At 44.0% G+C, this 288,358-nt stretch overlaps 3 protein-coding genes across 5 annotated transcripts; 1 reads left to right on the top strand and 2 right to left on the bottom strand.

Annotated features, from left to right (window-relative positions):
• Positions 1–47,321: 47,321 nt before the first annotated feature.
• On the bottom strand, positions 47,322–75,734 carry RNF185 (ring finger protein 185). 2 transcript variants are annotated; one of them, XM_082254851.1, is made up of 7 exons: positions 75,659–75,734; positions 59,250–59,465; positions 57,300–57,318; positions 56,816–56,928; positions 55,615–55,669; positions 52,559–52,676; positions 47,322–48,228 (listed from the first exon to the last, which is right to left on the bottom strand). In XM_082254851.1, exons 2-7 carry the CDS (start codon positions 59,414–59,416, stop codon positions 48,131–48,133), a joined length of 570 nt encoding a protein of 189 aa, XP_082110977.1. In that variant the 5' UTR covers positions 59,417–59,465; positions 75,659–75,734; the 3' UTR covers positions 47,322–48,130. The 2 variants fall into 2 exon arrangements, with proteins under 2 accessions (XP_082110977.1, XP_082110978.1); XM_082254852.1 differs by lacking the exon at positions 75,659–75,734 and adding an exon at positions 59,547–59,924.
• A 1-nt stretch (position 75,735) lies between these two features.
• Positions 75,736–108,971, top strand: LOC309553557 (protein CUSTOS). 2 transcript variants are annotated; one of them, XM_082254823.1, is made up of 7 exons: positions 75,736–75,855; positions 80,993–81,053; positions 88,240–88,338; positions 88,609–88,679; positions 91,957–92,047; positions 104,747–104,770; positions 108,496–108,971. In XM_082254823.1, exons 1-7 carry the CDS (start codon positions 75,756–75,758, stop codon positions 108,860–108,862), a joined length of 813 nt encoding a protein of 270 aa, XP_082110949.1. In that variant the 5' UTR covers positions 75,736–75,755; the 3' UTR covers positions 108,863–108,971. The 2 variants fall into 2 exon arrangements, with proteins under 2 accessions (XP_082110949.1, XP_082110950.1); XM_082254824.1 differs by lacking the exon at positions 104,747–104,770.
• A 31-nt stretch (positions 108,972–109,002) lies between these two features.
• On the bottom strand, positions 109,003–175,678 carry HNF1A (HNF1 homeobox A). The gene is made up of 9 exons (XM_082254782.1): positions 174,841–175,678; positions 132,082–132,281; positions 131,778–131,964; positions 126,220–126,428; positions 122,608–122,919; positions 121,420–121,608; positions 121,222–121,343; positions 116,768–116,882; positions 109,003–109,415 (listed from the first exon to the last, which is right to left on the bottom strand). Exons 1-9 carry the CDS (start codon positions 175,158–175,160, stop codon positions 109,285–109,287), a joined length of 1,785 nt encoding a protein of 594 aa, XP_082110908.1. The 5' UTR covers positions 175,161–175,678; the 3' UTR covers positions 109,003–109,284.
• Between the last annotated feature and the right edge of the window lie 112,680 nt (positions 175,679–288,358).

The raw sequence follows: 288,358 nt of genomic DNA on the forward strand, positions 1-288,358 counted from the left end.
AGGTAGGTTAGTTTTGGAATCAGGTAAGTCTCTGTAGTGGTCAGATAGGTCTCTGTAGGTGTCAGTATAGTGATCAGGTAGGTTAGTGCAGGAAACAGGTAGGTCAGTGTAGGGGTCAGTGTAATTGTCAGGTAGGTTTGTGTAGTGATCAGGTTGGTTAGTGCAGGAATAAGGTAGGTCAGTGTAGGAATAAGATAGGTCAGTGTAGGTGTCAGTATAGTAATCAGGTAGGTTAGTGTAGGAATAAGGTAGGTCTCTGTAGTGGTCAGCTAGGTCAGTGTAGTGGTCTGTGTAGATTTGTGTAGGGGGCGCAAATTACTTACCTTGCCCCGGGAGCTGACAACCCACGCTACGCCACTGCAAGGGACACTTTAGGGATAGCTTGTTTTAAAAGTGCTTTAACATCAATGTACTACCCAAAACTTTAGATAATTAAAGCCTAGCTCCAGGAATACTATCATTTCAAATATGGTAGTTTGTTTGGGCCAAGCTGGCTACTAACTGGTGCAGGGCTGTCATCATTGTGTAGCATTGCCCCCTAGAGGACTGCTGGATATACAGTCAGGTCCATAAATATTGGGACATCGACCCAATTCGAATCTTTTTGGCTCTATAATGGATTTGAAATGAAACAAACAAGATGTGCTTTAACTGCAGACTTTCAGCTTTAATTTGAGGGTATTTACATCAAAATCAGGTGAAAGATGTAGGAATTACAACAGTTTGTATACGTGCCTCCCACTTTTTAAGGGACCAAAAGTAATGGGACAATTGGCTGCTCAGCTGTTCCATGGCCAGGTGTGTGTTATTCCATCATTATCCCATTTACAAGGCGCAGATAAAAGGTCCAAAGTTAATTTCAAGTGTGCTATTTGCATTTGGAATCTGTTGCTGTCAATTCTCAATATGAGATCCAAAGAGCTGTCACTATCAGTGAAGCAAGCCATCATTAGGCTGAAAAAACAAAACAAACCCATCAGAGATAGCAAAAACATTAGATGTGGCCAAATCAACTGTTTAATCCTTAAAAAGAAAGAATGCATCAGTGAGCTCAGCAACACCAAAATACGCAGAAGACCACAGAAAACAACTGTTGTGGATGACCAAAGAATTCTTTCCCTGGTGAAGAAAACGCCCTTCACAACAGTTGGCCAGATCAAGAACACTCTCCAGGAGGTAGGTGTATGTGTGTCAAAGTCAACAATCAAGAGAAAACTTCACCAAGGTGAATACAGAGGGTTCACCACAAGATGTAAACCATTGGTGAGCCTCAAAAACAAGAAGGCCAGACTAGAGTTTGCCAAAAAACCTCTAAAAAAGCCTTCACAGTTCTGGAACAACATCATATGGACAGATGAGACCAAGATCAACTTGTACCAGAGTGATGGGAAGAGAAAAGTATAGGGAAGGAAAGGAACTGCTCATGATCCAAAGCATAGCACCTCATTAGTGAAGCATGGTGGTGGTAATGTTATGGCGTGGGCATGTATGGCTGCCAATGGAACTGGTTCTCTTGTATTTATTGATGATGTGACTGCTGACAAAAGCAGCAGGATGAATTCTGAAGTGTTTCGGGCAATATTATCTGCTCATATTCAGCCAAATGCTTCAAAACTCATTGGACGGCGCTTCACAGTGCAGATGGACAATGACCCGAAGCATACTGCAAAGCAACCAAAGAGTTTTTTAAGGGAAAGAAGTGGAATGTTATGCATTGGCCAAGTCAATCACCTGACCTGAATCCGATTGAGCATGCATTTCACTTGCTGAAGACAAAACTGAAGGGAAAATGTCCCAAGAATAAGCAGGAACTGAAGACAATTGCAGTAGAGGCCTTGCAGAGCATCACCAGGGATGAAACCCAGCGTCTAGTGATGTCTATGGGTTCCAGACTTCAGGCTGTAATTGACTGCAAAGGATTTGCAACCAAGTATTAAAAAGTGAAAGTTTAATTTATCATTGTTAATCTGTCCCATTACTTTTGGTCCCTTAAAAAGTGGGAGGCACATATACAAACTGTTGTAATTCCTACACCTTTCACCTGATTTGGATGTAAATACCCTTAAATTAAAGCTGAAAGACTGCAGTTAAAGCACATATTGTTTGTTTCATTTCAAATCCATTGTGGTGGTGTATAGAGCCAAAAAGATTAGAATTGTGTTGATGTCCCAATATTTATGGACCCGACTGTAACACTTTCTGGATTCCCCTGGGTTACCCATAGCAACTGCTTGCAGAAACGTATCACTTTAAGTACTTGGCTCAGTCATTGATCAGTCCAGGGGATGTTGTTTTGTAATTTTATTTGGAACTGGGATAGGAGAAGGGATGAGTGGGATACTCCAACTAGTATTGTAACTATTCAGTATTGAGGCCATCTAAATGGGGGATGTGGCAAGGCTGCTGCTTCACTCTGCCATTGGAATTAAGGTAATTTAAGTGTTCCTACTTGTAATTATCTTCAGGGTTCCAACCAGTGGCGGCTGGTGATCAAAATTTTTGAGGGGGCGCAAAAAGAAAAATGTAATAGGTATTGCTTCGCGGCAAAAAAGGCGGTAAAAAAATTGCGTGACTTTGAAGTCATGGTACAGGCATGGCACAGGTGATGGTACAGACATGGCACAGGTGATGGTACAGGCATGGCACAGGTGAGGGTACAGGCATGGCACAGGTGATGGTACAGGCATGGCACAGGTGATGGAATAGGCATGGTACAGGCATGGCACAGGTGAGCGTATAGGCATGGCACATGTGATGGTATAGGCATGGTTCAGGCATGGCACAGGTGATGGTATAGGCATGGTACAGGCATGGTACAGGTGAGCGTATAGGCATGGCACATGTGATGGTATAGGCATGGCACAGGTGATGGTATAGGCATGGTTCAGGCATGGCACAGGTGATGGTTGAGGCATGGCACAGGTGAGGGTTTAGGCATGGCACAGGTGATGATTTAGGCATGGCACAGGTGAAGGTACAGGCATGGCACAGGTGATGGTATAGGCATGGCACAGGTGATGGTATAGGCATGGTACAGGCATGGCACAGGTGAGGGTATAGGCATGGCACATGTGATGGTACAGGCATGGCACAGGTGAGGGTATAGGCATGGCACAGGTGATGGTACAGGCATGGCACAGGTGAGGGTATAGGCATGGCACAGGTGATGGTACAGGCATGGCACAAGTGAGGGTATAGGCATGGCACAGGTGAGGGTATAGGCATGGTACAGGCATGGCACAGGTGAGGGTACTGGCATGGCACAGGTGATGGTACAGGCATAGCACAGGTGAGGGTATAGGCATGGCACAGGTGAGGCTATAGGCATGGCACAGATGATGGTTTAGGCATGGCACAGGTGATGGTACAGGCATGGCACAGGTGATGGTACAGGCATGGCACAGGTGATGGTATAGGCATGGCACAGGTGATGTTTTAGGCATGGCACAGGTGAAGGTACAGGCATGGCACAGGTGATGTTTTAGGCATGGCACAGGTGATGTTTTAGGCATGGCACAGGTGATGGTACAGGCATGGCACAGGTCGGCTTCAATCACTTACCTGCTCTCCTGGGCTGCCTGCGAGACGTCCAAGACGCTGCTCCTCTCCTCTCGTCCTCTCGTCCTCTTCTTACGACGGCGGCGGGATTCCGGGAACCATCCACGGCGCTGCTCCTCTTCTGTCTTCTTTGACGGCGGCCCTCTCGGTCTTCCGAACGGTCCGACGGGAAGGAGATCGGGCGGTGACGGTGCGTGACTGACGCACGCACCGGCACCGCCCCCATTGCGGGGTCAGCAATCGGATGTCCTGGATGATGATTGGTCCAGGCTGGATATCACGAAAGTGGGAGTGTGCTAGCACTGTGCCCTGCGCCCAGGTTACGCCCCCAGAAGGCAGCCAATCGGCGCCTCTTCTGGGTTGTAAACCCCCCCCCCCCACAGCCTCCACATAGGCCGGCGAACGCAATTTTTCTTTTTTTTAAAACTTTATTGCTCTTTTTGTATTTTTTTCTTTTCTTTTTTTAGGGGGGGGGGGCTGCGCCCTGGCGCCCCCTATGCACAGGCCGCCACTGGTTCCAACTTGGCACCCCATTTCTCTCTCTCTCTGTGCAGCTGACACCCGTCCACTAAATCCTACACTCTGGAGTGGTCCTCTTCCTGAGCAGACTCCGGGCAAGTTCCTCTGTACTCACGGACACGGTTTTTCCAGAGTCACTGATACCCCCAACTCCACCAGTCAGCTTCTCCTGGATTTTCGGATTCAGCCACACACTCTGGTTCACCAAGCCGACCGCCTGTGACCACCATCCACTGCTGCAGAAGAGGAGACAGCCGTCACCCTCCTTCTGGGACCTGGCTTCCTTCCCAAATAACCTGAGCACATGTGTCCTTGGCTTTATATACCCTGCCCCATAATGCACAGAGACAGCCAGTCTGTGCAAATCCCTGGGGCGGTAAACAAAGCCTGTGTGTCACTGGCTGGGTTTCCTCCACTGTCCAATGTGCCTCCCCATTGGACACAGTGGGGACACTCCCTCAGCCCAGATAAATCACACACTGGACACATGGAGCAGGCCTAACTAAGAAATCCTGCTCCCTGAGAAGCAGAGAGCATATACATTTAGCCTGCTGCTCTGATGTTAAGCAGACAGAGCCAAAACTACTCTGCCTACCTAGCACCTATCTAGGAGGGTGCTACATCTGTATAAACTGTATGTGGCATTGGCTGCGCGCAGTTTACAATGCTATGTTCCAGCAGCAGTTTAGAGACACCCAATCCCATTAACGGAACAAAGTGAAGTCAAACTAAACCCAACTCATCCAATCACAGGAAACCTTATATTTTTATAAATGAATAGATGGTTTCCTCTGACTGGCTGACATGGTGACAGGAAAAATCTGTCATCTGCTGGAGAAGTGGACTTACGAATGTGCCCTCGGGCAAGCGCATCCACCACGTACTCCTCCATGGCCTTATTCTCTGCAACTGAGAGAGGATAAACCCTACCACAAGGGGGAATGGCACCAGGTTGCAAGTCTATGGCACAATCGTATGCATGATGAGGAGGAAGAGTACCGGTGCACCCCTTGTCACATACATCAGGTTCTTCAGTAGACAATACTGAATCCGAGGAGGTACAAAGTACCTTAACAGGCCCATGGAGACAAACAGCGCCACACTGTGGGAAGCAAGAGAGGATTTCAACCAACTGCCAATCAAAGGTCGGATTATGTTTCTGAAGCCAAGGGTACCCCAAAACAACAGAGTAGTGTGGGGACGATATAACCTGGAAACAGGCTGACTCCCTGTGAACAGCCCCAATTGCCATGTCAACCAGAACAGTCTCGTGGGTAACCAGTGCCAGTTGCAGGGGTCTGCCATCAATCACCTCGATAGCCAGTGGAGCAACACGGGGCTGCAGCAGCAAACGTACTGTCAATAAAATAACTGACAGAACCGGAGTCTACCAATGCCTGGGTAACCACCGAGCCTGCTGCCCAGGAGAGGACAACTGTGATTAGTGGTTTATCTTTACGGGAAACCGGGGATGAGTAAATTCAACCTAAGATCTGCCCCCGACAGGATCTTAGGTGCGAGCGTTTCCCAGATGGGTGGAACAAGATTTTAGGAAATGTCCACCAAGGCTGCAATACAGGCACTGGCACTCCCGCCTCCTAAAGGCCTGCTCAGCCTCGGCACAGCGAGTGAACCTCAGCTGCATGGGTTCACAATTGAAAAGACAAGAACTCACTGCTCAAGGTGGTGTGATTGCCTGATGACTCACACCGGTGCATGCCCCGGCTCGCCTCCGTGAAAACTTGATAAAAGAAAAGGAATTGGCAGCACTCCAGGTTGAGTCAAAATCCAGATTTATTGACTGGACGTCCAAATATGACAATCGTGACAAGGTAGACGCGTTTTACACACTGACTGTGTGCTTAATCATTACTCATAGCTTTTCACAATCATCCTCTGCTTAATGCATGTGCATTATTTTTTCTGCTTAATGGAAATGATGTGATGGAAGGTGGGAACACTTAACACTTCAAGAACATTTTTCAGCATTTTAGCATTTGGGGCATACAAATTGCTTGGTCCTGTCTTCGAAGGAGGTGCTAGTGCTTGCCCGGTGATTGAACTGTAGTGCTGCAAGCTGTCCAACATATTTTATACTGACATGTTTACTTTAAAGGGGATCTCCATTTTAAGAATATCCTACTCTTCACTGGCAGCTTCATATAGTAACTTAATTCTGCTTCCTGAAGCTCCTTGGTTTTACTAGGTGCTGAAACTGGTTTTCATTTGCAGTGCATCAACTTGTAAAATCTGGAATACGTTTAGGCCTTGTGTTTGTGTCTGAATAAAAATGTCTCTACTACATGTGTCTGCTTCCTTTTCTGTTCTGACCTTTCTTGATTTGAATTAAAACCGTTCACTAGTTATTCAGCTATGTGATCCGTGACATTTCACTTTGTGAAAGTTTTAAACCCAAAACTGTTGCGCTGTAACATCATTCCGGAGTCAAATGCTGGTGGTGGATTTCTTTTTATATCTGGAATTCTGTTTAATTCTATCATGACAGTGTGACTTGTATGTACCTCTTTTGGCGGTATTTTGAAAAGATTTCCCTAAATGTGTCAGAATATTTCCTTGTAACCTGTTATCTTGATACTGTTTAAGATATATGACCGGAAACTAACATGTTTGTATAGAAACTCAAAATGACCAGCGCTATGGTTTGTATGACTATAACCGTTTGGCGTAAGCTGCCACCAACCTACCCCTGGAAGACCAGGGGTCAAGAAATGAGTGAAAGGTGTTGTTGGTATGTGGCGCTGCCTTTTCAAACTAAAAATGGATGCACTGAAAAATGCTATGCTTGGTATTAATTACATATAAAATTGAACCAATAAAAGTAAGTTTGTACACTTATGGCTAGTGTATTTCAAGAGTGCATACATATAAAGTGAATATAAAGTGCACCGTGCTGTTTGGACCAGAAAAAAAGTGCATATAATATCTGTGTAAGGTGCTGAATAAGTGTGGAAATAAAACTAGCTGTACCAGTGTTTTATAAAGTTTATTAATAAGCAAAGTGCTTGTATAGTGCAAATGGTACAAATAAAGGTGAAAACTTCCAAGATGTTGTGGAGACCTCTATAGGGAGGCACAAAAAGTGCATAGTAAACCAATTATACTTATAAGTGTGAAAAAAAAAAAAAATAATATATATATATATATATATATATATATATATATATATATATATATACCCCAGGTAGGGGTTAGAATAATTGTGAAAATGGTATAAAGTGCTGATAGTGCTCTAGCCCAAACGTGAATGCCAGTTATCGCCGGTGAGTAATTACCGGTTACTGTGGGGGTGCCGATGGTGCCTATACCCGTGGCCCCCCAACAGGTATTGCACTCACCCTTTTGTTTCCCCTTAGAGATAGGGGTGCTGGCTGTGTGTAATCACAAGTCCTGGGGCTGGCTGTGTGTAATCACAAGTCCATCTTCCTTGTAGAGGAACTAGTGATCTCAGAAGGACCATCAAAATCCATGCCTGGGGTGTTTGGTGCAGGTCCATCCACATTGCTCTGATGGTCTGGTGACACCTCTGTCAGGAGTTTTCCCTGCATGTCTGCACTCTGCACTGTGTATCTCCACAGCAGAAACTCCAACAGGTAGCTCTTTGCAGAGCACCTTCTCTTTCTGCTTCTAACCTGGGACACCATCCACCACAGCAGATGGAGCAGCTTGTTGTACTTAGGATTTCTCCACCAGTATTGGCTTTGCTGGTTTGTATCTGCCTCTGTCCATCCTCAGGGACTTGTCTGCTCTCAGGGGTGACTCCATCTCCTGGATGAAGGTCAGGGTTCCATGCTCACCCTTATCCCCCTGGCTGGTTGCAGCTGGTGAATCCCAGGCCTGACATGGGGGGAGAGGTGCAGAGGCAGATGGAGCCAGGTCATCCATTATCTGAGGCTGCTTATCCACAGAACTTACTAATGTGTGGCTGGCAAATCTCCCCTCATTATCAAACTTTTCCTTAAATGCTCCACTTCTGGCTTTGAACTTCTCCAATAATAAAGTTTGCTTCTTTACTTTTTCCTCTAATTCCTGTATTTCAGGCTTCATGGCTATACAATTTTTGCTCCAGGCCTGGCAGGATTTGTGTTCAGCCTTTAAAACTAAATTTTTCTTCAGCTCTTTCAATCACCCTAAAACAATTGATCGTCTTCTGGCTGAAGACATTCGCATCCTCACCTGGGCCTGGAACCCCAGTCAGGTCCTCCACCTCCTCCTCCTGGATTCCACCCAGGGCCTCCCTCAGGATCAGGCATTGTTTCTGGGCCAAAGCTAGCAGGCCAGACCCCGGCTTGAAAAAGGCTGGTTCTCAGAGGGCTCCTTCAGTGTGTCCTCCTCCTTCTCCCACTAACCACCATTGGGTTACTTTTCTACTGACCATCAATATATGCAGTTACTTTTACACTGCCCAGCAATGTAAGGGTTTACTTTTCAACTGAGCAGCAAAGAAAGGAGTTACTTTTCCACTGAGGAGCAATGAAAGGGGTTACTTTTCCACTGACCAGCAATGTAAAGTGTTACTTTTCCACTGGTCAGCAAGGTATGGGTTTACTTTTCCACTGAGCAGCAATATAAGGGGTTACTTTTCCACTGACCAGCAACGTAAGGGGTTACTTTTCCACTGAGCAGCAATGGAAGGGGTCACTTTTCCACTGAGCAGCAATGTAAGGGGTCAATTTTCCACTGACCAGCAATGTAAGGGGTCAATTTTCCACTGACCAGCAATGTAAGGAGTTACTTTTCCACTGAGCAGCAATGTAATAAGGTACTTTTCCACTGACTAGTAATGTAAGGGGTTACTTCTTCACTGCCAAGCAATGGAAGGGGTTACTTTTCCACTGAGCAGCAATGTAAGGGGTTACTTTTCCACTGAGCAGCAATGTAAGGGGTTACTTTTCCACTGAGCAGCATTGTAAGGGGTTACTTTTCCACTGAGCAGCAATGTAATAGGGTACTTTTCCACTGACTAGTAATGTAAGGGGTTACTTCTCCACTGCCCAGCAATGTAAGGGGTTATTTTTCCACTGACCACTGAGCAGCAATGTAATAGGGTACTTTTCCCATGAGCAGCAATGTAAGGGGTTACTTTTCCCATGAGCAGCAATGTAAGGGGTTACCTTTCCCATGAGCAGCAATGTAAGGGGTTACTTTTCCCATGAGCAGCAATGTAAGGGGTTACTTTTCCACTGAGCAGCAATGTAAGAGGTTACTTTTCCCATGAGCAGCAATGTAAGGGGTTATTTTTCCACTGAGCAACAATGTAAGGGGTTACTTTTCCACTGAACAGCAATGTAATAGGGTACTTTTCCACTGAGCAAGCAATGTAAGGGGTTACTTTTCCCATGAGCAGCAATGTAAGGGGTTACTTTTCCCATGAGCAGCAATGTAAGGGGTTACTTTTCCACTGAGCAGCAATGTAAGGGGTTACTTTTCCACTGAGCAGCAATGTAAGAGGTTACTTTTCCACTGATCAGCAATGTAAGGGGTTACTTTTCCACTGAGCAGCAATGTAAAAGGTTACATTTCCACTGAGCAGCAATGTAAGAGGTTACTTTTCCACTGATCAGCAATGTAAGGGGTTACTTTTCTACTGGGCAGCAATGTAAAAGGGTACTTTTACATTGAGCAGCAATGTAAAAGGGTAGTTTTGCACTGAGCAGCAGTGTAAGGCAGTGGCGGCCTGTGCATAGGGGCGCCAGGGCACCGCCCCCCCCCCCCCCTAAAAAAAAGGAAAGAGAAAAAAAAAAAAGATTACAAAAAGAACAATAAAGTTTAAAAAAAAAAATTGCGTTCGCAGGCCTATGTGGTGGATATGGGGGGGGGGGGGGGGGGGGTTTACGACCCAGCAGAGGCGCCGATTGGCTGCCTTCTGGGACGTAACCTGGGCGCAGGTCAAAGCGCTAGGACACCCCCACTTTCGTGATAGCCTGGCTGTGATTGGTCCAGTCTCCAGCCTGGACCAACCATCATCCAGGACATCCGATTGCTGACCCCGCTGACGTCGAAATGGGGGCGGTGCTGGTGCGTGCGTAAGTCACGCACCGTCACCGCCCGATCTCCTTCCCGCCGGACCGATCGGAAAACCCAGAGAGCCCGCCGTCAAAGAAGACTGAAGAGGACAAGACGAGCAGCGCCGTGGACGGTTCCCGGAATCCCGCCGCCGTCAGAAGAAGAGGACTCGAGGAGAGGAGCAGCGCCGTGGACGTTTCGCAGGCAGCCCAGGAGGAGAGCAGGTAAGTGATTGAAGCCGACCTGTGACCTCACCTGTGCCATGCCTATACCATCACCTGTGCCATGCCTATACCATCACCTGTGCCATGCCTGTACCATCACCTGTGCCATGCCTGTACCATCACCTGTGCCATGCCTATACCATCACCTGTGCCATGCCTGTACCATGCCTATACCATCACCTGTGCCATGCCTGTACCATGCCTATACCATCAACTGTGCCATGCCTATACCATCACCTGTGCCATGCCTGTGCCATGCCTATACCATCACCTGTGCCATGCCTGTGCCATCACCTGTGCCATGCCTGTACCATCACCTGTGCCATGCCTATACCATCACCTGTGCCATGCCTATACCATGCCTATTACATCACCTGTGCCATGCCTATACCATCACCTGTGCCATGCCTATGCCATCACCTGTGCCATGCCTATACCATCACCTGTGCCATGCCTGTACCATCACCTGTGCCATGCCTATACCATCACCTGTGCCATGCCTGTGTCATGCCTATACCATCACCTGTGCCATGCCTATACCATCACCTGTGCCATGCCTGTGCCATGCCTATACCATCACCTGTGAAATACCTATACCATCACCTGTGCCATGCCTATACCATCACCTGTGCCATGCCTGTACCATCACCTGTGCCATGCCTATACCATCACCTGTGCCATGCCTATACCATCACCTGTGCCATGCCTGTACCATGACCTCAAAGTCACGCAATTTTTTACCGCGTTTTTTTCCGCGAAGCAATACCTATTAAATTTTTCTTTTTGCGCCCCCCCCCAAAAATTTTGAGCACCAGCCGCCACTCGTGTAAGGGGTTACTTTTCCACTGAGCAGCAATGTAAGGGGTTACTTTTCCACTGAGCAGCAATGTAAGGAGTTACTTTTCTACTGATCAGCAATGTAAAAGGGTACTTTTCCACTGAGCAGCAATGTAAGGGGTTACTTTTCCATTGAGCAGCAATGTAATGGGGAACTTTTCCACTGACCAGCAATGTAAGGGGTTACTTTTCCACTGATCAGCAATGTAAGGGGTTACTTTTCTACTAAGTAGCAATGCAAGGAGTTACTTTTCCACTGACCAGCAATGTAAGGGGTTACTTTTTCACTGACCAGCAATGTAAGGGGTTACTTCTCCACTGACCAGCAATCTAAGGGGGTTACTTTTCCACTAAAGAGCAATATAATAAGGTACTTTTCTACTGAGCAGCAATGTAAGGGGTTACTTTTCCCCTGAGCAGCAATGTAAGAGGTTAATTTTTCACTGATCAGCAATGTAAGAGGTTACTTTTTCGCTGACCAGCAATGTAAAGGGTTACTTTTGCACTGAGCAGCAATGTAAGGAGTTACTTTTCCACTGACCAGCAATGTAAGGGGTTACTTTTCCACTGACCAGCAATGTAAGGGGTTACTTTTTCACTGACCAGCAATGTAAGGGGTTACTTTTCCACTGACCAGCAATGTAAGGGGTTACTTCTCCACTGACCAGCAATCTAAGGGGGTTACTTTTCCACTAAAGAGCAATATAATAAGGTACTTTTCTACTGAGCAGCAAAGTAAGGGGTTACTCTTCCCCTGAGCAGCAATGTAAGAGGTTAATTTTTCACTGATCAGCAATGTAAGAGGTTACTTTTTCACTGACCAGCAATGTAAAGGGTTACTTTTGCACTGAGCAGCAATGTAAGGAGTTACTTTTTCACTGATCAGCAATGTAAGGGGTTACTTTTCCACTGAGCAGCAATGTAATAGGGTACTTCTTCACTGAGCAGTAGAGATGTACCGAACGGTTCCCGGCGAACTTCGAACGTTCGCGTTCGCCGCTGCGGGCGAACATATGCGATGTTCGGTCCGCCTCCTATACATCATCATTGAGGCAAACTTTGACCCTGAACATCACAGTCAGCAGACACATTCCAGGCCAATCAGCATACCTCCCTCCCACACCCTCCCACCTCCTATAAATAAGCAAGGGCAGCATCCATTTTAGATCATTTCTGTGTTACCGAGAGCAGGGAAAGTGCTGCTGCTGCTGTTATAGCTGGGGACAGTTCCCGGTCTTGTTAGCCAGTGTTCTTGGTACACTCCTGCTGTAAGGACAGCACCCCAAAAAGCCCTTCCTAGGGCTGGTATTTGAGGGTTTTTTTGGATATATATATATATCTATTGTCCCCAAAAAGCCCTTTTGAGGGCTGGTATTTGTGTAATTTTTTTTGTTCTGTGATATATATATATATATATATATATATTGTCCCCAAAAGCCCCTTTGAGGGCTGGTATTTGAGTATTTTTTTAATATATATATATATATGTAGCATGTCCAGAACCAGAAAAAAAAGATCATATAGGTGTAAAAGGGGTTCCCACCATCCCTGCTCTACTGAAAAATTATCTTTTTTTTCTGGTTCTGGACATGCTACAGAGCTGAAACTTCACAGGTACACTTTTTAGACCCCCTAGACACTAAATCACACAAAAAAAGTTCTTAAAAATTGTAATTTTTGATAGAGAGCCAATTATTGGAAAAAAAAAAAAAAACTTAACAAAAAAAATTTCTTTGGATTTATTGTCTGGGGGGTCTAAAAAGTGTACCTGTGAAGTTTCAGCTCTGCAGCATGTCCAGAACCAGGAAAAAAAGATCATATAGTTGTAAAAGGGGTTCCCACCATCCCTGCTCTACTGAAAAATTATCTTTTTTTTCTGGTTCTGGACATGCTACAGAGCTGAAACTTCACATGTACACTTTTTAGACCCCCTAGACACTAAATCACACAAAAAAAAGTTCTTAAAAATTGTCATTTTTGATAGAGAGCCAATTATTGAAAAAAAAAAAAAACTTAACAAAAAAAAATTTCTTTGGATTTATTGTCTGGGGGGGTCTAAAAAGTGTACCTGTGAAGTTTCAGCTCTGCAGCATGTCCAGAACCAGGAAAAAAAGATCATATAGGTGTAAAAGGGGTTCCCACCATCCCTGCTCTACTGAAAAATTATCTTTTTTTCTGGTTCTGGACATGCTACAGAGCTGAAACTTCACAGGTTCACTTTTTAGACCCCCTAGACACTAAATCACACAAAAAAAGTTCTTAAAAATTGTCATTTTTGATAGAGAGCCAATTGTTGGAAAAAAAAAAAACTTAACAAAAAAAATTTTCTTTGGATTTATTGTCTGGGGGGTCTAAAAAGTGTACCTGTGAAGTTTCAGCTCTGTAGCATGTCCAGAACCAGAAAAAAATAGAATCAGGGTTAGGGCTAGGGTTAGGGTTAGGGTTAGGGCTAGGGTTAGGGTCAGGGCTAAGGTTAGGGTTATTTTTAGTGCTTAGGGTTAGAGTTAGAGGGGTAGGGGTAGGGCTACTAACTCTAACCCTAAGTATCTCACCGTAACCCTAACCCTAGCCCCTAACACTAAACCTAACCCTAACCCTCTAACCATAACCCTAACCCTCTAAGCCTAGCCATAAAAATAACCCTAACCCTAACCCTAGCCCTAACCCTAGCCCTAGCCCTAACCCTAACCCTAGCCCTAACCCTAACCCTAACCCTAACCCTAGCCCTAGCCCTAACCCTAACCCTTACCCTAACCCTAACCCTAACCCTAACCCTAGCCCTAACCCTAACCCTAATTCGTATTTTTTTCTGGTTCCGGACATGCTACAGAGCTGAAACTTCACATGTACACTTTTTAGACCCCCCAGATGCTAAATCCAAAGAAATTTTTTATTTTTATTTTTTTTTAATTTTTCCAATAATTGGCTCTCTATCAAAAAATTAAAATTTTTAAGAACTTTTTTTTGTGTGATCCCTCTCCGGCATGCCACAGTCCAGGTGTTTGTCCCCTTGAAACAACTTTTCCATTACTATTGTGGCCAGAAAGAGTCCCTGTGGGTTTTAAAATTCGCCTGCCTATTAAAGTCTATGGCGGTTCGCAATGTTCGCCGGTTCGCGAACATTCGCCGATGTTCGCGTTCGCCGTTCGCGAACAGCGAATTTTATGTTCGCGACATCACTACTGAGCAGCAATGTAGGGGGTTACTTTTCCACTGAGCAGCAATGTAAAAGGTTACTTTTCCACTGAGCAGCAATGTAAGAGGTTACTTTTCCCATGAGCAGCAATGTAAGGGGTTACTTTTCCACTGAGCAACAATGTAAGGGGTTACTTTTCCACTGAGCAGCAATGTAATAGGGTACTTTTCCACTGAGCAAGCAATGTAAGGAGTTACTTTTCCCATGAGCAGCAATGTAAGGGGTTACGTTTCCCATGAGCAGCAATGTAAGGGGTTACTTTTCCACTGAGCAACAATGTAAGGGGTTACTTTTCCACTGAGCAGCAATGTAAGAGGTTACTTTTCCACTGATCAGCAATGTAAGGGGTTACTTTTCCACTGAGCAGCAATGTAAAAGGTTACATTTCCACTGAGCAGCAATGTAAAAGGTTACATTTCCACTGAGCAGCAATGTAAGAGGTTACTTTTACACTGATCAGCAATGTAAGGGGTTACTTTTCCACTGAGCAGCAATGTAAAAGGTTACATTTCCACTGAGCAGCAATGTAAAAGGTTACATTTCCACTGAGCAGCAATGTAAGAGGTTACTTTTCCACTGATCAGCAATGTAAGGGGTTACTTTTCTACTGGGCAGCAATGTAAAAGGGTACTTTTCCATTGAGCAGTAATGTAAAAGGGTAGTTTTGCACTGAGCAGCAGTGTAAGGGGTTACTTTTCCACTGAGCAGCAATGTAAGGGGTTACTTTTCCACTTAGCAGCAATGTAAGATGTTACTTTTCCACTGATCAGCAATGTAAGGGGTTACTTTTCTACTGAGCAGCAATGTAAGGGGTTACTTTTCCACTGAGCAGCAATGTAAGGGGTTACTTTTCTACTGAGCAGCAATGTAAAAGGGTACTTTTCCACTGAGCAGCAATGTAAGGGGTTACTTTTCCATTGAGCAGCAATGTATGGGGAACTTTTCCACTGACCAGCAATGTAAGGGGTTACTTTTCCACTGATCAGCAATGTAAGGGGTTACTTTTCTACTAAGTAGCAATGTAAGGAGTTACTTTTACACTGATCAGCAATGTAAGGAGTTACTTTTACACTGACCAGCAATGTAAGGGGTTACTTTTTCACTGACCAGCAATGTAAGGGGTTACTTTTCCACTGACCAGCAATGTAAGGGGTTACTTTTCTACTGACCAGCAATCTAAGGGGGTAACTTTTCCACTGAAGATCAATATAATAAGGTACTTTTCCACTGAGCAGCAATGTAAGGGGTTACTTTTCCCCTGAGCAGCAATGTAAGGGGTTACGTTTCCACTGAGCAGCAATGTAAGGGGTTACTTTTCCACTGAGCAGCAATGTAATAGGGTACGTTTCCACTGAGCAGCAATGTTATAGGGTACTTCTTCACTGAGCAGCAATGTAGGGGGGTTACTTTTCCACTGAGCAGCAATGTAAGGGGTTACTTCTCCACTGAGCAGCAATGTAAGGAGTTACTTTTCCACTGACCAGCAATGCAAGAGGGTGCTTTTCCACTGATCAGCAATCTAAGGGGTTACTTTTCCACAGGACAGCAATGTAAGGGATTACTTTTCCACTGAGCAGCAATGTAATAACGGAATTTTTGTAAAATTTTACCTGTAAAATTCCTTTCTCTGATTCCTCCGACAGTCGCCGCCACCTCTAAGTCATCACTATTGGGTATTGACTTCCGCTCCGCAGGAGTAGCTAGGCATAAGACTTAGTCAAAAGAACAAAAGCATTTGCATAGACACACCCATGGGGGCTGTCCCACTGGTCAATACCCCCCTGCAGTGATCACTCCCAACTCAGTTTGGTGGAATAGCAGTAGGTGTACAAGAAAAAACCCAAAAGAGGGCCGGGGGCGGCGACTGTCGGAGGACTCAGAGAAATTAATTTTACAGGTAAGATTTTACAAAAATTCAGTTTTCTCTTACGTCCTCCGACAGTTGCCGCCACCTCTAAGTCATCACTATTGGGATGTCCCTAAGCAGTGTAGACATGAGGGGTGGGAGACGCAACCGTAGAAAAGGCAACACAGTACCCACATCAGAGAAAGGAACCTTACACGCACAGTAAGAGAACCTTCTGGGTAACAGAAAAAGGCTCAACAGGCGCAACAACCCAGGAAAACAAATAACCAGGGGAAACCCGCCAACAGCCAGGGACCCACAAAAAATACAAGGGTCCCCTATGGCACAGCCACACTGAGAACTTTGCGGCCAAAGCTGATGCCAGAACATCCACCTTATAGAAATTTGAAAAGGTGTGCACCGACGACCAAGTCGCAGCCTTGCACACCTGGGCCACGGAGGCTCGACGATGACAGTAGGCCCAGGACGTACTCAAAGACCTGGTAGAGTGCGCCTTGACAGGGAAACATGGAACCCGTTCCTTCAAGGAATAAGCCTGTTCATTGGTCTGTCTGATCCATTTGGCAATGGTCGCTGCCGACACAGCCATGCCCTTCCGAGGTCCCTCAGGAAGGACAAAGAGGGAATCTGATTTCCGAAAGGACTCAGTGGACGACAGGTAAACCCTGATCGCCCTGACAACATCCAAAGAATGCTATGCAACCTCCTTAGGATGCTGCGGCTTCGCACAGAGCGAAGGCAAAACAATGTCCTCATTAAGGTGGAACTCAGAGACCACCTTAGGAAAAGACGAATGAGGTCGCAAGACCACCTTATCCTTGTGAATCACCAAGTAAGGAGAATGGCAAGACAACGCCGCCAACTCCGACACTCTGTGAGCCGAAGTGATCGCCACTAAAAAAGCAACCTTCTTAGACAGCAGAGGTAACGATATCTCCCGGATGTTTTCAAAGGGAGAACGCTGCAACGCGGACAGAACAAAGTTCAAGTCCCATGGAGGTAAAGGCTCCCTCCGGGGAGGAGCCAAATGTCGCACACCTTGAATAAAGGTGCGAATCAAGGAATGAGACGCCACAGGGTGTTGGAAAAGAATAGCCAGTGCAGATACCTGGCCCTTAAACGTGGCCAGCGCCAGGCGCTGATCCACACCAGACTGGAGGAAAGCCAACACTCTCGTCACCGAGTATGAGCGAGGAGAAAACCCCCTGGACTCACACCATGCGAAATAAGCTTTCCAAGTACGGTAATAGATTTTACCAGATGAGGTTTTCCTAGCCTTGATTAGAGTAGGAATGACCTCTGGGGAGAGACCCCTGTCTCTCAGGACCTGGGTCTCAACAGCCAAGCCATTAAAGCCAGCGACTGTAAAGCAGGATGGAAGATCGGTCCCTGAGACAGTAGATCTTCCCGCATTGGCAGCCGCCAAGGAGGCGCCACTGCCCGGTGAACAACGTTGGCATACCAGGACAGGCCGGCCAGTCCGGCGCTACCAGAATCACCACATGCGGTTCCGAGGCTAACCTGCGAAGGAACCTGGACAGCAACTGAATCGGAGGAAAGGCATACATCAGACGATACTGATGCCAAGGGGCCACCAACGCATCCGAGGCGTCTGCCAGAGGATCGCGCGCTCTTGCCACGAACCTTTCCACCTTGTGGTTTAGCCGAGACGCGAACATATCCACGTCCGGGGATCCCCACTTCGCACACAGCATTTGGAAGACCTCCGGGTGCAGGGACCATTCCCCTGGTCCAGGGTCTGGTGGCTCAGATAGTCGGCCTGCCAATTCTCCACACCCGGAATGTGAACTGCTGAAATCGCCGGGAAATGAGTCTCGGCCCAAGAATGTCGGTCACCTCCCGGGCCGCCCGGGCACTCCTGGTGCCCCCTTGGTGGTTGATGTAAGCCACCGTGGTAGCATTGTCCGTCTGTACCCAAACGGGCCGGCCCCCAAGTCAATCCGACCACTGTAAGAGACAGAGTTTGATCGCTCTCAATTCCAATATGTTGATCAGAAGTGAGGATTCCTCCTCCGACCAAGTGCCCTGGGCTTGAAGAGACCGTGTGTGAAACTGAGCAAAGGGTATCGCCTCGAAGGCCGATACCATCAACCCTAGGGACCGCATGCAGGTCCTGAGTGACGAGGATTGATTGTCCCTGAGGGACCTGATCTCGTCCTGTAAGGTCCGGAGCTTGTCCTCCGGCAAGAACACCTTTGCCTGAGCAGAGTCCAGGATCATTCCCAGATAGGGAAGACGAATCGAAGGAGACAAAGTCGACTTCTGTACGTTGATGGTTCATCCGAACTCCTGGAGCGTCTGTACCGTGGTGGACAGATCGCGCAGTAGGTTCTGGCTGACACTCGATCTTAAGAGGAGATCGTCCAGATACCCTAAGACTGCAATGCCCTGTGCCCTTAGCAGGCCCAGGACAGGCGCTAACACTTTGGTAAAGACCCTTGGAGCCGAAGAGAGACCGAAAGGTAACGCCACAAACTGATAGTGGTCCTCCGCAATTGCGAACCGAAGGTACCTCTGGTGACCCTCGAAAATGGGGATGTGTAGGTACGCATCCTTCAGGTCTATAGAGGCCAGGAATTCCCCTGGACTCAGGGAGGCCACCACCGAGCGGAGAGATTCCATACGGAATTTCCGAACGCGCACAAAGCGGTTCGGCGCTTTCAGGTACAGAATAGGACGCACCTTGCCCTCCTTTCTGGGCACAGTGAACCGATTGGAATAAAACCACCGAAACCGGTCCCGATGAGGCACCGGGACAATCACCCCCTCGGCAAGGAGGTCCTGCACCGCTTGATGCAGATCCTGCAGGCGCCCTGGTGTCAAATGAAGATTTGAGGGAAAAAATCTGTCCGCCGGCTGGGAAAGGTACTCGATCTTGTACCCTGATCGAATGATTTCCTGAACCGGTCCGGAATTCGGAGCAGCCAAGGTTGGAGGAAACCGCGCAAACGTCCCCCCACCCCAGAAATGGGTGAGGGCGCCCCTTCAGGCAGAGGCGGATTGACCCGCTGCACCGGCATTGCCGGACTTCTGCTTGCCCGCCCAAGGCTTCTTCTGGCTACCTTGGCCCTTGAAAGGCTTGCCCTTGGTTTGATTCCTGAAGGCACGAAAGGACCCTTGATTGGGTCGAGAGGTGGAACCCCGCTTGCCACGAAAGGACTTGTGCTTCGGGTTCTGGGGTAGCATCGTGCTCTTGCCCCCCGTGACGCCTTTAACCAAGGTATCCAACGCCTCGCCAAAAAAGACGAGAACCTGCATAGGGAAAATCAGCAACTGTTTTCCGTGATGTCTGGTCAGCCGACCAGCTCTTCAGCCAGATCAGTCGACGGTTAAGCACCGAGACACTCGACAGGTGTGCGACCAAAGGGGCCTTATTTAAGGCCGCATCGCACAAATACATAACCCCTTGGTGAATTTGATCCACCATAGCCAGCGTGGCAGGTGGGGCAGAATCAGACGCGAGGTTGCGTCTAAGCACCTTAGTCCAATCCGCCACCGCCTGAGCCACCAGAACGGATGCGAAAATAGGTTTGAGCAAGGAACCCGCCACCATGTAGGAATGGCGGGCAAGAGACTCCCACCTTCTGTCCGTGGGATACCGGAACACCGGGGTGTCCTCAGTGGGAATCAAGGTAGCCTTGTTTAAGACGGCCACAGTGTGATCCACCTGTGGAGGCACACACCAGCGCGTGTCCGTAGCCGGGGCAAAGGGATAAAGCAGTTCAAACTGACTAGGTACCGTGAATGGACGTTTTAAATTGAGCCACAGTTCATTCACAGTGTAATGAAATTCAGCGGGGCAGGGAAAAACTTGCGCCGACTTGCGGGTCCTATGCGTACCAAAAGAGGACACAATGCCCGGAGGAGTGGGCTCATCCTCCAAATGTAGTGTTTCTTTCACAGAAGAAATCAACTCATTCATAGTTGCGCGTTCTTCAGGCGACCCCGGGGGAGAATCATCAGCCCCCTCCACCTCCGCCTCCCCCTCAGACCCCAGTGGGTCCAGGGATGAGCGAGACCCTGAAAAGGGCACGCCCGCCACAGCAGCCACATCACCATCTGAATCAGAGGAGATAGATAATCTAGGCCTATTCCTAGCAGCTCGTTCAGCCATCAGCACCTCCATTTTGGACACTAAAGATGCCACTACGGCGGCCAAATCAGGTATAACAGGGGGTACAGCAGGACTGGAATCCCCCACCAGGGCTGGGGGGAATTTGTTGTCCTGAGATTCCATTGCCCAAGTTACAGTGAAAAAGTACAAGAAAAGCTACTGGCCCTTTAAGATCGCTGCGAAGTGCGCAGCCCACCGCTATATGCACAGTGAACACAGACCCCCAAAAGGAGACAAAACTGAGCCAGGAAGAACAAAACAAGGAGCTATGGAAGAGACGGTCTGCAGAGCCCCCACAGAGTGTTACCACATTGATCGCTGCTTCAGAGGAAAAGGAAGTGAGGTCATCAGAGGCTGAACTATAAGCTGCAAGACCCAGGGAAAATGGCTGCCCATAGAACTGAATGGGAGGCTTCGGCAAAATTGCCGCCGAACATGTGCTCGGAACGATCGTTCTGCCACACACAAGATGGCGCCGGATGGCGCCAAAACAGCATGTAGTTTAGCCCACAGTAAAGCCAGACATGCTTGCCCATACTTAAAATGGCGGACCGCGCGCTTTTTTCCCACTGCGGCCGCCACACACACAGTCTGCACCCCCAAAAACACCGCAGTGACACAGGGGAAGGGGCCCCAAAAACCACACAGCACCGCAGCGCATGTACAAGGAGACCCCCACAGGGATCGCATCAGGGAGCCCCACACAGGCACAAACATGGGAAACACACAGCAACACAGGACTGCCACCCCAGACAGAGGCCCCACACAGAAAACTGAGGCACCCCATGCCGTCCGGGTGCCTATAGAGGCACCCCATGCCGTCCGGTACTTACCTGTACCGGACGGCATGGGGTGCCTCTATAAACAGAAAGCCGCTGTCCTCATCTGACAGGGAATGCCCTTAGCCAAGGACAGGACACTGCAGCACCGCGGATGTGTCCAGTGAGGTAGCCACCTCACAGGCTGCATCCCTGCTGCGAGCAGGGATGGGTCGTTCATATGCCATGACGAACACATGGCTGAACGCTCGATGGTGGGCTGGGGGTCCCTCTGCCCCTCTGCCCTGGAGAACCAGGGCGGTCAGTCCGATTCCCAGCTCCGCAAGAATCCATCTTCATCCGAAGATCCGACTAAAAACTAAAGCTGACAAAATAAAACAGCTAGTAAATCAAAGAAAAAACTGACATTTTCAAAGAAAAAAGATTAGAAAGGCTGAGACTGTAGCCCCAGCACAGGGAAAGCCTAACTACTCCTGACGCTAGGCAGAAACAAACTGAGTTGGGAGTGATCACTGCAGGGGGGTATTGACCAGTGGGACAGCCCCCATGGGTGTGTCTATGCAAATGCTTTTGTTCTTTTGACTAAGTCTTATGCCTAGCTACTCCTGCGGAGCGGAAGTCAATACCCAATAGTAATGACTTAGAGCTTAGAGGTGGCGGCGACTGTCGGAGGATGTAAAAGAAAGGGTACTTTTCCACTGAGCAGCAATGTAGGGGGTTACTTTTCCACTGAGCAGCAATGTAATAGGGTACTTTTCCACTGAGCAGCAATGTAATAGGGTACTTTTTCACTGAGCAGCAATGTAAGGGGGTTAACTTTTCCACTGAGCAGCAATGCAAGGGGTTACTTTTCCACTGAGCAGCAATGTAAGGAGTTACTTTTCCACTGACCAGCAATGCAAGAGGGTGCTTTTCCACTGATCAGCAATCTAAGGGGTTGCTTTTCCACTGAGCAACAATGTAAGGGGTTACTTTTCCACAGGGCAGCCATGTAAGGGATTAAGTTTCCACTGAGCAGCAATGTAATAGGGTACTTTTCCACTGAGCAGCAATGTAGGGGGTTACTTTTCCACTGAGCAGCAATGTAAGGAGTTACTTTTCCACTGCCCAGCAATGTAAGGGATTACTTTTCCACTGACCAGCAATGCTAGAGGGTGCTTTTCCATTGATCAGCAATCTAAGGGGTTACTTTTCCCCTGAGCAGCAATGTAAAGGGTTACTATTTCACTGACCAGCAATGTAAGGGGGTTACTTTTTCACTGATCATCAATGTAAGGGGTTACGTTTCCACTGAGCAGCAATCATAGGCGTGCACAGCCTATTAAATTAGGGTGTGCATCCCAAAGCTCAAACACATGTGTTTGTGTGTGTTTACATATATATGACCCCAGCACATTAATCTCCCTGCTGACACATTGAAAGGCAAGTGCCTAAAGACTTCACTTATGGCAGAGCCAGTAAGAGAGATTTTTCCCATCTTCCTACCAGCACAAAAAATGATAATGTTAATGTACATGGGGTGATTAGGGTGTGCGCACGCCTATGGCAGCAATGTAATTGGGTACTATTCCGTAACAGGGTACTTTTCCACTGAGCAGAAATATAAGGGTTTTTTTTTCCCCTGAGCAGCAATGTGAGGGGTTATTTTTCCCCTGAGCAGCAATGTAAGGGGTTACTTTTCCACTGAGCAGAAATGTAAGGGGTTACTTTTCCACTGAGCAGCAATGTAAAAGGGTGCTTTTCAACTGAGCAGCAATGTAAAGGGGTACTTTTCAACTGATTACAAATTTAAGGGGGCACTATTATTTTTATTTTCTGCATTTGTTTTCTGGCTATTATTATGCAGTTCATTTAATAATTATTACTAAAAATACTTTTGTCAAGTAAAGCAGAGGGTGTTTCCTTCTTTGTACAGTGCCACAGGAGATTTGAGGACAGTATAAAGCCTCAATCACACTGGACATTTAGCACTGGTGCAAGAGACTTCGGGTTTAGGTGCAGGTGGAAGGCACAGGTGTTAGCTGGGCATTTGTCCCTGGGAGCATACTGTCCCAAATGTGTTAGTAGCACTCAGTGAACCATCAATCCACAGCAGCTTTCAGCTTCTCATAGGAGTTTTTGCAAGCTCCCGGCAGCGGTGCTGGGCAGTGCACCGGTGAATTCCACCCGCACTTAACCACTTTACTACCAGTCACGTAACCTCTACGTCGGCTGACTTTGAGTGGTTATACCGGGATGATGCCTCTAGCTAGAGGCATCATCCCGGTACCGTTGTTTGAAGCCGACGGTCGGCTTTCCGTCGGTAACGATCGATGCGGCTCGGGAGCCGCTCGATCGTTACCCGGGGGGGCGGGAGGGGACGTCCCCCCCCTCCCGCCGCCTTCCGCGGCTTTGCGTTTTAAAGACCGCTGCGCAAATACCGCGTGACAAAAAATTTTGCAATGACCGACATTTTATTCTCCAGAGTCTTTGCTAAAAAAATATATATAATGTTTGGGGGTTCTAAGTAGTTTTCTAGGAAAAAATACTGGTTTTAACTTGTGAACAAAAAGTGTCCGAAATAGGGCTGGGGCTAAAGTGGTTAAACACCGGAGTCTCAAGCACCAGGCCCCCCCCTCAAAAAAAAAAAAAAAAAAAAAGGGCAACATTGAGAAAGCATATGTTGTGTAGATAAATGTAAATTAGAGCACAGTAACTTCTTGAAGTTAGTGCCCTCTCATGGTTAAAAAGGTATATCACAGAGAACAATGGCCTTTTTTTTGTTTTTAACCAAGTTTCAGCTAGTAGGCTACAGCAATATTTGAAATATCGGTGCTGGGTTGACTTGTCCCTTACAAAAAGATCCTGTATACTTTGTATCCCTAACACAAGCCCCATTTGTAAGCCTAAATGCTTCAAAAAAAGCATTTCCTGATGCCAACATGCATAGTTGCCAACACTCACAGATTTCCCGGGACATTCACGGGAAACTGACATCCCGGGGAGAATCTCAAAAAATGAACAATTATTAGCCCCGAGTCCCAAGGCCTGGGGTTAGCCGGGAACTCGGGGCTACATACCTCAGCAATATAACTGTTATATTCTCCATGTTATGAGAGACACAGGACTCTGATCTGGAACAACGGATGTTTATTCAGAACTCACTGTACACTACAACATGCATTACAGGACAGCTCTGTATATCCATGCATCTCTTACATGTCTCTAAGATGGCCACTCTGCCCCTTGACCCTTGTCATTACTCCTGGGTGGAGCCAGCCTTAAAGTAACAGTACATGTGAAACCCTTTAGGTATAACAATAACATTTATCCTGCATCCACTGATTGGTGGGCAAATCACGAGAGTGGAGCCGTCAAAATGAAGCACTTTTGGGGTGGGAGGGGGAATGGACACCGGCGGGGCCAAGAGGGGATCCCCCAGCTCAGAGGGTGAACAGACCTCTGGACCAGGGCTGGAGGGCTCTGTTGGAGCTGAGTTCAAAAGTTCCGAGTCCCCCCATCATCAGTCTCAATGCATCCTGATCCGGGAGGAGCAGATCCTTGAGACACTGGAGGTGCAGCCGATGTCAGGGATTCGGGCAGCTGAGAACAAGGATGCAATTGGTCCGCATGCCGTCTGCAAATGGAACCATCTTCCAGGCAGACCCTATACATTTTGGGTCCCAAAGTCTCTGCGACGATAGCAGGAAGCCAACGAGTGTTGGAAGCGCCATAAGATCGAGCCCATACCTTTTGCTGGGCTGTATACTGGGGAATCTCGTCGTGTTCGACCCTCTTGTCTTGGGACTGCCGTACATGTTCCTAGACCGTTTGAGGGCGGAGCATGTCCAAAACAGTCCATGGCTGCCGACCCAAAAGAAGCTCAGCTGGAGTTTTCCCAGTGGTTGCATGTGTTGTGTTTCTGTAAGCAGAAAGGAAGGAGTCCAGCTGCTGGGGTGACAGGGACTGTTGTTTACTTGTAGCCACAGTAGCTTTGAAATAGTGTTTGAAGGTCTGTACAAACCTTTCTGCTTGACCATTTGTAGCCGGGTGGTAAGATGCGGTCAACTTGTGTTTGATGTTGTGGGCAGTCAGGAAACTCTGAAACTCCTGGCTTGTGAATTGTGCACCGTTGTCTGTGACAATTTCTCTGGGGTATCCAAACGTAGCAGCGAGATGTAACAGTATGGAAATCGTCGCCTTAGTTGTCGGCTGGGTAACAGGAATGACCTCAGGCCACTTTCAATGGGCATCAATAATGATCAAAAAGGTGTGTCCTCTGATCGGGCCTGCAAAGTCCAAGAGTAGGCGAAACCAGGGAACTGTGGGCCAAGTCCAGGGCTGGACGCACCCTCGAGGAGGGTCTCTTGCAGTTTGTGCACATCCAGCACAAGCATTCACATATGTCGTGATATCTGAGTCTAGGTTCGGCCACCACACATAGCCTCTGCCTTTTGTTTCATACGTGTGCCCCCGGGATGACCAGTATGTAGCAAGTCCAGAATGGGTCTCCGGAGGGTCTGTGGAATGATCACTCGGTCTCCCCATAAAACACAGTTGCCAGTCACAGTTAATTCCAGACGCCTACGGAAGTAAGGTTCTTAATCCTGTGTGACAGTTGCAGGCCAACCGTACCGTACCCAGGAGAGTATTGTCTTAAGGAAGGTATCCTTGGCTGTATGGACTGCTACCTCCCCAGAAGACAGAAAGGACAGGCTGGTGTAACGACAACTCTTGACTGGTGGAGAAGAGTCTGTTAATGTCCTTGTCAGACGGGACATGGCGTCCGCATTAGCATTGGCATCATGGCTGCGATACTGGATTTTGTAGCTATATGCTCCCAAGAATAGGGCATAGCGTTGAAGACGGGCCACAGTCGTCTGGGAGATGCCTTTGTCAGGGCTAAAGATCTGAAGGAGTGGTTTATGATCAGTCAGTATGGTGAATTCCCTACCATACAGGTAAAGATGAAACTTCTTAATTGCCCATATGAGCGCTAGAGCCTCTTTGTCAATGTGAGAGTAATTGCTTTCTGCTTTTGTCAAGGACCTGGAGGCGAATGCCACTGGTTTCTCTGACCCATCTGGTAAAACGTGAGATAGCACAGCCCTAGACCATAAGGTGAGGCATCACAAGCCAAGGTGAGAGGCCCTTGGAGGTCATAGTGCACGAGCATGCGTGACGCCAACAGCTTTCGCTTAGAAACTTCAAAAGCACGTTGGCATGCAGCCGACCAGTTCCATCTGGAGTGTTTCTCCAAAAGCTTGTTCAACGGAAACAAAGTGTGTGCTAGATCTGGCAGGAATTGGTGGTAATAGTTCAGCAAGCCCATGTATGATCGCAGCTGTTGGACGTTGGTTGGGGCTGGAGCTTTTACTAAAGCTTCCGTGGTGTGTATACCCTCTGGATCCACAAGGTGGCCACAAAACTCCAATATAGGTACCATGAATTGGCATTTCACCAAGTTCACTTTTAGACCCTGCTCTTGGAGTCTCGCCAACACAAGCTCCACGTTCCGCTTGTGTTCCTGGTCCGTCAGGCCCGTGATGAGCATGTCATCTAACAGGCACTGTGTGAAAGGAATGTCCGCCAAAATCTCATCCATTTTGCGTTGCCAAATGGCGGGGGTGGAGGCTACACCAAACACCATCCGATTGTATTCATACAGTCTCTTGTGTGTGTTGATGGTTAGAAACTTGCGGGACGAAGGGTGGACCTCAAACTGTAAATAGGCTTGCCGGAGATCAAGCTTGGTGAACTTTTGACCTCCTGCAAGAGAGGCAAAAATGTAATCTACTCTGGGTAGGGGATACTGGTCTATCTCCAGTTGAGAATTTAGTGCCATGCGGAAATCGCTACAAATGCGTACGTCCCCATTCGCTTTCTTTACTGGTACAACTGGTGATGCCCACTCGCTGTGCTCTACCTTTGAGATGACATCTTGTTCCTCCAGCCGGCTTAGTTCAGCTTCCACACCTGCTCGGAGTGCGAAAGGTACCGTCCGAGCTTTGAAGAACCTAGGCTAGGCGTTGGGTTTCAGCCTGAGTCTCACACAGTCATGCTTTATTTTCCCCAAATGGTTATCAAAGACTTGTGGGAATCGCTGTTTCAGGGATTCCACCCATCCCTCTTTATCTCCTGATGGGATGGTCACGGTGTTGCAGGGGTTTATGGCGATGTCTGGGATGCCAAAGTGAGCAATCCAGTCTCTCCCAAAGAGAGGGGGTCCCCCATGTTCTAGGATATATAATGGCATTCTCTTTTTCTGACCCTTGTAGGATACCTGTACTTTCACGTACCCCAGTGGGTGGAGTATCTGCTTTGAGAATGTCTGCAGTTTGATTGGTGTTGGACGGACAGTTGTTCGGATCAGAAGTTTTCTCCATTGTTTCTGGATGATAACTGAAACTGCTGCTCCTGTGTCTACATCCATCTTGAGTTTCTTTCCTTCCACGGTTACCTCTACAGTCATTGCAGAGGGTGCTGAATGCATATGATGTATGTCCAATCTGTGGAGCACTTCCTCATCCTCTGATTCAGATGACAATGTATATCTTCCCACCATATATGCCTTTGTCCTGGTGTTCAGAGGTTGTTTATTTCGCACCTTCTTACTACGGCAGACTCGTTTCAGATCGCCTGCCTTACCACAATTATGACAGAGCTGATCCTTAAACCAGCAGACTTTGTGATCATGGTCTGTATTCCCACAACGGTAGCAAGCTGACTCCCGGCTTGGTGAGGGTCTATAGTTTGCTGCTGTTGGCTTGACTGCTGTTCTTAAACCTTCCTCTTTAACCTCTTCCCTTCTGCTCTGGGGGTTCAAAGCCTCTGTATCTTTCACAGCCATTTCCATGACTGAAGCTATCTCAATTGCCTTTGTAAGGGTAAGGTCTTTCTCTGTTAACAGTCTCTTTTGGCTAGACTCACTATTTAGTCCCATGACAAACTTATCCCTCAGTGCAGTCGGTAAGTACTCCCCAAAAGAACAGGTTGAGGCTAGTCTGCGAAGGGCGAGCACATAAGCCTTAATATCTTCACCCGGCTGCCGCTGATAGAATCGGAATCTTTCTGCAATCTCTAGTGGTTTAGGCTGGAAGTGATTCCCTAACAGTGTCAGGAGCTCTGCCAAAGTCTTAGTTGCTGGTTTTTCAGGGAAAAGGAGATCCCTAAGAGTGTCATATATCCTAGCACCAACCAGTGTAAGAAATACTGCTACTTGCCTGTCGTCTGGGATGGCATTTGCACAAAAATACTGTTCCAGTCTCTCAATCCAGGAACTCCGGGTTGTCTGTTCTCCATCAAATTCACTTAATGTCCTGATCAATGACATTTTCCTGCTGGGCTCTGTGGGTGTTTGTATCCAGGTGACAATCCAGAGTTTATTTTTCTTCCTTTCTTACACGGATAGTAACCTTGCAAATCCCATACTCGTCGCCACTGTTATATTCTCCGTGTTGTGAGAGACACAGGACTCTGATCTGGAACAACGGATGTTTATTCAGAACTCACTGTACACTCCAACATGCATTACAGGACAGCTCTGTATATCAATGCATCTCTTACATGTCTCTAAGATGGCCACTCTGCCCCTTGACCCTTGTCATCACTCCTGGGTGGAGCCAGCCTTAAAGTAACAGTACATGTGAAACCCTTTAGGTATAACAATAACATTTATCCTGCATCCACTGATTGGTGGGCAAGTCACAGGCGGCCACAATGAGAGTGGAGCCATCAAAATGAAGCACTTTTGGGGTGGGCGGGGCCGATATGTGGGGCTCTGCCCCTTTGTCCAGTTCTTAGACAAACAGCCGCTGGCCGGGGAGGAAGGTGGCAGGGGGCGGGACCAGTTGTAACTACTGTATGTGCATCCACAGCAGTGTATAATACACCTGAATTATACACCGCTGTGGGTACACATACAGTAGTTACAATTGGTCCCACCCCCTGCCACCTTCCTCCCCAGCCAGCAATGTATACATGCCGCCACTGCCAGCTGTTTGTCTATGCACAGAGCAATAGGCATAGCGGCCCCACCCATCCCCGCCATCAGTGCTTTAATTTGACAGCTCCAATCACTTTCATTGCGGCCACCCCTGGCTTGCCTACCAATCACGCCCACCAATCACTGGCTGTGTTGGATAGATGTTACACTGCTGCACTCTATGTTCCATCTGATGCCGCCATTCTTCCCTTGAACCATGAATTCCGTACAACACACTCCTGAACCTTGTACAACGCACTGCTGAACCTTGCACCCCGTACAACGCACTCCTGAATCTTGCACCCTGTACAACACACTGTGTAATGTAAAGGGGTCCAGAGGTGTGGGGGAGGGGATGTGTAATGTAAAGGGTTCCAGAGGTGTCGCCCCATCAAAATGCTCTAATTGGTGTTACACTCACCTTTAATCCAGCGCCGGGCAGAGCTCCCTGACGCTGATCTTCACGCCCCCTTCTGATGTCGGAAAGGGACATTGTGGGGTCAAATTTACCTTTGGACTCAGGCCCCTGGTCTTTTTCCTATCTAGCAGCCAGCCTAGCATCCCAAAACCCGGCTACAGCGCTGGGGTGGGATAAACAGAGAGATTTCTCACATCCTCTCCCTGCCTCCTCCTCTCCAATGAATTAGCATGCGGGGAGGTCAGGTGGCACATACCTCTCAGTGATTGGCCGGGACTCAGAGAGGAGGAGTGGCCAGCCTCGGAGAAGTGAACGGGAACAAGACAGCCTGACCTGAGCTAGACTGCAGCATGTGTGCATCCAAGCAGAGGTATGTTTGTACCCTGCAGTTTGGGCTCTCTCTGAAGCTGAATGTCTGTGGAAATCCACACAATAGGTAGGTGGGCTCTTTGTTTTTTTTTTTTTTGGTTAGGTAGGGCGAGCAGCAGGTTTTCAGGGACACACACACACACACACTAGCTATGTGTGTGTACTAAGCAAACTTCACTGACCTTTATAGTGTACTTAGCTCACTGACATCCCTCCACCATACACAGAAAATTGTACATATTCATGGCCATGAGAAGCCTATGCTATCAGCTGTGTCCTTGGTCTCTGAACCCATATCTTGCATCATGTCTGCAGTCTCTGACCATCTCTTGTATTATGTCCTCTTTCCCTCTTCCCCCCTCCCTCTCTCGCCCTCCCTCCCTCTCTCTTTCCCTCCATCTCTCTTTCATTTCAAACACTATTTAACCCCACCCCACGCACATTTTTAACTGCGGCGCATTACGCACATCGTATTTTTCTACTTGAACTAGACCACACCTACAAATTAATGCCCCACCCCCTAATTAAATTAATACTCCGCTTACAGGCAAAAAAAAGCGTCCCTATGAATTTTTTGAGAATGTTGGCAACTATGCAACATGGCAGCATACATAGGATATAGCTCCGCCCCTATATTCACCCACAGGACCTGTTTACATCTATAAAAGTCTGACTGAGAGCAACCTCCCCCATTCTCCTTTTTGTCCTTTAAGATATACACCCGCAAGACTGTGATGTTGCAATAAAGTCCCTACCTGCCAACTGTGTCGGTATCCGTCTGGGTTCAACCTCTCCTAGGCACAGTCCCACATCTTAGGTTGCTAAATGCACCAACAAGGTGGGGAGCCCCTTCTGGTGGTCTTTTGGGGCTGAGGAGTTCTCTAACTAGGGACGACAGAACCTCATGTGGTGCACCTGAGATGGTGTTTGGCTGCTGGACTCCATGATGCATGTGTCTCCCTGCACACCTGAGATTGTGCTTTGTTGCTGGAGTCCATGATGCATGTGTTGCTCTACACATCTGTGTTGGTGTTTGTTTGCTGAAGTCCATGATGCACGTGTCTCTCTACACACCTGTGCTGAATCCTGATGCTGGTGTTAGTGCTGCAGTTTCTTTTCTCCTACAGGTATGCAATATTCCTTTTTTTTTTTTTTTTCAAATATAATTTTTTATTTACTTTTTTTAAAAATAAACAGAAACCAAAAACACAGAAAGGCATACTTTGGAACAGCAGTTACATACATGCCAAAACAAATTATCAGGATACCAACAACATTCCATTGATCAACAGATAACGAAAAGCAAAAGGGAATACAGGTCATCCCGGCACCCTCTTGTACCTCTACCGGAGGGTCCCATAAAGTTAAATACCTTCCTAAAACATCATCTGTCTCGACTTATAATTAAATAAATTCTCACATTACCCTTCCCTTCCAGATTGCCCTTTTTGTTAACTAAAGACAAACCAAATAACGAACAACAACAAACACACTCACACAAGAGAAAAAAAAAAAAAGGGGAATTTTCTCTCTCCTCCCCCCCCCCCTCCCCCCATCTCCGACATAGTAGGCTACTTCACCATCTAAATACGCAGCCAAGATGTACCCTCATCAGACAGAATATAAGTATTCCAGGATTCCCAGGTCTCACAATATAATTCTCGCTTGCCTTGTGATGTTAACACCAAATCCTCCATCTTATTAATGGCCTCTACCCTCCGTATCCACTCTTTTACCGTTGGGGGGCAAGGACTTTTCCACAATACCGGAATGCAGGCCTTTGCTGCATTCACTAAGTGTCTTACCACCGATTTCACGTATCTCTGCACGGGTATGTCTGAAAGGTGGAGCAAAAAAAAAGCTGGATCCTCTTGAATAGAGTATTCCGTGAATTTTTGAACAATAGCTCTAATTTCAGACCAATATACTGAGAGTTTGGGGCATGACCAAAAAATGTGAAGCAGCGTTGCATCTTCCCCCCCACAGCGCCAACAATTCGCCGATGTATTTGGAAAGATCCTATGAAGTCTATGGGGTGTATAATACCACCTGCACATTAACTTAAAATTAGTCTCTTGAATTTTGGTGCAAGTAGACGATTTAAAGGAAAGCAAGATAATATTTTGTGTTTGCCGTGGTGTAAAAGTACGATGTAAATCAGATGCCCATTTGGTCAAACACGTCGGGGGAGAGTCATCCATCGGAGTCGTTAATAAACTATAAAGTAAAGAAAGCGTATGTGACAAGACCCCCTCTTTCAGACAGTACTCTTCAAATTTTGTCAAACTTCTTGCGAAATTTACTGGATTCGGCAATGTATGTAAAAAATGATGAAGTTGTAAGGCTGACCAAAAAGTCAGTCTAAAATGTCCATCCATGTTTGTTAAATTCTCCAGTGTCGGCCATCTATCCGACACCAGAAACTGGGCCGCCCGGGTAAGTCCAGAAGCTCCCAATGCAACTAGATCTGGTGAGACTAGGCCCGGTGTAAACCGTGGGTTTCCAATTACTGGCATTAATGGAGAACATGGCGGGGAAAGAGAATGCCGTGTCATGACCTGATTGCATATTCGCAGTGTTGTCCCTATAAGAGGATGCAAACGTAGCTGCGAAGGCAGGTCTGAGTAACACCACAGTGCACCCTTCAAGGGAATATTCGTCTGTGCTTGCTCTATGTTAATCCACAGCTTAGATGCCTGGTGTCGACACCAGTCAACCACTCTGCTAAGATGAACTGCTTGAAAATACTTCTGTATATCCGGTAACGCTAAACCGCCAAATGCTCTTGGTCGGATCATTTGCGTCCGTGCCAGACAAGGTCTTTTCTGTGCCCACACAAATTTAATGAAAAGGGAATGAATCAGATGAAAGTACCTGGCGGGCGGCCGTATCGGAAGGGTCCTTAACAGATACAGATGCTTGGGTAGTATACTCATTTTTAGCAGGTTACACCTGCCAAACCATGAGTGTATACCCAAATGCCACTTATCCAAAAGAGAACGTGTCTCCCCAATCAATGGGGGAAAATTCATGTCATAAACCTTAGATAAACAAGATGGAATTAAAGTACCTAAATATCTTAAGGCCCTCTCTGTCCATCGGAAACCAAAACTCGTTTGAAGGGTACGTAAATGATACGAACGTGCTCCCACTCCCATTGCCTCTGATTTGTTAAAATTAATTTTAAAATTTGAAAGGGATCCGTACCTGGTCAGTTCCCGCAGCAAATTCGGAAGAGAGAGGGAAGGATTCGTCACCGAGAACATAAGATCATCAGCATAGGCTGATATCTTATGTTGGCTTCCACCTATCCCCACTCCCTGTATGTCTGGATTTTGGCGCACAGTACAGAGGAAAGGCTCCAATGAGAGAACAAATAAAAGAGGAGACAAGGGACAACCCTGTCTCGTACCATTATTAATAAAAAAGGGTTCGGATAACAGACCATTCACCTTAACCTGTGCTGTAGGGATTGAATATACATTAGTGATCCATCGCATCATATTGCTTCCCAGGCCAATGTATTTAAGAACCGCAAACATAAAACGCCAGTTCACCCTATCAAAGGCCTTTTCCGCGTCGGTATTAATAAAAACACTCGGTATTCGAGAAGTATTAGCCACATGGATCAGGTTTAACACTTTGGTGGTGTTGTCCCTAGCCTCCCTAAGGTCCATAAGATGCGGGGCTAAACGATTGGCCAAGATTTTCGTAAAAATTTTCAAATCAATGTTAAGTAAAGAAATAGGCCTATAACTTCCACATAATGTAGGATCCTTCCCTTCTTTCAGTAGGATGGTAATATGTGCCTTTAGTGTATCTCTAAGCATATTGGTGCCCTCCCTTACCGAATTGTACAGCCTGACCAGGTACGGGCCCAAAATAGAAAGGAAAACTTGGAAATATAGTAATGTAAATCCATCTGGCCCGGGAGCCTTCTTTAACTTCATAGCTCCTATAGTCTGTTGGACCTCTAACAGTGAAATCGGTTTATCTAACTGCTCTCTAGTTTCACTAGGTAATGTAGGGAGCCGAGACCTTTCCAGATATTCCTCTATCTCCAAATTAGAAGAAACAGTCTCCTTCAATGAATACAGCGAGGAATAGAATCGGCTAAACTCTTCCACAATCTGTTTAGGTGGGGTCAACGTATGGCCTTGTGTTGAGACAATATTAGGGACATAGGTTGAGAGTTTCGATTCTCTCACCGAGTTTGCCAAAAGTTTCCCACATTTATCCCCATATTCATATCCCCGGGCTCGGCTCCTCTGTAGGGCTGCTTTGGCCCTATACAGGTACAGGTCTGTTATTTGTTGACGTGTTCTTATCAACTCTGTCTCCAATACAGACGTCGCAGCATGTCTATATTGCGATTCTAGCTGACGGAGTGTATCTAGAAGCTGCATTAAATGTTTATCTCGTTCCTTTTTAAGTCTCGACCCGTGTTTAATAAAGAGCCCCCTTAGGACCGATTAATGGGCCTCCCAGATGTACCCTATCCCACTTTCCTCCAGGTCGTTCCTCTGAAAATAATCCTGTAATTCCGACGAGATCTCTGTCAGAACCTCAGGGGTCTGTAGGAGGGTCTCATTCAACCTCCAAAAACGTTGACAGGCCACGGCTTGGTCTGACAGAGAGTAAGTGATCATCACTGGCGCATGGTCTGACCATGTTATGTCACCTATTGACGATGCCTTAATCGCATGTAGCTGTCTGTGTGGAATTAAAAAATAGTCAATCCGTGAGTAACATTTATGGGAAGATGAATAAAATGTATAATCTCTCTCCGATGGATGCCACAGACGCCATACATCTATCCATTGAGCATTATAAAACGTTTGTGCGATACTTTTACAAGCCGACGGCAAAATAGCCGATCTGCCTGTAGACGCATCCAAACGGGCTATCAATGGAACATTAAAATCTCCGCCTAGAATAAGCTGTCCTTCCACGAACTCCAACAGCGATTTAGTCACTCTTTTGAGAAACCCTGCTTGGCGATCATTTGGAGCATATATTGTTGCAAAAGTAAACTGTATGTCTCCAATCTTCCCTCTCACAAACAAATATCGTCCCTCGGGATCAGACAATATCTCACTCAATTTCCATGGAAGTTTGGAGGATAACAAGATAGTCACTCCTCGGGACTTAGCCTCTGCATTGGTGGCGTGATAGGCTGTATTATAGCATCTATTCGTGAGTTTGGGCACTCTATCCCCCCTAAAGTGGGTCTCTTGGATGAAAGCTACATCCACTCTCGAACGCTTGAGGTCATTTAACAACATCTTCCTCTTTTCTGGTATATTAAGACCCCTAGCGTTCAAGGAGAAGATGACAAGGGTCCTCCATCATCGGGGTAGGCTAAAAGAGGGGAAGGAGGAGAGGGAAGGGGATAAGAAGAGGAAAAAAAAAAAAAAAAAACACAATCTCACACAATTACCTCCCCACACCCGGGCAAAGCAGGGTGGTCTCTTAGTCTCTTACCACCCGTTCCCCGGTTCAATTCCCCCTAACACTAACAGGGACAAACTCCCATGTACACTATGTGACCAAAGTCACCCCTCAGTGTACTGGCCTAAATGGGGCAGTGATCCAAAGCATGTACGGGCAGAGCACCTAAAAAAAAAAGGAATACAAAATAAGAGCACCGCTCTCCCGGACCCTCTCCAACCCCCCCAACCACCAACAAGAAAAAACAAAAGACAGGGACCCACTCTGAATCCTGACTGTTTTTAGAATTAAGAGTCAAAGGCCCTTAGCCGACCTCTTCTAGCTATTCTTCCTAATGAGAAAAAAAAAAAAAAAATTAAAATAAAAAATAAATAAGTCTCTCCCCCACCTCCCCCGATCCCAAGCCCTCATAGGTAAGGGAAAGCGAGAAGGGAGGGTGTCAATCATCTTGTCCCTAATAAAGGGCACTTATTTACCTCCTCCAAAAAAAAAAAACCCTCACCCACTCAAAAGAAGTAGGGGTGATACACCTCTCTCCCCCTCTTCTTTTAAAGATATCTTCCCCCTTCTCTTTATCTGTAAATACCCCCTAATTAAGGTCATCAAAAAGTTTCTCCGTATACAGTTATTAATACTACTTCTAAAATAAGTAGGGGAGAGTTCATACTCAACTGGGTCCCTTACTACTAGGGGTGGTCGAGTACTGTTTCCCATATGTGGGCCCCTCCCACGCCCCGGGCCCGGGCACCTGGCAACACTCAGCATTCCAAGTGAATGTGTATTAGGAAATTTGTTGTGCTACTTATATAACCTGTGCCTCCCAAAAAAAAAAAAAAAATTTCTTAATGTGACACCAAAAAAAAAAAAAAAAACGAGAGGCCTCTGACACTATGACCTCATATTTATTACCTGTGCTTAGGAGAGTTCTTGTCTCTCAAAGAAAAAACATCATGCTCACACTAAAGAGAAAAAAAAAAAGAGGGGGGAAAACCCCCATAAGCTATTGAATATTAGTGTTAGTTATTATGCTGAGCAATTCCCCTGGCCCCCGACCCCCCCTTGGACATGAGAGGCGACCTCCACATCACAATCTGTTCCCTACAACCCCCTTTATCATACTAGAGTAGGCCAGGGGGAGAAAAAGAAAAAAAAAAAAAAAAAAAGAAAAAAAAGGGGGAAAAGAAAAAAAGAAGGAAACCTCCTCTCTTTCCCCTTTTCCCCTCCCTTCTCTAAAAAAAAAAAAAAAAAAAAAAAGGGGGAACCAAGCAAAAAAAAAAAAAAAGAGAATACAAAAAAAAATTCCATAACTAATACATAAAGGCAGCTTGTAATATCTACATCAAGGCTTAATTCTCTGTTTCTCTTCATATTAATCCAGCCTCTTGCACTTCCTTAGGGGAACCCTTTTTTTCCTGTTGTGCAAGGCGCCTCTTTCCAGGAAATCCTATACCTCCACTCCTCTGTCCTGGGAAAAAAGTTAACCAATTTGGAACCTGGAAGGGATCTATTCCCGAAAATGAGAAAAACGTTGGCAGATCGCTTGGCGATCGTAAAATAAAATAGTCTTGCTTATTACGAAAAGTAACTGAAAAAGGGAACCCCCAATGATAAGTTAGGCCTAACTGTCTGGCCTTCTCAAGAATGGGCCTTAAAATAGCCCTCCTCTGCAGTGTGGCTTTGGATAGGTCCGGGAGGATTTTAATGGGTACCCCCTCATAGTCTACAGTACCTTTGTCCCATGCACCCCGTAGTATCAGTTCTTTGTCCGTAAAGTGATGGATCCGACAGACCACGTCCCTTGATCCGTCAGAGTCGGTAGGTCGGGGACCTGGGGCTCGATGGACCCTGTCGAACTGGAGTCTGGTCGGATACCGATCGCCCAGAATTATCTTAAATATGTCTTTTGCAACTTCTGCTAGGTTTTCCGACACTATAGCCTCCGGCAGGCCTCTCAGACGCACATTATTACGTCGGCTTCTGTCCTCTAGCTCCTCCATGCGGAGCTGCAAGGACATCTCTGCTTCCAAATGTGTCTTGGTATGGGATTCCAGATCCCCCACTCGCCTTTCCAAAGAGGTAAGAGTCGACTCACCCGCCGTCACCCTCTGTGTTACTGCCTGCATCTCCTCTCTCACCTCTGCTATGGCGGCCTGTTGTTTTTCCTCCATCCGGATCACCAATGCCTCAATATCTGCCTTAGTAGGCAAAGCTTGCAAAAGGGCACGTAATTCAGCATCCGCCCTCAATGACAGGACCCCTTCCCCCATCCTGGGGTCGGCCGGGCGGTCCGGGTGTTTTTCAGGTATCTCCGACATGGCCAGGGATCCTGCATGAGAACTCGCAATACAAGCCGGGTCCGCCACTGTAGTCTGCCGACCACGCTGCAACGCCATCTTAGAGCCAGATGAACCAGGGACTGCCGCAGGGAAAAACTGTGAGATCTCCCCTTCTGTTCTGCTTGATCTCGTTCTCTGCACTGAGCCTTTAGTTTTACGCTTCTTAGTCAGAGTCATGTCCGCTGTAATGTTCCAAACATGCCGGTTAGGTTAGGGTCGGAGAGAGAGCCGGGAGCTCAGTAGATGCGTGTCTCTACTCCGCCATGGCTTAGCCACGCCCCCCCTCTTCAACTTTTTTTCTCCGCAATATTCCTTTTTGTTTTCCTCCCTTGTCTCCAACTTCATTAACCACTTGCCGCCCTTCCGCCGTCATATTACAGCGGAGCGGTGCGACCATTGTTCTGGGCCGCCGTCACATGACGGCGGGCCATTCAGGCAGGGCAGGCGCGCGATCGTCAATTATCATCACCTGTCACCCCATCAGTGATCGTCACCTGTCAACCCATCAGTCATCGTCGCCTGTCACCCCATCAGTCGTCGTCACCTGTCAACCCATCAGTCATCGTCACCTGTCACCCATTAGTCATCGTCACCTGTCACCCATCAGTCATCGTCACCTGTCAACCCATCAGTCATCGTCATCTGTTAACCCATCAGTGACCGTCGCCTGCCACCCATCAGTCACCTGCCACCCATCAATGATCATCCGCAGTCAACCGTCACACAGCCCATCACAGCCAGCATGTCAAAAAGGATGTACAGCAGCGAGGAGGCCCTCCAGGCCCTCTCCATGACTGATGAGAGCACCGGGGAGCTCTCATCAGTATCCGAATCCAATTCCGATCCCCGATTCGGAATTTGAAATCGCTAATAGTAGCGGATCGGAGATGGACTCGGACTATTCCTGTACACTTTCCTTTATAGAATGTATTTTGGGGTGCAATTTTTGCTATATACATGCAACCACTTACCGACCGCCTAACGACTATATACGTCGGCCATTTAAAGCTAAATACTGGGGTTATGGCAGCAGATAGCTGCCATAACCCCGGTATTTTTTTAAACGGCGGGCGGTTGGCTTTCAGATAAGGGTAGTCGCAGTGGCGGATTCACTGCGGAATTACCCTTACGGTGCAGGGGAAGAGGTGCCCCCCCCCCGGTCCAGGTGTTCCGTGAGAATTACCTACCCCGTGAGAAAAACCTACCCTCGTCACTTCCGGTGCACGGCAGTGTGTGTAACGCGGCGGTTACATTAAAACAGCTGTGCTGCAATATGAGACATCTCCGCTCCTATCCCTGTCACTACCCTGATCTCGGCTAGTAAATATAAAAGCGGCGGCGGGTGTATGAAAAGATAAATCATGGAGCCTAGAGCCGCTTTTATATTTACTAGCCAAGATCAGGGAAGTGACAGGGACAGGAGCGGAGAGGACTCATATTGCAGCACAGCTGTTTTTAATGTAACCACCGCGTGGGTAGGTTTTTTTCACGGAACACCGTGATCATTTCATACTAGTGCGCATGCGCACTAGTCAGCTCCTCAGCTGTTCCATTACGTATCCGGGGCTGTGAGCATGCGCACTGCTGCGCTGCTCAGCTGTTCCTGGCAGGAAGTGACGAGGGTAGGTTTTTCTCACGGGGTAGGTACTTCTCACGGAACACCGGATAATCAGAGACAGGAAGTCGAGTGAGGGCAAGATGGCCCTCACTCGACTCTATGGTCTTGGAGGACCGGAGCTACGTCAAAAGTCGTTGCCTAGCAACCGGTTTAAAGGGCTGTTTTTTGGGGGTTTTTTTTTTCTTTTTCAACAATTTTTTTTTTTTTTTCTGTTTTAGTGTAGTTGTGAGGTCTGAGGTCTTTTTGACCCCAGATCTCACAATAAAGAGGACCTGTCATGCATATTTCTATTACAAGGGATGTTTACATTCCTTGTAATAGGAAAAAAAATGATCAAAACATTTTTTTAAAACTGTGTAAACATAAAAAATTAATAAATAAAATAAATAGCAAAAAAAAAACCTGAAAGTGCCCTGTCCCCGTTAGCTCGCGCGCAGAAGCGAACGCATACGCAAGCCCACCCACATATGTTAACGGTGTTCAAACCACACATGTGAGGTATCACCGCAATCGTTCGAGCGAGAGCAATAATTTGAGCCCTAGACCTCCTCTGTAACTCTAAGCTGGTAACCTGTAGACATTTTTTAAATGTTGTCTATGGGGATTTTTAAGTACCAATGTTTGGCGCCATTCCGTGAGCGTGCACAATTTTGAAGCATGACATGTTGGGTATCTAATTACTCGGCGTAACATTATCTTTCACGTTATGGAAAAAATTGGGCTAAATTTACTGTTTTCTTATTTTTTATTTAAAAAAAGTGAATTCTTTTAAAAAAAATTGCATTTGGAAGACTGCTGCACAAATATGGTGTGATAAAAAAATATTGCAACGATACCCATTTTATTCTCTAGGGTCTCTGCTAAAAAAAATATATAATGTTTGGGGGTTCTAAGTAGTTTTCTAGCAAAAAAAAAAGGATTTTTGCTTGTAAACACCAAGTGTCAAAAATAGGCCTAGTCTTAAAAGTGGATAAATGGACAACTTTGTGTAAAGTGCTACTTGGATGTTGGGCCTCTGTATGTGGTTAGGCTGTGTAAAAGTGTTACACATGTGGTATCGCCATACTCAGGAGGAATAGCAGAATGTATTTTGGGGTGCAATTGTTGCTATGTACATGTTATTTGTTAAAAATATTGCATAAATGGACAGCTTTGTGTAAAAAAAAAAATGCATTTTCATTTTCTTTCCACAGGTTCCAAAAACTTGTGGAAAAAAATGACACGTTCAAAGGACTCATTATGCCTCAAAAATTATACGTTGGGGTGTTTGCTTTCCAAAATGGGGTAATTTTATGGGGGTTTCCATTGTCCTGGTGCTCCAGGGCCTTCAAAAGTGCGATAGGTGTTCAGGAAATTATGTGTAATTTATGCTCCTAGAATGCCGGAAGGTGCTACTTGGATGTTGGGCCTCTTATGTGGCCAGGCTGTGAAAAAGTCTCACACATGTGGTATCGCCATACTCGGGAGGAGTAGTAGAATGTGTTTTGGGGTGTAGTTGCAAGTATACAGTACATATGCTGTGTGAGAGAAATAACCTGTTAATACGTCAATTTGTAAAAAAAAAAAAAAAAAAAATCTTCATTTTGCAAAGAATTGTGGGAAAAAATTACAACTTCAAAAAACTCACCATGCCCCTTATTAAATACCTTGGAATGTCTACTTTCCAAAAAGGGGTCATTTGGGGGGTATTTGTACTTTCCTGACTTTTTAGTGTCTCAAGAAATGAGATAGGCCTTCAGTACATCAGGTGTGATCAAGTGAGATCAATTTTCAATGAATAGCACCATAGCTTGTGGACTCTATAACTTTTACAAAGACCAAATAATATATAGTTATTTGGGTTATTTTTTACCAAAGATAAGTAGCAGTATAAATTTTGGCCAAAATTTGTGAAGAAAAATTACTAATTTGCAAAATTTTATGACAGAAACAAAGAAAAATGCGTTTTTTCACAATATTTTCAGTCTTTTTTTATTTATAGCACAAAAAATAAAAAAACAAGTAGTGATTAAATACCATCAAAAGAAAGCTCTATTTGTGTGAAGAAAAGGACACAAATGTTTTATGGGTACAGTGTTGCATGACTGAGTTATTGTCATTCAAAGTGTGAGAGCGCTGAAAGCTGAAAATCGGTCTGGGCAGGGAGGGGGTGAAAGTGCACTGTAGGGCAAGTGGTTAAGCAGGGTACACACTAGTAGAAAATCTGCTGAAAATTCCCGCCCGATGTGAAATCGTCCGATTTTCATGTACATTTTTTTGTACACAACTTTCAGCAGCCGATGCCGACATTTTCAACGAAAAAAAAACGGAGGGACAAACACCAAAATTTTTTTCGTCCGTCCCCAGACGACCGATTTTCGTTTAATGTGTATGCAGTACGTCCGTGAAAAATCGGATACGAAAGACCGCACATGATCTGAAGTTGCTGACAACCCGGAAGTCTAGGAAGAAATGTGCCAAAAAAAAGAAAAATCGGACGACAAATTTCGTGAACATTTATGCACTGTCGACTAAAAACGGTAATGAACGCCGAGAAGACAGAGAAAAATCTGAGGATATTTCATCCGATTTTCGTCAAGTGTGTACGGCCCTTTATGCTTAAAATTTGATTGAAGATCTCCCTTTTCTTGTTCTGTGCTGCCTACACACCAAAAGATTAGTTCTGTCCTTGCCATTTTGCCACTTAAATTCAACCAATGACCCCGTGCACTATTATTGGTGAAATGTGTTTTATGGTCACAAAACAAAGACACAAGTTCACTGCAGTTCATAATTCAAAACTCATATGGATGGTTTTGGTACCTCGGGCCAATGGTTTGGGACTTTATGGGCTAGTATAGAGTCGATTGTTGTAAAGTAACGTTTTATTCAAAAGAAATTATAGAAAATATAGAAAATAAAATATAACAATTTGCATGTGTACAATAATCACATGAGGTGTGGGTTATGGACCCATGAGTGATTGGTGAGAAATAAGAGAGAAGAGGTGACATTTGTGATAGGTGACAATTGGTATGTCTCTCTATTCTTCACGCTTGCATGGCGTGAAGTCTGTAGGGAGAGATATCCGTAATTCCTACGCGTTTCGGCTTTGCGCCTTTGTCAAGGAAATTATTTTCACCGTATCTGTAAATATAGGTATATAGTTAGAATATTGTGCTACCAATGGAGAACTTTCATTGGTAGCCAATAAAATACAATACATACTTCTGAAAGAGTTGCTGCCTTTAAAAACTTTGTCCTTGTATATCCACACAGAAATTGGAGGTGGACACTGGTCTCTGAAGTATAGATTATGAGTAGGGTGAGTAGTCATGGTATATATATATATATATATATATATAATTTCTGGATAAGTTACAGGTTGAGAGTACTTACAGCTAATATGGTGCTTGAAAGTGCCAGTGGTGGGGTAATCCTCCATCCTGATCCTTTAATTCTAATAGGACAAAAGCGGTCCGTTTAGAGAAGGATCGTATTCCTATTATGTATATATATCTCATATATAGGAAGACTGGTCAAGACTTACATGTAATGAAAAGGTCTGGGTGTAGTATTGATTTTGGCCACCGGGTGGTGTTCACATTAGGAATGTTTCCTGTTTAGTGATAAAGAACATATAGGGTGCTTTTACTTTCCAATAGTGACTTAGAAGGAAACCATCAATGCATAATTCGCATTGTGGTTTACTTACTGTTTGTGGCAAGTTCCTGTGTTCCTTCAAGGTTTGTGAGCGGCAGCGTCCTGGCGTCCTATCGTTCCCTCGGCTGGAGGGAAGAGGCGCCCTATTGCAATTCCCGGCCTTAATATAGTGCCCGCGCATGCACAGTAGAGTGCATGACGTAGAGTTGGCTGACTTCCGGGTATCGGGCGCCGTGCGCACGCAGCCTGTCAGCTCATAGGGGACTATATGATTAGCGGCCGCCGACAGTGTTTAGAGCGGAGATCCGGCTAATGGATCCTAGGGACAGATCTGTTCTTCCATCCGTTCATTCAGTCCCTGGATTTATAGATTTTTTTTTTTTCTTTCTTTTTTGTTTTTGTTTCGTTTGGGGCGGGAAGGGGAGGGAAATGAAAAAAGTGGGGGAAAAAATACAGGATTATAGGATAAATGGGATATAAAAAGAGGTGTAATGATAATTGTTGTAATGGAGTTGGCTATTATGCTAAAAATGTGAAATGTATGTACTTTTTGAGAAATCCTGAATAAAAATTCATATTTGGAAAAGATCACTCCACACACTACAAATTTCACAATATTATAATCTCACAATGTGCTAGTTCTAGTAATTTTTTTTTTTTTCTTTTGTCTTCAGTATTTTACCTTTATCTGTGGCTTTTCCTTTGACCAATGTGCATGCGTGCACGATATGGTCCAGGTTTTGTGGTTGTTTCCAGTCTCTGGGCTGGCTATGGCGTGCATGCATGCACTGCCCAGAGGGCCCCATGTGGTAGCCATCTTTGCTGTGTCATGTACAGGCTCACGCATGCGTGATGGGGTTTTTGCACTGGAAAAATCTTTTGTTTTCCCCTGCTTATGCTGCAGGTGAATGGGGGAGGGGAGGGAGGTGATTCAGGTACAGGTCTATAATACGTTTGCGTCTTTTTATGAGTCTCCTTCTTCTTGCTGCGCAGTGCTGACATCCTTGCTCCGAAAGGAACTTTCTGCCATATAGCCAAGACCTCCATGTGCTCAGGTAGGGACCATCAGTCTGGTAAGAAGAGGAAAAAAGAGTGCCTTTCCACAGGCGTGGCCTTCGTCTTCAGATGCAACTTAGCTCACTCTTGCTTAAGGTCAAGCTAAAAGAGAGTGTTGCCATGTAATGACAAGTCCAGTGTGGACAACAGCCCATCCATCCCCACAGGTCTCGCTCAAGAGGTGCTGAAAGTTACCAGTAAGTGTTAGCATTACACCTCCCCTGAGTGCTAATAGTAACAAAAGGGTAAGAAGTGTTGGGCCTGTGGTGCGGAGCTATTACCAGACTAAAATGTCTGTGGATATTGCGGCCGAGACATCTGTAAAGGACAAAAAATGCTGTAAGCCACCAAATCCTAGCCGTTCATGGGCAAGTCACTGAGTTCTCCAATCACTTATCCCAATGGACACCAGGCGCAACGTCAAGGACACAGCCCTGCAGATGAGTTCAGGGCATCACAATTAGCCCTTCTAACCAAGGAGGTCCCAAGCCCATTACAGCCAACTTTGTTCCCAGCTCTGAGGGAACCTTTATCCAAGTTATTTACCCCTGCCTTACACCTGGCTACACCAGAGGTAGAAGAGGGGCGGTTATCCTCCTTGAAAAGGCCAAGTATATTTTGAGTGTCTTTTGGGTCCAGTCATTCATTAGTGCAGTTAAGCAGGCCCGGAATGGGATGACACTGCCTTCCAAGTCACTACATCACGTATTAAAGACATGTCCTTCCATACTCCCCAATGATTGAAGGGTGAAGAGGCTGAAACAGGAGGAGGAGTGGTAGTGGTGATATGAGGTTTTACAGACATAAGCAGCAGCAAAATTATACCCTACTCCAGAGGAAAGTGCCAATTCTCTGCTCAAAAGAATGGCACTGTATCAAGCTAATGCACTTAACCTGCGTTGCAGTAGCACACACTTTACAGCAATGCACCCTACTGCAAAAGGTAAGGACACTACTATTGCTATCGATTCGGGCAGAAGAGGACTTGTCTGCAGGTCTGGAAGGACCTGCTCTCGGCTTACCAGGCCAGGGCCTCTTGGAACCTCCGGAGACGTTCCGAACGGATTTGGATCCTTTTTCTTGAGACCCTGAGGGCCGAAAAAAAAAATTGCTTATGAGCTGAGAAAGAAGGACCACGTCTGTGCTGAGATTCCTTGCCCATGGAAGCTTGTCCCTCCCAGGACTCCGTAATAATTTCATCCAGGGAAGACCCAAACAGGCAGGGGGTAGCTGTTCCCCCTCCAGATCCTGGCGCAAAAGCTTAGCCCACTCTGTCAAGGCCTGGGACACCAAGGCAATGATGAACACCGGCCTAAGGACCAAACCGGCCATAGTAAACATGTCTCCACCTTCCTATCAAAAGGTGTCTTTAAAAGTTGGAGACTCCTTCCCCGGAATCAGGGTGGATTTGTTCAGCCTGGAAACCGGGGAATCCACCACAGACAGGACCATCCACTTTAACAGGGATTCTTCAAAGGGGTACCTTCTAGCGAAACGCTTATGAACCACCACATTTGCGTTTTAGGGAAACCCTACTTATTCGCAACAATTTTGTCAAAATAAGCAGAAAAGGAAAAACGTTTGCCGCTGTGGAGGATTTTCGGGTACTGAAGGTGACCGGTGCCTCTAAAACAGCCGCATCCTCCATTTTTAAAGTTTCCCGCACTGATACAACCAGTGCCACCACCACCACCACCACCACCACCACCACCACTCTTTCACGCGCGGCTGTAGTAAACCATCTTCACTACCAGAGCATTCAGGGTGTGTGGACGCAGACCCAGTAGGGTGACTGGCGTCTGCGGCGGTCAGATCAGACAGAGGAGGCAGGTGAGGGCAGTGTACGCTTTTTGCGGATTCTGTTTTGCTGGACCAAATCAACCTTGGACACTAATGACTACAGAGCTGCCGCTATTGCAGACAGAGTGGACTGGGACTCAGACGGGCCAGCAGCCTTGGAGATGGGATTAGGGGGTGAAAATTGCTCCAGGGACTCCATGTTGACCAGGGAACCACACAAGCAATAGAAAAAAAAAAAAAAAAAAAACACACTGCTAGTGACCCCCTGGCTCCGTGCTAGCGGCACTACAATTCCAAGCTCAACTGAATCGCTGCTATAGCAGAGAGGGAGATCCCTTAGGGAACCCAAAATAACTCACCACCCCCAGTCAGCACAAAGCAGAGCGCTGGATGCTGTAACCATGCGGCGAAGAGAAAAAGGAAGTCAGCACTAGAGGTCCACCGCCACGCCCACAAAGCTCGAATAACATGGCCGCCGTGCAAATCAATGGGAAACTACAAGAAAATGGCCGCCGGAGTAACTATATGGCCGCCGAATACACAGCTAGCCATTTACGGCAAAAAGGCGTCTCCACGCAGCTCCGGGACCCACAGGGGACACCAAGGGACATCTGTATAGTAAAGGGGGGCCCCGGCAGAAAACCCCACCAGGGCACCCCCTCCAACAGACTGTGCGTTCGGCTGCCAGCGGCACATCCCCCGCCCGGCCCCCAAAAACGCACCTGGACAGGTATGGCCGCCCTGTGGGGGGGGGGGGGGGGCAGGAGGGGGGAGCTAGGTGTGGGTAGATGGAGGATGATCCACAGGGGACCTCGACATATACTGTGTGGGAAGGAGGGGAACCCGACTTTGCCAGGGAATGGCCCACATCCACCCTGAAAGGCCACCAGGGAATGGGGGGACACTACTTACCATACCATGGAACCAGGTGGGCACCGTTCCAGGCAGACTACCGCTCCATCAAAATTGGGTTGCTGCGCGCCAGGAGGCACGCTGCGACTCAGGCCCGGACCAGGTCGTATGTGTCCTCGCGAGATGTTTAACTCGCAGGCCAGCCCCCGTCCAGTGGGGTTATGTCGCGGCCAACCTATCGCGCAGCTGAGGTCTGCACGGGCTTGCTGGCCAGACCGTAAGGATCTAGAATATCCAGTCCGTCGCCCAGTCCAGCAGTTGATTGTAGTTCTCACAGCAACAGAAAATAAGTAAAAAGAAAAGAATCCGTTCAAAAAAGAAAAAAATGTGAGGACCAGAGATCCCAGCAAGGAACTAGGTCCTTATTCCTGACTAGGCAGAAAAAAAACTAAATGCCTATAGCAGGAAGTGCGAGTATACCCCCGGGACTGCCCCATAGGCGTGGTAAAGTTTTTTCCTGCCCATTATCCTACTCCTGTAGGGGGCAGCATAACCCAATGATCAAGAAGATTCTGGAGCTGTGTCCCTCAATTAACAAACGAGAAACATATATTTATTTTTGAACCAAGAGATTATTTTTGTAAAATGTAACACTAAAATAAAAATGCAATCAGGAATATGTTAAAATTAACATTTAATCACAGTAAAGATTTAAAATCTCATAAAATTGAGGAATCAACACCTTCTCATTCCACCCAAAGTCCAAACCACAGAGAGAATATATACATATAGCCAAAATAGCATGGCATATCCAGTCCTCTGTGCATGTTTTCCAAAAATAATCATTCTCTCTGTACCCCAGGTTCTTGGCCCTTTTAGTCTTTACACACATTTCTTCGGTGCCTCGGTGCTCCCTGGAACCCTAGGAATTTGGGGTTTCCTCTCTCTTGCTTCTTTAATCAAACAGTGTAGATTTTTTGGACTCTTGTGCCTAGCGTCATTTCAGCAGTGCGTTATACACAGCTACAGCACTGCTCTCAGCTCTCAGAACTCTTCTGTTGTTGTAATTGTTAGTGATTATCTGCAGTGCATTCTGCTTATACAGTCTTTTCTTTGCATTCCCTACACATCATGTGCTTTTGATTCTTATTCTTCTGACCACATTGCTCATGTATCCAGTAAGTTCAGACAGCTCCCATTTAATCGTGCTATAACCACATTTCTTAGGGCCAAATAAATGAAAGCTTGCAATCTTTCAATCTTACCATATCTTGCGCTGGAACTGCTCCTCCATAGCCAATAATACTATTGTGCTTCTTATTCTTTTCAAACAGCCAAATGCTAAATGACTATGACTGTAGAGTAGCACATCAGAGGCCAGAGGAGAATAGAGGGTAAAGTCCAGGATAAGATATGTCAGGGATTGGGGTATATGTCATGAAGGGCACCCAGTTCTTTGTGCCACCCACTGGATGCCAGGAGGCTTTCAAGCGATCAGAAGCCAAAACATTATGACCAAGGCAACAAAAAGGAAAAGCCGTGACAGGAATTGCTCATCAACGTACTGTGGTGTTCCAGGGACTGCTGTAAAACAAAAAAAGTTTCACTTGTTAAGACAAGATTAGTAAATGTAAGTTACAGCATCAACTGGACTTCCCAGTTTTTAGCAAACAAAACCCATTTTTTCAAAACTTTATGTGACAAACTACTGTTTAGTAAACAAAATACATTTGTTTACCTCTCCCCACTCCACCCTAACAACTGCTAAATTCAGAAGGTATCTGGTAGGTTCCTTTCATACCGGCATGCATCAAAAACACGCTATGCGTTTTAAAAAAACATATAGGAGCAGTTTAAAGTGATACTAAAGTCTTTTTTTTTTTTTGGCTTAAAAACAACAACTATGTTATACTTACCTCCTCTGTGCAGCTGGTTTTGCGAAGAGCAGCCCAGATCCTCCTTCTCGGGTCACTCTTCGCCTCTCCTGCCCCTCCCTCCTGCCAAGTGCCCCCACAGTAAGCAGCTTGCTATGGGGGCACCTGAGCCGAGCCACCCGTGTACATTCAGACACGGAGCCCCAGCTAGGCCCCGCTCTCTCCTCATTGGCTCACTGATTTTGATTGACAGCAGCGAGAGCCAATTGTTGCAGCCAATAAGGAGGAGAGTCCTAGGCAGCCGAGACACTTCTGCAACATCACTGGATAGAGATAGGCTCGGGTAAGTATTGGGGAGGCTGAGGGGGACTGCTGCACACAGAAGGCTTTTTATTAACTTAACGCATATGCAGTAAATGGCTGGTTGGGTGCCGATTACTTAAAGAGGAAGCAAACTTTCTCTGCAGACATTTACCTATAGGTAAGCCCATAATAAGGCTTACCTATAGGTAGTGAACATATCTCCTAAACATGTATCGTTTAGGAGATGTTTAGTGTACATGCAGCCAGTGACACCACGGGTGCCATTCTTTCCGAGCCCTGTACCGTGAACAGCGAATCCCGCAAACCGGGAAGAAACTCAGGGGAAAATGTCAGCAGTGTGCGGGCGCCGCTGAAACAGCTTCGTTCTAAGGGAAGCATTACATAATAAGCTAGTATGCGATGCATACTAGCTCATTATGCCTTTGTCTTGGTTTTTCTAAATTTATAACCTCTTTAACAGCCAGCTATTCGCTGGTTAAGCCAGTGCTAGGCTCTGCTATTCACTGGTTATTAACCAGTTCTGGACCGCAAGGATTTGCCTCCTAATGATCAGGCCATTTTTTGCAATTCGGCACTGCGTTATTTTAACAAAAAATTGCATGGTTGTGCGACACTGTACCAAAATAAAATTGATGTTTTTTTTTTCCACAAACAGAGCTTTCTTTTGCTGGTATTTGATCACCTGTACGTTTTTTTTTTTTTGGGCTATAAACAAAAAAATAGGAGCGACAATTCTAAAAAAAAAAAAAAAAAAAAAAAAAAAATTTTCCACATTTTGCTATATAACATTTCCCCCCCCCCCCAAAAAAAAAAATAAAAATCTAAATTTTTTCATACTGCTAGGCCAATTTGTATTCTGCTACATATTTTTTGAAAAAAAATAAGCGTATTTTTATTGATTTGCGCAAAAGTTATTGCGTCTACAAACTAGGGGAAAGATTTAGGTAATTTTTATTAAATTTCTTTTTTACTAGTAATGGCGGCGTTCTGCGATTTTTAACAGGAATGCGACATTGCGGCGGACAGATCTGACCCCTAACATTGACACATTTGGGGGGACCAGTGACATTACTACAGTAATCAGTGCTAAAAATATGCACTGTTGCTGTATAAACACTGGCAGGGAAGGGGTTAACCTAGGGTTGACCAAAGGGTTAATTGTGAGCCAAGGGGAGTGGCTTGTGAAATGATCATAGACCGATGGTCCCATGGTTCGGCATCTCCGCTGCCTAGTGGCAGCGTGCGTTTGCCCCCCAGCACCACTCCCGCCAACGGACGTACCCCTACATCCATTTGCACAGCCGAGTCAGCCTGCCCCAGTATATATGCGGCGGGCAGTCAACAAGTGGTTAAGTAGCCAGCACCCGCCAGCGTTTTTAACCAGCAGATAGCTCCACATACAATGCCCTCTCCCCCCAGTACCTCCATATTGTTCACCCCCTCAGTCTCTTGTGCAGGAACCAGTCTAGTCAGCGGTGTAAAGCTTGGCCAGGCAGAGGGGGAGGAGCCAGGAAGACAGCCAGGAACAGCCCCAGCTACTCTGTAAATGTGATGGGAGGAGGGGGGGGGGGTGCCAAGATCTACTTTCTCCATATGAAGAGACTAAGCAGAAAAGAGCTGGGGGTGATCATTATGAAGGTAAGTGGGTAGGGGGGAAATGTGCTGCTGGCTCCTTAACAACTAGCATTCTTGAAAAAAATAAATAAATAATAATGTCACGTGACCCCAAAAATGCATCTAAAAACACACCCCTGCTGCATGTTTGGTGTTTCTATCGACTTACGGGGCGGTTTTGCTGTGCTTTTAAAAAGGGCACCAAAAATGCAGCATGCAGGACTTTTCAGACTGCAGCGCAAACACAGCATGTCGATGTGAAAAGTCACATAGGATTTAGAGCGGAGCTCCACCCAAAAGAGGAAGCTTGGCTTGTCCGCCCCCTTCCCCCTCCCTCCTTCATTCATTCCACATTAGCCACCTTTTGTTTTTTTTGTTTTTTAGGGGAGCGATCTGGTACCTGGTTATGACAGCTACCCGCTCCCACTTCTGGCTCAGTTCAACGTGGCGAAGTGAGCGGGAAATTCGACGCTTCACAAGCAGCAGTGGGATGGTGCTAACTCCAGAATGCATGAGGGGGGGGGGGGGGGGGGGAGTACAGAGTTAGTACACCTTAAAAACCTGTGTGCAGTAGTCCCTCCCTAATACTTACCTGAGCCCCATCTTGATCTAGCGAAGTGCACCAGACCAGCAGCTCTCCCGGGTCTGTTCCTCCTCATTGGCTGTGACATCAGCGGGAGCCCTGTCAATTACAGTCAGTTAGCCAACGAGGATTGAGCACGGGTGGGGCCAAGCTGCACTCTGTGTGTGAATGGACACAGAGCAGCGGCTCGGGAGAGAGCCTGCTTAGATGACCCCGTAGCAAGCTGCTTGCTATGGGGGCACTCAGCAGGAGGAAGGGGAAAGGAGCGCCGGCGGGGAACCTGAGAAGAGGAGGATCGGGGCTGCTCTGTGAAAAATGACTTCACAAAGCAGGCAAGTGTAACAGGTTTATGATTTAAGAAAAAAAAAAAATCTTTAATACCACTTTAACCCTTACTACTTTAAATAAAAATCTGAAATGTGTCCAGTGATGTAAAGAGTGAGGCAGCTCTCGGAGCTTTAGCCTGAACAGCCTTACTCAAAAACGGAGTCTTCAGAGACAGAGTCACACCTGGAGCTGTGCCACACCTCTGGGCCTAGAAAGCACTCTGTGGCTAACACAGTACACACTAGTTTGGATAGTGCCACAATGCAGAGCCTAGCGCCCAAAGGGCACATTTCAGGCTATCCCCGCATGTCAAATCAAGCTGGATCATGGTATGGCCTCCAGAGTTCAGAAAATGCCATTCCAGATAGCGGGTACATAGATACCAGCTCAAGCAGTATCAGCAAGAAACGTTGATCGAAGTCACGTGAAAAAAATACGATATACAAAACAAAAAGGCTAGCAAAAAAAAAAAAAAAACAACACAGAACTGAAGAAAAGACATCCAACCTCCTAGGACACTAACCAAACATTAAGGCATATTGAGTAGATAAGAGGTTATATGGGGACTGGCTTACAATGTTTATACTTACTAGTGTTCCAACCTACTGTAGGAGTCAGTATAACCTAACTGTTTCAGTATTCCTGTGTCCCTCAATGGAAGAGAAAAAAAATATTCTTACCAAACTGGGCCATTTAAAAAAACAAGAAAAAAAAAACCCAAACACATAACTTGCCCATTTGGGTTTGCTTTAGGTCCTGTTCCCCTTGCGACTTTTCACACCTACCAGTAAAAAGAAGCTCCCATGTGACAGCACTAGGTCAATCAAGCATCAGTGATAACCTATACCCAGAAGAACCACCATTTATCTAATTCACTCCTAGTAGCTGTAGCAGGGGAACAAGAGAAAATAAGTTGCTGATGGGGAGTGACCTGACCTATCATTTTGCCATAAATAGGCAAAGCACAAAATTACTTTTCCTGCTTTTTTTTATAAAAAATAAAAGGGATTTATTTTCTGGTAAACTTTTAGTTCCAAGACAATACGAATACACCCTTGGGCACTCAAGAGATGGCTGGGAACTGTATCTCACAAACAAAATCTATGTTTCTTTCAGCCAATCTGTAAAAGAATATGTGCAGCTCCTAAAACCCTCTAATCGCAGAGTCAAACGGGAGAGGAATATGTGATACCTGGTGGGGGACGGCCATCATTGATGTTGAATGCTGTGGCAAACATTCCAAAGGGAAATGCTCCTATTCCAAATGACATCTGGAATCCACCATCTCCAAATCCAAAGCCTTGAAAACCCTGCCAGTTTAAAACAGGAACAATTAGATTGCATTTAGCCTTTAAAAAAGTTAACCTAACAAAAAAAAAAAAAAAACACATTTAAGTTCTAAAAACAGGCACATCTGTGTTTTGAAACCGTCAAACAATCATTTAAAGGATGCACCGGGAGCATGAATTTGTGGTGCTTGCTATGGAAGCATGTTTTGTACAAGAATAAAATGTCTGCCAAGTTCACTTTATAGAATTTGTATGTACTTTTTAAAGAAGTATGGCAAAAGTTTTCTTGACTAAACTTCTCTTGTGGGTCACAGTAGTACGTTTACCTCTGTCCTTGTGTGACCCAGAGTCAGCCCATAGTGAGCTATAGCTTGCTATCCGCTGATGCAGAGCCGTGCCAGGCTTGGGAGAGATCTCAACAATATTGTTGGGATCCACCCTGCAGCCTTATTGACAGCTATCTCCGCCTTTCAGCATGCGGCGGACATCCCAGAGCCAGCAGTGCCTGACTCCTTGGGAAACAGTACTCTGGTTACTTGCAGTCCATATACTTCAATGCTGAATTCTGGGAGAAAAAAACTTTTTTCGGCCATTTGGTGTAAAAATTATTTACCTCTTTTGATGCTTGCACCACATTTGGCTGCTACTCTGTTTAGTAAAACAGACTTTTTCACAGCTCCCACAGTACTGTAAGTGCTGAACCTCCAGAGCTGGAACGTAGTGCTGGTAGTAATACACAGTGGGTTGCTGAATGTAAGTTTTCTTAATTTTCAGAAAAAGCCTTTTATTCTTTTCAGTGAATTTAAGGCCGTTATTAGGAGTAGGGGAAATCATACTGACCATCTATGCCTTGAATGAAAGTAAACGTTTTACAGCATGGAGCAGCAGCCAAACAAGGGACAGGCATTGTTAAAATTAATTTATTTTTATAAAGCAAATGGCTCAAAACTTTTAGGCCTTGGGCAAAGTAGGAAACATATGGAATCTTTGTCAGGTTTTTACTGCAGTCTGGGATCCTGTTCTAGAAGTATTTCCCCTCCGTTGCTGGATTAGGACTTAAATATTTAGGTAAAAGTTTTAAGTAAAAATTAATATAACAAAAGTTGAATGTGTAAAATTTGGCAATTAGAGAAAGTTTTGTCTTAACTGCATTAAATTAATGAAATGTAGCTGGCAAGTTTGCATCTACTTTATATGACTTTCCCTACTACTTTTATTAATTAGGGCAAATTCACATCTGCCAGAGCACTTTACCTTTCCAGCAGATGTCCTTTCCTGACTGCGGTGGGGGGCAGTGTGGTGCGCAATTCAGCACATCACACAGCTCACCCCTCCTCTTTTTTGTACAAACTTTATTTGAATTGTACAAAAGTACACTTCATTTATGACGCTCTACAGCAGTGCGACTAGCTTCTGTACAGTGCGCTGCAATAAAATGCAGTATGTCTGCAAAGCAGCGCAACTCTGAGCGGTGTTGCAATGTGAATGGGACAAACAGAAAACAAATGTTTTTTTTCCTTGCAGTGAAGGCGTTTTACAAGGCAGTACCAAATATGTTGTTCTATGGAGCCTCTTAAAATTCATAGAGTTAGGACTGCAGATAATAATGGAGGGCTTTGTCGCGACCTATGCAGCTTACGCATGTATTTGCAGAATGTGTGCAAACTAAACCCGCTTTAAGCGTGAACTGTTAGACAGGACAATTTTGTTTGTTGCAGGCTTGCTGCTAAGTTGTGCTGGGAATTTTTCTTTGCATTTGTCTGACGTATGTCGCCCTTCCATGTGCTCCTTGCTGTTAAGGCCAGTTATAGGTTGGGCAGTTGCTGTTTGTTTGTACAATTGGTGAGGGGGCACACTGGACACCTTTGCTGCCATTGTGCTATTTGCCAGATGTCCAGTGCGCCCCTGTGCCTTTTAGGAGGAGTGGGCTCCCACCAGGCAAACCTGCCCTCAATCTATCCATTACTACCATATATGTGCTCCTACCATGGAAGCCCTCAAAATTTACAGTGTTAGGACTGCAGATAATACTCAGGCGCCTTGTCGTGACCTCTGCAGCTTACACATGTATAACCAGTTTTTAAACATGAATTGTTAGGACAATTCAGTTTGCTGCAGGCTGCTTGGTAAGTTTAGCTGGGAAATTTTCTTTGTTTTTGTCTTTCAATGTAGTAAAACACCTGTCACTGCACTATGCGTTAATTCGCCCTTAATCTGGTAGTAAACCACAGCATTTAAACAAAAAAAAAAAATCCCCTGCAAAGCAATTACATTATGTGCTAGTTAGATACTAGCACATTATGAAATACTTACCTTAGAACGAAGCCCTCCAGTGGTGCACTGTCAGCGCTGACAGGGCTTCCATATTCACCCGATATTCCTTCCAGGTTTGTGGGCTCCAGCAGCTTGAATGGCCAAGCTGTGATGACATCACTCCTGCTTAAGCACGCAGGAGTCATGGCCGCGGCACAGGGCTACGAAGAAACAGCACGGGTATGCCCTTTATTTAGAGTGCATGTGCCCGGGACATCACCGGCGCATGCACATCTAGGAGATATTCATTTTACTTACAGATAAGCTATAGAGGCAAGCTTACCTGTAGGTAAAAATCAGAAGGCGGACTTAACTACCACTTTAAGCTTGAAATGTTTTTCTAACCAAGAGGGTCTATAGGAATTTCTGCTTTAAAGTTAAAAGATATCACGAATGATTATATCTTTTAGATCAAACACAAGCAAAAGCAGAAAGTGACCAATCACAAATTTAAAAACAAACTGAATGCCAGGAAGTGCTGTGTGGCCCGCGTCAGCTTGTTATTGTTAATTAGTTTTTCTCTGGGGAAGCATGTTATGTGATAACTAGCAATCCTCAGGAGACCACAAAGAATTACAGATCAGAAGCAATCGTTTCATCATGTGACGTATACTGTACAGCCGTTATACCCTTGCTCTCAACTCACCCCTCTGTTCTCTGGCTCTGGTCTTTGTCCTTGAGGTCGTGGGGGCGTTTTCTCACTATGGGGAAAAATGTATCACATCAGAATAGCGTCAGATGAAATGCACCACCATTTTAACAACTTCCATACCGGGCGATTTCTGGCACTCCGCTCCTACAAGTAAAAATCATCATTTTTTTTGCTAGAAAAATTACTCGGAACCCCCAAACATTTTTTTAGCAGAGACCCTAGGGAATAAAATGGCAGTCATTGCAACTTTTTTTTTTTTCAAATATGTCTTTTGCATGTGTGCGCTATTCTTTTTTAATATGATTGTTCTTATGGCGAAGGGAATCGCCGGCTGAAAAAAATGATATCTGAATGATGCCTGCAGCCATCATTCAGATATCCCTACTTAACCACTTTCAGACCGGAGGTTTTTCCCCCTTAAAGACCAGGCCCCATTTTGCGATTCTGCATTGCGTTATTTTAAATGGACAATTGCGCGGTCATGCAACGCTGTACCTAAATAAAATTGACATCCTTTTTTTCCCACAAATAGAGCTTTCTTTTGGTGGTATTTGATCACCTCTGGGATTTTTAATTTTTTGCGCTATAAAACAAAAAAAAAAAAAAAAAAAAAAGGGAGCAATCATTTTGCAAAAAAAACAATATATTTTTCACATTCTGCTATATAACATTCCCAAAAAAAAAAAAAAAATTGAAAATTTTAGGCCAATTTATTTTCTGCTACATATTCGCAATAAGCGTATTTTCATTGGTTTGCGCAAAAGTAATTGTCTACTAACTACGGGAAAAATCTATGTCATTTTTATTTATTTATTTTTTTACTAGCAATGGCGGTGATCTGCGATTTTTTGTGGGACTGCGACATTGCGGCGGACAGATCGGACCCCCTAACTGGACAATCGGAGCCACCTGACACCCCTACTGGCTTTCCCGCTGACGATCGGGGGCGGGAGCCCGCCACTGGCGGCGCGCCCTCGCCCCAATGCTCCTCCCAGGCAGATGACGTTTATTAACCTGATTCTGCCTGGGGCTGCCACTTTGCTGACGTAAATATACAGTGCTTGGTCAGCAAGTGGTTAAATCCCAGGACGTCATGACGTCTAGCGGTAAGGAAGTGGTTAAATATACTCCTGTATATATTTATGCACCCTCCATACAAATATGGACAGCAAACCCTAACTTTAAAGCATCTTACCGAGGGTCTTCTTGCCCCGTAGATCCTCTTCCATACAAAGGTATTACTTTATCACGGCTGATTCCAGCTTTACACACAGGACACACCTGACGATTAGGCCGAGTTTCCAACCACTATGGAGAAAAATCACATGATGAAGGTTATGACATCTATAGCACAGTCTACACTGAAAATCCCAATACACATAGCTTCGCTTATTTATAAAAGCGATAGAAAAAACGAGTCAGTCTCTTGCAAATCTGTATGGCTACAAAAAAAAAGAAGAAGGTCCAAAGTTTGACGTGACCAGTCATTTTTCAGCTTGCTACGATGTAAAATTTTTACAAATTTCAACTAATGAAATGTCATTTACAGCTGGTGGCGGGGGGGCTCGGAAATGCTAATTCTAAACCAACTCCTGCATTTGTTCAAGTAAAGTCAGCAACTCTGTGTAAAACCCTATGGTACGTAAAAGTCATGCACTTATCATGAATATATCACTTACCTGATGTAAGCATGGCCAGCTAAGGAGAGAAAAAAAGAGAAAATTACATATCAGAGTGCAAAATGTCACTTTACTTCCTTTATTTGCATACTGTCAGCATCAAATGTCAAACACAGGACTCAAGGCTCATTTCTATAACGTCTGATGGTAAATGTGCATTTTAAAACACTAACCACATTTTTATTTATTTGCAACAAGCAGGGAACTGATATTCTACTGGAATATAAACAGAATTAAAAAGCTTTTTAGTTGAATAAACCCCAGCGACAATACTTCCTATACCTTCAGTTTTAAAGGATTGAAAGCAAAGCTCTGAAAACACATTAGCTGCTTTTCATTTTTTTTTTAACTCTGTAATATGAAAAATCTATAGGCTGCCATTACTGACCGCCATTGCTGTTGAAAATGCTAGTTGCCTGACTTCTGACTTTATTCTGCCTTTTATGAGCTGCTTGCTTATTCCAGGTCAGTAATTCAGAAATGTTTGCACTTGATTAGCAGGCATGTTCTGGGTCACGGACTCAAAATGCCATTAGAGCATCAAGACAGCCAAGAAACCAGTTTCTTTTTTTTTTTTTTTTTTTTTTTAAAACAAGGACTTGTCAGCAACTGAAGCCTATGCCACTTGATACCTTTTTTGTTAACTGTAGCAGAACTTTCTGACTGAAGATTCTCAGACTTCACTGGATGCAAACTTCTTTTGGGTCAGCAATAGCATTTCCTAGAATTCACTTTCAATCATTTTTATTAGGTTTGAGCTAAGTTACAGAGAACATAATAAGTATATATTCAACTGCAAAACTACAGACAGTAAAAAGAGCATCTTGCACATTTCTCACATGCTTTGTGTGTGCTAAAAAGTTATTAAGTTAACCATACAAGGGGGTTGACTTACAAAAACTGGAGAGTAAAACATCTGGTGCAGCTGTGCATGGTAGCCAATCAACTTGTAACTTCAGCTTGTTTAATCAAGCTTTGTCATGCGATAGGACATGTCAAATCGCATGACAAGTCGCACCCTATTGTCAGCAATGGCCATGACCAAAACGGTGCGATGCCGCATCGATTTGAAAAAGTAGTTCCTGCACTACTTTTGGCGATCTCGGGTGCGACTTGCATAGACATCGATGCGTGAAGCTACACAGATGTCTTTAAAGTCGCACCTGAAGGCTCACTGACATGCGGGCTTGAAATCATGCAATTTCAGATAAGTCACACTATTTCAAAGCTGCATTTAATGTGAACGAGGGCTAAAACCTGGAAGCTGATTGGTTTCTATACACTTAACCTTACAGTTTGAATTTTGTCTGAGGCCTGTTACATACTGATGTGGTGTGGGAACCACATACGATATGGACAGGAATAGCACTGCATTCTGGTTCAAATCATATGCAGTTTTGCAGCAGCGCAATTTGAGCCATTCATTCTGTATGGCTCAAATCGCACCACATTCGCACCAAAATCGTGTAGGATCCTTTTTGCAGCACTAGAATTGGATCACGTGGGTGCTCACACCCATGCGATCTGATTCTGTAAATCGCACTGCATTTTGTGAACTGAGTTTGGGGTGTCGTTAAACATCCACAACGGTTCGCATGAAGAGGGTGTGATTTTGATGCAGTGTGGAAACCGTGTAGAATTCGCTGCAAATTCTGCACCGCGTCAGTGTGAACCAGACCTGAATCCTACTGAATTGGATCTGTTGGCATCACAAGGCTCATTAAACAACCAATTTCAAAATTGACTGGCCCAGGTGAAAATGGTCAGCCAAACAATGACTGTAGCGGTTTAGCTTTGAAATAATTTGATTTCTCTTATTCAGCCCATGGGGCTGAAAAAAGAGAAGTCTACACATGCATAACTAGCCCTCCTTATGTCAAACAACAGGGAATGGCAAATGACATGTTACGTAGTACACTACAGTATTAATCTGTACTGTCCATGGCTTACCAGAAGAGGTGGCCACACAAGCTTATAACTGCATCCTTGGCTGTATCCAGGCAGATATTACATTCAAATGTGCTGTCCTGGCTGCTTCCCTCTCCATTGCTGCTTCCACTGGCTCCAGGGCCTGAGTTCTCCGTAGACGTAGAAGTAGCTGGACCTGCGCTTGCCATCTTACCCCAAATTCCAAATAAAGGTGAGGTCTAATCCAAAACAACAAACCTACCAAAACAGAAAGATAAGGTTATTGCAAACGACCACATAAGCCCACTGGTCAGAATACCATAATCCATGCACACTTACCAATATCCAGTCTCTATTTGCTACTTTCAAGTAACTTGCTGCAAGGAGAGTCTCAGTCACTTAGTGTTAGAGGAAGAGCAGACTAAGCTATAAGTGTGCATTGCTTTTCACTCTGTTACATCATGTCCCCAAAGAATAAACTGATGACATGAAAAAAAAAAAAAAAGACACCGGGAATGACGCACACAGAAAGTGGAGCCCAAGTGGGCCTATAGAAGTGGGAAGGGGTAAGGCAGATAGTAATTAACAAGAGAAACCTGAGAATGCAGCAGAGAGTAGTACAGACAGGCAATCCCTGCTGTCAGTATTATCCCTCTCACCTGTCTGGACTGCCCCTCTGTGTCTACAGGTTACCCAACTAATCCTCAGTCCTCAGGGACCACCTATCCAGATGTCACACGCGTTCCCATTTAGAGGTAGCACACGGCTGCATGGCTTTGGCACAAAAATGAGAAATACCAGTTTAACAAGTAAACATATATGACACCAACATCTCGCCTCGGATTCAGGTCAAGCAGAACTATTTACATTGCGTATTGAACACTGAACACCTGGAAGCTAATGCTGGATTAAAAAGTGCTTCTGAAAGAGCAAGCTATTTTTTCTGCAGGCAAATCTATTCCTGCATCTCTGGAAACTGTGATGACATACAAGCTTAGGCAAATTGAGGATGAGTACCTATTGTGCTCAGTGTCCTATTCTGTACCATTAATATTGGGGCCATGCACTGTTAACCACTTGCCCTCCGGAAGACTTCATGACCAGGCCATTTTTTGAGATACAGCATTGAGTTACTTTAACTGACAATTGCGCGCTTTCTTTTGGTGGCATTTGATCACCTATGCAGTTTTATTTGAAAAAAATTACACATACATATACATATATTGTGTAGGCCGATATGTATTCTGCTATACGTTTTTGGTTAGATTTAATAACTGTATATTAATTGGTTTGCACAAAAGTTACAGCGTCTACAAACTATGGGATATATTTATTTGTTTATTTTTTTTTTTACTAGTAATGGCGGCGATCAGTGACTTATAGCGGGACTGCGATATTGCAGCAGACAATTTAGACATGGTCACTTTTTAGGGACCAGTGACATTATTACAGTGATCAGTGCTAAAAAAAATGCACTGTCACTGTACTGACACTAGCTGGGAAGGGGTTAAAGTGATTGTAAAGCCGCATGTTTTTTTTTTTTTAATAAACAACAAACATGTTATACTTACTTGTTCTGTGCAGTTGGTATTGCACAGGGCAGCCTGGATCCTCCTCCTCTTCTCCAGTCTCTCTTTACTGCTCCTGGCTTCTCCCTCCTATTGAGTGCCCCAGCGGGCACCCGAGCGAGCTCCATTCAGACACGGAGCTGCTGTTTGGCCCTGCCCCCTCTCTCTCCTGATTGGCTGACTTTGATTGACAGCAGCGGGAGCCAATGGCTGCTATGTCTCAGCAAATCAGGAGGGACGGCCGAAGTACTGGTGGACAATCGCTGGATAGAGAAGGGTCTCAGGTAAGTATTGGGGGGGGGGCTGCTACACACAGAAGGCTTTTTATCTTAATGCATAAAGATAAAAACCTTCTGCCTTTAGAACTTCTTAAACATCAGGGACAATCAAAGGTTTAAATGTGTTCCTAGCCAGTGCTTGTGTACTGTGAGGGAGGGTTTTTTTTTTTTTCTAGGGGAACTTATTAATTCATGTTCCTGCTTTGGATCCAGGAACACAGATCAATGCCTTCCCTCCTGACAGAACAGCAATCTGCCTTATTTACATAAGCAGACCGCCTTCCTGCCTGTGTATCGAAGGATCAGCGGGTGACGGCAGACATCAAGTCCACGGTACCCGCGGATCCGCTCCAGAGTGGGTCGGCAGCAGCGCGCATGCACGCCCCAGACCTAAAAGCGTCAGATCACGTAATATGTAGGTGATCCAGTGCAGCAGTGCCACCTTACCACCGTATAAGTTATACTGGTGGCAATTGGTTAATAGAGAAGTATGAAAAAAACAAAAACAAAACGCAAACATACATTTATACTCTTCTAGGTGGATGCAGCATTGATGCAACACTGCATCTGCCCCCCGCCAGCTCTGCAGTGAGAACTGAAAGATCAAATGCCGCTGAGTTCTCCCCCTCTACTCTGAGCAGAGAGCCATGAATATCAGTCAGCGGCTCTCTGCTCTCCCCTCCAGCACTCACTGGAGCACTGGGCTGTGGAGGGGGCTGGAGAGGCTGGTTGGATAAGGCTCTCAGCAGATCAGGTGGATCTTTTACAAGCCTGGACCGGCTGAGTGACTTTTGGCTAAAAACAGGTAACACAGGAAAATATGGGATCCATAGGAGAAGTATGAGCAAAAAAACACATTTCTCCCTTTATTTTTTGTTCAAAAAAGTTTTTAAACAAAAATGAACAGAATATTCAGTTCAGAAAAACAAGGTGGAGGGAGGAACCCCCCCCCTGCCGGTACATTGTTTTCTGACAACAGTACCCACCCACTGTCAGAATACACCAATCAGTGGCTGTAGTCACTAAAGAAAATTTTCCAATATGTCTATCGAAGTCAATCAAATGATCAAATTCCGCCCCGGAAATAAAATAAATAAAAATCACTGCCTGCCCCTTTTTATGGATCCTTCCGGCCACGCTCCTCCGAGTTTAGCTTTAGATTGGAGGAGGAAAGCGGTCACATGACTGGCCATGAAACAGAGGAGAGCAGTCACGTGATCAGCTGGAAAGAATGGAGCTAATAGGGTATTTAGAGGCATCAGCTTACAATGACACAATGTAGGAAGGATCCATGAAAAGGGGCTTGGCAGGGTTTTTTTTTTTTTTTTTACTTTAGAGTACACTGATAGGGCTGTCTCAGGAGACTGGGGGTCTCCTGGGAGTGCAGGGCGGCTATGCAATGTAAAGGGGGCTGTATAATAAAAAGTGTCTGTGCAATGTGCAGGAGGGCTGCGTAATGTGCAGGGGGGCTGTGAAATATGCATTCATTTTACGTTATTTACCTTATAAGTGGTATAAATATTAAGAAAAAAAAGTTCTGAGCTACTCTTATTTTGCTTCAAAGTGCTTTATTTAAAATGTAAGTTTTTTCCCTGAAACTTCCCCCTTAAAATTAGGGTGCGTGTTATATGTCAATAAATACAGTACATATGCAGCATTTTTTATATTTGCAATTTTTTCCCCACAAAAGTGGAGTTTACCCTTTAAAGCTGATTTCCAGGTTACTGTAAAATGTAACCTTGAATTGGGGAACCCCTTGCACTGCAAGGGTTAAATGTTCACTTAGTCCATGGAGTAAGAAATAAGGGGAAATAGTTGCCCTGTTCTTTGCTTCCAATGGCTTCCTGCTCTCTGTATGACCAATCCCTGAAGCTACATTGGAGGACCAGCAGTATGTGCACTGTACTTGGGGATGTCGAGTGCCTGTCCATGTTATGGGAATGAAGGAGAGCACCAGCTACCAGAGAGAAAAGGATAAGATAGGCATTGTTCATATTCCTATCCCACCTAGACAAAATAAGTAGTATGGGGAGGGCCGAGCGATACAGGGTTGAATTCTACAGTAAACCAGAGTTTAGCTTTAAAAAAATAAAAAAATGAAAAAAAAAAAAAAAGGACACTGAGTTGCAGACAATGGACTTTAGGTTGCGAAAATGTCGTCTGTCTGTTACTGACAGGAGAAAGCATTTCCTCATCTTCTCTCCCCCGTGATCAGACAACAACATTATAACCCATGGAACAAGGTGAAAGTCTGCAGAGGCTGATCTGTGTCAGACATCTGATGAACACAAAAGAGACAAAAGTATTTACATGACTGCATCATCCCACTCTAGGAAGCAGATTATGACCAAGTAAAGTCTGGAAAAAAATGGTGGTTATTCTGCACAAAAAGGAAAGAAAAAAAAAAAAAAAAAGCATTGTCAGGGGAAGTACTCTGATTTCTGTTTACACACTTTTACTATGCCTGCACTTTACATGAAAAATGATCTGACCACCCTCCCATTTTAAATTTCTACACCTTATAGCTGAAATGAAGAGAATGGAATTCCTAACTGCCACTGTTATGATACCCTTTCCCAGTTCAATCGTATTTGGGAAATCTGGGAGCAGTCTGAATATGGCGATCCGCTAACTTGAAATGTCACAATTTTAGGCCATCTTATTTCTTGCGGAATATTGCATTCATGTGTATAATTTCTTTATAAACCCCTACACTTTACAGATCGTTATTTACAATCTGATTACCTATTCTACATGTTATCGGTACTTTTGGCATATGTTATGTTATATACCACTTTGTGTCTATGACCATTGTATTTTCTTATTAGGCTACATGTCATGATTCCAGTTGATCATTTATCTGTGCTGTAAATTCTTTTCTGAAACTCAATATAAACATAAATGACAAGGGAAAAAAAAAAAAAAAAAAAAAAAAAGATATTTGCTAGGTCTACTCACTCAGCAGCACTAAAGCATTACATTTCTTATTTGGATTAAATCTTTATAGGCCAGCTGAGCATAGGAAATTAAATGTTTGTTTAGATAGCCCAGAGCATCTGCAACCTTGTGTGTTGACAGCCGCAATCCTTCAGCTCGCTCAGTGCCACGCCCCAAAACTCCTGGTCGGGAAGCATGCACTCAACTTCACGGCTAGTGCCCTGATGACCCCCCCCCCCCCCCCCGGACCACAGGTTTCATAATTCCAGGGGCCACAATTCTTGTGCCCCCCCCACCCCACAAACTAGTCCTCTGTCAGTGAATGTTGGTGCATACATACAGCACCCTAATATTGACTTGGAGTCTCTCTCTGTACATTAAAGGGGGGCTCCATAGGACCCTGAAGGCAATGGAGCCAGCCCAGCACAGGAAACCTGTGAGACAAGGATCTGTGGTTTGGCTCATTTAAGGCAGTCAAGCTTTTAAAGAAGAAGCGGCAGCTGCTATAAATTCTAATACAATTTTAGTGTGCAATATCACTTTACCCACTTGCCGACCAGCCGCCCTAGGTTTACGGTGGCAGGTCAGCTATGTTTCGCAAAACGACGTACCTGTACGTCACTTCGCAGGACCACTAGTGGGGGCGCGTGCACGTGCTGATTGCGATGTCTGCCAGGTACCCGTGATCGCTCCCCATGGAGACAGAACGGCAGTCTGCTGTTGTAAATACGGCAGACCGCTGTTCTGTCAGTAATGACACAGGGATCCTGTGTTCCTCTTATTTAGGAACACAGGTCTGTGTGTTCATGCAGCAAACCCATCCCCCACACAGTTAGAAAGCACCCCCTAGGGACACATTTGACTCTGATCGCCCCTGATGTTAACCCCTTCCCTGCCAGTGTCATTAGTACAGTAACCGTGCATATTTTTAGTACTGAGATAAAAAGTAATAACCGCGCTAATGGTACAGGAGAACAGCAGCAACTTCAAGTGTGACCACACCCCAAGCAATATTTCTATAAAAAGTCGCGCTAACTTGAATAATGGAAAATAAAGTCCATAAAGTCCATATAAATCAGGAACACAGTATCCAAACAGGCTCCCTATGGGTATACGCTTACCAGAGCTGGTAAATCAAAAGGCAGGTTCTCAGAAGCTAATCTCGTCTCTTTGATAGTAGACTGGAACCAATCTCTCGCGTAGACTCAAAAAATTGGAAAAAAGAAAAAAACGCAATAGCATAAAACCCAACAAAAACGGATGAAAAAAATTAATTATACACCAAAATGGGTGACTAACAACTGGATGAATAGTGTGAACTCCACCAGTGTATGGAAAAAAAGAAAAAAGAAAAAGAGGAATGCTCTGATAGGGACACCTAAGGTACCCCTTACCAAAGATAGCTGAAAAACATGCAATCATATAAGTGCAATCCTGTGACAGCCGGAGTCGCCTCTTACCACAGTGTAAAGATATGTTTGCCAATGTGAATAGAAAATCCTATGGGTGTCTTCTATGTAGATAACCACCACCAATAACACTCGCCTCTTACCAGATAGAAATCAGATTGAGCCAAATAAAGCAAGAGAGTATGACAGGACGCCAGCCTTCACCAGTAGAATTTGCCTCTTACCCTAAGGGGATGGTAAATGAGCCTATAGGGATGATGAGCTTCACGGAACCTGCAGTGGACTCCAGGGCAAGTGACTCCAATACGAGTAACATGCCCAGGACTCCTCCACATCAGCGGCCTGTCCGGTACATTGTCTGCCCTCCCCGGTACACAGGATCGCGGCTATAGATAGAAGTCTCCCCGTCCGGATCTCTATCACTCTCTCTATGATCAAGAGCGGCTCGTACAGGGTGATCATAGAGAGAGTGATAGAGATCCGGACGGGGAGACTTCTATCTATAGCCGCGATCCTGTGTACCGGGGAGGGCAGACAATGTACCGGACAGGCCGCTGATGTGGAGGAGTCCTGGGCATGTTACTCGTATTGGAGTCACTTGCCCTGGAGTCCACTGCAGGTTCCGTGAAGCTCATCATCCCTATAGGCTCATTTACCATCCCCTTAGGGTAAGAGGCAAATTCTACTGGTGAAGGCTGGCGTCCTGTCATACTCTCTTGCTTTATTTGGCTCAATCTGATTTCTATCTGGTAAGAGGCGAGTGTTATTGGTGGTGGTTATCTACATAGAAGACACCCATAGGATTTTCTATTCACATTGGCAAACATATCTTTACACTGTGGTAAGAGGCGACTCCGGCTGTCACAGGATTGCACTTATATGATTGCATGTTTTTCAGCTATCTTTGGTAAGGGGTACCTTAGGTGTCCCTATCAGAGCATTCCTCTTTTTCTTTTTTCTTTTTTTCCATACACTGGTGGAGTTCACACTATTCATCCAGTTGTTAGTCACCCATTTTGGTGTATAATTAATTTTTTTCATCCGTTTTTGTTGGGTTTTATGCTATTGCGTTTTTTTATTTTTAGTACTGTCGTGATGTCACTGGTCCCCCCAAAAGTATAAAAAATGCTAGTTAGGTGTCCGATCTGTCCGCCGCAATGTCGCAGTCCCACTAATAATCACTGACCGCCACCATTACTGGTAAAAAAAAAAATAAAATGAATAAAAATGACAAAGCTTTCCACTAGTTTGTAGTTGAAAAAAAAAACTTTTGCGCAAACCAATCAATATACACGCATTGGGATTTTTTTTTTAACAAAAATATTTAGCAGAATACATATTGGCCTAAAATGATGAAAAAAATTGAATTTTTAATTTTTCTTTTTTATTGGGGATGTTTTATAGCAGGAAAAAAAAAAAAAAAAAAATCAATATTTTTTTTTTCAGAATTGTCGCTCTTTTTTGTTTAGAGGGCAAAAAATAAAAAATTGCAGAGGTGTTTAAATACTACCAAAAGAAAGCTATATTTGTGGGGAAAAAAAAAGGAAATCAATTTTATTTGGGTATAGCGCCGCACGACCGCGCAATTTTCAGTTAAAGTAATCCAGTTTCGTATTGCAAAAAAATGACTAGGGGGGTAAAACTTTCCAGTCCAGAAGTGCTTAAAGTATATCTATAGCCACATTTTATTTTAGCTTTGGATATGGGTGGGAAAGGTTAAAACCCCTGTCCGTGGCACTCAGCTCAATGGACAGCTTGGAGCCTTGGACCAATGGTAAAGCACCATTGGTCCAAGCTGTCCAATACAAATGTTGCAGTGGAGGCTCTCCTCTCACTGCAGTGTCATAGAAGGGGGCATGTGTCTAAAAAGACAAATGTTCCCTTCCAGCCCTCCTAACTACAAGGAAAAAACATGGGTTTATGGGTAATAAGGTTTACCCATAATCCCATGTTTTTCTCACACAGTTAGGAGGGAGAATCTGCTGCTGCTGAAATTGTACTTTTTTTAATCACGCAAAATTAAATATTATGATATAGAACACCATAATTTATTTATATATTTACTGTAAAATTACTGGCATGAAGTTATAACTTCAAACTTCAGTCATTTGTCCATTAAGCCATCTGCATGAGTACAGTTTTTGAAAATATAGTAAATTACCTTAAAAACAATATATAATTATTTGTAGATCACTTACTTATGGTAATTAACCACTTGCCACCCAGGCCAATTCTGACACTTCTCTCCTACATGTAAAAATCATTACTCAGAACCCCTAAACAATATATACATAAAATAACTCAACACAACCATAAATGTCTAGGCCATCTTTATGAAGAGCAACAATCTTTTTTTTTCCTCAGATCCTCAGAGTTCTTTGCCATGAGGTGCAATGTTGAACTTCCAGTTACCAGTATGACAGAGTGAGAGCGATAACACCAAATTTAACACACCTGCTCCCTATTCACACCTGAGACCTTGTAACACTAATGAGTCACATGACATCGGGGAGGGAAAATAGCTAATTGGGCCCAATTTGGACATTTTCTCTTAGGGGTGTACTCACTTTTGTTGCCAGCGGTTTAGACATTAATAGCTGTGTGTTGAGGTATTAGGACAGCAAATTTACACTGTTATACAAGCTGTACACTCACTACTTTGTAGCAAAGTGTCATTTCTTCAGTGTTGTCACATGAAAAGTTATAATAAAATATTTACAAAAATGTGAGGGGTGTACTCAGTTTTGTGAGATAATGTATGTATATATCTTTTAAAGTATAAGTAAAGTGGTTGTAAACCTCAGACATGAAATATGAACAAAGAATATACCTCTAGAGTGTATACTTGTTTCAGTCCAGAGTAATAAGTGTAATTTCTGTCTGCTGTTTCGTTCCTCTGCTTTTAGCATGAGTCACTTCTGACAAGTTTTCCTGACACCAAGAGAAAAAAAAAGGTGACAGGAGATGGAGCTCCAGCATACAGCCTGTGCCTGGGTGAAGGGGAAGGCACCCCTTCCCTCCAATCAGTTCATGTTATCTCACTGATCTCTGCAGAGTGTAAAGTGCATCCGGAAATTATTCACAGCGCTTCACTTTTTCCACATTTTGATATGTTACAGCCTTATTCCAAAATAGATTAAATTCATTCTTTTCTTAAAAATTCCACAAACAATACCCCACAATGACAACATGCAAGAAGTTAGTTTGCAAATCATTGCAAATATATTAATAATACAAAAAAAAAAAAAAAACGCCCATGTACATAAGTATTCACAGCCTTTGCAAAGACACTCAAAATTGAGCTCCGGTGCATCCTGTTTCCACTGATCATCCTTGAGATGTTTCTAAAAGTTGATTGGAGTCCACCTGTGGCAAATGCAGTTGATTGGACATGATTTGGAAAGGCACACACCTGTCTAGATCAGAGCACAAAGCAAGCCATGAAGTCCAAGAAATTGTCTGTAGACCTCTGAGACAGGATTGTCTCAAGGCACAGATCTGGGGACGGGTACAGAAACATTTCTGCAGCATTGAGGGTCCCAATGAGCACAGTGGACTCAATATTCCATAAATGGAAGTTTGGAACCACCAGGACTCTTCCTAGAGCAGGCTGCCCAACCAAACTGAGCAATCAGGGGAGAAGGGCCTTCGTCAGGGAGGTGACCAAGAACCCGATGTTCACTCTGACAGAGCTCTAGCATTTCTCTGTGGAGAGAGGAGGACCTTGCAGAGCAGCAACCATCTCTGCAGCACTCCACAAATCAGGCCTGTATGGTAGAGTTACCAGACGGAAGCCATTCCTCAGTAAAAGGCACATGACAGCCCACCTGGAGTTTGCCAAAAGGCACCTGAAGCACTCTCCGACCATGATAAACTAATTTCTCTGGTCTGATGAAACAAAAATTGAACTCTTTGGCCTGAATGGCAAACATCACGTCTGGAGGAAACCAGGACCACTCAGTTCCTGGCCAATACCATCCCTACAGTGAAGCATGGTGGTGGGATGTTTTTCAGCAGCAGGAACTGGAAGACTAGTCAGGATTGAGGGAAAGATGAATGCAGCAATGTACAGAGATGTCCTTAACCCCTTAACGACCGTCTGCCACAGTTTTACTGCAGCAGGTCAGTTCTGTCCCGGTGTTCTAACAGATTGCTATACCTTATCAAAATGCTATACTCACATCACTTCCGGTGCGGCCGCGTCAGTGCGCATGCCCAGAATATGCTCTCGGGTTCAGGAAAATTTTACTGCAGATTGGAGCGCTGACTGAGAGGAGATGGGGCTGTATGCCAACAATTCAGGGCTTCTAGCCATTGGGGAAAGCGGCTCCTTTTGATCACAGCTGTGTGTGCAATGGCTATACATCCCTGTGCATATATATATATATATATATATATATATATATATATATATATATATTTGAACAGGAGAACAGCCCTCCATTGATGTAACTGACAGAGAGGAGTGGCATATATATATATATATAAATCAATCAGGAGAAAAGCCCTCCATTGGTACAACTGTATATGCACAGGGATGTATATTCATTGCACACACGGCAGTGATCAGAAGGAGCCGCTTTCCCCAATGGCTGGAAGCCCTGAATTGTTGGCATACAGCCCCATTTCCTCTCAGTCAGCACTCCGCCCTGCCTCCTCTCACTCAGCTCTCCCATCTGCAGTAAAAATTTCCTTGACCCAAGAGCATCTTCTGGGCAAGCGCACTGACGTGGCCGCACCGGAAGTGACGTGGGTATAGCAATCTGTCAGAACACCGGGAAATTATGTAACTGTACATCGTTTCACGGGACTGCTAGCGGAGGCGCGTGTGCCCATTCACCACAGGGGAAGCTGATCAGCAGGTCCGGCGGCCGCGATTGCCGCAGGGCATCCGCAATTGCTCCTTGTGGAGAATTGCGGTCTGCTGTTGTAAACATGGTAGACCGCTGTCAGTTATGAACACAGGGATCCTGTGTTCCTCTTATTTAGGAACACGGGTCTCTGTGTTCATGTAGAAAGCACATCCCCCCCCACAGTTGGAAATCACCCTCTAGGGACACACTTAACCCTTTGATTGCCCCTGGTGTTAACCCCTTCCCTGCTAGTGTCATTAGTGCAGTAACATTGCATATTTTTAGTCACTGGTCACCCCAAGTGTCAAAAATGTCAGTTAAGTGTCCGATCTGTCCGTCGCAATCCCACTAAAAATCACTGATCTCCGCCATTACTAGTAAAAAAAAATAAAATAAATAAAAATTACAAATCTTTCCCCTAGTTGGTAGACACGATAACTTTTGCGCAAAAAAAATCAATATACACTTGAGATTTTTTTTTTTTACCAAAAATATGTAGCAGAATACAAATTGGTCTAAGAGGATGAAAAAATTTGATTTTTAAACTTTTTTTATTGGGAATATTATATAGCGGAATGTGAAAAATATAATTTTTTACAGAATTGTCACCCTTTTTTTGTTCATAGCACCAAAAAATTACACAGGTGATCAAATACCACCAAAATAAAACAATTTGTGGGAAAAAAGGACATCAATTTTTTTTGGGTACAGCGTCGCACGACTGCGCAATTGTCAGTTAAAGTAACGCAGTGCCGTATCGCAAAAAATGGCCTTGTCATTAAGGGGGTAAATCCTTCCTGTCCAGAAGTGGTTAATGAAAACCTGCTCTGGACCTCAGACTGGGGTGAAGGTTCATCTTCCAACAGGACAATAACCCTAAGCACACAGCCAAGATAACAAAGGAGTGGCTACGGGACAACTCTGTGAAAGTCCTTGAGTGACCCAGACAGAGCCCAGACTTGAACTCGATTGAACATCTCTGGAGAGACCTGAAAATGGCTGGGCACCGACGCTCTCCATCCAACCTGATGGAGCTTGAGAGGTTCTGCAAAGAAGAAGAAGAGAGAAACTGCCCAAAAATAGGTGTGCCAGTCTTGTAGCATCATACTCAAAAAGACTTGATATACATATACACACACAAACCCAAAAAAGTTGGCACACTGTACAAATTGTGAGTAAAAGAGGAATGGACTAATTTACAAATCTCATAAACTTATATTTTATTCACAATATAATATAGATAACATATCAAATGTTGAAAGTGAGACATTTTGAAATGTCATGCCAAATATTGGCTCATTTTGGATTTCATGAGAGCTACACATTCCAAAAAAGTTGGGACAGGTAGAAATAAGAGGCTGGAAAAGTTTAATGTACATATAAGGAACAGCTGGAGGACCAATTTGCAACTTATTAGGTCAATTGGCAACATGATTGGGTATAAAGAGCCTCTCAGAGTGGCAATGTCTCTCAGAAGTCAAGATGGGCAGAGGATCACCAATTCCCCCAATGCTGCGGTGAAAAATAGTGGAGCAATATCAGAAAGGAGTTTCTCAGAGAAAAATTGCAAAGAGTTTGAAGTTCTCATCATCTACAGTGCATAATATCATCCAAAGATTCAGAGAATCTGGAACAATCTCTGTGCGTAAGGCTGGCCATACATGTTCAACTTTTGTTGTACAATTTTCTGTTAGATTTACCACAAACCACATAATATGAAGTCAAAGCTAAACAACACATTCACTTGCATCTAATTAGGCAGGCCTTTGTACTACATAGATGAAGGTAAATTTCAAGAAAATTGTAAGAAAATTGTATAATGTATGGCCAGCCTAAGGGTCAAGGCCGGAAAACCATACTGGATGGTGGTGATCTTCAGGCTCTTAGACGGCACTGCATCACATACAGGAATGCTACTGTAATGGAAATCACAACATGGGCTGAGGAATACTTCCAGAAAACATTGTCGGTGAACACAATCCACCGTGCCATTTGCTGTTGCCAGCTAAAACTCTAAAGGCCAAAAAAGAAGCCATATCTAAACATAATCCAGATGCTCAGGCGGTTTCTCTGGGCCAAGGCGCATTTAAAATGGACTGTGGCAAAGTGGAAAACTGTTCTGTGGTCAGACGAATCAAAATTTGAAGTTCTTTTTGGAAAACTTGGATGCCATATCATCCGGACTAAAGAGGACAAAGACAACCCAAGTTGTTATCAGCGCTCAGTTCAGAAGCCTGCATCTCTGATGGTATGGGGGTTGCATGAATGCGTGTGGCATGGGCAGCTTACACATCTGGAAAGGCACCATCAATGCTGAAAGGTATATCCAAGTTCTAGAACAACATATGCTCCCATCCAGACGTCGTCTCTTTCAGGGAAGACCTTGCATTTTCCAACATGACAATGCCAGACCACATACTGCATCAATTACAACATCATGGCTGCATAGAAGAAGGATCCGGGTACTGAAATGGCCAGCCTGCAGTCCAGATCTTTCACCCATAGAAAACATTTGGCGCATCATAAAGAGGAAAATGCTACAATGAAGACCTAAGACAGTTGAGCAACTAGAAGCCTGTATTAGACAAGAATGGGACAACATTCCTATTCCTAAACTTGAGCAACTTGTCTCCTCAGTCCCCAGACGTTTGCAGACAGTTATAAAAATGAAGAGGGGATGCCACACAGTGGTAAACATGGCGTTGTCCCAACTTTTTTGAGATGTGTTGATGCCATAAAATTTAAAATCAATTTATTTTTCCCTTAAAATTATACATTTTCTCAGTTTAAACATTTGATATGTCATCTGTTGTATTCTGAATAAAATATTGAAATTTCCACATCATTGCATTTTCTTTTTATTCACAATTTGTACAGTGTCCCAACTTTTTTGGAATCGGGTTTGTATATTATATATATATATATATATATATATATATATATATATATATATATATATATATATATATATATATATATATATATATATACACACACATACATACATACACAATTTTTTTTTTCCTCGTTTTGTTATTTTTAATAAATTTGCAAAGATTTCAAAACACACTTCTTTCACGTTATCATTAGCCCCGGTTCACACTAGGGCGACCTGTGAGGCGACCTGGTCGCCTCACAGGTCGCCTCCCATAGGGAAGCTACGGACCCGTTCTAATAGGAGCGACACAAGTCGCTCCGACCTAGAAAAAGGGTCCGGAGCTTCTTTGGGGCGACCAGGAGGCGACCGCCATAGACTTCAATGTTATGAAGTCTGTGGCGGCCGCTCCGAGGTCGCAGCGCGCTGCTCGCACCGCGATCTCGGAGGTCGCCCCTGAAAGTAGCGTCGCGCCAGTGTGAACCGGCGCTTACGGGGTATGGTTTGTAGAATTTTGAGGAAAATAATAGATTTAATCCATTTTGGAATAAGGCTGTAACATAATAAAATGTGGCGCTGTGAATACTTTTAGGATGCACTGTAACGTCCCACCGGGAGACCCAAGTAACCAACCGGCAGTCCCAACAAAGCTGGATTTGGCCTTGTTCGGGTCTCCAATGTAGTAACCCGGAAGCTAAGTCACTTCCGGTTTACTAATGCTAATGGCGCCGATTTAAAAAAAGTGACAGTATTAAAAAGAAAAAAAAAAAACATATTTCAGGATTTTGAAAACTTTGAAGTGCAGTGGAGGGATCCTTCCATAAAGAGTACCTGTCACTGCTTATTACATTCCTTGTGACAGCAATAAAATTGATTAGATTTTTTTTTTTTTTTTTTTTAAACTGTGCTAAAAATAAAATAGGATTTTTTTTTTTTTTTTTTAAATGCACCCCTGACACCGTGAGCTCCCACACGAAAGAAAACCAACACGGAAGTCTCGCCCGGGAATGAAAACGGTGTTCCAACCACACATGTGAGGTATATCGCTGGGATCGCCAGAGCGAGAACAATAATTCTAGAAAAAGGCCTCCTCTGTAACTCTAAACTGGTAACCGTTCATTTTTAAAGTGTCGCCTATGGAAATTTTTAAGTACCGTAGTTTGTCACCATTCCACGAGTGTGCAATTTTGAAACCATGACATGTTAGGTATCTATTTACTTGGCATGACATCAAAAATTGGGCTAACTTTACTGTTTAGTTTTTTTTTTTTAAATGCAGTGAAATTTATTTTTTTCCGAAAAAATTGCGTTTGAAAGACTGCTGCACAAATACCGCATGGCAAAAAATATTGCAATGACCCATTTTATTCTCGAGTCTTTGCTTAAAAAAAAAATTAATATATATATATATATATATATATATATATATATATATATATATATATATACACACACACACACACACATATACACACATGCATACACACACACATGCATACACACACACATGCATACACACACATATATATTTTACAAGTCAAAAATCAGTATTTTTTTGCTAGAAAATTACTAAGAACCCCCATACTAATATATATATATATATATATATATATATATATATATATATATATATATATATATATATAGTTTGGGGTTTCTTAGTAATTTTCTAGCAATAAATACTGATTTTTGACTTGTAAACAACAAGTGTCAGAAATAGGCCTGGTCTTTAAGTGGTTAAAGTGAAACAAGTACCTAGAATTGGCTTGCCATCAGCCTCTTGCAGAACAGCACTATGAGCCAAGCAATACACTGATAGGAGAAGAGAGCAGAGTGCGGAGCTCATCAGTCTGCTGTTGCTCCTTCCTTGTCTAGCCACAGGTTGGGGGCGGGGAGGTGACCAGGCTGTATAACTAAACTGCAACAGAGAAAAGTCAGGTCACCAGTGTGGCAGCGCTGTGAAATCTAAGTAGTGGATGGACAGAAATACAAGAAAACCTGAAGTTGATCTTTTAGCAGTTTAGCCAGGATCCCCCATCTACAGAGAGGTGAGAAGAGGCTGGGCCATGGCCTGTCTATGATGGACATTGCAGAATTAGCAGGACTCCTGGCCCAGCTCCAGCAATTGTCTGCTCACTAAACCTCCAGCCATTCTAATGAGATTATCAGGCGATCATAGAGAAGAAGAGGGTCACCTGTCCATAGCTCTATGACAGCTGTCATCACTTCTATCACCAGGGAACCTTCCTAGATTGTAACCAAAGGAAGCACTCACAGTCCCGGTATGCTGGGCGAGTCGTGTCCGACTGCCAGTGCCTTCTTCTAATGCCAGTTAGCAGCTCTTCCTCCACACTAGGGTTACCACCTAGTCCCTTTAAACCAGGACACACATTAATTACACAGGTTCTGTGGCTGAGTAAGGTGCTAATTAAACTCACTTAGTGCCTCATAACCTGTGTAATTATTATATTTCCTGGATTAAAAGTATGAGGTGGCGACCCTTGTCCCCACTCACGGCTGACCCAACTCACCTCACACACAGCACGATCCACCATCACCAGCCCCGTCCACGTCACTGCCGGGGAGTGCGCAACACGTGACAGCTACAGGAGCACGTGACCCGGGAAGATGGCGGCGCCCAGGAGAAACTCGCCTGAGGATGATTCTGACAGCAGCAATAGTGATGAAGAGAGGGAACGGCTGAAGGAGGCGGCATGGGAGCACCCGGGTGAGAGGAGAAGGGTGTCTACTTCCGCTGTGTATTTACATGGCGGCGGGGGGAGTCACGTGTTTATTGTAAGTGTGCTCATGGGATGTGAGGGAAGGTGGACTCTACCTGCTCTGGAGGGATATCTGAGCTCCGAGGTCAATATCAAGATGGGTTCCCAATTATTGATATGCTTCACTTCACCTTCCCATTTATTGGTGTCTAGCTAAAAAAAATCGCCCAGTTGCGAGGCCCTTCCTCTGCGGGGCGACGGCCAGTCACAAGGCCCTTCCCCCCCTGCGGGGCGACGGCCAGTCGCGAGGCCTTTCCCCCCTGCGGGGCGACGGCCAGTCACGAGGCCCTTCCCCCCCCCCTGCGGGGCGACGGCCAGTCACGAGGCCCTTCCCCTCCTGCCTGGCGACGGCCAGTCGCGAGGCCCTTCCCACCCCCCTGCGGGGCGACGGCCAGTCACGAGGCCCTTCCCCTCCTGCCTGGCGACGGCCAGTCGCGAGGCCCTTCCCACCCCCCTGCGGGGCGACGGCCAGTCGCGAGGCCCTTCCCACCCCCCTGCGGGGCGACGGCCAGTCGCGAGGCCCTTCCCGCCCCCCTGCGGGGCGACGGCCAGTCGCGAGGCCCTTCCCGCCCCACTGCGGGGCGACGGCCAGTCACGAGGCCCTTCCCCTCCTGCCTGGCGACGGCCAGTCGCGAGGCCCTTCCCCTCCTGCGGGGCGACGGCCAGTCGCGAGGCCCTTCCCGCCCCCCTGCGGGGCAACGGCCAGTCGCGAGGCCCTTCCCGCCCCCCTGCGGGGCGACGGGCAGTCGCGAGGCCTTTCCCCCCTTCGGGGCGACGGCCAGTCGCGAGGGCCTCCCCCCCCCTCTGCGGGGCGACTGCCAGTCACGAGGCCTCCCCCCCCCAGTCGCGAGGCCCTTCCCCTGCGGGGCGACGGCCAGTCGCGAGGCCCTTCCCCTGTGGGGCGACGGCCCGCCCCCGAGGCCCTTCATCTGCGGGGTGACGGCCCACCCCCAATGCCCTTCCTCTGGGATGTGACGCCAAACCTGGAGATCCTGTACACACAAGATAGCTCAGAAAGCAGACACATCCACAAGACAAGATATGAGGCACTTTCAGGAGTTTGGCTGCAAAGGTTTTTTTTTTCCAATAATTTAATTGAAGTTTCTGCATGTATACAACAAAACAAACATTGAGGAAAAAATAGGTGTATAGAACACCAACCAGATGTTATACATATACTGTACATGTAGACTCCCAACCCTACAATAGCTATGTTTTAGTCATACAGGCTAATATACAGAACTCTGCAGAGGTTTACATGGACAACAATTAAGGTAGCCTGAACGTATTTTCTAGCGTTAGCACTGTTAAATTGTTGGCTGGGCGCCATTTGCAGGTCACTAAGTTATTCCACTCGTTTCCTGGACTAATGCTGGCTATGCACCTATAGGTTTTTTAGACGAGAATATTCGTATGAAAATTCTCTGAACATTCGATGAATGGACAAATGTTCAAAAATTGTCTTTTGCTTTTAACATTCAATTTTAAAACGAATGTAGTATCTGAGCGATAATCGCATACACTGCCCGAAAATTTGTTGGATCGAGAAAAGTTTTTCTTCCTGCCCCTTCAAATTTTCCCGTCACTGCAGTCAAAAACGGACATCGATTTGACCCCATGAATGATTAGAAAATCAAATCACTTTTCTTAAAATGAAAACTTCCGAACGAAAATGTATACATGTATGGCCAGCATAACTCTTCGTGTTCTCTAAATATACAGGCTATTCCTTCTGTTGTTTATAATATATGCTGCTACCAGACTCGCCCCCCCCCCCCCTTACGTACCACTTAGTGTCAATCAAGTCGCCCCATTATGCCAGTCCGTGCCCTGGCTTCTGCTCCCCCAATAAAAAAAAAAATCAAAATACTAACAACATGCAAATACATTTACACCACTATCATGGGAGGAAGGGGGCAGGGGGGCAATTGCCCCCCGCGCCGCTGTGATGCCCCATAAAAAGGCTGCACCACTTCTGCTACAGACATGCCTAAAGTAATCCTGGTGAAGAGAAGTAAAATTCCACACCTACTGAGTGCGGGATGAAGACAAGGACAGGGCGCAGGCCTCCCCCCCCCCCCCCCAGCATGAATGGTGTAAACTGTGTCTGAGCAGAGGCCGGTTCCATGCCCCTCTGGAGACTCCTACCCCGGCCAGCCCTGAGTTTGGCCAGTGAGTAGAAAGTACCTGGAGTGGAGCTTCAGCCTGGAATGGGGGTCAGGAGGAGGGCTGAGTCACTGCACCATGGGCCTCTGGTTTGTACTTGCCCCCTGGGCCGAAAGTTGTCAGTCTGCCCCTGACCACAATCCTTGCCTCAAAATATTACCCAAACTGGCCTCTTCACTCCTCCCAAGGCATTCTGCTATGTAGCTTCCTTGCCCCCACCTCACATCCTTCAGTTCAGGACTTCCCAGAGCCCTTTTCACTGGAATTTCCTACCTCATTCTGTCCTGCTATCTATGCTATGCCATTCGGCTTTAGGCAGTCCCTGAAAACTCATCTCTTCAGGGAAGCCTTATCCTGCTTCTATTTAATAAACTACTTTCTCCATTATCTCATCCCTCACAGTTATTACCTTTTGTTTCACTTGCCTCTCCCTATTAGGCCTCTTGCACACTGTGCATTTTTGACGCTGCTCCTATGGGTGCCAGGAGTAGCAGCGTTTTGGCAGAAAGAAAAAAAATGCTTGATACGTGTTAACGCTAGGCGCATTTAGCATTTGAGTATTATATCATTTCACTGACAAGAATGAATTGATATTCTGGCCAGTGAAATGGATTAACACCCAAGCGTTTGACGCATCTAAACATGTTACATGTCTTTACAAGCGTCAAGCATTTTTTTTCTGCCAAAACACTACTGCCAGGAATAAAAGGCCTCTAGGACAGTGTTTCTCAACCTTTTGTCAGCCAAGGAACCCTTTAAAATGATAGACAATCTCAAGGCACCCTTTAAAATTATGGACAGTCTCGAGGCACCCCATTCTAAAATGTAAAAAACTATTATAATAGCTTTACACAATGCAGAAACATCCACACGTAGGACACGCAACTCAAGAGGTGATTATTCCTTTCAAAACAAATACACTTTTGCACACTGGTACTGACTAGTATTCCAATGTTTCTCTTCTTCCTCAACTCCTCTCTACCAGTCAGCTAACGTCACCCAAGTGCTGAAGGAGAGGGGCACAGGAGGGCCAAACAAGGATTCTGTGGAGGCAGCAGACATCCTCCTCCTAAACTGATGTCATTGGCTGTTAGAGTGCCAGTGTCAAGAAAGGCTTTGTGTAACTAAAAGGCTTGATCCACCTGCTGGTTTATATACCATTTTTGATCAATTTGTATTCATTTTGCCAAGCACCCCAGGGTGCCTGGGCACCCTTTTTGAAAAAGGCTGCTCTAGGTCAAAGAGCAAAACTGTCCAGTGTGTTAAAAGCCTTAGATTGTAAGCTCTACCGAGCAGGAGGACCTTCTTAAAGTGTTACTAAACCCACAACAGTACAATCAGTCTGTATATACAGTAAAGCATGCTTGTTATTGTTATACTCGTAGAACCTAAGGGGTTAACCCGCCGCATTGTGTAAAAAGGCTGTTTGATCCTGTCTTCTGATTCTCCCCTTCTTCCACAGTCCCCAATCCATCTGCTGATAGTACAGATTCTTAGGGGCACACTGTGCATGCTCAGTTCGGTGTGTATTGCTAAAGTTTTTTTTTTTTTTTTTTTGGAGAGGTGCATTTGATCAGCACAGGGTCAGGGGTCATGCAGCCTCATAGGACTGTCAGAGGAGAATAAAAACTCCTCCTACAAGCTTTAACCAGTGCCCGCCTGGACACTGACAGAAGTCACCAGACTGCTTTATACTGCTACGAAGAAAAGGTTTTTAGCAGTTTATATTTACTAAAATACCGTATTTTTCGCCGTATAAGACGCACCCAATTTTAAAGGAGGAAAATCTAGAAAAAAAAGATTCTGAACCAAATACTGCAGTAAAATATTTTATATCAACAGGTGATGGTATAGGCATGGCACAGGTGATGGTATAGGCATGGTACAGGTGAGGGTATAGGCATGGCACAGGTGATGGTATAGGCATGGTACAGGCATGGCACAGGTGAGGGTATAGGCATGGCACAGGTGAGGGTATAGGCATGGCACAGGTGATGGTATAGGCATGGCACAGGTGAGGGTATAGGCATGGCACAGGTGATGGTACAGGCATGGCACAGGTGAGGGTTTAGGCATGGCACAGGTGAGGGTTTAGGCATGGCACAGGTGAGGGTATAGGCATGGCACAGGTGAGGGTATAGGCATGGCACAGGTGAGGGTTTAGGCATGGCACAGGTGATGGTTTAGGCATGGCACAGGTGATGTTTTAGGCATGGCACAGGTGATGGTACAGGCATGGCACAGGTGATGTTTTAGGCATGGCACAGGTGATGGTACAGGCATGGCACAGGTCGGCTTCAATCACTTACCTGCTCTCCTGGGCTGCCTGCGAGACGTCCATGGCGCTGCTCCTCTCCTCTCGTCCTCTTCTTCTGACAGCGGCGGGATTCCGGGAACCGTCCACGGCGCTGCTCCTCTCGTCCTCTTCTGTCTTCTTTGATGGCGGCTCTCTCGGTCTTCCGATCGGTCCAGCGGGAAGGAGATCGGGCAGTGACAGTGCGTGACTGACGCACGCACCGGCACCGCCCCCATTGCGACGTCAGCAGGCAAAATGTGTATTTGTCGTATAAGACGCACCAACCTTTCCCCCCCAGTTTTGGGGAAGAAAAAAAGTCTTATACGGCGAAAAATACGGTAATTGCATTTCCATGTTCTGTGTACTATGGGAGACCAGATATAGTGAATGCAGGCTCCTGGGTTTAGTAACACTTTAATCCTTTTGTCTTGCATTGTTTTGCACTGTCCCCCTTTATCTCTTTATTTTGTAAAGCACTGCTGCATTTATTGTGAAAATTTTGTAATGACCAGTTTAGCAAATATTAAACAGCTGGGTATTGTCTATTTCTACGCCTTCTTTAAGTGTCATTTGAGCTTATGCTAGCATTTCCCTTTATCAGATTTGTGACTTTTGCGTTACAGGTGTCAAGAAATGTGTTCAGCATCAGCAGGATTCTGTTGCAACAGTTATGCCAAGTCTACGGTACATATTTTTCATTGCAATATTTATTACACTGACCTATTCATCGACACATTAAGTGCATTGGTCCATGCTATGGCCATACAGATACACATACACACTCTAGAGCAGGGATCCTCAAATTACGGCCCTCCAGCTGTTGCAGAACTACACATCCCATGAGGCAATGTAAAACTCTGACATTCACAGACTTGACTAGGCATGATGGGAATTGTAGTTCCCAAACAACTGAGGGCCATAGTTTGAAGACCCCTGCTCTAGAATCAGTTTGTTCAGTTGCCAAATAGCATACTTTTATGTTTCTAGATTATAGGAAGAAACCCACAGAGACACCGAAGTATATTACACTGTACATTCTGTGGAGATCATGACCTGGTGGCTATTGAACCAAGGTGCTCAGTATAAACCACTAAACTACTCTTGTGCCATGTGGCTTCATATATTGTAAATAGTTTTTAAAAAGTAAGGGCTCATTCACACCAACCCACACCCTAATACTCCCGCAGGCTGGTATCTTTGTGTAAGAGTGGTGCTTTGCATTTTTTTTTTTATATAATCTTTATTTTAGTTTTCAAGAATTCAAACATACAAACAGGAAAAAAACTTATCAATCAGAAACAGTACGTACAAAATACAACACATAGGGGTGAGCGACCCCTAGAGGCAATGTAGGCAATGACAAGAATGACCATGAATCTCCTGGAACAGTAGAACCTCATGTATAGGGGCAAAGACGTATGGGCAAGGGCCGTAGCCCAAACATGCAACAACTAAACATTTCAATCTCCCTGATATATGCCCTATACTCCAGAGGTGAGGTAGGTGAAGCCAGAAAAGCCAGGGTCAGTAAGATAGAGGCAGCCGCCTAGGGGGAAGGGGGCAAGGAGGAGGAGACAGAAGGGGGGCAAGAAGGGGAGGGGGGGGGAAGGGACAGAAAGTGGGGAGAATGAGTCTATGGGTCATGAGGTTAAAAATACAGCAAACGGGTATGACTGGGGCTCAGCAGCATCACCACGCGTGCCGGGCTGTACCGGATTGGTGATAAAGGAAAGTCACGAGTCAGGTGCTGCGGTCAGTGCAGAAACAGGGCCACCTGAGCTGGAAGAAGTATAGTTAATCCAAACTGCCCACTTCGCATAGAACTTTTCGTACCGATCTTTGCAGCGAGCCATCCACTCCTCAGCCGACATGATATTGTTCAGTAACTTTATCCAGTCCGCCCTGTCCGGCACCCTCGCCTGTTTCCAGAATATTGGGACCAGACGACGGGCAGCGTTCAACAGGTGCGGCAAAACACTCTTCTTATAGTGGCTAAGAGGGATGGACGGCACGTGCAGCAAAAAGTGTCGTGGGTCATCCGGGATGTCCACGTCCAGGATTGCCAGGACCTGCGCTCGGATGTCCGTCAAGAAAGACCGCAGGAGCGGGCACTCCCACCAAATGTGTAGGAATGTGCCCCGGTCCCCGCAGCCCCTCCAACAGCGGTCCGAGGTTCCCGGGAAGATCCGTGCAAGCCTGAAGGGTACCCTGTACCACCTTGTCATCAATTTATAACCATTTTCCTGCATCTTAGTATCAACCGTACTGGAGTGAGTCAGGTGGTACATGTGGGTCAGTTGCTGCTCGGAAAAGGTACATTGCAGGTCTCTCTCCCACTCCCGCACGAATAAAGGCCTGGACTCCTGGTCCATAGGGCAAAGAAGTTGGTACAGGAGCGCAATAGAGTGGCAAATCGGGTGTTCGGAAATGCAGAGCTTCTCAAACAGGGACATCAGCGTCGGAGATCGAATCACCCCCATCTTTGGAAGAAGGAAGTGAGTCAGCTGGCGGTAACGCCAGGAGTCCATCGGGAACCTCCCGTAACGTTCCCTGAGCTCCGATAGGGGCAATATCCTCCCCTCTTGTGCAAAGCGTCCACAGTGTGTCTCCCCACCAGCCGCCCACGTTCCAAAGAAGGAGACATCCTCCCCTGGAAGGAACCACAGGTAACCCCCGAGCGGCGCCAGTGGAGAGATCGCCACCGACAGCTGTTGTTTGGCATTTACCGCGTCCCATACCTGCAGGGCGTGGGTCGTGGATGGGGAAACCCATGTGGAGAGGCCCCTGTGCGCTCCGGGAAGCCAAGGGGCGTGAGCTAGGTTCCTGCCTGCCATGTATTTTTCCATAGGTACCCATAATTTGTCCCGGGCATGGTGGTGCCAGTCCAGGATTCTCTGCAATGCTATCGCTTCATAATATCTCCGCACCACGGGGATCCCCAAACCACCCGCCCGCTTGGATCGCTGTAGGAGGCGAAGAGCCAAGCGGGGACGCTTATTATTCCACACGAAACGTGTAAATAGGCTGTTGAGGCTTGAAAAGAAAGACCCCGGTAGGCGCACAGGAAGCATCTGTAAATAAAAGAGAATGCGTGGCAGGATGTTCATTTTGAGCACATTCACCCTCCCAATCCATGTCAGGGTCAGTTTAGTCCAGTCAGTCAGGTCCCGCCGAATCGTATTCAACAGGGGTACGTAGTTGAGCCCGAACACGTCTGTAGAGCAGTCAGGCAGGTAAACCCCCAGGTATTTGAGTTTGGAATGGCACCAGGTGAACGGAAAGGAGGATTGCAAGGCCGCAGCCGTATCCCGGGGGATGGTGAGGGGCAGAATCTCTGACTTGTCAAAGTTGATTTTAAAATTGGATAGGGTATGAAAGGACCTAAGCTCAGACATCAGGACTGGAAGCGATGTCTGAGGTCTGGTAATGTAAAAAAGGACATCGTCCGCATAAGCAGACAATTTATGTTCTGTGGGGCCCACCGTGACCCCCCCAATGTCCGAGTTCTCCCTGACTCTCGCCAAAAAAGGCTCCAGGGTCAGGGCGAAGAGCAGCGGCGAAAGGGGGCAGCCCTGGCGCGTGCCATTGCGGATCGGAAAGGGGAGGGATAGGTGACCACCCGCCTTCACCCTAGCCTCCGGTGACGCATATAGCGCCACCACCCAGCTCGTCATCCGGGGACCCAGGCCCAATTGCTCCAGAACCAAGCGCATGTACAGCCAATCCACCCTGTCAAATGCCTTTTCGGCGTCCGTGGACAGTAGAAGACAGGGCGGATGGTGTGGATGGGAACCAACCCAGTGTATGAGTTGAAGAGCCCTGTTGGCATTATCACGGGCCTCCCGGCCCGCAATAAACCCCGTCTGGTCCGGGTGGATCACCGAGGGTAGCAGGGGCTTTAGACGGTCAGCCAAGATCCTAGCAAGGATCTTGACATCCGTGTTGATCAACGATATAGGTCGATAGCTACTGGGCAATGTGAGGTCTTTACCGTCTTTAGGGAGGACAGTGATGTGAGCCAGAAGGGCATCCCTCGTGGCCGGGCTGCCTCGCGCCAGGGCGTTAAAGTATCTGCACATAGGGGACAACAGGGAGGAGCGAAATTTGAAATAGTAGGCATTGGTATAGCCGCCAGGGCCCGGGCTCTTGCCCTTCGGCAGAGCCTTGAGGGCCAGTTCGAGCTCCTGTTCCGAGATGGGCCGTTCAAGGGTTGCAACGGAGCGGGTGGTCAGATGGGGGACATCAGCCTCTGCGAGGTATTGCCGGATTCTATCACTCCTCGCCGCCTCTGCTGCCTCAGAGAGGGGAGGCGAAAGGTTATAGAGCCGGAAATAATATTATCGGAACGCATCCGCAATCTGAGACGGGATTTGGGTGATCTGGCCCTGAGGAGTCTGCAATTTAGGAATGTGGGTGGAGGCCCGTTGCCTACGGAGCGCTCTAGCCAGCAAGCGCCCGCACTTGTTGCCATATTCGTAGAACTTATGGGACATGTACCTGAGGCGGCTACGGATCTGCGTCTCCAAGAGCGCAGACAGCGCCTCCCGAAGGCCCTGTAAGGTTTGAAGAGCACCTGGCTCCCGGGATCTCTTATGAGACAGCTCTGCCTCCCGGATCTGCGGCAAAAGCCGATTAAGGTCCGCTAGCCGTTCTTTCCGCAAGCGCGGCCCCTGCAAGATCAATTCTCCCCGCACGACCGCCTTATGTCCCTCCCAGATCGCCGACGGGGCAACCTCCTCGCTGTCGTTTTCGCGGAAATAATTGGAAATCGTGTCAGTCACCGATAGCGCCACTACTGCGTCGTCTAAGAGGTTCTCGTTCAAGCGCCACGTCCAGTGACGTTCCACACAGTGTAGGAAATCCAGCTGTACGGTTACTGGGGCATGGTCAAAGAGGGTATGGACAGAAATGTCCGCTCCCGTCAGAGAGTCCAGTCTAGTTTGATCGATTAAAAGCAGGTCAATACGGGTGTAGGAGTCGTGAGTTGCAGAGTAGTAGCTAAAGTCACGCCGGGAGGGGTGGAGAAGTCGCCAGCAGTCCACTAGGCCGTGCGCCTGCAGCAGCCGGAGGAGTCGACGGTGCGCTGCGAAAGAGTGTGCTGATCTACCCGTGGACGTATCAGCGCGAGGGTCTAAGCAGAAGTTAAAATCTCCCCCTAAGACCAGCTGGCCCTCCCGAAAGGTGGCCAGCAAGTCCAGGGTCGACTCGAGGAAGGACAGCTGACCCGAGTTCGGGGCGTAAGGGGAGGCCAAGGTCAGTGGGCGCCCATATAGGGTCCCCTTCAGAAAAACGTATCGGCCCTGCGCATCCGAGAGGGAGTCTGTCGGGACAAAAGGAAAGTCTCTGTGTAGTGCAATAGCGACTCCCGCGGACTTCGGTCTCGGAGAGTGGCCGTGGAACCATTGGTTATACAAATGAGTGGGCAGTCTGGGCATGGATTGGGGGGCAAAGTGCGTCTCCTGCAAGAAGACCACCTGTGCACCCAGTCTACGCAGTTCAAGCCACAACTTACCTCTCTTAAATTGGGAGCTCAGTCCTCGGACGTTATACGTCAGGATCTTTAATGGAGCCTTTCAAAAGGTGTCAGGACCAAGGACCCGAGCGCCCCGCGCTGGAGCAGGAGAGAGACCCGGCTGCACCGCCAGCCACCCGGCAGCGGACCCTGTAAAATAAGCATCAACAACACGTGACCCACAGACTCAAAAGACAGGGGGGAAGGGGGGGGGGACAGTACAGAAACAATACAACCCAACAAGTACAGTGCTGGGGCGAGGGCACCCCGGAGAGGCCGGGGACCACCCGCCACCCCAGAAAAAAGAAAAAACACAAGCCGCAGCCAGCCAGGGGAGACCCCAGCCACCCCACCCGAAGGGGGTGTGATGGGAGGGGTCCCGGCCCCGACCGCCAACAGCATATGCCCCAAAAAAGCAGGGCTAAACTCGCGCTCATCGGAGCACCAGAACACAAGAAAAACCTGTGCATAAAAAACAAAAGGGGGAAAAAATGGTAGGGCAGGAGGAGCGAGGGCACTCCGCCATGTTTGTAAGGAGAGAACAAATGCGGACCGCCAGGTCCAACCGGAGCCAAACAGGGGAAGGGACTAGGCTGCAAACGACAGTCTATAATTGAAAGAAGAGGGGGGCCCCGCCAACTTGAGCACTCAAGGCCTACCGGCAGGGACCTACCGCCAAGGTTCCACCGGCAATGCCAGCACAATAGAGTCACGTCCAGGGGCGGGACCCCTCGATCCGGGCAACTTGCAAAGTTCCTGATGCAGCCGCAAAAGGAGGGAGAGTGCACAGTTCCGTCAAGCCTTCAAGGCCTCAGGGGTCCGGGCTGGGAGGCCTGTTGCAGGAACGATTACGGTTGCGGCCGCGCCGGCGCGCTGAGCGCCAGGGTGGTGTGCGGGACGGCAAGGGTAGATCAGGTGTAGTGCGCCAATCCGGAATTTCCACTGGAGGGAGATCAAGCTGGGCAAGAAAGTGAGGCAGATCGTCCCGGTTCCTCAGGACGTGCTGCTTACCGTTCTTAGTGACCGAGAGGCTGAAGGGGAAGCCCCAACGATAGGTCAGGTCGGCTTCCCTAATCGCCTCCAGCAAGGGTTTCAGGGCTCTACGCTGCATCAGAGTGCGGCGGGAAACATCCGGGTACAAGGACAGTCGCGCTCCATCAAAGTCAATGGTGGGGACCCCGCGCATGTGGTACATTATGCGATCCTTCACCGTGTACTTGTGAAGTTTGCAGATAATGTCCCGGGGTCTATCCGGGTCATCCGAGGGAGGGCGCAGGGCCCTGTGAGCCCGGTCAATTTCAATGTGGTCCGGGGCATCATGGCCTAGAATCTGCTTGAATATCCCCTGGAGGGTAGGGACAATGTCTCTTGCTGCAGTGGCTTCAGGGAGGCCCCGGATGCGAATGTTCCCCCTGCGGCTCCTATTCTCCACATCATCCAGCTGGTCTAGAAGGGACTCGATACGCCGGTCTTGGAGCTTGCAGCGGTCCGAAAAAATCTGCATCACAGGGATGATATCATCCAGTTTGGTCTCTATAGTCTCTACTCTGTGGCCCAGGTGCGTAGCGTCTGCCTTCACTGCCTCAATCTCCTGGCGCAGGGCCTTCTCAACCCGATCAGCCAGCCTGTCCAGGTCAGCGGCCGTGGGGAGAGATAGAATGTGGGCCCGCAAGTCTATGGTATCTGTTAGGGCTGCAGCTGCCATCGGGCCGGCCCGATCAGAGATAGAGCTGGTGGAGGCAGGGGAAGGCGGCGCCGTGGGATCCAGGTGCGGGGAGAGAATAGGAGAGAGCGCGCTCACCCCAGGCTCCCGGAGGTCCGCCGCCATCTTGGGTGTAGTAGGCCCGGACCGGCGGCTGCCGGAGAAGAAGTCGCCGATGGAGCTGGAGCGAGGCCGAGGCGTCCGCTGAGGCTGCGGGGACGGTCGCCTCTTGGGAGGCATCCGGGGAAGGAGCAAAGCGGGTGTCTCTGAGGGTATTAGCAGCGGTATTGCGGGCGAAGTGCCGGGAGCTCTCCTTCAGTGCGTCCTCACTCCACCATGCCGAGACCACGCCCCGTGCTTTGCATTTTTACAACGCAAGGCACTGTTAACTTTTTTTTTTCTATGATCATTTAAGTGTCACATAATTCCACTTTGTCCAAGTCTATGCACCATGGTGTGGTTTGGTGAGTTGCACTGTGTAAAATGCATCCATACAACCCACCTCAGCGCAGTGTTAAGATGTGAATAAGGCGCTTATAAAAGAATTGTTTCCATGCATTGAGCCGGCATTGTTTAATGCAGATAAACGCCTCTTAGTGGCAGTAGTGTGAACAAAACCTAATGGGTGTTTATGTAATCTTGTAATGTCTCTAAAGGGCTCGCCCTGACAACCATGAGCATGATGGGAATGAACTACAAACTACACCTGAATTTCGTGCACATGTGGCCAAGAAGCTTGCTTCCATATTGGACAGGTAAATTAAGTATTTTTTTAATTCTTTTATTTCAAGTTTTATAGCAGAATAAAACTGAAAAATAGAGAAACAATAAAATTTTCAGGGGATACCCCTATTCCAAATGGAACCAGAAGAAAAGGTAGAAAACTAACAACCAACAAAAAACAAAATTACACTAGGCATATAAGATTGTGGCTGTGGAGCAATAAATGAAGTCATTTGATATTCTGATAAAGGCCACCTCGCCATATGCCCTTTATCTTTATCATCTTTTCTTGTGACTTTCAGCTGCATTAAAGAAATTCCAGGAAGCAGCAGTCTACAGGAGCCTAAAGAAGAAACTGAACCAGAGGAAGAAGGTAAGTTAAAGAGGTTGTAAACTCATACACACTTTTTTTTTTTTTTTGTTCGACCTGAAAGAGAAACACATAATGAGCTAGTATGCATCGCATACTAGCTCATTATGCAATACTTACCTTAGAACGAGCCCCCGCCGTGCAGTCTGCTTACCTGAATGACGGGCGACCTGTCCAGTCGCCCATCTTCCGGGATCGCGGCATCCGGCCATCTGATTGGCCGGAGCCACGGTGAAGTCACTCCTGCGCACGCGCGCGGGAGCCGATGGGCACGGGACTCTGAAGGAATGGCACCAGCGGCCGTTCCTTCAGAGCGCATGCGCCAGTGATGTCACTGGCTGCATGAAAGGTAAATATCTCCTAAACGGTGCATGTTTAGGAGATATTTACAGTACCTATAGGTAAGCCTTATCATAGGCTTACCTATAGGTAAAAGTGTCAGAGGAGGGTTTACTTCCTCTTTAAAGTATATGTAAAGAACATTTTTTTTTGTTTCACTGTGTAGAGAAGAGAATGTTTAAAACACTTTTTATTGCTATCTTTGTCCCATTGGGGAAATTTCTGTTTATTTCATAACCTAAACACACAAGAGGAAAAGAGGAAATCTCTCCAAAGTGAAGGAAATGTCATAGTTAACGGTATCATTGAAACAGATGTCCCCAGTAGCTTTCCCTTGTATTCCTGTTCTGGTGACTTCTCTTTCTGTTTTAATGACAGTGGCCACTAGGATAGATAGGGAGAGTAGGTCAACCTAGTGGAGTTACAGGGGGGATAAGCTTGCACAACTCTTGTAAATTTAAAACATGAAGCATATGCTGCTCCTAAATAACAAAGGAGTGCAAGCCCATTTATTAGGAGTGATCTGTTCTGTGGCTGTGACAGGCAGCGCAAAGGACATAGAATGAAGAGCTGCAAGCTCTGATCTTGCAGCTCTTTTTGTTCCCATGCATGGGCAGAGAGAGGGATGTGACCTGTCGGCTCACATCTGGTATGACAGGGTCGCACCTGGCGGGGATCTACAGCAGTTTTCTATATGAAAAACTGCCGTATTCCCTCTGTTAATCAGGTGCACAGTCTGCACACCCTATGCTAGTTGCTATTTCACTCTGTAATACGATCTTTTTATTCACGTTTTAGAGAAAAAAAACAAAGGAAGTATCACTTACAGGCAACTTGGATAAACAGAAATTGCGATAATTTTGGATACACAGAAAAAAAGATTGGTACAAACTCAAATACAAAGATTAGTCATAAAGGTGATTGTGCTATATATTAAGAGATTTTACTCTGCGATACCTACATCCCAAATTCAATGAGTATTAATTAAATACCAACTCCCCCTACTGGGTAGTTGGTAGTTCGGCTATGTGGGGACTTTATTGGTATCATACTCAAAATGTAGATCAACACATAGATTATATAAAAAATACATTTTATTTTAAATTGCAAATTTAAAAACATAAATTTTAACACAAAAAAACTAAAGAAGGTACATATATTACAATATTTTGTGACTATTGGCAATCAATGAATATATTGGAGATCCTCTTATGTTTTTTTCGATGGAGGCCTGAATGCTGCCAAATACAAAGATGTTGGGTGGCAATAAACAAGTGCCCATTCATGTGAAGTGTAAGCTCTTCACAGACGATATTTATACAGGAGTCAGATATGTCATTCTATAAATGACAGCCTAACCTTTACAGGAATTCTATTTTACATTGATATAGAAACAGATACAGGTGGTGCAGATAGACCCGAAACAGGTCTGCTCTGTTAATGTGCCACTTATGAAAGTGTCCTGCACCATTACAATGGCGCAAGAAGCCTAGCTAATTCCTTGCACAGGCGCTATGAAAAAACTGACAGAGTCTATACCAAGCTTAAAAATTAAGTTTTAGCTTGATGCACTTTAACTTAAATGCAAAAGTAATTGTTGACCAAACACATCTGCATCCATTAGATAAACATATTTTCCATTTTGTTCTTAATTGCAACTATTTTTATAGTCTTTTACTTCTGTTTAAAGAATAAGTTTACTTTTTAGAAAAAAATAATAAATGCACAATATTTTTGGAGGTAAAAAAAATGTGCATTTTTAAAAAAAAATTTTGGAGCCTATAAAGCATTGCACCAACGATCAGCAGATCTCTGGTGCCATGCAGGTCTCCTCCAGACCTGTCAGAGTATCTGTGTCCCTCTACATTCTATACGGCAAGCAGATAAAATCTGACATCGCCGTGGTAGTTCATTGTGAAATACAAGCTGACAGCCGCAATGGATGTCGGGGCTTGTAGTTCATTCACACACAGAGATGTGAGTATGAATGACACGGCCGTGTGGACGTAGCTGATTTCAAAAAGTGACAGCTAGTACGGGGAACTTCTCCCTGTACTGCTGCTGGGGGGTTTGGGGGGGGGGGGGATCGCACAGCAGCTGCAGCATTGAGAACATGTTCAATGTAACCTGCTCCCAAATGTGAACTTATCCTTTAAAAACAAAATTGAATTTAATTTTATTTTTTTACTTGTACAGAAAATAGTCTGCTTAATAAAAAAAAAAAAAGGGACATCTATTTTTATTTGCCTGTAGTATACTTTATACATTGTTAGTGCATTTTCTGTTAATAAGACCTCTATTAAGAGACCTTATGCCAGCTAAGAAACATATATAGAGAGAAAAAGTGGAGTTGCCTGTAATGTTTTTTTGTAGTTGCACGCTTTGAGGTTTGCTATGTTAAAGTTTCCTTTAATCACTATAGGCCACTATAGTAAGCCACTTGCTATGGGGGCATTTGTGCATGCTCGCTACCTAGGTGGCTCTTTGTGTATATGAAACACACAGCATATGGCTCAGCCCCACACCCCTTATCCCTCCTCACTGGCTGTGAGTTGACAGCAGTGGGAACCAACAGTTCCTGCTGCTGTGTCTGAGCCAATAAGGCAGGAGAGAGCCGAGAGAGCCTCTGCTCTCGTGCACATCGCTGGGTAGAGATCAGGCTCAGGTAAGGCAGTGGGGGGTAGCTGAAAACCAAAGGTTTTTTACTTTAATGCAAAGAATGCATAAAGGTTTAAAAAACTTCAACCTTTATAACCACTTTAAGATCCTTATCCTGGTGTGAAAGCTTTGTGAATTGAGCTTTATGGATAGTTTGTAATGAAGATGTTGATTTTTATTTGTCACTCTGCTACCATTTAACTAGACCTGTTCTCCTTTTTAATGTATTTTTTTACTTGGGGATTTAAGTCAAGTCACTTTCTCTCTTTTCTGTTGTTGGAAGGTTTTCGGTTATTAAGCACGTCCATTCCCGGGGATCCTGGCACTGTGGCACCTTCTACCCTTCCAAAGCGCAGGGCAGCATATTCTAGCAGGTGAGTTGACAAGGTTTTCCATCATGTATTAAACAAGATTATTTACGTACATTAGCTCAGCCCTCAAAATATCCGCTTGCATGAGGCGAGTGAAAATGAGCTAAGGGGGAGTGTGCAACCGCATCGGGGGGGGGGGGGGGGGGGTTTGTTGGGCATCAACGGCAGGCACATCTGGTATGACAGGGTCACTCCCAGCCTCCGCCCCCTGTCTTTCTCTTAGCAGGGCCTGCCATACTTTGGAGAATGATGAAACCACTATACTAGACAGCTGTTCCTCCTCACAGGCTGCTCCTGAACTAATCCACGGCGCCCAACTCCATGTTTACCTCCTGGTGTGGGTACGTAACTTACGCTCTAGCTCCTGCAGGGATGGAGCTGCCAAGCTAGCTGCTAGGTGATCAGACAGCTACACAGTGTGAAGCAGAGGCACGTGGTATTACCCGGAGGTGGGAGGCGGTAGGCTTTTCCCATAGAGGTCTGTGAGACAGGGAAATTCTCCTCCAGCAGAATAGGAGAAAAAAAATTGGAAAAAAACTATTTTATGAATTAAAAAAAACACTGAAGTTAGCCCAATTTTTTGTATAATGTGAAAGATGATGTTACGCCAAATAAATAGATACCTAACATGTCACACTTCAAAATTGCACACACTCGTGGAATGACGCCAAACTTCAGTACTTAAAAATCTCTATAGGCAACTTTTTTACAGATTACCAGTTAAGAGTTACAGTAGAGGTCTTGGGCTAGAATTGTTGCTCGTGCTCTAATGTTCGCGGCTATACCTCCCATGTATAGATTGAATGCCGTTTACATATGTGGCTGCGATAAACGCATGCGTTCACTTTCGCGTGCGGGGATGGGAGCAGTTTACATTTTTTTTTATTGTTTGTTTATTTTATTTTTATTTATACACTTTCCCTTTTTTTTTTGATCACTTTTATTCCTGTTACAAGGAATGTAAACATCCCTTGTAATAGGAATAGTGAATGTCAGGTCCTCTTTATGGGGAAATCTGAGGTCAATAAGACCTCAGATCTTTCCTACAGGCTAGAAAGCATGAAAACAAAAAAACAAAAAAAACAATCTCGGCTGATCAGTGCAGTATTGAAAACTACCAGGCCGGGCGTGACGTCATCACGTCGCACCCGGGCCTTTGAGAGTCCTAGAGACTGCCGGGGACCATGTGGTCCTCGCAGTCTCTATGGTGTACTTCCATCGGCAACCGATTCCTTCTCCGGCCACTGATGGCTGTTCTGGAGTTCCTGGTGTCCAAAGTAGATTTGCTCCTGGGCTAACAGGCCAGCAAAAAGCGTCCCCCGCCTTCACATGTCTCCTCCTGTCTCCTCAGATTCAGAGTCTGATTTGGCCACCGTGGATGCGAGCTGTCCTTCGGGGTCTCAGATAGTGAGGATGATTCCTCTGTTCCTCTAGCCGCACATGAAAAGGCGCTAGTGGATGCACTGATTGTATTGGTGTGGGAAACCTTACATATGGAAGATACGACTAACACAGCATCAGAGGCGCGGGTCACCTTTGGCACCCAAAGTGGCGATGATGTTCCCCTTTCCTTACTTCAAGGGGTGATTGTTCCGGTTCTGATGTTGGAACATTTTCAAGGTTTTTACTCAAACCTGTTTACAGTTCACAGGAAGGAGGGCAAGGTGCGTCCAGTTCTGGACCTCCAAGCGCTAAACTGCTTTGTGCGGGTACAGAAGTTCCAAATGTAATCAATTCTCACAGTGGTGGCATCCCTACATCAAGGGGATTTTCTTGCCTCTATCGACATCAAGGACGCCTACCTTCACATCCGCATATGTGTCGCCCATTAGCACTTCCTCTGTTTTGCCGTGGGAGAGGAGCATTATCGATTTGTAGCATTACCCTTTGGTCTCGCTTCCGCTCCTCGGGTCTTCACCAAAGTGTTGGCCCTGTTCTAGCATTACTGCGTCAGTGGGGGAATCGCAATACCTGGGTACCTGGACGATCTGCTTTTGCAAGCAGAATCTTGCCAGCTTTGAGATTACTCTGCAAACACTGAGGGAGTTGAGTTGGATTCTGACTCTTCAGAAGTCTGCTCTGGTCCTGTCCACAAGCCTGGACTATCTGGGTCTGACTCTGGACTCAGCCTCGGCCAGAGTGTTTCTTCCTCTGGAAAAACATTTAAAGTTGCAGGAGGCAATTCGGCTTCTGCTGTCCAGCAGACGGTCATCTCTGTGGGCTTGCCTGTGGGTGTTGGGCCTGTTGGTGTTTACCTTTGATGTGGTTCCATTTGCACAATTTCACACAAGATCTCATCCTCAGTTTCTAGACAATCTGATCCTGTTGAGCCAGAGCACGAGGGGGTCCCTGGTTTGGTGGCTTCATTTTCCAGCACTTCTTCAGGGAAAATAATTTCTTCCCCTGTACTGAACGGTTGTTACCACGGATGCCAGCCTATCTGGGTGGGGAGGCGTCCTCGGCACAGACTGTGCTCAGGGGGTCTGGACTCTTTAAGAGTCCAGGCTACCGATCAATGTACTAGAGCTCAGAGCGATCATGCTTTGTCTGGATCATTGGACAAGTCTTCTCTAGGGGTGTCCATTACGGATTCAATCAGACAATGCCACGGCCGTGGCCTATGTCCATCACCAACGGGGCACCAGAAGTGTCCTGGCGGCTCGGGAAATAACCGGCATTCTAAGGTGAACATAACAATTCGTTTCAGCCCTCTCTGCTGTGCACCTTCCAGGAGTGGAAAATTGGCAGGCAGACTATCTCAGTCTACAGGCGTTAAGCCAAGGAGAATGGTCCCTTCATTCTGAGGTGTTCCATCAGTTGTGTCTCTGGTGGGGGATTCCTGAGGTGGAACTGTTGGCCTCTCGCCGCTTAACAGGAAAGTACAGAGGTCTGTGGCAAGGTCTCGGGATCCTCAAGCCGATGCCACAGATGCCCAAGGTCTCGGGATCCTCTAGCCGATGCCACAGACGCCTTTGTGGCTTCCTGGAGTAAGTATCGTCTGAATAACGCCTTTCCTCCTTTCAAGCTTCTGCTGAGACTCCTGCGCAGGATCGAGGCAGAAGGAATTACGGTCATCCTAGTGGCTGCAGACTGGCCTTGCCGGTCTTGGTACGCTAATCTAGTTCGTCTGGTCGCAGATGCTCCTTGGAGACTTACTTTCAGGAAAGATCTGCTGTCACAAGGACGGATCTTTCATCAGATGGCTTGGCTGTTGAAAGCCAGGTGCTGAAGGATAGAGGATTGTCTGAATCCGTGATTCCTACACTTTTGAAAGCTAGAAAATCGACTTCTAGGAAGATTTACTATCGTACTTGGAAGACGTACATTGCGTGGTGTGAAACCCCTGTTTTTAACCTATTATTTTAGACAGGTTTATGTCTAACTGGTTGTCCAGACTGGTAGTCTGGACAAATCTAGCATCCAACAACCATGAGCGGAGCTCAGTCCCAGGACACCTCCCCACCCGGACAGACTGGCATCCGTGGTGACCACTGTCCAATACAAAGGTAGAAAGGACTTACCCTGCCGAAGACCTGGAGAGCGATGCCACCAGACCAGGGACCCCCTGGTTTCCCGGCTCAGCCGAATCTGATTGTCCAGAGACCTCGAAAGCTTGTCCCATTTCACCAGGATCTCCTTTTTGAAGGGACCTCCTATGGAACTGTGCAAACAGAACCGCCTCAAAGGTTCAGAGGGCGGACCACTTGCTGGACAGCAATAGATGAATCACAGCATGCAACTTCTGGAGTTTGTCCAGAGGAAGGAACACTCTCTGGCTAGAGCTGAATCCAGAGTCAGGCCCAGATAATCCAAACTTCTGGATGGATTCAGAGCAGACTTCTGGTAATTTAGAAGCTAAACAAACTCCTTCAGGGTCTGTATAGTGATCTCCATGTTGTCCAAGGCAGCAGAGGACTCCGCTCACAAGAGGAGATCGTCCAAGTAGCCCAGTACCACAGTCCCTCACTGACGTAGCAATGCCAGAACTGGGGCCAACACTTTTGTGAAGACCAGAGGTGCGAAGTTAAGACCAAAGGGTAATGCCACAAACTGATAGTGCTCCTCTCCCACAGCAAAGCAGAGGAAACGCTGGTGTCGGGCACATATTGGAATGTGCAGGTAAGCATCCTTAATTTCGATAGAGGCAAGGAAGTCCCCCTGATGTAGGGATGCCACCACTGTGTAAATGGAATCCATTCGGAAATTCTGGACCTGGAGGTCCAGAATCGGACGTTCCTTGCCCTCCTTTTTTGGGACTGTAAACCGGTTTGAATAAAAACCTTGAAACCGTTCCGATATCGCAACCGGGACAGTTACATCCTGAAGCAACAGGTCTTGCATTACCCCGAAGAGAGCTTGCAATCAGTCCAGGAGCAGACACACATTGGAAGGAAGGGACCTTACCGGAGAGCAAGAATGAAACTTTATCCTGTAACCGGACAGTATCATTTTGTGGACCCATTCGTCATTTAACAAGGAGGTCCACGGGCCCGGAAATCAGCGAAGATGTTAACCTTCCCCAGGCATTGGTAAAGGCACACCTTCATGCTGAAGGTGCCTTGTTCGCGGGTCTAGAGAATACCATTCTCGACTTGCCAGACCAGGGCTGCTTGGAACCTCCCAAGGAGGACTTGAAAGGTTTTGAACCCTTGTCAGTAGACCCTGAGGGACAAAAAAACATTTTGAAAGACGGGCTACGTTTACGAAGAGGTTCTTTTCCCTTCCCAGACTGTGGAAGAAAGGTACTCTTCCCCTGTGAGACTTGTAAAGTGCATGAAAACCTGATTTATGAAATTTGACCTAAGCACATAAATCTGTAGTGTTTTCTTATCTTTCTCCAAAGCACTAAGTCCCGTGTCTTTCTGCTGTTTCGTTGCTCTGTTATCAACATGATAACTTCTGACGAGTTCTCCGTCAACCAAGGTAAAACCAGGCTGAAATTTTGTGTCGTGGGAGGTAGCGATAAACCAAATAGCAGAGAGCTTGTCTTGTCACAGTACAGCTCTGCGCATTCCTTTCTTCCTTTGTCTATATGGAGTTGGGGTGTTTGCCTTCCCTTTAATCAGCTGTCTTGGTTGTATGCCAAGAATCCTGTCCCAGTGCTAAACAGAAAGAGAAAATCTCTAACATGATGTGCGCTTTCTAAAGAATATATATAGCTAAAGACAGCAGATATGCATGTAAAACTTATGTAGGGAGATTTATTTCATCCCTGTGTATCATCGGAGGCTGTTCACTTCACTGGGTATATGTGAGGGTTTACATCCACTAATGATGTCATCCAGGGTAGCCCCAAACAGGCGATAGCCTTTAAAGAGTAAATCGGTCACAGCTTTTTTAGAAGTCTGGTCCGCAGAACAACAGTTAAGCCACAATACACGCCTAAGCCCCGCTGCCGAAATTGATAGTTTAGAAATCAGGGGAGCCGCATTCAAAAAGGCATCGTAGAAGAACTGCTTTGTGAGGTTTGGTGCCTCAAACCAAAGAACGATTGGGACTTTATGGGCAAGTAGAAATGAAAATTGGTTCAAATATATGAATAAAGTTAAACAATTTATTAAATATTAAAAGATTACACATATGCTGTGGTTTGGGTTAAAGGCCCATTGGTGAAGAGGTGAAGAAAGTATTGACGGTTTCCCTCTGGTCCCCGTATCGCATCGAGAACTTTGTGGGTGCTGCTTCTGAGGATGGTGTGTGTGTATATATATATATATATATATATATATATATATATATATAGATAGAAGGGTTAATGTTATGTCCTATTATGGTGTCCCATAATGTTATTATATAGTTACATAGTTTGTGAGGTTGAAAAAAGACATCAGTCCATCCAGTTCAATCTATGATGTGTGTGTGTGTGTGTGTGTGTTTGCTGTTAACCGTACATTGTATACCCCTGTATGTTGTGGTCTTTAAGGTGCCCATCTGATAGTTTTTTGAAACTATCGATGCTCCCTGCTGATACGACTGCTTGTGGAAGCGAATTCCACATCCTTACTGCTCTGACAGTGAAGAACCCCTTACGTATTTTAAGGTTAAACCGTTTTTCCTCTAGTTTTAGTGAGTGGCCACGTGTCTTATTGTATTCCCTTTCTCTAAAAAGTTTGTTCCTTATGCTAGGGTCGCCAGTACAGTATTTGTACATTGATATCATATCCCCTCTCAAGAGTCTCTTCTCAAGAGAGAATAAGTTCAGTGCTTGTAGTCTTTCCTCATAGCCGATGCCCTCCATTCCCCTAATTATTTTTGTTGCCCTTCTCTGGACTCACTCCAGTTCCAGCACATCCTTTCTGAGGACCGGTGCCCAGAACTGGACAGCATACTCCAGATGTGGCCTGACCAGAGTCTTGTAGAGTGGGAGAATAATCTCTTTATTTCTGGAGTGAATCCCCTTTTTTATACATACCAGTATTCTGTTGGCTTTGCTTGTAGCGGCTTGGCATTGCATGCCACTGCCAAGCCTGTTGTCCACTAGTACTCCCAGGTCCTTTTCCATCTTAGATTCACCCAGAGGTTTCCCCCCTAGTGAGTAGCTTGTTTTCGTGTTTCTGACGCCCAAGTGCATTACTTTCAATTTTTCAACATTAAACCTCATTTGCCATGTAGTTGCCCACCCCATTATTTTGTTCAGGTCCGCTTGTAAGGTTTCTGCATCCTGCATAGAAGATATTGGCATTCTTAGTTTAGTATCATCCGCAAATACTGAGATTGTGCTGGATATCTCCTCCTCTAGATCATTTATAAATAAATTAAACAGGGTTGGTCCCAGGACAGAACCTTGGGGGACCCCACTTTCCACACCCGCCCAATCTGAGTACTCCCCATTAATCACCACCCTCTGGACTCTCCCCTGGAGCCAGTTCTCTATCCAGGTACTCACCCTATGGTCCATACCTACATTCCTTAGTTTGTACAGTGAGCGTTTGTGGGGAACGGTGTCAAAGGCCTTTGCAAAGTCCAGATACACCACATCCACCGGCTTACCTTTATCTAGGTGGCAGCTCACTTCATCGTAGAAGGTTAATAGATTGGTTTGGCAAGAACGATTTTTCATGAATCCATGCTGATTACTACTAATAATACAGTTTTCATTACTAAAGTCTTGTATGTGGTCCCTTAACATCCCCTCTAAAATCTTGCAGACTACTGATGTTAGGCTGACCGGCCTATAGTTACCCGGGATATATCTTGGCCCTTTTTTAAATATTGGCACCACGTTGGCTTTTTTCCAATCAGCTGGCACCATACCCATCTGTAGACTATCCTTGAAGATCAGGAATAATGGTCTGGCAATCCCCTGGCTGAGCTCTTTAAGAACCCTCGGGTGCAAGCCATCCGGTCCCGGTGATTTATGCCAAGTTTCTCTAGTTTAGTTCTAAGTCTATCTTCTGTTAGCCATGGCGGTACTTCCTGAGGTGTATTATTTAGTTTAGCATTACAAGCTGGGTTAGTGTAGCCCCCCTGATTCTTTTGTGAAGACTGAAGAGAAGAATTTATTTAACACTTTCGCCTTCTCTCTGTCCTCTGTGGCCAGATTTCCTTCGTCGTCTTTTATGGGGCCAATGTGTTCTGGCCTCGCTTTCTTACTGTTTATATACTTAAAGAATTTCTTGAGGTTCTTTTTACTCACTTCCGCTATATGTCTCTCGTGTTCTATTTTAGCCGCCTTGATTTTGCCTTTACATTTCTTATTACACTCTTTGTAAAGCTTGGATGCTGCCAATGACCCCTCAGCCTTGTATTTTTTGAAGGCCTTTTCTTTAGTATTAATATGCATTTTTATGTTGGAGTTTAGCCACCCAGGGTTTAATTTTGCTCTCTTAAATTTATTTCCTTGTGGAATAGGGATTCATATTACTCACAGACCAGGCTGCAGAGATTAGCAGCTGTGCTGGGTGAATCCAAACGTTTTCCAGATTTTTTACAAAGTGACTATCAAGAAAAAAGTGACAATTTCGGTTTTAAAGGCGAGTAGTTTATTGTGGAAAAAGTGAAAAAGATTCCTCCTATATTTATGGAGGAGTTGCGGGCATAGTTTTACTATAGTTCATAGCAAAAAACATGTTGTAATGGTTTTTTACTCATGTCCTTAAGACAATCGTTAATCATTTTTTCCGGTCCATTCCAGATAATAAGAATGTTGTCGATGTATCTTTGCCAAAGCAGTATGTTGTTTGTATATATAGGTTGTCCTCTTCTTGTGCCAGGAAATCTTGTTCCCACGTTCCTAGATAAATGTTTGCATAATGGAGGAGTTGTGGGCATGGTTCCACTACTTAAACTAATTTTTTGTAGTCCTAGAGCAGTCTTTCAAAAGGTCCATCGGCAGAGCTTCCAGTGGTGTGCATCTCTCCCTCTCTGCGAGGGAAGTGACACCCTGTCCAGTTCCCCGGCCTTATATAGTGGTTTGCGCATGCGCAGTACTGCGCCTGCGTGAAACCACTTGTCACGGCCGTCACGCGGCCGTGTTCCTAATGTGCATGCGCCGGGAAGGCTGCGTGCGCACCAGGGATACCGTCTACCCGTGAGCAGCTACAGCAGCCGCCGACACACGTAGGGAGCTGATACCCAGAGGGAATCAAAGAGGGAGCAAGTTGTACTGCCCTCTTGAGCTCCTAAAAAGCCCAGGTTTGTGGGGACCGGGGCTTTCCGTGCCGGGTGCTATTCTGGTGAACACAATGAGGGAAAAGTATTCATGGTGTCGGCATTACAATAAAAAATTCTACCCTCCAGGTAGACCAATAATATCAGGAAATGGCAACATCACGGAAACAACCAGCCGAGTAATAGATGTGTATTTAAGGCCACATGTAACCAAGTTGACCTCATACACAAAGGATACCATCCACCTTCTACAAATCCTGGATGGTATGGTAATTCCAGCTGATGCCTTCCTGGTAACAGTAGATGTGGAATCTCTTTATAACAACATTCCACATCAAAGAGGACTTGAAGCCGTAAAACACACATTGGGCCAACAGAGCCAACATGACATAAAATTTAACGACTTCATTATACGAATGTTGGACTTTATTCTCAACCACAATTTCTTCTCCTTTTGTGGCTCATACTACCTCCAAACATGTGGAGTCGCAATGGGCACCAGTTGTGCCCCATCTTACGCAAACATTTATCTAGGAACAAGATTTCCTGGCACAAGAAGAGGACAACCTATATGCAAACAACATACTGCTTTGGCAAATATACATCGACAACATTCTTATCATCTGGAATGGACCGGAAAAAATGATTAACGATTGTCTTAAGGACATGAATAAAAACCATTACAACATGTTTTTTTACTATGAACTATAGTAAAACTATGCCCGCAACTCCTCCATATGTAAAGGGGGAATCTTTTTCACTTTTTCCACGATAAACTACTCCCCTTTGAAACTGAAATTGTCACTTTTTTCTTGATAGTCACTTTGTAAAAAATCTGGATGGGAATCTGGAAAACGTTTGGATTCACCCAGCACAGCTGCTAATGTCTGCAGCCTAGTCTGTGAGTAATATGAATCCCTATAAAATAATATTATGGGACACCATAATAGGACATAACATTAACCCTATCTATCTATCTATCTATCTATCTATCTATCTATCTATCTATCTATCTATCTATCATATATATATATATATATATATACCATCCTCAGAAGCAGCACCCACAAAGTTCTTGATGCGATTCGGGGACCAGAGGGAAACAGTCTTCTTACATGGATCAGGCAAATAAATGATTTGTATGTATCAGACCACACTGCACCAATGGTAATTCACCCCTTGGTTTGCATATGTGTTTTTCAATATATTTTGCTGTAATTGCAGTGATGGTGATCATTCCTTGATAAAGGCATACTATTGTAACCAAGCCGAAACACGTTGGATGTTTTTCGGATATTTTCTCTGCGGAATTCACCGTAGCACCTATGTCACAAATCTCGATACTTTCTTCACCTCTTCACTAATGGGCCTTTAACCCAACACACAGCATATGTGTAATCTTTTAATATTTAATAAATTGTTTAACTTTATTAATATATTTGAACCAATTTTCATTTCTACTTGCCCATAAAGTCCCAATCTTTCTTTGGTTTGAGGCACCAAACCCCACAAATCAGTATACTAAGCGATGTTGGCAAACAACTTTTTTTCGGGCCACTTAGGGAATCGCAAACCCTTCACAACTCGCAGAAGAACTGCAGCCCCTGGATCAACTGGTTCACCAGCTTAGCAAAATCAGGGAGAATCTGCTTACCCTCCAGGTCATGGCCCAAACGTTTAGCCCACTCAGTTACTGTTTGCGACACCAGAGCAATGGCCAGGACTTGCCTCAGCGCCGAACCAGCAATAGTGAACATATCACGGGCTGCAGACTCTGTCTTCCTGTAAGTCGGATCTTTAAAAGCCAGAGATTTAACGGAATCATGGTTGCCTTGCTCAGCCTGGAGATGGGGGGGGGGGGTCCACCACTGGTGGGACAGTCTACTTCTTGATAAGTGACTGTTCAAATGGGTACTTCACAGAAATTGTTTAGGAACCACAAAGAGGTGCTTTGGACGCTCCCAATCTTTTTAGACAAACTATCAAAATAGGAGGGTTAGAAAAACCCTTTTCCTGTGCGGGACGGCTTATAGGTGTCCAAGGGAACAGGCACCTCTGCCGCAGTCTCAGCTGCATCCTCCATTTTTAAAGTCTCCTGCACCGATGTAATCAGTGCGTCAACAAGCACCTTCTTGTGCGCAGCTACAGGTGTGGAAGAATCATTCTCACTATCTGATAGATCAGGGGTTGTGGTTACAAACCCTGTAGGGTGGGCCACATCCGATTCAGGATCTGACGAGACAGATGAGGCAGGGGAGACCCTTTTTGCTAGCCCGCCACCCAAAGGCCACCTCCACCCGGGAAACAAAGGACTCCAGGACCGCTGTCCGCGCGTCAATGGATGGCTGGGACCCCGAGGGGCCTGCTGCCTCCGAGAGGGGGTCATGTGGGAAAACATGCTTCTGAGACTCCATGAAGTAAAAGGGGGAACCCACCACAAAAAGTGTCTAGCACCACCAGGGGACACCCCCACCGCACCAGTAACACCACCAGGGCACAGCAAGCAGAGCACCAGCAACCTGCATCAGAGAGAAGGAGGGACCCCACCAGACTTACCACCCTACCAGAGTAGCAACAGTCTGCACCAGAGAGAGTTTAGTAACCACGTGCGGCCTCCAAGGGAAAAGAAAACACAGGAGTCCACATCAGGTGAAAAGGAGAAACTCCCACAGCCAAAATCGGCGCCCAGAGGCTCCACTGTAATGGCTGCCACTCCATATGCACGCCGGACCAAGTTAAATGGGCGCCAGGCTACACAAACGGCTACCGGTCAATAGAAACACACAGGCCTCAAAGAAATGGTGCTGACCACAGCAAAACGGCTGCTACACGCAGCATCCACAAGGAACCCAAGGGGGAACTGTGGAAAGGGGGGGAAACTCGAGCACAGTACCACCAGCAGCTGCCAGCGTGTCCCCCCCCCCCCCCACCTCCACTGGTACAGTTCAGCACACCATCCCCTACCAATTGCTACCCCACTGCGCTACCCCGAGGGGGGGGGGACACCAAGATAGCCCACAGGGACCTCCAAACAAAAGAGGGGTCTGGGGGTGGGGAATTTGCAGGTCAGACTGTCCCAGGGAGGGGTTCGCATCCACCCCAAACCACATCCAGGAACCAGGCGGGCACCACTCCAGACAGAACGGGATGTTAACTTTCAGGCCAGCCCCCATCTAGTGGGGCTATGTCATGGCTACCCAACCCGGAGCTCTGGTCTGCGCGTGCTCGCTGGACAGACTGGGGGGACCACTGGATCCAGATATCCATCCCGTCGCCCAGCCCGGCAGTGGATTGTAGATCTCACAGGAGAAACAAAGCCATGTAGGTCCTTCCTCCTGACTAGGCAGAAGAAAACTGAAGGCTTATAGCAGAGAGGGGGATGTATACCACCTAGCCAAGTCTTTTTTCTGCCTAGTGTCCTACTCCTGTAGGGGGCAATATAAACCCTATGGTTCTGAATAATGGAGAGCTGTGTCCATCAATGAATGAAAGCGAAATGTGGGTTTCACTTTTTGAATTAAATTATTGAATTAAATTATCTTTTTGATGATATTCTAATTTTATGAGATGTGCCGTAAGTGTAAAGTAATCAGAGAGGGACAAAAAAGAAGCTTGTTTTTCTAAAAGGTCTGCAGAGAGATTCAACTTCATTTATTTTTATTTCCCATCCAAGCATGACTATTAACATATCTTGAGATTCCCATTTGGTGTCGGTCTGCTTTAATGGATTATTTCACTATCCTAAAAAAATGAGATTCACTTCTGGCCTCTGTGGCCAAAACCTAATTACAGCTAGGTACCTCGATCCTAGTAAAAGGACATTTCCATTGCACAATGTTTTTATCTCCAGGACTCGGATTCCATAACAGTCCTGTACATGTGCTGAGCTAGGGACAAAGACTGAGGAATAATAGGCAGTTTATAAATTCCTATGTGCCAAGCCGACATTATTTCCTGTGGCCTACTCTTGCTCTTAGCTACATGCCTATAGGAGATGATAAACACCATGCTAGTCTTGGGCAGCCCAGATAATAGAAAATACCTTTTTCATCTAGAAGGTGTTACCGAAATGTTTTTTTTTTTTTTTTCTAGTGTTTGGCTACAGACACAATGGTTGTGAGGATGAGCTTTGTCTATATTTTCCATCAAAGTGCATTTATGCTTTACATGACAAATGTACATTTAGAATTAAAGTCCTTAATCTATAGCCCACTTTTTTAAATCTCATCTACATTAACACCCCCCAATTCAGCTTTGGAGCTTATTTACCCCTGCACGGTTTGCTTCTCCTTGGCAGAAACCCTCTCTGGTGTAGACCACACCTGTGCACCCCAATAGGCCTCTGAGGCCATACCATAAGCTGAAGCAATCTCAAGGTCTTTTGCCCTGATCCTGGCTTGAGTATCTAGCATGTCACTGACTTAAGTCTCGTACACACGATCACAGTTTATGGGATGAATATCTGTCTGTTTTTTGTTGCATGCTAGTTTCATATCGAAAGTGAAGAGGTTCCTTTATACGAAAATTCTCGTACAACAGAATTCAACTTCAGAAGTGATGTCATGTGCTGAATTGTTTTGTATGTACACTTTCGTTTCCGAGCATTGGTAGTCTTGCTCATATGATTTTTTTCGGACGAAAACAGTGCTAAATAAATTAAACTCTGACCTTTTGTCATGTACAATAAAAATTTTAGAGCCTGAACATTGTTTTTGTCGTATGAAAATTCGTAATCAGCTGTCGAAAGCATTATACTAACTATCTAAAAATCGGCAGATCATTAGTCGAACTACATTTTACTTCCAATTTTCTTATCGTGTGTATGGGCTTGTAGAATAAGCATGTAGCCAATGACATCAGAAAAGCTTAATTTCCTACACTTCCTGGATGCCTAATCGAGGTCAGTGTTTCAATTGATTATGCGGACAGGAAGCACAGCTCTTGAGACTGTACCCTTCAAAATTAAGTCAACAATGGCAACTCTTACCCCCCACAGATTTTTGTTATAAAATGCTTTCACATTAAGTAAGGACCCAGAAATCAAAGTACTATCTTGTTTCTATAGTCCTATTAGTATCATTGTTTTGTTTAGTCTAGAGTGGAGCAAGTTAAATATCTAGTGAGATATATATATATATATATATATATATATACTATATATATATAATTTTTTTTTTTTTATGGTGGAGTATAGGTAAAACATAAACCTTAAAATTTCAGGGCTGACCTGCTGTTTACTTTACCACACAAAATGCAGCTGTTATTTTTCTTGAGAATGTTTGCTTGGGTTTTCCAGAGACCCAAGTTCATTCTTCATATCTGTTTTAAGACACACTCATCAGTAGTAGAGAAAGGGGTCCACTCCAACTCTAAATGCAGCTAAACTATCAATAATATATCAAAGTTTAAGCCCCCTTGTTTTGAACATTGTTTCTGAGTGTTTTACATTTAAAGGAGTATTACTGGCAAAATATTAAACATAGTGAAACTTTTTTGATCAGTAGCAGTTCCTGTAGTGCCCTTTGTTGATCAATGGATATGTGGATACATGGTGTGATAATGTAGGAGAATCCATTAGATCAAATGGTACGTGATGGCTACTTTTGTTTATAGCATACATCAAAATAATGTCTCGTGTTCAGTTTTTCCACTACAGGCTCAACACTTTGTGGACCAGTACAGTCCCCGGGTTACAGACATCCGACTTAAAAATGACTCCTACTTACAAACGGAGAGAGACAACAGGAAGTGAGAGGAAATCTACCCCTAGGAAGGGAAATTCACTCCTGTAAGAGTTATCATGGGAAAAAAGTGTCTGCTGAAGCCTCATCACCAATCCTTGTTTCCACAACAACCCAAAATTTTCAAAATCCAATTGTCGCAGGGACAGTAAAAGTGAAGTGAAATCTTCTAAACAGGGGCACAGACAGCAAAGAAAACGTTACAGGGGTGTCAACCCTTCCCTATGCGATCCAAAAAACGTAAAAATTATTTTTTTGGCTGCAGCTACACTTAAAAAAATGTACCTGTTCCGACTTACAAACAAATTCAACTTAAGAACAAACCTACAGACCCTATCTTGTTTGTAACCCGGGGACCGCCTGTACAAGGAGGGGTTGATTTACTAAAACTGGAGAGTGCACATTCTGGTGCAGTTGTGCATGGTAGACAGTCAGCTTCTAACTACAACTTGTTGAAGTAAGCTTTGACATGAAAACCTGGAAGCTGATTGGTTTCTATGCAGAGCTGCACCAGATTTTGCACAATGCAGTTTTAGTAAATCACCCCAGAGTGTTGAATTCCTGAGTTCCTGTCATGGATGCCCATGTCAGTGCTGTGCCCTGTGTGCTCAGAGGATGAAATTGTATCATGTTGCAAGGGATGCATGCATCCAGCACTTTTGAATGAATGCTGAAGAATCAATTGATGGCTTAAACACTTTGACTTTTTTTTTGGGGGGGGGGGGGGGGGGGCGTTGGCTGCAACAGTGTCACTTTGGGGTAAAACATGTTTGGGGCAGTTATAAGTTTTATCAGATTACCTGTTATGTTTCCCTTCTCTGCAAGGCCAAAGCACAGGATTGCTTTAAAGGCAACTTCACCTTTAGTAAATGGCCATAGTGGTGCCTTGGCATACTGCTGACCGTAAAGGTGCGTAAGAAGTTTATCATCTTACCATCCTTACTTTTTTTTTTAAACATTTACACAAATACGGAATCATCAGTATGTGACAGCTTACATGTAAGTTTCATAACATTGCTTTACATAATACAATACAATGAATCAAGGAAAAGGAAAAACACCTATGTATAGTCTTCATGCTGTTAGTAGCAGTACAGAATCCCTAAACAAAAATTTAATTATGTTTATTGTTCGGTTGTTATACTGTAGAAGTATAAAGTGCAGCATACAATGTAACACTATATAAATAGCAATATATTTACAGAAGATTATTTTCTCAGTTATGTGGGGTATATTTGTATGCTGAACAACATTCTGTAATGAGAGAATGTTTAATTTCTTTTTCCCCCAATATTCTTAAAAATTTCAGTGAGCTTCTAGTTACCTCTGAAAAATAGGAGACTCACTGAAGGAAGAGCCTGGCAAAAGTCTAGCATGTTCTGTACATTAGTGAATTTAGGCAGTAGTGTGGAACAGTTTTAGACACACAACAGAAATGAACATTAACTTGGTATGCAATGCTTAATCAGACAAGTGCTACACCTGTTCGGTTTTCCTAATAGTCCCCCTACCAATATGCATTATGTTGCCCTCTTAACTGGCAGTAGCCCATGTACTGCACACTGCAAGCTCTGACTTGAAGAGTCGGTTCATACTACTCCGACTTGTCAGGCGACTTGGTCGCCTGACAAGTAGCGCTCCATTCTGTGCAATGGAACCATTCTAATCAGAGCGACTCAAGTCGCTCCGACTTAGAAAAAGGTTCCTGCACTACTTGGGGGCGAAGTCGGAGCGACTTGCATTGACTTCTATTATGAGAAGTCGTTTGCAAGCCGCGATGAAGTCGTGCTGCACGGGCGACTTCAAAGTCTGGGCGACCTGGTGTGAACCGACTCAGTTTGATTGGCATTTCCTAGCTAGCACCTGCGTCCAGGCTAGTTTTAATTGGTCATATGCACCTTTGTGTCATGGTATCTAATTTGTGACAGTAAATGTACAAAAAAGACCACTGTTAACTTAAGATGGAGTCATCAGCTTTCATTCTGCTTTAAATACTCTCAACTCTTGCTTAGAAGTATGATGTTTTCTATGTATATTTCACCATCTGAATTTTTATAGAGTTGAAGGGCTTCACACTTTTTCTCATTCTGTGTTTGGCAGTGAGGACAGCGAAGAGGAAAATGAGCGTCGGTGCCGTGAAGCAGCTGTGTCAGGGTTAGACATTCTAAAACACAGTGCTCTACATCCAGTTATGGTTCAGAGTTCAGACACACCCAGTATTGATCAACTTACAAAGAAACACAAAAAGAAGAAGAAAAAGAACAAGGGGCTGAAGGAAGGGGCTGATATTGACCATGAAGGTTCAAGGGAAGATGGTGAATCTAGAAAAGACAACAAGCTGGACACTGAAAGTCAATCAAACCCAAAGGACTTAAGGCAGGAGCATGAAACCAATGGATTTAAAATGAAGAAAAAAAGGAAAAGAAAGAACAAACAGTTTGTTAATGAAATTAACTCAGACAATTAGGACTTAAGTCAGGAATATGAATACAGAAATTTGTAAAAGGACAAACAAGCAGGGTAAGAAGTTAGAATCAGACCAGGACACAAGTCAGCAGCATGAATCCATTGGTTATGGTTATTGGAGTTCCATATCTTACCCTGTGACTGACATATACAAAAAGTGTTTTATATGAAATAAAAAATGCAATAGGAGAAAAGTAACATCTATTACTGAGGTGTTTTGCCATTGCATACATTTCAGGCAATGTGCTCATTTCACAACATGGTTCATTCCTGGCTTGACCGATGCAAGTCTCTTCAGCTGAGGGTGATAATCTTCATAATGTCCACTCTATCTTTGAATAAAGCTGTTCAGCTCTGACCACATCATATGGAGTCCAGGAATGCTGTTTGCAAGTGTAAATCTGTGCCAGAGCTGAAGTATTTTCATTGTGAGGAAGATGCCATCTGTGTGGACATATAATTGTCTATGGTGGTGTGTGATGATGGGGATAGGAGGTGGCTGTGGCTGTCAGGGGTGCTGGAATTCTGGTAGTGTACCAACCCGGCTGAGGATACTGTGCAGGAAAGAAGGTCACAAAATCAACATGTTAGTTTCTTTCATTTCAGTAGTTAGAAATACTTTTCACAATTTTTGCAGTTAAATTGGGTATTTTAGTTTAATTTTTTTTTTGCTTTCTAAATTTCAGCTCTCCTATGTACCAATATACTATTATTGTACCTCTGCTGCAGAAAAATAAATGCTTTCTTTGATTTTTAGAACAAGGCCTCACCTTAGCCCCTGATGTATTTCTTAGAAAGCTTCATCGCTTCCTGGTATGTACATTTGGGAAGGAGAAACCAGTAAGACAAGGAAGGAGTTTACCAGCTGACCTCATTAGCACACACACCCTGCACTGACTTTATTAGCACACATCTTGCAATGACTTATCAACTATGTTTGCACAGCATCCCTGGCATCCCTCCAGGCGTGCATTTGTCTGGCTTGTCAATGTAGATTGCCACAGCTGCTATGTCCGCATGCTAAACTCTGGGGCCGCATACGGCTCGTGGGTTGGACACCCCTGATTTAGTGCAAGGGCCTGCCTTATTGGATACAGCAGCCCTCAAAAATTCCACTCGCCTACTAGCATTTTGCGAGTGGAATTTTGAGGGTGGCGAGCTGTGCATGCCGCCGCCGCCGCCATTAACAGCGGCCGGCGATTACTTTTACTTTCTTTTTTAGAAAAGGATGGGCTCTAGGAGCAGAGCACTGCGTCCTGAGCCCACCCATTGTGTGACAATAGCGAATGAGTATTCGCTATTGTCACAGGGATCCTCCTCCTGATCCTCCTACTGGCCAATCAGGAGGCAGGTGTTTCCTGATTGGCCAAAAGGCGAACGATTGTAACTGGCCGAGGAGGAGGAGGAGGACTCGGGAGACACGGAGGACGCACAGGATTGATGAGAAGCCGCCTGCTGCAGGTAAGTGCACGCTGTGATCGCTCTGCAATTAAGGAGACATGCTGTGGGCGCTCTGCAATTAAGGAGACATGCTGTGGGCACTGTACAATGAAAGGGGACATGCTGTGGGCACTGTACAATGAAAGGGGACATGCTGTGGGCGCTCTGCAATTTAAGGGGACATGCTGTGGGCACTGTACAATGAAAGGGGACATGCTGTGGGCGCTCTGCAATGTAAGGGGACATGCTGTGGGCACTGTACAATGAAAGGGGACATGCTGTGGGCTTTGTACAATGAAAGGGGACATGCTGTGGGCACTGTACAATGAAAGGGGACATGCTGTGGGCGCTCTGCAATGAAAGGGGACATGCTGTGGGCGCTCTGCAATGAAAGGGGTCATGCTGTGGGAGCTCTGCAATGAAAGGGGACATGCTGTGGGCACTGTACAATGAAAGGGGACATGCTGTGGGCTTTGTACAATGAAAGGGGACATGCTGTGGGCACTGTACAATGAAAGGGGACATGCTGTGGGCGCTCTGCAATGAAAGGGGACATGCTGTGGGCGCTCTGCAATGAAAGGGGTCATGCTGTGGGAGCTCTGCAATGAAAGGGGTCATGCTGTGGGAGCTCTGCAATGAAAGGGGTCATGCTGTGGGAGCTCTGCAATGAAAGGGGTCATGCTGTGGGAGCTCTGCAATGAAAGGGGTCATGCTGTGGGCGCTCTGCAATGAAAGGGGACATGCTGTGGGCGCTCTGCAATGAAAGGGGACATGCTGTGGGCGCTCTGCAATGTAAGGGGACATGCTGTGGGCGCTCTGCAATGTAAGGGGACATGCTGTGAGAGCTCTGCAATTTAAGGGGACATGCTGTGAGCGCTCTGCAATTTAAGGGGACATGCTGTGGGCGCTCTGCAATTTGTGGGCGCTCTGCAATTTAAGGGGACATGCTGTGGGCGCTCTGCAATGTAAGGGGACATGCTGTGGGCGCTCTGCAATGAAAGGGGACATGCTGTGGGCGCTCTGCAATGAAAGGGGACATGCTGTGGGCGCTCTGCAATGAAAGGGGACATGCTGTGATGATCACTCTGCAATGAAAGGGGACATGCTGTGGGCGCTCTGCAATGTAAGGGGACATGCTGTGGGCGCTCTGCAATGTAAGGAGACATGCTGTGAGAGCTCTGCAATTTAAGGGGACATGCTGTGAGCGCTCTGCAATTTAAGGGGACATGCTGTGGGCGCTCTGCAATTTGTGGGCGCTCTGCAATTTAAGGGGACATGCTGTGGGCGCTCTGCAATGTAAGGGGACATGCTGTGGGCGCTCTGCAATGAAAGGGGACATGCTGTGGGCGCTCTGCAATGAAAGGGGACATGCTGTGATGATCACTCTGCAATGAAAGGGGACATGCTGTGGGCGCTCTGAAATGTAAGGGGACATGCTGTGGGCACTCTGCAATGTAAGGGGACATGCTGTGGGCGCTCTGCAATGTAAGGGGACATGCTGTGGGCACTCTGCAATGTAAGGGGACATGCTGTGAGAGCTCTGCAATTTAAGGGGACATGCTGTGGGCGCTCTGCAATTTAAGGGGACATGCTGTGGGCGCTCTGCAATTTAAGGGGACATGCTGTGGGCGCTCTGCAATGTAAGGGGACATGCTGTGGGCGCTCTGCAATGTAAGGGGACATGCTGTGGGCACTCTGCAATGTAAGGGGACATGCTGGGGGCGCTCTGCAATTTAAGGGGACATGCTGTGGGCGCTCTGCAATGTAGAGGGCGTGTTTAGGGGCGGAGCAGGGTGGGGTTTGGGTGGGGCAACAAGTGGCGAGTAACTCTTAAGGCCTGGCTAGTAGCTCATGGCTTGAAATTTTGAGCCCTGGGATACAGAGTGATTAGATAGATGGTGTATTGTCCTATTGCATAGTTTTGGTAAATCTAAAGGAGAATGTAAAGTCAGATTGTATAGTGTATGGCCACCTTTATACACCTAAATTTAACTAGCTTTTCGTGTCATTAATTGTTAACAGCACAGCAAAAACACATTTTGCCACATGAAAAAATGGTGAAAAATGCAGAAAACTGCACAGTGAAAAATGTGCATCTCGTACCACTCCAAAATGTCCTATGAGCTACTTTGCCATGTATACGACAGCCCATTGAAATCAAGGGGCTCCCCTATGCGTGTCACGGGAAAAACAAGACAAAAAACATGCGCTCCCACTACTCTAGATGTGAATGGGGCCTAAAAATGAATTTGTTTATTTACACAAGAACAATGAGGCTCCCATTCACATCTGTGTGTTTCCAAACGCATGGCAAACTGCCAGGAAAATGGGAGCTTTGCTGTGCGTTTCAGAAACACTGCAAACGAACGAAAAAGGACGGTAAAAAAACGCACCACACTCCAGTCTTAAAAAATAAAAAGTTCTGGAGCTTCTTTTGGGTGCTCCAAAATGCCCCCCCCCCTGAAAAAAAGGTGTGTGGGAACATCCGTTCCAGCTATGTAAGGATGTGAATGGGGCCCGACACCAGAGTGTCTCCATTCACTCCACATGTATTTGTAAAAAGATGGCCATACACTATGCAATCTGATTGTACAATCTCCTTTAGATTTACTAGAACTATGGAACAGGATGACCTACCTGAACGATCCATCCTATCAATTTGTATCAAATCAGGCAGGCCCTTGCACTACATAGCTGATGATAGATTGAAATCAGATTGTAATTTGTATGGTCACCTTAAGTGCCGGTTCACACTAATGCGATCACAGACATCGCACATGATTCGGAGCGCACTACTCCTAAAATCACATGCAATGTCTGTGTGGTGCGATTTCAGGTATACAGTTTGCACAGGACCCTTTTTTTGGTCCGCATCAGAATCGGATCGCATGGTGGTTCACACCAGTGCGATCCGATTCCTGTGTGAACTGTCAGATCATTCTGTGATATGCGATCTGATCTGGGGTTGTCGTTAACTTTGAATTGACACCCCTAGCGTATCGCATATGGCAGTGTGAACTGCCTGTGCTGCGGATGCGATGCAGGAACACGCAGTATATTTGCAGTGTTCCCGCATCACAATAGTGTGAACCGGCACTTAGGGAAGAAGTAGGTGGTGGTATAATAATTAAGTAAGAGGTGTGGTCCAGACTGGTAATACACACCCTATCAAACCCTTTTCTGTGATGAAAAAACACAGAATGATGGAAGATGACCTACAGGAAGTGATGCAAGCAAAAATAATTTTGTAAAACAGAAACATGAAATTTCAAATCCTTTGGGGATGAGGTAAGTGAGAGATAAGAACATTGGGATTGCTGGGCCAGACATGATATTACAAAAGGATTCTATTCATTATGAAAAGTTAAATTCTCCCCGAAAAGGTTAACTTGGCATTTAAACCCTGTACACACGGGCTAGATATCAGCCTGTTCAACAGAAACCAACTGACATTCGGCCCCTATGTACTAGGGATCGACCGATTATCGGCAAAGCCGATATATCGAGGGCCGATATGCCCTTTCTCACGATATATCGGAATCGAATCAAGGTGGCTGATATTACCAATATTTTGGAAAGTGCTTGTACCGGAGTGATGCCTGCAGCTAGAGGCATCATCCTGGTACAGGCGTCCAGAGCCGACGGTCGGCTGTCTTAGGCTCCATGTACACGGGACGCTGGAAATGGCCGTTTAGGAGCAGTTGGGCGTTTTTTTCAGAAGCCCCTGAACCCATCTACATTTTATCTTATCTGTCCATGTACACAGGGTCGTTTACAGTCATTTGCAGGCAGTTGCGTTCAGGGACTTTTTTTAGAACGCAATTATTTGCGTTCGAACGTGTGTTTCCCGGCGTTTCAAACGCACAAACGCGTCTGAACGTGTCTGAACGCGATGACCCGCGTTTAGCGTTCGCGTTTTTCCATTTTAAAGGGGAATAATTTTTTTGACCTCTAGGAACGCTTCTAAACGTAAACGCGGGTACAAACGCGACCAAACGGACGTTTCAAACGTCCTAAAAATTCCAGCATTCAAAGGGACTTTTAACAACGTCCCGTGTACATGGAGCCTTATAATGACAACTGATGCGGCTGAGAAGCTGCTCGGCTGTCATTACATGGAGCTCCCCCCCCCCCCCCTCCCGCGGCTCGCCCTGATCTCCCATCCCACCGGGAGACCCGGGCAACCAGCCTGCTCGCCCGCCGAAATCTCGATCAAAGCCGCATTCGGCTCTGATCGGGTCTCCATGCAAAAACCCGGAAGCGATGTCATGACATCACTTCCGGGTACTGGCACCAGATTAACAAAAATGACATAATTCAAAACAGCCAAACTTGGCGTTTTGAATGCTTTTAAGGGCAGAGGAAGGGTTTGGGGTCTTTTAGACACCCAGATACCTCCCAATAGAGTATCTGTCAAGTAAAAAAATTAGGACTTAAGTCAGTAAAAAAAATATCAGCTGATACACGATGACCAAAATATCGGTATCGGCACGAAAAAACGATATCGGTCGATCCCTAGTATGTACAGAAGCCGGCTGAACTTCCGGCTTCTGTCGAAGGGACATGCCTGGAAAACATTACACACAGGCGGACTCTATTTACTAATTAGGTGACTTCTGAAGGCAATTGGTTCCACTAGATTTTAGTTAGAGTAAAGGGGGCTGAATACAAAATTTTGAAAATCATATCCTTCCACTAAACAATTATGTGTCACTTTGTGTTGGTCTAATACATAAAATCCCAATGAAATACATTTATGTTTTTGGTTGTAACATGATAAAATGTGGACAATTTCAATGGGTATTAATACTTTTTGAAGGCACTGTATTTAACATGGATGTAAACCTGGAGTTCAGCTTTAATGGGAGGTCATAGTTCTACTTTGAACTTTTTTTTTGGCAGCCACTTATTGCCTGAATGATATACTTAATGCTATACCTAATGTCCCTCCATGGGATAATTGTCAACAAGTAGTTAAACCTGTCATCGGCATAGAGATTTAACGGTCTGTGTAACCCTAGGCTACCAATACCATTCTATCAATAAAGTGTTAACCTCCTATTAAAACATTTGTTTGTTGCTTTAAAGCCTTTAAACCTTTGGATTAATTCTTATCGGAGCTTTATCTGAGCGGAATGTGTTTTTCCTTCTTGTTGCCATAGATTAGTGAGTGCACTCTTGTGTCCTTTACCAAGTGAATCAGTTTTCAGTTCGATCCTAGAACAGGGTGGTAAGAATGTGGAACTCTCTTCCACAATTGGTGGTATCAGCAAGGAGTGTTGATATTTTTAAAAGACCCGTGGACGTGATTCTCAAAGAACACAATATACAGGGATATGGGAATGATTATCCTCACTGACACACACACCTACACGGGTTGAACTGGATGCTCTATTGTCTTTACTCAATCTTAAAGTGGAGCTCCACCCAAAAGGTGAAGCTCCACTTTAAGGACTTGTTCCCTGATCCTCTTAAAGAATTGTCACTTTTGAGGAGGGGGGAGCGGGTACCCGATTTTAACAGGTACCCGCTTCCCACTACCATCCTTAGTGCCATGGTGCTCGGCAACAGAAGTTCTACTTCCTCCCTCCCTCTGCAGTCTTCTGGGACACTGACAGGTCCCAGAGGACAGCATCCACCACTCATGATGCGCAGCATGACTCTCGCATGCGTAGTGGGCACCCAGCTGTGAAGCAATAAACTGTCACAGCCGGTCGCCTATAGTGAAGAGGCCGGCGCCGTGGACCGAAGACAGAGAGATAGACCGCCTGGGGTGAGTTTACCGCTGGATCCTGGGACAGGTGAGTGACTGTTTTTTAGGCTCGATTCACACTGATGTATTTTTTCATGCTTTTTGTAGAAATGCATTTAATTTCTTTTTTAACATGGGTTCCTATGGAACACATTCACATCAATGCATTTTTGTGCCTCTGCATTTTTGGATCTGGGACTTTTTCTCCTGCAAAATGCAGCGTTTTGCATGTAATAGACTTTAATGGATCTGCACCCAAAACGCCAATATTGCGTTTTTATCGCAATTTTGCCACATTTCGCGTTTTTAAATCTGCCAACAACAAATTTTCCCAAAAAAAAAAAAAAAACCCCATAAAAACCAAAAATCTCGATAAAAACGCAAAAAGCACTACAGAAATGGTCAAAAGCAACATGCATAGGTGTGAATCGAGCCTTAAAAGTAAGCAGCTACACTTTTTGTAGCTGCTGACTTTTATTTTTACTACAGGTGACTGGAACTCCTCTTTAACTACTATGTAATATGTGCTATTGACATTAGCGTGTACTATTATGGATGGAGAACTAATAGGAAGCACTCTTTATCTTTGTAAATAATTGAGGTTTGTGTTAGCATTGTATAAGTAAACAAAATATCTTTCATTATGTCACATACAGAATATATTTATTTTATTGAGTATTTCATTGGAGATTCTAACTGCAACACGATTCTTACCTGCTGGACTGGAGGAGAGGCGGTGGCTTGAAGAGAGGTGCAGGATATTGGAGTCTTGGCTCTGGAGCTGGGAGCCCTGAGAGTCTTCCTGTGCACTACTGTGCAAGGAGTGGACCTGATGACAGAATACATTCAACAATGTAGGCGCTGGTTTCCTCTCCCAACACAAGATATAACTTAGTGCTATTTTTTTTTATTATTAGTTTGACGTTCTGACAATGACAGGACAAGCTTTTAGATTGCACATGGTTCCTGTCTCTTTATTCATATATTCCATGTGTTATCAGCAGTGAATCTAGTTCTTCTACTGCCTGGGGAAAACAACCACATAAAATAAACTTGTATAAAGCTGACCGATATGTTGCTGCAGCTTTTTAATTAAAGAACACACAAACACCCACCCCACACCCCTCCTTCATCTCTGCACACCTCCCAACATTAGAACCTGAGAAAGGGGGACACTTAGCATTCAGTAATAAAAAAATAAGCATGGTTACATTGTGCTGAATACTGGGTCAGGTTTAAGCTCTTCACTACCATGGGCCCTATGTTTCATGGCATTGAAAGAGTAGGGCAGCAGAGTGGCACACCTGTCTTGCAGCACTGGGATCCCTTTAGTTTGAATCCCAACTAGGAAACTGTCTACACTGAGTTTGCAGAGTGTTCTTTGGGTACTCTCGTTTTCTCGCAAACTCCAAAGACATGCTAGTAGATTAATCAGTTCCAGTCTCTAGTATGTGTGTGCCTTTATGTATGCATGTGATATAGGGCCCTTAGATTATAAGCTCATTGAGAACCAGGGCTAGGGTAAATTTACAGTATGTAAGGTAAATGGCTGTGGAGTGTGGGAGAAAAACTGTAGTACTTTGCATAAACTACACATACACAGTCTGATATCACCAATGGAGAACATTTTTGTGGAGACAACTTTGGATCAACAGTATGATGTGGAAATCCTCACCCGCCACACTTTACCATCCAGCATACTTCTTTTAAACCTAAATCTGTTATCTATCCTACGAATAGGAGCCTTTCTTGACACATTTTATAACATAGTCTATGCAGAATAACTTGACGTGCAAGTTAGGAAATTACGAACTTTGGTCCAAAAATCAGAATCTCATTGTAAGAGATAAGCAGGCCCTGAAAACCCTTAGTGACAAGTATGACATCATCATCAAGCCAGCTGATAAGGGTGGAGGAATAGTCCTCCTAAACAGATCCAATTGTCTGCTAGAGGCTTACTGGCTACTATCCGTTCCTGAAACCTATGTAAAACCAACCAAAGATCTGTTAGAAGATTTCATCAGTGCATTCAAAGTGCTTATAGGGGAAGCCCAAGGGGAGGGTGTTGTTAAGAAAGAAACAGCATTTATTTTGAAAGAATTCTTTTAGGTCCCCTTTATTACCTTCCCAAAAATACACTAGGACCCTGTTAAACCCCCAGGAAGACCAATTCTAACTTCAATGGGGAGTATTACCAACAAACTATCTCAATATATTGACCATTTTCTCCAGCCATTAGTCAATGAACTACTATTATACATCAGGATCTTTACCCATCTGATGGAGATCCTCCCAGCTCTATCAATGGAGACCAAATTATTGCTGGCTGTCCCTGGATGTTAAGGGCCATACACACTATAAGATTTTCTGAAGACTTTTTCCTTTAGACTTCCCAAAACCATATAATATGAGGTCAAACCTAAACACTTTCAATTTGTATGCAATCTGGCAGGCCCTTGCACTACATAGAAAAGGTAAATCTGAAGGAAATCTAACCACAAAAGTTGGATAGTGTGTATCCTGCTTTAGCTTATTTATACCTCCAGCACCACATCAGACAGCCCTTTGTGCGGTAGAACATTACCTTTCCACTCAATCTGAACTTCATTATAAACGGGCCCAATTCATCCTTGAAAGCACACTTTTTTGTTTAGAACACAACTACTGCTTTGAGGGTGATAACTATCCCCAAGTGAAAGACACGGCAAGTTTTGTGCCCAGTTATGCCAATTCAACAATGGGGCTGTGGGAGGCCAACCAACCTTTATAATCACAACCCATATGCCCACAAGATTGTCTATTTTGGGAGGTATATAGACGACAGGGTCATCATTTGGGATGGACCCCCTCTCCTCCTCAATCATTGGATTTGTTGAATTATGCAACAGCACCACCTTTGGGCTACCATTTACATGTGTGTGGTACCATATTACTTTTTTTTAAATTTAGAGTTGGGCTCATTAAGGCAGAAAACTGTTTCCAAGAACCATTTCAAAGTGACTGCAGGTAATTCATATGTTCACCTCAGCAGCTGTTAAGTAAGGTACTGAAGAAGAAATTCACAGAAAAAGGTTACTCACCTATCGAGTCCCCCCAAATAAAAGTAAAGCCAAAGAAGAAAATTGTGATCCCAACACCATCCAGGTTCATCACACTATTTCATGCCAGTTACAAAAGCATGAAAAAAAATCTTTGAAAGACATTGGGGAATCCTTTTACAGGACCCAGTCTTAGGCCCAACTCTGCCCAAAAAAAAATTAAATTTGCCTATCGTCGGGTTCACAATATCAAAAGTCACTAAAATCACTAAAAAACCAACAATTTGTCCATGTCAAGACAACCTATTTGGAAACATAGTAGGTATCTTTTAATGTCGAAAACACAAATGTCACACATGCAGCTTCATCACATATGGTCAAAACGTATTTTCAGGAAATGGAAGTCTTTCCCATTTATAGCTTCCTCAATTAAGGAACTTGTCACATATGGTTTGACTTATCCATGCAGATTGCTATATATCGAATGAACAAATACAACCCTAAGAGCCAGATTTGGGAAACATTGTTGTGCTATTGAGCAAAGTAGCACTGATTACAGTGTTCCCAAACTTTAAAGAAGAGCACTAAAAATCCACAAAAGTGATATAAGTTTTGATTATCGAAAGCATCCCCAATAGTGGTCCCAAAGCTGAGCGTTTCAAAAAGCTCTGCCAAAAATAAACTTATTAGATCTTTACGCTCAATACATTAACCCCTGGGGCACTTAATAAAAAAATAAAGCTGAACACAGTGATTTAATATTCATCCTTAAGTGGTATCTCACTTGCCAGTATACAGGGCCCAGAGCCATTTAATACAATTGGAGTCCATTGTCATTATTATTCTTATATTTTAATATTTCTTTAATATTAAATTGATTCATCTTTATACCATATTTTTTATTCCCATGAATAACTGATGTAACAAATTTTTGTAAAAAATGTAAAAAAACATTTTATCAATTTTTTTATTTTATTTATCATATTACCATTCATTTTTTTGCACATGTGTTTGCACATTTGTCCATTTTGAGTTAGCAAGGAAGTGACAGCGCGGGCCGCAGCCGAAGAGGGAGGAAGTAGAAGGAAGGTAAGTATACTTTCTTCAAAAACGAGAAAAAAAATCGGGAGTATCCATTTGTTTTTTAGGGGATTTACAGCAAGCGGATGGGCCAAAGTTGTTTTTGAGCCCGGAACTCCGCTTTAAGTACTGGTCAAAGCTTGCGATAACTATGCAGGTACTATGGCAATGTCAGACCTCCCAGTGATTGGTTTAAAAAATAGGCGAGAAAGTGCCAGCTGGAGGTGTGTGGAGTGTGATTAGTTGTTTCTGGAGGCTGTCAGACGAGATATGCCCTTTGAATCCAGTCTCCTGGAATTTAAGGCAATACAGAAGAGGAGGAGGAGAAGATGTCAAGCGGTCCTTTTGAAGGAAAGAACCTTTAAGGAGCGCACACTGTTGGATCAATTCTCCACAGCTTATACCCTGCAGAAGTTCAGGTTGTCTAAGCAACTTATAATGAAACTCTATATCCAACTGATAGAGTACCTTGAGCGCCGGATGTGACGTTCACACGAGATGCTTGCGATACCTTACCGCATGGTTTCATGGGGTATTTTCAGAAAGATAATGCATGCGAGTTTTTAAATTCTCGAATTACACAGTTTTTTTTTTTTATGAACCTTGTACGATATGTTAAAGCATACTCGGTTTCCGTAACATATTGCTTTGTGAATTTTGCCCAGAGTCCTGGTTGGGAGCTGAATTCAGGATCCCAGGGCTTACCACTAAGCCACGGTAAAAATTTGTGTCCCTGGCTGCTGAGTCACTTTGACTTTTCCTACTGCCTAAATTATACTTTGGGACAGTATCACTCCACTTTACAATGTAGCTCATACAGTATGTGGGGCTGCAACAGGGCCAGGATTCATGGTATATGTACCAATACAGTCCTGAAGGATCTGGAACAGGTGGGTAAAGCATGCCATCCTATAGTGCACCAACGGGGCTCTACCTGAGATGAGATTCTCCCTTTACCCTATGGCCAGTGTGCCTTTGTAAATTATGCACATCCATACATTTTTTCAAATGTGTAAATATTAATTCTGCATGTGACTGACATGGAATTACCTGTTTGGAGGGTGTTAGACTAGTGAATGTTCCCAAGTTTGATGTGTCTGTGATGACCATGGTCTGAGGGAAGAAACTAGCAGATGCATACTGGGCAACATCTGATTTGTGGCTGTACAGAGCTGCAGAGAAAATATAACAGTTAAGACATGTCTGATTTAGGCTAACATTTTTATTTTCACAGGGCTAGACTCTTACCATGTGGAGACTGGAGCTGAGCCATTGTGGCCATGAAGGGGTTTTGTGCCATGTGACCTTGAACTTGTTGTACTAATGGCTGCTGGTGTGAAGTATGGATTTGCTGGGAGAACTGGACAGGCTGCAATGTTGTCAGACTGCTGCCTACACTGTTGATCACAGGAACACTTTGAGACTGGGATGTAAGACCTGGAACACAAAGTGGATGTGAAGTTAGACCACATTAAATATTATTCAATAATCATATTCTGAATATGCCAACGGCAGATGTCAGACAGGTGACTCTGCCACAAGAGATCCTGCTATCTGATGTCTCTAGAAAGGGGAACAGTTAAAGTGGTTGTAAACCTCAGACATGAAATAAGTGAAATTTTGAATATGAAAGTGTCATTTCTGTCTGCTGCTTCGTTCCTCTGCTATCAGCAGGAGTCACTTCTGACAAGTTTTCCTGACACCAAGAGAAAAATGGTGACGGGAAGGGAGCTCCAGCTGATTGAAAGCCTTGGCTCTGTTCATGTGTGCTGTGTAAAGGGAGTGTGTCCCTTCGTCCAATCAGCACTCAGAGCTCTCCTCATTGAGCTCTGCAGTGTTTGGTTTCAGTTCTCCATCCCCTTTTTTCTGACGACCCAGACAAGCTTTATAAATTCTGCACTTTGAACAGACATATAGAAGAGAAGGCTGCAGTTAAACAGGTACAACATATGTAGGAGGATTTGTTCACGTCTGTGTATCACCACAGAATAGTCACTTCACTGAGTATATGTAAAATTGCATAATCTATAGGCTGCTTTAGTAGGACACAGTTTCCCACCAACAGATCACCTTAATGGTTGTCCACATAGGTGGATAAGTAGCATTGTCCCCCAATCTGTCCATCTGTTAAAGGTTATCTGCCACACTGCTGGGAAGTCAGGACAGGTGGGTGCCATTCTAAATGAAAGGAAAGCAATGCACCCTACTTTGCTATGTATTATAGCAGTACAAAGTCAAACATGCATTTTACCAGTTATTGCAATGCATAAATGTGCTAAAAATGAAAATCAGCAAAGTCATAATCACTTCCAAATAACTCAACAATACAGGTACTTTTGTAACCTGCTTTTTCTTCCTCATGTTTAAAATGAGTTGCGTCCTTTATCATACTGGGTCATAATGAGGGTTTCCACAAGGCATTGGTTATATTTTTACCTATCACTAATGTTGATGGTCCAGAATTGCTGAATTGTCCAAGTGTTGCATCTGTGCCAATGGTCATGACACTGGGGAGTGAAGCCATGATGAGATTCTGTGTCTGTCCAATTGTGTGCTGTCCATGGTCCAGGCTGTGCAGAGCAGTAAGCGTGCTGACGGGTGGAAGAGAGCCCCCTGATACTGGAATTAATTTGCTTTCACTGCCCATGAGACCGTGACTGTGTTCCATGTGGGTTGGAGACAGGCCATTTTGGTTGCTCACCATGGAGGTCCCTCGCTCACTGGAGGAGTCTTGGGTGTACCGCATGCCTATTGAAAGATAACGTGTTACCATGAATACCAAGAAATTCACTGATGATATGTATGCCACTTTCCCCATTTGTGTCAGCTGCAGTGTGCATTTCCTTTACAATCATTGGATGTTATTAGAAAACAAAAGAATATTCAAATAAAAATTTTGGGAACCACTAATTAGTAGCACTATAACATAAAAACAGAAAAAAATATGTGCATTGCTTTCTTTCATAGTAGTTGAAAATCCAATGATAAAGATCATAGTGGTATTGAAAGAAACCTGTACTGAGAGCTATCTGCAGGTTGACATTGAAGAACAACTTCTGAAAATGCTAGGCGCCTGGTATTTAGTTACTTCAATACTTTCCATTTCTGACCTGAAACATGTATGCAGGTATGCATATTAGGTATCCTGATTTTTTTTTTTTTAATAATTTTTTTATTGAAAAGAAAAAAGGATTTTCCAGCAAGAAAAACAAGGAAATAGAAGAAAAATAAAAAAAAAAAAAAAAAAATTTGAAAAATACAAAAGATTCCAAACAAAACATTAAATACAAAACATGGCCATATTAGCATAACATGGTATAGTGTGTGAGTACATATCATTATTCAAATAATAGGTACTTTTGCCGTATTGGCATAACATATTACAACATATTAACAAATGTCATTGTTCAAATTACAAATCAAATAGCTATATCTAAGATATGTTCCATATCACACTAAACTTCTATATCATCATAACAAAAAAGAAAAAAAAAAAATTGGAAAGAGAGGGTAGGGAAAGGATAAGGAAGGGAAGAAAAGGGAAGGTATCATCCGGAGACCTCCATGGACTTCTTAAGTCAAAGGTATACTGATTTTACTTACTTGACCTTTTTCTGAAAATGCTATTAACTCTAGAATGTAGAGTCGAATCATGTAGAGTCGAATCACCAAAGACACAACAAAACTCCTAGTTCACTCTCTGGTAATCTCGTGCCTCGACTACTGCAACTCCCTTCTCGTTGGCATACTTGTAAACGGGCTATCCCCCCTTCAATCAATCATGAATGCTGCCGCCAGACTCATCCACCTCACCAATCGCTCAGTGTCCGCTGCTCCCCTCTGTCAAGCCCTCCACTGGCTTCCGCTCACCCAACGAATTAAATTCAAAATACTAACAACATCTTACAAAGCCCTCCACAGCTTAGCCCCCAGCTACATCACTAGCCTAGTCTCAAAATACCAACCTAATCGCTCTCTTCGTTCCTCTCAAAACCTCCTGCTCTCTAGCCCCCTCGTCACCTCCTCCGATGCTCACCTCCAGGACTTTTCCAGAGCCTCTCCAATCCTATGGAACTCCCTACATTTATCTGTCCGATTATCTCCTACTCTATTAGCTTTTAGGCGATCTCTGAAAACCCTCCTTTTCAAAGAAGCCTATCCTACCAACCCCTAACAAATGTACCTCCATTTTCTCCATCAACCCATCCCCCACGGTTATTGCCTTTTGTTTCACTTGACCCTCCCTTCTAGATTGTAAGCTCTAACGAGCAGGGCCCTCTAGTTCCTCCTGTTTTGAACTGTATTGTAACTGTATTGTCTTCCCTCACATTGTAAAGCGCTGCGCAAACTGTTGGCGCTATATAAATCCTGTATAATAATAATAATGTTTTCTTTTATCATCATGTGGATGGCCAGGTGTGTGTGCGCCACTTGCCTGAGGAAGAAATGGCACCAGGATGCACTATGGGAAGAAGGCAAGCCAACAGAGGCAGTGTGATGCTTTGGGCAATGTTCTGCTGGGAAACCTTGGTCCTGCCATTTATGTGGATGTTACTTTGACAGGTACCGTCTACCTAAATATTGTTGCTGACCTGGTACACCTCATTATAGAAACAGCATTCAGTGATGGCAATGGCCACTTTCAGCAGGATAATGTTCCCTGCCACACTGCAAAAATGGTTCAAGAGTGGTTTAAGGAACACAACAATGAGTTTGAAGTATTGACTTGGCCTCCAAACTTTCCATATCTCCAAATGAACAAATGAAAAACAATTCCGATCCATGGAGGCCCCATCTTGCAAGATCTGCTACCAATGACTTTGTGCCAGATAACACAGCATACCTTAAGAGGTCTTATGAAATCCATGCCTTGATGGGTTAGGGCTGTTTTGGCAGAAAAAGGGGGACCTACTTAAGTTTAGGTGGGTGGTCATAAAGTTATGGCTGATTGGTGTATTTCTCATGGTACAGGTTTCCTTAACCACCTCCCACTGGCTGTATAAGGAAATGACAGCGGGCGGGATCTCCTCTTGTTCTGAGAAGAATTCATTTGACGTCGCCCCAGTGTCACCACTTTCACACGCCTGCGGGGGCGCATTATGTCCCTTGGACAAGGCGCAATCCTGAGCTCGGTAAAGAGCCCATTACATGGCTGTTTACGTATGTGATCGGCAGTGTCCAATCACAGCCGGTCACATGTAAATGCAGAAGATGCCGTTTATCAGCTCGCCTCACACTGACAGAGGAGAGAACCGATCAGCGGTATCTCCTCACAGGGGCGACTGTACAGGTAATCAGGGCACTGATCATCAGTGCCCTTATTACAGTGCAGCCTGAACAGTGCCCAGCAAGTGATACCCATCAGTGCCCATCAGCCACACCAATCAGTGCTCATCAGTGACACCAATCAGTGCCCATGAGTGACACCAATCAGTGCTCATGCAGCATATTAGTGCCTCCTCATCAGTGCCACCTAATCAGTATCCATCAATGCGCCTCATCAGTGCCTATCAGTCCTGCCTCATCAGCGCACATCAGTGAAGGAGAAAAAGTACTTATTTACAAAACTTTCTGACAGAAACTGAGAAAAACATTTTTTTTCCAGAATTCATGGTCTTTTTTTGTTTTTTTAGTTAAAAATGAAAAACACAGTGATGAATAAATGGCACCAAAAGAAATTTGTGTGAAAAAAATGATAAAACATTAATTTGGGTACAGCGTTGCATGACCGCGCAATTGTCATTCAAAGTGTGACAGCGCTGAAAGCTGAAAATTGGCCTGGGCAGGAAGGGGGTGAAAGTGCCTGGTTTTGAAAAAAGGCATTGTAACGCATACCGGATAAGGAGGTGTAGCGATCTACCACAGCAAAAGTGTTGCAATCCCAAAAAAGACATTATTAAGAAAAGGGTGAACAAATCTTGTAGTGATAGATTTTAAATAAAACTCACTGCAGTTTGGTGACATGGCTGCTCTTTTTCAGTAACTTCTACTTAAACCAGGGAAGACACATTGCCGCTGAACATATAGATAGGAAAAGGCTGCAATTACCTGTTGCCTTGGCTGGAGGCAAATCATGTACCGTTAGGGCAGTTGTGGAGCTCTGCTGACCATTGTATGTGTCCATTGCTAATTTGTGCCGGAATGCCTCTTCCTTGCGCCTGTTAGCAAACCAATTATAAACTCTCACTTCTGTCACTAAGTTAGAGCCCAGTCCTTGTGCTTGTGATGGCGATACTCCTCTCTGTATGCACTCTGCCCTGGAATAGAGAGACATTTTTTTCAATTAAAAAAATGATGTAAGATATATTATTTAACCACTTCAGCCCTGGAAGGGTCTTCCCCCCCTTCATGTACCCAAATAAAATGTATGTCCTTTTTCCCCCATAATTTTTGATCACCTCTGCATTTTTTTATTTATTTTTTTGCGCTATAAACAAAAAAAGACAGACAATTTAGAAAAAAAAAACAATATTTTTTAATTTATGAAATAAAACATATCCAATAAAAACAATGTAAAAAAACAAATGTATTCATCAATTTAGGCCAATATGTGTTCTGCTACATATTTTTGGTAAAAAAAAAATCCCAATAAGTATAGTAAGTAAGTAAGCTGCTCCTCTGATAGGCAGACAGAGCCAAAACTATACTCTCTCATTAGCACCTACCTAGGAGGGTGCTACATAACTTAGGGCTTAGGGGTGTACTCACTTATGCTGCCAGCGGTTTAGACATTAATGGCTGTGTGTTGAGTTATTTTGAGGGGACAGCAAATTTACACTGTTATACAAGCTGTACACTCACTACTTTACATTGTAGCAAAGTGTCATATCTTCAGTGTTGTCACATGAAAATATATAATAAAATGTTTACAAAAATGTGAGGGGTGTACTCACTTTTGTGAGATACTGTAACACCCCTTACTATATGTGATACTCCCCATATATTCCTATAGACTTAATAGCCAATAAGCAGATTTCATAAATGGTCCAGATACTGTATGAGAATCGGGTGAGTGCGCCAAGCTGTTATCACTTACCCAAAACTAACTACCTAAGTGACCCACTCTATCCAGTGGTGTATTTAGGTTTTGTGCTGCCCTAGGCCTGACTAAACTTGTGCACCCCCTAATTTAAATAACATACCGGCAGGTATGACTGCTTTATGGGGGGTGCCAGATTGATTTGCCTCCTGGACCCTGCCCTCCGGCCCAATTCGCCCCATAAGACTGGCACTATACTAAAAGTGTAGCGCAAGCCGGCGGGGACCATTTTTGTGCGGGAGCCGGGAGGAGGCTGTTTTTTTTTTTTTTTCAGTACGGGGTGCAGCTTTTTGCTGCCCCCCTGCAAAGTGCCACCCTAGGCCTGGGCCTTGTTGGCCTAGACCAAGATACAGCACTGACTCTATCTCCAAAACATAAAGCACTGTTGTAGGAATCATAAGGTATAACAACTGTGAGAGGTATTATAAGGAACCATAGGATTGCATAGAGATCGTGTAATAAGAAATACATGTGGCCTAGCATTGTTTATCTTCTTCTGCAATTTCTAGTTGCATATTTGTTATGGTGATCACCTGACTCCAGAGAGTTTAGCACGTGGCCTGGGTACCTGTCTGGTGGGACGCTGGGGATGCCATGCAAGCATAGCAGCTGTGGCAGCCTATGTTGGCAAGCCAGGCGTTACACACAAAATGCAGAGGTAAGCCTTCTTCCACGGATGCACATCCCACTTTCACCCTTCTTCTCTAATACCTCCCCACACACTGTAGGTTTCTCAGCCTCTCTTACTTTCATGGAGATTATCCACTGGGGGTGTCGGCAAACACAACGGCACCCCGGGCACCTGCATCTCCATTGTCCCCATCCTGCACTCAGTGGGAGCCACTCAGGAGATCAGATCTGTGGGAGCCGTTGGAAGACAAGCTGTCACTAGTAAACACAGATGCCTTGCTTGTGTCTACAAGTGATAGTGGTAAACGGGGAACAAGTTCCACCAAGTTCCAGCTGAAAAAAAAGCCCTGATTATACTATATTACGGAAACACACACATTGTACATTATATAATACTCTAATAGAGTGGATTATAGGATTTTACAACCACTTTAACCAGTGGTGGGATTCAAAAATTTTAGTAACCAGTTCCGACTTTCCCAGCAGAATGACCAGCGTGCCCCCTTTCAATGCACAGTGACCAGCGTGCCCCCTTTCAATGCACAGTGACCAGCGTGCCCCCTTTCAATGCACAGTGACCAGCGTGCCCCCCTTTCAATGCAGAGAGACCAGCGTGCCCCCTTTCAATGCACAGTGACCAGCGTGCCCCCTTTCAATGCACAGTGACCAGCGTGCCCCCCTTTCAATGCAGAGAGACCAGCGTGCCCTCTTTCAATGCACAGTGACCAGCGTGCCCCCTTTCAATGCACAGTGACCAGCGTGCCCCCTTTCAATGCACAGTGACCAGCGTGCCCCCCTTTCAATGCACAGTGACCAGCGTGCCCCCCTTTCAATGCAGAGAGACCAGCGTGCCCCCTTTCAATGCACAGTGACCAGCGTGCCCCCCTTTCAATGCAGAGAGACCAGCGTGCCCCCTTTCAATGCACAGTGACCAGCGTGCCCCCTTTCAATGCACAGTGACCAGCGCTGCGTGCCCCCCTTTCAATGCACAGTGACCAGCGTGCCCCCCTTTCAATGCAGAGAGACCAGCGTGCCCCCCTTTCAATGCAGAGAGACCAGCGTGCCCCCTTTCAATGCACAGTGACCAGCGTGCCCCCTTTCAATGCACAGTGACCAGCGTGCCCCCCTTTCAATGCAGAGAGACCAGCGTGCCCTCTTTCAATGCACAGTGACCAGCGTGCCCCCTTTCAATGCACAGTGACCAGCGTGCCCCCCTTTCAATGCAGAGAGACCAGCGTGCCCCCTTTCAATGCACAGTGACCAGCGTGCCCCCTTTCAATGCACAGTGACCAGCGTGCCCCCCTTTCAATGCAGAGAGACCAGCGTGCCCTCTTTCAATGCAGAGAGACCAGCGTGCCCTCTTTCAATGCACAGTGACCAGCGTGCCCCCTTTCAATGCACAGTGACCAGCGTGCCCCCTTTCAATGCACAGTGACCAGCGTGCCCCCCTTTCAATGCACAGTGACCAGCGTGCCCCCCTTTCAATGCAGAGAGACCAGCGTGCCCCCTTTCAATGCACAGTGACCAGCGTGCCCCCCTTTCAATGCAGAGAGACCAGCGTGCCCCCTTTCAATGCACAGTGACCAGCGTGCCCCCTTTCAATGCACAGTGACCAGCGCTGCGTGCCCCCCTTTCAATGCACAGTGACCAGCGTGCCCCCCTTTCAATGCAGAGAGACCAGCATGCCCCCTTTCAATGCACAGTGACCACAGCATTGCCCCCAATCATTGCAGAGTGCCACAGCATTGCCCCCAATCATTGCAGAGTGCCAGCCACAGCATTGCCCCCAATCATTGCAGAGTGCCAGCCACAGCATTGCCCCCAATCTTTGCAGAGTGCCAGCCACAGCATTGCCCCTAATGATTGCAGAGTGCCAGCCACAGCATTGCCCCTAATGATTGCAGAGTGCCAGCCACAGCATTGCCCTCAATGATTGCAGAGTGCCAGCCACAGCATTGCCACCAATGATTGCAGAGTGCCAGCCACAGCATTGCCCCCAATGATTGCAGAGTGCCAGCCACAGCATTGCCCCCAATGATTGTAGAGTGCCAGCCACAGCATTGCCCCTAATGATTGCAGAGTGCCAGCCACAGCATTGCCCCCCAATGATTGCAGAGTGCCAGCCACAGCATTGCCCCCAATCATTGCAGAGTGCCAGCCACAGCATTGCCCCCAATCATTGCAGAGTGCCAGCCACAGCACTGCCCCAAATTGCAGAGTGCCAGCCACAGCATTGCCCCAAATTGCAGAGTGCCAGCCACAGCATTGCCCCCAATTGCAGAGTGCCAGCCACAGCATTGCGCCCAATTGCAGAGTGCCAGCGATCCCCCCGCGAGACCCATGCACTTACCTCACGGACGGTCTCGCAGTCGCAGCTTCTCTTCAGTCCCCGGCTCCCCGCGTCTCCGAGTTCTCAGTCCTCCCGCGGCGCCTCCTCCTCGTCCAATGGCACGGTGTTTCGGCCAATCAGGAAGCGGGAGGACCCGCTCCCTGATTGGCCAGGAGGAGGATCCGTGTGACAATAGCGAATTCTCATTCGCTATTGTCACAGAATGGGCGGGTCGGGCGCACTGCTCCGCCCCCTGGCCGCCACGTCTGCCCGAGCGTGGGACATTCAATTGTACTGCGCGTCCTTAGACGCGCAGAGGGATTCAGCCGGTTCTGCGAACTTGCAGAAAGTTAGCAACCGGTTCTATGGAACCGGTGCGAACCGGCTGAATCCCACCACTGACTTTAACTCTTAATGCTTAATGCTAATGACTCCTGAGCTGACAGGCAGGGAGTGAGAGGGGAGAGAAGACAGGGGGCACTGGAACTGGCAAAAAACACATTACATGATAAGACCTACCCTGAAAATAAGCCCTACTACCTCTTTTGTTGCCAAAATTAATATAAGAGCCAGACTTATTTTCGGGGAAACACGGTAGAACTCCCAGGATAGTTGATGTACACATATTCAAGTGCATTTAACCTTCCTATTTTTGAAGTTCAATAGAACAGGATGAGCAGTATTCCAATAGGTGATGGCACATGGATGGGGATTTGCACTTTTTCCTTTTGGATGGGTAAAACCTATGTATTAAATTAGACATTTCATGAACTTTCAGTAGCACTTTTTTAGTTTATTTATAATTTTTAACATTGAGTGCTCCCATCATTTTGGATATATAGACCTAGGCAATGGCAAACAAATGTGCCTAGACTTTTGCACACACCAACTTGATGAAAGTCCCTACTAACACAGGATCTTTTAGAAGCTCCAGCATTGATTTAAAAGAGAATGACTGTACAAGTAACCGGCTCTGTGAAGTCAGATGAAAGCAGACTTTAGCCCACTGTCTGCTAAAAACGGGTCCCAGGAGTGCAAGAAGAACTGCACTCTTGTGATCCATAGGAGAAATACAGACAACCAGAGCTATTATGAACAGTGGCGGCTGGTGCTTCAGATGGATCGCACCATACTGTACCCCCCCCCCGGACCACACCAGGCCGCACACCATACCCCCCCCCCCAGGACCACAGCAGGACAGGGGACAGGACAGAGGACAGGACCCCCCACTCACTCACCCTGACTGGATATCTGCAGCAGCAGGCAGCACTTCTTGGTTGGCCAGGAGGAGGATCTGTGTGACAATAGCGAATGAAAATTCGCTATTATCACACAACTGGGTGGGTTCGGGGCGCAGTGCTCTGCGCACCGAGCCCACCCTTTTTTTAGCCTATTAGAGCCTCTGGCTCTAATCACATGGCTAAAAAAAAATAAAAAAGCCCCCATTGAAGTCCATGCGTCCGGCGCCCTGCATGTAGAGTAGGGGGCTGAACGCATGGATGGGGCGGCGGCGCTCCCGCGCCCCCAATGCACCAGCTGCCATTGATTATGAAGCTAACTTTTGGGGGGAGAGACTGTTTAAATTAGGAATATATTGCAACCTTTTACCTATTACATTCCTCTACAAGTGCTTCCCGCTCCTCTTTGCTGGGATTTTTCTGTCTTTCATATGCCTGAAAAAGGATGTGCTGTGAAGCTGGCCCCCATTTGAAGCGGTTCCTTCTCATTTTTTTATTTGGCACTTCATCACAGGTAATGTCATCGGTCATCAAAGATTGTCCTGCATGTGTGAACTCTAAAAAAGAGAAATGGATGTGAGACCTTGAATATCATTAGATCACCTCCACAAGGTGACTTTTACATTGTATTATGTGTATCAGTGTCACAGACACATAGGTAAAGGTATACTCACGCTTTGCTATCTCTCGCTGTTTTGCCACATACCAAGTGTACAGTGCTGCTCTTTTCTGCGTTTTCATGGGAGTACCCTTGTTAAGATGCTGGGATAGATGAGACTGGTTGAGTCCCGTTGTGTCTACCACCTCCCGTTGTGGAATATTGTGCTGTTGCAAGTAAGATTTCACTAGCTTGGCTACATGCCATGAATCCTCCCTACAAGGTGGAAATCATACTGGTTAGTATAGAAGTAGTAGTGGTAGAGGTGGTTGGGAAAGTAATATTAAAATCCAGATTACCTATTAAAACAGGGGTTAACACAGTGGTGTATTTAGGTTTTGTGCTGCCCTAGGCCTGACTAAACTTGGGCACCCCCTAATTTAAATGTGACCAACCCCTTCCTGTAAAGGCCACACACTTTTCTGTTTATGACCCGCCCTGTCATCTGTAAACCACAGACCACAACCACAGTCTATCAGTCTGCAACAGCCTCATCAGTTACCATAAGTTCAGCTTCATCAGTGCTCATCAGTGCAGGATATCAGTGCAACCTCATCAGTACAGCCCCATCAGTGGTCACCAGTGCAGCCTATCAGTGCATCATATCAGTGCCGCCTTATTAGTGCAGCCCTATCAGTGCAGCTTATTATTCCCGCCTCATCAGCGGCAATTAGTGCAGCCTATTAGTGCCCATCAGTGCAACATATCAGTGCCCATTAGGGCAGCATATCAGTGCAGCCCCACCAGTGAAGCTTACCAGTGCTGCCTTGTGCCCATCAGTGCAGCCTCATCAGTGCCCATCAGTGCAGCATATCAGTGTTGCCTTATCAGTGCAGCCTCTTAAGTGCCCGATAGTGCAGTTTATCAGTACCCACCTTTGCGGGATCATCAGTGGCCATCAGAGCAGCATATTAATGACCATCAGTGCAACCTATTAGTGCCCATCAGTGCAGCATATTAGTCCTGCCTTATCAGTGCAGCCCCATCAGTGCAGCTTATCAGTGCCACCTAATCAGTGGCCATCAGTGCAGCATATCAGTGCCACCTCATCAGTGCAGCCTTATCAGTGCCCATTAGTACAGCCTTTCTCTATCCCATCTCCCTCCAACAATTACGATAAAAGTTTGTTATAAATAATACATATACTCCTCTATTAATCCTACACCTTTGAACACCTACTTATAAAACCAAGTGGGATTAAACAAATTCTTAAACTTCTCATATTAAAAGTTAGTCAAGAAACAATTGAGATCAATATCAATATTTAAACCATTGGGCTGAAGGCTCTCCATTTGGTAAATCCAATTGGCTTCTCTTTTTGATACCTCTTATAGGGAGTTGAAAAGTAGATCCAAACTCAAGAGAAAACATATAGAATTTATACCAGAATTACTCGACTTTGACATGACCAATAATTATTTTTGGTAAAATAAAGAATATTTTCAACAGCTGAAAGGAGTAGCCATGGGAGCAAAGTATGCTCCCAGTGTTGCAAATTTGGTCATGGCAAAATGGGAAGTCCAGAATATACGTACATCAAAAATGGCTGGAGATGAGGTTATACAAACGTTATATAGATGACAACATAATTATATGGGAGGGGCCTAAAGATAGCCTGTTAACATTTCTAGAAACCTTGGATAACAATGATTATGGTCTGACTTTCACTGGTGAGTGGAGTCAGGACCAAGTCAACTTTCTGGATCTAGTATTGTACATAAAAGAGGGACAGATTTGGACTAAAACATATTTTAAAGAGACAGATAGAAACAGTTATTTTCCCACCTCCAGTTGTCACCACCGGAGGTGGGTATATAACACACACCAGGAAGTCAATTCACTCGAATTAGGAGAAATTTTAATTCTGATTTTTTGGAACAAACAGACATATTGATTAACAGCTTTCTGGATAAAGGTTATGAGTACCCCTTTCTGATGAAGGAAAGAGATAAAAATGTTAAAAAAGATAGGCTTGAACTCCTACAGTCATGAAGGAGAAAGTCAAAAGGAGAGGTTTGTGACTTCATCACTGATTTCAATAGACAATCAAAGGAACTGGAAAAAGTAATTAGAGACCATTGGCCCATATTATTAAGAGATGAGGTATTAAATAAGATGCTTCCCACACATCCAAAATTCATACACAGAAAAAATAGATATGTACGGTGTAGGGTTGTAAAAAATGTAATTAATCCACCAAATAAGTCCAAAATATTTCCTGATCTAAAAGGATTTTACAGATGAAATAAATGCAAGGTCTGTAAAACAACGAAGAGGGGGAAAAGGAAAAAGCCTCCATGACTAATAACAAAACTAACGACATTAGATCTTTGATTACATGTGATTCCTCCCACGTAGTGTACGTATTGGAATGTCCACATCGGATGCAATATGTGGGTAGGACCACAAGGAAACTAAAAACAAGGACAGAAGAACATATACAAAATTTTAAAAAGGGAGTGGACACACACATATGTATCTAGGGACTTCAAATAACAACATAACAAGGACCCTAGTCAGTTAACAGTATACGGAATAGAGAAAACTGATGCACATTGAAGGGGTATAGAGAAACTAAAAGGTATCCAAAAGAGAAACCTATTGCATTTACCAAATGGAGAGCCTTCAGCCCAAAGGGTTCAATATTGATATTGATCTCAATTGTTTCTTGACTAACTTTTAATATGTAAGAATTTATTTTCTCCAATTTTTTCAGAGGCTTAGGATTAATTAGAGGAGTATATGTACTTTTATAAAAAACTTTTATCGTAATTGTTGGAGGGAGAGTGCCCCTTTACTATAAGATACAACTAATTTTAGGACCAGGGAGATGGGATAGAGAAAGGATTCAAGCTATTTATAGGTCCCCAGAGCTCCCCCTACTTATGTGGCCAGAAAGAGGTATTACACTTATAGGAAAATAGTGGCCATTAGGGAGTTTAATATAAAGAGTGTCACACAATATATAATTATGAAAGTTATAAATGAGTAGAGTAGAGATTGTGGACACACATGAGGGATTATGGTTAAACATGGTTTAAATGATTGATTTTTAGGTAAATGCACTGTATTAGTTGTAACATTGTATTGTAATATAACACGCCTTGATGTATTGGCATAGAGAGGTGGGTGCCCTCTATCAAGATGGTGCGGGGGGTACAGGCGTTCTGCCGCTCCGTGAGGATGTCACATGACAAAACGCGTAGAGCAGGGCAGTAACTCTGATGTCACTGCGTATGCTGGTTCATGCTCGTGGTCCGTGAACTGACCAGAGACGAATGCCACACGGTGTGTTATCCCTAGTGTCGGGCAGACAATAGGTTCATGTGAGTGGAATTTTTTGGGATATTTTAATAAAGCCTGTTCATATGTTTTCACACAATTGAAGGGTCCTTCCTTCTTTTTATCTTCAGTACTGGATACTTTGGCATGGAAGAGGATACTCTGATTGGTATTACCAATAAGGAGAAAGCACTCAGGGATCTTTTTGGATACATTTTGGCATGTATGCTGGTTTATAATCTGACTGGCCTATCGATCTGGTGAGTTTGATCTAGCAAGAGTAGTGAAGGACTCACTTTTTTCGGTGTCACACCTGGGTGAATTTTGCACTGTGAAGATCATTTTTTGGAGTTTTAAGAACATTGGGACATTCTTATATGGACTATTACTGAAACACATATATGTTATCACTGTAAAAAAGTACAATACAAGAAAAAGGACTTAAGCACTGTAACAGAGCACCTTCATCGTTGCCATATTTGTTGATGTTTGCACAATATTCATTGTTTGCACTTTTTCTAGGTTAGAACCTTTTTTGTATGTATCCTAGAGGGGTATAGCGGTGAAATGATTTAGTTTTTCATATGATTGGTTATCATATTTATTTTGTGTATAGCGCCAAAGAGTGCCCATTTTGTGGTGTGTGAACTTGCGCTACTCATTTTGTTTTCAAAACCTATTATTTTACACACACATTTTCTTCTTCAATCAAGACACACCATTGCTGGAGGCTTCTTTTTGATTTTCAAAGATCTGGGGCAGTCACTCTAAACCATCTTTGGGTTGCAGTGCATCTGGACCCTGCTGGACTGGACGTTGCAAGGTTAGACTGGAACTGAACTGCAGGCACTAGGTTTTGCATGGGACACTTTTAAGAATTAAATGTGGGTACTGCTGGCTTTTATTGCTGGCGGGTACTGCTGGTGTGTACTGCTGGCTGGTACTACTGGCTTGTATTGCTGGCGGGTACTGCTGGTGGGTACTGCTGGCTTGTATTGCTGTTGGGTACTGCTGGTGGGTACTGCTGGCTGGTGCTGCTGGCTGGTTCCTGACCATCAGTGTGAGAGGAGCCGCGCTGGAGGAAGCATGCATCTGCAGTAGAGAGCAATGCCACTGCTTCCTGTATCGTTCCTGTGCCCTGTCACAGGCAGAGTACATTTGGTATCACTCCTGTGACAGGAGCCGGCGCTAGACAGGAAGCATTGGCTCTGCTTCCTTTAGTGCTAGCTCAGTTCCTGCACACTGATGCACGGGAATGACAGGTCGGGAATCCGAAAACTGGCCTTACCCACCTGGTAAGCCCAGATTGCGGGTTTCCAGACCCGCAATCCCAGAGCAGAAGGTGGCGCCGGGATTCTGTTGGGGGCGGGGCACCAGGACGCGGCTGGCAATGGGAACAGCACTCCTGCTGTGGAAAAAGTACAGGAACGCCGTTCCCATCTGTTCCTTTAGGACTTGAGCCCTGGCTGTCTGACTAATGTAATTCACCAGGTTGATTGATGCGAATGTGCACTCCGTGTTCTTTTTCTCACCATACAGCGTTTCAAGGAAGCATCTTCCTGGTGCTTCACCTGCTTGCAAGAGTCACATGGAACGTTAATCTTAGATCTGTTCCCACCTATAGTGACTTTGGTCACCTACTGCTATATGACCCTGTTGTCACTGTTGCTATTTCAAGAAAAGGTCAGCTAAAACCCCTAAAGCCACAAGACCCACCCAAGACTTTGCTTTTGCACCCTCTTTTCTATCTTTTTTTTTGTGGCCAATGGAAGCACCCCAATATTTTGTTACCTGTAAGTATTTATTGGCTTTGTATGTGTTTTGTAAAAATTTTGTTCAGAAATTGTCTATTCTCACTAAGGGGTCTTGCCTTAACAGACTGCCATACTAGTGGAGAATGCTCCTGCTTTTAAAGGCCTAACAAATAAACGGTTGGAAGTCCTTTTCACAGGTCTGTTTGCACTGGCTGGTCCCCCCTTAACCCTGATTTTGTCAGTGATTTTACTTTGTCAAACCAAGTCTGATTGGTCAAAATCCCTTTAAAAGGATCTAACCACTGATGTGGTTGATATGCATGGTACAGATGGCTGTAGCATTACATTTCAGCTGCGAAAGGTTTCCTAGAAGCCTTTTTTTTTTAATCTCTCGCATAAGCCTGCCGTCAGTGCATACGCTAAGAGTACTTTGACTACAGTGCTGGACAGAGGCACTTTCTTGCAAGAAGGCATTTGATCTGCATGACCTTTGAGCAGGCCCGTCGCGTCAAGGCAGGCAAAACAAGCAATTGCTTGGGGCCCCGAGCTGGCCTGGGGCCCCAAGACCCAAGACACAGACTGACATTATCCCAAAAACGCCGCGCCTCACACACACAGGCCGGGCTCACAACACACAGGCGGCCTGTGACAGGCCGGCGGGCGGGCGCACAGCGGAGGAGCGGCATGACGTCCCGCAGCACTGACTCGCTAGGGGGAGAGTGCGTGGCGGCGGCGCGCATCTGCGCAGTGCGCACCAGCCCCACCCCAGCCTAGGTGGCCTAAAGCACGCGCGGGAGTGGCGCCACCACACCAGGCCTGCGAACTTCGCCAGAGAGAGACACACCACGAGTCATCACATCCTCCTCACACACGTAAACCGGACCAGGCCAGCGACAGGTATGATCACACTGACAGTCTGTCACTCCATTTTTTCGTGCAAAAATTGGACAAGTTGTCCAATTGGGAACAATACCTACCTGTTAACAGACAGCTGGATGGTCCCATAGCATAAGAAAAAAGTCTATTGCTATGCCTTGGTTCCTGTAGGCTTTGCGTGTGTGCGGGGGGCCTCCATGTCCATTTTGCTTGGGGCCCCCAAATTCCTTCAAACGGCCCTGCCTTTGAGGGACAAAGACTCTTCTGACAAGAGCTTGATAATATAATCAAGGATGCTATTGGCAGCAAGAGCACCCATCTGCCCCAATGGGAGAAGCCAAAGGTGTAGACGTTGATGTGTTCTCCCTCACTGCCTGTCAAGAAATGGTCTTTCATTTCTCAGTCTTCTCAATTTTAACATTCTGTTTCAGAGTAAGTCCTCCCTTACTTTGATTTAAAAAAAAATAATCTTCTCCCTGTAAATGAATGTCATAATGTGCTAGTATGCATCGCATACCAACATATTTATAAAGACGTACCTGAAAATGAAGCCGTGCACATGTGCACTGTCAATGCTGACAGGGCTTCCATCTTTACCCAGTATTCCTTCCTTCCGGGTTGGCGTTGTTGGCAGGTTTAACTGGCCAAGACGCAATAGTCACAAGCGTGGCACGGCTCTCTCTATACACATGTGGCAGTGACATCCCCGATGTTGCTAAAGTAAATATCTCCTAAAAAGTGCATGTTTAGGAGCTATTTACTGTACCTACAGGTAAGACTTAATATAGGCTTACTTGTAGGTATTCATAAAAAATCGACTATACTACCCCTTTAAAACCTTTTGTCTAGCTGTCCCCTGTCTTTTCCTGTGTCTGCATGAGATCTGAATCTGGTTCTGTCTGCCCTTCTGAAACAGCTGTTTGAACCCATTAGAGAAACTTCTGTAGTGTATTTGCACCCACAAGTTGTTTTTTTTTTGTAGCTATGACTTCTGTGACTGTCTGAACTAGCACCCTTTCTGGCCTTGCATTGGTAGAGGTGGTGCATAGTTGCCAACAGTCACGATTTGCCTGGGACATTCACGGAATTCAGACTCATGTCCCGGTCGGAGCATTTCCTGGGCAGAATCCCATAAAATAGGCTTTGTCCTGGTGTAACATTAAAAAACCCTACCTCGTGAAAAATCCCTACCCTCGTCACTTCCTGTCACTTACGTCATGGAACAGCTGAGCAGCTTACCACCGCGCGTGCTCACAGCTCCGGATACGTCATTGAACAGCTGAGCAACTTAGCAGTGCGCATGCTCGAAGCTCCGGAGGGTAGGGAATTTTCACGGCAGTGTGTTGTAACGTTACACCGCATCAGCTTTTGCCACGGGTACATAAAAACATCTCGGCTGCAACATGAAATCATCTCCGCTCCTACCCCTGTAACTTCCCTGATCTCGGCTACTAAATGTAAAAGCGGCGGCGGGTCTATGAAAATATAAATCAGGCCTTTTTATGATCCCCCATAAAAAGGCTGCACCGCTCCGGGTGCGGTGTGCTAATGGTTGCTGTGTCACCCTGGCCCGCCCATATAGTAAGCTGGGTGGGCTGGGAGTCGGGAGATTCTGGGAGGGATGTAAGAGCAAACTGCAGCTACCTTTTGACTAACGAGTTAGCAGGAGGCAGATTGCACCTCCTCCCAGCCAATGGGTGCACTGCCTGGGCGGGCTTCCAGTGCTGTGGCATGGAGCTGCTCTGCAAGCTGCATTAGGTGAGGAAGAAGAAAATCTCATATGCCTGAACAGTAATTGAAAGTGTGTCTCTCTTTCTTTCTTTCTTTCTTTCTTTCTTTCTTTCTTTCTTTCTTTCTCTTTCTTTCTTTCTTTCTTTCTTTCTCCCTCCTTCTTTCTTTCTTTCTTTCTCCCTCCTTCTTTCTTTCTTTCTGGATGGGCATTGGAAGGGTGCCCTGTTTAACAATTTTTAGGTGGCTGAGACAGATCACCATTCTAGACTGATCTCAAGGATTGGGTGTCCCCTTTTTCTGTTAAGGCTTACTGTACTAGATCTGTGAGTGCCTCTTGGGCTTTTCAGCATCAGGCGAATGTTACCACATTTGTAAGGTTGCCACCTGGTATTCAGTTCACATCAGTTCAGTCACTTTTTTTGTCATCAGTTTTTTTCAGTCATCATCATTTGCACATCCGTTTTTCATCTGTTGTCATCCGTTTTTCATCCGTTTTCATCCGTTTTTTTAACAGATGAAAAATAGGGCTTTCATCTGTTCAAAAAAACAGATGTTGATGGAAGCGGATAAAAACTAATGTAAATGGATGATTTTCCATAGGAAAGCATTGATGTCCGTTTTTTATCCGTCAACAGATGGATGAAAAACGGACGAACGGTCCGTATGTGTGAGAGGGCCCTACGTTTTACCAGGTGGACAATGAGCTGTGGGCAGTTCTCAGTTCTTGTTGTTTACTCTGGGCCGCCGGACTAATATCACTTGTGTTTTTTTTCGTTCAGCCCATTGGGATCAAGGGTAACAGGCTTTATCCTTGGCTCACAATATTTTGTTTGCCTGTGCACAATAAGATAATCACTACAGTGAGTCTAGATACAATCACCAGCCCCTACATTGCCTTGCAGACAGCAGATCATCGCATTATAGGCCCATTACAGTGAGTCTAGACACAATTGCTGGCCGCAAACCGCCACCCCCTACCTACCAGTGGCGGAGCTAGACTTTTAAAACAGGGGTGGCAAAGGGGTGGCAAGATATTATTTTGGGGGGTCAATATGCAAAGTGTCATTTAGTGTCAGATTTGTCCACCGCAATGTCGCAGTCCCTCTAATAATTGCTGATCGCTGCCATTACTAGTAAAAACAATTAAACAATAAAAAGTTCCATAGTTTGTAGATGTAATAACTTTTTGCAAACCAATCAAAATACACTTAGGATTTTTTACAAAAAATATGTGGCAGAATAAATACATACAGGTGGCGGACAGAGCATGTGGACTGGATACAGGTGGCGGACAGGATACAGCATGCAGACAGGATGCAGTGGCAAACTGCCCCCCCAGGTGTAAAGAAATATTTAGTGTAATTTCAAAACAAGAAAATACTTAAAACAGCAGCCAATTTACGCAATAATAATCCACAGCATTCGCATCAGTTTCTGCAACAATGATCCCCAGCAACGGTGCTAGCTTATTAAATAACCCCCAGCATTGATGGCAGTGACTGCGATCCCCATGTTAACTGGCTGGAGTGGTTAACTCTCTGGGAGGTTAATTAACCACTTGAGCTCTAGAAGATTTTACCCCCATCATGCAACGCTGTACCCAAATAAAATTTATGTAATTTTTTTACACAAAAAAAAAAAAGCTTTCTTTTGAGGGTATTTGCATACCGCTGGTGTGTGTTCGCTTTTATTATGTGAATGAAAAAAGAAAAAAACTATTTTGAAAAAAAAAAATATTTTTTACTTTCTGCTATAAAACATCCAATAAAAAAAAAAATTCTTCCATAATTTAGACCAAAATGAAATCTGCTGTCTTTAGTAAAAAAATAAGTGTATATTAATGTGTTTGTGTGAAAGCTAAAATGCCTACAAATGAGATATATAATGGAATTTTTTATTTTTTTATATATACTAGAAATGGTGGTGATCAGCAACTTAGGGTCCTTTCACATGGTCCGCATCCGCTGACGGAGTCTGTTCTACTCAGTGGGGAACGATCCGCCGATCCCCGCTGAGCAGGCGGATGACCGCTCCGTCTCCGCTCTGTGTGTGGAGACAGAGGTGTCAGATCCCCGCTGTCCTTTATGGGGGAATCGGATGAGAATGGACCGTCTGTCCATTCTCATCCGATCCCATCCGATCTGCTGGATGGATGGAAAATAGGGTTTCCATCCGTCCGGATTTCATGGATAGGATCGGAAGCGGATAGCAGCGGGTGTCATCCGCTGCCCCTTAGGGATGCATGGAGCATCCAATCAGATCCACCTGAAAAACGTACAGGCGGATCTGATCAGATCATTCTTGTGAAAGGACCCTAATAGTGGGACTGTGATCGTGACACGGGCCTGACACTTTGTGGGAACTAACTGCCACATCACCAGTGACACTTATGCAGTGATCAGTGATAATACTATACACTGTCACTGTCACTGTACTAATGACACCGGCTAAGAAGGGGTTAACATCTAGGGGCAATCAAGGGGTTAATTGTGTGCCTAACAATGTGTAACGTGTGCTGCTTTTTACTACCGATCGATTTGTTTATTTTCTCTGCTTTGCAGGGAAAAAGAAAAAAGCGATCATTCCCTCTGTAAAGAGCCCTGTATTGATTGTCAACACAGAGCTCTGGGCTGTGATTTGACACAGCCGATCAGCAGGTCTCGGCTGTGAATCATTGGCTGAGATCTGCTGACAGTCTCTTGCTGTGTCAAATCACAGGGGAGTAGGTGGGTGGGGGCATGTGCCAGAAACCTTGAAACAGGCAGGGACGTACGCCTGTAGCTGACACCCCATCACAGTACATATACTGCGACGGGTCAGCAGGTGGTTCATTGTTAATGATATTTGTAATATGCAGCATGAGGAGGTAATTCATTTCCACTGGTCACTGATGCATTAGTGACTGACCAGTGGCAGTAAATTAACCCCTATGTGCTGCATTAGTGGCACCAGTGTTAGTGTTAACACTGACACTGGTGCCACTAATGCAGTAAATAGGGGTTAATTTACTGCCACTGGTCAGTCACTAATGCATCAGTGACCAGTGGAAATGAATTACCTCCTCATGCTGCATATTACAAATATCAGTGGCAATGAACCTCCCCACAGCCTCAGTCTCTCTCTCCCCAAGACCCCCCCCCCCCCAATCCTAAGTATTGCTTACTTGTGCCTTACTAACTTGGTTCCTCCTCTGGCAGCCCTGGCAGCACACTCTTCTCCTCTGACTGTGAGTCCTCCTCTCTCTCTCATCCCGCCGGCGCCGGGCATCTCAGTGACGTCACGTCAGGGGGGAGTGTCTATGCTGACAGGGAAGGAGAAGGGCTCTGCTGTTCTAGGCTTGTGCCGAGTGCAGGAGCGCACTCGGCACATCGTTTCAGGCTGCAGCTACATAGCGGATGGTGTGTAGTAGTCATCCACACACACACACAGTGTACTCTGCGGACTGCAAGCACTTCACCTGCGCCCCCTCCTCTAGTAAATGGTACCACCCAGGGCGCTCCCCTGTGATTCCTCCGCTCCGCCTCCCTCCCACTGCCTACCAGCTCTCCATCCGAATCCGATCCGCCTCCCTCCGCAGCTCCAGCCTCCCGTACAGCGATCCTCATCCCCTGTGATTCCTCCGCTGCGGCGCTGTCATCCACCCACCCAGGATTGGGGTGGCAACAGGGGTGTTAAGGATTTCTTCTGGGGTGTCAATTGCCACCCCAGCTAACCCTCTGGCTCCGCCACTGCTACCTACATTGCCCCACAGACAGTTGCGGTGCGATACAAGTGCACCAAGGCTGAGCGCACTCCTCCCCTAGGAGTGCGGGTGGCTCTGCCAGCACAGAGGAAGCACTGTACAACTTCAAGTAAGCTCTGCAGTAACTTATCTGATTATTTGCTATCCTATGTTGTGTCAGCTCGGTGTGAACTGGCTGAAGTGGGTTAACTCTTCGGAGGAGGAACAGGGGCCTGGGGGGGGGGGGGGGGAGAGGAGGTTAATTACCAGTATTATTTGTAATGTGCAGCACAGATCAGTGCAGTGCCCATCAGTGCTTCTTATCAGTGCTTCCTATCAGTGCAGCTCATCAGTGCCCATCCGTTCTGCCTATCAGTGCCCATCAGTGCCACCTATCAGTGCCTGTAAGTGCCCATCAGTGCCACCTATTAGTGCCTATAAGTGCCCATCAGTGCCACCTATCGGTGCCACATTTCAGCGCTGCCTCATCAGTGCTGTCTTTTAAGTGCCGCCCATCAGTACTGCCTATCATTGCCCATCAGTGAAGTTCATCAGTGCTGCATATCACTGCCCATCAGTACTGCCTATCAATGTCACCTATCAGTGCAGCCTCATCAGTGCTGCCTCACCAGTGATGCCTTATCAGTGCCCATCAGTGCAGCTCATCAGTGCCACCTATCAGTGCCCATCAGTGCCTTATATCAGTGTAGCCTCATCAGCGCTGCTCCATCAGTGCCCATCAGTGCTGCCTCATTGGTGCCAATCAGTGCCTATCAGTGCTTCCTATCAGTCCAGCATATCAGTCAAGCATATCAGTGCTTCCTATCAGTCCAGCATATCAGTCAAGCATATCAGTGCTGCATGTCAGTGATGCCTTATCAGTGCCCATCAGTAAAGAAGAATAATTACTTATGTGCAACATTTTTACAAACTAAGAAAAGCATTTTTTTTTTCAAAAATCTTTTTTCGATGTTTAGCAAAAAAAAAAAAATCCCAGTGGTTATTGAATAATACCTAAAGAAAGCTCTATTTTTGTGAAAAAAATAATAAATATTTAATTTGGGTATAGTGTTGCATGACCGTGCAATTGTCATTCAAAGTGTGACAGCACCGGAAGCTAAAAACTGGTCTGGGCAGGAGGGGGGGGGGGGGGAGTGCCCAGTAGGCAAGTGGCTAAAGGATATGTCCACCTTTGGGAACATGTACCATGCAGACTGCGGACATACTACAGGAGACGGTCAGAGACTGCAGACATACTACAGGAGATAATCAGAGACTGCAGACATAATACAGGAGATGGTCAGAGACGGAGGTAATACTACAGGAGATGGTCAGAGACTACAGATATTCTACAAGAGACGGTCAGAGACTGCAGACATGATACAGAAGATGGTCAGAGACTGCAGACATGATACAGAAGACGGTTAGAGATTGCAGACATACTAAAGGAGACGACCAGAGACTGCAGATACTACAAGAGACAGAGACTGGTGAACATATTACATGATCAGAGACTGCAGGCATACTACAGGAGACTGTCAGAGACTGCGGACATACTACAGGAGATGGTCAGAGACTACAGATATTCTACAGGAGACGGTCAGAGACTGCAGACATGATACAGGAGACAGTCAGAGACTGCAGACATGATACAGAAGACGGTTAGAGATTGCAGACATGCTATAGGAGACGACCAGAGACTGCAGACATACTACAGGAGACAGTCAGAGACTGGTGAATATATTACATGATCAGAGACTGCAGGCATACTACAGGAGACTGTCAGAGACTGCAGACATGCTACAGAAGACAGTCAGCAGGTAAGTATATATATATATTTTTTTTAATTAAAGAAAAAATAAAACCCTTTTAGAATCACTTGGCTCATTGCCAAAACACTAAAAAAAGAGGATAGCATCACAATCAGCAATCAGAAAGGAGTATACTGCTTTCAGAAAAGTGAAAAGATTCATACATAAGGATCCCAGCAAGAAATGAAATAGCACACAAGTGTGTGGCCCCCAGTGTGATAGACACAGACTGGATAGGAAAGTGCAGCAGAGGTGGGGGATGTGCGGCTCCTTTACAATAACCATATTCTATACTTTAGCATGACATGCTGGTTGACTATCTGTCTTCTTGTAAGGGACCCCCTCCCCCACACGAGCAGCTCACCCCACCTGAAAGAAGAAGTTTTCCTGTACCTCATCCCGAGAGTGTGGTGACCGTTACAGCTTCCTAATATCAGCAAAGGGCAGCAGACTGAAGATGAATGATCATAACAGGGGAATAGACTCCGGACAGCAGCCAGTTCCGTTCTGGAGCAGCAGGAGTTGGGACACGAGAGACTCCTAAATCTACAGTGGGAAGCCAGCTTCAGTATTTTTAGACAGTTTGGCAGCACTGCACAGGGCCCCCTAGTGGCTCCAGGCCCTCGGGCACTGCCCGAGTGCCCGAATGGTCAGTCCGCCCCTGGGTGCATTGCTTTCCAGGCTACAAAAAATAAAAATGCACCGATGTGCATTTCTTAATTTTTTTTTTTTTTAACAGGTGGACTTATCCTTTAACCCTCCACCAAAGGGTTAACCACTTTATTTATGTTAAAAGGCTCACTGAAATCCTCAGCACCAGGCCCATGATGCTCTTAATCTGGCCCTGCCTAGAGTGCTTCTGGTATAGTTCTCGGTTTCCAATTACCATGCTCCAGGACCCCACACACCCCACTGGGGTTTAAATTACTCTGACATCTTCTCTACACTTTATGGGGAGCTTGAGGGGCCCCTCATCTTAGAGATGCTAAATATCATAAAGAGAATGCCAAATATAACAGCCTCTGCTTCCCATGCATTAGGATCTCCAATCAGAGGGACATACTAAAACATTTAATGTGAAAATGGCTTAATGTAGCTTAATGTGTAATAAAGTGCCTAAACCATAATCAATTGCCCTAAAACTTTGCACAGACTAAGTTTTTAACTTTCCTAATATATCCTAGAAGTTTCATGTAGTTTGGTCTTCCAGGAGGCAAACAAGGGACATTAAGCTTGTTTTTTGGGGAGCTTAATGTGGCTTAATGTACAAAAAAGAGCTTAGATGTTAACCAATTTCCCCCAAACTTCACACAATAGAAGACTCTATTGATGCTAAGATAGTCTGAAAATTTTAGCTCATTTGGTAAATCACACCAAAAGTTATTCACATTAAGCTATTTTTTTACAATACTAAAACGTTTAATGTCCATGGCTTAATGTAAAAAGAGCTTAACGTACCAAAATGTACCTAAACCTCAACCAATTGTCCTGAAACTTTGCACAGTCCAAGTTCTGCACTTCCCAAAGCTATCCTGGAGGTTTCATCGATTTTGGTCTCCCACACGGAAAACTGGGGACATTAAGCTTTTTTTTTGGGGAGCTTAATGTGGCTTAACGTACAAAAAAGAGCTTAGATGTGAACCAATTTCCCCCAAACTTGGCACAATAGAAGAGTCTATCTATTCCAACATATTCTGAAAATTTCAGATCATTTGGTAAATCACACCAAAAGTTATTCACATTAAGCTCTTTTTAGCAATCATAAAAACGCATAGCTTAATGTGAAAAGAGCTTAACGTACCAAAATGTGCCTAAACCTCAACCAATTGTCTTAAAACTTTGCACAGCCCAAGTTCTGCACTTCCCAAAGCTATCCTGGAGGTTTCATCGATTTTGGTCTCCCACGTGGAAAACTGGGGACATTAAGCTCTTTTTTTGGGGCGCTTAATGTGGCTTAACGTACAAAAAAGAGCTTAGATGTGAACCAATTTCCCCCAAACTTGGCACAATAGAAGAGTCTGTCTATTCCAACATATTCTGAAAATTTCAGATCATTTGGTAAATCACACCAAAAGTTATTCACATTAAGCTCTTTTTAGCAATCATAAAAACGCATGGCTTAATGTGAAAAGAGCTTAACGTACCAAAATGTGCCTAAACCTCAACCAATTGTCTTGAAACTTTGCACAGCCCAAGTTCTGCACTTCCCAAAGCTATCCTGGAGGTTTCATCGATTTTGGTCTCCCATGTGGAAAACTGGGGACATTAAGCTCTTTTTTTGGGGCGCTTAATGTGGCTTAACGTACAAAACAGAGCTTAGATGTGAACCAATTTCCCCCAAACTTGGCACAATAGAAGAGTCTATCAATTCCAACATATTCTGAAAATTTCAGATCATTTGGTAAATCACACCAAAAGTTATTCACATTAAGCTCTTTTTAGCAATCATAAAAACGCATAGCTTAATGTGAAAAGAGCTTAACGTACCAAAATGCGCCTAAACCTCAACCAATTGTCTTGAAACTTTGCACAGCCCAAGTTCTGCCCTTCCCAAAGCTATCCTGGAGGTTTCATCGATTTTGGTCTCCCACACGGAAAACTGGGGACATTAAGCTCTTTTTTTGGGGAGCTTAATGTGGCTTAACGTACAAAAAAGAGCTTAGATGTGAACCAATTTCCCTCAAACTTGGCACAATAGAAGAGTCTATCAATTCCAACATATTCTGAAAATTTCAGATCATTTGGTAAATCACACCAAAAGTTATTCACATTAAGCTCTTTTTAGCAATCATAAAAACGCATGGCTTAATGTGAAAAGAGCTTAACGTACCAAAATGTGCCTAAACCTCAACCAATTGTCTTGAAACTTTGCACAGCCCAAGTTCTGCACTTCCTAAAGCTATCCTGAAGGTTTCATCGATTTTGGTCTCCCACTTGGAAAACTGGGGACATTAAGCTCTTTTTTGGGGAGCTTAATGTGGCTTAACGTACAAAAAAGAGCCTAGATGTGAACCAATTTCCTTCAAACTTGGCACAATAGAAGAGTCTATCAATTCCAACATATTCTGAAAATTTCAGATCATTTGGTAAATCACACCAAAAGTTATTCACATTAAGTTGTTTTTAGCAATCATAAAAACGCATGGCTTAATGTGAAAAGAGCTTAACGTACCAAAATGTGCCTAAACCTCAACCAATTGTCTTGAAACTTTGCACAGCCCAAGTTCTGCCCTTCCCAAAGCTATCCTGGAGGTTTCATCGATTTTGGTCTCCCACGTGGAAAACTGGGGACATTAAGCTCTTTTTTTGGGGAGCTTAATGTGGCTTAACGTACAAAAAAGAGCTTAGATGTGAACCAATTTCCCCCAAACTTGGCACAATAGAAGAGTCTATCAATTCCAACATATTCTGAAAATTTCAGATCATTTGGTGGAAATTGGTTCACATCTAAGCTCTTTTTTGTACGTTAAGCCACATTAAGCGCCCCAAAAAAAGAGCTTAATGTCCCCAGTTTTCCGTGTGGGAGACCAAAATCGATGAAACCTCCAGGATAGCTTTGGGAAGTGTAGAACTTGGGCTGTGCAAAGTTTCAAGACAATTGGTTGAGGTTTAGGCACATTTTGGTACGTTAAGCTCTTTTCACATTAAGCTATGCGTTTTTATGATTGCTAAAAAGAGCTTAATGTGAATAACTTTTGGTGTGATTTACCAAATGATCTGAAATTTTTAGAATATGTTGGAATTGATAGACTCTTCTATTGTGCCAAGTTTGGGGGAAATTGGTTCACATCTAAGCTCTTTTTTGTACGTTAAGCCACATTAAGCGCCCCAAAAAAAGAGCTTAATGTCCCCAGTTTTCCGTGTGGGAGACCAAAATCGATGAAACCTCCAGGATAGCTTTGCGAAGTACAGAACTTGGGCTGTGCAAAGTTTCAAGACAATTGGTTGAGGTTTAGGCACATTTTGGTACGTTAAGCTCTTTTCACATTAAGCTATGCGTTTTTATGATTGCTAAAAAGAGCTTAATGTGAATAACTTTTGGTGTGATTTACCAAATGATCTGAAATTTTCAGAATATGTTGGAATTGATAGACTCTTCTATTGTGCCAAGTTTGGGGGAAATTGGTTCACATCTAAGCTCTTTTTTGTACGTTAAGCCACATTAAGCTCCCCAAAAAAAGAGCTTAATGTCCCCAGTTTTCCGTGTGGGAGACCAAAATCGATGAAACCTCCAGGATAGCTTTGGGAAGGACAGAACTTGGGCTGTGCAAAGTTTCAAGACAATTGGTTGAGGTTTAGGCACATTTTGGTACGTTAAGCTCTTTTCACATTAAGCTATGCGTTTTTATGATTGCTAAAAAGAGCTTAATGTGAATAACTTTTGGTGTGATTTACCAAATGATCTGAAATTTTCAGAATATGTTGGAATTGATAGACTCTTCTATTGTGCCAAGTTTGGGGGAAATTGGTTCACATCTAAGCTCTTTTTTGTACGTTAAGCCACATTACGCTCCCCAAAAAAAAGAGCTTAATGTCCCCAGTTTTCCGTGTGGGAGACCAAAATCGATGAAACCTCCAGGATAGCTTTGGGAAGTGCAGAACTTGGGCTGTGCAAAGTTTCAAGACGATTGGTTGAGGTTTAGGCACATTTTGGTACGTTAAGCTCTATTCACATTAAGCCATGCGTTTTTATGATTGCTAAAAAGAGCTTAATGTGAATAACTTTTGGTGTGATTTACCAAATGATCTGAAATTTTTCAGAATATGTTGGAATTGATAGACTCTTCTATTGTGCCAAGTTTGGGGGAAATTGGTTCACATCTAAGCTCTTTTTTGTACGTTAAGCCACATTAAGCTCCCCAAAAAAAGAGCTTAATGTCCCCAGTTTTCCGTGTGGGAGACCAAAATCGATGAAACCTCCAGGATAGCTTTGGGAAGGGCAGAACTTGGGCTGTGCAAAGTTTCAAGACAATTGGTTGAGGTTTAGGCACATTTTGGTACGTTAAGCTCTTTTCACATTAAGCTATGCGTTTTTATGATTGCTAAAAAGAGCTTAATGTGAATAACTTTTGGTGTGATTTACCAAATGATCTGAAATTTTCAGAATATGTTGGAATTGTTAGACTCTTCTATTGTGCCAAGTTTGGGGGAAATTGGTTTACATCTAAGCTCTTTTTTGTACGTTAAGCCACATTAAGCTCCCCAAAAAAAAGAGCTTAATGTCCCCAGTTTTCCGTGTGGGAGACCAAAATTGATGAAACCTCCAGGATAGCTTTGGGAAGGGCAGAACTTGGGCTGTGCAAAGTTTCAAGACAATTGGTTGAGGTTTAGGCACATTTTGGTACGTTAAGCTCTTTTCACATTAAGCTATGCGTTTTTATGATTGCTAAAAAGAGCTTAATGTGAATAACTTTTGGTGTGTTTTACCAAATGATCTGAAATTTTCAGAATATGTTGGAATTGATAGACTCTTCTATTGTGCCAAGTTTAAGGGAAATCGGTTCACATCTAAGCTCTTTTTTGTACGTTAAGCCACATTAAGCTCCCCAAAAAAAGAGCTTAATGTCCCCAGTTTTCCGTGTGGGAGACCAAAATCGATGAAACCTCCAGGATAGCTTTGGGAAGGGCAGAACTTGGGCTGTGCAAAGTTTCAAGACAATTGGTTGAGGTTTAGGCACATTTTGGTACGTTAAGCTCTTTTCACATTAAGCTATGCGTTTTTATGATTGCTAAAAAGAGCTTAATGTGAATAACTTTTGGTGTGTTTCACCAAATGATCTAAAATTTTCAGAATATGTTGGAATTGATAGACTCTTCTATTGTGCCAAGTTTGAGGGAAATCGGTTCACATCTAAGCTCTTTTTTGTACGTTAAGCCACATTAAGCTCCCCAAAAAAAGAGCTTAATGTCCCCAGTTTTCCGTGTGGGAGACCAAAATCGATGAAACCTCCAGGATACCTTTAGGAAGTGCAGAACTTGGGCTCTGCAAAGTTTCAAGACGATTGGTTGAGGTTTAGGCACATTTTGGTACATTAAGCTCTTTTCACATTAAGCTATGCGTTTTTATGATTGCTAAAAAGAGCTTAATGTGAATAACTTTTGGTGTGATTTACCAAATGATCTGAAATTTTCAGAATATGTTGGAATTGATAGACTCTTATATTGTGCCAAGTTTGAGGGAAATTGGTTCACATCTAAGCTCTTTTTTGTACGTTAAGCCACTTTAAGCTCCCCAAAAAAGAGCTTAATGTCCCCAGTTTTCCGTGTGGGAGACCAAAATCGATGAAACCTCCAGGATAGCTTTGGGAAGTGCAGAACTTGGGCTGTGCAAAGTTTCAAGACAATTGGTTGAGGTTTAGGCACATTTTGGTACGTTAAGCTCTTTTCACATTAAGCTATGCGTTTTTATGATTGCTAAAAAGAGCTGAATGTGAATAACTTTTGGTGTGATTTACCAAATGATCTGAATTTTTCAGAATATGTTGGAATTGATAGTCTCTTCTATTGTGCTAAGTTTGGGGGAAATTGGTTCACATCTAAGCTCTTTTTTGTACGTTAAGCCACATTAAGCTCCCCAAAAAAAGAGCTTAACCGCTTCCATACAGAGCAGTTAGACACCCTTCCTGCCCAGACCAATTTTCAGCTTTCAGCACTCTCACACTTTGAATGACAATTGCTCAGTCATGCTACACTATAACCAAACAAAATTTTTATCATTTTTTTCACACAAATAGAGCTTTCTTTTGGTGGTATTTGATCACAACTGGGGTTTTTTTTTTTCGTGATATATGCAAAAAAATAGCAAAAATTTTGAAAAAAAAACACTTTTTTTTAGTTTCAATTATGAAATTTTGCAAAAAATAAATTTTTCTTCATACATTTGGGCCAAAATGTATACTGCTACATGTCTCTGGTAAAATTAACCCAAATTAGTGTATATTATTTAGTCTGTGTGAAAGTTATTGAGTCTAGAAGCTATGGTACCAATTACTGAAAATTGATCACACCAGATGTACTGACTGCCTATCTCCTTTCTTGAGGCCCTGAAATGTCAGGACAGTACAAATACCGACCAAATGACCCCTTTTTGTAAAGTAGACAGTCCAAGGTATTTAGTAAGAGGCATGGTGAGTTTTTTGAAGTTGTAATTTTTTCCCACAATTCTTGGGAAAATGAAGAAAAAATTTTTTTTTTCTTTTTTTTCCCACAAAGTTGTCAATTTATAAGCTATTTCTAACACATAGCATGTACACAGCAAAAATTACACCCAAAAATACATTCTGCTACTCCTTCCGAGTATGGCGATACCACATGTGTGAGACTTTTACACAGCCTGGCCACAAAAAGAGACTCCACGTCCAAGAAGCACATTCAGGCGTTCTAGGAGCATAAATACACATAAAACTTTCTTACTACCTATCACACTTTTCAAGGCCCTAGAGCACCAATACAATGGAAAAGTCCACAAAATGACCCCATTTTGGAAAGCAAACACTCCAACGTATATTCTATGAGGCATTTTGGGTCGTTTGAACATATCATTTTTTTCCACAGGTTTTTGGAAAATGTGGGAAAAAAATGAAAACTTTTTTTTTTACACAAAGTTGTCAATTTATAGGATATTCCTAACACATAGCATGTACACAGCAAAAATGACACCCCAAAATACATTCTGCCACTCCTCCTGAGTATGGCAATATCACATGTGTGAGACTTTTTCACAGCCTAGCCATATAGAGGGGCCGAACATCCAAGGAGCATCATCATGCATCCTAGCCACTTGCCTAGGCCTATTTTTGACATTTGGTGTTTACAAGCTAAAATCAGTTGTTTTGCTAGAAAACTGCTTAGAACCCCCAAACATTATATATTTTTTTTTAGCAGAGACCCTAGAGAATAAAATGGAGATTATTGCACTATTTTTTATCACACCGTATTTGCGTAGCGGTCTTCCAAACGCAGTTTTTTTTGGAAAAAATTCACTTTTTTTAATTAAAAAATAAGAAACCAGTAAAGTTAGCCCAATTTTTTTCCATAATGTGAAAGATAATGTTACGCCGAGTAAATAGATACCCAACATGTCATGTTTCAAAATTGCGCACGCTCACGGAATGGTGACAAACTTTGGTACTTAAAAATCCCCATAGGCGACAATTTAAAAATTTCTACAGGTTGCCATCTTTGAGTTACAGAGGAGGTCTAGGGCTCAAATTATTCCCCTTGCTCTAACGATCGCGGCGATACCTCACATGTGTGGTTTGAACACCGTTTACATATGTGGGCGGGGTTTCTGTATGCATTCGCTTCTGCGCGCGAGCTAACGGGGACAGGGCGCTTTAATTTTTTTTTTTTTTTTTTTTTTACTATTTATTTTATTTATTATTTTTTATTTTTACACCGTTTAAAAAAAAAAAAAAAAAATTGATCATTTTTATTTCTATTAAAAGAAATGTAAATATTCCTCGTAATAGAAATAGGCACGACAGGACCTCTTTTTTGTGAGATCTGGGGTCAAAAAGTCCTCAGATCTCACAAGTACACTAAAAGATAGAAAAAAAAAAAAAATAATAATTATAATATAAAATGAAAAAAAATAAAAAAAAAAGGACCTTTAAACCGGTTGCTAGGCAACAACATTTTCCGTAGCTCCGGTCCTCCAAGACCATAGAGTCAAGTGAGGGCAAGCTTGCCCTCACTCGACATCCTGTCTGTGAGGATTCGGGACCGGATCGTTTTCCCCGCTGCCGGCGGGTCCGGTAAGCGGGGAAAAGGACCGGAACGCGTCGGGAGGGGGGGGGGCGCCTCTTCCGCCATCCCGGAAGGGTGATCCCACAGCGAATCTGCCGCTGGGACCACCCTTATCGGAAAGCCAACCGTCCACCGTTTAAAAAAATACCAGGGTTATGGCAGCTATCTGCTACCATAACACCGGTATTTAGGTTTAAACGGACGACGTATATAAACCTTTTTGGACTTGGACATGGTGGCTGTATGAAGGGTGACAGGTACTCGGGTACTTTGTTGGGCAGGTGACAGGTACTCTGGTACTGATGAGCAGGTGGCAGGTACTCGGGTACTCCGATAGGCAGGTGACAGGTACTCGGGTACTCTGATGGGCAGGTGACAGGCAGGTGATAGGTACTGATGAGTAGTACTCACTGACTGATAGGTGATAGGTGATACTGTACTGATGGGTACTGATGATCAGTACTGATACGTGATAGGTACTGATGAGTACTGATGAGTAGTGATGGGTACTGATGAGCAGGCGGCAAGTACTTGGGTACTTCAGGCGTCAGGTACTCTGATGAGCAGGTGGAGGGTACTCTGATGGGTAGGTGACAGGTACTCAGGTACTCTGATGACGGGTACTCCGTTGACAGGTACTCAAAGTGCCCGAGTACCTGTCATCAGAGTACCCGAGTACCTGTCATCAGAGTACCCGAGTACCCGTCATCAGAGTACCCGAGTACCTGTCATCAGAGTACCCGAGTAGCCGTCATCAGAGTACCCGAGTACCTGTCATCAGAGTACCCGAGTACCTGTCAGAGTACCCGAGTACCCGTCATCAGAGTACCCGAGTACCCGTCATCAGAGTACTCGAGTACCTGTCATCAGAGTACCCGAGTACCTGTCATCAGAGTACCCGAGTACCCGTCATCAGAGTACCCGAGTACCTGTCATAAGAGTACCCGAATACCCATCATCAGAGTACCCGAGTACCCGTCAGAGTACCCGAGTACCTGTCATCAGATTATCCTTCATCAGAGTACCCGAGTACCTGTCATCAGAGTACCCGAATACCTGTCATCAGAGTACCCGAATACCTGTCACCAGCCCATCAGAGTACCCGAGTACCTGTCATCTGAGTACCTGATGACAGGTACTCGGGTACTTTGATGGGCTAGTGACAGGTGCTCTTTATTGGGGGGGGGGCAATCAGTGTGGTTGGGGTGCACTGTAGTTGGTAACTAGCTGTTACCACACTCTCCTCCTCACACAGGATCAGTGTGTGAGGAGGAGAACACGGTGACAGCTAGTTACCGTGTTCTCTGTTGACATTTGTGACCGGCTGTGATTGGACACAGCCGGTCACGTGGTAAAGAGCCAATTTCATTGGCTCTTTACCTAGATCGGGGATCGACTCTGTCCGAGGGACGAGCCTCGTCCCCGATCGCTGCTCTGCGCGCCCCCGGGGGCGCGCATTGCAGAGAGAACGAGCGGCTCGTGCTGGAGCCGCTCATGTGATCGGCTGTGATTGACACAGCCGATCACGTGGTAAACAGCCAATTTCTATTGGCTGTTTACCTTGATCAGTGATGGGCTATGTCCGAGGGACGAGCCTCATCCCTGATCGCGCCGCTGCGCGCCGCCGGGGGCGCGCAGTAGCAGCTAGAACGGGCCGACGTCATATGACGGCGGCCCGGATCTAGACAACCACTTTGCCGACGTCATTTTACATGACTCGGTAAGGAAGTGGTTAATGTCCCCAGTTTTCCGTGTGGGAGACCAAAATCGATGAAACCTCCAGGATAGCTTTGGGAAGTGCAGAACTTGGGCTGTGCAAAGTTTCAAGACAATTGGTTGAGGTTTAGGCACATTTTGGTACGTTAAGCTCTTTTCACATTAAGCTAAGGACATTAAACGTTTTAGTATTGTACAAAAAGAGCTTAATGTGAATAACTTTTGGTGTGATTTACCAAATGATCTGAAATTTTCAGAATATGTTGGAATTGATAGGCTCTTCTTTTGTGCCAAGTTTGGGGGAAATTGGTTCACATCTAAGCTCTTTTTTGTACGTTAAGCCACATTAAGCGCCCCAAAAAAAGAGCTTAATGTCCCTAGTTTGCCTCCTGGAAGACCAAACTACATGAAACTTCTAGGATATATTATGACAGTTAAAAACTTAGTCTGTGCAAAGTTTCAGGGCAATTGGTTATGGTTTAGGCACTTTATTACACATTAAGCTACATTAAGCCATTTTCACATTAAATGTTTTAGTATGTCCCCCAATCAGACCTTCGAGGATCTAAAATACTGAAGAATCAAGACAGGCAGCAACAGGGAATGTCACTAAACAGGAAGACGTGGTTAACAGGTATCAAACCTGAAAAACAGGCAATGGGATCAGGAGCCAGAGAGCAGAATCTCATAGGAACCTTTCCGCAGGCAATTCCCAATTCCACTTAGCAAATTTAAACAGCTTACCCAGACATAACATTAGAGGAAGTAGACAGCTGCACTTCTAAATGTGAACCAGCAGAGGGAGTACAGGATTTCTTAAACACACAGAAAGTCTAAGGCCTGGCACAAGTTTCCAGTTTCCATTAAATCATCAGCGCAGATAAAAATAAACAGAAATCAAACATGGATCATAGCTAAGAAACATCAGACTACTTCTGCAGACAGTCAGCTTTAACAGGGATAGCTGCAGATAGGGCCGTCTTTAATACCGATTGGGCCCTGGGCAAAAATTTTCTTGCCCCCCCCACCTCCGTTCTTGGGACGTACATAAAATAGCAGGTAGATTCAAAATCAGTTTACTGCAGCAGATCATGCAGTGATTACAGTTGGTTGCCAGAGGTTACAGTCTATCCTTACTGCTCACAGACTGGTTGCTAGAGGTTACAATACATAATTTCTGCTTGCCAATTGGTTGCTAAAGGTTACTGCACATTATTGCTGCTCACTGATTGGTTGCTAGAGATTACAGCAGATCACTACTGTCCACTGATTATTGATTTCTACAGCTAATTGCAGAATATTACCACTGAGTGAGCAGTGGAGCAATCCCAAATAATTGCGCAAGTAAAGCGGCACATTAATACACATACTACAGGAGAGGGTCAGAGATTGCAAATGTACTACAGAAGATGGTCAGAGACTGCAGACATACTACAGGAGACAGTCAGGGACTGCAGATATGGTACAAGCGACGGTCAGAGACTGCAGATATAGTACTAGAGACAGTCAGAGACTGCGGACATACTACAGGAGACAGTCAGAGACTGCGGACATACTAAAGGAGATGGTCAGAGACTGCAGACATACTACAGTAGACGGTCAGAGACTGCAGACATGATACAGGAGAGGGTCAGAGGCTGCGGACATACTACAATAGACGGTCAGAGACTGCGGACATGGTACATGAGACGGTCAGAGGCTGCGGACATACTACAGCAGACGGTCAGAGACTGCTGACATGGTACAGTAGAGGGTCAGAGGCTGCGGACATAGTACAGTAGACGGTCAGAGACTGCGGACATGGTACAGGAGAGGGTCAGAGGCTGCGGACATAGTACAGTAGACGGTCAGAGACTGCTGACATGGTACAGGAGAGGGTCAGAGGCTGCGGACATACTACAGGAGATGGTCAGAGGCTGCGGACATACAATCGACGGTCAGAGACTGCAGATATAGTACTAGAGACAGTCAGAGACTGCGGACATACTACAGGAGACAGTCAGAGACTGCGGACATACTAAAGGAGATGGTCAGAGACTGCAGACATACTACAGTAGACGGTCAGAGACTGCAGACATGATACAGGAGAGGGTCAGAGGCTGCGGACATACTACAATAGACGGTCAGAGACTGCGGACATGGTACATGAGACGGTCAGAGGCTGCGGACATACTACAGCAGACGGTCAGAGACTGCTGACATGGTACAGTAGAGGGTCAGAGGCTGCGGACATAGTACAGTAGACGGTCAGAGACTGCGGACATGGTACAGGAGAGGGTCAGAGGCTGCGGACATAGTACAGTAGACGGTCAGAGACTGCTGACATGGTACAGGAGAGGGTCAGAGGCTGCGGACATACTACAGGAGATGGTCAGAGGCTGCGGACATACTACAGTAGACGGTCAGAGGCTGCGGACATACTACAGGAGACGGTCAAAGGCTGTGGACATACTACAGGAGACGGTCAGAGGCGGCGGACATACTACAGGAGAGGGTCAGAGGCTGAAGTTGGGGGGGGGGCTGGAGGGAGGAGGTGAGAAAATAGGATTCATTTAAACTCTTAGAGGGCAGAAAGTGGATCCTGGGGCTTGGGAAAGAGAGGTCATGAAATTTCATCATCCCCATATTAATTGGCATCTCTGGTTCTGAGGGAGCTCTAAAGTGGGGGTTCTTAGCCTTAATTGGGAGAAGAAGAAGTAATTTAGAGTTAGACCACCAAAGTTGGAAGTCTTTGAGCATTGTTTGTATTCTTTCCATAATCATTAGATATCCCTGGTGTGGGGGTTTCTCTAGATCAGGGATCCTCAAACTACGGCCCTCCAGCTGTTGCGAAACTACACATCCCATGAGGCATTGTAAAACTCTGATATTCACAGACATGACTAGGCATGATGGGAATTGTAGTTCCTAAACAACTGGAGGGCCATAGTTTGAAGACGCCTTCTCTAGATGGATAAGGGGGTAAGAGAAGTTTGGAGTAGTTTAGGCTCCCGGAGAGCAAAGGGGAGATCCTAAATGTGGAAAGGGGAGCCTTTCACATTTGACATCCCCTTTATGATATTTGTTATTTCTGGTGTGGGAGGTCGAGTGACTGAGGAGATTCTTGGACATATTCTGAAGGCAGGATGTAAGTGTGGTTGAAAGCATGAGAGGAATGGGAGGATGAGAAATCTGGCATTCCCTCCATGGGGGGTGTTATGGGTGCCCAAGTTGGGTGAGTGAGCCCTGGGGCTTCCTCTGAGATGGAGGGGGAAAACTGTCAAAGCAGTTCAGACCATGAGAGGGCAAAGGGAAGGTCCTGGAACAAGGAAAAATGAGGGTCATGAAATCTGGCATCCCCTCCCTTTCATATATAGAATTATTGGTTTTAAAGGTCCTCAGAGTGAATAACCTGGGAAAATCATGAAAAAAGCATGGGGGGGGGGGTCCAGTAACAAGAAGTTCTTTTTGTTGTGTAAAATCATATAAAAACACAGGTATATGCAATCATTGCAATCACCAGATGCTGGTGATGTTCTGCCAGGCCTCTACTGCAACGGTCTTCAGTTCCTGCTTGTTCTTGGGGCATTTTCCCTTCAGTTTTGTCTTCAGCAAGTGAAATGCATGCTCAATCGGATTCAGTTCAAGTGATTGACTTGGTCATTGCATAACATTCCACTTCTTTCCCTTAAAAAACTCTTTGGTTGCTTTTGTAGTATGCTTCCGGTCATTGTCCATCAGCACTGTGAAGCGCCGTCCAATGAGTTCTGAAGCATTTGGCTTAATATGAGCAGATAATATTGCCCGAAAAAACTTCAGAATTCATCCTGCTACTTTTGTCAGCAGTCACATCATCAATAAAGACAAGAGAACCTGTTCCATTGGCAGCCATACATACCCATGCAATGACACTACCACAACCATGCTTCACTAATGAGGTGCTATGCTTTGGATCATGAGCAGTTCCTTTCCTTCTCCATACTCTTCTCTTCCCATCACTCTGGTACAAGTTGATATTGGTCTCATCTGTCCATAGGATGTTGTCCCAGAACTGTGAAGGCTTTTTTAGATGTTGTTTGGCAAACTCTAATCTGGCCTTCCTGTTTTTGAGGCTCACCAATGATTTACATCTTGTGGTGAACCCTCTGTATTCACTCTGGTGAAGTCTTCTCTTGATTGTTGACTTTGACACACATACACCTACCTCCTGGAGAGTGTTCTTGATCTGGCCAACTGTCGTGAAAGTGTTTTCTTCACCAGGGAAATAATTCTTCGGTCATCCACCACAGTTGTTTTCCGTAGTCTTCCGGGTCTTTTGGTGTTGCTAAGCTCACCGGCAGGGCCGGAATGGGAATAGAATTCAGCCCTGGAAAAAATTTCATACCAGCCCCATAACATTTTTTATACCAGCCCAACAGCATAACGCCATTATTATCTTCTTCATAAAAGGGAAAACCATGCATTTTAAAGCAAGTTTGAAGAGTGTATTATATATCGATAAGACATATATGAAAGCATATAGGGCTTTACATATAAAAGAGCAAATTCTAGTTAAAAGTGGTAAAAGTGCGGACATGGTACAGGAGATGTTGGGGGATGTGCGGACATGGTACAGGAGATGTCAGGGGCTGTGCGGACATGGTGCAGGAGATGTCAGGGGCTGTGCGGACATGGTGCAGGAGATGTCAGAGGCTGTGCGGACATGGTACAGGAGATGTCAGAGGATGTACGGACATGGTGCAGGAGATGTCAGGGGCTGTGCGGACATGGTGCGGGAGATGTCAGAGGCTGTGCGGACATGGTGCAGGAGATGTCAGAGGCTGTGCGGACATGGTGCAGGAGATGTCAGAGGCTGTGCGGACATGGTGCAGGAGATGTCAGAGGATGTGCGGACATGGTGCAGGAGATGTCAGAGGCTGTGCGGACATGGTGCAGGAGATGTCAGAGGCTGTGCGGACATGGTGCAGGAGATGTCAGGGGCTGTGCAGACATGGTGCAGGAGATGTCAGGGGCTGTGCGGACATGGTACAGGAGATGTCAGAAGCTGTGCGGACATGGTACAGGAGATGTCAGATTAGGGGCCCTAATACAATGCTGAACCCTCTCTCCCCCTAATACAATGCTAACCCCTCTCCCCCTAATAAAATGATGACCTCCCCCTAATACAATGCTGTTTCCCCTCCCTCCCCCTAAATTTTTTTGGGGGGGAGGGGATCAGCATTGTATTAGGGGGAGGTCATCATTTTATTAGGGGGAGCGGGGGGTTAGCATTTTATTAGGGGGAGGGGGGTTATCATTGTATTAGGGGAGGGGGGAACAGTATTGTATTAGGGGGAGGGGGGCCCAGGGGGGGATGGCATGACAGATAAGCATTGTATGAGGGGGGGCAGGTCAGCATTGTATTGGGGGAGGGGGAAGGTTAGCATTGTAGTACTAGTAGGGGCCCTAAAATATGCTGCCCCCCCAAATGCAAGAGGTCCAGGTCCCCCAGGCCCCAGCCCATTTAATCTTGCCTGGCTCAGCTGGCTGTCTCAGGCTCTGCTCTGTCTCCGCTCCTTCAGTCACTGTCTCTCAGTCAGGCTGCTGCTGCTGCTACTGCTGGTGTCTGTGTGCTGTGGGAGGGATAGGCGCCGTGACCCCCCCGTGACCATCCTGCAGAGTTACTAGCAGTCAGATGATGATGATGAATGATCCATTCCACCGCCGCACACTCACACAGCCGCTCCCGCCGCCCGGATGTGACGTCATGCCGCTCATAGCGGCTGAAGTAGGAAAGATCCGTCACTGGAGCGCAGCAGGGGCCAGGCCTGGGCTGCAGCAGCCATCACAGCGCGGCCGCGGCGTGGTCAAATCCTTAAAGCGGCCGCATCTTAAAGCGGCCGCATCTTAAAGCAGCCCCAGGGCCGGCGGCCCAGCGGGAAATTTCCCGGTATCCCGCTAGGCCAGTCCGGCCCTGCTCACTGGTGCGTTCTTTCTTTTTAAGGATGTTCCAAACAGTTGTTTTGGCCACACCTAATGTTTTTGCTATCTCTCTGATGGGTTTGTTTTGTTTTTCAGCCTAATGATGGCTTGCTTCACTGATAGTGACAGCTCTTTGGATCTCATATTGAGAGTTGACAGCAACAGATTCCAAATGCAAATAGCACACTTGAAATGAACTCTGGACCTTTTATCTGCTCCTTGTAAATGGGATAATGAGGGACTACCACACACCTGGCTATTAGAAGAGCTGTGCAGCCAATTGTCCCATTACTTTTGGTACCTTAAAAAGTGGTAGGCACATATACAAACTGTTGTAATTCCTACACCTTTTACCTGATTTGGATGTAAATACCCTCAAATTAAAGCTGAAAGTCGGCAGTTAAAGCACATCTTGTTTGTTTCATTTCAAATCCATTGTGGTGGTGTACAGAGCCAAAAATATTAGAATTGTGTTGATGTCCCAATATTTATGGACCTGACTATATATACCATCTCCTATAATTCTCCAGTGGGCAACAACCTCCTACTTGGGCTGGCTGAAAGAAAAATAAATATTTATAACTCAACCTATCTCATGTTGGCCTGTGGTACCAGTGACACTTATGGCACTTTTCCACTGCAAGTACCGGCTAGTACCGGCTCGGCTCTACTCGGCCCTGCTTGGCCCGGTTTGCTTTTCCACTGCGGTACCGCATGGTATAGTGTCGGAACGGTTCAGTACGGTACGGTATAGGTTTGCTTTTCCACTAAAGTAGTACTAAAGTTAAGTGGGTGGGCTAACAACGGGGTGGGTGTGACTCTCTGACCAATCAGTGGCTAGTAGTGACTGCATGCAAAGGATTGTGGGATATGGTACCAGTTTGGTACCTGTTGGAACCACAATCGAGTAGGTACTGTTTTTTCAGAGCCGTACCGTACCGTACCGTTCGGTTCCATGCAGTGGAAAAGCAAACCTATACCGTACCGTACCGAACCGTTCCGACCCTATACCATGCGGTACCGCAGTGGAAAAGCACAAAAGCGTGCCGAGCCAGTACGGTTCTATGCAGTGGAAAAGCGCCATTACTGGCGACAGTGAGAGATGCACAGCCTAATTGAGCTTAGGGAAAGACCAGATAAACTGTACAATCAATCTTAGCTGCCTACAGCCCAGCCAAAAACTAAATTTGCATAGTAGCCCCAGTTTAGGACCAGGGTGCTACACTAAGAACATTTAAAAAACGCTTGTTGTAACAGCCAGAAAATGCAGTGTCACTTGTCACTGCCTGTGAGCTGCACCAATAAATATCTTCCTACTTGGCTATCTTTTGTAAATTACTAACTCATTTCTATCTCCATGGAGATGAAGAGATACAGACATGTTTATAGTTCATATCAGGAGAGCAGCCTTGGGTGACAACCATTGGTAGTGCTACCCCCGAAGGAGCTGTAGTTAAAATGGGTCCTCTGTTGTTGGCCTTGACCTCCTTTAAAGACCTCAGCCCCTCTGACACATCAGTACACAAATACACACACTTTCACAGAGAAATCATTAACAGTGACCTTAGTACCCAGCTAATATGCTATTTTAAAGAACGCAAGCACCAGACCAAAATTAGTAAGACAGACTTGATATATTGTCAGAAAATAAAGTGGGTAAAGGCAGGCAAGAATAAAAGATAAAATGAATACTAATAGTAGCAATACACTTAAATACAGGATACTTGCAATTAACTAGGCCCAGGATTTACCAATCATCTTAATCTGTAACAGAGTCACCTAGGGTATACCAAGGACAATATAAACCCCCTGGAGGCTACATTGCTTTAGGCTCTGGAGTGGCTCCGCTAGGTCAAGTCTGTTTGTAGGGCTTCAGTGTTCAGGAAGGTGAAGAATTGCTAAAGTCGGCAGTGGAGGATACAGGGGGTTACAGAGAATAGCCAGCTACACATGACTCCCTCTGTAGATATAATGAAGGAGTGATGTAGTCACCCAGGGACAGGAACTGTATTATTTGCAGGATTACCAGGTGAAAAAGAAGTTAGCACGAATACGCTATTGGTAGTTATAAAATCTCACTTTTAGTCCTTTGCGTTCTTGTTGATTTGGCAACCATAACTTGAATATGTTAGTAATTTAATTTTAAACATAACACAAAAGGCTTTTTCATTTATCCCGAATTGTATGTTTGACATTTAAAGTGTTACCAAACCAAGGACCCTGCAATCACTATATCTGGTCTCCCACAGTACACAGAACATGGAAATGCAATAAACTGCTGAATACCTTTTCTCATCAGCAGTTAGAGCAGTCTTGTGACTTCTATCTTTGTACAGCCAAGAACTGGTTAAAGCTTGTAGGTAGAGTTTTCTGACTGTCCTATGAGACTAAAAGACCCTTGACCCTCTGTTTGGACAGTGCTGATTGGCCCTGTGCCGATCACATCTTTCTCCCAAGAAAAAAAACCTCTCTAGCTATACACACCAAACTGAGCATGTGCAGCCTGACTCCATTGACTCTCTGTTATCAGGAAATTATCAGGGGATGGTGAAAGGAGGGGAGGATCAGAGGAGCCAGAATCAAATAGCCTTTTTACACAATACAAAAAAAACAGCCATTTTAGGCAGTGTCGGGACAAAGTCATCTAGAGCCCAGGGCAGACATACAAAATTGCACCCCCCCCCCCCGCCATGAGCATTATGTATCATCAAAAGTCCACCAAAAAAAAAAAATGTAACACTAATTTGCATGCTTACCCTCTAAGCATAAATTCACCCTCCTCCCAGTACAAATCTGCCCCTGCTAGCACAAATCTTTGCCTATCCCCCTTCAAGCTCCAATTCTCTCTCTCTCACCAAAACCCCCTAGCACAAATCCCCCCCCCCCAAAAAAAAATCACCCCTCCTAGCACAAATCCTCTACCCCTCAAATTTCCCCTCCGAGCACAAATCCTCCCCCCCAATCCAATTCCCACCTCCTAGCACAAATCCCCCCCCCCCCCCCAATTTGCCCTCCTAGCACAAATCATCCCACCTAACACAATTTCCCTCCCCCTCTTCCATATCACCTCTTCTAGTAGAAACCCCTGAATCCCCCGCCCCCCCTCCCAAGCACAAATCCTCTTCCCCCCTTCCCCCTCCCAACACAAATCCCCCCAAATCATCATTCCTAGCAGCCCTCCTAATTTCCCCTCCTATTCTTATCCTCTGCCACCCCCAACTTTCCCCTCCCAACACCAATACCCCCCTCTCATCCCCTTGTGGTGCTCACCCCCCACCTCACATGATACCACAGTGCCCAGGGCAGCCGTCCCTTCTGTCCCCCCCTTGTCCCGGCCCTGATTTTAGGTTGCACATTGAATATAACAAACATGCTTTTCTGCATATACAGACTGATTTTACTGTTGTGGGTTTAGTACCACTTTATTGTAATCATATTTGAACTGATATTAGTCATATGCTTTGTTGTATTGCAGATGACACATTGTTATGTATAGTATATCAAGAGTTACATTGCTATATTTACAAGGAAATCATCACTCAAGGAGGAGAAATTGGCGTGGATAGTGGATTTAAAGAAAATACAATGACAGATAAGGGCTGATTTACTAAAACTGGAGAGTGCGAAATCTGGTGCAGCTCTGCATAGAAACAAATCAGCTTCCAGGTTTTATTGTCAAAGCTTAAGGGCTCTTTCACACAGGCGATCCGATCAGATCCGCCTGTCAGTTTTTTAGGCGGATCTGATCGGATCCTCCATGCAGCTCTATGGGGCAGCGGGTGTCTGCGGAGACACCTCCGCTGACACCCGCTGCCATCCGTATCCGATCCTGTCCGTGAAATCTGGACGGATGGAAACCCTATTTTTCCATCCGTTCAGGGATCGGATCGGATGAGAGCTGACAGGCGATCCGCTCTCATCCGATCCCCCATAGAGAGCAGCGGGAGCTGTGACACCTCCCTCTCCGCACTGCAAGCGGAGACGGAGCTGTCATCCGTCGGCTCAGCGGGGATCGGCGGATCAATCACCGCTGAGCAGCACGGATCCGCCTACGGAGGCAGACCGTGTGAAAGAGCCCCTAATTGAACAAGCTGAAGTTAGAAGCTGATTGGTTTCTATGCACAGCTGCACTAGATTCTGCACTGTCCAGTTTTAGTAAATTAACCCCTTTGTGTCTAACCTTGACCTAGGTGTGACATATGGCACAATGCTGATTGTATCTCTGATAAAGAGAAAGTAAATGAAAACATTTTAGCTGGTGCTCTCAACTTTAGTTACAGGACAGAGACATAAAATACTTTATCTGACAGTAAAATGTAAAGAGGTCAACTGTTCAGCAGATGTAAGTTAATACTACATTTATCGGTCTGCAGTAGCACTTTAAAAGGTTGTTGAAAATCAACATACAACTTATATTTTTTGGGCAAAGGTTCTTTTTATGGGGCTGCAGCTGCGTGTGATCTCATAAAATGGATAACAAAGGTGAAACTACACTAGAAAAACCTGATTTTCATAAAAAAACTATCAAGATTTTTTTTTTTTTTGTTAAAAAAGAAAGAAATGTTTTAGTATATATTTGAGACCTGCAAGTATTTTATTTTGCACCTACAATTTGCTCTTGAACTAGGATATATTGGAAAATTGTAGAATTTTTACTGGAAATCCACTTGTACCACCTCCATGTTATGGGAAACATCTCATGTGCTGTCATATTACTAGAGCCTGCTGCATTACTAATGACTGTTACATTTAGGATAGAATAATGTCGCAAGAGACTATCGTGTTAAAGACTTTTGTCAGTTTACATAAAAAATTTATGGAATCAGCTGCCACGTTACAACATTACAGGAGACTGCTATCATGTCGCAAAAGACTGCTGCCATGTTACAGTTTACTTTTTCCCATCTCTGTCTCATTAGGGATATTTCCCTTCACCTCCTGCCTTGTAGACTCAACAAGAAGTTAGAAGATACAGAAGTTGATTTACTAAAGGCTAATAGACTGTGCAATTGCAAAATGCAGTTGCTCCAGATGTTGGTAAATGAGATAAATCTTCACTTTGCAAAGAATGCCCAATCACATGCAAAGACAATAAAAAAAAAAAAAAAAAAAAAGCATTTTTCCGTTCACATAATTGCATGATGGAAGTCAGCAGAGCTCTCCCTCGTTTACTAAGGTCTGGAGCAACTGCAAATTAATGGAAACCCTATTAAAGGATAGGATTGTGGAACATCTTAAATCCCATGGATTGCAAGATGAAAAACAACATGGGTTTACTTCAGGGAGATCATGTCAAACAAATCTTATAGATTTTTTTGACTGGGTGACTAAAATAATAGACGGTGGAGGTGCAGTAGACATTGCATATCTAGATTTTAGTAAGGCTTTTGACACTGTCCCACATAGAAGACTTATCAATAAACTGCAGTCATTGAGCATGGACTCCCATATTGTTGAGTGGATTAGGCAGTGGCTGAGTGACAGACAACAGAGGGTTGTAGTCAATGAAAAACATTCAGAACAAGGTCATGTTACCAGTGGGGTACCTCAGGGATCTGTACTGGGACCAATTTTGTTTAATATCTTCATAAGTGATATTGCAAAAGGCCTCGATGGTAAGGTTTGTCTTTTTGCTGATGACACAAAGATATGTAACAGGGTTGATGTTCCTGGAGGGAAACGCCAAATGGAAAAGGATTTAGGAAAACTAGAAGAATGGTCAGAACTCTGGCAACTGAAATTTAATGTGGATAAGTGCAAGATAATGCACCTGGGACGTAAAAACCCAAGGGCAGAATATAGAATATTTGACACAGTCCTGACCTCAGTATCTGAGGAAAGGGATTTAGGAGTAATTATTTCAGAAGACTTAAAGGTGGGAAGACAATGTAATAGAGCAGCACGAAATGCTAGCAGAATGCTTGGATGTATAGGGAGAGGTATAAGCAGTAGAAAGAGAGAAGTGCTTATGCTGCTGTACAGAACACTGGTGAGACCTCACTTGGAGTATTGTGCGCAGTACTGGAGGCCATATCTCCAGAAGGATATAGATACTCTAGAGAGAGTTCAGAGAAGAGCTACTAAACTAGTACATGGATTGCAGGAAAAAACTTACCAGGAAAGGTTAAAGGACCTTAACATGTATAGCTTGGAAGAAAGAAGAGACAGAGGGGATATGATAGAAACTTTTAAATACATAAAGGGAATCAACTCGGTAAAGGAGGAGAGCATATTTAAAAGAAGAAAAACTACCACAAGAGGGCACAGTTTTAAATTAGAGGGGCAAAGGTTTAAAAGTAATATGAGGAAGTATTACTTTACTGAGAGAGTAGTGGATGCATGGAATAACCTTCCTGCAGAAGTGGTAGCTGCAAATACAGTGAAGGAGTTTAAGCATGCATGGGATAGGCATAAGGCTATCCTTCATATAAGATAGGGCCAGGGACTATTCATAGGATTCAGATATATTGGGCAGACTAGATGGGCCAAATGGTTCTTATCTGCCGACACATTCTATGTTTCTATGTTTCACTTGCACAGTGGAACTGCACTTTGCAAAGCGCACAATCTATTTGCCTTTAGTAAATCAACCCCACAGTATCTTATCAGTGTGAGAAAAACTTCCTCCCAGCCAATCCATGGATGCCCTTCCGGTGTAACGTTAAAAAGCTGTACCTCGTGAAAATTCCCTACCCTCGTCACTTCCGGTGCACATACGTCATGGAACAGCTGAGCATCACGGGATAGTGATGTGTAATGTTACACCACATCAGCTGTTGCCGCGGGTACATTAAATCATCTCTGCTGCCACATGAAATTATCTCCGCTCCTACCCCAGTGACTTCCCTGATCTCGGCTCCTAAATGTAAAAGCGGCGGGTGTATAAAAATATAAATCATGGAGATCTCGGATCCGTGATTTATATTTTCATAGACCCACCGCCGCTTTTACATTTAGTAGCCGAGATCAGGGAAGTCACTGGGGTAGGAGCGGAGATGATTTCATGTGGCAGCGGAGATGATTTCATGTACCCGCGGCAACAGCTGATGTGGTGTAACGTTAGAAAACCCTACCTCGTGAGAATTCCCTACCGTCTGGAGCTGTGAGCATGCACAGTGGGAAGCAGCTCAGCTGTTCCATGATGTATGTGAAGAGGAAGTGACGAGGGTAGGGAATTTTCATGGGTAGGGTTTTTTCACGGAACACCAGCAAACTAAGCCCACACTGTAGCCGTCTTTCAGCTATAGCGCAGGCGGGAGGGGGTTAAAAGGATTGTGAACCTATTTTTTTTTTTTTAACAAACATGTTATACTTACCAGCTCTGTGCAATGATTTTGCACAGATCAGCCTCGATCCTTCTCTTCTCTGGTTCCCACAGGCTCCTCCCTCAGCCGAGTGCCCCCACCATAGAAAGCTGCTTTCTATGGGGACACTGGTGTGGGCTCGCTCCCAAGCCAGCCCTGTGTTTTTATTGATACACACAGCCCTTACAATCACTTCAAAAACAATCAATACATTTAAGAACAAACATGCAATATATTGCAGATTGCAGTCCTTGGTTGTGGTGGCTTTTTTTTAAGCTAAGTACATTTTCAGCAAATACAGGAAATACCTGTTGATCTTGCCAGAAATGCAGTGTCCGTCTTGTGTTCTGCACCGACAAATATATCTCCCTTGTTAGTTATTTTCTGTAAAGTACAAATTGCACTGTCCTCCATGTAATGGAGATAAAGAGATACAGACTTGTTTGTAGGCTATATCAGGAGAGCCTAGGGTGAAAACAATAGCTCCCTCCATAGATGCAGTTAAGGACTGGCAAAGCCACCCAGGGATAGAAAGTGTATCACTGACAGGATTGTCAGGTAATAAAATGAAGCAAAAGAAGCTTAAAAAAAATGTAATTCAGCCACCATACCAGTAAGCTAGGATGTATTACATTTTCATTTTAGGTTTAGATACACTTTAAAGCTATTCAGCTGTTGGGCAATGACTTATTCACTATGACTTGTGCCCACTTGTCCAAGTTTATTTCAGTTTAGAAGTATTTATATACAACTCCAATTTCAAAAAGTTGGACCGCTGTGTAAAATCAACATAAAAATTGAATGCACTGATTTTGCAAATCTCACAAACCCATATTTTAATCACAATAGAAAACATATCAAATGTTTAAACTGAGAAAAAATAAGGTAATTTTGAAATTGATGTAAGCCCCACTTCTCAAAAAAGTTGGGACAGAATAACAAAAAGCTGGCAAATTAAGTGGTACTAATAAGGAAGAGCTGGAAGAACATTTTTCAACTAATTAGGTTAATTGGCAATGGGTTAGTAAAATGATTTGGTATAAAAGGAGCATCTTAGAGAGTCTCAGAAGTAAAGATGGGCAGAGGTTCACCAATTTGTGAAAAGCTGCATCTAAAAAGTGTCGAACAATTTAAGAATAATTACTAAATGTAAAATTGCAAATACTTTTATTATGTAATCATCTACAGTACATAATATCTTTAAAAGATTCCAAGAGTCGGAGAAATCTCTGTGTGCAAGAGACAAGGCCGAAACGCAATACTGGATGCCCTGTGATCTTCGGACCCCCAGTCGGCACTACATTAAAAACAGACATGATTCTCCATGTACGGGCGGACTAGGTGCTTTCTTTGTATTAATGCAAGTTTTATGACAAGATTGCAATAAAAATTATTAAACAAGAAAAGCAAGCATGAGTCTATGATAGACATCACTACATGGGATTTTAAAAAATCACCGTCTGTGAACATAGTTGGCAGTGGCATCCAAAAATGCAAGGTAAAGCTCTATCATGCAAAGAAGAAGCTATATCTGAACATGATCCAGAAACATTGCAGTCTTCTCTGGGCCCAAGCTCATTTAAAATAGTCTGTTGCAAAGTGGAAAACTGTTCTGTGGTTAAATGAATCAACATGTAACATCATTTTTGGCAACCATGGGCAATGCATCCCCCAAATTATAGGGGAGAAAAACCATCCAGCTTGTTATCAGCGCTCAGACTAAAAGCCTGCATCTCTGATAGTATGGCGGTGTATTAGTGTATATGGAATGGGCAGCTTGCACAACTGGAAAGGCACCATCAATGCTGAATTTGCTGTTATACTTGTTGTATGAAAATATAATACAATACATCAGTGGCGGCTGGTGCTCAAAATTTTTGGGGTGGCGCAAACAGAAAAATGTAATAGGCATTGCTTTGCGGCTACAAACGCGGTCAAAAATAGCGTGACTTTGAGGTCACACAAGTGTGAAAGGGGCCTTCAGTAATCAAGGTACAGTGTGCCCCCATCAATGCAGAGTGACCAGTGAGCAGTGCCCCCATCAATGTAGAGTGACCACAGCGTGCCCCCATCAATGTAGAGTGACCACAGTGTGCCCCCTTCAATGTAGAGTGACCACAGCGTGCCCCCTTCAATGTAGAGTGACCACAGCGTGCCCCCTTCAATGTAGAGTGACCACAGCATGCCCCCTTCCATGTAAAGTGACCACAGCATGACCCTTCAATGTAGAGTGACCACAGCGTGCCCCCTTCAATATAGAGTGACCAGTGTCAGGCACACATCTTTTGTGTTTGCAGAGTGTTGAACTTGAGTCCGGCCCGGGAAAGCTGCCGCCCTCCTCCTCCTCCTGGCTGGCTTGCTTGTTGTCCTCTCCGGTCCGTCCTCAGCAGAGACACTGAGTGGAATGGCTCTACCGAGTGACGCCCAAGCACCGCCCCTATGACGTCAGACGTCCACCAATCACAGGACGCAGAATCGCAGGTGGGAGTGTTCGGGCCCTGAGCACAATCTAAAGGGCCGCCCATCAAGCTAAACAAAACAAGGCACATGACAGCAAAACTCCCACCCCTCTCCACCCTCTCCATAGCAGCAGTATTGGCTGGCGCCCCTGGAACACCTTCTTTTTTTTTTTTTTCTTTTTGCCTTGGGGGGCGGCGCCCCTGCGCCCCACATTGACCAGCCGCCACTGCAATACATAGTCATGGGTAATGTTCATACTACTGTGAATTGAGAATTAACATAATTTCCTAAGACATTGTTTATTGACCTCAGAGTAGTTGGTTAATATACTGCCATCTTGTGGTTATTTTGGTTATTGCACCATCTTTTTATGTCTTATTTTCTGTGTTCCCTCCCACTTGTGATGTATTTCCCCTTCCTTCTTACATGGTTTTCATGGCATAATTGTCTCAAGGCCACATATAATCTGCACGCATTAAGAAACTCATTAACATGTTTTGACCTGCAAATACTGTATTCTCTATCATCTGCCACATCCTGTTGTCTGCTGTAAGCTGCCAATTCAAGATCTTCATGGATGAGAAAAGGTATTTGGTTAGCTCATCTATCTGATAAAGACCATCCGCGATGATTGTATCTGCTTATACAGGCCAGGCATAGAGGTCTCAGCAAGGGATAAGTCACTATTACAGCAGTTGAAGTCAGAATACTGAAGTATCCAGGTTTTAGAGCAGCATATGTTCCCATCCAGATTATAGGAAGGCCTTGCATATTTCAGCAGGACAATGCTAAACCATATACTGCAACAATGACAACATGGCTTTGTATTTGAAGAGTCCAGGTGCCTAACTGGCCTGCTTGAAGTCCAGACCTTTCACCAACTAAAAATATTAGGCGCATCTTGATACAAAATATATGACAAAGAAGACCCAGGACTGTTGAGCAGTTAGAACCCTATATCAGGCAAGAATGGGGCAACATTCTTTTCCCAAAACTCCAGCAACTGGTCTCCTCAGTTCCCAGATGTTTACAGAGTGTTGTTTAAAGAAGAGGGGATGCTACACCGTGTTAAACGTGGTCCTGTCCCAACGTTTTAATGACATGTTGCTGCAATCAATTTCAAAATTATCTTATTTTTTTCTTAAAATGGTACATTTTCTCAACTTAAACATTTAATATGTTTTCTATTTTCCATTGTGAATGAAATATGGGTATATGAGATTTGCAAATTCTATTCTGTTTTTATGTAGAGTTTACATAGAGTCACAACTTTTTTGGGAATTCGGATTATATGTTTTTCATAATGGGCTTTTAAATATTAATTTTGCATTTTGGTAATGTATTTTTATATTGTTTACACAACTATAAAAAAGGGAAATGGGTATGTACACAAGATGTTAATCAAATGTATTTTTATTTTGTTCACTATTATTAAAATAATTGTAATTATTTTATTTCTATTGTTTTTGTTAAAGACTACATTTATTCCTGTATGTGTTTCTATAATCCAGATCATGTAGAAATACACACCTGTATACACACTGCAGACCCTCCCCCAACACCAAATGGTGATTCACTCGGCTACTGATACCAGCTTATCTGAGCACAAAGTCCACTCTGCAAGCAAACAGTAACTGCTGTGTACCAGGGACAGGAATATATGCATAGAACAAGGGGCCACCTGTGATCATTGGGGTCCTTTTGGAAAATACAAGTATAGTATGCCGTGTTAATTAAGATTAATTATCCACTTAGACTCTAAGTATACAGACTGTCTTAATCATTACTGCACATAAAAACGCCTCAATATTAGAATATAGGCTCTTGGCTTAAGTGACAGGTTGAATTAGGTGCTGGGTGATACAGATTTACAACAGGTCATACTCAGGTGTACAAGGCTGATAGTGTCCTGGGTGGGTCAAACCTACCACCCATGGTGATTTTCATATTTTCACATTCGCTCATCCACTTCTCCCTCTGGGCACAGGTGATGCCCCTCAACCCCTTTTATCCATTCTTAGAGGTCATTTCTAAGGGCGTTTTCACCTCCCTTTTGTTCCGTGAACAATAAGTAACCCAGTTAGTTAGTTATCAACTCAGAGGAAACAAGAGGCTGGTTGATAATTTATAGCGCCTTAACCAATTTAAATGGAAAGTTCATATGAAGAGATTTCTATCTTGGTAGACCCAAAACGGACAGACACCATCTCTTAGCACAGTCTGTTTCTGTTGGTGGTGTGGAGCTGAACTACAACATTTTTCTGCTGTGCCAGACAGATCACAATGGACTGATGCTAGGAGTACAGGCTTGACATGGAGAGAGGTAAGAGTGGGCATCTTGCAACATATTGCTTGAGTATGGAAACATGGGGATTTAGTTTATGATCAAGAAAGAGCTATCTGCCAGCTGTGACGTTTTTTTAAGTCCACCAGCTAGCAAATTGCTGACTGATTCTTTCAAATGTTTCTGCCCAGCTCAATCTTTTTTTCAATTACAAGCAGTCAAGCAGAACAGTTTTATTCTGCCGTCTGTTGCAGCACTATCGCAGCAATCTCAGTCCAAAGTAGCAGTAGAATGGTTAATCATCAAAGTTAATCATCACAAAAGGTAGAGGCCATTTGGTTTATAAATGCACAAATTATGGAGGGCCTGGATAATTAGTAACCAGCTCAGGCCCCCTGAGACCCAGCGATTAGAAGGACCCACAGTACCCTGAGGAGATGCAGAACAGGACCCACAGCACCATAAGGAGAGAGGGAGACTGGTAACTAGACTATGGGGAACAAGAGTAACTAGTAGAGAAAGAGTATAACATTGTACTGGGTTAGAGGAGGAAACCCCAAGTGAAGGACACATCTCATTGGATCTGATGGAACCACTTCACCAAAAAGAAGAAAATGTGGGGATAAAACCATTTGGACAGCTTTTATTTACCACCATGGAGAAATTATAATGATATTTTCTATAAGGACAGCTACACACCCACATCACAGGGATTGTAATACGACGTTAAAACCAAAAAGAAGGAAGGGTCGTCACCAACAAGAATGAAAGTTATTTTTTCTTCAAGTCATGTCATTTTAAAGACAGCAATTAACCTGTGGATCTATTGCGTGCCTTGCTTACTCTTTGGTTATGTACTATGACTTTTATTAAATACATAGACAAACAATATTATATATGTTAGTGATCACAAATCTATTGCTATAATTGTCATACATGCCACCCCAAACTTTATATAAGTGTAGGAGTAACATATCATAGTCTGGATATGTGTGATTTAAGGAGAACAGAGAATATTGGGAGGACAAGAGATGTCACACTGGAAAAAAAGTGTACAGGTAAGTTAAAAGCAAGCAAATGTGAATGCGGAGTAAACCAGAAAGTTATATAAAAAGTATATGGAAAAGGACAGTGTACAAGGTTCTTACTGCAGCAGTCGCTCCACCACGGCCTTCTGATGGGCAGCCTCCTCCGGGCTTAGTCTCTCCAAATCCTTTATAATCGGTGGCGTAAAGTCCCCACCATCTTCAGAACTGTCATCTTCCGTTACATGGGGTTCCGTAAGACCATTGGGTAGCTGCACGCAATGATCTCCATCTTCCAGGCTACTTAAGTCATCCAGGGGATCCCTGGGATACTGGTAACCATCACCATCACTCAAGGCTTTGGTAATAGTCTCTTTAGTGACACCTGACTCTAGCAATGCCCTAAGCAGCTCCTGCTGCAAGTAACTAAGCTGAGACGCCATCCTTGCCTATTACCTGCTACCAGTTCACCATCCTGCGGTTGGAATAGGGATCAGCAGGCGGGAGCCCATGCTCTACCCACCTTCTGTCTCCTCCTCCCCCCAAAAATGCTTTCTGTGCGGCCACAACCTGTATGTAGTCACCCCCCGGACAGTCTTCAGTGAGACATAGCAGATAAGGGACCCTTGTCTCTCTCTGTTTACATCAGAGCAGAACAAATCCTCCAAGGTTCATATTTATCCCTGTGCTTCACAAGTTACTGAACTTTGGACCCCCAACTCTGCACAAAGTGCATGTGTGAGAGGGGAGGGAGAGTAAGGGAAGAGCTGGTAAGAGGAAATAAAGAAATGAGAGTTGGAAAGGAAAGAATAGAGAGTAAAGAAGACAAAAGTCAACATCACAGGGATATTAGAGAATATACAGTATTTATACATGATCGAAAGAATGCAGTGGGGTGTGTCTAAGGAGCATAGATACTGCCACCTAAAAAGAAAGATGACAAAAGCCAATATCATAACAAAGTATCTATATCAGCGTGAAACAATTGTCAGTTAAAAAGGGTCTTTCTATAGCGCAGCCATACAATTGGGTAGAGGAAATAACAAGCTAGCCTTTATGGCACTATGTCTGATAATTACCTTTAGTACGATTTTAGTAATCAAAGATGTAATTCTCAGATATATAATTCTAATAAAATGTCTCTCGTTTTAGAAGTGGAGAGATACAATGGTTAAAGCGTTAGGATTCTCAAGTAGAACGCTCATATGTCACTTACTTTCAATTCAAGTGAATTATTGGCAAAAAGTAATAATGTAACTGCACAATGATTCCTTTGGATAGAACTGCACAATAATTCCTTTGGATAGAACTGCACAATAATTCCTTCGAAGCAACTTCCAAGAAACGGTGACAAAACTGACACGTCAATAAAAAAATAAAATTTTTTAAAATGCATAATAATATATTTAAAATGATTATTTTCCCTACTGTGGATTGCAGTCCAATTTCACTTTGTAAATACCTATCAATTGCATTAAATAAACGTTATCTGCTGACAAGGTGACGGTTTTAGCAGTACAGGCGTCAGGGAATTTGTTTTTTCAATAGTAATATTGTTTCATATAAATATGCTTTCTTCATAAAATATGACTGTACTTATGTTACGATAACAAAGTGCAGAAAGAGTTTGCTGTGAACAATGTAGAGCACGCTTCCAGCAGCACAAGGGTTAACGCTGGAGGCCGCGGTGTCTCACTGTGAGGCAGTTCCTGTTTGCTGTTTCTAGCTCTGCCTTAGAATGTAACAACAAGGTCAATGGCACTAAGTGGTTAGCTGTGTACCTGTGACAGCAATACCAAGCCCAAGTACCCAAACATAGAACTTTTATTCTACCTTATTATGTATCTGTCATTGCTCTTCAGCTCATTCATTGTTGGTGTTGTAAACTCTATATCATCCTATTCACTTTAAAATAGAACATTTATATTAAACCTGTAACGTGTAAAACGTGTCTTTTTTACTTTTTACATTTATGTCTAGCGGCAGATAAAGAGTGCTTTCACAACTTTTACATTTTTTATCTCTTTTGAAACCACTTGCCTACCGGGCACTTTTACCCTCTTCCTGCCCAGGCCAATTTTCAGCTTTCAGCGCTGTCACACTTTAAATGACAATTGCGCGATCATGCAACACTATACCCAAATGAAATTTCTATCATGTTTTTCACACAAATGGAGCTTTCTTTTGGTGGTATTTATTTACCACAGTTTTTTTTTGTATTTTTTGTTAAACAAACGAAAAAAGGCAGAAAAGTTTGAAAAAAAAAAGTTCATAGTTTGTTATAAAATTTTGCAAACAGATCATTTTTCTCTTTCACTGATGTGCACTGATGAGGCTGCACTGATAGGCTGCACTGATAGCCTGCTCTGATGGGCACTGATAGGTGGCACTGATGGTCTCTGATAGATGGCACTGTAAGGCACTGAGAGGTGGCATTGATAGGCAGCACTAATGGGCACTGATAGGTGGCACTGTGAGGTGACACTGATGAGAAGGCACTTATGGGCACTGTTAGGTGGCACTAATAGTCTCTGATAGATGGCACTGAAAGGCAATGAGAGGTGGCATTGATAGGTAGCACCAATGGGCACTGATAGGTGGTACTGATCAGTGACAATGATGAGAAGGCACTTATGGGCACTGTTAGGTGGCACTAATAGTCTCTGATAGATGGCACTGAAAGGCACTGAGAGGTGGTATTGATAGGTAGCACCAATGGGCACTGATAGGTGGTACTGATCGGTGACACTGATGAGAAGGCACTTATGGGCACTGATAGGTGGCACTGATTTGCAGCACTGGTGAGCACTGATTGGCAGCACTGGTGGGCAATTTTTGGACTGCACTGATAATCAGGACACTGATAATCAGTGCCCTGATTATCAGTGCACATGTCCCTAACACAAGCCGGTTACCGTCTCTCTTCTTCTCTCATCACGCTGTCAGAGAAAAGCAGATAACCGGCTTGTGTTTACACTGTGACCAGCTGTCATTGGCTGACAGCTGATCACGTGGTAAAGGGCTATGGTGATTGGCCCTTTACTTTGATCTTGATCAGCTGAGTCCAAAAGGGGCGCCACAGGGGGTGCGCAGGCAGAAAAATCATGGGAGGACATTCATGGATGCCCTCCTGGCATTGGAAGCCCACATTGTAGCCATCTTTCGGATGTAGCATGGGCAGCAACTGGTTAATATTTTTGAGTTTTTGAAAAGGTATACTTTTAAAGAACTCAATAACTCAGTGGTGGTTAACTTTTCATTTACAGAGGGCCTCAAGTGCAGATCGCACAATATCAGCGCATTTTCCCCCATTGAGGTTAGGGAGCTCATTCAAAATGGATGGGTTGTAACGTACCTGAATGCCGAAACAAATCATCTATGTGCATTTTTGCAGTGTATTGCAATGCACACTGAAGAGCAAGTGGGAGTAAAATAAGCCCTATTATTGGTGTCAGTGTCCTCAATCAAAACCCCTAGCCTAGGTGTCAGTGGACACATTAATAATCCACAGTATTGTTGTCAATGGCCGCAATATTACACCCCCCCAGCATTGTGGTCAGTGGCAGTTATTATAACAAACCCCCAGCACTGGTGTTTGCAGTGCTATATAAAGTGTAATTTAACCTCCACATAAAAAATCAAAAATGGCCCCAGAAGCTTTAGCCATATTGCACTAGTATGGACAATATATTATTCCAATATAGCAAACTTATCTGCTCTGCCAAGCGCTCTCCTTCAGCACTGTGGTGTCAGTTCTCTTGGCTGTCACGGACAGTTCCATCTTCTCCCAGTCTCCCTTCCGCGTTCAGACTCTTCGGCTTGATTGGCCGGGCCACGATGATGTCACTCTGACGCTTACGCATGAGAGTCACATCCTTATGGCACAGACCCTTGACATAAATGTATGCCTAACTGTGCATGCGCGGCTCGCTGTACAAAAATGCTAACAGACAGGGATGAAGGTTTATGACAGAGAAGACCAATAGGGTAAAAGGAAAGGTCCCCCTCCTCCACTCATAGAAAACTTTTCATTGATTGAAGCTATACTACAGCTTCCATGAATGGAGAAAGGGTGGGCATAGTCCATACGCTTGATGAGTACTTATGACATGTCCAGTGGCTGTATTAATCCCAGAACCAGGAGATTACCACCGTGGGGGGGGGGGGGGGGGGGTAGACAAAGGACAGATGATTTCAACTAGAACGGCTACCACCAGCACAAGGAACACTTCTCATTGAATTTGAGGACTGTCCTGTAAGAAAAATTCTAAGTACTGTCATTTGTTCAGATTTTTTTTTTCAAAAAAAAAATGTAGCCAAATATAGGCTTCAAGGAAATTGTTTACAGTGAGGCATGATAAAAACCATATAGACATATGATAAAAAGTCAGTTTTAACGCATAATACATTTTAGTTGTTTTATTTATATATATATATATATATATATATATATATATATATATATATATATATATATGCATATATATATATATATATGCATATATATATATATATATATATATATATATATATATATATATATATATATATATATATATATATATATAGATATATAGATATATAGATATAAATATACAGATACGGGAGCCGTTCTCCCAGCAATCGCACAGGGGAAGGGAGAGGAGAGGAATAGGAAATCAGTCCAGTTAATCAGAGTGGGGATCGCCCTGCTGTAACAGCTTTCATTCTGGCCCGGCTCATTTGATAGACAGAACACCGGTCCAATGCCGGGACATGTGACGTCTATAATAGGAGCCGATCCAAGAGGACTGTGTGTGATGGCGAGCGCCCGGCAATTCAAAGGAAAGCTGTTACAGCGGGGCAATCCCCGCTCTGTGATTATCTGGCTGGCTTTCCTCTTCCTCTCTTCTCCTCTCTCTTCCCCTGCACTCGTCAGGCTTCAATAATGGGCACAGGTGAGTCTGCATTGATGGGCACAGGTGAGGCTGCATTGACAGGCACAGGTGAGGCTGCATTGACAGACAGGTGAGGCTGCATGGGCGGGCACAGGTGAGATTGCGTTGATAGGCACATGTGAGGCTGCACTGAGGGGCACATGTTAGGCTGCATTGATGGGCACAGGTGAGGCGGCACTAATGGGCACTGATCAGGCTGCATTGATGGGCACATGTGAGGTTGCATTGATTGACACTGGTGAGGCTGCATTCATGGGCACTGGAGAGGGGGCATTGATGGGCACAGGTGAGGCTGCATTCATGGGCACAAATGAAGCTGAAGTGATGGGCACTGATTGGACTGCATTGATAGGCACAGGTCAGGTTGCATTGATGAGCACAGGTCAGGTTGCATTGATGGACACTGGTGAGGCTGCATTCATGAGCACTGGTGAGGGGGCATTGATGGGCACTGATGAGGCTGCATTGATGGGCACTGGTGAGGCTGCATTGAAGGGCACTGGTGAGGCTGCATTCATGGGCACTGATCAAGTTGCACTGATGAGCACTGATGGGCACTGATCAGACTGTACTGATGGGCACTGGTGAGGCTGTACTGATGGGCACTGGTGAGGTTTCACTGATGGCCACTGATAGTGTAATTTTATGAGATAATTTATGAGGGTGTGTTTAGGGGTGGGGTAGGGTAGGGGTTGGGTGGGGCAACTTGCGGTGAGTAACCCTTAAGGCCTGGCTAGTAGCTCAGGACTGGAAATTTTGAGCCCTGTCTGGTACTGCCGCGGAGCAATTGGGCTACACTGGTGATTAAATCTTTCTGCAGCTCCAGAATTGCTACTCCTTTCTCTTCAAAAAATCTGATTGAAAAAAATAAATAAAACTCTATGTGTTTAATTAATGTTATTTCCACGATTTTCTACAGAGATGTTGACCATACTGATATAAAGAAGAAACCAATGAGGTGAAGTCTGCCTCCTCCATTCACGGAGCATTGAAGGAAATGTATATATGGTATATAGGTATTAAACATTAAACACACTACTGTGTGGCTATAACAACTCTGGTTAACCTAAAGCTGAAAAAATTTAATGTTTTCAACATTTTCTATGTAAAAATAAATTACCTGTTAACAATATGTCTCCCAAATGCAGATGCTACTGCATTAGGTAATACTCTTAGTTTAATTCCTTCAATATACTAACTATAAGCACAAAGCTTCCAGCACTGAAACTTAAGCTTGGCATATATTAATAATTTTTTTTTGTTTACCGCTGGGGTTGAACAAAAAAAAAAAAAAAAAGACTCCCCCATCAATTCCCCCATCCACGCATTTAAGGTACTCGGGGAGAATACACTGATCAGTGTTGCCAGCCTAAGGCAGCACTGATCCTTCAGGAAAAACCTGACAGGCTGGTAGATTGACTTCTGTAAAACCAGTCTGCCCATACATGGATCCAAATTCAGCCAGTCCCTGCTGACTCAGCCAAATTTCGATCTATGTATGGCAGCCCTTACAGTTGTGGCTCTAGTACAATGATAATGGTGGGTCATTCTATCTCCACCTTGTCCATTTGCAAATTGTTTTGTATGCTTTAATTCACAGAATACAAGGCATTCTCTTTCTCTGAAAGACTACCAAATGTTTTATGAATAGACAAGATGGACAGCAGGCAACTTGCTATCACTGTACTGAAGCCAGAACTGCAAGTTTCAGCACTGGAATTTTGACATTTAAAGTATTATTTGGGATGAGTGAGATGAAGAATATTTTATTTATTGAAAAAGTGTCCACATATAGGACACCACCCATCATTATATGTATTTTTAAAGACACGCTTTTATGGAGCTCTGTCACCCAAAAAATACTAAAAACAATGTTTTTTTGGAATTAAGAAAAAAGAGTGGCACAGAATCTCTTCAGATGTGTGTCTCATCTCTATATGAGAAATATGCATACAAGCAACAGATTTATATATCCGTCATAAACAGGTTCTTGAATTTCTTGCAAAGATGCACCAAAATTGGCCAACTGAGGCAGCCAGCCCAGGTGGCATTCATGGAGGCATGGTGGGGGGCAGCAAGGAGGCCATAGTGTCCAGGTCTGTCCATGTTCAGCCCGGGCATCATCAGTTGCTAAGATGCTGGAGGTAAATTAGCCCAACATGACATTGGTCTTATTTACCTCCAATTTTCCGAACTCTAATATGTGACTATGTGAATGTGTTGCGCACAATAGAATTATCTCAGAAAGTATTGCACAGGATAAATAAATTTGGCGCTAGATTTACTAACACAACGATGCTGCCATAATTATGTTGCAAAGCCTTTTTTAAATCACCCCCACTAATTCGCAGAGGAAAAATGATTTCTGGTTGATAATATCACACCAAGCTCTTGTGGATTCCTACAAGCAGCACAACTCCATCATCCAAACTATGCATTATCTAATAGCTAAATTATCACTACATATTACTTGTAGATATTATATTTATATTGCAACTTACATGACATGATGGGAAAACAAAAACTGGTTAGACGCCCTAAGAATTAATACAAGTTCAATAAATGAACAAACGATAGTAAAAGTAAAAAACCCAAACGTGCTGACTTGCAACGGTTTAATAACCTGGGGCCATCTAGATCAGTTGTCTCGATTTTTTGCATTTCAAATTCAGCTAAAGACTACTAATGAGAACAAATAGCAGTTGCATAGCTTATTTAAAGTGGAAGACATGTCAAAACTAAACGAATGCCTCGTACACACGTGCAGATTGTCGACCGAAAAGATTCGGCCAACGACCGATCGGCCGATTTTCGGCTTGTTAGTATGATGCTTCCGACAGCCGACAGCGCACTTTCGGCCAAAAATAATCTGTCGTGCAAGCATTAAAATTTTTGTATGCCGACACCAGAGCGGCCGATTGTTCGCCAGTCAATACAGAATTCGGCCGACAGACAGCAGATTTGCAAGACTGGGCATGCTCAGAAAAGAAAAAACACAGGGAAAGTTAACCATTACATGACATCACTTCTGCAGTCGGCTGTAGTCGGCGGACAAAATTCTTGTGCAGTCTTTTGCACTTTTCAACAGACACGACAACCCGGGGACAAAAGACAGCCGATCGTTCGGCCGACGATCTGCACGTGTGTACGGGGCATTAGTTTACGGTTGGCTATAGACAGAGCAGATTTCTTTCCTACAGCCACAGGGGAAGCTGTCCCCGCCAAGAGAACACAGTAATTATTGCTAGTGGCTATGACAGCTGCTAGCATTAATTGCATTAAAAACCCGGCAGGCTGGTTCTACCCAAGTTCATTGATTGATCATTCCGCCTCCCCATATATGGTTTAAATCTATGGCCAGCTCAAGTCTACTCTTACCCCCATTCTAAGCCTATTCTATCTACCCTGTAAAAGGAAAGATGTCTACTTATTGGCTTAACTTTAAATAGGCTATCCCCCCTTCAGTCCAGCATGAATGCTGCTGCCAGGCTCATCCACCTTACAAACTGCTCGGCCTCTGCTATCCCTCTTTGCCAATCCCTCCATTGGCTGCCACTCAACCAACAAATTAAATTCAAGATACTAAACATAACTTACACAGCCATCCATAACTTGGCCCCCCGCTACATCACTAACCTAGTCTCAAAATACCAACCAAATCGTTCTCTTCGTTCCTCCCAGGACCTCCTGCTCTCTAGATCCCTTGTCACCTCTTCCCATGCTGGACTTGAGGACTTCTCCTGAGCCTCTCCCATCCTCTGGAATGCTCTACCACAATCTGTCTGACTATCTCCTACTTTGTCCCCTTTTAGATGATCCCTTAAAACACATCTCTTCAGAGAAGCCTATCTGGCCCCCACCTAACAACTGTACATTTATTTTCTCCATTAGCACATCCCCCACAGTTATTACCTCTTCTATCTCATGACGCTCCCTCTTAGATTGTAAGCTCTAACGAGCAGGGCCCTCTGATTCCTACCGTATTATAGTGTATTGGAGTTGTACTGTCTACTCTCAAGTTCTGCGTAAACTGTCGGCGTTATATAAATCCTGCATAATAATAATAATATACTTACCTATTCTGAAGTTGCTCCGGTCTGATCACATGATCTCTCCAGCGTCGGCCAAATGCCTCGTACACACGCAACGATTATCGGCCGACCGATCGGCCGTCTTTTGTCCAGTGTTGTTGTGTTGGTTGGAATGTGCTCTAGACTGCACACAAATTTTCTCGGCCAACAAAAACCAACTTCAGAAGTGATGTCATGTTCTGGTTTACTTTCCGTGTGTTTTTTCATCTCTGAGCATGCCCAGTCTTGCTCATCAGATTTTTGTCTGCCGAAATCTGTACTGACTGACGGAAAATCGGCCGTTCTGTTGACGGCCAACAAAAATTTTATAGCCTGCACACCTGATTTTGTTCGGCCGAAAAGTCGGAGTCAATTGTCGAAAGCATCATACTAACAAGCCGAAAATCGGCCGATCGGACGTTGGCCGAAAATTCACGGCCAACTATCGATGCGTGTGTACGAGGCATAAGTGTAAAGGAGAAATGGCCAACAACGGCTGCAGAGCCTGTGTGGTGACCACACCCACAGGTTAACTATGGGGCATCCGTTATCGGCTGTCCCTCATCTACACCAAAGGCAGCGCTGGGACCCAATCATGTGACCAGACCGGAGTGACTTCAGAATAGCTAAGTATGGACATCTTTTCTTTTACAGGCTTGTTAGAATAGGCCTAGAATGGCTGCGGGAGGAGATAAAAGCTTAGTTAGGTTTTGACTTGCCCTCCACCTTAAAGTGTTTATTACCCCAGCATTTTATATTCCTGATATGTGCCTGCTGTACCATGTACTTGTATGAGAAAGTATCTTTTTTTGCTTCCTTTATGTGAAATATCATCTGTTCCAGCCAGTTCCTCTGCTTTGCTTTTAAAAAATGACCACACTAGTCAGGAGAGCTCACCATGGTCAGTTCCCTAGCTGTGCTAGGAACTCAGGCTGCTCTCCTCCAATGATTAGATGTGTCCTGACACACCACTTCTGTACAGCCTTTCACTGGGAAGATCAGTATACTGTTGCTTCTCCTCTCCCTAGCTCTTATGCAGCTGAGAATAGGGGGAATGTGATCACTTATAAATAAGTAAAAAAAGGTATTTATAATGTTTTTTTTTTTTTATATATCTATACACAAATGTTTGTTTAGGTTATTTTACAAGGTTATTGTTTACAATCACTTTAGGAACCATTCACACATTATGGTAGCACATGGTAAAACCACAAGCAATGTGGTGTACCACAAAGCACAAGACATGCCTTAGAAAAAAAGGGATTTGTTTTCCTGAGTAGTCAGGTACACTGCCAGCCCATTCAGAATGAATGGGCTGCCTTGGTGCTTATAGCATATCACCTTGTTGTGTTAACTCATTACATAGTGTGTATGGGCCCTTAATGTATGTTCTGCAAGGTTAGACATGGTATACAGTATTTAAAGTTTAAAATCCAACTATACCCCCAGTTTAAAGCATTTTTTTTTACCCCAACGCTTCATATTCCTGACATGTGACTGCTGTACCATGTACTTGAAAGAAAATGATCCTGTTCTCTTTGTGCTGCTTCCTTTGTGTGAAATCCCTGGTGTTCCTGCCAGTACCTCTGCTTTCCTATTAAAAACTGACCACACTAAGCAGGAGAGCACACCATGGGCAGTTCTATAGCTATTCTGGAAACTCAGCCTGCTCTCCTGCAATGATCAGACTTGTCCTGACACCCCCCCCCCCGGCCTGCCTAGCCATTCACTGGGAAGCTCAGTGTGCTGTTGCTTCTCCTCTCCCCAGCTCCTACGCAGCTGAGAACAGAGCAAATGTGATCACTAATAAAAAAAGGGAAAAAAAGGTATTTAAAATGTTTTTTTTATATCTATACTCAAATGTTTTGCCTTTTCCTTTTTAAACGAAATGGGTTATTTTACAAGCTGATAGTCTACAATCACTTTAAATCAGCTAAATACATGCCAGGTATATCAAAGTATTTTTTTGTAATGTCTTACGGTTCTTTTTTTTCATACGCACAGATGGTGAAAGGCTGAACGTATGCAGGTTATAACACTCTGGGCATTTTCCTGTGCCCAGGGGGTGGCAGGTGCCACATACAGCCTGCCATACAAGTGAATGGGTGTATGCAGCCATACTAATGAAAACACTGATGCACAGAAGCATTGGCGCTTACCTGCTCATGCACATACAACATATTTTCTAAATGCAGTTGTGTTGTATTCGGGAAATCTGCTATACGCACATGCATGGGTAAATGTAGATGCTTAGAAGCTTTAGCGTTTTCACGAGGGTGAGGCGGCATAAAGCCACTTGCTTGTATGTCAGGCACTTGCTGCTCCCTGGGCACGTAAAAATGCCTAGATTTTTACATACAGAAAATTTTCAGCTTCTTACCATTCATGTGCTTGAGGTCTATATCTGCCACAGCCTATTGCAGTGATGGCGAACCTTGGCACACCAGATGTTTTGGATCTACATTTCCCATGATGCTCAACTACACTGCAGAGTGCATGAGCATCATGGGAAATGTAGTTCCAAAACATCTGGGGTGCCAAGATTCGCCATCACTTGCCTAGTAGATAATCATGTCCTCTGTTGACAGCTACCTGTGTAGAAGCAGTGCTGTTGGTGCCAGGGATGTAGGTTTGGGAAGGAGATCAATTAACCTGATAGACTTAGTGCTTGCATACAAACATAGAAATGTACCTTCTTTTAAAGCTATAACCACCACTCTGCCCTTGAATGGCCACTGCAATGTGTGTATAAGGCCACATGCACACGGAGCCTAAAAAACGCCACTTATAGAGGCGTTCAGCTTTTTTTTCTATGTGTAAAAGCACCGCTATGTTAGCCTATGTGGCCATGCACATATATATGCGTTTTCAGGAGTATGTCAGGAGCAGCATTTACAGGCATAAAAATAAAACACCAAAGGAGCATAAACACACGTGTATGCAAGTAAATGTATTCCAATGGCGAGAATAAATGAATATTCTGGTAAGAAGAATGCATTTATACTCAAACACCATACGGATATAACTGTGCATACATATTGTAAAATTAGAGGCATTTTTCTGCCAAGCTCAGACATCCAGAAATCTGCTTATTTTCATAAGCATGAAGCTTAAAACTTAAAGAAGAAAAAAAATAAAGAAGCTACAGTACCTTGCACATGACTGTTTAGTCAACCACTAAGACCATGTTAGTGGGAAGGACTTATGCCTAGTACACATGGGCCGAATGTCGAGCGGCATCAACCGGTTCAATAGAAACCGGCCGACATTCAGCCAGAGTGTACTGCAGCCAGTCGATGGAGCATGGCCAAAAAAGGTCTGCCGATCGGCTCCTGATCAGCACTTTCAGCCAATGGCAGAGAGCACTGACCGGAGTGTTTTGGCAGGGGAGGCGGGCGTCCCTCTGTCAGAACACAATAGCACAGCAGGGCAGGGCAGGTCACTGTACTAACATCACATGGTAAGTACAGAGGCTCCTCCACAGCTGTCAGTTTTTGTTTTTTTTTGTTCAGCAATGCTGGGTAGAAGGAAAAAAAAACTTCTAGTGTGTACTAGGCTTTAGTGATAAAGTCAAGGGAAGTTAATCAAAAGTAATGAAATAAGGCTAAACAAGAGAGGGACAACAGTTATTTTGGTTCATAAAGGTAGTAGAATATATCTGGTGGTGTCTGCTCTTAGGAAATACTAAAGTTTTAAATGCAGTAATGGAAATCAAACTTTTTCTCAATAAATCTATAGTTCTTGAAGGTAAATTAAATAAAAACCATGAAGGATCTTACCTTCTGTTAAAAGCAGGGAGAATAAATGTAAGAAAACATGGTTTTACAGAATAGATTATACACAGCGAGTACTATCAGTGTTGAGTTTACACAAAGTCGGTATTATCATACAGGTAAAAAATACAAAAAATGTGTCCTAGAAAGTAGGGAAGCAAGTATAGGCACATCATTATGTGGATTAAAGGGACATGGGGTCATCTGGGTGTATTTTGTTCACATTTTACCCAACAGTATCCTACTAATCCCTACTTTTTTTATTTTGAAGATTTAAGTTGGAAAAACTACGTGGGATTGCAGAAAATATGGAATCTACAGTCTATCAAGAGGATAAATAAAATACTTCAATGACAACAATATTGTAATTGGGACCATGGAGTTGATTAAGAGCTGGTTCACACTGAGGCGACACGACTCCTTACTACTTCGGGGGCGACTTGTGCATTACCATGCACCACGACTTCGGAGCGACTTGCAGGGAATTCACATAATGGAAGTCTATGCAAGTCGCTCCGAAGTAATACAGGACCCTTTTTCTAAGTCGGAGCGACTTGTGTCGCTCTTATTACAACGGGTCCTGTAGCGGTCAATGGACCGCGAGGGAGCGCAACTTGTCAGGCTGACAAGTCGCCTGACAAGTCGCGCTAGTGTGAACCGACTCTTACTGATGAAGTAGAGCAGCCTTTCTCAACCAGTGTGCCGTGGCACACTGGTGTGCCGCCAGAGGTCCTCAGGTGTGCCTCAGAATCATGGGAGAGAAGGGCTGTCAGATGAGCCCAATCTCCCGATCCCCTGCCGAACTGTACATCGGCACTGTGAGGGAGCTCCTTCACCTTCAAAAGTGAAAGTAAAGGGAAGAGTGTGCTGTGCCCTCTGCTTCCCCTACAATGCAGTACCTGGCTGAATGAGAAAAAGCTACTGTGCTACAACGTTTTAAAAGGGCTTTATACATGTGTGGGTTTGTGTTCGTGTGTTTGTGTTCATGTGTGTGTGTGTGTGTGTTCACATCTGCATGGCAGCATGCTACATATAGGGCAGCCCATTCATTTCAATTGGCTTCTCTACCCGCAGAAATGCAGAGAAAGAAGTACCTGACCCTTTTTTTAAATTGCGCCCCACCAAAAGCACCCCATGTTCTCCAATGTGTGGGGTACCATTAAGAATTATTGGCACCCCTAAAAAGCAGAGCATTTGTCTGTGTGTCAGGAACCAGCCTGATTTTTTGCGTGTTCCACGACATACAGTAACGTTAACTGAACCTTGGACAGGGGTGCCTCAAGACTGAAAATACTTTTTCAAGGGTGCCCCGACTGGAAAAAGGTTGAGAAACACTGAAGTAGAGCTTATTCACTGCGCAAGGTGAATTTTTACTTTCCAAAGTGAATTTTCATTTAGCTTGAATTAGATGAGACTAACTGAAAATTCACTTTTTTTATGCACAAGAATATAATGCTTGCACGTGATTGGATTGGATTGATGCAAGACAGCACAGTTTCATGTTATTTACTAAGGTAAGTAAAAATATGCAATTTTCAAAAAGTGAACATACTCTTCTCCTTTATTACATACACACTGCCTCCTCTGCCAGCATACAACGCAATCCTTATTTGTTTTCTAGAGTGATAAATATTACATATACAAACTGTAATGTTACATGTCAATAAATGTGATATTTCTTTTTGTATGTCCATGATTTGTTAATAAAAACAATTTATTTAAAAAGTGTGGTTACCATTTCCCCCCCCCCTTTTTTTTTCTTAAACTAATCATACTATTCAGAAATATGTATATAATAAATGGCAATTTTCTGATTTGTTTATGAACAGGACTTGAGCACTATGTAGAAAAATAGGTTCTCCTCCTAACAGCATATTTATCTCAAATGATTTTTTCATTCAGCTCTTTCTATTCCTGCTATTACATATGTATCCAACTTGTCAATTTTATTTTTCTTTTCATTTGGAGATAATTATTATTGCAATAATTACAGAACCTACACTTAAAAAACATATACCAGCATGTCAAGAAAATTCTACATCCATATTGTCACAAGACACATAAAACAAAACATGCTACAAAGAAAGAATCAATTAGATATATGAGTTTACAATTAGGCCCTGTTCACATTGCAGCGACCCGACTTTGCCGGGCGACCTCACAGGTTGCGGCGCGCTGCTTGCCCCGCGACCTCGGAGCGGCCGGCACGGACTTCATAACATTGAAGTCTATGCAGGTCGCTCCGGGTCGCCCCAAAGAAGCTCCGGACCCTTTTTCTAAGTCGGAGCGACTTATGTCGCTCCTATTAGAACGGGTCCATAGCTTCTGTATGTTAGGCGACCTACGGCGACCTGTGAGGCGACCAGATCGCCTCACAGGTCGCCCCAGTGTGAACGGGGGCTTAGGCATATGTATAAAATATCTAGAAATCCTCTTTAATATCACACATAGCATAATGTTTGAATAAGGAGAGTGGGTGCTGTAAAACATCAAAAGAATGTATATAAAAGGTTTATAACAACAAGTTCAATATACTCAATTCTGAACTTAAAGTATAACTAAAGGCAAAACATTGGATTTTGCTTTTGACAGAGTGGAGAGGGATTAGAACACCTGTCTGGCTTTTATTGCTATCTGTGCCCCTGGTAGGAAGATTCGCGTTCTCTGTGATTTCTGTTTACCATTATCACTGAAAGTGAAAGTAAAAGAAAATCCCAAATTTTGGGTTGTCCCTGAAACAGAAATTGTGGGGTTATCTTCCAATGGGGACATTAGTTCCGTTGACCCTGGTGACAACCAGGGATTTCATCACTTTAGAGGGATTTTTTTCTCACTTCCTGTTTTGTCTATGGGACAGGAAGTGAAAGGAAGTCTCCCCAATTTGACACAGATGCCAAAAACTTTTATGAGGGTATAACTCTACCTTCCTATATTCAAAATAAAATTAAAAAAAAACAAGTTTTAACTATAGTTTTACTTTAAAACTAACTAACAAGTGCTTCCTAGGTGGGATTTTCTTTATGGTGGAGGGGAAGAAAAAAAAGGGGATCTCTTGCACCTATGTGTATTCTTTATGTTTACCACCTGACAGAGAAGAGGCTAGTCTAAGTGGTTGCAGGTGAAAGATGAGGGGAGCATTCTACCCCAGATTTGATAATATTTGGTGGGACAGCCTCTATTATTGTATGTGTAGATGGCTTTCTTGAATGGTAGAGTATCATTTATATTTGTCAACTATGATGTCAATGCAGTAGAAAGGACCTACACCCTTAAAGCGGAGTTCCAGCCATTTACTCACCTGTCCAACGGTCCAGCGATGCGGCCGCCGGAAGCCTCGATCCTCTCCCTCGGCGCCGGCATCACTGCTGTGGGCACCCGGCTGTTACAGTTTGCGGCTTCACAGCCGGGTACCCACTGCGCATGCGCGAGTCGCGCTGCGCGCCGTGATTGGCCGGCAATCTTCTGGGACCTCTGACGTGTCCCAGAAGATTGCAGGGAGGGAGGGGGAGAGGAGAACTTCCGCTCAGGGCGCCGCGGCGCTCCGAGCGGAAGTGGGAGCGGGTACCTGTCAAAACTAGGTACCCGCTCCCCCCCCCAAAAAATGACATGCCAAATGTGGCATGTCGGGGGGTCAGGACTCCCTAAAGCGGAAGTTCCACTTTTGGGTGGAACTCCGCTTTAAGTTATAGCAATCATCTCTTTGGCATGAGCAGAAAAACCTTGGTGTATTGTTCCAAATTAAAATGTTTGTTGGTGCCAAGCAAGCATACTTTGGGGTCCAGTCCCACTAGGGAGCCTAATATATCATGAAGGATTTCTACTATTTGATTCTAGTATCCCTGAATCACTGGGTATTATTAATATTATACAGGATTTAGTGTCGGTTCACACTACCGCGACTTGTCAGGCGACTGGTCAGCCTGACAAGTCGCTGTCCATTGTGTGCTATGGGAACCGTTCTAATAGGAGCGACTCAAGTCGATCCGACTTAGAAAATAGTTCCTGTACTACTTCGGGGCGACATCGGAGCGACTTGCATTGACTTCCATTATGTGAAGTCCGTGCAAGTCGCGCCGAAGTCGCGGTGCACGCGACTTCACAGGTCGCCCCCGAAGTCGTGCCGCGGTAGTGTGAACCGGCACTTATATAACGCCAAACAGTTTGTGCAGTGCTTTACAACATGAGGGCACACAACAGTTACAGTACGATTTGATACAGGAGGAACCAGGAGGCCTTGCTCATTAGAGCTTACAATCTTGGGGGGAGGGTCAAGTGATACAAAAGGTAATAACTGTGGGGAGTGATCTGATGGAGAATATAAAAGTGCAGTTGTTAGGTGTGGGTAGGATAGGCTTCTCTGAAGAGAAGGTTTTTCATGGATTGTATAAAAGCAAACAGAGTAGGAGATAGTTGGACAGTTTGGGGTAGGGCGTTCAATAGGATAGGAGGGACTCTATAAAAGTCCTGGAGGTGAGCATGGGAGGAGGTGACATCACATATCACATGATAGAACGTACCTGAAAAATGTAGACACTTGGGACACTGTGAGTGAGACTGTGTCTCATATTTAGAAATATGCACTCGGGTTAAATAGGCTCTGTATAGGATATACAGCTGAGTACGTTTGTCAGAAATCTTCAGTGAGCCCACTTATGAACCAGAAGGGCCTCCCCCCACACATCATTATCTAAATGGCCTATATCCATTCTCAGGAGGCTTTTTTTAGGATGCATCGGAGCTCGTACTTGACCAGTAAATTAACCACTTTACCTCTGGCCACACTGTGCCTCTACTGCGGCACAGTGGCTCATTATCGTCCAGCGACGTAGACCTACGTCGCGGGACTCCTCCCCCTGTAGGCGGCGCTCGCGCGCCGCCGGAGGCGCGCTCCCACTGTTTTCATTCACAGCGGGAGTCGGGCCAGGCGAGGAGCGGCGACGATTGCCGCCGCTCTTCCCCGATCGTTGGGGAATCTAGTTTGGAGATCCGCCCGCCTGTGTAAACAAAGCGGGCGGATCTCCTAAGTGACAGGGAGTGACAGAGCGGAGTGTTCAGCATAGCTGAACATCCGATCTGTCCCTGAGTCACTCAGTCACCTCCCCCCCCACATGTTAGTAAGCACCAGGCATACATTAACCCCTCCCTCTCCAATAAAATTAACCCCTTCCCTGCCAGTGTCATTTTTATAGTAACAGTGCATATATATATTGCACTGATTACTGCAGTAATGTCACTGGTACCCCCAAAAGTGTCAAATGTCAGTCAAGGGTCCGATATGTCCGCCGCAATGTCGCAGTCCCGCAAAAAAAAATCACAGATCGCCGCCATTACTCGTAAAAAAAAACCCACCAAAAATGACAGAAATCTTTCCCTTAGTTAGTTAACGCAATAACTTTTGCGCAAACCAATCAAAATATGCTTATTGTGATTTTTTTTACCAAACATAGGTAGCAGAAAACAAATTGGCCAAAAATTTTAAAAAAATTAGATTTTTACATATTTTTTGGGAGGAATTTCATATAAAAAAATGTTAAAAATATTGTTATTTTTTCAAAATAAAAGGTCTTTTTTTGTTTATAACGCAAAACGTAAAAATTGCACAGGTGATCAAATACCACCAAAAGAAAGCCCTGTTTGTGGGAAAAAAAGGACATACATTTTGTTTGGGTACGGCGTCGCACGACCGCGCAATTGTCAGTTACAGTGGCACAGCGCCGAACCGCAAAAAGTGGCCTGGACGTAAGACAGCAAAATCCTTCGGTGGTAAAGTGGTTAATGCTTGTAAATACTGAAAATCAGTTAAGTGGGAAGTGGGTCAGCTAGGGTGTCAAAGATACATCACTCTAGCAGTTCCCCTTACATGTCACAAAATTGTGCTTGGGCAGCTTGGCAAAGCAGGATGTATCAGAACATAAACAAAAAGTTGTCATTTATTTTTAGTGGTGCTTTATTATCCTTGCCCTCCTCACCAGTCTGGTTTGATCCAGGCTAGCGAGAGTGATAAACAGCTAAATAAAATCAAACATAGTAGATAAAATCAATGATAACAGATATAAAGTATTTGTTTTGAATAAATTAAGTTTAGAAGTAATCGTTTTCTGCCACTTGCTAGTTTATCGACTGGGCACCAGTTGGTTGTTCAACAGCAGTGTAGCTGTATGTAATTTTGCTCTTTGCTGAGTGCTTAACCCCTGGTAGTTTTCTGACCCCTGACCTGCTGCTTCCTTGCCAGCTGCTCGGCCTCCTGCTCAGATACTTTTCCTGTGGCCTTCTTTTGGCCCCTTTTGCCACCAGTTGCTGCTATTCCTGCTGCCTCTTTTGGGTACCTCCACTCCAGCCTCTCTTCTTCTGTCCCTGAATGTGTTCTTGAGGTCTATTTATGCCCTTATGTATGCAGTGCATGTGGGAGTGGTGGCCATGCAGTCTATCTTAACTGGTCTAAGCTGCCTAATTTGAATGTAAGCTCCTTGAGCAGGGCCTTCCTATTCCTTCTGTATTGAATTATATTATAATTGTACTGTTTTACTTATTTGTAAAGCGCTACACAAACTGTTGCCGCTATATAAATCCTTAATAATTCCATACTCCATACTTTTTCAAATTCTGTATATAGCCTCCCTTGTTCTCGGTGTTCCTCATTAACCCCATTCTACCCCAGCTCCAGCACTCACTTTTTTTTTCCCTTTCTAATTTAATGTTCTAATGTGCTGTTTCCTGTGGCTCTGTGCTCAAATGTGTCTCCTGTGCCTTGCTAGAGTGCTGTTTGTGTTTAATGGTCTTGTTGGATCTGGCTTTTGACTGAGGTTACATTTACACCTCGACATTTTGAATCGTAGGCAGATTTGCCACGATCCTGCCCGTGATTTCAAAGCGCCAAGGTGTGAATGACAAATCACAGTACATACATTTGAGATGCCATTCATTTGAATGGCACCTAAAATCATGGTTCGGTTCTGCCGCAAATTAAGCTTGTCGCCCAAAAAAATGGGCGAAATGCTTCACGCAATGCAGGCAAATCTGCCCGCAATTCAAAACACTGAGGTGTGAATGCAGTCTGAGTCCCTGGGGCGTACTTCACAGCCACAACTACTGCTACTACTTTGGACTCATCTGCAATCTCTTTGTATCATGATCTGAAGGCTGGGTTATGGAATTCTGAAAACTGCACTTGGCTTGACCCAAACTATACTTATGCCTAACTTTTTGTGTAACCGTTCCTAGTTATGCCCTTGACTTGTCTGACTTTTCTCACATTTCCTTATTGGCCCTCACTGGGGAACAGCCAACTTTTCTTAGACCATATAATCCAGTGTTTATACCCAGAGGGTACCTGAGTAATGGGCCATGTACCCAGGGTATATACTTAAGTTAGCTGCACGGTGTAAGGTTTGCTGCCACATCAGTCATTTGATTTCAATAAAGGCCAAGCCATTACATGAATTAAAAGATGTATTTTATTCAATGTAAATATAAAAGCGACATCTAAATGGGTATACAGTATCTCACAAGAATGAGTACACCCTTCACATTTTTGTAAATATTTTATTATATCTTTTCATGGGACAACACTGAAGAAATGACACATTGCTACAATGTAAAGTAGTGAGTGTACAGCTTCTATAACAGTGTAAATTTGCTATCCCCTCAAAATAACTCAACACACAGTCATTAATGTCTAAACTGCTGGCAACAAAAGTGAAAACGTCCAAATTGGGCCCAAAGGGTCAATATTTTGTTTGGTCACCATTATTTTCCAGCACTGCCTTAACCCTCTTGGGCATGGAGTTCACCAGAGCTTCACAGGTTGCCACTAGAGTCCTCTTCCACTCCTCTATGATGACATCACAGAGCTGATGGATGTTAGAGAATAGAGACCTCACGCTCCTCCATCTTCTGTTTAAGGATGCCTCACAGATGCTCAATAGGGTTTAGGTCTGGATTCATGCTTGGCCAGTCCATCACCTTTACCCTCAGCTTCTTTAGCAAGGCAGTAGTCGTCTTAGAGGTGTGTTTGGGGCCATTATCATGTTGGAATACTGCCCTGCGACCCAATCTCCGAAGGAAGGGGATCATGCTCTGCTTCAGTATGTCACAGTACATGTTGGCATTCATGGTTCCCTCAATGAACTGTATTTTCCCAGTGCCAGGAACACTCATGCAGCCCCAGACCATGACACTCCCACCACCATGCTTGACTGTAGGCAAGTCACACTCCTCACCTGATTGCTGCCACACACGCTTGACACCATCTGAACCAAATAAGTTTAACTTGGTCTCATCAGATCACAGGACATGGTTCCAGTAATCCATGTCCTTAGTCTGCTTGTCTTCAGCAAACTGTTTGCGGGCTTTCTTGTGCATCATCTGTAAAGGAGGTTTCCTTCTGGGACGACAGCCATTCAGACCAATTTGATGCAGTGTGCGGCGTATGGTCTGAGCACTGACAAGCTAACCCCCCACCCCTTCAACCTGTGCAGCAATGCTGGCAGCACTCATACGTCTATTTCCCAAAGACAACCTCTGGATATGACGCTGAGCAAGTGCACTCAAATTCTTTGGTTGACCTATGCAAGGCCTGTTCTGAGTGGAACCTGTCCTGTTAAACCACTGTATGGTCTTAGCCACCGTGCTTCAACTAATTTTCAGGGTTTTGGCAATCTGCTTATAGCCTAGGGCCTAGGCCATTTTTTTGTAGAGCAACAATTCTTTTTTTCAGATCCTCAGAGAGTTCTTTGCCATGAGGTGCCACGTTGAACTTCCAGTAACCAGTATGAGAGAGTGAGAGTGATAACACCAAATTTAACACACCTGCTCCCCATTCACACCTGAGACCTTGTAACACTAATGAGTCACATGATACAGGGGATGGAAAATGGCTAATTGGGCCCAATTTGGACATTTTCACTTAGGGGTGTACTCACTGTTGTTGCCAGCAGTTTGACATTAATGGCTGTGTGTTGAGTTATTTTGAGGGGACAGCAAATTTACACTGTTCTACAAGCTGTACACTCACTACTTTACATTGTAGCAAAGTGTCATTTCTTCAGTGTTGTCACATGAGAAGATATAATAAAATATTTACAAAAATGTGGAGGGTGTATTCACTTTTGTGAGATATTGTAGATTTTTGTCAAATTTTATGCATTAAGAATATAATGCAGCTGGTAATTTTTTCTATGAATTAGTATGTGGACTCTACATCGAAAACAACACTCCCATTTGTAAAAGTTGGGTTTTATTACCTTAATATAGGCTAAATATTTACTCAGCCAGATCAGCACTGCATGCATCCCTGCACAAGGCATCCTGAATGTGATTAGTTTGACCTCATTGTTTGTTAATGATTTTAGGAAAGATTCCTTTAAAGTCTCATCTCTACCTGATGTGGCACTAAGTTCAGCAACAAAGGAATGATCATCTACACTGAACAATAAAAATGTACCTGATCAACTATAATGCAAATGAACATTTGCTATGGTCTATTTGTATAAGCGTGAGCATGACTTTCACTAAACATTACCTGTTGGAAAATCAATCACTGTCATTTAAAACATATGGACCTGAATACTTCTCCTGCAGAGAATGTTTGCTGAATGTCAGATTAATTGACTTATAAATATTACCGTATATGCCAGGGTATAAGACGACCCCTAATTTTCCAGTTAAAATATATGTTTTGGGCTATACTCACTGTATAACCACTTAAGCCCCAGCCCTATTTCGGACACTTTTTGTTTACAAGTTAAAACCAGTATTTTTTCCTAGAAAACTACTTAGAAACCCCAAACATTATATATATTTTTTTAGCAAAGACTCTGGAGAATAAAATGTCGGTCATTGCAAAATTTTTTGTCACGCGGTATTTGCGCAGCGGTCTTTAAAACGCCATTTTTGTTGGAAAAAATTTGAAAAATCACATTTCACTGCATTTAAAAAATACTAAACAGTAAAGTTAGCCCATTTTTTTGTATATTGTGAAAGATGATGTCACGCCGAGTAAATAGATACCCAACATGTTACGGTTTAAAATTGCGCCCCCCCCGTGGGATGGCGACAAACTACGGTCAATAGAGATCTCAATCGGCGACGCTTTAAATTTATTTAACGGTTACCAGTTTAGAGTTAGAGTGCAGCTCTTTTTTTTTAATTTTTGCCCATGCTCTGGCGATCGCGGCAATACCTCACATGTGTGGTTTGAACATCGATTTCATTCGCGGCTCGACTTCCGTATACATTTTTTTTTGTGCGGGAGCTAATGGTGACGGGGGCGGCTAAATTTTTTTTTTTTTTTCCTATTTATTTTTTATTTTTTTTTAACTTTATTACAGTTTTTAAAAAAAAAAAAAAATCTGATCACTTTTATTGCTGTCACAAGCAATGTAAACATCCCTTGTGACACCAATATGTAGTGACAGGTACACTTTATGGAGGGATAGAGGGTCTAAAAGACCCTAGACCCCTCCACTACACTTCACTGTATGCAAAACGCCGAAAACTGCATTTTTGCATACAGCCGTTTTTTTAAATTTGCCGCCTTTTGCAGCACAGTAACCCGGAAATGACGTCATGGATGCCGCCTCCAGGTTACGTCATCGGAGACCCGATCGATGCCGTTTCCGGCATTCATCGGGACTCCATCCAGCCGGCGGACATGCCGGTTGGGTGCTCGGGGCTCCCGGTGGAATCTGATTTCTGCCACTACAATTTGCACTGGCCTAAATCGCCAGTGTAAATGTAGACTTAAAGTGGAATTTCAGACTACACCAAACTAATCCTAAAAATGCTCCTAACAGCCTGATTATATTATCAAAATTTTTGGGATACCTGCCTTTACACGCAAATTAACTTTAATGGCATCCCAGTCTTAAGCCTCGTATACACCATCAGATTATCAGATACATTTTTGTTCGTTTTTTGTTGCATGCTAGTCTCATATTGAAAATGAAGAGGTTACTTTCATACAAAACATCTCGTATTTACTTTCAGAAGTGATGTCATATGTTGAATTGTTTTGTATGTATTCTTTCATTTCCAAGCATGCGTAGTCTTGCTCTTAGGATTTTTTTTGTACTAATTACAAAAAATGAAAGCATTAGTGCCTGACCTCACAAATGCGCTTCTGGAAGAATGGTCAAACATTCCCATAGACACACTCCTAAACCTTGTGAACAGCCGTTCCAGAAGAGTTGAAGCTGTTATAGCTGCAATGGGTGGGTCAGCTCAATTTCGAACCCTATAGACTAAGACCGGGATGCCATTAAAGTTCATGTGCGTGCAAGGCAGGTGTCCCAATACTTTTGGTAATATAGTATAGGTAAGTACAGTATCTCACAAAAGTGAGTACACCCTCACATTTTTGAAAATATATTATACACTGAAGAAATTACACTTTGCTGCAATGTAAAGTACTCAGTGTACAGCTTGTAGAACAGTGTAAATTTGCTGTCCCCTCAAAATAACTCAACACACAGCCATTAATGTCTAAACAGCTGGCAATAAAAGTGAGTACACCCCTTAAGTGGAAATGTCCAAATTGGGCCCAAAGTGTCAATGTTTTGGATGGCTACCATTATTTTCCATTATTGCCTTAACCCTCTTGGGCATGGAGTTCACCAGAGCTTCACAGGTTGCCACTGGAGTCCTCTTCCACTCCTCCATGACAATATCACAAAGCTGGTGGAGGTTAGAGACCTTACTCTCCTCCACCTTCCATTTGAGGATGCCCCACAGATGCTAAATAGGGTTTAGGTCTGGAGACATACTTAGCTAGTCCATCACCTTTACCCTCAGCTTCTTTAGCAAGGCACTGGTCGTCTTGGAGGTGTGTTTGGGGTCGCTTTCATGTTGGAATACTGCCCTGTGGCTCAGTCTCTGAAGGGAGGGAACCATACTCTGGCTCAGTATGTCACAGAACTTGTTGGCATTCACAGTTCCCTCAATTAACTGTAGCTTCCCAGTGCAAGCAGCACTCATGCAGCCCCCAGACCATGACACTCCCACCACCATGCTTGACTGTAGGCAAGACACACTTGTCTTTGTACTCCTCACCTAGTTGCCACCACACACGCTTGACACCATCTGAACCAAATAAGTTTATCTTGGTCTCATCAGACCACAGGACATTGTTCCAGTAATCCATTTCCTTAGTCTGCTTGTTTTCTGCAAACTGTTTGCAGTCTTTCTTGTGCATCATCTTTAGAAGAGGCTTCCTTCTGGGACGACAGCAAAGCAGACCAATTAATGCAGTGTGCTGCATATGGTTTGAGCACTGACAGACTGACCCCCCACCCCTTCAACCTCTGCAGCAATGCTGGCAGCACTCATATGTCTATTTCCCAAAGACAACCTCTGGATATAACGTTGAGCATGTGCACTCATCCCCTTTGGTCGACCATGCCGAGGCCTGTTCTGAGTGGAACCTGTCCTGTTAAACCACTGTATGGTCTTGGCCACCATGCTGCAGCTCAGTTTCAGGGTCTTGGCAATCTTCTTATAGCCTAGGCCATCTTTAAGTAGAGAAACAATTATTTTTTTCAGATCCTCAGAGAGTTCTTTGTCATGAGGTGCAATGTTGAACTTCCAGTGACCAGTATAAGGCCTCTTTCACACGGCCACTCCGGTTTTTTGCTCCGCTGCGGGACTTTTTTTTTTTTTTCACGGAGCGGATGACACTTGTGTCATCCGCTCCGTATGTCCGCATATGATCCCATCCGTTTGCGGATGATATACGGACATATTGTAAGTCTATGGGCATTGCGGATGTCAGCGGATGACACCACTGACATCCGATTTTGCTTCCTTTCCGTTTTTTGAACGGAGGAAAGATAGGGTTCTGTTCCATTCCAAAAAATGGAACAGAACTGAAAGGAAGAAAATCGGATTTCAGCGGATGGTATTCCGCTGACATCCGCAATGCCATTGACTTACATTATGTCCGTAAACATCCGCAAAAAAATAGGATGATTTGCGGACATACGGAGCGGCCGTGTGAAAGAGGCCTTAGAGTGAGAGCGATAACACCAAATTTAACACACCTGCTGCCCTTTCACACCGAGTCACATGACACTGGGGAGAGAAAATGGCTAATTGGGCCCAATTTGGACATTTTCACTTAGGGGTCTACTCAATCGTGTTGCCATCAGTTTAGACATTAATGGCTGTGTTATTTCGTGGGAACAGCAAATTTACACTGTTATACCAGCTGTACACTCACTACTTTACTTTGTAGCAAAGTGTCATTTCTTCAGTGTTGTCACATGAAAAGGTATAATAAAATATTTAAAAAAAATGTGAGGGGTGTACACACTTTTGAAAGTGTAGCACTACTCCCTTGGGAGCTGCTGATTATGGGCTCGTCTGGGTTACTATTAGCAACAACGTGACAGTTTGACATTTTCCCAAGTGTTTTAGGTCAGTCCAGTAGCTTTGGTTTTTGTGTTTTTTTATTTGGAACTTGGATAGGAGAAGGGAATGAGTGGGATACTTCAACTTTATACAACTATGCACAATTGGCTGGGACGACTTGAAAATGCTGAGTAACGCTGAGTAATGCTAGTCACAGCTAGGCCGCTGCTTCACTTTGCCCTCAGCTGTGAAGTATAAGTGAATGAGCTTTCTGAGGTAATCTGTACTGTACTGATGAACAACTTCAGGGCCCTTCCTGGCACCCCCTTTGTTCCTAATCTTCAGGGTCAACTACACGGCAACCCCTTTACTGATACACTTCATGTGTGAGCTAGCTCCTTGATCCCCTGACTTCTCTGGAGTGATCCCCTCTCTCAGGCAGACCCTTATGCCAATCCTCTGGTACTCCCGATACTGTTTTTCCCACAAGACTCCGCCAGCAGCTCCACTTGTCAGCACTCTGGATCCTTCTGCAGCTCAGCTCCACATCTGATTCATGAGACCGACCACCTGAACCACCTTCCTCGCACCTGCAGGAGGAGAGACAGCCGTCCACCTCCTCCTGGGACTTTGCTCCTGCCGAAAGACTCCCTGTCACAAGCTCCCTCTGGATTTATTGCCAATCCCAGGATGCATTGCAGCAATGCCCAACCACTGAGACAGCCATAAACCCTGATGTGTTACTGGTTAGGTTTCCTCCACTGTCCAACAAGCTCCCTCATTGGACACAGTGGGGACACTCCCCCAGACCCAGTAAATCACACCTGGAAACATGTGATAGGAAAAAAATAACAAATCTGGCTCCCCTGATAAGCAGAAGTAACCACTTGATGCTTTTTCCTAGCACCTACCTAGGAGGGTGCTACATAAGATACTGTATATAGTTACATCTTTCTTACAAAGGTTAGTCAGCATAGGTGTTAGGAGGAGGGAAGATAGCATTTTTTAGATTAGCTAGGTGTAACTTGAAATTCCACTTTAACCGCTTGCCGACCGCCGCAAGTACATATACTGCGGCGGTCAGCCCCGGCCAGGCAAAGTGACGTATATATATGTCACTAGCCTGTCACCGGCTTGTGAGCCAATAGCCCCGGCTCGTTCACTAAGAAGTCCGTGCGTGTGACCGGTGGACCCGATGTCCGCCGGTCACACTGCGATCGTCGGTAGAGAGGGAGAAAGGCAGGCGGCTAATGTAAACAAGCCATCTGTCATTCTCCCCTGTGTAAAAATGGAGATCAGACGGTTCTACTATGTAGGACCGTTGATCTCTGTTTTTACAGTAGTAGCCATGTCCCATCACAGTTAGAAACACGCCCCTAGGACACACTTAACCCCTCCCTCTCCAATACAGTTAACCCCTTCCCTGCCAGTGTCATTTTTACAGTAACAGTGCATATGTATAGCACTGATTACTGCAGTAATGTCACTGGTAACACCAAAAGTGTCAAAAATGTCAGTCAAGGGTCCGATCTGTCCGCCGCAATGTCGCAGTCCCGCAAAAAAAATCGCAGATCGCCGCCATTACTCGTTAAAAAAAAAACCACCAAAAATGACAAAAATCTTTCCCTTTGTTAGTAAACGCGATAACTTTTGCGAAAACCAATCAAAATACGCTTTTTGCGTTTTTTTTTACCAAACATATGTAGCATAAAACAAATTGGCCGAAAATGTTAAAAAATTTTGATTTTTACATTTTTTTTGGGGGAATTTCATATTAAAAAAATGTGAAAAATATTGTTATTTTTGCAAAATTTACGCTCTTTTTTTGTTTATAGTGCATGATCAAAAAATCGCACAGGTGATCAAATAACACCAAAAGAAAGCTCTGTTTGTGGGAAAAAAAGGATGTCAAATTCGTTTAGGTATAGCGTCGCACGACCGCGCAATTGTCCGTTAAAGTCACGGAGTAAAAAATCGCAAAAAAAACCCTGGTCAGGAAGGGGGTAAAATCTTCCGGGGCTTAAGTGGTTAAGGTGGCCATACACTGGAAGAATTTCAAGAAAGTCCATTCAATTTTCAAGTGGGGGGTCAAAGTGACATTTGTTTTTTACCTTAGTGACTAGAAAACTCAAAGGAACAGGCTGATATCCACCCACCCCCAAATAACTAGATCCAGTGCCAAGATATGTTATGACTCTGATGTTATGTCACTGATAACAGGGTATGGACAGTACCTTTGTTCCTTTAGGGCTCGTTCACACTTTGCTATTGCAGTAACAGGCAATAAAATGTGCCTTTTATTGTGCACTACTGCAAAACATGAAATGCAGCGCATCAAGGTGGTTTTTATCTTGAATGGCACTCCAACGCTTTTAGGTTCTGCAGTACAACACGTGTTTTAGTGCATCACAACATGGGGATGTGAACCAGCTGTACTTTGCTAAAAATGCTGTATGTCCATTAAAATATGTAGTGTGTGTGGTATGGTATTCAAAACAAATAGGCTGCCTTAAAGTGATGCACGTTAACGTGCAAAATGCCACATGTTAGTGAGCTTGTGGTAATTCACTGCAACTGTCTGAATAGGCCCTAAATTTTAACCAAAGCAGAAAATATTTCTGTGTAATTAATTACACTTCTTAGACTTTCAATGCTTGAAACCCGGAGCTGTTTCTGTTACATAGTTACATAGTAGGTGAGGTTGAATAAAGACAATAGTCCATCCAGTTCAACCTATGTACCGTAGGTGTGTGTAGCTGTAATCATCTCACATAGCCCTGAATGTTCTAATATTTGAGATGTACATCTAAAAGTCTTTTGAAAGCCACCATACTTCCCGCAGAAACCACCTCTTGTGGTAGAGAATTCCACAATCTTGTAGCCCTAACAGTAAAGAACCCCCCACATTGCCTGAGGTTAAAACGCTTCTCCTCTAATCGCATTGTAGGCCCTCGAGTCCTCATGCAATCCCTTTGACTAAATAGCTTTTTTTCTAAGCTGAGATCCCCATTGAGATATTTATAAATTGCTATCATGTCCCCCCTCAGGCGTCTCTTCTCCAGGGAGAATAAATCAAGCGATTGCAGATGCTCTTCATAATTAAGGTCCTCCAATTCTGGGCCATTATGGCTACCTAAAAGTGATCTGGTAGCAGAGATGTTTGATGGGAAGTTTAACAATGGCAGATTGCAGCTGAGATACATAATATATTATAAACAGCTCAAGCCATGCTCCTAAAACACCTGGATGCAGTTGTCTAGGCTTTTGGGCCATCTATGGGCAACCTGCGCCTATACAATTGTTGAGGAACTACCTCGATAGCTTCTCGTAAAATTGCATAAAGGGCTTTATTCATCATTGTGCCTAAAACAGGAACTATAAAGTAATGCCTTAAAGGCACCAATTACAGTGGTTGTAAACTTGTACATATACCCAGTGAAGTGATGCATTAAAACATGCGCTAGGAAATAACAGAGAGTTGAGGTTTGAGCTTTTAGGTTGACTCGTGGCCTTGTGTGAAAAAATATGTTTTATTTCTCTGAAAGCCAGGAAGGCTTTAAAGAAAATATAGTTTCTGTCTATTCTTTTTTTTAATCAGTTATGTAGCTGTACCTCAAAACTACTATGGTATGAGTCCCAAACTCAAGTAGTCAAATCCAGACGGTGAGAAATGGGGGAAAGGGAGGGACTTTGTGATACCAACAAGACATAAAACACACATAGTGACAAAATTTAGTATTTATTGAAAAGTAACCCCAAAAAGAACAGTCTAGGGCAGTGATGGTGAACCTTGGCACCCCAGATGTTTTGGAACTACATTTCCCATGATGCTCATGCACTCTGCAGTGTAGGTGAGCATCATGGGAAATGTAGTTCAAAAACATATGGGGTGCCAAGGTTCGCCATCACTAGTCTAGGGGAAAGTTCAAGAACCATCAAAACTCCATAAAAATGTCACATATTATTTCAACAATAAATGGCAAAGAGCCGTAAGACACAATATAGTGATCCTGATTGAATAGGTCCAGATCCCTGACGCGTTTCCACTCATTAAGTCTTCCTCAGGGGAATGGCAGTGGTTAGCATATCAGAAGGATCTCTAAAATACATACAAAAATTAGTATACACAGAAAAAAAGGTGCAATAATCAATTCAGAGTATCCAATATTGATAAATTACTATCACCTACATGTTCATAATTTACAAGCATCTTGTATTCTGCTGGAGGTCCACAAAGAAAGAGGCCAAAAAATGCAAAGCACCAGGAACCATGTGTCCAAAGCACAAGAGATGTGAAAAAATCAACCTGGGTGGCTGAAATATTCATAATAAATAAAATAATAAAAGGAAAATGACAAAAGACGAGAAAATAGATACAATAAAATATGGATTCATGTGTAGCCATGAACAACCAAGTAGATCAGTACCTGAAGAATTTCTTTGTGTCTATGTCTCCCAAGAGCAGGACTCAGACCTCAAAAAGGATAGCATATCCCTCAAGAAAAGAGACAGTAACCGCCAGAGATCTATAAAAAATAAATAACACAAAAAATGGGACCTCAGAGACTCGCAGCATGTTGCAAAAATAACTATACAAAGAGATGAGAGATAAAGGGATCAGTATCAAAAGCCAGATCTTACCAATTTAAGTCTGTCAGTACCAAGTGTGAGTCTGTTCAGCAGTGTTTCAAGGTCACCTCAGTGCTCCAACAGCAGTATAAATAGGGGAGTTGGGCCCATCATGTGTCTGCATAGGGCCATTGAGTGGAGAGCAAGTGGGCGCCAAAATCATGGCTGGCAGCTGAGAGCAAAAATGTAGCCAACAGGTCAGCTCCAAGTGACAAACCCCGCCGGAAATGACTTCACCGCCAGTGCACCATGGCACACGCAGCCATGCCACATCCGGAAACAGAGACGCTGCGCCGCCATGATGGACAAGGGCAGCAAAAAGGGAGGAGACAGTGCCGACACACATCAAGATAGGAAGGCAGAGAAGGTCCTCAGTGTTCTGTCAGGGGCAGGAAGTGATCAATCGGGAGGATGGACATGTCCCAGACACCGAGTAGCCCCCCTGGTAGTGACCAGAGGGAACTAGGCATGCTGGGCACAAAGGACACAGGAGAAATCATGATGGCTGTGAACAAAACAAAACAAAAACATTAACTTAAACAAAAACTGGGGCAAGAAAACAGAAACCCTGAAAAAATAATGAAAAAAAAACTTCAGGTTTTAAAAACTGTCTTTCTATGTACTGTATATTATTTATGTGCTGTACACAGGGCTTTTTTTCTCAAAGAATAGGTGCAAGAACTCCCACCTTCCAAGTCACCCCTTGTCTCCGCCCTCTACCCAACCCTGAGCACCATTTCTTGGTTCTACCCCCAATCCACCTCCCAGTGCCGCCACTTTTAGAGAATACAGAATCATGTATAATTTTGTGGTGCTAAGTAATGTGTATGGAATTTGTTAGCAATATAACAAGAAACGCAGTAAAATAGATCCCCTGTAGCCAGCATCAATAAATCCATCCCAGCAACAATAGATCCATCCCAGCAACAATAGATCCAGCCAAGCAACAGTAGATCCTCCAGCAGCCAGCAACAAGAGACCCCTCCCTCAAAAGTAGATCCCGCCCCAACAATGATTGACCCTCCAGCAACATAAGACCCACCCCAGCACGAATAGATCCCCCTCCTGCAACGATAGATCCCCAGCAGCCAGCATTAATAGACCCTCCAGCATCCCTTGCCACCATTTAGTGCTGGAAGTGCTGGAACTGCGTTCCCCTGCATTCCCGCTAAAAAAAGCCTTGATTGTACATAAAGGGGGCAACCATATTTGCTCATGATATATTCAGGCCCTGCTTCCTGCTTTGCAGTGCTACCAAATGGTTTTCCTTTGCTGTTTCTTTGTTAATTTGCATGTCTATGTCTAGTTATTATTGTAATTAATGCCCTTTCTAAGTGGCTAATATGTTATCATTCATGTTTGGTGAAAGAGACAGAGTAATTGCACACAACCATTTATAATTCTGTTTTTCTGGGTAATTTATAGAGCTCTGTATCTATAGTGCCTTGAAAAAGTATTCATACCCCTTGAACTTTTTCCACATTTTCTCATGTTACAACCAAAAACGTGGATGTATTTTATTTGTGATAGATCAACTTAAAGTGGGACATAATTGTACAGTGGAAGAAAAATTATAAATGGTTTTCAAAATATTTTACAAATAAATAACTGAAAAGTGTAGCGTGCATTTGTATTCAACTCCCTCCAAGTCAATACTTTGTAGAACCACCTTTCGCTGCAATTACAGCTGCAAGTCTTTCTGGGGATGTCTCTGCCAGCTTTGCACATCTGGAGAGAAATTTTTGCCCATTCTTCTTTGCAAAATAGCTCAAACTCTGTCAGATTGGTTGGAGAGCGTCTGTGAACAGCAATTGGATTTAGGTCTGGACTTTGACTGGGCCATTCTAACACATAATTATGCTTTGATCTAAACCATTCCATTGTCACTCTGGCTGTATGTTTAGGGTCATTGTCCTGCTGGAACCTCCGCCCCAGTCTCAAGTCTTTTGTTGACTCTAACAGGTTTTCTTCTATGATTGCCCTGTTTTTGGCCTCATCCATCTTCCCATCAACTCTGACCAGCTTCCCTGTCCCTGCTGAAGAAAAGCATCCCCACAACATGATGCTGCCACCACCATGTTTCACGGTGGAAATGGTGTGTTCAGGATGATGCACAGTGTTAGTTTTCCTGCCACACATAGGAGTCAATTCACTAAGAGTTAAACAATGTCAAATAAAATGCAGTAAAATACTGCATGTGGTAAATCAGTTGTGAAAGTTAAAATTCACTAAGAATTTACCATTAAATACCGAATGCAGTATTTGTTCGATTTAGCAGTAATTACCGCATTTTTTAATGCAGTAATTTACCACATTGAGCTGTTGCTAAAGAACAGACCCGGCTTTGTCTAAAAACAGCCTGGGTATCAGGGGACAATGCTGGTTGCTAAGCAGCGGGTCAGGAAGCAGGCCGCTGCGTCCTTAACAACAGATGACTCATCAATCCAGCTAACAGCTTATTGTGAAAAAAAAAAAAAAAAAAAGCAGACAATTAAAAAGTATGAAAAAAAAAACGGTGTGGGGTCCCCTCCCTGTCCATACCTGGCCCTTATTCGGGCATGCAGCCTGTCAGGTCTGGAAAGAGGGGGGCAATTGAGCACCCCATTGAACCATATCAGGCCACATGCCCTCAACATGAAGGGGTGTGTGCTTTGGGGTAGGGGGGACTCTGCCCCCCACCCCAAAGCACCTTGTCCCCATGGTGATGGGGACAAGGGCCACATCCCCTTAACCGTGGCCAGTGGTTGTGGGTGGCCCCCCCATGTTAATGAGTATGGGGTCCATGCACTTGTGAAAGGGGGCTTACAGATTCCGATAAGCCCCCCACCCGCAGACCCCCACAACCACCAGCCCCCATGTTGAGGGCATGTGGCCTGGTATGTTTTGGGGGGGAGAGGTGCTCGCTCATCCCTCCCCTTTCCTGACCTGCCAAGCTGCATGCCCGGATAAGGATTTGGTATGGATTTTGGGGGGGCCTACACCATTTTTTTTTTTTTAATTCTGGTGTGGGATTCCCCCTAAAATTCACACCAGACCCGAAGAGCCTGGGGGTGGGGACCCCATGCTGTTTTTTCTTACTTTTTAGTTGTCTGCTTTTTGTTTTACAATCAGCTATTAGTGGGGAAGCCTGCTGACAGTCATCTGTTGTTAAGGACCCAGCCCACTGCTTAGCAACCAGCGATTTGTCAAAAAACAGCATGGGTGTCCCCCGACTCCCGGGCCAGTTTTTGACAAATACCACATGTGAAACCGCCAGAAAACCCTGGTGGTTATTATCGCATGCTTTTTTACTCTCTGGTCCGTTTGTGACATGGGCTTAAGAGCTTTTTATTGTGAAACTTACTGGCACATTTTTTTTTCATAATTTTTACTTTTTTGTGTGAATTGGACTTAATTTATCGTATGCAGTAATAATTTATGTAGTTGAGTAACATGATACCCTTATCACACGCAGTAAAGATTCGTGAATTGACACCAAAGTGCTTTGCTTTTAGGCCAAAAATGTTCAATTTTGGTCTCATCTGACCAGAGCAGTGGCGGATCCAGGGGGGGGGCATCGGGTCAATTGCCCCCCCCCCCCGAAAAACATATTACCCACGGCACTCTTACTGCAGGAGCAGGCCAGCAGCGGGGCGGAGCTGAAAGCTTCTCTTGTAGTCCCGCCGCCGCGCCGCTGGCCTATACAGCAGCCGCGGCCCGCCCGCCGCAGTGAGTGCGCTGGTTGCTATGCCAATCGCCGATTGGCGTCTAGCAATCAGTGACGTCACCTCACCGGTCCTAAGGAGTGGAGGAGAGCGATGCCCCAGCATCCACAGCCCCCGTCCAGGCTCCAGCAGCTTCTATCCAAGTAGCCAGGCAGTGAGGCAGCCAGCAGCCCAGCACCTGACCGAAGGAGAAGAATCTGAGCAGTAAGTACAATTTAATGGATGTAAGAAAAAAAAAAAAAAGCGCCCTGCCCAGGCTGTCCTTTGCCATTAATGTTAAAGCAGAGTTCCACCCATATGAGATGAACTGACTGACTGACTGAATCCCCTTTTAAAATGCTTTTATTAATGCAAACAATTTTTTTTTTTGTAAGGAAATACTGTTTTTCTCCTTTATTCATCCGCACTTCTGGGTCCTGCTGCCTATAGGTGATTGCGTCACTCGGCGATTCGCAAGGGCTCCTGGGATAGCGGAGTCATGTATCCCAGCAGCCTTTGCGAATCGCCTAGTGACGAAATCTCGCATTATTGCCAGACCAGCATCAGCTGTTATCAGGGATGTATTGCATTCAGTCCGCGCTCTGCCCCGCCTCCTCTCTGTGAGCGCGGACTGAAAGCATTACATGCTGTAGAGGTCACTGAGAGGAGGCGGGGCAGAGCGCGGACTGAATGCAATACATCCCTGATAACAGCTGATGCTGGTCTGGCAATAATGCGAGATTTCGTCACTAGGTGACACAATCACCTATAGGCAACAGGACCCGGAAGGAAAATGTGAAACCAGGGTTCTTAATTCTCTCCTCAGCTCGCGCCTCACTCTTCAAATTTTTGGCAAAAAAGAATAGAGTATTGTCCTGGAAGGAGTGTGTTATAGTTTGATTGGACACAGTTACCAAAAGACCCCAGGAGTACGACAGCTTGAAGTTCATTACATAAACGCTTTATTTACTACTTTTGAGTAGTCCAACATTTGGGGTACGGGTCAGTGTGTGTCCCCTCTACCAGTGGCGGCTTTTCACTAACACCTGTCGTGTGGAACCACAGTTACTGGATCCCTATCTATCAACTTTTCATCTCCTAATGTTATGGACTTTATTTACTCACGTTTAATGCGCTAAATGTATTTATTATTATTGATATTGTTTTTACCAGGAAACTGTGCTGGCTGCTCCTATTTGGTTATTGATATCACCTTTTTATTACGAGCACATGTATTTTTTTGTTTATCATCTGGCTAATTTTTGTGCTGCAAGTGTATGTAGTTTTGGATAGAGATATAAGGTTTGGAATCCCTGACAAGTATTTTTTTTACTACTGTTGGGCACTGATGAGGCTGCATTTGATTGACACTGGTGAGAATGCGTTTGATGGGCACTGGTGAAGCTGCATTTGATGGGCACTGATGAGACTGCATTTGATTGGCACTGGGGAAGCTGCATTTGATGACCACTGGTGAGGCTGCATTGATACATTGATCTCTTGTATCATGTCTACAGTCGCTGACCATCTCTTGTATAATGTCTACAGTTTCTGACCATCTCCTATATCATGTCTGCAGTCTCTGACCATCTCCTGTATCATGTCTGCAGTCTCTAACCATCTCTTGTATCATGTCTACAGTCTCTGACCATCTCCTGTATCATGTCTGCAGTCTCTGACCATCTCTTGTATCATGTCTGCAGTCTCTGACCATCTCCTGTATCATATCTGCAGTCTCTGACCATCTCCTGTATCATGTCTGTTTGTCTGTTTGTAATGTAATATTCTAATCTGGAATGATAAATGTGTCACTGTTTTAAACAAGGTTAGGACCGTGTAATACGTTAAAAACAGTTCTGTAAGCAACACATTCTTTTCTGGCAGTGCCCCTCCCGAGACTAGACTCTGGATCCGCCCCTGGACCAGAGCACCTTCTTCCACATATTTGCTGTGCCCCCCCCCCCCCTTCCATAAAGGCCAGATATGTGGAGTGCATGAATAATAGTTGTCCTGTGGACACTGGTACTCCGCAGCGAGATCCTCCCGGTGTTGCAGTACCTCGCCCAGGCCTGGCCCCCCCGGGTCAACACCTGCAAGGCCATCACCAGGGCGGTGTTCCACTTCATCTGGGGCTCCAAGATGGACAGAGTGAAGCGAGCAGTCATGTTCAAGGAACCCCTCAAGGGCGGTAAGGGCGTGCCCGACATCGCAACGTTACTGGGGGTGTTCTTTGCCTGCAACTGCATCCGCAGAACTTTGATTGACAGAACTTCGGGCTCTGGAGGCAACTCCATGTCCCGTTTTTTCCTCCTGCCTCTCTGGAGGTCCCTTGGATGGGACAAATGGGACAGCTCCATCCCCTACAACTGGGACACTCCTTGGTACTACTTGGACACTTTCAAGTTCATCAAGGTGCTGGGGCTGCATGGAGTTAAGCCCGACTTGTGGAAGCCAAAAACTATCTACAAGTTGATCAGAGCATCGGACATTGCTGAGACTGTTCCAGGCCTCCCTTCAGCCACTTGCAAAGTGGTCTGGAGGAATGTTTCTTCAAAGAGACTCACCAACAGGCATAAAGATCTGGCGTGGATGGCTGTCCAGGGAGGGCTGCCACTCAGGACATTTATGCATGCCAGAAACTTGTGCAGATACAGGCACTGCCCCTTTTGTATCATCCACGAGGAAACGTCTTTTCACGTTTTCTGGGAGTGCTCATTTGCACAGAGCCTGTTGAGGGCCTTGGAACCTGAACTTAGAGACTTTGTTTCACAGACTGCCATCACACATTTTGCTGTGCTGAATGGACTTTTTCATGGTACTTTTACACAGGAGGACATTGACAGCGCCTGGCGTGTGTTGTGTTGCTTTAAGGACGCTTTATGGTGCGCCAGAAAGTGCCTTATCCACCAGAGGGAGAGGATGTCCATTGAGGACTATCGCAGACGGGTTCACAGTCTGCTCAGAGACTATAACCTGATGGATCTCATGGAGGAAGAGGAGGTCTGAAGATTTCCCCTTCCCCCACTCTCCCTTGTGTGTCTTTGTCCATTCAATAAAGCTTCGGGCCTGTGATTTCATTTCCCTCCCCTTACCCCTCTCTCCCACCCCCCCATCACACCTGTTGCTTTTTTGAAATGTTATAGTATTGATACAGTTTGAGTAATGCACATATATACAATGTCTTTAGTTTCATGCTTTAGGGGTATTGCGGCGTCATGCATGATGTGATGGCTCGGGGTATCCTTACTCCGCACAACACATCAGACATCATACCGCAGAATGTATGTATTTGATTGAATGTATTTATTTGTATGACCGGAAATGTATTGTAATGTAGTGTATTTATGCGCTGCGTCGCAGTACAGGGGAGAATGTACCCCGACAAAGTATTGGTTTTTGTATATCTTTTATGCAAATAAAGATTACATTTTCAACCAAAAAGTTGTCCTGTGGACAGATTCTCCCACCTGAGCTGTGGATCCAGAGTTACCATGGGCCTCTTTGGCTACTTCTCTGATTTATGCTCTCCTTGCCCGGGCCTGTCAGTTTAGGTGGACAGCCATGTCTTGGTAGGTTTGCAGTTGTGCCATACTCTTTCCAGTGTTGGATGATGGATTAAACAGTGCTTCATGAGATGTTCAAAGCTTCAAATTTCTCCACAACTTTATCCCTGACCTGTCTGATATGTCCTGTGGCCTTCATGATGCTGTTTGTTCACCAAGGTTTTCTAACAAACCTCTGAGAGCCTCATGGAACAGCTGTATTTTTACTGAGATTAAATTACAAACAGATGGACTCTATTTACTAATTTGGAGACTTCTGAAGGCAATTGGTTCCACTAGATCTTAGTTAGGGGTATCAGAGTAAAGGGGGTTGAATACCATTTGAAAACCATTTATCAGTTTGCTTCCACTTCACAATTTTCTGCCACTTTGTGTTCTATCTTATGTGGATGTTATGTGGTCTATCACATAACATCCCAATAAATAAAATTCACATGTTTGATTGTAACATGACAAAATGTGGACAATTTCAAGAGGTACGAATACTTTTTCAAGGCACTTTATTCCAAAAGCAAAAATACATAAATGGAATTATGTAAAGATTCAGGGGAAAGGTCATCATGAAGGACACCCATTGCATTCAGAAGGAAGAGGTTTGTTTAACGGCTTCATAAAGAAAGAGTTTTGTACAATAAAAACTGTAAAAATGTGTCCTTCACAGAACCTGCTTCCAACCGACTAGATTGTTTCAGAACAATAGAAATGGCTTTTTATATAAAGGATTTTTCTCTTCTTCACTTACCATGCAAGTATTTTTAGGCTCGGTTCACACTATTGCGATGCGGGAAGGCTGCGAATTCGCAGCCTGTTCCCGCATCGCACACGCACCCCCGGCAGTTCACACTGCCATATGCGATCCGCTGGGGGTGTCAATGTAATCTTAACGACACCCCCAGTTTGATCGCATATCGCAGTGCGATCGTGCAGTTCGCACAGGATCGGATCGCACAAGTGTGAACCGCTGTGCAATCCGATCCTGATGCGGCAGCAAAAATGCCTCCTGTGCGTCTTTGCTGCGGGTGCGGTGCGAATTTAGCCATACAAACTGTATGGCTAAACTCGCACCGCACAGCTGATCGCATGTCATGTCGGAGCAGTGCGCTCCGACATGACATGCGAACCCGGCACACGCAGAAGTGTGAACCGGGTCTAAATGCTTCATTAAGAATTTGTTTATTATAAGGTAGGATTTAATGCAATACTGGTATTGTACAGTAACCTATCCTTGACTGCAAAGTACCTTTGAGCTATGGGCATATTTTGATTTATTTTCAGTTATGAAACCAACCATTTGATGGCTTGACACTTCGGTTGCAAGCACAAGCAAATGTGACAGCAAGCATTCAGGGCATGCTTTGAATTTTATTATTTTGGGAAACTGTTAAATCGATGGGTTTAGTTCCGCTTTATAGTATATTTAAAAATAACAAAAATAAAGTGATGCTGCCAGGTCCAAACGTCATACGGACCTGACAGCGGTAGGGGTATCACACAATCCAGTGGCTGCAGCCAAAGGGATTGTGTGTGAAACTGACTGGCAGGCTCCTGCCTGTCTGGGGAAAGCATTCGGGGGCCATTCGGGAGGCTCTGTTTGCACACACTCCGCCATGCTTTCTGGGCTCCGCTTGCCCATCGCCTGCTCTCCTCCCCTTTTTGTTGTGACCCCGAAAAGGAAAGTCTCTGACGTCACTTGAGGGTCAAGCTCTCGGTGTCCCCGGCTCGCTTAGCCGGGAAAGGATGTTTTGCAATGCGATCTGCGTTGCAAAACATTCAGTGGAGCACAGGCGAGACATGCTTGTCTCATTAAAGAGGACCTGTCACCTAAAAATCATCACATAGGGGACTTTTTGTCTTTTTTTCTTTTTTGAGTGCAGCGGGCGACGTGATTGATGATGGATTTACATCAGGGGGACACTGTTTTTCTTTTTTTCTTTTTAAGAGAGGAATCTTCAAAAACTGTCTGTGTTTTTCTTACTTTTTGACACTTTTTTTGGTGACTAGGTAGGGGTACTATGTACCCGATACTCATTCAAATGGGGGGGGGGGGGGTGGCTGGGATCTGGGAGCCCCCTGCCCGCAGACCTCTCTCAGCCACCCGCTAGGGTTGTGGGGATGAGGCCCTTTTCTGTATATTCACCTGGTAATCTGGCTAGCAAGTCTGTTATTTTTCAATTTCCTTTAACAGACCAGGCTGTCTAGCACAAGAGGCAATTAAGGGGTTGAGGTAAACCATTTCACACTGACAGGGGTACTTATTATAGCCAGCTTGTTATGCATCTAGGTAAAACCTTTATCCTAAAAGAAAAAAAAAACATTTCTGTAACTGCTTGAATAGATAGAGTTAGGTTCTAATTATTAGGTAAATTATGTAAATCCCATTTAATCTACTAGCTCTTTTAACCACTTAAGCCCTGGAAGATTTTACCCCCTTCCTGACCAGGGGGTTTTTTGCGATTTTTTACTGCGTAACTTTAACGGACAATTGCACGGTCGTGCGACGCTGTAGCTAAACGAATTTGACGTCCTTTTTTTCCCACAAACAGAGCTTTCTTTTGGTGGTATTTGATCACCTGTGCGATTTTTTGATCATGCGCTATAAACAAAAAAAGAGCGTAAATTTAGCAAAAATAACAATATTTTTCACATTTTTTTATATGAAATTCCCCCCCCCCCCCCAAAAAATGTAAAAATCAAAATTTTTTAACATTTTCAGCCAATTTGTTTTATGCTACATATGTTTGGTAAAAAAAATCACAATATTTTGATTGGTTTGCACAAAAGTTATCGCGTTTACTAACAAAGGGAAAGATTTTTGTCATTTTTGGTGTTTTTTTTTTTAACGAGTAATGGCGGTGATCTGCGATTTTTTTTGCGGGACTGCGACATTGCGGCGGACAGATCGGACCCTTGACTGACATTTTTGACACTTTTGGGGGTACCAGTGACATTACTGCAGTAATCAGTGCTATACATATGCACTGTTACTGTAAAAATGACACTGGCAGGGAAGGGGTTAACTGTATTGGAGAGTGAGGGGTTAAGTGTGTCCTAGGGGCGTGTTTCTAACTGTGATGGGACATGGCTACTAGTGTAAAAACAAAGATCAACGGTCCTACATAGTAGAACCGTCTGATCTCAATTTTTACACAGGGGAGAATGACAGGCGGCTTGTTAACATTAGCCGCCTGCCTTTCTCCCTTCCCCGCGAACGATCGCACTGACTTGTAAGGGAACGAGCCGGGGGTGGGGCGGGGTGGGCGCGCGCCTCAGCGGGCGCGCGCTCACCCGCTATTGGCTCACAAGCCAGTGACAGGCTAGTGACGTACCGGTACGTCACTTTGCCTGGCCGGGGCTGACCGCCGCAGTATATGTACTTGCGGCAGTCGGCAAGTGGTTAAGACTACTCTCTTCAGACAATGCTGCTGTCTAAAGCCGGGTACAGACTAACACACTGACAGCTCCGGTCAGAGCCACTGTACTAACAATGTAAGGTTAATTCAGCGATCTCCCCTCCTGAGCTGTTGTGTTCTGACTTGAGGATAGCCCCCCTAAACACTCCCCGCCACAACACTCTGATCCGATCAGCACTCTCTGCCTTTGGCTAAGAGCGCTGATCTGGAGTTGGTCAAACGCTGGTTTTCCAGCATGCACGTCCGACAGAAGTCCGCCGAAAGCCATTTTCTTTTGAACTGGTCGTTTTCTTCCAACATTTGGCCATGTATGGGGCTTTTCAGTTTAGATGCAATTCATTTTATGCTCCACTAGAACGCCCACATCCTTCCTGATTATTGGCTCTCCCAATTCTACTTTTCCTAGAATGTATGATGCATGCATGTTTTAGCCCCCATGTGCATACCTTTACATTTATTAACAATAAACCTCACTTGTCACATAGTTACATAGTTAGCCAGGTTGATATAAAAAAACACAAGTCCAACTAGTTCAACCAATAGAATAAATAAATAAAGAGAAAATCATTATATACAGAACCCTTTACCCACAGCTGCCCAATCAAACTGCATTAGGTTGAAGACATCCTGTATTGATGTTATTTCACCAATGCTTCTCAAAGAGTTAGTACAGGAACTCAACCACGCCCCCCACCCTCCTTCTCAGATGAACCGCATTAAATGGTGGGTGTGGACAAATTGTACCAACAGTGGGAGGGTCCTAAAGGGGCATTAAATACCAGGAGTGTGTTACATACAGATTAAAGGGTTCAGGAGTGTGCTACATACAGACTTCAGGAGTGCTCTATATACATAGTGCAAAGTTCAGGAGTGCACTACATACAGAAGGTATTGTTCATGAGTGCACTATGTACAGAGTGCAGAGTTCTGGAGTACACTGTATACAGATTGCAGGGCTCAGGAGTGTGCTACACATAGAGAGTGGAGTTCTGGGGTGCACTACACACAGAGTGCAGAGTTTAAGGGTGAGCTCCATACTGAGTTCAGAGTTAAGGGGTGCCCTACATACAGAGTGCAGAGTTATAGGTTGCACTGCATACAGAGTGGAGAGTTCAGCTCTCTTTCACCACTCATTTCTTCTGCTTCCCCATCCACCCCTCCTCAACTCTGACCTCTGCACACAGCCCCCCTCCACTGCCCTTATCCCCCAACCCCCTTAAAAGCTTCACCATCCTCCACATGTCTTATCAATGCTGTTGTATTAATCTGAACATCCTGCCCAGCTCTAGCATCCCCCTGCACAATGTAGGTTGCTCTGCCTCTCTGCAGAAAGTTAATTCTGTGGGATTGTTGGCACCTCCCTGCACAATGTAGGTTGCTCTGCCTCTCTGCAAAAAGTTCATCCTGTGGGAATGTTGGCACCTCCCTGCACAATGTAGGTTGCTCTGCCTCTCTGCAGAAAGTTAATTCTGTGGGACTGTTGGCACCTCCCTGCACAATGTAGGTTGCTCTGCCTCTCTGCAGTTAGTTCATCCTGTGGGAATGTTGGCATCCAGACACCAGGTGGGGATCACAGAAGGTGCAGCCTACCTCCCAAGTCCCCCCCTCCATCCATGACCTCACCCCATCCCTATGCATGTCCATCCACCTCCACCCCCCCCTCCATGTCTCCATGCTTTATTTTGCTGAGATATCACTTTGAAAAACACCGCCCTAGCATTTCTAGCCGCAGCCATCTTGAGTAAGGGCAGATGATTCATGTAGCATTTACTTTCTGGAATCCATCTGCTCCTGGCTCAGGCATGCAGGCAGGAGGGCGTGCTTAGCTGAATAAGCCCCTCTTCCCGTCTTCCATATGAGAGGAAAAAATGCCCATGAAGACTCTTGGGATGTGGGACATTATTTTGGCCTCAGCCAGAAACCAGAAAACAACTGAAGAAATGTAAAAAAAAAGGTAAAATAAGTTAAGATATTATTCTTTCCTATTTATTTACTAAGGCTAGTAGCATAAGGATTAGAAATAAACATAGGTGTGCGCAACCTATTGCATTAGGGTGTGCACCCCAAAACTCAAACACACACGCCTTTCTCTGCAGCCTCAGCTGCACTGGACAGTGAATGAATGGGGAGTGCTCTATGCTGAGCGGCTTCCTGTTCATTCACAAACTGAAGAATAGTAAACCTAGTTTTGTTCACAATGTTCATTTGGAAAAGGAAGGCACCAGTAAATTACATATGTACTAGCCCCTTTCCCCACTCTCCATCCTGCAGCGTAGTGATTAGGGTGTGCCCAGGCACACCTGGCACACCCCCTGCGCACGCCTATGGAAATAAAACTGACACATGCATTTATCGATTTTTAGGTGTTTAGGTATCCTTTTACAATGGAATGTTGTTTGTCTTAGCTCCAAGCCATGACTGTTATCTTACCCATTCTCTTTTGACTGTAGGTCTATTGGTATCTAGTCCACCCAAAACTGATACTTAATTTTTAGAGAGATACCAGTGGTTTTAAAGAGATACTGGAAAATTGCCCATGCAGAGCAAAATCATAGTATCTCTGTAAAGGGCAAGCTGGACCCTCTAATACTCACCTTACCTGTGCTCCTTTAGGGCCCCTTTTAGACAGATGGACTCCGCCAGCAGATCCGCCTGTTCAGCAAGGAATCTGTTCGCTGATCTCCGCTGAGCCGGTGGATGATAGGTCCATGTCTGCTCCACTTATGCAGAGTAGACACAGCCCACTCTCCTCAAAAGGAGGTCGGATGGAAATGGCTTTGATCCGATAGATGGATGGGGAGCAGATCCCCCATCCGTCTGCTTTTAGCAGATAGGTGTCACATGTCCATTGCCATCTGCTGCTCAATAGAGGGCAATGGATGGTCCGATCAGGTCCACTTAAAAAACTGACAGGTGGACCCGATCGGTCCACCCCTGTGAAAGGGACCTTACAGATCCTTGTACTTATTGGTACTTTTTGCAGTGTGGGCAGGTGCCAAGTCCTGCTGGAAAATGAAATCAGCATCTCCATAAAGCTGGTCCATAGAGGGAAGCATGAAGTGCTCTAGAATTTCCTGCTAGAGGTCTACGCTGACTTTGGACTTGATTAAACAAGGTGGACCAACACCAGCAGATGACATGGTTCCCCAAATCATCACTGACTTTGGAAACTTCACACTGGACCTAATGCAACTTGGATTCTGTGCCTCTCCACTCTTTCTCCAGACTCTGGGACTTTGATTTCCAAGTGAAATGCAATATTTTCCACAGACTGTGATGATGGCAGGAATTTATATAGTGCTTCCATGCCACACGCTGATCGCCTCTATGCCACCCTGCATTGATGCAGGAATTAAAGCAAAAGGAGCCCCGACCAAGTATTAAGTGCATACTATACCGTACATAGACACATTTTCAGTAAGCCAACATTTGTGTATTAAAAATCCTTTTTTTGATTGGTCTTATGTAATATTCTAATTTGCTGAGATACTGAATTTGGGGTTTTCACTAGCTGCAAGCCATAATCATCAAAATTAAAGGAAAGAAATGCTTGAAACATTCTACGAGGAGGTGAGCTGTGAGCTAGATAGGGGCAGACCAGTGGATGTGGTGTACTTGGATTTCGCTAAGGCGTTTGATACAGTTCCCCACAAGCGCTTAATTTATAAAATAAGGTATGCAGGTATCGACAGCGGGGTTTGCTCTTGGATACGGAACTGGCTAAAAGGGCGTGTCCAAAGGGTGGTAATAAACAGCGCATACTCAGACTGGTCTGAGGTAGTAAGCGGGGTGCCCCAGGGCTCAGTCCTGGGACCAACCTTGTTCAATTTATTCATAAACAGCATTGAGGACGGGATCAGTAGTTCGATATCAGTTTTTGCAGATGACACAAAATTGGGCAGGGCAATAACTGCACAGCATGAAGCAGATATCCTACAGGATGACCTGGACAAAATTACAGAGTGGGCAACGACATGGCAAAATGAGGTTTAATGTGGAGAAGTGTAAGGTTTTACACTTGGGGACTAAAAACATAAAAGCACAATACACGTTAGGGGGGGATCCCTTGGGGGAATCAAAAATGGAGAAGGATCTGGGAGTCTTGGTTGATGATAGACTAGGCAATAGCATGCAGTGTCAAGCGGCAGCTGCCAAAGCCGGCAGAATATTAGCATGCATAAAGAAAGGTATGTATACCAGAGATAAGACTATAATCCTTCCACTTTATAAAATTCTGGTCCGACCGCATCTGGAGTATTCTGTCCAGTTCTGGTCGCCAGTCCTCAGGAGGGATGTGTTGGAGCTGGAGAGAGTCCAGAGAAGGGCAACTAAACTAATTAGGGGATTGGAGGACCTTAATTATGAAGAGCGTCTGCAATCGCTTGATTTATTCTCCCTGGAGAAGAGACGCCTGAGGGGGGACATGATAGCAATTTATAAATATCTCAATGGGGATCTCAGCTTAGAAAATAAGCTCAGTTGAAGGGATTGCATGAGGACTCGAGGGCATACAATGCGATTAGAGGAGAAGCGTTTTAACCTCAGGCAACGTGGGGGGTTCTTTACTGTTAGGGCTACAAGATTGTGGAATTCTCTACCACAAGAGTTGGTTTCTGCGGGTAGTATGGTGGCTTTCAAAAGACTCTTAGATGTACATCTCAAGGATCAGAACATTCAGGGCTATGTGAGATGATTACAGCCACACACATCTACACAGGTTGAACTGGATGGAATATTGTCTTTATTCAACCTCACCTACTATGTAACTATGAAATATGTTACTCTGTGTGTAACGCATCTATATAAAATATGAGTTTCACTTTTTGAATTTAATTACTGAAATAAATTAACTTTTTGATGATATTCTATTTTATATGGGATGCACCTGTATACTGTATGTAAAGTGCTGTGTAAGTTTTTAGCATTATATACTGTAAATACCTGCAATAAAAAAATATAGGTAGATTCAGCCAATCCAATAAGTTTAGATTAATGCAGAATGAAGGAAGTCAACAGCAAAGGCTGCCATCATGTCTTCTCTCAGGAAGATAGCAGTGATCAGTAAAAGCTTTCTAATCTGCCTGTTCTTTACAAGAGGTGGTGGGTACCTGCCTGGCACCTAATATATGAAATTGTCAATTGATATGAATGAAAACAGACAGATAGGGAAACAATTATATTATGACTCAGGGCCACTTGTCATGGGTCTCATGCACATACCAGCACCTGTATACAAGCAAATGGCTTTAATCAGCTGTGCTCGAGTAGGTGCATGTGCTGCCCTAGGCCTGATTAAACTTGTGGACCCCCTAATTTAAATATAACCAACCCCTTCCTGTAAATGCCACACCCCTTACTGTTTATGACCCATCCTGCCTCATCAGTGGCCATCAGTACAGCCCCATCAGTTGCCAACAGTGCAGCTTATCAAGGATGTTTAAAGAAATGAAATAATAATATTGACATGATGCCTGCCATACTTGTGGGCGGAGGAGGGTAGGCGGAGCATTAGGCTGCAGTGCCACACTTATTAGCATTGGTGGCCATTGGGCCAGTTGTATTAAGTGTGGTCGGCAGCCTGCGGTCTGTCCGAATGTCCTCACAGGCAAGTATTATCATACCGGCAGGTAGCAGTGTGACCGCTTTATGGGGGTGCCAGACTGATTTGCCTCCTGGACCCTACCCTCCAGCCCAATTCACCCCATAAGACTGGCACTATACTAAAAGACCCTTTTCATGTAGGAGTCGGGAGGAGGCTGTTTTTTTTTTTTCATGCTGGGTGCAGCTTTTTTGCTGCCCCCCTGCAAAGTGCCGCCCTAGACCTGGGCCTTGTCGGCCTAGGCCAAGATACAGCACTAAGTTTAGTGAGAAGAGACATACGCGCATGGGCAGGTAAACGCTGATGCAGAAACCATTGAATTTCACATGCAGAAGGGGGGCTCGCGTCGGATATCACTCATGTTGAGGTGTCGGCAAAGAACATTTGAGATGCCCCTCACCCCACCCTATCCATGTGAGTGTATGTGTAATGGCCTCAGCCAGAGTCATTCTACTAACCATGCCCCAGATGCGCTTTACCCCACCCTATGTCTAAGCACTGGCAAGCGGGGCGAAACGCACCAAGGGGCGTGATTAGTGGAGTGACGCTGGCTGAGGCTGTTACACATTCACTCACATGGATCAGGTTGGGCGAGCGGCATCTCAAACTTTCTTTGCAAATAAATGTAATAATTAAATAGTGGACATATCTTTGCAACAGGTCTAAAAGGGGGACAGGTGTGCAGGAAAGAGAAACAGGGGGATTGGGAATTTTTATTTTATTTGTTCCACATTGAGTAGAACTGGGGACAGTGCTTGTGCCATGTATGGAGATTTATAGTGGCTCTCTGCAGTTAAGAGAGGAACCAATAACATATGGGCAGTATAGAGTTGTGACTGGGTTGGAAACAGGAGCTGTGGCATATTGGGCTTTTGGGAGGTCAGACAAGCCTTCAGTAGCCATTGACTCCTTTTAGCATCTAATCCAAACCTGTAGATAGCAAGGTAGGTCGCAAGGGCTCCTGCTGTGTGTAAAGGGGACCCCAAGTCAATGACGGACACCATATCAAGGGCATCTTTCTCTTCCAGGATCCAAAATACCGGCTGAGCCTTGTATGGTCTGGAGGACTGATACCAGATGGGGGTTCTTCAGTTCCTGTATATTTGTAAATGTGATTTTTCTGTATGGTACTGGCATTATAGGTGTGCCCAGTCTATTGCATTAGGGTGTGCACCCCAAAGCTCAAACATATATATAATGTCAGTAGAGCAGTGGACAATGTCAGTAGGGCAGAGGCTGGTGTCAGTAGAACAGTGGACTATAGTAGGGGAGGGATAAAAAAAAAAAAAAAAATAATAATAATAATAAAAACAATATGAATGAATAAAATTATAAAAATAAATATAAACTATATAATCTATTATAAAAATAAACTAATTCTACCAATGTCAGTAGTTTATTTTTCTTATTATTTTTTTTTATTACTTTACCATTTTATTTATTTTTTTTACAATCATTTTTTATTGCTTTTTTTTTACAATTTTGTTTAGGAGCCCTTTTGGGGGGCTTTGGTGAAATATCAGGGGTCTAAACCGATCCTTGAGGTTTCACTTTTGAGACAGAGAAAAGGGACCAAGGATAGAGATTCCCCGGTCCCTTTCTCTGCAGCCAAGCAGCAGGGGGAAACTGCACAGGGCAGGGTGATTAGGGTGTGCCCAGGCACACCTGGCACACCCTGTGCGCACGGCTATGACTGGCATTTTCTTACAGGTATACTGACACATGGTGAATAGTAACTTTGGTATTTTTTTAATATTAATAAAGGTTGTGTTTTAGGCCTGAGTGAGTTTGATGTGTGGGTGGAGCGATTTCCTGTTGTGTATTTGTTAAAAGATTTTCAAATCCAGCTAACTTTACCAAAGATATATTCCGTTTCCTGATAGATTAAGAGTTACTCTTATAAAAAAAAAAAACCCTTTGGTTCTTCACATTTATATTTATGAAGGATATGAATGTAATATACAGAAGAAGTATGTATTTAATAAACATTTCATAATTACACCTATAGGACCTTTGGGTTCTCAGAGACAGTGCTGCAAGTGACAAGCTTGGACAATCTGGCTGAGCAGCAAAGTGCTCTAGAAAATTATTTTATAGATACGGCACAACGTAAAATTATCAAAAGTTAATTTTATAATTACAGCTACCTCTTTCAAATAAAGGGAAACACACCTATAGTAACTATAAGAAATCTCCACCCTGCGCCAGGTAAAAGAAAAACACAATATGAATAAATGAGCAGTCACCTACAAAATTTATATATTAAAGCTACCTCTTTGTCTTTACATTTTCCTCTTTCCATAAAAGAAAAAAAAAGAAAAAATACAGAGCACAGTCTTTTTGAGTTATTAGGTGCTGCCACCTCTTGGCTACAGATAATATAAAAACAATTCTCATCCAAACTCTACACCACTGTATCTCAACTTCATTGTACGTGTGTACCCAGTAGAGCTGCACGATTCAGGATAAAATGAGAATCACAATTTTTTTTGCTTAGAATAAAGATTACAATTCTCTCACAATTCTAGGCGTAAAATCATCTTTCACAATATACAAAAAAATTGAGCTAACTTTACTGTTTAATTTTTTTTTTAAATTCATTGAAGTGTATTTTTTCACAAAACAATTGCATTTGAAAGGCTGCTGCGCAAATACAATGTGGCATAAAATATTGCAATGACTGCTATTTTATTCACTAGGGTCTCTGCTAAAAATATATATATATATATATATATATATATATATATATATATATATATATATATATATATATATATATATATATATATATATATATATATATATATATATATATGTAATATTTAAGGGTTCTAAATTATTATTATTTCAGGTACTTATATAGCGCTGTCAATTTACGCAGTGCTTTACATATACATTGCACATTCACATCACAACATGCCCTCAAGGAGCTTACAATCTAAAGTCCCTAACTCACATTCATACATACATAGTAGGGCCAATTTTATACAGGATCCAATTAACCTACCAGCATGTCTTTGGAGTGTGGGAGGAATCCGGAGTCCCCGGAGGAAACCCACGCAGGCACAGGGAGAACATGCAAACTCCAGGCAGGTAGTGTCGTGGTTGGGATTTGAACCAGTGACCCTCTTGCTGCTAGGTGAAACCTCTACACCGCTGTGCCGCCCAAATAATTTTTTCGCAAAAAATACTGATTTTAACTTGTAAGCAATTGTCAGAAAAAGGCTTAGGCCTCATGTACACGACAGCTGGTAAATGGACATTTATGAGCATTTGGGCATTTTTTTCAGCAGCCCCTGTACTCTACTCAATGTTATCTTATAGGTACATGTACACTCAAGCGTTTATAGTAGCAGTTGAGGTTAGAAGAATTTTTCTGAGAGCAAAAAAATTGCGTTTGGGACAGTAGTTTAGTGGAATTTGAAATGCCAAATGCTTGTAACAGCGTGTAAATGTGGCTAAATGTGGTAACTCACGTTTATAGGCGTTTTCAATGAGAGAGAGAGAGAAAAGAAAATGCTTTGAAACGCAAACGCGCATAAACACGGCATGTAAAAGTAGCAAAACAAACTTTATTAACTGTCAGTTACTAGCTGTCAAGTTCCAGCATTCAGAAGAGGTTTTCAAACGTCCGGTGTACATGAAGCCTTAGTCTTTAAGTGGTTAAACTGACCTCATTTGTAGACCGAAGTTCATCCCTTTGATCTAAAAGAACCAAATGATACAATGTTTCCTTTTATTGCTCAGAGCTGAGCAATGTTGTGATAAACGTTTGCTGGCGCCATTTTTTTTTTTTTTTTACAGCTCTGAGCAGACAACGACTCTGCACTGAATCGTAGAAATGCTGGAATAGGATCGTGAGGGGGATTGAATGAAGATCGCGATTTTTTAACAATTAATCATGCAGCTCTAGTACCCAGATATGAAAACTGTTTTACACTTACCTAGGGGGAGGACTTACCAGTAGAGAATGTGTGATGAATGTCGGATACCCTGCCCCCAAATATGCGTTCTCTAGTGTTAGATCAAAAAAATGCTGAATTTATACATTTTGTTCCTCCAGATGACCCCTCATTTTGTAATGTATTAGATGAGAATGCAATACACAAACACGAAGACCGCAACATTTGGCTAGTGAAAGATGGCATAATTTAGCATTTATGGTGCTGGAATCTTATGGCTGGCAAGTAAAAACTTCAAGTTGCACTCACATAGCAACATGAAAATAAAAAAAGAGTAAGACGTGTTCCAGTAGTTACACATAAAAAAATAAATCTATTCTATGACTAGTCCAATAAGTAAGCTTAAATAATAAACATGTTATACTTACCTGACCTTATGAAATGGTATTGCACAGAGCTGCCGCAAAATTCCTCTTCTGGGTCCGATGCCAGCACTTTTTGTTCCCCCTCTTCTTTGTGTGCCCCCATAGCAAGACACCTGCTATGGGGGCACACCTGCGGGCTCATTCCCAAGCCAGGCTGTGTGTGTCAACAGACATACACAGGGCAACTTTGCCCCTACCCACTGCTCTCTGCTCACAGTATTTGATTGACAGCAACAGGGGCTGATGGCTCCCACTGCTGCCTCTGTGGACAGAGAGAGAGGAGAGAGCCATTGCAGATAGGCACAGCAATGGATCAAGATAGTATTTAGGGAGGTGAGGGGGCGATACATTTACTGGGACATTTTTTACCTCTAAACTACATATAAAAAACTGTATTTTTTTTATTTTGTCAGTCCTTGATCTGGTTGCTACAGCCATCTTGTCCTCCAGTAGGGCTAAATCATAGCTCTCTGGTCAAAACACATTCCAGACTCCCGATTGAACAATGAAGAAGCAGCAGAACACTCCTGGGGTCATCCCTCTGCGCTCTTGTCCTGTCAAAATGCTCCAAGTAAACATGTGTACTACAGCACAGACTCAGAGTGTGACTCCTTTCTTTTACACATGGGACTACAGAAGGCTGATAGCAAGACGGAATTCAGATAATTAAACTAGTTGCATTTAAAATACATTTTTACAAATTTATCCTCCGGAAATTGATCTCACCCACTCCCAACATATACCCAATGGTGTGGTGCACTTAATTTCACCTTGAGGAGAGAGGAGTTGACATACAAACACAGGGGTTGTTTTAAAAAATTCTGAAAAATTTGGCCCCAATGGTGGGAGGCTAATGAGTCGATTTATACGTCAGCATTGGTGGATGTTGAAGAGGAATGATAGTAAATTGATTTATTCTTGAAATGGTGATGTATAAATTGCTACTCTATCTCTAGTTAGTATAATGTTTGAGCTGACTTGATGTTTTGTCATGGTAGGTGCTACTCGCTGTTAGTGAATTACTTGAGAATGTGATACTGTATTTATGTGTTGTGCACGGTTTTAGAGTCCTGATGTTTAATATTTATTTCTTCATTGTGATGCATATTTTGTAATAGATGTCTTATTTTTGGGAGAAAAGGTTATTAAAAATTACTAAATTAAAAAAAAAAAAGATATATATATTATATATTAGAACATGACCTCCGCGATTGGCATAAAGCCCAGTTCTTTTGGTTTGGAAGAGCAGCGATATTCAAGATGAATGTGTTACCTAGACTGCTTTCCCTCTTCCAGACTATCCCTATGCATCTACCACTGTCTCTATTCCAAAAAATCCATAATCTATGCAGACGCTTTATTTGGGCTCATAAATCTCCCAGAATTAAATTTGCGCAAATCACAAAACCCAAACTGAAAGGGGGAATTGGACTACCAGACATGTGTAAATACTACCAAGCTTGCCATCTCCAAAGAGTGGTGGAATGGCACACACATTCCGAGTCTAAGGATTTGGTTGTGTTGGAGAACTCGTTCTCCAGCATCCCCCTGTCTGTGACACCCTGGCTTAAAAAAAAGGATATTCCGCCAGAGCTATTAACTCACCTACTAATTGAAGCCACGCTAAAATGTTTTCATGACACCTGCACTAAGACTACTATATCCTCGATCTCGGGCCCATTATCACCCATCCTAAACAATTCTGATTTTCCAATCCTTGACTATAAAAACTTTAGAAATTTCTCACTTCATTTACCAAAGTAGTATTTTAAGCAATGAACAATTAAAATCGTTCCCCCAAACAGCAAACATCTCCTTTTGGGACTATGTCCAAATTCGTCACTTTCTTACAGCCTTTATCCGGGAAAACACCAAGTCGCTTTCTTTGACTCCGTTTGACAAATTATGTCTCGACTCTAACCCTCAATCGCACTTAATTTAAAAAATGTATTCCATTTTATGGGGTAATGTTAAAGAAGATTATAGTCTTTTCTGTGTCAAATGGGAAGCAGACTTGCATCTAAACTTATCCACAAATCAGTGGAAGACTATATTCTATATAGTTCACAAAGGGTCCGTCAATGTCACCACGCAAGAAAATAACTACAAATTGATATCCCGATGGTACCGTACACCCACTCTCTTACACAAAGCAAATCTCATGGTAGATGATAAGTGCTGGAGATGTCAACAACATGGAGGTGATCTACTACATATATGGTGGGCATGCCCCATTATTGCGCGCTTCTGGAAACATATACACACTCTACTTTTTACTATCACCAACATATCAATTGATTTCTCTCCATCTAACTTCCTTTTACATCTACATCATCAATCTAAGTCATTATCATGTAAATCAAAGTCATCATCGTGTAAATCACTAACCACATTCTTATTTAATGCTGCTAGACTTTGCATTCCTAGACACTGGGGGTCTACCACAATCCCATCCATTAGAGAATGGTTTAAATAAATTGAAAAACTATCTGAAATGGAAGAGCTTATTGCAATTTCCCATGATACTCCAACTAGATACTCAAAGCTTTGGAACCCTTGGATCTTATTCAAAAGTACTGCTACATAGTGATGGACGAACATAGGAAGGGGCGGTTCGCGAACGCGATCCGCAAACTTTCTCAAATGTTCGCGGCGGACCCCATTCACTTTAATGGTAGGCGAACATTAAAAACCTCCAGGTCATATTTGCAGCCACAAAATACTTACTAGCTGTGCACACATAGTCCCACAACATGGACACTGACATACCAGAAGTATTGCTATTGGAAAAGTTGCCATAACATTTTTTTTTTTCAGCCAAAACATTTTTTTTTGTTTTTTTTTTTCTAAATCAGCCAGAACTGACAGCAGCAGGTAAATACATGTCAAATACATATAGGGTTTCAATGTCAGTCTGAAAAATTGGGCATTCACAGGATAAAGAAGTAAGTGTCGGCCAGTACAGGCCCCAAAAATTAGCCAACAGGCGTTCACCTGACAGCAAAGAACTTTGCATTGTGTGGCTGGAGGTACATTAGGCATTCACAGGATACAGAAGTAAGTGTCGGCCAGTACAGGCCCCAAAAATTAGCCAACAGGCGTTCACCTGACAGAAAAGAACTTTGCATTGTGTGGCTGGAGGTACATTAGGCATTCACAGGATACAGAAGTAAGTGTCGGCCAGTACAGGCCCCAAAAATTAGCCCACAGGCGTTCACCTGACAGCATAGAACTTTGTATTCTGTGGCTGGAGGTTGCTGTGTGGAGCAGGGACAGACTGTATAGTGACACAAGTCGCTAGTTAATAGGTCCGCAAAAGTCTTTTGTCAGTGTAGGGAGAGGTTGCTGTGTGAAGCTGGGACAGACTGTAGCAATTAGGCATTCAAAAGACATAAAATGCCTTTTATGCCGCTGTATTTATCTAAGACAGAGACCAAGAATTGTTGAGGGTGGTGGCGGATATTTGTGGCCTGTCATGAGGAATTTGAATCAAACCTGATCTACTGGTCACATGTGTTGAATTCCTCCGAGATCCATGCCTCATTCATTTTTAGAATGGCCAGAGGTCAAGCCTGCCCACCCAGTAGTCCAGGGGTTCATCACTTCTCAGAGCGTCCACATCGGCAGTTAACCCGATGTACTCGGACACCTGTCGGTCTATGCGTTCACTGATGCTGGAGCCTTTACAGTCAACGTATAAGTCGTGGTAAGCCCAACACTCACCTAGGGACGATTCGCTGGACAGATGGAAAATAGGGTTTCCATCCGTCCAGATTTGACGGATCGGATTGGATGTCAGCGGACATGTCTCCGCTGACATCCGATGCCCCATAGACATGCATGGGGGGACCATTCGAATCTGCCAAAAAACGGACAGGCGGATCTGCACAGTCTGCCTGTGTGAAAGGGGCTGTCCTGTACCACCTGATGGATGTGTCATGGGTCAAAGTTCTTCACAATGTAAAAGAATATGGCGGCCGTGAACATTGCCATATGTTCGCATGATCGGCGGACAGCGAACGAGCAAAGTTCGCCGCAAACTGACCGCTGGGCGAACCACAAGGCCATCTCTACTGCTACATACTCTCACTTAATAGGCTCAACTTAAACGGAGTGACTTGCTATCACTCTTTAGGTTTGCAACCTCCTGCAACCATCTACTACATTTATCTGTGGCCTTTGCGCATTAGTTTTTTCTTTTTTGTCTCTACCCCCCCCCCCATTTCTTTCCCCCTCCTACCATCTCCCTCTTACCTTAAGGGACCACGCAGGCGTGTGTCCCTCCCCTATTTCTACTTCTCTTATGTACTGTTGTATAATACCACATCCGCTAAACACCAATACACCATTAGTAAACATTTACTGATTACGTTCTGAACGTCCTGCCTTTGTAAAGAAGAAGATATTTCAAGTTCTCATAATCCTGTACAGGATCCTTCCATCTACTAAAGTTACATGTTAAATTAGATATATCATAATGTTACATTGATAATTCTCATGTTCAAACTTTGTAATAATTATTTTTGGATCTCCGAGAATGATGATCGGAATGGTTCAACTGTTGTTATTTTTTTTTATGCACAATTATCAAATAAAGCTTTTTGGAAAAAGAAAAAAAAAAGAAATCCAGAAAACACACCCGGCAAGAGGGAAATCCAACTGGGAATATTCACAAGGTGTAACAGCAAAGCAACAGTAGATTGGTGGGCCAGAGGTGCAGACAGTGTCTGTCTCCAGGGGTGGAATGTGGTCTCATACCTTCCAACCTTTTGAGACGGGAACGAGGGACACCTATTAGCAAAACACCCATTCTACGCCCCCCTTAAAGGAAAATTATACCAAAAAAAGATTAGTTAAACCCGCAAGTGCTTTTTTTTTTTTAACCACTGCTATTTCTTTATACTGGGAACATTTTTTAAAAGATAAATAGTGCATTTTATATACAGCTATATAGATCAGACCAATAGGAAGGACAAATCAGGAGGAAAGAGGGGCAGAGGGACTTTTTTCCAAATCAGGGACAGTCCCCCAAAATCAGGGACAGTTGGGAGCTATGCTGTCCGGCCAGTCTGCACCCAAATAGGAAGGCTTCCTGAAAGGACGGCATGTCCCTGCGCTTTCCCTACTCCTCTAGAACCTTTCCCTGAGGCTAAGCACTGTCCCTGACAGACAGGTGACCTGTCCCTACTCTAGTCACTCACAAAATGCATGCCAAACCCAAGAGACAGGATCTTAAATAGACTCTGCCTGACCCAGAGTGGCGACTCCCTGTGACCAAGGAAACCATAGAGGAACTAGGTTCCTCTAGACTTCTTGCAGGTCAGTGACCAGACCTGAACGTAGAAGCTCTCCCCCACTTTGTGTCTATTTTCCACAATTTTGGCATTGTGTCCAAGTTAGCATTTGCAGAGCAGTGTAGGACTGGCCATATAGGGATTAGTCTGACCCAAGATGGCCGCCAAAGTTACGGGCCTGGATTACAATCGGAGCCCCCTCCTTGTGAACGAGGAAACCATAGAGGAACTAGGTTCCTCTAGACTTCCTTGTCCCCCTGCATTGATGCGCAGACAAGTGGAGAAAATAGACTGCTTCTACCTACATAGAAATCGCATGAAGTGGTGTTTTTATTTAAAAACATTTGGAGCATTAGCAACCAATTGCTACTACATTCTAATTGTGTACCTCCCTCCTAGATCGCACTACTAAACATCCTCTGTATGTTCCCATTAAAAAGAGTTTTAAAAAAGCTGGAAGGGGTACATTAGAATTAACTATCTCGAATCTTGCATGGTATTTCTGCAGGAATAACGTGCCATAAGAGGTTTTTTTATTTAAGTCTCCCGTATATGGCTCAGGGAAAGTCTGAAAAAAATGGACCAATAATCTTTGAGTTATCTTATGGTTATGGTTAAGACCAACTTATCTGATTGCCTTAACATTCTTCTTTTATCCTTGGGAAATGTGGATTGTTTGGCTGTTCTCATATGGAGCTGATTTGGAAATGAATTTCTAGTAGCTTCCTTATGACAGTGCCAGGGCCATTAGTGCTACAACTGGGTGGCACAGGGAGGTGCCCTGTGTAACAACTGAACACATTTTCAACTAGGCATTATCACATGAATTCAATTACACCCTGTAAAGGAAGCAATAAAGTTGCAATTGACTCATACACTATTTGAGGATATGTGTTTGCACAAGCAATCTCTGTTTCTACAGCCAAAACGATCACGTTTCTGCAGTGCTGACTTCAGAAATGGCATACTCCTTTTTTGTAGCTGTTAAACACCATGAATATTACACCTTTTATCAACTTAACTCTTTTACATAAAGCAAATAGAATATAAACTAAGCATTTCAAAATTCCTATTTAACATATTTAAAGCAGATATATACTGTACTTACGTACATACTGTATATATATATATATATATATATTGTGAGGGATTAGCTCGGTGGTAGGCGTATGGGTGACCCCTTTGGGGGTGCGTTTTCACAGAGAGATAGCCGAGCAGAGGTTGAAAACAAGACTGATTTATTCATGCAATTTACTTCACATAATTGCAAGCGTCAAAACAGCCAAAATAAAATAAAAGACAAAATAAATCCTTGCCTCTGTGGGCGGCTACCTTCTCACGCTGGAACCTACCTAAGAAGTCTTCCCAACCTACTGTTGGGCCGACACTGCTGATCCTACAGCAGACACTCAAATGTCCATTTGTTTGCTTTTCACACAGCACAAACATTGTCCATTGAACATGTCCCTTTGTTTTCTTTCACACAGCACATGTTCATTTATAACAGGATCCTTTACTCTTCAGATTCTTCACATTGAACACAGTTCATTTAACAGGTCCCTTTACTCTTCACACTCTTCACATGGAACACTTTGTCTTCTCACCTTTGAGACGTCTTCACTCGTGGTTACCCTCCTTAGCTTCACATCGCTGTAGGGGGTCTTCTCCCATGCTCACCAGCTTGTCGGGAGGCACACATCCGACTGTCCCCCTCTCCCAGCCCACACGGCGACAGGAGGCAGCAGTCCTTCTCCCATGCCCACACGGCGTCGGGAGGTACACGTATGTCTGTCCTCCTCTCCCAGCCCACACGGCGACAGGAGGCAGCACTCAATAGATTTTCTCTGGACAAATTATAGAGGCCTTGATCTCCTCATTCTGAACAGCTGAATGGTTTTCAACTTCCTGCTGGCTCTTTTTGCAGCCAACACCCTATAGTATCAGTGAACTTTTCAAAGCAGGTGGGAATGTGTCTCCTCTCAGTGACTACATTCCCAGATTTACCTGACTTCCTGTCACATACCCCCCCCTCTTGTTTCAACCCTAGGGTTGGGACACATATTTCCAGGCACGCATGTGTCAGGCACTGCTGACTCACTGATAAGCCTCCTATTATCCTCAAGCTTCCGGATGAAACTGTTTCTGTCATCTTCACTGACAGATTTCTCATAAATGCCACACAGTTTGTCTCTCATCTCATATACACATTCTTCAACTGCATTTTTGGCATAATTTTGCTCCTTCTCGTTTCTGTCATCTTCATTGACAGCTTTCTCATAAATGTCAGACAGCTTGTCCCTCATAACCGTCTGTCCAATCCACCATGGAGGACCGTGATCCATAGGCAACTCAATTGGGCTAGTCTTAATGTCTTCAACATTCTTAAGACGCCTCTCTCTGCAATCCATAAATGTTTTCCACAAAACTTTGAGAACCTTTGCTTCACTAAGCTTTGTTCCAAGTAGGGACTCTTGACATCCCTCTGTGACTTGAGTTGCCTCTCCATACAGCTGTACACAATCATTGACTTTTTGTTGTAAAAGGGAATGATCTTCCTTCTTGAGCTTTGCTTGCTCTAAGATGCTGTGCAGAGGATTTTCCAATTGAGACAACAGGCTGTCACACATTTCTTCAAAGTGACCCCTGTTCCTTTTCCCAGAGATATCAATATCATTCAAACATTTCATATTCATAGGCAGATCTGAAGCATTTGCACTCATCAACTTCTTAAACTTTTCGCCCTCCTGAGCGAGTCGCAGTAAAGGCCTACTATTTGATTTGATATTCAGTTTATATTTCTTGCCAAACTCTTCACAGAAGTAGCCAACCAGAACATCATCAACTTTCCTTCCACCAACATAGGGGTTAAAGGCAACAACACAGTTGAACCCAGCGATCTGGGTGGTATCCATTATAGACCTCCTCTCTGCATCAGTGAAGAAGCATGGAACTGCAACACATTCTTTTACAGGTTTCTTCAATGCACTTTCTGCTGAACTATTTGACCGCTCAAGGTCACCTAGTTCCTTTTCTCTATCTGAATTCCACATGGAATGTATCTCAAGATCACGATCAAACTTCTGCCACCCGTCTTTCACCAGTTCCATTTTGGAAACACTCCCTGAAAGGCACTTATTCATTTGCTTCACGTTTTCACCAACAGCCTTAGTTTTCTCCACTAGGTGGCGTTTGCTTTTTTCTCCCAGATTTATATCACTTGCTTTAGTTTTCTCCGCTTTAGTTTTCTCCACTAGGTTTTCAGCCTGAACTGAGAAATCATCACATTTCTTACACAACTCTTTTGTTTGCTGAAGCTCTAATGATACATTTTCCAATGCTTGAAGTTTTTGAAGGAACGGTTTATTCCAAAGGGGTGATTCAAGCCACGTGTCATCACATTTCTGAGGCTCACTCAGGACAGACCCCAAAACACTGATCCTTTTAAAAACTGCATCAGGCACACTATCCCCTCTTTGGGACAGATCCTCTGTTGCCTGGAATTCCTCTTCCAGTTCCTGCAACGGAATCTTCATCTCTTCTACTTGCTGTTCTAAGGCTCGCTTAGACTTTTCTAGCTCCTGAACTCTTTTCACAACATCATCCTTGGAGCGGACCAAATCTTCCATTTCTGTACACAGCTGTTGGTTAACTCTTTCTAGTTCAGCCTTACACTCTAGAGCTTCCTCCAAAGAGCGAGCCAAGAACAGGGCTTTGCTCTCGTTATCACGCACCTCCGTTTCTTCACGTGCGCGTTCTTCTGCATATTTTGCAGACACAGTCTTCTCTTCACCAAGCATCTGATCAAACTTCTTTTTCACATCTTCAACACACTGTAATGAACCAACGCTTTCTTCCATGCGTTTTTTCATATCCGCTATCTGAGCTTGCAATGTTGCGACTTGCTCTGATAGGTTTTTCTTTTCTTCCGCCTCCTCTTTTAATTGTTCCAGGAAGCCATTTTTCTCATCTTCCATTTGTTTGAGCTTTGTGCTAAAACTCAGCCTTTGACACCTCTCTTCCTGTAAGAGTTCCTGCGTGTCTTGCAGCTGCGATTCCAAGATAGAAAAATCTTCCGCAATTTCTCTAGATTTGCTGTCTGCTTGAGAAAGCTGATTTGTAACATTGTCCAACTCAACCTGCAGTCGGTTTGCCTTCTCTAACAGCTTAGCACACAATCGGTCACCTTCTGACACCTTGACTTGCGATTCCAGAAGCCGTGCCTCTACTTTTTCCCTCTTATGTTCACAATCTCCTTTTCCCTGCATAAGAGCCTTCACCTCATTGGCTAGTTTCTGGGAATGAGACTGTAATTCTGCCACACAGGCTTCTTTCTCCTTTAACTGCTGCTGGAAACGTTGGGCTTCACCTTTCCAACTTTCACAGTCTGCACGTAATTCATCTACCACATTGTTCAAAGTGGTGAGCTCATACACAGTACTCAGTAATTTAGCCTCTCTTTCACTTTTCTCGTTGTCGCTGAGAGACAATGTCGTTTTCAGAGCGACATTCTGTTCCTGCGACTCCTGCAGGTCTATTTTTGTAACTTCCAAACACTGAAGACTTTTTTCCAGCTGATTACGCAACTCCAACATTTCACACATACTTTGCTTCTGCAAAGTCTGAATTTCAATTTCCTTTTCCATGAGGATGGTATCTTTCTCCTTTATAGTGTCTTGACATTTTTGCAACTCGACCAAAAGAAGAGCAGTGGATTCTTCCCACTGTAACACATGAGACTTGAGTAGTTCATTCATTTCCTGCAAGTTTCTATGCTCCATTTTAAGCAATTCCAAGGCTTGTTCCTTTTCTTCCATTTTCCGTTGCAAGGCATCCAACTCAGCCCTGCACACATACTCGGTTTCCTCCAAACCGATGGCCTCCATTGGCTGCTGGCGTCTCTGTTTCCAGCCTGCCATGCTCTCTTGATGAGCCTTTTGTTGAGCTGCAAAGCTCCGCTGAAAATCCGCATTTGCCTGCTGTTGAGCTGTATTTGATATAATCAGTTGTTTCAACATCTCCTCCATTTTGAGCTTACTTTTCATCTGAGCACACTGCGTCTCCATAGCAGTTTCATCAGTGTTGCTAGGGACAACAACCTTCCTCTTTAGTATACTCTCTTTAGGCATGGATGGGGCTGGTTCAGACGGTAACATCCCCTCCATCCATAGAATCCGGTCTCTCATTTCATCTATCTTTGCATTCTTCAGGCGTTTTGAACGCCCCATCTTCAATAACTCCACAAACAAATTTTTCACAGTCCAGCAAAAAATTTTCAGACCACTGTCTCTTTAACACATGTAGTTGTTCTCTCTCTTGCAAGATCTCTTTTCCTGCACACACAGTTTGTGCAGTCACTTGCACCAGACACAACAAAGTTCATCAAATAATTTTGAGACCGCTGTCTCTTTAAAACACTTTTTTTTTTTCTGTCAGGATCTTCTCTCCTGCACACATAGATTGTGCAATCTCATGCACCAGATAAAGTTCATCAAACATTTGCACTTCCTTGCAGGGATCTCTGCTTATGCCCACTGCATACCTCCACCATATGTGAGGGATTAGCTCGGTGGTAGGCGTATGGGTGACCCCTTTGGGGGTGCGTTTTCACAGAGAGATAGCCGAGCAGAGGTTGAAAACAAGACTGATTTATTCATGCAATTTACTTCACATAATTGCAAGCGTCAAAACAGCCAAAATAAAATAAAAGACAAAATAAATCCTTGCCTCTGTGGGCGGCTACCTTCTCACGCTGGAACCTACCTAAGAAGTCTTCCCAACCTACTGTTGGGCCGACACTGCTGATCCTACAGCAGACACTCAAATGTCCATTTGTTTGCTTTTCACACAGCACAAACATTGTCCATTGAACATGTCCCTTTGTTTTCTTTCACACAGCACATGTTCATTTATAACAGGATCCTTTACTCTTCAGATTCTTCACATTGAACACAGTTCATTTAACAGGTCCCTTTACTCTTCACACTCTTCACATGGAACACTTTGTCTTCTCACCTTTGAGACGTCTTCACTCGTGGTTACCCTCCTTAGCTTCACATCGCTGTAGGGGGTCTTCTCCCATGCTCACCAGCTTGTCGGGAGGCACACATCCGACTGTCCCCCTCTCCCAGCCCACACGGCGACAGGAGGCAGCAGTCCTTCTCCCATGCCCACACGGCGTCGGGAGGTACACGTATGTCTGTCCTCCTCTCCCAGCCCACACGGCGACAGGAGGCAGCACTCAATAGATTTTCTCTGGACAAATTATAGAGGCCTTGATCTCCTCATTCTGAACAGCTGAATGGTTTTCAACTTCCTGCTGGCTCTTTTTGCAGCCAACACCCTATAGTATCAGTGAACTTTTCAAAGCAGGTGGGAATGTGTCTCCTCTCAGTGACTACATTCCCAGATTTACCTGACTTCCTGTCACAATATATATATATATATGTAGCACCCTACAGGGTAGGTGCTAGATAAAAGTATAGTGGGCCTTGGCTGCCTAACAGCAGGGCCATTATTTCAGCTGGGCTGTCATGTCTTCCAGGTGTGTCTGCTGAGAGGGGAGTCTCCCCACTGGCTCCATGAGAAGATTCTCATTGGGCAGTGGAGGAAATCCAATCAGGGACATATTCAGGCCTGTATCTGCCCCAGAAGGCAGATTCTGCCGCAGAGGATTCTGGGAGTGGGTATAAGTTTGAGGGGAACGCATGACGCAGCATCATTGGCAGGAAGCAGAGTCCCAGGAGGGAGAGTACGGCTGTCTCTCCTCCTGTCAGAAGGATCGGGTGTCTCTGGGGGCTGCCTGGGAATCTAGAGAATGCTGAGTTGAGCTGCAGAGGGGATCCGGTGTGCCGAGGACCAGTGGAGGAAGAGGGGTTCAGTCCCAAGAAAGCCTGCCAAGGTCGTGAGTACTGTGAACTACCCCTGGGGGTCAGCCAAGTGTAGAGGGGACCACTCCAGAGAAGGTTACGGGTATCCTGGAGTCAGCTAGCTGTAAAGGGGGTGCCTAGTCAGGGGACCCTGAAGTGTTAGAGGGGGTGCCTAGTCAGAGGACCCTGAAGTGTTAGAGGGGGCGCCAGCGGTTGGGCCCAGAATGTGTACAGTGTGCAGTGTACAGAGTTAAGAGTTGCAGTGGCACAAGCTGTGACAAGGAGCTACCTCGGTCTGTGAAGGACTGAAGGGAGCTATTCAGTGACTTTTGAGCTAAATTGAGTGTCAGGAGTCAAGTGTTCTACAGTCCTGGATCTTCTGAGTTAACAAACAAGTTAAAGTCGAAGTTCCAGCACAAGTTCAGTATAACAGTATCTTCAAATGCCAGGAAGCACTGGTCGGCATTCAGCTGGCGTCAAGACAGGGCCAATGGGCATTTTTGTATAAAGTCCCAGTTAACCTAGTTGAGCCAGAGGAGTATCCCACTCATTCCCTTCTCCCATCCCCAAAATACAATAAACGAAACCAACCAAAGATGCCAGAGTGGTCAATGTCTCAATTCTCACATCCACATCAGGCTCAAGGACTGGAAATATTGCTACATATATATATATATATATATATATATATATATATAATATATATATATATATATATATATATATATATATATATATATATACAGTATCTCACAAAAGTGAGTACACCCCTGACATTTTTGTAAATATTTTATAAGATCTTTTCATGTGACAGCACTGAGGAAATTACACTTTGCTACAATGTAAAGTAGTGAGTGTACAGCTTGTATAACAGTGTCAATTTTCTGTCCCCACAAAATAACTCAACACACAGCCATTAATGTCTAAACCGCTGGCAACAAAAGTGAGTACATCCCTAAGTGAAAATGTCCAAATTGGGCCCAAATAGCCATTTTCCCTCCTCCGGTGTCATGTGACTTGTTAGTGTTACAAGGTTTCAGGTGTGAATGGGGAGCAGGTGTGTTGAATTTGGTGTTATCGCTCTCATTCTCTCATACTGGTCACTGGAAGTGAAACATGGCACCTCATGGCAAATAACTCTCTGAGGATCTGAAAAAATAATTGTTGCTCTACATAAAGAGGGCCTAGGCTATAAGAAGATTGCCAAGACCCTGAAACGGAGCTGCCACATGGTGGCCAAGACCATACAGCGGTTTAACAGGACAGGTTCCACTCAGAAAAGGCCTCGCCATGGTCAACCAATAAAGATGAGTGCACATGCTCCGCGACATATCCAGAGGTTGTCTTTGGGAACTAGACGTATTAATTTTGCCAGCATTGCTGCAGAGGTTGAAGGGGTGGGGGTCAGCCTGTCAGTGCTCAGACCATACGCCGCACACTGCTTCAAATTGGTCCGCATGGCTGTCATCCCAAAAGGAAGCCTCTTCTAAAGATGATGCACAAGAAAGCCTGCAAACAGTTTGCTGAAGACAAGCAGACTAAGGACATGGATTACTGGAACCATGTCCTGTGGTCTGATGAGACCAAGATAAACTTATTTGGTTCAGATGGTGTCAAGCATGTGTGGTGGCAACCAGGTGAGGAGTACAAAGACAAGTGTGTCTTGCCATCAGTCAAGCATGGTGGTGGGAGTGTCATTGTTTGGGGCTGCATGAGTGCTGCCGGCACTGGGAGCTACAGTTCATTGAGGGAGCCATGAATGCCAACATGTACTGTGACATATTGAAGCATAGAATGATTCCCTCCCTTTGGAGACTGGGCTGCAGGGCAGTATTCCAACATGATATCGACCCCAAACACACCTCCAAGATGACCACTGTCTTGCTAAAGGAGCTGAGGATAAAGGTGAAGGACTTTGCCAAGAATGTCTCCAGACCTAAACCCTATTGAACATCTGTGGGGCATCCTCAAACAGAAGGTGGAAGAGCGCAAGGTCTCTAACATCCACCAGCTCCATGATGTCATCATGGAGGAGTGGAAGAGGACTCCAGTGGCAGCCTGTGAAGCTCTGGTGAACTTCATGCCCAGAGGGTTAGGGCAGTGATGGAAAATAATGGTGGCCACACAAAATATTGACACATTGGGTCCTATTTGGACAATGTCACTTAGGGGTGTACTCACTTTTGTTGCCAGCGTTTTAGACAACAATGGCTGTGTGTTTTGTTATTTTGAGGGGACAGCAAATTTACACTGTTATACAAGCTGTACACTCACTACTTTACATTGTAGCAAAGTGTAATTTGTTAAGATATAATAAAATATTTTCAAAAATGTGAGGGGTGTACTCACTTGTGAGATACTGTATAGATATACAGTGCCTTGCGAAAGTATTCGGCCCCCTTGAACTCTGCGACCTTTTGCCACATTTCATTCTTCAAACATAAAGATATACAATTGTAATTTTTTGTGAAGAATCAACAACAAAAATTACAGTTTTATATCTTTATGTTTGAAGCCTGAAATGTGGCAAAAGGTCGCAAAGTTCAAGGGGGCCGAATACCTTCGCAAGGCACTGTATATATATATATATATATATATATATATATATATATATATATATATATATATATATATATATACACACATATTAACTGTATATAGTATATATTCAAAAAAGGAGAAGAAAAGAATGCATGATGCTTTCTACCATTAGCAATGCAAGATTCTTGCACATGTAGCACCCTCCTAGATAAGTGCTAGGAAGGAGAGTAGTTTGCTCTGCCTGCTTAACAGGGGAGTAGCAGGTAAAGTATAGCCTGTTCTATCTGCTTGACAGGGGAGACTGATCAATAGTTATGCCTGTTGCATGTGTCCATGTGTGATTCATCAAGGCTGAGGGAGTGTCCCCAAGGTATCCAATAGGGGAGTCTGTTGGACAGTTGAGGAAACTCAGCCAGTGACACACAGGCTTTGTATCTATCCCAGTGGGTTGGCACAAACAGTGATGCATCCTGGGATATGTTATAAAAGCCAAGGGCACATGTGATAGGGTGTCTTTGGGCGGGAAGCCAGGTCCCAGGAGGTGGGTGACGGCTGCCTCTCCTCCTGTCTGTATGGAAGGTGGTCACAGGCGGTCGGCCTAGTGAGCCAGAATTGTGGTGCTGAGCCAGGAGGTCCAGTGGATGCTGACAAGTGGAGTTGGAGGCAGAGCAACCTTGGGAAAAACAGTGTCCGTGAGTACCGGGAAGCTTGCCAGGGGTCTGTCGAGGAAGGGGACCACTCCAGTGGAGAGTCAGTGGACAGGGGCTAGCACACACAGAAAGAGAGAAAGGGGGTGCCAAGTTAGGTCCCTGAAGAGGAACTATAACAGGATCATATTCTTTATCTTCACTTCAGTGACAAGGTAAAGCAGCGGCCTTGCCGCACACTACATCTAGTTGTCCTCAAGATTTGTGCATAGTTCATAGTTGGAGTATCCCACTCATCCCTTCTCCTATCCCAGTTCCAAATAAAACACAAAACCAAATCCCCTGGACTGTTCATTGTCTGAGCCAAGCATCCAAGTGATAAGTTTCTAAAGACTGATATGGGTAACCCAGGGGAATACAGAAAGTACAATTCTCAGCAGTCCTCTAGGGGGCAGTGCTACACACCCATTAAGCGTTTTCCATCTCACTCTCTTTTCTTTAGCTAAGGGCTGTACTTGCCCCTATTTATAATCCTTTGCAAAAGAAAAACTCCTGATTCCCGTCAGCAGTGTTAGGCCTCATTTACAATGGCAGTGCCAAACCTGCATTTTCAGGACATTTTCAAATGCATATAAATGCAGGTAATCATTTTTCAATGGTGCTTTTCACATTTAGCATTTACCTACATGTAGGTGTAAAACAATATTAGAAGGATCACCTTCAGCAGAAAAAAGGGGACTTTTGAGGCACCATACGAAAACTGACAACCCAAGTATATAAGGCTAGGTTTCCACTAGTGCGGCTACGAAGTCGTGCTACTTCTAGCACGACTTCGTAGCAAAAGTAAACCGCGGCTTCAGTTAGACTTGTCCCTCATATATAGAGGGAAGTCGCGCTCAAAAGTAGTGCACGATTTACTTTTGAGGTCGCGGCAACTGAAGCCGCGGCAGTGGAAACGTGCCCCATTGAAAACAATGGGTTTTGACTTGCTGTGCGACTTGACATGTGTCAAGTCGCACCGCAAGTCGCACTAGTGGAAACCGAGCCTTAAACAATATACACTGCTCAAAAAATTAGAACACTTTGAAAACACATTAGATCTAAATGGGGAGAAATCTCATGCTGGATATCTGAACTGGTATGGACTGGGTAATGCATTAGGAATGAAAGGATGCCACATAGTTTGATTGAAATGAAAATTATCAACCTACAGAGGGCTGAACTCAAAGACACCCCGAAAATTAAAGTGAAAAAATGATGCAGCAGGCTAGTCCATTTTGCTGAAATTTTATTGCAGCAACTCAAAATGGTACTCAGTAGTTTGTATGGCCCCACCCATGCTTGTATGCATGTCTGACAAAGCCGGGGCATGCTCCTAGAGAGACGATGGTTGGTGTCCTGGGGTTTTTCCTCCCATATCTGGACCAGGGCATCACTGACCTCCTGAACAGACTGAGGTGCAACATGGTGGAGTCGGATGGGCCGAAACATAATGTCCCAAAGGCGTTCTATTGGATTTAGGTCAGGCGAGCGTGGGAGACATTCAATGATATTAATGCCTTTCTCCTCCAGGAACTGGCTGTATACTCTCGCCACATAAGGCAGGGCATTGTCTTGCACAAGGAGGAACCCAGGGCCCACTGCACAAGCATAGGGTCTGACAATGGTTCCAATGATTTCATCCTGATTCTTAACGGCAGTCAGGGTGCCATTGTCTAGCCTGTGGAGGTCTGTGTGCCCCTCCATGGATATGCCTCCCCAGACCATCACTGACCCACCACCAAACCGCTCATGCTGAATGATATTACAGGCAGCATAACGTTCTCCACAGCTTCTCCAGACCCTTTCACGTCTGTCACATGTGCTCGAGCCAATCAAGCTCCAAAGTGTTGGGAAGTGAGCACAGGGCCCAGTAGAGGACATTGGGCCCTCAGGCCACCCTCATGAATTCTGTTTACGATTGTTTGGTCAGAGACATTCACACCAGTGGCCTGCTGGAGGTCATTTTGTAGGGCTCTGGTAGTGCTCATCCTTTTCCTCCTTGCAAAAAGGAGCAGATGCTGGTTCTACTGATAGGTTGAGACCTTCTACAGCCCTATCCAGCTCTCTAAGAGTAACTGCCTGTCTTCTGGAATCTCCTCCATGCTCTTAAGACTGTGCTGGGAGACACAGCAAACCTATTGGCCATGGCACGTATTGATGTGCCATTCTGGAGGAGTTGGACTGCCTACGCAACCTCTATAGGATCCAGGTATCTCCTCATGCTACCAGTAGTGACACTGACCCTAGCCAAATGCAAAACTAGTGAAAAACAATCAGAAAAGATAAGTAGGGAAAAAAAATGTCAGTGGCCTCCACATGTAAAACCATTCCTGTTGTGGGGGTTGTCTCATTGTTGCCCATCTAGTGCACCTATTGTTAATTTTATTAACACCACAGCAGCTTAAACTGGTTAACAACCCCCTCTGCTACTTAACTGACCAGATCAATATCCCAGGAGTTTAATTGACTTGATGCTATACTCTGAATTAAAAGTGTTCCTTTCATTTTTTTTTTGAGCAGTGTATTTATCAGTTGCATCAACCACTTAAGCCCCGGAGGATTTGGCTGCCCAAAGACCAGGCCCTATTTTGCGATTCGGCACTGCATGAATTTAACGGACAATTGCGCGGTCATGCCACGCTTTACCCAAATGAAATTGATGTACTTTTTTTCCCCACAAACAGAGCTTTCTTTTGGTGGTATTTGATCACCTGTGCGATTTTTACTTTTTGCTCTATAAACAAAAAAAGAGCGACAATTTTGAAAAAATAACAATATTTTTCACATTTTTTTATATGAAATTCCCCCCAAAAAATGTAAAAATCAAAATCTTTTAACATTTTAGGCCAATTTGTTTTCTGCTACCTATGTTTGGTAAAAGAAAATGGCAATAAGCGCATTTTGATTGGTTTGCGCAAAAGTTATTGCGTTTACTAACTAAGGGAAAGATTTTTGTCATTTTTATTGTTTTCTTTTTTAACGAGTAATGGCGGCGATCTGCAATTTTTTTTGCGGGACTGCGACATTGCAGCGGACAGATCGGACCCTTGACTGACATTTTTGACACTTTTGGGGTTACCAATGACATTACTACAGTAATCAGTGCTATACATATGCACTGTTACTGTAAAAATGATACTGGCAGGGAAGGGGTTAACTTTATTAGCAATCAAGGGGTTAAGTGTGTCCCTAGGAGCGTGCTTCTAACTGTAAAGGGGCGTGGCTAGTAATGTAACCACAGAGACATACGATCCTACATAGCAGGATTGTATGATCTCTGCAGTTAGATCAGGGAGAATGACAGGCGGCTTTGTTTACATCAGCCGCCTGCCTTTCTCCCTCTGCACCGGGAGATCGCGAGTGACCGGCGGACATCGGGTCCGCCGGTCACACGCGCGGACATGTCAGGGAATGAGCGGGGGCGGCGGCGCGCGCTCGCCCCCCTAGAGGCTCTTAGGCGAGCAACGTAGTACTACGTCACTTTGCCTGTACGGGGCTGACTGCCACAGTAAATATACCGTGGGCGGTGGGCAAGTGGTTAAAAAACATGGTAGACCAAGACCATAGTCACCATAGAAAAGTTTACAAAATTTTAAATAAACAACATCAAAATCAATACATTTGTGTTAATATTGGTATATCCTGCTGGTTCTAGATGACCCATTTCGCAGTTCTCAGCTCCTTCATCAAGTGCGCTGCAGGAATGTCACAACATCAAATATAAGTATGTATGTATACAACTGCTAGCCTTTGATGGAGGTGTCATATATGGATCTCGATACCAATCCCTCACCAATCCACAGGGGAAGGTAAGTCGGACACTGGATCAGACAGAGGGGGGGCAGAGGTCGCAGCTGTACTGAGAAGCGGCAAAAGTCACAGCGGCCACCTGGCTACCACGATATATGTTGGTGCAGTTAAATATTCAAGCCAGGCCCAGGAGCATGCAGCGGTACTAATTTAGTTTCTGCATGTACGTGTGGTCAGTTTAGCTCTGATTAGAGGTAATGACATTTTGGGCATCCAGGATCTCAATAGACACTCAAAACGCAGTGAAATGTGTGTAAATGGGGCTAAATCAGGAACTTCTGATAGAAAGGAAAAAGTGGCTTGGGAGGCACAAGGCTTTGTTTAGACAGGCACTGTCACCCATCCTGCATGTGCTTGCAGGCTACCTTTGTTTTTGCGCCTGCATTCGTCCTGAGCTGCACGCAGGCAACCTACAAATATGATCGGTAGGTCCTTTATCAGTTGCTTTCAGAGTTCCCAAGTCCACCTGTGTATTACTCCTCTTCACACCAATTTATATAAAGATACAGATGAAGAACTTCCATTTATTACCACCATTTATGAAAATATGTAAAATCACAAAAATATTAAGCTCACATTTGCCTGTGCCTCCCTGGTACCTAAGATAGCAAGCCTCTATGTAGTTGGAGTGCTGCTCTACCTGCTACCACTGGGTGCGGGCATGCGTTCTATTGAGAAAAATTGAAGTCAAGCTGAAGCCCCGCCCAACATGTTTCATCATCCAGGGCGTCATCAGGAGCGGGTCTAAGGGCAGCTGCTGGGGAGTTTACACATAGGCAAAAAGAGCAGTTGTATTTATTCTATTAATGTGTTTTTTTGTCTTGTTTTTTTGTTTGTATTTTTTGCCTGTGGCGCAGAGTTTTCATTGTTATTAGTTATATATATTCATCCTATAGAGGTGGAATCAGGTGCAGCGGCTGGACCCACACGGCCGTGTAGAAGTGGCAACATGGCCTCAAAACGGACACAATGTGTGTTCAGGGCCATGCAGCTGCTCCTGTGTCTGTCTGCCAACGTCTGAACAAGGCCTAAAGCTGTTTATTCTTCTCAGATAACTTTTGCGTTTAGAAAAGCTAAATGCAGGGGTGCAAGTGTGAATGAGGCCCCAGAGGATTCTTGCACATCTTCACCTTTACATTCTCAAGACTTATGTGTGATAGCAAAAGGTTTTTGGTTTGGATGGATATAGCTCTTTGGGGCCATTAACCCTTTGAGTGCTATATAATATAGCTTGGTGTTTATTTCAATACTGTAAGCAGTCAGTGTTTTTGGAGTCTTGGACACTTTTTTTGGTGTTTGAAGATTAGAGCATTACGTTAGTTTTATGAACGTTTTCATAGGTGAAGTATATACACCGATCAGCCATAATATTATGACCACTGACAAGTAAAGAGAATACCTCGTTACAATGTCATCTGAAAGTTGGTGGGATATATTAAGCAACAAGTGAACATGTTGTCTATGAAGTTGATGTGGTGAAAGCAGGAAAAAAAATGGGCATCGCAGTTTGTTGTATATGGGGCTGTGAAGCCCATGGTGACCCATGTCCACAGCCAAAAGCTTCTACAATAGTCATATGACCATCAGAACTGGACTAGGGAGCAATGGAGCGAAGGTGGCCTGGTCTGATGAATCACATTTTCTTTTACATCATGTGGATTGCGGGGTGCGTGTGCGTCACTTACCTGGGGAAGATATGGCACCAGTATGTGGTATAAGAAGGCAAGACGGCAGAGGCAGTGTGGTGCTTTAGGCAATGTTCTGCTAGAAAACTTCGAGTCCTGCCATTCATGTGGATGTTACTTTGGTGTCCATGCCTCAATGGGTCAGGGCTGTTTTAGCAAAAGGGGGCCATACTCAATATCAGGTGGGTGGTGATAATGTTATGGCTGATCACTGTGTAGATGGACACTTTGTGGTGGCTTCCACTTTATATGGGTTCACGCTTATATGTTTTTGTACATTTCTATTGTTTATGAATGTTTGTGTATTTTAGAGATTTAATACGTATGTTGAACGCTGCACAATATATATTGAATTTTTTTATTTGGTATCACAAGTGTATGCTGGCTACTCTTGGATTGTACCTGAGGACGGTCATTTCCATATGTTATTATAGTGTTATGTAGTGATCCTTAGATGTGGTTGATGCGTTAGTTTCCTTTTTTAACTTTTTTTTTCCTTTATTTTAACCTGGTAATCCTGCCATTAACACAATTTATGTCCTAGGGTGTATACGGTATTGGGCATCGTTGCAATACTATCAGTTTTTGTTTTTGGGTTTATGTACGTTTTAATACACCCTAAGGGCTCATGCACACTGCATCTCAAAGAAGCTGTTCTTACAGGCTTTTGAGCTCTCATTTCTTTCTGCCTGGTAACTCCCCCCCCCCCCCCCCCATGTTAGCCTATGTGTCCATGCACACTATGACTTTTTCAGTTTACAGGCTTATGAGATTACAGGCAGAAAAGGATCTTTCAAGCAAAAAAGACAGCACCAAAAAAGCGTGAAAAGCGTGAAAAAGCACAAAAAAAAAAAAAGGAAAAATTAGCTGGGGGGGGGGGGGGGGGAGGAGGATTTGTGAAAAAAATGCTTATGCTCGTGACAGCTCGAAAAAGCTCGAAAAACGCGCAAAGGAGCACAAAAAAGCAAAAGCTTCTTCAAGCTTAAAGAAATAAAAGCTCAAATTTTGTTTGAGCAGCAGTGTGCATGAGCTCTTAGCTGCTTGCTCAAAACGTCACTTATATAGCCTGTATATTCGTGTGAAACAATACATATAATTATAATCTCTTATTGCAAAACATAAAACACAATTTTAATAACACACCTATTTTTACTACATACTGGAAAACCTATTCTTAGTACATACTGTGTATAGTTCTATTTATATAAAACAATAAAAATAATTACTTCTTAGAAAACACAAATGTTAACACATATTCTTACTACATACACAGTTCTATGTATATTTATCGGAAAACATAACTATACAGTAATGCTAATCTCTTGTTGGAAAACACATCAATTTTAATAACACTAATTCTTACTACATATAGTTAAAGAAATGTACTACATCTTTACATACAATCAGTTAACATAACAGCATCTAGGTAAAAATGTATACACTGCACACACCCTTATAACTTTGCAGAAAAAATCCTCCTTCTCATAAACCAAATAAAACTATATAAATATATACTTACATAGTATGTACTAAAAATAAAAATTGGATTTTTTTCTACATACTTACCTGTGAAATCCATTTCTTGGAGTACATGACAGAACACAGAGCAGGCTATATACATAACTGCGCTCCAACGGCAAGTGAGCCCATTGGTCCGGCGCAGGCGCCGGCGTCCTCGGACGCCTTATCTTCGGCCGGTCTCTGCAAGTCAGTGCAGAGGCCGCCAGCTCCCACAGGAGGTTACATGTAAGTACTCTATAATCTTATCAATGAAATGTTTGTATCGGCACTACCCCAGCCCTACCTACCATCTATAGACCATGTCTCTAACCTTGGTTTTTGGCTCATAATACAGCATCCTCCCCTGTACCTCACCCCGGTTCCATGTTCCCCTTCTCTGCTCTTTCCTCCCCTTCCTCATATTACTGAAACACTACGCTTTACTTACTTTAACTCTTTGTTATACTGCCTTCTATGGTACATTGGTGCTTCAGCTGCTTTCGATCTGGACATAGTGAAATTCATACTCTGTGGTTTTTGTGACCCTGCAGGGCAACATTACATTGCTATAAATGAGCATATAAATTTGCTATAAATTTATCTGCTGAAAAGGTCTCAACAACAGCGGACCAATTGGCATCTTGCGATATAATTAATCTAACGGATTACCCTATTACTCCCAGCCAACTATCCTTACTGTCCAAAGGCTTTAGTTTCTGCCCACAAAAAAAGGCAGACAAATTCTCAATCATCAAAGACTTACACCTTTTTGCGAGAAAAGTTCTTTTACAATCGCAATATGCCCAAGGTAAAAAAATAGGACCTCCACCACCCCCAACCCACAAACCAGAACAAGATGAAGCTTTTGATAGTCTTCCAACCTTACTGGAAGAACAAGACAGTGGAGATCTCATTGATAACATTGATCTGGATTCTTTGTTAAATTTTGAAGATACGCAAAAAGATCCCCCCACCATTGATCGTAGTCAGATTTGTTACAAGAAATCAGATAAATTTCCTTCCCTTAATTTAAATCCTAATTTAGCAGCATTTGTCACGTTAACCACACAGGAGATTCAAAAACTTAATCTGTCACCTACCACCTCTAATTTATCATCCTCAGAAAAAACAGCTTTAAAATCCTTGATTAAACAATATGACCTGATCCTAAAACCCTCAGATAAAGGGGGCAACATCGTTATCCTTACAAATACGCAGTATAGGGAGATGTGTCTCCTAATCTTGCGAAATAAAGAATGGTACAGACCTATATCGAAAACGGTTGTTAATAAGTTTAACCTGGAATTCTATACTTTGGTAGATCATGCGTATTTACAAAATGTCATAGACAAACCCACATGGAACTTCATACGTACCCAACATCCGGTTGTCCCAACTTTCTACAGTTTGCCTAAGATACATAAAAACCTCAAAAAACCCCCGGGCCGTCCTATAGTGTCCGGCTGTGGGAGCATCTCGGAGAATCTGAGCAAACTTGTCGATTCTAAACTGAGACCTTACGTACAGAATTTACCATTATACGTTAAGGACACCATCCATCTGCTCCAAATCTTGGAATCCTTATCTATTCCTTCGGATGCCCTGTTGGTGGCTATTGACGTAGAGGTTCTCTACAGTTCGATACCACACCAACAGGGCATCCGCACTATTCATCACATCCTATCCCAATCTGACCGCACCCATGGTGACATGAATAAATTTATTGTCCACAGTTTGGAGTTTATCCTTACTCATAATATTTTTTCCTTTGACGGTTCCCACTACCTCCAGGTACAGGGAGTGGCGATGGGGACATCCTGTGCCCCATCTTACGCCAACCTGTACCTGGGGGAGTGGGAATGTCACATTTTTTCAGATGATTCATTGAGTCCATGGACCAGGCACATATTATCATGGCATCGTTATTTCGACTATGTCCTGGTGATATGGAGCGGTTCCAGTGACCAGCTTCTGGAATGTATGACACATCTGAATAACAATATATTCAACCTAAAATTCACAATGACCTATGACTGGAACTCGGTCAATTTTTTGGACGTAACAATTACCAAAGAATCTTCGGGCAATCTACGAACATCGCTTTACCGTAAGCCTACATCAGCAAATACAATTCTTCACGCCTCTAGTTCCCATCCCTTACCACTTATCCGTTCCATACCCTATAGTCAGTATCTTCGTATTCGTAGAAACTGCTCTAATAACATCCAATTCAAAATAGAAGCAGATAATCTAAGGCAACGTCTCCTTCTAAGGGGATACACGTAAACCTGCCTTAGGAAGGCCTTCAATCTAGCAAATTCTTACACTCGACAGGAATTACTGTTCGATAAAAAAATTACATCAAAAAACTAATTGAAGGAGTTTAATATCCACCGCATCATCTTGCAATACACAGAACAACACCAACAGATTTACAAAACCATTCATAAGTATTGGCACCTCTTACGTATTGACCCCAACATCAGCCCCCATGTAACGGAGAAACCCGCTATAACCTATAGGAAATCCAAATCTCTCAGAGACTATCTAACACAAAGTCAATTTGTAGGAAAATTTAGAAATGATCCATGCAAAAGGTTGGGCACCTTTACATGTGGTGGTGTAACTATTGCCAGTTTATAGAGACTTCTAAAAACATTAAACTACCTAACGGCAAATTATTTAAACCTTCCCACTTCGCGAACTGTCAAACCGCAGGAGTGGTATATCTTCTTTCATCCCCCTGCCGTAGTTATTATATCGGAAAGACCAAGTTACCCTTTCATAAACGCATTTACAGACATGTCAATAGCATGCGTAAATGCAATCCAGATCTCCCTCTGGGGAGACACGTGCGTGACAAACATGCAGGTCGCTTCCCCACACTCAAATTCTTAGTGTTGGACAGAGTCCACCCCAATCCCCGCGGAGGGGATTGGAATAAAACTCTTTTGCAAAGGGAAACACGATGGATTATGGACCTGGAGGCGACCAAACCTCCAGGCCTTAATGCTATGGTCAGTTTCAAACCATTCCTAGAGGGTTTTTCCTCTGGGGGGTGGGAACAATAACCATAACATATGTTTTCCGCCACGACATAATATGGGCTATATATTGTTGAACTACTAGGTTGCCAATACTGGATATTACAGGTATATGTAACGGCGCTTTATGATGTATGGAGATATAACCTGTATCCGGTGCACGGACATCCGGACCTCACCCCGGTGCCTGTGCATTAGAAATACTAGGGGAAATACACATGAATTCATATCATGTATGACATTGGGTGACAGATTGTATCTTCTCCCGATGTCTTGTTCTGATATACTTAAAGGTAACATATAAATAAACTCTTGTCATAAATACTATTGTACTTATAAAATTTGATTAGCATAATATGAGGATGTCATGAACTCTGTTTTCTTGGGATAATTACCTTGTATGTCTAATCTACTATGAAGATTAATTGTGAATATTTGTGTCACGGGTGTTTGTTCGGAATAAACATTAAACACATGATTTCTGCCACGATATAATATGGGGTGTACACTGTATATGGTTGGATTACGAGGCTATTAATATTCAGTACTGTAAGTATCCGTGACGGTGTCTCTTGATGAATGGGGATACAACTCGTATTCAATGCACGGGCATTCGGATCTCGTTCCGGCCTGTGCATTGATACATTATGTGGAACTTATGTTAATTCACATCATATAGGACATTGGGTGATATTCTGTATCTTTTCCCGATCGCTTGTTCTGATACACCTAAAGGCAATATACAAATAAACCACTGTCACGAATACTACTGTACTTATAAATTTTCACCACTATAGTATAACGATGCCAAAATCCTGTTTTCTTGGGATATGTATCCTGTATGTTCAAATCTGCTATGAAGTTTAGTGGTGAATATTCTGTTATTTTGTGTTTACACTGTTTAGGACCCCTAATTGTAACGCTGAAGACTCCTCGGACAGGATTAGGGACTATACACTGTCCCACAATTTACATCTAATCTTTTGGATTACTCTCAGGCTAGTCATTCGGTCCACACTTTTTAACATTCACTCCTTTTTCCCTTTTCTTATTCAGGGCTTGTGACACAATCCCTATCTACATGTTCTTCTCCTTTTTTCTTTTTCTCCTCCATTTGTTTCCCCTTTTTCCTTCCCTTTCCTTTACAACATTTTCCTCTTTATCTGCTATCTGTGCTTTTCCTTCCTCTCTGGCTATGCTTGGGTTTGCCTGTGGGTTCCCCCGGCACAGGTAGGGGGCGTTAGCGAGATTCGCACGCCCCCATTAGCACGGACCTCCTTGTAGTCGGATATTACCATCCACTTCCAGGCTCGGTGGTTCATAGCTATTTCCTGCGTCTGTGCCTGTAAAGTGCAGAGCCGACCTCCTCTTCCGGTTGGGGGTGGGCCCTGCGCTCCAACGGCAAGTGACTCCATTGGTCCGAGTCTGTACATTCACACTAGCATACACGCCAGGGCGCAGGCGCCGGCGTCCACGGACGCCTTATCTACGGCCGGTCTCTGCAAGTCAGTGCAGAGGCCGCCAGCTCTCACAGGAGGTTACATGTAAGTACTATATAATCTTATCAATGAATGTTTGTATCGGCACTACCCCAGCTCTACCTACCATCTATAGACCATGTCTCTAACCTTGGTTTTTGGGTCATAATACTGCATCCTCCCCTGTACCTCACCCCGGTTCCATGTTCCCCTTCTCTGCTCTTTCCTCCCCTTCCTCATATTACTGAAACACCACGCTTTACTTACTTTAACTCTTTGTTATACTGCCTTCTATGGTACATTGGTGCTTCAGCTGCTTTCGATCTGGACATAGTGAAATTCATATTCAATTCTGTGGTTTTCGTGACCCTGCAGGGCAACATTACATTGCTATAAATGAGCATACACTTCTCCACCATTTGTTGAAGTGTCTATATTGGACAATACTCTAATGTGAAATGCCAACTTTCTCGTGTCACTCCACTCACTAACTATATGTGGAGCCTATAGAAATACAAACCAACAGAGTTTCATTTTCAACTTCGCTACACTATTTCAGGGGTATAGGTTTCTATCTTGTCCCCCTGTACCCACACATATTTCCTGTTTGAATTTCCTTTTCTTGGTGGCACATATTCCCTCAGATCTTTTTCACTACTGATGTTCGGTACTTTTTTCCGCTTACCCCAGCACCCCTCACTAGATCATTATATATTTTTATGATAAGTAAGAATTCCCCCCTCTTTCATATATTAGACCTACATCTTTGAAATACTCCACATATCGGATGGACACTGCTACTTTACTCTGTTGACCTCTAGCCATGTTGAATACTCGTCTATAACAGGTATGGTATATGCCCCATTCCTTTCTCTTCCCCTTTTTTAGGGATTCCCTATATTCTGATATTGAAAATTCCTATCTTTCAAACTTTCTCTTCTTAGGCATCCAATACTGGCCTATACGTGTATGTAAGAACTCCTTCGGACCAATTGTGGATCACTGTGGCGCTCACAGGCGCCCTATGCAGATGCCAGTTTTCTTCTTTTCATCTTCTTACCCAGTGAACTATGTATATGGGAGACTCGGCATTCCTCTTTCGGTATATTTACTGTTTTAATTGACAGACCATCTCTTCTTATAGGAGGACTCCTCTTGGTAGGTACTACTACTCAATAACCATGATACTTTATAGAAAATATGTTCTCTTTGAGTATACCCTTACTTATATAACACTAAAAGAACATTTATTTATATAGGCACAATTAGTGTTTTGAACTCTGGTTGACCCCTGAAAAATGGTATTATACCCGAAACGCGTAGGGTCCTGTCCGTTTCTCTTCACCAGCTGTACCTAGGAGTCTTCTGTGCTGAGGATGGTCTGTTCTTGCATGCAATTTTAAAATTTGATGTATATCCAGTCATCTACTGTTTGGAATATGCATTTCTTGTATAATCAATTTTTCTCTTTCTTTGTGTATAAATAAAATTAGATTTTTTTAATACTTCAGTGTATACTTTTTTCAGTGTTTAGTGGCATTTATAGTCCCAAACAATTGGCAGTACCCTCTTTATCTCTATACATAACTATCTGGGTTATACGCCACCTATAGGCGAATGGACACTGGCAGACCAAAAAAATAAACTAGACAGGAAGTCCCCCTCTATATAACCCCCTTCCATACAGGAAGTACCTCCGTTTTATAAAAAGCAATGAACTCCCAAAAAAGAGGAGAGGGACCTCTGTGTCCCATGATGTACTCCAAGAAATGGTATCTACAGGTAAGTATGTAGAAAAAAAATCAAATTTTCTTTATCGTACATCACGGGACACAGAGCAGGCTATATACATAACTGGAACATCCCAGAGCAATCCTTTTGAGGGAAGGAAAGCACAACACAATGAGTAAAAAAACACCATCAGCTTATATAGCATCCTGTAACACACTATGGCCAAATGTCAAATCCTCTGCTGCTCTAAAATGTACTTGATAACATTTTGTGAACGTATATACTCCCAACCAGGCAGCGGCCTTACAAATCTGAGCCACAGACGCCTGATGGCGAAATGCTCAGAAGGCCCCTACACTCCTGGTGGAATGAGCTCTTACCCTGAAGGGAGGAGCTTTACCTTTTAAGCCGTAGGCCTAAATGACCAATTGGCGAATCCAATGGGAAATAGATGCCTTAGAAGCTGCTTGAAATTTTTTTTGGGTCCTTCTGGCAAAACAAAAAATAATCTCAATTCCTGACCCTTTCAGATAGATGCTGACTGCCTGTACCACATCCAAGGAATGGAGCCGTTTCTCTTCCGCTGACCGAGGGTGAGAGAAAAAAGACAGTAGAACAATGTCTTGATGTAAATGAAAACCAGAAACAGGACGGAAGAGGCTGCAGCACCACCTTATCGTAGTGAAGGATTAAATATGGCTCTCTACAAGAAAGAGCTGCCAATTTCGACACCCTTCTAGCCAAAATGATAGCAATAAGAAAAGCTAGCTTTCATGTCAAACGGACTATCGGAATCTCCTGGATAGGTTCAAGGGCTGTTTTTTGTAGTACTGACAAAACCAGATTTAAATCCCAAAGGCACAGGGGTAACTTGACAGGAGGGACCAAACGAGTCACACCCTGTAGAAAAGTCTGGACCAAAGTGTGAGGCTAAAGGTCTCTGGAAGAACACAGATAAGGCCGAAATCTGCCCCTTGATTGTTCCCAAGGCCAACTTGATATCTATGCCAGACTAATGAAAGAAAAGGATTCTCCTGATCATAAATTTCAGAGAATGCCATCCTCTGGCTTCACACCAAACAATGTAGGCCTTCCAGACCCTGAGATAGATATTTCTAGTGAATACAAATAATATTAAAACCCGCGCTTAATAAATAAGTGTAAGTGATACCTGCAGCTGCTGTGCACTTAGACAAAAACTAAGGATACAAGGGAATACAATATTAAACAGCGCTACCAGGCATAGAGATAAAGTGCATGTAAAAACTCTGAAATCAGTATTTTCAAAAAAGTGCTAGTATGCTAAGAATATATACTCATAAAATCACATAAATCCAATCAAATTATGTTCCATATAAATGGTTAAAGTGCAAAAAGATATATGATAAATATAAAGTGCAAAAAGTGCAAAAAAAACATTTTTTAAGGTTATAAGTATAGTGCAGTCCAAAAAAAATGGTGAATAGTCCACTTGTGTGTAAAGTGCTGAATATCGTGCTCCACACAAAAAAGTGCCCAGTGTCTCCAAAAAGCCCTCTTGGGGATCCACTCACCAGATTTAGGAGAATTAAGAGCCTTATGTGTATCAAACAACCTCTCCAAATCGGCCTCCAACCTCCAATGTGGGATGCTGCACAGCCCTGGTGTCCCCCAGGTTAGCAATGGGAATAAGCCTCCAAGGAGCCTTCGATCTCCACCAAGATTCCTCCAACCCAGATTTTTGGACAAAAAGAAGGGGAAGGAGCCGAGAATAGTGAAGCTCGTAATATAATTTTATTTATCAAAGGTAAAAAGGTTACTCACAAACATCGGAGAATCACAGCATTGTAAAAATCAGTAGTCACAATCGATCAGTACACTTCCGGGTACGCTGCCGGCGTGCGTTCCACGGTGGTTTGCGGAAGTGACGTGGTGCGACGTGTAGCTAACAGGAAATTATGTCAACGGGTTTCGCCCGCCTATCTTGAGCGTCATCAAGGACGTTACTCGTTAAAGAAAAAAGAAAATGACAAAAATCTTTCCCTTAGTTAGTAAACGTAATAACTTTTGCGCAAATTTTTTTTACCAAACATAGGTGGCATAAAACAAATTGGCCTAAAATGTTAAAAAATTTAGATTTTTACATTTTTTTGGGGAATTTTAAATAAAGAAATGTGAAAAATATTGTTATTTTTGCAAAATTGACGCTCTTTTTTTGTTTATAGCGCATGATCAAAAAATCGCACAGGTGATCAAATACCACCAAAAGAAAGCTCTGTTTGTGGGGAAAAAAGGACGTCAAATTAGTTTAGGTACAGTGTCGCACGACCACGCAATTGTCCGTTAAAGTCACGCGGTGCCGAATCGCAAAATAGGCCCTGGTCAGGAAGGGGGTAAAATCTTCCGGGGCTTAAGTGGTTAAAGGCTCACCTTTTTTTTTTATAATAAACATAATATACTTATCTGCTATGTGCAGTGGTTTTGCAATGAGCAATCCTCCTCTTTTGGGGTCCCAGTGTTGCCAACCATCAGTATATTTACTGGCAGGCAGTAAAAAATGGGCACTTTTCTCCAGCTAGTAAATGCCAGTGAAAGGAAAAGGCTGCCAGTAAAAAATATGTCTGTGACGCTCAGGTCGGACCTGCGCATGCGCTGTTCTGGTCTGGAGCTGGCCGAGACCATCCAAGTGCCTGCTACAGTGTGTTCAGGCAGCGCCAGTGGGGGGAAGGTCTGGCAGAAGCGATGCCTGAGTGTGTCTTCTGATGTCATGATGTAAGGGAGCCGAGCTGAGTGGCCGGATCTGCAGGATGGGAGCAAGGCAAGCCGGGAGCTGTTTGGATTGGAGTGGACTGAAGGGATCATCTGGTGTGGAGAGAGACTTTTACTGTGACTTAGGTAGAGACGTGTCATCATTATCTGTGCTGCTGCACACTGCTGTAATTAACAGAGATGTATAGTAACTAAGTAGAACTACTTCACTACTGTACTTAAGGACCGAAAGGCGGTATCTGTACTTTCCTAGAGTAGAATTTTTTTCTCCTTCTTCCACTTTTACTTCACTACATTTTTTCAATGATTTCAATACTTCTACTCCGATATTTTTTTTTTTGTGCTGCATAGTTACTCATTACAATTATAAATATTACCACTGCCAGAACAGTAGATGGCAGGTTTCATGAAGCTCAAAACGTGTATTATCAGCGCATACTAAAATAAAAGCTACTGTATGTATAAATAAAAGCTGCATTTGAAATAATAAAAAACAATATGATGTTCAAACTTTTAACTTCTTTCTTTAATAACTACATAACACAGTACTTGTACTTTTACTTTCAGTACTTTAGTAGCAATTTTTTTTCAAAACTACTGGTACTTTTACGTTCAGTACTTGAGTAGCAAAATTAAAAAAAAAAACTACTTGCGATACTTAAGTACAAAAAATGTTGAATGTTTTAGTACTTCTACTCAAGTCACTTTTTGATCGAGCACTTTCACTTCTACTCAAGTCACTTTTTGAACGAGCACTTGTACTTTTACTCAAGTATGGGGTTCGAGTACTTTATACAACTCTGGTGATCAATTTAATGTGTGTGTGTGCACCTTCCCTTTTACGCTTCCCTGCTGTACTTTTTGGTGCAACACAGTGTACCCGTGGTTTTTAGGCAAGTTTACCATGGACTTCTATTATGTTCTGCATTTTTGGTGTGTTTTCTGAGAGAGCACCAAAGATACAGCATGCAAGACTTTTGGAAAATGCAGCAAAAACAAGGGATATGATAGAAGTCTTTGGGAAACCATGAGTAACCTGCGCGAAAACCACAGGTGCACTGTGCTGCACCCACGCTGCAGCCAGGCTGCAGTGGGATAGGGTGAATGCGCCCTAAACCTCACCCCCTGACCCATGTATACTTGTTATCTTAGTGCTCCATTGCTAATTCTTCTGTTGCAGACACTACAAAATACTAGGAGTCAGCTGGGTTTGAATCTTGGCCATGACGTCATCCCCTTTGTCATGTGCAAGTTTTCAGGGTTTATTAAATGGCCAGTAGACCTGAGCACTGTATGATAGCGAATGGCTACAGACTTCCCCATACTAAAAAGCACACAGGGAACAGGAGGGTGCACTGTAAAGGAGAATAGGATGAGGGTGTTGACTTGAAAATGATGACAGGGTCTCTTTAAACATTTACACTATTCAGTACATAGTACATGGTGGCGGAACAGATTCTGGACTCCACCTTCCTGCAGGTTGGGTGGAGGGGGTAGGGCAGTTGAGCAGACTCTGCACTCCACTCTCCGACAAGTTGAGCAGAGGGTATGGTGGCTTAGCAAACTTCGTACCCCACTTTCCTACAGGTTGAGCAGGGGGTATGGCGGCTGAGCAGACTTTGTATTCCACTTTCCTACAGGTTGAGCAGGGGGATATGGTGGCTGAACAGACTTTGCACCCCACTTTCCTACAGGTTGAGCAGGGGGGTATGGTGGCCGAGCAGACTTTGTACCCCACTTTTCTACAGGTTGGGCAGGGGGGTATGGCGGCTGAGCAGACTTTGTATTCCACTTTCCTACAGGTTGAGCAGGGGGATATGGTCGCTGAGCAGACTTTGCACTCCACTTTCCTACAGGTTGGGCAGGGGGGTATGGCGGCTGAGCAGACTTTGTATTCCACTTTCCTACAGGTTGAGCAGGGGGATATGGTGGCTGAGCAGACTTTGCACCCCACTTTCCTACAGGTTGGGCAGGGGGTTATGGCGGCTGAGCAGACTTTGTATTCCACTTTCCTACAGGTTGGGCAGGGGGTTATGGCGGCTGAGCAGACTTTGCACTCCACTTTCCTACAGGTTGAGCAGGGGGTAAGGTGGCCGAGCAGACTTTGCAATCCACTTTCCTACAGGTTGAGCAGGGGGGTATGGTAGCTGAGCCGACTTTACACTTTACTCTCCTTCAAGTTGGGGGGAGCTTGGGAGCTGCACAGATTAGGTGCCTGTGGGGCACGAAACGCATCAATGTTTTTGCATCCCCAATTATTATGTGATGTTTACTATGTGTGTTTTGCAATAAAGCCGGTGAAGAGTGCAGCCATCTGGAATTGTTCTTTGATCTAGATTAAGCAGCAGGCGAGCTGGGGTGGCACCTTTGTGGAACGGCTTTGCAGTGATAAACAGAGTGGAGTAACATAAACTTAATTTAGATTTTCTAACTCATGTTCGCCTGAATATTCTTGCGAATATTTGTAAGAAAATTCTCAGTACATTCGATGATCTCACCAATATCATTAGAAAGTAATTCAAAAGTTTGTTTTCTTTTAACACTCGAGTTTGGAATGAATGGGCTTTCCTGACCACTGTTTAAAATTCATTTGTACAAGAAAAATTTTATTTTTTCTTAGAAGTTGCTTGTCACTGCGACTGAAAACAAACGTTGAATTGACCCCACTAACAATCAGAAAACTGAACAAATGAAATGAAACATTTCAAACAAAATTTGACTAGTGTATGAGCAGCTTTAGTAGTGGCCATAGGCAACTGCAATGTTTTCAACTGTAACTGTTCACTAGGTTGATCTTAAAGGATAAGCCAAAGCTTATTTGGTTGTACTTCTCCTGTGGACTGCAGGAGTGCAGTTCGTTCTGCACTCCTGTGACAGCTGAAGCCCGCTGTTGGCTAACGTCACAAAGCCAGTCAAGCCTGGGGAAAGATCGCAATAATAAAGTCGGGATCTGCCCAGAACCCTGGACCAGCACCTGGCTCAGCCTCTGAGCGAGCTGCTGAGAGCTTGAGCCTGCAGCTCCCGTCCCCTCCACAGCCCAGCGCTCCAGTGAGCACTGGGGGGGCAGAGCAGACAGCGGTGATTGACAGTCACCAGCTCTCTGTTCACAGAGCTCTGAAAAACAAGTCTTTGATCGCTCAGTTCTCAGTCTTGGAGCCGATGTGGGACAGATGTAGCATTGGAGCGATGCTGCATCCAGCTAAGTAAGTATGAAAAAAAAAAAATCCGAACTTCTCTTTTAAATGCTAACCTAAATGAATATACTACAAGTCCCGCCTGCCAACCTGGCAGACGGACTTCCAGTTCTCAATGGATTACAAGTGCAGTAATCACTGCATTCGTAGTCCATTGACACTTCCTCTAGCTCTCTAGCTGAAAGCCCGTACCTTTTACAAACATAAAACTGAATGAAGCGTCTGCAGGAGCCTGGCATTGCACCTGCAGGGTTATTTGCAAAAGAATAAAAAATAATACTGTAAATGTCCATTATTTTTCTGCAAATATATATGCATTTATTATTTTTTTTAGGTATAAGGTGGAGTTAATCTTTAGGTAGGCCATACTTGGAGTGAATTTCGGCCACTTCCTGATGCTGCCTCTTGACCATATCCCTTGACTAAAAAAACAAATCGAAGGAGCTGGGTGGAAAGTTGTCAGTTGAATCCAATCAAATGTTTGTTTGGGTACTTTGGCGAAGGGCAGTGTCAGCTGTTGGAATACGAAAGCTGCAACAGGAGATCCATCCATCTACAGTATGTAGCGTGAATGGAGGAATCTGTTATTTTTTCTTGATCAGAAAAAAATCTGTATGTGTATGGCCAGCTTTGGGGGTGATTTGATAACCACCAGTATGTAGTAGTATCTTCAGTTACTATTTTAGCCTCATACACACAGGATAGTGTGTCTGTAAAAGCCCCTCTGAATACAAGAACTCCTGACAGGAAAATTGTGCTTAAAAAACATGCTAAAAGCTGCGTATTGCACACATAGGTAGGCTCACCTAGCGTTTGAGCATTAATTTGTTCTTTTTACATATTAATGTATTTTGGCTCTATGGTTCTATTCACACCTGGGCGTAGTAGAATCGCAGGCAGAATCGCGCAAAACACGAGACGCATTTGCAATGCCATTTCTTAATAGCATCCCAAATCGCAGCAAAAAATTAAACGCCAAACGCTTCTGGCTCTGTGCCAAAATTTGGTATATGAGCTCCTAGGTGCGTTTTTGGAGTGGAGGGAGGCCCATTCAAATGAATGGTTCTGCTCCAAAAACATGTCACAAAAACACACAAAAAAAAGCTAAAAAAAAAAACACCGCACTGCTGCAGGTGTTGCTGCAGGTGTTGCTGCAGTATGCTTAGACGTGAATGGAGCTTAAACGCTCAAACATTAGAGGTGTCTAGCGTTTATGCGCTTTTAGACATGTTTAGACACGTTCTGCATTTTTTCTGCGCTTTAGCTCCTTCCCTGAAGGTACTCTTGGTGGGTTTCTTTTTCTGCCTGTGAATACTCCTCTTCTAATATGCCTGTTAATGCCTATGTGTGCATGATTATATAGAGGTGCTTTTACAGGCTGGAAAATGCTCAACACCTTTTTAAAGCTCTGTGTGCCTAAGGCCTTAAATCTATGGAGCTGCTCACAAAGCACTCATAAAGTATAAGGAAGCACTCATTACAAGCAGTTTTTTTATGCAAATATGTTTGTAAAATATGAAATAGTTATTGGAAACTCTAGTAAATATCTATTCATAAATATTGGTACATCTTTAGAGGTTTTTAGCACTGCTGGTATGAGCGAACGAGGCTGGGAAGAGAGATATGAACGTAGTGCAGTAATCAATAGCAACCAATTTGATTTCACATATTAGTCGTTAATGGAGAATTACTGATCAATGAGTTACTTTACATTTACATTTATTTCAGTAATTCAATTCAAAAAGTGAAATTCGTATATTATGTAAATTCACTACAAACAGAGTGATATATTTCAAGCATTTCTTTCTTTAAATGTTAACGATTATGGGCAAAAGGATTTAATACAGAAATGTTGGCCTTCTGAAAAGTATGTCCATGTACAGTATAGTATGCACTCAATACTTGGTCGGGGCTCCTTTTGCATAAATTACTGCATTAATGGAGGCATGGAGAACATCAGCCTGTGGCATTGCTGAGGTGTTATGGAAGCCCAGGTTTCTTTGATATTGGCCTTCAGCTCATCTGCATTGTTGGGTCTGGTGTCTCTCATCTTCCTCTTGACAATACCCCACAGATTCTCAATGAGGTTTAGGTCAGGCGAGCTTGCTGGCCAATCAAGCACAGTGATATGATGATCATTTAACCAGGTATTGGTACTTTTGGCAGTGTGGGCAGGTGCCAAGTCCTGCTGGAAAATGAAATCAGCATCTCCATAAAGCTGGTCAGCAGAGGGAAGCATGAAGTGCTCTAGAATTTTCTGGCAGAAGGCTGCGCCAACTTTGGACTTGATAAAACACAGTAGACCAACACCAGCAGATGATATGGCTCCCCAAATCATCACTAACTGTGGAAACTTCACACTGGACCTAATGCAACTGGGATTCTCCGCCTCTCCACTCTTCCTCCAGACTCTGGGACCTTGGTTTTTAAATAAAATGGTAAATTTTCTTTAATCCAAAAAGAGCACTTTGGACCACTGAGCAACAGTCCAATCATTTTTCTCCTTAGCCCAGGTAAGAGGCTTCTGACGTTGTCTTTGGTTCAGCAGTGGCTTGACACAGACAAGGTAAGGAATGCGATAGTTAAAGCCCATGTCCTGGATATGTCACTGTGTGGTGGCTCTTGAAGCACTGACACCAGCTGTAGTCCACTCCTTGTGAATCTCCCTCAAGTTCTTGAATGACCTTTGCTTCACAATCCTCTCAAGGCTGTGGTTATCCCTGTTGCTTGTGCACTTTTTTCTACCACAATTTTTCCTTCCACTCAACTTTCCATTAATATGCTTGGATACAGCACTCTGTGAACAGCCAGCTTCTTTAGCAATGACCTTTTGTGACTTACCCTCTGTTTTGCTTTCGTATATCTAGCAAGGTTACTTTGCGGTACAAACAAGGAAACTTAGACCTTTGTGGTGTATACATTTGCTTTTACTATGCAAAAGCAATCTGTACATACAAAACTATTACAATATTTAGGAGCATAATACAAGACTAGCAGATACAGATAAAGATAAAGCAAATATACTTAACTAAAAGAAGTTTGCAGCCATGGAGTCCCTTTTGCTTTCACGCACATGGCACAGAGAAGTCAGGATCTCAGGTTCTTGCTTCATGGATGTTTCTGTGTGAGACTGACTTCTTGCAGCTTTGAGCAGTCATTTAGACTTGTGATTAAGGAATATACCATCCCCCCAAACCAACACCCTTTGTCCTGAGGAGAAAAGGGCTTGCTTATCCATTGTTTGACTTCACCTTAAAGGGGGGGGGGGGGGGGAGGTAGGCTTTGTTATACTGCATTCCAAGTCTTAAGGAAAAGAAAGGTATGACCTTATATGGCTTCTTGACCAGAGATTACAATGCATTGGTGAGCCACTGTATTAAATGAGAGAAATATGTAATATGCAATTTCCACAACACCCTCCTTGTAGAGGGTTTTATTGACTGTCTTCTGGACAACTGTCAAGTCAGCAGTCTTCCCCATAATTGTGTAACCTACTGAACCAAACTTAGAGACCATTTAAAGCAGGGGTTTTCAAACTATGGCCCTCCAGTTGTTGAGGAACTACAATTCCCATCATGCCTAGTCATGTCTCTGAATGTCAGAGTTTTACAATATTTTATGGGATGTGTAGTTCCACAACAGCTGGAGGGTCGTAGTTTGAGGATCCCTGATTTAAAGGCTCAGGAAACCTTTACATGTGTTTTGAGTTAATTAGCTGATTAAAGTGTGACACCATGAGTCTACAATATTGAACTTTTCACAATATTCACATTTTCTGAGATACTGAGGGTTTTCTGATTTCTGAGGGTTTTCACTAGCTGTAAGTCATAATCATCAAAATTAAAAGAAAGAAATGCTTGAAATATATCACTATATACATCTATTTAATATACGAGTTTCTCTTTTTATATTGAAATACTGAAATGAATTAACTTTTTCTGATATTCTAATTTTTTGAGATGCACCTGTATATCCTTGTGTTTCTTGAAGATAACAAATAATTAAATGCAAGGGGAAGTGCAGTGTAAAGAAAGTGATATATGTTGGTTTCATGCTTCCTGTATGCTTTCTCTGTCGCAATATATTATGTAAAAAATACTGCTCACCAGATAGGTGTTATGTCACCTGGTGACATCTTTGCTGCACTGAATTGCTTTTTTTTTTAAAGCAGCTCAAGCTTCTTGGTAATTAGTTGTAATACACCAGCTATTTCTGACAGGATTGTGAAAAGTGACAAACCATTGACACTGAAGAACAGAAGCTATGGCCTAAAGGGGCCTTTAAACATAAATGATCAGATACAGATGACATACTGACAAACTTGGAGTAAATGCATTTACTACAAAAATGTTCAGCATTCACTTTTTTAAACACTCAGTTACTATAACACCAGGCATATCACACATGGATGTTAAGAATTTACTATCCATGAATGAACTGTACTGTACATTTTGGAAGATTTCAAAAACACGGAAAATGTGTTTTTCTGACGTCTGTGTTATCATTTGCTTACTGTTTTTCGCCAGTGAGGCTTAAGAAAGAACATAAGGAAAATTGTTTTAAGGGAAATAAATGTGTTGTATGTTTTTAACCACTTGCCCTCTGGAAGATTTACCCCCTTTCATGACCAGGCCATTTTTTTGGCGCTATGGCACTGCATTATTTTAACTGAAAATTGTGCAGTCGTGTGATGCTGCATCCAAATAAAACGTATGTCCTTTTTTCCTCCACAAATCAAGCTTTCTTTTGGTGGTATTTGATTACCTCTGCGATTTGTATTTTTTGCACTATAAACAAAAAATGTAAAAAAAAAAAAAAAAACAATATTTTTTACTTTGTGCTATAAAACATATAGAAAAAGAAAAAAATCACATTTCTGATCAGCTCCTGCTGTGTATAATCATAATAAAAAAATGCATGCCCGATACCCGAAAGTGCAGGATCACTCATTATATATATATATACATATATATATATATATATATATATATATATATGCAGTATCTCACAAAAGTGAGTAAGCCCCTCACATTTTTGTAAATATTTTACATTTTATCTTTTCATGTGACAACACTGAAGAAATTACACTTTGCTACAATGTAAAGTAGTGAGTGTACAGCTTGTATAAGAGTGTAAATTTGCTGTCCTCTCAAAATAACTCAACACACAGCTATTAATGTCTAACCCGCTGGCAACAAAGTGAGTACACACAAGTGAAAATGTCCTAATTGGGCCCAAAGTGTCAATATTTTGTGTGGCCTCCAAACGACACCTCTGGGTGATCTATGTACATTACAAGGATTTTAATAAACTTTGCTGTAGATTTCTACCTTTTGTTATTCTGAAGAAATCCCTGTGTGTTTGTCTGCATCCATGTGGGAAAGTGAGACTAATGGGAGTGGTTTGATAATTATCAAACAGCAATGCCCCTGCAGAGCTCTGAGTTTCAATGCAGGGCCTGTATCCCTTTAGATGTGATCTATTGGGAGTATCCCACCAAAAAATTACATTTTTGTTGCAGGGGATGCCTAAAGTCTGACTTGTATCTTAGGCAGACTTCTGTGAAAATCAGTGAAGCAATCACACAAGCAGGAAATGATGTTTCTGCGGGGCGTTCTGTACACACCTCTAGGTAGCCATATTGCATTGCATTTTACAGAAAGGTACAGAGCTGCAGAATGAAAAGGAAAGGTCATTTTTAATGACATTCAATTACAATATGACTTGTGTCGCAGTCGTATACACTATATTGTTTTTTGTTTATTTCCTTTTTTTGTTCCCCCCAAAATTGGAGGTAAAAAACATCTCATCAGCTCACCCCAGACACCCCTAAATACTTACCTATATCCTATCTTGATTCAGGATGTGCCTGAGCACAGCAGCTCTGCTTTCTCTCCCTCTCTCTCTCACCGACTCAGAGACAATCAAATCCTGTGAGCAGAGATTGGAGGAAGGGCTGAGTAGCACTGTGTGTTTCAATAGACACACATAGCCTGGCTCAGGAGCAATCCCACACATCTGCAAGGAGCTAGCTATGGTGACAGACACAGAAGAAGAGGCAGGGATTTTTTACTTCTCTTCACCAGAAAACTTTAGGCATGTCTGTGGCAGAAGCAGAGGCAATTGCCCCCCTGCCCCCTGGCCCAGTCCTCCCCTGCTTTGGAGTCAGGCTGCACATGCTCAGTTTGGTGTGTATTGCTAAAGGTATTTTTTTTTTCTTGGGAGCTTGGATGTGATTAGCACAGGGCCAATCGGTACTGTTCAGACATGTCCATATAGAGGGTCAGGAGCCCTGTAGCCACTGTACTAACAATCTGACGTTTGTACAGCCATCTCCCCTGCTGAGCTATTGTGTTCTGACAGGGGGAATCATCCCCCCCCCCCCTGCCAGAACACTCCGGTCAGCGCTTTCAGCCATTGGCTTTCCAGCACGCTCGTCGGACAGAAGCCGGCCAAATGGACCCGCTGCTATACACATGGGCCGAACAGCTAACTTGTGGTTTTTGTGCAGGTTAGCTCTGCTTTCCCATTGACTTCTATTGACGTATTGCAGTTTTGGTGCAGTTTCAGAAAGCGCACCAAAGATGCAGCATGCAGGCGTTTTGGTGCGCTTTCTAGCAAAAGTGCAGCGGGGCAGAGTGAAGTCGCACTTAGGGTACAGTCACACCACAATGTTCGTGTTGAGCGCATGTAAACACATTAAAGTTGACAAGTTGTGCATAATTGCATTTTAGCATGTGCTGCATTATGCTGTAATACTTTTTTTTTATTTCACTAAGCTTTATTTGTAAAGGAAACTTCCATGGACTTTAATGACTCTTGTGTTATGTGTATTGTTTAAACATGTTGAGCTACTTTTTTTCATTTCAGGACAGCAGACATCAGCATTTACAATGTATGGCATGAGTTGATAAACCTCCCCTAAAAAAAAAAATAAAAAAAAGAAAATGGGCCCCTAGTGGCTTTAACCAATATGCACTGCATATTAGCATATTAAGGCAAACTTACATTGCAAATGTGTAATCGCGCCCACTGGTCATGGGCGCTTTCTTGATTGGCCAGGCTGAGATGATGCCACATGGTCTCTTAGTGCAGAGCTGTGCCATAAATATACACTGAACTCCACATGCAGTGACGAACAGGGAGAAGCAGCTATGACAGAATAGACCAATAGAGTTTCTTCTGTCATAAAAATCCAAGCCGTCAGTGGGTTCTACAATTTTTAATTAAATTCCGCTTTTCATTTTTAAATCTGTCTAAGATGAGTACAAAAAAATGACTTTAGAAGTGCTTTAAAGTTCATTTAAAACTCTATATCCATCTAATGGTGGTCAAAAACAGTGCTATAAAAGATCTATCTGAAATGATCAATCACATAAATTTTGCTAAAAAACAGTCACATAGCAAACATAATTTGATTGATGTTGCATACACATGTACCTCAAGTTTCTGTGCATAAATCGATCATATCAAGTCGATCGGATGGAAGCACTGATCTCCCTTTGTGTTTCCAAGCAATCGGAAGTGGTGAACTGGAGAATTCACGTAGGGCAGGAAAAAATGCCATTGATCAACCCTGTACAATCAATTTTTTTCTACCACAACCGATCGACCTGGCTCAATTGAACTTTTAACTACCTTTCATTCATTGCTTGGCTATGCCATTTATGTTTCGCTTGATCAATGTCCAACTTGATTGTTTTGTTGAATCAAACATTGATCATTTAGGTTTATTGCATTATGTATGGCCACCATAAAGGCTGGTTCACATAGGGGGCAGGGGAAAATGAAAGGAGGTAGTTCAGCCGCGGTTAAACAGCCCACTTCAAGGCATAGTTCACCTTTACCAATAAACTGCCTATGCAGGTAAGGGGCGTCTCTAGGTAAAAATAAACTTTGCAGCTTTGACCAAATTTGGATATTGCCCAAAATATAGGTGTACGGTATTTATGTAGCTCCTAGAGCCTGACTGAAAAACTCCCAGAGATCTCATCATCCCGCCCTGTTTTGTTGCTAGGACATTGTTAAGAGACTCCCAGCTCTTACTTTTCACTGCCACCATCACTGGGGTGAGCTCTTTCTCTGATTCAAAGCTCACCGCATATTTTCTCTCCTCTATCAGAGTAGCACTGAGCTCAGAAAGTGTGAGCTTGCTCCTGTGATGGTGGAGGTGAACATCTACCGACGCCCCTTACCTGCATAGGTAGTTTTTTAATAAAGGTGAACAATCCCTTTAAGCAAGAACATGCTGCAGCCATGATGCTTTTCTGGCAAAAATGAAACCCCCTGTTGTATTTGCAAATGAATGGTGCCCTGCTGTAACTGCATGCTATGCATGTGGTTGCAGTACAGGGGTTGAGTCTTTTGAGGGTTAAAACAAGAGGTGAGGAGACAACTGTGACGGTACTCACCGTCACTGGGAGTGAAAGACAGGTACTTAATGGACATTGAGAATATGGTTTGGATTACTTCAAATGGGACAGTAATATTTATCTCAAGAAACCTATGAAGACTGCTTCACACAGTCAGTCTTTTAACCACTTGCCTACTGTGCACTTAAACCCCCTTCCCATCCAGGCCAATTTTCAGCTTTCAGCGCTCTCACACTTTGAATGACAATTGTGCGGTCATGCTACACTGTACCCATATGAAATTTTTATCATTTTTTTCACACAAATAGAGCTTTCTTTTGGTGGCATTTAATCATCTCTGGGTTTTCTATTTTTTACAAAAAAAAAGAAAAAAGTCAGAAATTTTTGAAAAAAAAAAAAGTTTTTCTTATTTTCTGCGAGCAAATTTTGAAAATAAATACATTTTTCTCCTTCACTGATGTGCGCTGATGAGGCAGCACTGATGGGCACTGATAGGCTGCACTGATGGGCACTGATGAGGTGGCACTTATGGGCACTGATGAGGTGGCACTTATGGGCACTGATGAGGAGGTACTAATATGCCGCACTGATGAGCACTGATAGGCGGCACTGATAGGTGGCACTGATGAGCACTGATAGGCGGCACTGATGAGCACTGATAGGCGGCACTGATGGGCACTGAGAGGTGGCACTGCTGGGCACTGAGAGGTGGCACTGAGAGGTGGCACTGCTGGGCACTAAGAGGCGGCACTGACGGGCGGCACTGATAGGCGGCACTGATGGGCACTGGCGGATGGCACTGATGGACACTGACGGGTGGCACTGATGAGCACTGATGGGCGGCACTGATGAGCACTGATGGGCAGCACCATCAGTGCCCACACTCAGTGCCCATAGTGCTGCCAGTCAGTGCTCATCAGTGCCTAGATGAGCAGGCACTGATGGGCACTGACTGTAGCTGGCCAGCTATAACCTGTCCTAGGTTGTTAATATGACCTACATGCATATACAGCTAGACCTGCTAATAACCTCAATACAGTGCATATGTTTATGTGTGAGAGACAAAAGCAGTTATTTACTGTGATTTCATGTTTGGATGTCATATAACAATTGTATATTGTGTTCACAGAAGCAAAGGAAAAATATGCCTGTAAGATTCATTTGTATGCATGTAAGGCAAGCTCAGACACAACAGAGTTGAAACCAGAAAGCACAGAGTTAAACTTTATTACCCATAAGGAGTTTGTGGCCAATCACAGCCAATCTCACACTCAGCAACAGTCTTGGCCAATTACAGCCAGCCTTACACCCATTTTTTCTCTGAAGCCTCATGCTTCAGCCAGCCTTCTCATTTTCCACTACAGAGCAAGAGAACTGAATAGACACACAGATCCACAGAGCAGTTTTATGGAAGCAAGTGGCCAAAAATAGGTAATTAACAGTTATACATGTTCCTATTGTTAGTAATGTGATTAGAACTGTATACTGAACTAGTTATGTGTTCACTTGTAGTTCCACCAAACTATCAAACTTCAAAGGTTATATCAAACAAACAAACAAACAATCAAACTTCAAAAGTTATATTGAATTCAAACTATCGAACAAACCCAAACAACTCTAACAACACAAAACCAAACCCAAGCAAACAAACTCAAACAGCAATAGAGAGAGAAATATATCCACCATTTGTTATACTGTATTCAGCACATGTTGTACATGGACTGTCTGCTGCAAAAGTGTCACTGTTATCTATGAAGAAAAGTTGAAGTTAATAAAGAAGATATCTTAAGCGTTTGGTGTGCTCTTTAAACCTACTGCTTTCCATAGAACGGTATTGGAGGAATTTATAGAGTAACAGACAGTCTGGTTAGACTGAAGTCAGAGAGATCCAATTCTTCTAATGCCACAGCGCATAAGGCACTTTGTAGTGCTGCGCCTGCCACAGTGGAACTATTTTTGCCCTTTGAGGGCAAAGTAATAGTGCTCCTCAACTTGCAGAGTAAAGAGCGCATTTGAGCAGCGGAGCTACATAGAGGCCATAACGTGTGGTTTTAGTCAAATTGCAGCCGACTCTTAAAGTGGCAGAACGGCAAAGGCAAGATAGACACAGAAAGAGCGCCAACCCTCCTGCGATTCCTATAGAGAGAAAGAGACGCATGGTGGGAGGCCAAAGTCCAGAGCTAGAGTGCCTGCACCGCTACCCACGGAGAGACCACGTACTGCAGCCAGCTAGTTTCCCGCCACTAGGCCCAAAGCCTGCAGCACAAAGCATCGCAAGTCAGAGCAGAGCATCGCAAGTCAGCGCAGAGCATCGCAAGTCAGCGCAAAGCATCGCAAGTCTGCATAGAGCATCAGATCAAGAAAAGACAAGTCTCCTTTAAGACTGATATTTGTTCCAGCAACCTACAGATCGCAGTATCCTGCTCTTCAGAATAAGGTCAGAACTTTCCTTTATTGCTTATCATTGCAATAGGCTTGACAAGAAAGAGACATTTTCGTGTTCAGGAATAAAAGGACTGTAAGTAAAAAACAAGGGGCAGTTGTAGTACACAGACTCTAAAGTATTTAAAGTGAATGTCATTTTTTACTGCCTGCACCTATTGCTATTGCACTTAAAGTGAAAGTCATTTTTATTGCCTGCACTTATTGCTATTGCATTTAATGTGAAATTCTTCTTAATATTCTTATTGAGTGTTATAGCATTTAGAGTAAAAATGTCTAAGTCTAGTATTGCTATGCCACTGTTAGAGGATACAAGGATAGATAAGTTAGAAAGTGAAGAGCAAGGGAACCTGTCTGAGGTAAAAGAGTCAGATGCAGCATTAGTCTTGCCCCAAACTGATATATCCCAACCAGACGAACTAAGACGTTCAGAACGTATAAGAAAACCGACCGCAAAGATGCTGGAAAATTTGGAGCAAGAAGCAGCATTAAAAGGAAAAAAGTTCACCAGAATGTATGATAAGTGGAAATTATACATTAAAGATGTTCGTAGAAGGCTAAAGCAAGAAAGTATAAAAGTAAACTTGAGTGATATTGTAGAGACGATAGAAGAATCTGAATCAGAGCTCATGGCAGCATATGTCAATCTGCGGTCATCCACGACACCTTCCCAGGATATTGTAAGGAACATGGACACGTGTACTGCAGTCACTAAAGATTTAGTAAAGCTAATGAGAGAACTATCATCTGAAGCTAACTATGATGAAGTTAAGGCAAGAAAGAGAATGAACAAGCTCTTTATGAGAGACTATGCTAGGTCCTTAGGGGGAACCACAATCTCAAGTGGGACTTCCTTCACTAGCAGAAGTGCCAGTAACATATCAGAGTCCTCAAGTACCTTAATAGCCAAAAGAAAGGAACTGGTCGAACAACTTGCTTTCAAGAAAGCAGAAATTGAGATGGAATCTGCCATTGAGGCGCAGCGCCTACGAAAAGCTGAAATGGAAGCTAAAATGGAAAGTTTGGAAAGGCTGAAAGAAGTAAAGATTATAGAAGCCAGACTAAGAGTACACGAAGAGGACATAAATAGTAATCATAAGTCCAAATCTGTACTAAGTGATGATGCAGACTCCTACTTCCTTTCATACGCCCAGGGGAATGAAAGGAAATCACCTGTATGTAGTGAAGGAAAAAGTCAGTGCCCTTCTATCCCTGCTATGAAAGACGAAGAGAGAGACTTACCTAATTCAGAACTAGGTGAGAAAATAAAACTGGATGATCCTATTCCTAGATGTCACTGCAATGATCAGGAAAATGTTGCAACTATTGTCCCAGCAAGACGACAGAGAACAGTCCCAGCAAGTCTGCCCATTCCAGAACCTGCTGTATTTTCAGGAGACATACTGAAGTTCATAGAGTGGAAGGCGAGTTTTGAAATGATCATTGAGCACTATTGCTCCAGGCCAGTTGACAAGTTATTCTACCTTCAGAAATATGTTGGTGGAGAAGCAAAGAAAGCTCTTGAAGGTAACTTCTATAGAACAGACGAAGAAGCCTACAAGCAAGCTTGGGAAAAGTTAAATGCAAGATATGGTCATCCTTTCTTAGTACAAAGAGCCTTTAGGGAGAAATTGAATAACTAGCCTAAGATAGGTCCTAAAGAACATTTCAAACTCCAAGAGTATGGTGACTTCCTGCAAGCATGCAGCAATGCCATACCACATGTACGAGGACTAGAAGTACTGAACGACTATCTGGAAAACCACAGAATGCTAGCTAAACTACCTGAAGGAGTGGCTTCTAGGTGGAATCGCTGTGTGACTGAACAGTTAGATCTAAATAAGGACTTCCCAAGTTTTGAAAAGTTCTCTGAGTTTGTCAATAAGGAAGCACGAATAGCATGTAACCCAGTGACAGCATCTTATGCCTTAAAATCCTTAGAAGAAAGGCCTGCGAGAGATATAAGACGTTCAATAGCAGCTAGCTTTGCAACCAACACAGCAGCTAAAGGTCTAGATACCTATGAGAGCAAGTTCAAAGTCACTACTGGGATCAGTAGAGAGACAGAACTGACAAATCCTCAGACTACCTTTAAGTGTATGTTCTGTGGAGAGAACCACTCCATACACAAGTGCCAACAATTGAAAGAGAAGTCCTCAAATGAAAAGAAAAAATTTGTACTTGATAATCAACTGTGTTTTTGATGCCTAAGAAAAGGACATATTACTAAGGAGTGTAAGAAAAGGGCCACATGTAGTGTTTGCAAAGGACGCCATCCTACACCACTACATGAAGAACGTCCAAAGAAGGATGAATCCTCAATACCTAAAGATGCTGAGGAAGAAAAGAAAGTATCAGTATTCTCTTGCAGAGTAAGGGAAGGAGAAAGCAATGGCACATCAATGGTCGTACCAGTGTGCATTTCAAATCCTAAAAGGAGGAATAAGAAGGTATATGCCTATGCACTATTAGATGCCCAAAGCGATGTTACCTTCATTGATCAAGAAATCTGCAAGAAATTACAAGTGGCTACAGAACCAGTGAAGCTCAAACTCACCACAATGACGGGGAGAGATACATTAGTGAACAGTCAAAGAGTCAAAGGATTGAGAGTTATGCCCCGTACACACGTGCAGATTATCTGAAGACTTTTGTCTGCAGACTTACCTTTTCTATGTAGTGCAAGGGCCTGCCGGATTGCATACAAATTGAAAGTGCTTAGGTTTGACCTCATATTATATGGTTTTGGTAAGTCTGCAGACAAAAGTCTGCAGATAATCTGCACGTGTGTATGGGGCATTAGAGGACTTCATTCAAACCTCACATTAAATCTACCTCCAGCCTATACGAAAGACGATATACCTCTAGATCGAGATCGCATACCTACCTGTGAAACAGCCAAAAAATGGGAACACCTATCTGTCATATCACATGAAATGTCCCCGCTGAAGGAGTTTGGTGTTGGACTGTTGATAGGCTACGATTGTCCCGAAGCTTTGGTACCACGAGAGGTAATCACAGGAGGAAAGGGTGAACCCTACGCTGTTCGAAATGATCTAGGATGGGGTGTTGTTGAAGGAAAACAGCAGATTGCAAACTCAAGACAGGTGACAGGATTGTGTCATCGAATATTCGTCCAAGAGTTACCAACTGTAAGTTCAGCAAAAGTAATCAAGATCCTTGAGTCTGACTTTGCAGACATAAGTTCTGAAGAAAAGAGTGTATCTCAAGAAGACATAAAGTTCGTACACACTCTAGAAGAAAGTATTCAGCAGAATCAACAAGGTTATCTTGAAATGCCCTTACCCTTTAAAGAACGACCTTGTCTGCCAAATAACAGAAATCTTGCCCTAGCAAGATTGAAATGCCTGAAGAAAAAGATGGGAAGAGATCCCAAATTCAAGCAAGATTATTTTAAATTCATGGAAGGCATCCTTGAAGAAGGACATGCAAAAAAGGTGAATAACCAACCTAAAGAAGGAGAAGTGTGGTACTTCCCACATCAAGGTGTTTACCACCCAAAGAAACCAGATAAGATTAGAGTAGTATTTGATTGCTCAGCAAAGTATGATGGTGTTGCATTGAACGATCATCTACTAAAAGGACCAGACCTTACAAACACTCTGCCTGGAGTACTCTGTATATTCAGAAAGTATCCCGTAGCGGTCATGTGTGACGTTAAAAAGATGTTCCACCAGTTTCATGTGAAGAATGAAGATAGAGACTTTCTGAGGTTTCTATGGTGGGAGGACGGAGATACAGATACAGAGCCAGCAGAATACAGAATGAAAGTACACTTGTTTGGAGCAGCATCGTCTCCAGGTTGCGCCAATTATGGTATGAAGTACCTGGCCAACAAAAATGAAGAGGATTGCCCATCAGCAGCAAATTTTCTTAAGAAAAACTTCTATGTAGATGATGGTCTTACAAGTCTAGAGTCCACAGAATCTGCAATCAAACTAGTAAAAGAAAGCCAAGAGTTATGCGCAAGAGGAAATCTGCGCCTTCATAAATTCATCTCAAACAACAGAGAGGTACTGGAATCCATCAGTGACTCTGAACGTGCATCAATGTAATGTTCTGGTACCTCTGGTACCCTTATTTCCACATTTCTCTCTTAATATTGCGTCCCATCTTGCTATCCAAATGGAACGCATACACCTTTAAGGGCAATGACGTCATCGCCGGGCGCCGCTATGAGCGGCTATTTCAATCGCCGGCTTTCTCTCACTCATTGCTCGTTCAAACCGCATGTTGCCTTGTCTTGTCCAATGCTGCCGGAGCTTCAAGCTATTCCCCTTGCCTGAACAAGACCGGAACCTCGCTACCGATCCAGTATCTCGCTACCGGATTACTCCATTACTCTTGGACCTTGCTACTACTAACCCATCTAGTGATAAGTACCCCGCAGGGGATTCCTTCCTCAACCTAACTTTCACTATCTACTACTGCATACTAAAGGGACTATTACTATCTAAGCTATTTCTATCATCTGCATAGATTGCTAGCTCTTGGGACTACCATCACCTATCATTGCACTAGGTTACTCTCTCTTGCATATTTCATCTGCTGTCCCCTACCACCTGTTACTATACATGATTGCTAAAACCTATATTCATACTATCATCACCTACCACTCTCCTGAATACTACTACTAAGTGATCACCATTCTATTGCCTGTCTCTCACCTCTATTCTATCATATACATTCTATCACTCCAGGAACATCATATTGAGTGTATGTATATTTACATAACAGGCTGTACACAGTGATGAAGTCCTGAGAGTTGGATATGTTGTTCAACACATTCTCTACATGACTACTGAGTGAAATAATTCTGCAGCTGCAAATCCATTCACTAACAAAAAAACGCATGAGCGTTACAGATTGAACGAGCCAGAAAAAATATGGATTCAGCAGAATTACCCACTCAAGTAATGCAATTAAAACAACAAGTAGATGCATTGATACTTGCTCTTACAGAGGTAAAAAACGAAAATCAGGCTTTAAGACAGCAGGTTGGCCGTCTTGCGCAGCTCTCTGCTGCTCAGCCCCGTGAGCCTAATATAAACCCTCCTCTAGTGTTTACTGGTGATCGGAGTAAATTTCGTGAATTTAAAAACGCATGTCGATTGCTATTCTTGTTGAAACCTCATACCTACCCCACTGACCAAATCAAAGTCTGTACCACTATTTCCTATCTGACGGGTGATCCCCGGGCCTGGGCAGACTCTCTCTTTGAGAAAGATGACCCACTTCTTAACTCCTATCCTTTATTCCTAGCGCAACTCGCTAGTTTATATGAAGACCCCATTGGGCAGAGTACTGCTGATACCCAATTGAGGGCTTTAAAACAAGGAAGGAGACCTGTTGAGGACTTTGTGGCAGATTTCAAAAGATGGTCCCTTGATTCAGGGTGGAATGACACATCCTTGTGAACGCAGTTCAGACTCGGCCTATCAGAAGCCATTAAAGACGAGCTCGCCTGAGCGGATTTACCTGACACCTTGGATGGCCTGATACAGACCAGTATCAATATTGACAGACGACTGCGAGAAAGAAAGGCTGAGAAGATGGGATTGCCATTGTCCAGTCCTTCTCGGATGTCGCCTGTTGACCCTACTCCTATGGAGGTAGGAATGATACGCCCACCTTTGACCTTTTCCGAACGTGCTAGGAGGAAAACCGAACATCTCTGCATGTACTGCGCATCCCCGGATCATTTGATAAACGGCTGTCCCCTTGTCCGCAAAAAAGAGGGTGAGTGTTCAAATGTCTTGCTAGGGGGACTAACAACTTCATTTTCTAATCCTTATCTTTTTATTCATTTGACATTACAGTGGGACCAAACTAGGATCACCACCAAGGCTATGGTCGACACAGGATCTTGTGGGAACTACAATGATACTTGTTTTGTTACCTTAAATAAAATACCTATTATTTCAAAACTTAAACCTGTCTCTGTTAGTTTCATTAACGGTATTCCGTTATCCTCTGGTCCCATCACTAATCAGACACAGGCACTCCTTGTCACTGCTGACGGGTCTCATGTGGAGACCACCACTTTTGATGTACTGACCTCACCACATTTTCCCATTATTTTGGGACTTCCCTGGTTACACATACATCAACCAATCATCGATTGGAAAACAAGAACTCTAACCTTCTCTTCTCACTACTGCGAAACCACGTGTAATCTCTCATCACATGGAAGGATCCTGTCTGTGGTGTCGGATGAGATTATACCAATATGTTATCAGGATTTGTCGGAAGTCTTCCTTGAGAAAAACGCTCAAGTGTTGCCTCCCCATAGGGACTATGATTGTTTTATCGATCTACTCCCTAATAGCAAATTGCCTTTCGGTCACGTTTATCCTCTTTCACAGGATGAACTCTCTCATCTCAAGGAATACTTGGATGAAAATTTGGCGAAAGGATTCATCAGACCTTCTACTTCCTCCACTGCTGCAGGACTCTTCTTTGTCCGCAATAAAGATTCAAGTCTCAGGCCTATTATTGATTTCAGACAATTAAATACAATTACAATAAAGGATCGTTATCCTTTACCTCTTATTCCTGAACTTATAGAACAGGTGCGCGGAGCTTCCTACTTTTCGAAATTGGACCTAAAAGGGGCATACAACTTAATTCGAATCCGTGATGGGGATGAATGGAAGACAGCATTCAGAACCAGATACGGACTGTTTGAGTATATTGTGATGCCATTTGGGTTGTGTAATGCTCCCGCAGCCTTCCAACGATTTATAAATGACATATTCAGAGACTTGCTTGATGTTTGTGTTGTAGTATATCTGGACGATATACTTATTTATTCTCATTCCTTATCTGAACACATAAATCATGTAAGACTCGTGTTGTCAAGACTACTTGCACATAAATTATATGTTAAATCAAAAAAATGTTTATTTCATAAAGAGGAAGTACTATTCCTAGGATACATTATATCCAAAAATGGAATCAAAATGGACATGAGCAAAATATCCTGTATTCTAGATTGGCCTGTGCCAACAACTCGCAAAGCATTACAAAGATTCCTCGGATTCTCTAACTACTATAGAAAGTTCATCAAGAACTTCTCTGCTATTGTGAGACCTCTCACACAACTCACAAGTACAAAAAAACAATTCAAATGGTCAGAAGAAGCAAATGGAGCTTTCTGCTTGTTGAAATCAAGCTTTACTTCTGCTCCCATACTACGCCATCCAGACCCATCCCTTCAATATATTTTGGAGGTAGATGCGTCAAATATGGCAGTAGGAGCAGTTCTCTCACAACGACCAACAAACACTTCACCCAGTTGCTTTCTTCTCAAAGTCACTAAGCAGCCCCGAGGTGAATTACCCAGTGGGTGAAAAAGAGTTACTAGCCATAAAACTGGCATTAGAGAATTGGCGACACCTACTTGAGGGTACTCGATTGCCAATCCTTATATACACAGATCACAAAAACCTTCAATACCTTCAGACTAATAGAACTCTTTCCCACCGGCAGGTACGATGATCATTATTCTTTTTAAGATTTAATTTTCTAGTGACCTATACACCTGCAGACAAAAATAAAAAAGCGGATGCGCTTTCATGATTAACCGAAGATAGCTACGCCGAGGTTCCCTCATTTCCTATAATACCCTATGAACGTATTGTCGGTGTTGTCCGTTCCCTGAAGGAAGAGATTTTGCAAAGCATAGGACTGGATTCACCTCCACCACAACTAAATGCTGATGCAGAAGGCTTCCTCTATTACAACGATAAACTATACATACCCCCTACTATGAGAACCAAGATCTTGGAATTGTCGCATGATGTACCTATGGCAGGACATATGGGTATGACTAAAACATTCAATTTACTTACTAGGCAATTTTGGTGGCCTGACATGAAGACGACTGTACAAAAGTTCGTTTCATCTTGTGACATCTGTGCAAGGTCCAAAATTGACACTACAAAACCATAGGGTCTACTTTGTAGTTTACCAATACCCCAGGTTCCATGGGAAGTGGTGTCCTTAGACTTTATAGTAGAACTACCACCTTCCAAAGGATTCAACACCATTTTAGTGTCAGTGGACCATCTGACCAAGATGGCACATTTCATTCCTATCCGAAGACTACCTTCATCCAAGCAAACAGCGGAATTACTTGTGAAACATGTCTTTAAGTTACATGGTATTCCAAAAACACTTCTGTCTGACCGTGGTTCACAGTTTATCTCAAAGTTTTGGCAAGCTCTATGTCAGATCCTACGAATAGAGCGAAAACTTACTTCTCCTTACCACCCTCAGACCAACGGACAGACAGAAAGAGTCAACCAGTGCATTGAGCAATATCTACGTTGCTATACTTCATATCTACAGGACGATTGGGTGGACCTCCTCCCGCTGGCGGAATTCGCCTATAACAACGCGACCCACAGCACTACTAAACAAAGTCCATTCTACTTAAACTATGGGTTTCATCCCACACTTCTTCCACCACGTATCTTGCCATCAAGTAATCCAGTGGCCTCTGATTATCTTACCCAAATAAAGGATTCCCTGGGTTTACTCAACACCACCATCTCACATGCCCATAGCCAACAAAAGAGGTACTACGACCTTCGTAGAAAACCCTCTCCCCAATATGCCATTGGGGATCTTGTTTGGCTTTCTACAAAAAATTTGAGATTAAAGATCCCTAGTAAAAAACTTGGACCTTTATTCCTGGGACCTTTCCCAATAAAGAAGCTTATTGGAAAAGCTGCAGTACAACTCACATTACCAACAGACCTCAAGATACATCCCATCTTCCATGTGTCTCTACTAAAGCCCCATGTTCCTAACCAAGGAATAAGGCCTACCATCTCACCTCCACCTCCTGTACAAGTTGAAGGCGGAGAAGAATTTGAGATAAAGGAGATTCTGGATTCTCGTATCCATAGAAGAAGACTCCAATATCTAGTACGATGGAAGAATTATGGGCCCCAAGACGACACCTGGCTGGATACCTCCGATATACATGCCCCTAGACTGATTCGCAATTTCCACTCGAAATACCCGGAAAAACCAGTTCTAGAGGCCTTCCGGAGCCGGCCTTAAGGGGGGGTACTGTAATGTTCTGGTACCTCTGGTACCCTTATTTCCACATTTCTCTCTTAATATTGCGTCCCATCTTGCTATCCAAATGGAACGCATACACCTTTAAGGGCAATGACGTCATCGCCGGGCGCCGCTATGAGCGGCTATTTCAATCGCCGGCTTTCTCTCACTCATTGCTCGTTCAAACCGCATGTTGCCTTGTCTTGTCCAATGCTGCCGGAGCTTCAAGCTATTCCCCTTGCCTGAACAAGACCAGAACCTCGCTACCGATCCAGTATCTCGCTACCGGATTACTCCATTACTCTTGGACCTTGCTACTACTAACCCATCTAGTGATAAGTACCCCGCAGGGGATTCCTTCCTCAACCTAACTTTCACTATCTACTACTGCATACTAAAGGGACTATTACTATCTAAGCTATTTCTATCATCTGCATAGATTGCTAGCTCTTGGGACTACCATCACCTATCATTGCACTAGGTTACTCTCTCTTGCATATTTCATCTGCTGTCCCCTACCACCTGTTACTATACATGATTGCTAAAACCTATCTGCATACTATCATCACCTACCACTCTCCTGAATACTACTACTAAGTGATCACCATTCTATTGCCTGTCTCTCACCTCTATTCTATCATATACATTCTATCACTCCAGGAACATCATATTGAGTGTATGTATATTTGCATAACAGGCTGTACACAGTGATGAAGTCCTGAGAGTTGGATATGTTGTTCAACACATTCTCTACATGACTACTGAGTGTAATAATTCTGCAGCTGCAAATCCATTCACTAACAAAAAACGCATGAGCGTTACAATCAACAATGAAGGATGTAGATCTCAATTATGATCATCTTCCAATTCAAAATGTACTTGGATTGGGATGGAATGTAGAGAATGATGAGTTCTTCTTTGAAGTATCCTTTGAAGAGAAAGTTGCAACTAGACGTACCATTCTTTCCGCAGTGGCTTCTATATATGATCCATTGGGATTCTTGGCCCCAGTGATACTCAAAGCAAAAGAAATACTACATGAATTATGCAGACGGAAGTTGGGATGGGATGAACCCATACCTGATGATTTGAGGCCAAGGTGGGAGGCTTGGATAAGAGACTTGCAGAATTTAAGAGAAGTTCGGATACCCAGATGTTTTGTACCTCATGATTTCGGAGAGTACAAGAAAATAGAACTTCATCACTTTTCAGACGCCAGTAGTTATGGTTATGGTTAGTGCTCCTACATCGGAGTGATAGGAGAAGGAAAAATACACTGTGCCCTGATTATGGGAAAGACCAGAGTCGCACCTACCAGTATTCAGACAATACCAAGACTTGAACTGACAGCAGCTGTTGTTTCAGCATCAGTAAGCAAGTTTCTGAGAGAAGAATTAGAGTTAAAAATAGATGAAGAATACTTTTGGACAGACTCACGAGTTGTCCTAGGATACATAAATAATGAAGCTCGAAGATTCCATGTCTTTGTCGCCAACAGAGTTCAGAAAAATCGGGAAATAACAAATCCAGAACATTGGCATCACATTGATACAAAGCACAACCCAGCAGATCATGCTTCAAGAGGCCTGAATGTAACAGAATTTAAAAATTCTAATCGGTTCACCGGTCCAGAGTTCCTTTGGGAAAAGGAGATCAAACCCAGTGAAGGTTACACAGAATTGTCTATGGGTGATCCAGAAGTAAAAGTTGTACAAACATTGAGCACTGCTGCCAAGTGTCAAGATGACATACTTGGAAGTTGAGAACCTGATGGAAAATTCCCCAAATTCATGTTCAAATCCTACTATAGAGAACATAAAATTATAGGTAATTTTGGTGGGAGTGTAGCTGGCCAGCTATAACCTGTCCTAGGTTGTTAATATGACCTACATGCATATACAGCTAGACCTGCTAATAACCTCAATACAGTGCATATGTTTATGTGTGAGAGACAAAAGCAGTTATTTACTGTGATTTCATGTTTGGATGTCATATAACAATTGTATATTGTGTTCACAGAAGCAAAGGAAAAATATGCCTGTAAGATTCATTTGTATGCATGTAAGGCAAGCTCAGACACAACAGAGTTGAAACCAGAAAGCACAGAGTTAAACTTTATTACCCATAAGGAGTTTGTGGCCAATCACAGCCAATCTCACACTCAGCAACAGTCTTGGCCAATTACAGCCAGCCTTACACCCATTTTTTCTCTGAAGCCTCATGCTTCAGCCAGCCTTCTCATTTTCCACTACAGAGCAAGAGAACTGAATAGACACACAGATCCACAGAGCAGTTTTATGGAAGCAAGTGGCCAAAAATAGGTAATTAACAGTTATACATGTTCCTATTGTTAGTAATGTGATTAGAGCTGTATACTGAACTAGTTATGTGTTCACTTGTAGTTCCACCAAACTATCAAACTTCAAAGGTTATATCAAACAAACAATCAAACTTCAAAAGTTATATTGAATTCAAACTATCGAACAAACCCAAACAACTCTAACAACTCAAAACCAAACCCAAGCAAACAAACTCAAACAGCAATAGAGAGAGAAATATATCCACCATTTGTTATACTGTATTCAGCACATGTTGTACATGGACTGTCTGCTGCAAAAGTGTCACTGCTCTCTATGAAGAAAAGTTGAAGTTAATAAAGAAGATATCTTAAGCGTTTGGTGTGCTCTTTAAACCTACTGCTTTCCATAGAACGGTATTGGAGGAATTTATAGAGTAACAGACAGTCTGGTTAGACTGAAGTCAGAGAGATCCAATTCTTCTAATGCCACAGCGCATAAGGCACTTTGTAGTGCTGCGCCTGCCACACTGACTGGCAGCACTATGGGCACTGATTGTGGGCACTGATGGGGGGCACTGATGGCGGGCACTGTGGGCACTGAGTGTATGTTTTTTTACCTTGTGTAATCAGGGCACTGGTGATCAGTGCCCTGATTACATTCTTCTGTGTCCCCGGCGGCTGATCGGCTCTCCTCCTTCCTCACACTGCAGTCTCCCTGTGAGGAAGGAGGGCTGGCGATGAGAGATGATCTCATATGTTTACATATGAGATCATCTCTCATTGGACGGTCCGATCACGTGGTGAATGGCCGCTGTGATTGGCCATTCACCACGATCTGTAATCGGCTGTGTCCAAGGGACACGGCCGACACAGATTTTCCCCGTTGCGCGCTCGCGGGAGCGCACGGGGAGACTGTTTCTGGGAGGCCGTATAAAGACGGCCTCCCGAAAATGTGAGTCCGCGCTGCAGCCGTACATAGGCTGTAGCGCGGATGGGAGGTGGTTAACAGATGCTAATATCATCAGCTCAACCACCTGTCTTCCACACATTGTTGAATATGCTGATATACACACCTGTTATCTACCGGGGGTTCTGTGTTTACACTTATGATAATGTGTATTGTACTTCAAATGTTATGTAAAAACAGTCTGTCACTGGTGGTCCCTTCCTATTGTCTGTGTATTAAGGTGTGATGTGTATTCTGTTAAGCCTGTCTGTCCCATTGGTTAATGAACTCACATATTGTTTCTGTCCAGATGGCTAGATAATTAGTTCATGTTAATTCTATTTCTGTATACAATGTCATCTGCATATAATAATGTAATCAGGCAACCCCTGACCTGTGTGTGGTAATCTGATCAGCAGGGAAACGCCCATGCTGTATATAAACTGTGTGAGTTGTTCAATAAAGGTGAGAGAAGGTTCCAAAACTTGTACAAGCTAAGTTGTTGGCTAGCTTTGTATGGGGGCGGCTAGGATATTTTGATATCTATGTTCGAGACTGAAGGAAGCCATATACTGACGGAAGTCCACAAGCACAGTGTGGGTTGCGGTTCCCGTTACAACAACATATTACCTACCAGCCATCTGTCAACCGTCCTCTGAAAATCGATCCACCATGGTTTGTGGCAGGAGCTACCATGTCTGAAAAAGCCCTAAGGACCATTCACACTACAGCACACATAAAAACATGCCTGCAGTCAATTGCGTTTCTGTGAATTTTTATGTGCGTTTCCATGCATTTTTTCCTGCCTAGTTCTTTTTTTCTGATGTATGTTTCCTCTGACCTAAATGTTGTGGGTGAAAGGTGTGTTGTGGTGTTTTTTTTACGCGTTTCGCGTGCTGCATATAATTGCACAGCTCTGGAACGCAGAATTCTAGTGTGAACTTAACACATTTGTATGTAACTTCACACAGTGTGAATGCGCCCTAAGGGCTCATTCGCATTAGAACTCTGTTTCTGGTGTGCCATTTCCCACACCATGTTCAGAATGTAGTGGGTGTTCAATCTGCTGCAGGTGTCAATATAATTCCAAAGACACCCCAAACACACAGTGGCACTACCCCTGCAGAAACTGCTATATTTTAACCAGTTCCTTCCCAATGAGGAAAGCTGCTGGGCCTGCTAAGCTGAATCACCGATCTCTCCCTGCCTCTGTCCAACCTATCCCCCCACACAGTCAGTAAGCACCATTAGGCATACAATTAACACTTTGATCACTCCCAGCGTTAACCCCTTCCCTGCCAGTGTCATTTATACAGCAACAGTGCATATTATTTAGCACTGATTACTGTATTAATGTCAATAGAGTAATTAGTATCAAAAAGTGTCAAAAATGTCAGTTAGGGGTCCGATCTGTCCGCTGCAATGTCGCAGTCCCGCTAAAACTCACTGATTGCCACCATTACTAATAAAAAATTAAGTAAATAAAAAGTCCAAAAATCTATCCTGTAGTTTGTAAACGATATAACTTTTGCCCAACCCAATTAAAATACGCTTTTGGGATTTTTTTTACCAAAAAGATGTAGCAGAATACAAATTGGCCTAAACTAATAAAAAAATTAGATTTTTAATTTTTTTTATTGGGAATGTTTTATAGCAGAAAGTTTTTTTTAAATTGTCGCTCTTTTTTTGTTTATAGCGCAAAATCTAAAAACCGCAGAGGTAATCAAATACCACCAAAAGAAAGCTCTATTTGTGGGAGAAAAAAGACCACCAATTGTATTTGGGTACAGCATCGCACGACCGCGCAATTGTCAGTTAAAGCACTGTAGTGCCGAATCGCAACAAGTGGCCTGGTCATTAAGGGGGTTAAACCTTCTGGAGCTGAAGTGGTTAAGTGACTTGATAATCGGTCATGGACAAAAATGAGCAGCGCGGATGACAGATTAGTGTCCACTCATGCAGAGCAGACACAGCTCGCTCTACTCTATAGGCCCTCCAATCCTATCCGCCTGGACGGATAGGATTGGACAGACAAATAGGCAGACCCGATTGTACTGATCGTGTGAAAAGGGCCTTAGGTTGCTTTTACAATGATGCACTGTGGTTTATCTGCACCAAGGGTCTAGCGCAGTGCACCTGTGGTCAGGGCCGTACATACATTTTTGTTCTGGTGGGGGGTTCAGCAGTAGGTACTAAGTAAAAGTCTTTTTAAGAAAAACAAATTGCGCCAAATTAAAAAAAGCTGGAAAAAGGAAAAAACTATGTGTTGCTCATAGTAAGAAATCACATTCTTAACTCTATTTTCTCAGATCCTTTTAAAAATTTAGCCTGATTTCAGTTTTGCCTTCTTCGAGTTCTTATGAACATTGCCCAGTTTGGTTGGCTGTTGTCCAGCCTAAAGAAAGGTACTGGCTGAAGAAAAAAAACTGACAGATCACTGTACGAAAACTCGCTGTGTTAGTACAGCAATCTCCCCAGCTGTGCTATTGTGTTCCCCCCCTCAGCCATTGGACTGCCCACAGGGTGGTGCACTGTAATAGCCATTCTTACTGGGCAGGTGCAAAGGGCACCATCTTGTGGAAGGATTTTCGTTAACCTGGTATACCCGACAAGAGAAGCGGCACTGTGCATTGTTCATACATACTGAACATACCTCACAACCTCCGAGCTTCCGAGAATGAGGGACATGACAGGGAGGGAGTGACTTGTGGAGCACTACACACACCACAGCAAAAAAGTGGGTGTGGCAAAACATTAGAGTGGGAGGGTCTAAGAGACATGGTTAAACAAAACCTGGGCTTCCTTGTACCCAGGGCCAGATTAACATAGGGGCTATTGGAGCTGCAGCTCCAGGCCCCTACCTTTATATAGGCCCCGGGTTGGCCATATTCACTGTTACCGCTCTTCTGTCACTTGTAAACACAGAAGTCTGGCTTCTATGCTCGCTTCCCCAGGCAGCTCCCTCAGAACCTCCCCACACAGCACGAAGGCCAGACAAGGAGGGACAGTTGCCGATGCATGGATGTGTTTATGGGCTTCCGAGACAGCATCCCATGTTGAATTAGGCATGCATGGCTGCACCCTTCCTCCTCTGGGTGCATGCAAAGGCACGGCCCTTAAGGCCCTTCAAAATCCTCAGCACCAAGCCCATGATGCTCTTAATCCGGCCCTGCTTGTACCTATAAAATACATTGAGGCCGGGGCCTCCATAATTGTAGTGTTAGCCTGTTAGGCCCTGACTTTTCACATGTAGCAATTTGGGATCTTTTCTGGGCAAATGCAAAGGGCACCATCTTGTGGAAGGAAGCACACACTGATTTTTTGTTAAACAGGCATACAGGACAAGAGAAGTGGTACTTTGCAGACACTGCAGAGTCAATACATACAGAAAAAGAGAAAATACTTAGAATGCGGTGCACCCGGGAAACACAACAGTATCACAACAGCAATGGAAGACTCCACATGTGCTGCGTTTTGCCAGCATTACCGTGCAATTTGGATTGGAATCTGGGTGTGGCGGTGGGCGGAAACACAGGGATATTCTGCCCACTTTTCCAAATTGCTACATGTGAACAGTCAGGGCCTAACAAGCTAACACAACAGCAATTATAGCAGACTCAGCACCCAGCACCTCAGTCAACAAACTTTGCCAGTAGTTCCCACAATCTCAGATACCTAGTTATAGTATGAATCAATTTTTCAAAATTAGATTTTCCACATGGTACTGGCAAGCAGGCAGGCTCAGCTGAGCTAACAGCACTCAGACTCAGGCTCAGGCAGCTCCTTCCCCAAACGACAGCCAAAGGCAGGAAGTTACAGCTTGAAGAGAGGAGGAGCCGATCATATGTGTCAGTGGGCGGGATAAATGCTGCCTGCTCCCTCCTGCTGTGCTCTCAGTGCTGCTGTCCTCCTGGAAGCTTCTGTAACTGGCTGGACAAGTCAAGACATCTCTCTGGAGTCTCAGTCTGGACTAGAGAGGAGGTGTGGAGACGGAGCAGACAGACGAGAGCACTGTCAGCCAGAGCCTCCCTCATCCCAAGCCAAGCCTACAGCCCGGGCGGTGCTCCAGGTGGTCAGGTGGAGTAACAGCAAGCCGCTGCATTAAAATAACAATGCATTAGAGCCTAGTGCGGCGCAAAAAAAAATAAAAAAAAAAATTTTTCAATGTGGGTATGGCTGGTGGCTGCTGCTGTCCCCCAGGCGGGTATAACTGGTGGCTGCTTCTGACCCCCAGGCAGATATGGCTGCCTGCATGCTGCTGTCCTCTAGGTGGGTATGGCTGCCTGCCTGCTAATGTCCACTAGGCAGGTATAGCTGCCTGCATGCTGCTGTCCTCTAGGTAGGTATGGCTGCCTGCCTGCTAATGTCCCCTAGGCAGGTATAGCTGCCTGCCTGCTGCTGTCCTCCAGGTGGGTATGGCTGCCTGCCTGCTGCTGTCCCTCAATATGGGTATGGCTGGCTGCCTGCTGCTGTCCCCCAGGCAGGCATGGCTGGTGGTTGCTGCTGTCCCCCATGGCAGGTATGGCTGGTGGCTGCTGCTGTCCCCAAGCGGGTCTGGCTGGCGGCTGCTGCTG

Source organism: Pelophylax lessonae (assembly GCF_965119305.1).
Source record: "Pelophylax lessonae genome assembly, chromosome: 1".
In the NCBI taxonomy this organism is placed as follows: domain Eukaryota; kingdom Metazoa; phylum Chordata; class Amphibia; order Anura; family Ranidae; genus Pelophylax; species Pelophylax lessonae.

Coding starts and splice junctions, on each gene's coding strand:
- RNF185 (XM_082254851.1), bottom strand. CDS start 59,416: ATGGCAAGCGCAGGTCCAGCTACTTCTACGTCTACGGAGAACTCAGGC. Junction 55,670..56,815: donor ACGGGGCAAGAAGACCCTCG/GTAAGATGCTTT, acceptor TTTTCCCCATAG/TGAGAAAACGCCCCCACGAC. Junction 52,677..55,614: donor CAGAGCCAGAGAACAGAGGG/GTGAGTTGAGAG, acceptor TTAAACTGGCAG/GGTTTTCAAGGCTTTGGATT.
- LOC309553557 (XM_082254823.1), top strand. CDS start 75,756: ATGGCGGCGCCCAGGAGAAACTCGCCTGAGGATGATTCTGACAGCAGC. Junction 92,048..104,746: donor AGGGCAGCATATTCTAGCAG/GTGAGTTGACAA, acceptor TTTTTTTTCTAG/TGTTTGGCTACAGACACAAT. Junction 104,771..108,495: donor TGGCTACAGACACAATGGTT/GTGAGGATGAGC, acceptor TGTGTTTGGCAG/TGAGGACAGCGAAGAGGAAA.
- HNF1A (XM_082254782.1), bottom strand. CDS start 175,160: ATGGCGTCTCAGCTTAGTTACTTGCAGCAGGAGCTGCTTAGGGCATTG. Junction 131,965..132,081: donor ACAGCGAGAGATAGCAAAGC/GTGAGTATACCT, acceptor TCTCTTTTTTAG/AGTTCACACATGCAGGACAA. Junction 121,609..122,607: donor ACCATCAACATTAGTGATAG/GTAAAAATATAA, acceptor TTTGTGTTCCAG/GTCTTACATCCCAGTCTCAA.